A 288,358-nucleotide genomic window follows, 5' to 3' on the forward strand; every position below is an offset into this window, starting at 1 on the left:
TGGGCCGGCCTGTGGCAGTGCAGGTGCCTGAGGAGCAGGTAATAGCCTTGGGGCTAGCGATGCCAGACAGAAGCTCCCGGGGAGGTGGCGAACACAGAGGTAACATCCTTTGACAGGGAACGATGTTTGGCAAAGAAACTCCACAACACTTTTTGAGTTTTGTTCATCTTTTTTTTAAGACTTCAATGAAGAAGAGGATCTGGATAGGAATATTGAGCTGTTGTGCAAACAGCACAGACACCAACACTTGTTGGAGTTTGTAAGAAAACACACTTTTTCAGGTTTCACCCTCACTTTTTGCCCCACTTTTGACTTCAAGGCACTTGTGTAATGGCTCTGAAATGCCTGAGCCCTGCTAATCAGGATGCAGTGCATGTTCTCTGCCCTTGAAAAAGGGTACATGGGTTATTGGCTTATACCCATTTAGCATAGCTTAACTTACTTGTAAGTTCCTAGTATATGGTACCTAGGGCTTATAAGTTAAGTGTCATATGTGGACTGCAGCACTGGTTGTGCTACTGCAAGTATGACAAGGTAAAACATGTCTCCCAGACTGCCACTGCAGGCTGGTAGAGCAGTTTAACCAATGGCAAAGCCCAAACGGCCTCTCTTTTGTATGCAAGTCACCACTACAGCAGGCCTAACGAGTCCTGAGGCAGGGTATGGCACATTAGTAAAGTAGAACGTTTGGAATGTTCTGGCAGTAAAAAACAAAAACAAAAAATAATTTGTCGTTTTTACTGTGGGAGAGGGACTGCTAGCTCCACTGACCAGTACAAAGTTACACGTTGGCAACTCAGCTGTGCTAACTTCTGAATGGGACTACTAATGCTGGTAGTTCACGGTATCAAACAACTCGTTACATTAAGCCCAACTTTATGCTCAAGTCGAAATTAATGTAACTTGTTTCCACATGCAACTCCTGTTGCCCAGTTTTCCAGATGTCATTTGCTGAGGCTGGCCACGAGACAGCCTTCTGCCCTCTTGGGGAAACGTACAAACAACTCCCTGGAAAAGACAAAATAAAAACCTGTGTTGGGGAGAGGTGATCACCCTTCCTGCCATAAAGACAAATGGGAGTTAGCCCAAAAGGAGGGTTCCAAAGGAGAAGTTGCCTTTGTAGGGCAAATGGAAACCACGTGGGAGAGGGGCTGCTATATTGTTTAGCCAGACAGCCTGCACTAGGGACAGATGGGAAACCGTTGTCAAACCTGTAGCCCCCTTGGTAACCACACCTCTGGGTTGGGCTGGGGAGCCCTGCATGCCAAGAAGGTTTCTGCCATCTTCAGAGTGGACAGAATAGAGCACTCTGGGATAGCTGGATGCCCCACTTAACAAAAACGTTTTCAGCAGGCCATTGGCTTGTGACCTCCCACAAAGCTTTTTTCTGGGCAAAAAAAGGGCACCCTTTACTGCCTGCTGCACCAAGGGTCTGGCAGCACCAACATGGACTGCACCTGTTGTACCTGGTGGCTACCAAAGGGAAGGGGACTGTGTCCTGCTCGTGAAGAGGTCGACTTCTGATCCCAATTGAAGCAACTCCAGGGGTGAGTTGGCTGACCTCCTGCTCGCAGCACAGGGGCACAACAGCTGAAGAAGGCTGCCAGGGCAAGTTAGTAGCCCAGATTGCTGCTCCTCGCCAGCACACAGTCCAAGAGCCAGGACCAGACCCTCAAAAGTTGAACCCCCCCCCCAAGTCTACTCTACCTGGGAGAGCAGACGGAGTGCAGCTTGGTCACCCAAAAGGCAAGTTATCACCCAAAAAAAAGAGAGCTACTGAAACCGCTGAGCCAGGTGACTGGTAGCCTTGTGGCAAATGGACTTCTATCAAGCTTGAGAGGCCTTCTAGGGACGTTGAGCCCTGTGGCCAGGATCAGCTCGCCATCCCATGGACCGAGGAGTAGCCCCCAGGAGACACCTATTGACTGCACAGCATCTTCAGCATCCTGTATCCCTTGCCTCAGCACCGCACCATAGAAGTCAATGGCAAAGAGACACTTCTGCTGGAACTGGACTGGAGAATGCTATTTCTGTTGAGGTAACGGTCTGTGGACCTTGACTGGTCCCAGTGACTTGCTCTCTGCCAGAGTTGATTGCCTAACGTAACTTTAAGTAACTGCATTGATACTAACCCAAGTTTTTCTTGAAAACGTTTCAAAGCATCAAATTCATTAAATCTGCCAATGGTTGACCGAGGTTATGTAAGAAGTGCTGATTTAATGTAGCTTGTAAATTCTTTATCTCCAGAACCCTCCAGTGCACCTTTTTAGTTTTAGTCTTTAAAATTATATAAAAATCTAAACTATTTTCATAAATTAGTGTCAAATTTCTTGAGCATCTCATTTATTTATTTTTCAATTGTTTTGGTGCTGTTTACATACATTACTCTTACTCCTTTGTACAAGTCTGACTGCTCAGAGCCACAGCTACTCCGGATAGAGCAAAGGGTTTTACAAACAAACACTGACAGGTAATAAAAGGGGCTGGTAGTGTATTATACTTTAAGGTCACACAACCACATCATATGATACACCACATTTCCTCACTTCATAAAAACATTTGGCCTTTAGGTCTTTTATGGCCTGGAGTGCATGGGGCCACACTTGTTGTACAACCGTGAGGCATGCCTCGACCCCAAGCACCACAGGCATACTTCATTACATCAGGAAAAAAATAACATTTGCCTAAACTAGAGTAAAGGAGATTACCAGTATGTAATCTTGGCTCCCCCTGTGCTTCTATAATCAACAAAAATGGACATCACTGCATTTCCCAGACACCACCTCTACCAGAACTGACATCACTGTTTTCTTGCTAAAACCATCTTTAAAAAAAAAAGCCCGACAGGCAAGCATACGTCATTACCCAGCATCCTTCTCTACAGAAAGTGACATCATTGCATTTCCCAACATCCAGCTCTACCAAAACTCTATGCTCGTTCATCCCCATCACAGCACTAAATGATAACTCACCCTCTCACATAGGACAGACTGAGAGAAAGCGACAACAGTAAATAAGCACATGGCCCCACTCCAATGCCCATTCTGGCATGCACAACACATTGCCTATCTTTTCTTGTGCCCTTTGAAGGTGAATTTAGTAAACCACAATCTGGTTTTTCATTTTTTTTCTTTGTGGGTTTGTGTTCAAGTGAAGGACCGCCATTTCTACGTTATGGTGGTCCTTGGATGCTGCCAGGGCTGCGCTTCATGGGCTCACTTGCTGTACCCATCCCTTCTCCCTGGCCACAATCTGTCCTGTAGGTGGAGCAAGCTGGCCAACTGGTGCACTGTGCTTCTGGAAATACCTTCCAGTACCTTCAAATTGCTCTAAGGGCGTATGCAGTGGACTCAGATCAAACAGTTGTGCAGGACAGAGTGGACTATGTATCCTTTCTGCTAACACCTTGTGGTCAAGGAATTAAGTGCGTCATGAGTGTCACCCATGTCACAGTCAAGGACAGGCACCTTTTGCGACAGCACCGATGAGGCTGGTTGGACATTAGTGGAATGTGCTGTTCAGACCCTCTAGAGGGCTGTTCCTGAGCTGGTGCACAGCAGATCTTAATACAAATGACTATCCACCTTGACAGGGTCCTCCTCTCCACAGCCTTTCCTTTCTTCACTCCATAAAATCCCAACAAAGAATTGACTGTCCACTTAATGATGTTTAGTACGATCAATATATAAGTTGAAAGCCCTTTTAAGGTTCAACTTTAATGGAGCCACTCCTCTGTTGACGGATCGGGGGTTAACAATTGCTCCATGTGGGAGGAAGCACAACCTTTAGTAAAAAGGTCACCGAGTTCGCACCACCAATGTGCCTGGAAAGAGATGGCGTAGAGGCAATAGCACTACAGAACACGCGACTTACCCTTGGTAAAGCTCTTTCTGGGGGTTACTCTATCTAACCGGAGAGTCCTCACCTTTAGAATATCCCTCAGCACCAGAATGGATCCAGAAAGTGTAAACAGCATTGCTCCTGCACAATGGTGTGTGGTGTAGCGTGGCTCTGTGTTAACTTCGTAACGCCAGCAGTGACAGTGGATGTACTCGTGCCACCACCCCTGCACAGCAATGTCAGCATCTTTCTAAGCTCTGTCCAAGCCATCAGACTCGGAGCCCAACAATATTCAGAGGTACTAGTGTGCAGATCTCTAATTTGTAACCTTTTTATATTTAAAAAAAAAGTGTTTTTCCACAGAATGAGGAGAAGGGACGGTAATCACCAGAACGAGTGTTACCAAAAGGTAAGTAACTTGTTCTTCTGAGGGATACTTCTAACTGCAGATTCCTCTCATTTATAATAGACACCAAAGCAGTACTTTTCAAGGTGGGGGTCTGTCATATGGCTCAGACCAAAACATACTGCAGGACTGAACAAGCTAAGTGCTCCTTCAAGAGCAGATCTTGATGCATGGGGTATGCACTTTTGCAAAGTCCTTTTCTGCACTGCCTTACCTTTCTTTGACCCAGGGGGGCCCACAAGGCACTGATCCACCCATTGTCGTTAGTGCGATCCATGCTAAAGCTCTTTTGGGCTCCAGTTGAGGAAGTCCCTCCTCTTTTGACAGGTGATACACAGCAAAGAACTTAGGGAGAGTGATGGATTGCCCAACATCAAAACCAGTCATGATTTTTGGCAAAAAGGCCACCCTGGTCTTAAATACCACTTTGTCTGACACAGTGGACAGCTGTGCATTGGCTTCGACGGCGTGCACACGAGGAAAGCGAGGACTGAATTAAGATCCCACCAGGGTATAACAAGGGAACAAAAAAGTCAAAACTTTTAGAAATCTCCGGTCTCCCAGGTCCAAGGCAGACAGAATCTGAGTCAATGGGAGGATTTTTGAAGTTGTCCTTCCCTGGAGGGCATTTAGCGGCGAAAGATCCAGGACAGGTTGGCGGTCCCATTTCTTTTATTGGATCGAGGAAATAGTGTGAATTAACAGCTTTCGCCCGTCTACGAGTCTGGAACCCATTCAATGGCAACCTTGGAGAATAAGGGGTGCATGCCCTCCTGTAGGACAGATGCACCTCAAATTCGTTCTGGAGGAAGGTCAGGTGGGGACCAAATTAAAAACAGACAGCAGCTCTTCTGAGCAATTTGTAAGACCCACCTGTTGGACATGATGCGTTACCAACCTGGGAGGAAATGATTACACCTGCCTCACACCTGTTGAGTGTGAGCCGTTGATGGCAAACTAAAGCAGTTTCGCAGCTGTAGTAGGGTGAGATAAGGAGTTGGAGGACTGGTGTCCCTGCTGCCCTGTGCAACATCTTTGGACTGAAAGGGCTGAGTGGTCTGCTGCACCACTGGCTGAGTAGGCTGCCACTGTCCATAGGCTAATCCCTTCAAATATCCTCCGAAAGTTGCAAACTGATGAGGGAATTGTTTTGCAGCACTAACTCTGTAGCCCCAAGAGGCATGCTGTGGTTCTACTGTTTAATAGTGCTCCGGGATCCAAGACCCTGACGAATGCCCCTGACCTACCAGCACTTCGAGAGGGCAGAAACATGTTGGTCATACATATACCTTTTTAAGACTCTAAGAGACATTATCCTCTAGTGAGCCTCCTTCCCCGATCTTAACCTTACCAACATGCACCTCCATTAAAGTTTAACTAATTGAGATAGGTGACATGTATGGTAATTTTATTTCCACCCTATCTGGATCCCTGTGATTTATCCAGCCAGTTTAATTTCAGCACTCCCTCTTGTTCTTTTAACCAAGAGGTTGAGTCCGCCCAAGTAGTACCATCTTACTTGGGTGGGGCTAGGTGGTCAAATGATGAAGCAAGCCACTATTATGTGTGTGAGACCACCTAGTCCGTAAGGGGACTCCTCCCACCCCCCTTATTTAACACAGCCTTCCGTTCCAGAGACACTCTCCACATATGCTCCTCTTCTTTTCTTACGAAACGCGACCTAACCGGTATTGATAATTGAGGGAACACTGGTCCAACTCCACCCTCAACCCCAACTATCCCACACCTTTAGTGGTTATATAGATTTCTCTTGGGAGGTGGTGTGGGATAGTAGCACTCCCAGTACTCTCCTTTTGTGTTTTATGGTTCTACTGTTTAAACCTTTCTAGAGCAGAATATGCCTTCTCTACGAAAAATCTAGTGGCAGTCGATGGTGTGCAGGCCTACGCAAGTAACTTATTTTGCCACATCGTGGGTTATTATCTGAGCCATGGAGGCATCCAAGCCTTCCAGGACCACTGGCAAGATCTCACATGTGTATCGGCCCAAAAGGCAGACTGCGTTTATGGGCTGTAGTGGAAACTAGCAGAAGAAAACATTCATTTATCAAAGTTATCAATCTATTTTTTCTCTGTGGTATTGGCTGGAAATGAGTTAGGATTAGCCTTAGAGGTCAAAACCTATACAATAAGGCTTCCTGAAGTAGGCTGCTTGGTGAGGAAATCCTGATCCCCAGGTGCAGGTCTGTGAAGCCTGGCTACTTCTCAACTAACAGGCAAACAAGAAAATTGTTTTGCCAATGTAGCCATTAAAGGATCCATGAGGGTGTCACTGAATGAGAGCCAGAGTTCCTGTGCTGCCAGCATGGGTTGGACAATCTCAGTCAGAACATTTGTCTTAGTGGAGGGCACCTGCAATTATGGTACCTCAGTGCCCTCTGAAAGACCGCTGCAGAGTCACGTTCCTCTGTTGGTGGCTTATGTGGCGAGCTCATCAGCATAGTGAGAGGAACCATCCCCCATCCCATTCAACAGGATCCCGGGGTGCTCCCTGATCTGGTACCGGATCCACATCAGAGTGAAAAAGAACAGAGCCTCTGCTGATGGTGGTGCTGAATTAGAACCCGGTAGTGAGATAACTGGTTGTGCTTTAATTCTTTAATAGTACAACATTGGGCGAGCTCAGGCTGATGTCTGTTGGGCTCTCACATCAGCATCACACTGGTTTATAAGCATCACCAGTGGAACCACCTTTTGGTGCAGTGGAAACTAACGTGTTCCAAGGGGCCGGTGTTGAAGCTTGTACCGGCATCATTATGGGGGCAAACTACCTCAGATTAAGTGACTGTAACCAAACTGGAGATCCCTGTGGTTCCATGGGGCCCGAAGGCACCAGAGGGAGCTCTAAGCACACTAAAGATTTGCAGCATGGCTTCCTTGAAAGACTGTGCTGCAGGGTCAACAATGGCCCAGGAAACTCGATGCAGATTGGAACTAGTTGAGGTGCATCACTTCCATTATCAGAAACCTCAAAGGACCTTGGCTTAGGTCTTGATGTCCTTGTGCCTTCCCTTTGGAACCTAAATCACAGGATAAGGTTGAGTCCTTATACATTTTCTTGTGCCTGCATTTGGACTTTGACTTACCCGAAGATTTTCAACAGGAAGTGGAGTGGTTGCAGGTACGGCCTCATGACTGGGACTGCCGCTGGGACTTGGACTGGTCACAAGACGTGTGCAATGTCCGCAGCTATTTTTTATGCTCAATGAAGGACAGCTTCGCCACCAAGGCCTGGATTGCCATTTGGTGCATTAGAATGCATTGGTCATATGTCTTGGAGTTGTGACTGAAGCCCAGGCACCAAAGACACATCTTGTAGGAGTTTGTGACCAACATCTGCTTGCAAGGTTTAAAGGCTCAGCATGGTTTAAAGCATCAGCATGGTTTAAAGCCTGCCATTTTCACAGTAGACATCTTTCTTTAGAAGACTGTCTGTGGAATTTCAAAAGCAACTGAAGACAGACAAAAATTGAGAGTGGAACTCAGGAACTGCATCGGAAGGAGCAGCAAGAAAGGAACTGACCTCAGTGCGAAGGGGAGGAGCTTATACGCATCTCTGCTCCATCACTTCGGAGGACCAGGGGTCGGGGGTAACTGAGTCCATGTGGAGCTGCATGACACCACCTATTAATGTGCTGGAGCACTGTTGGAAAACTCTCCTGATCCAGTCTGGCAGCTTAGGGGATATACTGGGAGGAACCTGTGGCTATAAGTATCCATCAGAACACTATGATCGGATTCCTCTAGGTATGTCAGCTGAAGACGGGGGGTGTGGGGTGCGCATTGCAGCTTTCCAGAAAACCTCCAAACCTCCACACTTAAGTCTTACTCTCAGCAATGGAACCATTTTTGCACTTGTTTTGAGTCCTGTGAGGTTTTCCCATTGCATTATGAACCTTTGCGTATTGTTGAGTTCCTAAATGATAGAGCTACACCAAACATGAGCCTTTCTCTGTTGACCGCTCAGTGGGCTGTGATTACAGCGTTCAGTGGACCATTGGTGACTCTTTTCTATGGAGGACAATTGTTCCTGCGCTTCTCTTCTATGGAGGACTAGGATTCCTGTATTTTTCATGGTTTTGATTTGGCAAGGCCTCGAGTGAGGCTGGTAGTTCCTTCTTGGTTTTTAATTAGCTGCAGTGTGCACCTTTTTAGTAGCTACCGCAGACGCAAGGTGACTGGAGGAGTTTGGTTTCCTCTTTGTAAAGGGGATTACGCAAGGTTCATTTTAGAGACGTTGGCGCAGAGGACTTCACCATTCTTCAGGCCTAAGGTTTTGTCCAGGTTTCCCTCGTCTCAAGATGTCCTTTTGCAACTTTCTATCCTCACGATTCTGGTCCGCCTGAGAGGGAATATCATGCTCATGTGAATCCTCCATCAAAGCATATTCCTCGTTTGTTTCCTTTGGTCTGTGGGACATGGGGGATAAACCTACAATAGCTACTAGTTGGAAAATATGTTCCCCCATTGCCTGACCTATTCTGCTACTGTGGTTCCTCTTCTAGACAAGAGGGACGGCGTCTTCTTGGGCAGAATGTGACAAGGTCCCCCTGACTGGCATTTGTGGGGCTGCCACATGGGCTACGCCTAACACTTATGTCACATATCACCTCAACAGCCCCGGGGGTTGAAGCAGAGTTGAGTGCTGGGACATTTCATGCTGTTAGTTTGATTTATTGTTGTGGAAATGGTTCGAGGCTGTGGACTTTGTCCATAATAGTAAGGCAGTTGGAGTGACACACATGTCTATCTGTGTGGTGTGTTTAGACAGCACTTGTTGAGTCATGGTACATTCCTCTTCATTTACAACTGTGATGAGGCAGAGTGAACATGGAGGTAATGCCCAGGTTACTTACTGGTATTTATTCTTGATTACCCCACATCCCTCTCTCTGTGGTCACATCCCCCCTTTGGGTGGCTGGTGCACTGGCGGTTTCACTTCTGGGGCTTCCTAGTTTCAGGTAGTGCGTGGTGAGGAGCACGGCTCACGGTTTCACCATGGGCTCCGAGTTCCTGATTGTGCTTGCTAGATGCTTGACATGGGTGGGCGAGCAAACCCCATCGCTTAGGACTGTGCCAAGAAAGCGCTGGATGTGAGTAATGAAGACTAACGGTAAGTAATGTGAGCGTTAAAAGGAGAAAACTCATCTCATTCCCCAGCATCCTTCTCTATAGAAAGTGATGCATTTCTTAGCATCCACCTCTACAGAAAGCTAGATAACTGGTTTGCTGGGGAAAAAAAAGCTTTAAAGAAGAAATCGGACAAGTGTACCTCAATTGTCAGCATCCAGCTCTAAAGGAAGTGACATAACTGCAGCTTCCAGTATCCATCTTTAAAGGAAGTGACATAACTGCAGCTTCCAGTATCCATCTTTGAAGGAAGTGACATAACTGCAGCTTCCAGTATCCATCTTTAAAGGAAGTGACATAACTACAGGTCCCAGCAGCCACCTCTAAAGGAAATCGCATCACTGAATTTCCCAACATCGAGCTCGGCAGGAAGTTACATCATGGTTCCTACCTGAAACTTCTTGCGTCTTCCCCTACTTGAGCCGACTCCGCAGGGTATCTCCAGCTAAGGGTAGACAAGGGTGTTATTTGTTTGGGACCGGTCAGTGTCAAAACTCCTCCCTCTATTGCTACCACTTTGAGCACAAACAAGGTAAGAAATCAGTACCCAGTACCCAGCTCACTCTTACACTATCCTGACAAAACTCAGACTTAAACTCACATACCTCCTGCTAACAGAGCCATCAAGTGAGCCAGGCCCCTGCGAGTAGCCTGTCTAATCCAGGTTTTTCCTTACATTCCTTGCTCCCTGAACAGTATCCTGCAGCCGCAGAACATCTCCTCAAGGGCCTGAAGAAACATGACCACAATAGTCCCTACCCTGATGGGACTCCCCTTGCCAGCCCTTAGCATCTTCAAACCCAGCTGTAGATCAACAAAGCTACTCCGCCTACCTGACCATGGTCACCATCTCGAGGATCTGGGCAGACAGGACACCATCAGAATGCAGGTGCAGAAGTACAACAGAAAAAACAAGGCAAAAGGCCTTCCATCAATGCAGCCATGATCTGGAAATACACCCCTGTATCCATAAGGACCACCCAATCCTCACTGCAATTTAGGAAACAGCTGAAGACACCCTTTTAAGAACATATCACAATGCAGTTATAGCCCACTTCTGCTGTCAGCACAGAGCTAAACCTTCAGCCATCCGTAGATTGCTTCATTCCCTCTGATCTGGCCGTCGCTCTGCTGAGTTTCCTCTTGGTTTGTGCTATAGAAGTACATAAATACACATGCTAACATCTGCCAGGAAGTCCAAAATAATCACAAGCTAAATACATAACCATGAAGGTTTTAGGGGCAAAGAAAGGGATTCAGTCAGGTTACTTGTTTGTAGTCTCGACTTCTGGTGTCTGTTTTGCTTTATGTGGGTGTTCCTACCTGCCTGCTCAAATAATGTACTTCTATCCACCCCAAAGTGCAAGGGGTCATTCAGGTAACTCCTAGCACAAGTCTCTGTGCAATCAACTTCTTCCTCATCACGATATACCCAGGCCAAGAGTTCACATGGTCACTGACAGCCAGCGCCAAGCAGAAGCATCAATGTGGAGATGAACTTCCTGCATGTCACACTATTCCCAAACCAGGGGCAGCGATGCAGAGCTCAGTGTGCAATGTCCCATTATTGGAACTCCTGCGACCCCAACTGTTGTCTGTGCTTTACGCCACCCCCAGGAACCCCTCCGTGAATAAACGTGAAACAGACCAACTCTTTGCACACATTTATTACCCTGTAAAACAATTCTCCTGATGGCACAGGCCACTAAACAGTACAGAAAGAAAAGTCATACCAGTGGAAAGCACCCCATCACACGTCACTGGGATAAAGGAAATGTAACAAATGCTTTCTGTCCTGAAGAGTCTGATTAGCAACCTGTGCACACAAAGTTACAGTAACTTTTCTAGTCATGGATATCAATGAAAAAGACACTAAACCCTCCTTAAGAAATGTCACCAATAACTAAAATGCCTGGTAGGGACTGACGCGTGACGTGCCATGACTGAGCACTGCATTCAGCATACCAACAAATGCTTTTCAAGTACTTAACTCAAAGTCTGTTAGAGTGCAACAAGTCATTTTCTAGTCTTTAATACATACAAGTATTTCCTGACCACATTTGAGATACACCATACGATGTGATTCACTTTAGTGCATGACCAATACGTTTTTAACTTGGGAAATATTTTATTTTCTCCTCTAGAAGTAGATATCAGACTTGAGGGACAGCACAGAGGAGTACAATACTTCTGATTCATATAGGCTTGCACACAGTACAGCGCTTACAACCACAATTCTTTCAGACAACAGAATACAGTTTGGTTTAGGTTATGGATCTTTGGCAGTAGTGCTGGTCTATACTGCTCTCCAGCACAAACCTTGGGACTGACATAACACAGCAATCAATCAATCAATCAATCATTTCATTTATATAGCGCACTATGTACCCGTCAGGGTTTCGAGGCGCTGGGGGGGGGTGGGGTGGGTGAGCTGTTAGCGGTCGAAAAGCCAGGTCTTGAGGAGTCTCCTGAAGGTGAGGAGGTCCTGGGTCTGGCGTAGTGAGGTGGGAAGAGAGTTCCAGGTTTTGGCGGCGAGGAAGGAGAAGGATCTGCCGCCGGAGGTCTTGCGCTGGATCCTGGGGACGATGGCGAGGGCGAGATTGGCAGAGCGGAGTTGACGAGTGGGGGCGTAAAAGTTGAGTCTGGAGTTGAGGTAGGTAGGTCCGGTGTTGTGTAGAGCCTTGTGAGCGTGGATGAGGAGTTTAAAGGTGATCCTCTTGTCCACGGGGAGCCAGTGGAGGTCCTTCAGGTGAGGGGAGATGTGACATCGGCGGGGTATGTCGGGGATCAGGCGGGCGGATGCATTTTGGATACGTTGGAGTCGTTTGATGTCTTTTGTTGGGATGCCTGTGTAGAGTGCGTTGCCGTAGTCAAGTCTGCTACTGACGAGGGCTTGGGTCACCGTCTTTCTGGTTCCTGTTGGGATCCACTTGAAAATTCTGCGGAGCATTCGAAGGGTGTTGAAGCAGGAAGAGGAGACAGCGCTGACCTGTTTGGACATGGTGAGGGCGGAGTCCAGGATGAAGCCGAGGTTTCTTGCGTGGCTGGCTGGGGTGGGTGGGGGTCTGAAGTCAGTGGGCCACCAGGAGTCGTTCCAGGCCGAAGGGGTGCGCCCGAGGATGAGGACTTCCGTCTTGTCGGAGTTGAGCTTCAGGCGGCTGTCGTTCATCCACTCGGCAATGGCTTTTAGTCCCTCGTGGAGGTTGGTTTTGGCGGTGAGTGGGTCTTTGGTCAGGTAGAGGACGAGCTGGGTGTCGTCGGCGTAGGAGAGGATGCTGAGGTGATGTTGGCGGGCCAGTTTAGCGAGGGGGGCCATGTAGACAGTGAACAACGTAGGGCTGAGGGATGAGCCTTGGGGGACGCCGCAGATGAGGTTGGTGGCTTTGGAGCGGAAAGGGGAGAGTCGGACTCTCTGGGTCCGGATTGAGAGGGGTCTAGGATGGAGTTGTCTTCAAGGAAGTGGGCGAGCCTGTAACTGAGTATCAGACTGCTGAATTTAGCACCAACCTGGAACGCGAACTAGACCAAATCATGCAACCTTTGCCTACAGATCCACGCAACATGTCATAGACACATTGCACTCCCAGGAGAGAGCTCTAATAGTGAATATATGGCCCACTCAGTCCAGGTTCTATTTATGTATCTACCTCAGAGGCTTGTGAAGAGCAAACTTGAAGCCTGATGGCCAGAGGTTGCATCAAATGCATTCACATGTGGATATCCAACCACTTTTAAACCCTAAGATCAGAGGGATCAACTGAGGAGTTCAATCACCAATTTACAAACCTGATCCTCATACCCTCAAGCACAGAATGTAGAGAACTACACTCTCAAATTGTTAAAGGGTAACATTCTAAAAGGCTGAAGACAACATTATTAGCTCTCCAGTGCTGGTATCTTGCTTATAACAGTAGGCGTGGAACATTCCCCATATTGCTCGTTGCCACAAGTAAAACGTAATGCACAGAAGTATTCAAACCTGCAGGCATCGTGCAGTGTAGACTTTGTGACCCATCCACCTTATTTATCGCGCCTACACTGCCTGATATGAGGGGAAGAGGCTTAGAACTCCTCCTTATCTAGAGGCCACTTACCTCTGACTATTTCATAGCAAGTGTAGGAGCTAGAAAAATTTTATGAGACTCCAAACACTGGAAAACTTAAGTTACAATTAAGCAACTTTTCATTGAGGACTGGACCCCTCACACATTTACTTGAATTGAACTGAGATCAGCAAAAGTATGGGGGAAAATGGGCAGGAGGAAGTGAAAATAATTTTGTTGAACAAGTTCCTGAGCACTGCTTGCTCTTGTGGATACTCGAGCAAGGTTTCTTAAAAGGGCCATACTTCTCCGTTAGCTCCTCTGCTCACATCCCGCCCTGCAGAGAGTGCTCTTGTAGTGCTGATCCCACACAGGACGGGCGGATGCATTTTGTGGAAGTGGCTGCCCAGGCTATACCAGCAGACGTCAAACAAGGGATTGTTGGTTTAGAAGCTGAATTCCTCTTGCTGAAGTGGCCGAAAGAGAGAAACAGCTGCGTGATGTCGTAAGGCAGTTACATTCATGTAGAACCGGAGACATCTTCTCACACACATTGAACGGAAGCATTTTTCAGATGCACAAATGTTAAGAAAGATCAAGAAATAATTACAGTGCAAACTCTTGAGAACTTTTTTTAAATTAATTTGGAATCAATTCTTAGAATTTCCTTATCTTGAAGAGGACCTTAAGGTTTCTTGAAGAAGTAGCACTGCACTTCACTCATTTGCTTTATCAAAATGCTGGCTTTTAGGAAAGCTATTTTGTGGGGCACCTTTTTGTCTAGTGAAGAGGCTTAAAAGGTTGATTCATGATCCCAGAAACAGCCGTGATGACCTTCGAAGCAGTTGCTGTTTTTGCTAATGGCATATAAACTAGGCCTCAATAATTTGCTGATTACCAAGAGAACAGAGATAGACCTTGGATCTCAGTCGTGCCTTGATATGGCAATGAAATGCACTCAGACTGAGACATAGTGGAGGCCCAAAATAAAGAGTAGGAAATATGGCAGTTTCATCTGAAAGAAGAACTAGGGGTCCAGGAGTCCAAGATTTGACAATACTGTAACACAACCATCCTCACGTTCTTCTTGTCAAGTCTGCTGGGGCGGTTATGCTGGAAGCATACATGAGAAAGCCATACAATTAGACTGATAGGTGATGGTTTAACTCTCTGAAAGCTAAAGCTGAAGAAAGCAAAGTTGTCATTGGCGACATTTCCCACTGGTGGATCATCCCACCTACGGGCAAAATTGATGCTTCGTTCATCAAGGAGGCAGTTGCCTGTGGCGGTGTGCTAGTTGTTGAAGATAACATATCGCAAACATCGGCCCAGTCAGTGAAAGAATTGTTAATGATTACCTGGTCAGCGACAATGCTGTGAAAATGTGCCCCATTGATGAGAAAGTGGTACACAAGAGGTACATATGAAAAGGGCCAGGGTGCATTAGAAGGGAGAGACGTGGTTTCTACAAAACAGGCTACAGTGTTCCGAAACATTCACCGTTCCATTCCCTTTACTGGTGCAGAAGGAAGGAGATCAGTTCTGGCAGCTCCACCCCCCACCGATGAGGCTACTTACTTGAGTGCCAAAAGGGAGTTATGGGACAAGCTGTTGGAGACCTGCACTCTACGGGACAGTGCGAAGTTTTGGAGGGAGGTGAACCACCCCGCTTCTCCCCAAACCAAGTCAGCGTGAAGGCCCTGATTATCGGGCCTGCTTGATCACTTTGGGGCCATGTACGATCTCGAGTATAGTGAAGCCCCGTTGCCTGAAGCGCAAGAGGCAACTAGACTTTGTTTTCAGTGGGAGGAAGCCAGCAAAGCTATCACAAGACCCCAAGGTCCTGGACCCTGATGACATTCCAGGGGACTTGTTGAAGTCTGAAGTTGACCTCTGGGCCCCCTATTGTTCAGCATTTTAATGCAGCCATCACTGCGCCACTTCCCCCTAGTTGGAAACAATCGATCATTGTTCTGATCTTCAAAGGGGGGGAACAAGACTGGCCCCACCTGTGGGGGAGGGTTCTGTTGGATAGCTTTACCACCTGGGCTAAAGATAAGAATGTTTTGTCTGAAGCACAATGTGGGTTCAGGACAGGGTGGACCAGACAATGGATTTGCATATGTTGATCATGCAGTATACCAGGGCAAAGGAGAGGGCTGTTCACCTGGCCTTTATGGACCTAAGCTCGGCCTTCGACAGATTTAATAAATCAAAGCTCTGGGCCATGCCTGGGTCCATGGGGGTTGAGGTGGTCCCGATCTCCATCTTGTGCAGACTCCATGAGGACCTAACTGCTTCTGTATGATATGGTGTGAATGGGGAATGAACCCCGCCCTTTAATCGGATGAGAGGGGTGCGTTAGAGGTGCATCCGCGCCTCCTTTCTCTTCACTCTTTATATTTACGGTTTGGAACGGGTTCTACTGGACCAAAGGAGTGGATGTTCCGAGAGTGGGTGGTCACCGTCTGCCTGTTGGTTTATACACGGATGACACCGTTTTAATGTCACGCACAGCCGAGGGTCTACAGCTCCTTCTAGATCTTTTTGTATTTAATTTGTTTTATCAACTGCTGTTGCCTAAGGGGTCTTGGTCTAAAGTATCGAACTTACACTTACAGGCATGCTCTTGCGATGAGGTTTCCTCTCCTGATGCCTTTCACATATTCACGATATGCCCAAAACGTAATAGTCTCTGTCAGAAGTACACCAGGCCAGTTCTTTTGCCTTTGAATTTCAGCCAAGTGAGACCAGACTTTTGGTTTTTGCAATTGCTAAAGTTCCTTACTATTTGGTGCTTTATGTCTTGTTTGTTTTATCTGGGATCCTCTAGGTGCATTGAAAACTTTTATGTTGTGTTGGCACGGGTGTGCTTTTTATGATGTTTACATGTGCGTTGAACTTGCATTTTAGTGTATGCAGTTGCTGTGTGTTAGACTTTTTATATTTGTATGTATAATTTTTACTGTGTAAACTTTTGCGATTGTCTTAAAAAAATAAAAAAATCGAATAAAGTTAAAATGAGTGCCAAAGCCAACTTCCTCTTTATACCCTTCAAGGGTTTTGCTAAATGAGACTGGCAAGCATCACATTCTTGGGTAAAAAAATTCAGGGGACAAGCAGTGAATGCATTGCAAATGTAAGCCACCACAATAAGTAAACCATAGTTACAATATTTCGATTGGAGAAAATGCAATTAAAAAAAAGCTTTCTTGTGATTCAGCAGTCGAGAAATTGCTGCGGGACAGCTAGAAAGTCTGCAACTGAGTGTTGGAAAACTCTCAAGGAGAAAAAAAATACTGTGAAATTCTACTGTCTGGCACAAGCTGCAACAGCACCCATACTTACATACCCGTCAACGTTCTACGCCTTTCCACCTCACTGGCTGCCCTGCAGACCCATGTAATGTGCATGGGCTACAAACACTCTAATATTAATTGAAGTTTACATCTTGTCAAGCAGATGTGTGCATCTTCCTGGACAATGCCTGCCTGATGGCGGATAGTCATTTAAACCATGTGAATCTATGGAAGATCCAATGCAGGAGACAACACTAATGTTTATGTTTAGTTTATACAAATGGTAATTTAACTCATTATTAATGTCCTGATCGGGAGTAACATCCATTCCCTCCTAACAACTTAAAAAGAACATCTCTCACAGGACTACACAACACAAGAATTCATTTATGACTCATCATATATGATAACAAGCATCACTTGCTAACCGGCAACACAGACCAGGAATCCACTTGGTAAAAATGTAATCTAGCACAAAATACAGCTGGGATTGCCATCAGACATTACAAAGCTACCTTATTTGTCTACCTCAAGTGATCTTCATTTACTTCCTACCCAATACCCCAAGGTGGATGCCACAAGACTGTGTCCCACATACATCACAATACATAGGCAGAGATGGCTGGTAGTAACCATCCTTCAGGCAACTGCATCAAACACACAAGCTCACAATTGTAAATTCAACTACTGGAACCTGATGAGAGAATTCTCTGGAGGCGCTTCAGAATGCAACATATACTCCCACTGCACACTTCAAGGAAAGAACAAGCTCTTGTTACAGAGAAACACAAAAATAACAAATTAATAAATAACAACTACAGGTTATCACCCATTACCTAGTTCTGATACCTGAAGCCTCAATGAGGTGACACTTGAACTATTGAAGTTTACTGTGGGGAATCCCATCGCATGAGGAGTGCCCATTCTTTCCATCAAACAGCAGGTTAGGGATTCAGATCAGAACATCAGAGCCGTGCATGCACATGCATCAAAACACCGGAGGCCGTGGACCTGGTAGCTGTATCTGTGAGGTCTATGTTTTCATGAACTACTGCTGGGCTGCCTCCCCATCTACCTGCGCATGAAGTGCTGCACGTCTGAGGTCTAGTTAGGGAAGAACACTGTGCAGACCTGCAAAAGTGCAAAGTACACATTGTGTAGCGTACCCTGCTGCAGGTAAGAGGATAATTTTGTTTCATGTAGAAATGAGTCACAATTACTCAGAGCAGGCAGTGCATTAAACTGCATAGAGATAGATGGGGTGATTGAGAAGCTGGAGGCACTGCCAGGAGAGATCGGTGATATTAGGACAATTTATGTCTGCATGATTTAAAACTTAATTTCAGTCCCTGAAACACTCATCTTAATCAAAAAGGAAACTAATACATACAAAGTATATTTTGATTCAGTTTCTGATTAGTCTGTCATGCTTGTAGAATATGTGCGCAGGACTGTTTTATTTAATTTTCCTTCTTATTTAATGTTTTCCCCCTAACATTTTGCTCCTCTGTCCTACGACACTGTCAGAGTTGCAAGGAGGTTTGTGTCTTTCAGCTAAGGCAGAGAACCTCTAAGTCAGGAGCACTTGGTAGACTCAGGACTGTCTTCTAGTTCATCATAAATCTTCCTCAAAAACAGGCACATCATAAACACTGGAAACGGATTTCATTTTGTTATCAGTTGAACACTGTAACAGACTAACAGGATATAATTTTACAAAACAGAAGGCGCTTCATTACTTGAAGCCAAAATATAATTGGGAGCAGGTCCAATGCACGTAATTCATCAAGGGCAAGTTGTTTCTTGAAGTCACTGCAAATAATTGGGAAATATTCAAATTCTACTGTATTTACACCTGGAAAACACTGTGGAGTGGCTGCTTCCACACATTCCCCACATGTGGTTAGTGAGTGATAACAGGCCCAGTGAATCAGGCATAATCTGGTATTCTATTGATCTGTCGGGGTGATCTCTAACTGCACCCCTACAGTCTAAGTTAAAGAAGGAAGAGTGGATGAACATCTGTTTGTGATTACCATTACTTGCATTTTTAGTTTGCAGTCAGCTTTTAGCATTACATGTCTATGCCCACAAGGCATTTAGAGGTATAGATGCCATTTGTGAAAAATAACATCAGTGGACACTTGGCACGGAGGGAAGGAATGGCGAAAGTGGAAATAAGTTAACAAAAACAATAAATAAATGGCTAAAGTATTTTCCAGGCGAGACTGCAATATCGCTGAGACGGTCTTCCTTCCATAAAGGTTAGCAGGAGGGTTGAAAGGCTCAAGCGGTGCATGTGTCCGTCTGACTGCAGCAAGGCTGGAGTAATGAAGAAGCTTGGCAACGGTCGACTTTCCATCTACATTCGATGGTTCCCTGGCAGGACTGTAGGATGCCGACGAAGAATAGGAATATGTCAACGCATGGATTTAGCAGTCCATTCCATTTTCATCACTCTCGTACCAGTCCGAGGGGGCATCTGTGCCAAAAAAACGGTCCCCAAAATTACCTATGCAGAGAACAGAATACAGGAGACAGTTGAAGGCATGTTTAACTCACTATAACAACACACTACTATAAAACGCTCTCAAGAGAGAGCACACAAAAGCACATAAAGGTATATATTCCTTTTAGGTTCTTTGATAATCCAGAGCCTCCATACATTGGTTCGCACACAGTAGTAGCCTTCATTTCCTTCAGAACCTCTGCCACATAAGTTTCAGGTTTCAAAGACATCAGCAGAGATTTGGTTAGCACTCAAAGTAGCAGACTGTGTTTGTGTCTCTGAAGCACTGTGTGACAAAATTAGGCTCTGCTAAAGCTCTTCGGATTTAAAGTGCAAATTATAATGTACTGTTTAAATGAAAGGCAATTACTTCATGCAAAACTGATCAGCATGTTAGTCCTGTGGGGGTGTTACTGAAGTGAGTGTGTGCCCCCCATCTCATGTGTAAACATGCACAAACGTACACAAACAAACAAATCTGTGATGCTTTGGCAGAGCTAATGTTTCTGGTACTCTAATTTAAGATGTCTTTTCCTATGTGCAGGGAACCAAACATACCAGAGGGATGGAATGTAGAGTCATCGAAAGATAGCCTACTAAGCCTACACCCATTTCCCTACATCGTCTTGTTGTATAAACTCTAGAACTCCTTTTCCCAAGCCTTGCACAGAGCTATTTAAGAATTTTAATGGCTTTTTGTAAGTCGCTTGGTAGACAAAGCAGACCTTCTGAGCACAACAACACGTATTTAAGTGAGAGTTGAAGCACTGTATCTTGGAGGGATAGCTCATTATGCAACCAACACAAACTCTTGCCCTCCCTATTCTACTGCACAAATTATCCACACCAGACATCTCATGGGGATGGCCCGATTCAGGACTTGGGGACAGGAAAGGACTTTTTAATTACACTGCTATGGATCGATTCTCCATTTGCACCATCCACCGGTGAAACCTCAGACTCATTTCAGTTTGCCATACTACCCACTAATCCCCACATGAAAACAGTATTGTTTTTCTCAAACTGCTATAATGTACAGTCGGAAAACAACTTAACAGACGCTAATATCAAAGCTTGAATTTGATCTCATGTCTGCTCACCTTCCCACTAGTTTTGACTCTGGACAACCTTTTCCATGAAATTTGTTCCTGAAACTGTCCCAGAATGTTGCCCTAAAATCCTTCTAGACAAATTGGATCCCAAAACTCAAGATCACTCACACTAAGAGGAAAATCCAAAGCAACTCTTCCAAAGGGCCAACCCTCCAAAAGCTTTATGTGCATACAAAAGAGACATTTCAGTAACAAAGAGCTGTTCTACTTTAACAAAATTAAAATTGCACCCGTCTTTAAGCTGACAATCACAATTCTATACAAACTTCAGTCAACCCTGGGTGCCGGTACAGATGCACTTCGTTCTCTGGAAGAATATTGTAGTAATGCACTCACACATAGTATGAGCTGCGGTCTCTTGGATGTAATAAATACGATCTGTGCCTCAAGCCGTTCCAACTCAACTGCCCGATCTCGCACGCAAAATTCCATTCAAGAATTCCCTGACATCACAAAGCACAAGTGTACGAGAAAGGCCTTACACTTTACATTATCCTTCCCTCTCAAACATAACCAAACATTTAAGACTAACTCTTTAAAAATCTAAGAATGCACAAAGTACAATACGTACAGAAAAAACCCTTAAGAACAAAAAAAATACAAACAACTTAAAATAAAACAAATTAGGAGGCACATCATAAATCAGTACCTCATATCAGAATACATTGCAAATAAGTAAGTCATTCAAATAACCATTGTAAAATTGAAACTCTGGAAACCGGCATGGTTATGAACATAAATGCCTTCAGATTACCAATATCTAAAAAGTTTTATCCTTTGCCTACTGCTTCTAAGGACATGCAAACTTTGATTGGACTTGTTTACGTTTTAAGGGTTAACTACAATTTTATCATCAACTCTAATCTTGGTGAATTTATTGTACCATCAGTTCTTACACAATCATCCTTGACAACCTTATCAACATTCCACCAATTTCACATATTAAGCCTGATAGCATTTACACATATTTTTTCAATGACCGTTGGCTCTTTAAACCTCTCTCTATTTGTGGATAGGTATCTTAATTCTAATTTTATGCCCAACTTCCAACTGGTGGGAACAAACTTTTTTTGATTTGTCAAAATTCTCTTTTTGTTTATTCTGCACTTACTGAAAAATGTTCCTTACAATACTTCCAACTTCTTTCCACTCACTATGTTTTACCCATGTGGACATTCATCACGGGGCAGATTTTGGAAAAAGGTTTCCTTCCATGCAACAATTTGTGACAACAGAACCATAGCATGGATCGTACAGCATTCTGAATGTTTGAATTGTTTGAAATAGCCCATTGTACACAATTTCCCAATACATGATTCATGCGCTCCACAAGACCATTTGTTTGTGGATGATAAAGTGAACTCTTGATGTGTCTGACATCCCCCTGCGGTAAAACATTCTCAAATTCATGACTTACAAATTGCACCCCATTGTCCGATACAATAAATGATAGAAAACCCCTCACGTAGAAACACATCTCTCAAAAAGTCAATCACCTTCTTTGATGAGGTAAGTGATGAGAAATCACTTATGAATCTAACTTCTGGCGATTTGGAGTAGTAATCAATTGAAACTACAGCAAATTTTAATGAAGTAGGTAATATATTGAAAGGACCTATGAGGTGTATTCCCACTTTTTCCCATGGTTTTGAAGGTAATTCAATTGGTTGTAAAGGTGGAGCTTTTACCTTGAGCCCCTTTTCACAACTGTTGCATATTACACATTCATTCACAAATTCATCAACATACTGGTCCATTGCGGGCCACCAAAACATTTAACGTAATCTACGTTTTGTAAACGTTCTAACTAGGTGGCCTTCATGCGCACCAGCAATAATCTTGTGTCTAATGCTTTCTGGGGGTACAAACCTCCCACCTCTCATCTGCATATCATCTTCAACTGACAGTTCATCTGAAACCTTTACAAATGTCTGAAACTGCATTGGTACATTCCTCTCTTTAGGTCAACCACACCCCATACATTTTATGACCTGTGTCAAAATCATGTCCTTAGACAATTCTTCCTTCCATTTGTTTTCGTTCATGGCACACATACCCTCTAAATCTATGGCTGCTATTAAACAACTGTCAACATCGTCTTCACCTTCTTCAACACCAATACCATGTTCTTCATTAATTGGAAACCTTGATTAGAAATCTGCTCTAACATCCTTGTTGCCGGGGATGTATTGAACTTCAAAATTATACTGTGATAACTTAGTGGACAATCTTGCAATATGCGGGGTCTGATCTTTGATGTTGTCTTTTGTAAAAATGGAAACCAGAAGGCTATGATCTGTGCGTAGTACAAATTTGTTATCCCAAACATTTGGATGGAATTTCCTAATGGCCCAACAACACGCCAAGAGTTCTTTTTCAATAAACAAAATATTTACCTCTGAGCCTCTCAAGACCCTTGACGAATAACAATAATAATAAGGTATTATCAACACTTTCCTTCACCTGAGTCAAAAAAGCACCCTCACCAAAACTACTGGCATCCACAGTAATGACACATTGAACTTTTGGATCAAAAGGTTTTAGGATCTTTGATCCCACTAGTTGGGATCTGACGGACTCTAATACTTCCTAACAATCTCCATTCTAATCAAACACAACATTTTCCCTAACAAGTTAGTCAAAGGTTTGGGTTTCAATGCATAATCATTCATGAAACAATAGAATTCATACAGTCCTATAAAGATTTCAATCCTGCCTTGTCACTTGGTGGTGATGCATCAATGATGGCTTTCACCTACCCAGGTTTAGGCTCTACTCCCTGTTCTGACACCACATGACCCAAGTACTCAACTTTTTTTTTTTTTTTTTAATTGCCACTTTTCACTTCTTAAAACAACCCCTCTCTCCTGCATGAGTTTCAACACCTTTCTTAAAATGAGATCATTCTCCTCTCTAGATGCAGCATGGATCAAAACATCATCCTGAAAAACAGCTACACTGTTAATGTCTTTTTTTCATTTGAGACATTAACCTTTGAAAAACAGCAGCTGCTGACGCCAAACCAAAAGGCATTCTACAATACTGAAAGGTACCCATGGGTGAAACAAAAGCAATAAAATGCCCCGACACAGGATCTAGAACGACCTGATAATACGTCGCAGCTAAATCCAATTTAGAAAAACATTTAGATTCTCCTGTTGTAGCTAACATTTCTGTTATTTTACGTAAGGGATGCGATTCCCCCCAAATGTGCTTGTTCAAACCGTGAGTATCAACACAAACTCGCAAGTCACCATTTTTTTCCCTGGAAACCACCAAAGGAGACAGCCATAGAGAAGATTCAATTGGTTCAATAATACCTTTCTCAATCAATTCCTTTAATTCTTTCTCTAGTTTACCTTTCACACTGAACGGTACACTCCTTAACTTGTGCTTGACGGGTATTACACCCTCCTTTACTTGATGAGTAAAACCTTTAATAGTACCCAATTTTCCTGAAGAAACTAGCGGAAACTTCCTTTAAGCTATCATCATAATGATCTGATTCCACAACAGATACTTGCTCTTTGGTACCTGGTCTCAATACCATTTGAAAAAGGCCCTGATGAAACCAACCTAATATGTTTAATCCGTTTATTGTAACATAGATTTTGCTAAGAATTTTCCTACTTTTGAATTCAAGTACATCCTCAAAATATCTCGCCAACTCATTCTTCCTGCTTCATATGACCCAGGTGCTCTGTCTGGTGCATTAAGGTGTCTGTCTCCCCAAACCTCCTTAAATAACTCTTGCGTTTTCATCGTGATCCTAGCTCCTGAATCAACTAGCAATTTAATAACCTTGTCACCCACACTGATTTCAAAATATGGATCTATGACTTAGTCGGATCTCCACACACTATTTGACCATCAGTAACAATCATCACCATGTCTCTCAATTCCTCTTGGATTTTATCAACTTCATCCACATCTGTTTCTGTAACATTAGCTAAACCAGCGCTATATGTGTACCTGCCTGAATTCTGATACGTGCCAGTGCTGGTTGTGCCACTCTGGCAAAATGTCCCATTTTATTGCATTTTCTGCACATAATATTTCTTGCAGGATATCCTTTACTGCTTTTGAGATGGTCTGTATTACAACATCTAAAGCATATATTTGTTTGCTTAAAAAAATGGCTTAGTAAAATTTTTAGTAAATTTCAAGGTCTTTTCTTCTTGAGATTTTACTATTCCTATGGTTTCTGTTGACCGGTTTTCTAATTCCTTGACAGATTGTTTCTATATCTCAATAATCTTCGCTATCCTTAATGTTTCCTAAAGTGACGGATTACCCATGGATAGTAGCTTTTGTTGAACAGTTTTATCTGTGCACTTTCAGATCAATTGATCTCTCACTAATTGATCATTAAATGTCTCAAATTGACAATCAGCTACCAATTTTCTGAGTGCTGATATATACATATCAACATCTTCTCTAGTATTTTGTTCTCTTTTTAAAAACTTGTGCCTGATCACCACCAGGCTAGGTTGAACATCAAAACCTCAGTTCAAGTTTTTTAACCGTTTCAATATACTTATCGATTTCTTCCCCCTCACTGAATGCCAAAGATGGAAGGTGTTTGAATACCGACCATCCTTCAAAACCTAAAGAGTGTAACAGTAAAAATGTCTTCCTTTCGGGGTGGAAACGGGATGCACCTATTGCTCCCAAGTACATTTCAAAAGAGTCAAACCAATTTTTCCAAACAAAAGGTGGATTTCCAGGTGTCTCTAAAAATGGTGGTGGTGGGTTTACTGACTGCATTACGCTATAGTAAGAGTGAGTTTTTCCTGAAGTATGGTGAGATTCTTAAAACTGTCCGTCAATGCAACTGGCTGAAGCTGGATATAAATTATACTTTTTGTATGTACAACCCCCAAACACCCCTCAGTTTTTTTTCTCTTTAATATCAAACGTGGTGTGCGCATCACCGAAACCATTAATGGGATATTCATGACCCATCACCGTATTCTTGAACTGCATAATCAGTTGTAGCCAATTTGTCAAATTGTATATATATATATTTTTATTGCAAGATGGATGCGCGTATCCATGTTTCTAGTGTAGTGTGCGCATCACCAAGAACATCAAAACAGACTCTAGACACGCCAAAAGAGGTGTGCGCGTCACTGTGCACTTGAAATGGGTTACGCCTGTGTAACTAGTTGAATAAATGACCCGCTTCTGTGAATTTCCTCAATGTAAGTGTGGCTGTGCTGAAGTGAGCATTTCGCTTTCTAGTTCTCTCTAATGTAGCGTGAAATGCAACACGTGCATACCTTTACTTGTCTTTGTACTATCACGGCACCCGACACTGGAGACGTTATTTTTGTACTGCACTGACCGTACTATTTCCATGAAGATTAATCAAAGAGCCATCATCCGAAACAAGGAATGACGCAGCCGGTGTGTGGGTTCAAGTATGCGGTCTCCAAGCTCGTCACCAATTTTTTTGTAGTAATGCACTCACACATCGTAGTTTAAGTTCAAAGATTTATTACATCCAAGAGACCGCAGCTCATATGATCTGTGCCTCAAGCTGCTCCAACTCAACCGCCCAATCTTGCATGCAAAATTCCATTCACGAATTCCCTGGCATCACAAGCACGTGCGTACGAGAAAGGCCTTACACATTACTAACACATTCAAACTGCCCTTTAAAACAATGCATTACACATGCAAGACATTACCTCAGCGAAGCTAAAAGTAAATACACCCCCTTTTAAGCCCTGAGTAACTAGGCTGGCTGTGAAACCACACCAAGAACATTATTCAACTTTCACTTTACCTAAAATTCATAAAAGGATTAGTAGGGTCCCAGGATGGTGGCAGAGGTGGTTTGCGGTTTGGAGATAAGTACTAACATCCCTTAATCACATTCCTTCTTCCACCACTGTCAAAAAACTTGGACCACCCTTCTCTTAAGGAGGCAATTCTTTCCCCACAGGCTACTTTGAGTTATCAGACAATTTCAAACGTAATATTTATTTCTAAAATAATTAAAAACATTATAATTATTGAGGTCATCTCAAATCATTTAAAATATTAGATGACATGAAAGATGGTTTCATCTAGGGAGAGACACCAGAAGGGTCTCCCTGACATCAAAAAGCTTTTTCTTTTGGTTGGTCAATAGGTAAATAGGGCAGTCCCATGCTATGGGTCCTACAAGTCCTTCTCAGAGAATTCATCAAAGTGACAATGCCAGTCTAGGCTATTTATATGGCAAGACACTAACCCACCATGCCAGCAAAGGTTTCAGGCCATTACTTTTCATCCTGTCTACCGAGTTGCCAAAAAATGTTTTCTGCCTAGGATGCCTTAACTTGTGGTTCTCTTTAATCAGTATAACACGTCCCTCAATGGCTTAATTGCTCTTCGAGTAAATCTTCCCTACTCATTCAGAGAACTACAACTTGTTTATCAGTATCTCCAGAGAAGATGCATCTACGTCCGATGAGCATTTCATAGCAAGAAAAGCTTGGATGTATTACAACAGGCTAAGTGTAAACAGTTAATAAACAGAGCCCTTCTTTACTAGCAAACATCTATTAACTATTAGATTACCAAATACACCAATCAGCCTTCACAACAAAATGAAACTCGCTTTCACTGGATCTTCAACTTGGAATCAGCCGTTAACTTTGAGAAGATTTTAAATCAAGGAAGATCACAATATGAGAATGCAATACAGTTGCCCTGTTGTGATAAATCCATTACAACCTTCTAGTTAGGGACACTGTATTGTATTATAATTGTATTTATATAGTTCTTTCTATTGCTTACGAGGTGTAAAAACACTTCAGGGTGATTAGCACACTACTCTGGAGCCCAAGCCTAGGGGTTAATAAGGTGGTCACTGGGATTACTATTGTGCTCTGAATTAAACAATCCCAAGTATGCGGCCCTGTTTCCTTGTGTTAGAATAAATTAGTAGGAGTGAATGGTTATCATTCATGGGGGCTATGTAAGTTCATGCAATAGCATATTCCCTGAGGTGCTTCAGAATGCAACATATACTTCCACTGCACACTTCAAGGAAAGAACAAGCTCTTGTTACAAAGAAACAAAAAAAAATAACAGATTAATAAAACACAACTATAGGTTAGCACCAATTACCAGTTCTGAGAACTGAAGCCTCAATGAGGTGACACTTGAACTACTGCAGTTTACTGCATGGTTAATAGATCGACTGAGGACACCGGATACTGTTAAGGAATTGTGAAGTTTCAGGGACATCGTTTCAAAGGAGAGGTTAACTTATGATTTTTTTTAAATAAGGTATGGGCAATTTGGAGAAACACAAGAAACGTGATTAAGACAGACAGGCGTGTGACTTACAACAGGCTGTACTCCGACAGATGAACTATGCAGGGGATGGAAGATAAGGTGAAGGTCACTCGAAAGAAAGAAGAGGTCAATATTTCATGCAGGATTTTAGGAATTAAGGGCCACATGTATAGAAGGTTTTAGCGGTCGCAAAAGATGAATCAGGCCATCTGCAACTGCTAAATAGCCTTTTGACATGTACCAACCCTATTTTGTGATTCGGTAACCTACTACCGAATCACAAAATATGGTCTGCGATTCAGTATTAGGAAAAGGCGTGTTGGGGGCGTACCTTCCCAATAGCAAGTAGCAGGGACATGTATGAATGTTTTGCAACCGGAATGCGTTCGCAAAACATTCACATTTTACAGATTCCATGAACGATGTGGTAACCCATCTGCAAATGGAAAGAGGACCCCTTCTCCTTTGTGAATGTGGGTGGCAAACGTTCTTTAAGAATAGGCACTGGTCCCACAGACCACAGCCTACACTTAAAAAATGAAAAGAAAACTTTTCATTTTGAAATGCACCCCGTTTTCCTTTAAGGAAAACGGGTTGTATTTAAAAAAAATGCTTTATTCAAATAGCAATCACAGACATGGTGGTCTGCTAACCCCAGCAGGCCACCATCCCTGTGAGTGCGGCCATTCCCAATGGGTTTCAAGTTGCGACCTGCCTCATGAATACTGATGAGGGAGGTCCGTTTGCGGCACACTGGGAATCATAAACAGGGTCAGAGACTGTTGTACTTCGCAGTTTGCGACTTCCTAACTACAAGTCACTAAAATTCGGAATTAGGAAGTCGCAAAAGCCAGAGATTGTACATGTGGCCCAAAGTGGGAGCATGTTTTTTTGAGACAGTGTGCAATCTGGAGATGTAAAACAATAGAAAGAACTTACATCTGTTTGTCAGACAGTACTATATCAAGGACTTTTGATAGGCAGTGGTATTAGGCAAATGGACTGTACACTACTAGCACCGCCTGCATTTTCTAACGGCTCTTTGTCAAATTGCACGGAGTTCCTGTCAAGCAGCCGGACTTCTTGTTGCTTCTACCTTCCTTAGGATAATGGCGCCACTGGGTGTCCATTATGGACAAGTTGGTAATAACCGGTTTATAACCATTCCTAAAACCAGCAGATGGATTTCAGTGACTTTTTTGATAAGAGGTGTTAAACTAGCAGCTACTGATTTCTCCATACAAGGGCGGAATGATTAGTTGCAGAGCTAACTTGGAATGTAAGTTCCTAGGTTGGGAACATTTGCTAACTTTCATCTGGAGGAATTCAGGCCTTTTACTATTTTGCTTATGTATATACACTTTATTAATCTGCAAATATTTGTTTAAACAGCTGCGAACCTGCCCCCACCACCTCCAACTAGGTGTTGCAGAACTACAGGGGTCAGCAGGCCATAGGTTAAGAACCAGTGCACTAGGAGGTGTTCTTAATTCAAGGAAAGCACAAGGTTTCTGTTAAGAAACCAAACACTCGTACTCTATTAAACACCCTATATGAAGGAGAACTGACTGGAATGAGAAACTGATGCGAGATAATTTCTTTTATTTCCTGAGTTTAACTTGCGATCTGCATATTATCTATTTTTGTAAATGCTGTGGCAATTTTAATTGCACCCACCATAAACATGCTGCTGAAAAGTAAAACAAAAATCCTTAGGAATAGAATAAAACACTACCCTGGTGTAGCTATACCTTATACTCTCAGTCCCCGTGGGACCTGAGGAAAAGGCTGCGTCTAGTGGAGAATTTGTAAAGGTTATACAGACGTGGATAAAGATATTCAGTGCTGCCCAGACCAGTGTGCTGCACCAGTCATACGCTCAACCTCCCTCTAGCAGGTTTCTATTTCAACAAGGACCGAGCTAGGCAAGTGACGTCCCATACACAAGGGAGCTCAGAAGAGATGGGACATATGCACCCGAGAAGTCCATTTCTTGATATTGTGACATGAGGGTTACGCAAGGAGTCTGAGCTCTTAAGAGCTTTGGGGCTAATTGATAAAGAGACAACTACACTCATACAAAATTTTGGGTGTCTGACTAAGTCAAAACCTTTTTTCAGCAGGAGGATGAATTCCCATTGGTTGGCATGGTAGCCACTCACCGATGCCCGGGATGATGTGAAACTCTTCATTAACTCTTTTGTCCACGGCGGTGGTGATGATCCTCACATTTGGGAATGCGTAAGCCACAGAGTGGACTCCCATCTCTGCCATCAGTAGAGAGAGCAGAAAAATCTTCTCTTCTTGCACATCGTGGTCCTGAAACAAAAGCAATCAAACAGTTACTTGTGTGCTGCAGTATCTGTTATTAAAAAACAGTCAATAATACACTTAGATGGACCAATATTTGCGGAATGGTATTTATAATCCTCTCATAATACAAATGTAATCGCCTCTTGATGCCACTGAAAACAGATACAGAGTTGGGTGCATGCCACCAGGCAGAAGAAGCAAATAGAAATTAAGACAATAGTTTTGCTAGAGCCTGGCTAATCACAAGGAGGAGAGAGCAGTTGTCCAGCTGAACTTTAGCCAGCGAACAACTGAAAGATTTGTGTTACCAAAATCTAGAAGACATGAAATCATATTCTTATATGATGATGAACTTAAGAGGTTGAATACGTTTATCACCCAAGACAGTGAATATCAGACTACTCTATACTTCTCAGCTGTTGGGTACGTGATTCTTCCTTCTAGCTGGAGCACCTCAACCTATCATGTCCATCACAAGGAGGGAGAGTTACTAAAAGATCCTTATTGCACTCGTCTGGATTACAGTCAGACTGCAGTGTAGGCATTTTCAGAGTTTTATGGACGTGTTCACCTTTTTCATCTTCCTGAGCTACCCATGTTAAGCAGAACATACGCAAAGCAGAAAACGTTTCTAGACAACTTTCAAAGACTTGTTCAGGGGGCTCTGAATCACTGAGGATTACACAATCTCAAAGCTGGAGTTTACAAAATCATAGCACACCATTGTGTTAGTGACTAAGCTCTTCAAGTGTCTCCGGTCCATGTGATGGGTGGATTAATGCAATGCTGCTAATTCAGCAAGCAGCTCATTCTTGGGAGGTTTCTGATGCTTTGCCTTTGGTGTGATCTCCGAATTTCACATTTCCAATGTACTATCAGCGTTGAAATAACCGGCTGCCCCACTCCGTCCCTTTTAAGGACATTAAGTCTTCAAGCGACACTTACCAGCAGCACTCGAATGGCCATCATAGCTGCCGCGCCAGTGGAAACTGTGCTGTCCATCAGAATCACATAGTCTTCACCAATCTCCTTTGGGAGACGAAGGTAGTGCAACTGCATCAAAGAGGAAATATGAGACAATGAAGTCACTTAATCCGTAATCAAACCAGGCAGGCATCATTCTTGCCCTTCAATTGCTCAATCTAAACTGACGCAACTCCTAACTTAATCCTAAACAGAGCCAGATATACTGAACTGACTACTTAACTCCCCAAATCAGTGTCCACAAACCACCATCACAACTCTGTCTTAACTCAAACCGATCATGGAGTTCAACTATAAATACTTGCAGGCATCCCTAGGTCACCTCGGTTCACCCAGGCAACCTCCAAATCCTCAAAGCTCCAAAGTGAAGTCTTCAAGGCCCTATCTTAGGAACTTCACTTTATATTGCACCAAGCAAACACCATGGGCATCAGCTCTAGCTTGACCCAGCATGTCTCAAACTCTTCTACTCCACACAAAAGCTGAATATTAACTTGCACCCAGTGAGTTTAACTCTTGCACCTATCCTGGCATTTCAGCATCAGCCCACATTCCAGCACTAGACTGGGCAATGGACTCCAGTGTGTTTCGACAAGCAGAAAATATTACATGCATACTTGGAGGACAGTTTAAAGTCACTTTGACTAAGAACGCATACATATGTTGAGCTGCAATGCTCAGTGTTGGCTCACACCCAGCCAGTCAGAATCGCATCCAAGCTAGCATAGCAGTTCGCTGTTAGCTCACCCACATGATATCACGTATTCAGATTCAGAATAGCTCTGCGTTACTATGCAAAGATAACGCACTACCAGCTTAGACACTCAACTCAAGCTATCTTAAATCATGGAAACATCAATGGATCTTCAACAAAGATGCTTGATTTAGAACACTCCCAAGCAGTTACAAATCAGCCATGGACATTCAAATTGTCACTACATTAGTTGCAGACATCGCATCTCTGGACCACAGTTCAGCTCCCACAAGACACTGCAGATCTTGAGACAGACAGGCACACACACCTGACTGTACTGCAAATCAGACTTAATTTGCATGTAGAAATCGTAAGACCACACCTAAGCAGAGGAACACGTCTTCACAACCTAAGCACTGCTCCTTGCCAGAATGAGCTAAACTTTACAAGACATCCAGTTACTCACCAATTTCACAAGAGATAATGAGTGAAGCCTTGCATCACATTCAGCTATGGTGGTGGCAAGCTATGTTTTCAGTTACTAGCGGATCAAACGGTTAAACGACCAAAGCAGGGAGCAGTACTAGTTACAACACACTGACCCAGCTCAAACTGGTACACCAGCATACTTCTGATCTCACCTTCAGAAGCAGCTACATCAATCATTGTACCACAATTTAACACCAAACTCAGGCCACTATCCTAGGAGTTTAGCATAAACTTACATCAAGTCAGCAATCGCACGCAAAGAAATTAGCTCAGTTTAAAGCCACATCTAGTCGGCCTCATACCACCATTACCGCACTACAGGACTGTTGTAACCAGATCCAGTGGACAATGGACAAGCATCAAACAGTACAAGTTCAGCCTCTTCTCATGCTGAAAAACAAATGCCACCTTGCAAGTGATTGTGACTTCAGAGCTAACCAACCATCACTGTACCTCAGGTTCTCCGGTATCATGGTTGGTCTGGATTAGTATCTTTCCTAGCCGGATATCCTTGCACACAGCAGTAAGAGCTTGTTCCATTGTCTCGCCTGCTCGAAGAATGGACACACCAGTAATCTGCAAACAGCGGGGAAAAAATATTTCATCATTAAAATGCTAAACATAAGAGGCCAACCAAGCTGTCCATTCCTTTTCTGTAAAAGTCAACAGTCAGCACATAGAGCACTAAACAGGTTAGGCTCATCTGCAGTGGGTCACATAAACCAGGCAGCCAAACGAGTCATTCATTTGAAGCACTTGAACGACTTGGGAATGGTGACTATTGATAATCATAAACTCCATGTCTCCAGGAGTTAGACATTCTAGGTGAAAGAAAGATCTGCGATCAATACACTGTTTAGGAGATTGAATGACATGCCCAGAAACATTTGTAGAACATTCTGTGTCAGTTCAATTACTTAATTTATGTGTTTTTCAAAGCATCTGAAGGCACCTGGGTCTCCATCGAGAGATCTGCCCTTTGTGCACAATGTCGGGCTGGAAAAAGCCTTCCCCTTGCCTATAGATCCTTAGAGCACATCACTGATGGTGATCATGAGCTGTCTTCTGCACCACAGCGTTCCCAACGTCCACGCGAGGACTGTGGAGCATTTAGCGGGTTCCCATAACTTGAAGCATGATGTGTGGGGAATATTTTCAACAACATGAACAATTCTTCACATTACAGATGCAATCCTTTCAGAAATTTTAAAGCAACCTCTTTTCAATCAAAACACCCTATATTTTTTCTTAACTAGTAGGGGAGCGGTATTAGCAACCTTAGACATCCACTAGTGGTATTTCTCCAATTTGCAACTTTATAAGTGAAAATTGCATATTTATATGACTCTTTGGTTCATCCCAAGCAGTAGGATATTTACACTCCAGAAGTCTCTTAATTATACATACGTGTGTACACACACACAAATAACACTGTCAGTAATCGCACCGAAGCAGCTATGGTTCAATCAGACTTTCCAATGGGAAAGGCATTTTTTGTTTCCTTAATTAGTTTAACATGCTTTGATTAATCTGTATAAAATCTGCATCCACTTTGGGTTCTTCTTTGCAAGTTTTGTGCATAAACGTCAACCAAAGGGCCAAGAAATAAAGAGGGGGGAGGGGGCAAAAGAGCCAAATCCCATTTTAACTCCTAGATTCTCTTCTCAAAGACAGAAAAAAACACAACTGAACAGAATTACACCAAATTTGGCATGAAGGTATAAACTTACTCAAGTTTGCTTTTCTTGGTCTGGTGTAAGACAGTCTAGTAGTTTGCAAACTGGGCGAAGGCAAAGATGACTGGATCGGACCCCCCCCTCCTCCTCCTATTATTTGACGCAGTGAGTGACCCTGCCCCCTGGGAGGTGGAGGAGCGTGGGGACTCTGGGGTGCCGTGGAGATACGCTGATCGTGGCCCGGGCCTGGAGGGTGACCAGCGGTTGGCCATTGCCCTGGTGGAGCCCATTGAAGGTGCGCTTTCCGGTTCATTGATCCGGGGGGGAGGGGCCCCCCGGGCTGGACTGATCTGGGGGCCTGCCGAGTCTGGGGCGTAGGGGCCTGGGACACGCCCGACTCTGTGGATCCGGTGGACGACTGGCTTTTCGCCCCGCGGCTGCGGGTTTGTGCCTCGGTGCTGCTGGCTGGTGCCCCGGCCCTGGGGACGACTTGAACACAAGCCCCCCTCTGGACGGCCCCTGGGGGACCGGTGGACGTGGAGGGTCCTTGGCGTGATCGGACCCCGTCCACGTGGTCAGACAGCGCCGCAGATGCTGGGCTCGTCCCCTGAGTGAACCATGGGGAAGGATAGGTCCTCCAGACAACCGCAGTCCCAACAGAAGATCGATCAGTTCACCGTGCCGGCGGCCTCCCGGATCCCAGGTGAGACCACACCCGGCGGCCCATCCCCGGATGGAGACAGTGCTATCCTTCAGGCAATCCAAACATCACAGCAGGTGGTAGAAACAAAAATTGGGGAGGTGAGAGAAGATGTAGGCCTCATCAGACAAGACCTTAGAAACGCTGTGGGCCGGATCACAGAAGTGGAAAATCGCGTCTCATAGACCGAAGACGACCTGGCGGACCTTAGGACCAAGATAGCCCAACTACAAACTCGAACTGGCGAACTGCATCGCCGGGCCGAAGACGCCGAAAACCGCTCTAGGCGCAACAATCTGCGCTTTGTGGGCTTTCCGGAGGGAGCGGAGGAAAGTAAAACCCCTGAATTCCTGGAGGGCTGGATTAAGTCCTGGATGCCAGAACACAACCTCTCACCATGGTTCGCAATTGAACGGGCTCACAGGGCCCTGGCCCCGCGGCCTCCGCCGGGTGGGCCTAGGAGACCCATAATTGCTCGCTTTCTAAACTTTAAAGACCGCAACACTATTTTTAGGGAGGCCAGACGCTCCCCCGACCGCCTCTGGGACAACCACAAAATTCTAATTTTCCCCGACTAGACCCGAGAGGTCCAGGCCCGACATCGGTCATACGAACAAATAAAACAAAAACTCAGAGCGATGCAACTTTCCTACATGCTCCTCTTCCCCGCACGCCTCAAAGTTATCCTGGCCGGTAAGGCGCACTTCTTTGAGTCGCCCGAAGAGGCGTGGGACTGGCTCACGGAGGAAGGGATGGGAGCCGAAGGGGCCCCGCGAGCCAGCCTGGGGGGACCCCAGGAGCTGGACTCGGCCCCCGCCTGGATATACGGAGAGGTCGCAGGAGGACAAGGTCCAGGCGCGGGAGGCGGAGGAGTGCGGACACCCCGGCGGAGGAAGACAAGGACAATGTATCAAACCTGGACTCCCGGGCGGGTGGGGACCTCGGGAACTCCCTGGGAGACCAAGCCCCGGGACAAAGGCTAGAGGGGGACCGCCTGAGTCAATCCCCCACACTTGGATAAGGCGGTTCCACATGTTCGGTTCTGTTATATTAAGGGAAATCTACCACACTTGGCATTGACCCGTGCAGATCGAAATAGGGACACAAACACGCCGCAATGTGGCGGTTTCTAGCAGTATCCAAAGTTTGGCTAATATTAGCTGATTGCAACTGATCCGTCTGAATGGAGGGGTCCATCACTCCACTTAGTGACAGCCGACCTGGCTGTGACACCTCGGTTGGGTATTTGGGCGACAGATGCTTCCTGGGTAGAAGTATGGGGTGGGGGGAAGTTGGGGGGGACAAAAGGTTATTTAAGGTTTAGTACAGTTGTTTTGTTAAGTTTCCTTTGTTGCACCAGCCACACTGATCCTTCTCGTTTAGATAGTCCATCTCTGGGCCCCCGAATGGGCTCCCAATACTTCACGACCTTAGCAGCATACACATGGTATCCTCACTGACACAGGTCCTCTCATGGAATATAAACGGTCTACTAGACAAAATCAAGAGATCCGCGGTGTTTAGCACCCTGCGCAGGTATGCCCCATCAATGGTTTTGTTACAAGAGACCCACCTCCTCGGTACTAACTGTCCTATGTTGGCGAGGGGGGATACGATAAGGTTTACCACGCAGGATTCTCAAGGGGCTCTAGGGGGGTGGCCATCCTGTTTCACCGCACATTGCCCATTGTAGTCACAACCGCACACTCAGACCCACAGGGTAGATTCGTGGTGGTGACGGGAACGCTACACGGCCTACCATTTAATGTCGTGAGTGCATACGCCCCTCTGGCCGGGCTAGACGCCTTCCTACTCGCGCTCTGCCAGGTTCTGACAGGTCTCCCCCAAGGCACCACAATAATAGGAGGGGATTTTAACTCCGCCTTAGACCCCAGTCTTGACGTCTCTGGATCTGTATCCACTGTGCGGTCCGGAAGGGCGTCGATCTTGAGCGGGTGGGCCACCGGTCTAGGTTTGTGTGAGGTGTGGAGGACCTGGCACCCCAGGACGCGGCAGTACACGCACACATCGGCTGCCCACCAATCTCAGGCCAGAATTGACCTCGTGTTCATGCCTGCACTCGATGTCTCTAGGGTCACCAATGCGGAAATACTAACTCGAGGGGTTTCTGACCACTCTCCAGTACGAATCCGACTGGGAGGCATCGACCCGACCCAGCGCCTGATGTGGCGCATGAACGCTTGGCACCTACAAGAAGAGGAATACACTCTCGAGATTAGGGACCACCTCACCCAACATTTTGACCTGAACGTAGGATCCATACAATCCCCGGGCACGATCTGGGCTGCATGCAAGGCCTCACTCAGAGGCTACGCCAAGCACCTTGTCCGCATACGGGAACGCACCCGTGACTCACGGGTGGAGAAACTCGAAGCCAGGGAAGCATACCTTGAACGATTGGACACCACAACCGCCTCAGCATCCATCCTGAGGCAACTTACCATGGTCAGGGAAGAGATACGGCAGGTAGTACTGGAATCTGCGAAACATTTCTGGAGGGCGTCAATGGCCCGTGTGTACGGCTGGGGAGACAAGAATGGTAAACTCCTACACTGGTGTGCCTCACGTCCACTAGCCGATAGAATTATCCCGGAAATTACGGACGAGACGGGTTCACTTGCGAGAACACGGAGTGAAATTGCCAAAAGCTTCGCCTCTTATTATGCGCAATTATATGCGGAACGCCCCCGCCCCCTGGTTGAGAAGGAAGCCCCCCCCCATCCTAGATGATATCACCCTTCCTAAAATTTCACAAACGGCCAGGGAAAAAGTAGAAGATGCCATAACACTCGCTGAAATTACAGCGGCAATATCCAGCTTATCAACGGGCAAAACACCCAGCCCGGATGGCTTCCCGTCGGAACTTTATAACAGGTGTGGGTATATTCTAAGCCCTCACCTGCTCAATATGTACGATGAGGCTGAGAAGAATGGCTGTTTCCCTTCCGGGATTGACCAAGCCACAATAGTGGCGATCCCGAAAACTCAACCCCGTCTCACAACCGCTCGGCATACAGACCTATCTCTCTCCTGAACACCAAGATTAGGTGCTGTCAACTGTACTCGCCACTAGATTGAGGGTTGTACTCCCATTACTGGTACACCCGGACCAGTGTGGGTTTATGCCATCACGTAGCACTAGACACTGCATCAGACGACTACACGCCGCCCTGGCACACCGCGGGATCCTGACCCGTTCCCCTTAGGCCCTTCTTTTACTCGATTTCGAAAAGGCCTTCGACACTGTGGATTGGTCCTACCTAGAACACGTCCTACGGAATAACGGCGTTGGGCCTAAATTCCGTGGTCTCGTAAAGTTACTATATTCTACCCAACCGCGCGTGTCCAGGTAAACGGTGTAGCCTCCGAACCGTTTCCCATCCGTCGGGGAACTCGACAGGGATGCCCACTGTCCCCGTTATTATTCGCACTAGCGATAGAACCACTGGCGAGGTTGATAAGGGAGGACCCCCTGCTGGAGGGTTGGTCATGGCCTGTAGGCCCAGAGGATCGAGTAGCATTGTACGCAGACGATGTCCTCATTTACCTCGCTAACCCTGCCTTGAGTGGCCCACGAATCCTACAACTACTAGACCTTTTCTCACAGGCCTCAGGTCTGACCTTAAACCCGGGCAAATCCTTGTTGATCCCCCTGCACCCCTCTAGAGATTGTGTCGACTGGCAACAAAACATCCCGATCCGCCGCAATAGCTTTAAATACTTGGGCGTACACATAGCCTTCTTACCTGAAATGACATGGGAATTAAATATCACCCCACTTGTTAGGAGAATTAAAGTCGATCTCCGGCGGTAGCGGAGCCTCCCTCTTAATCTACTGGGCAGGATAGCACTTTATAAAATGATGATACTTCCCAGGTTCCTATACCAGCTACAGAACTTCCCACACCCAATCCCTAGAAAGTGGTTCAAGGAAGTGGAATCAACAGCGCGCCAATTCTTGTGGCATGCCTCCCGCCCCAAACTATCCCTTATCATTTGTCAGTGAGATATCCACGATGGGGGTCTGGGAATGTCCAATATCTATTATCTAGCAACACACCTGCTGGTGGTTAACGACTGGCTGGGGGGGGGGGGGGGGGGGGGGTGCTGGACAGACCCAGCATACAGATTGGAACTCCAAACAATAGGCTACAAAGGAATTATTAACGTGCTGTACGGGAGCCCAATCCCACGAGACACTCCGGAAGTGACTAAGATGACTCTCACAGAGTGGCGAGCAGCCCAGAGGGTGTCGGGCTGGTGGAGCCGTCTCACTCAGCAGACCCCTCTTTGGCAAGGAAAGTGGTTGGCGGAAGTCTCCGCATTGGAAGGATTCCAGAAATGGGACAATATTGGAATATCGACCCTGGGGGACGTCTGGGGAGGGTCACACCCACGATCATTTGGGGGAACTCCAAGGAACCTACTCACTGAACAACACCCAATTCCACAAATATTTCCAACTTAGACACGCCCTGTTAGTACATGTGCGACCAGGGGACCATTTTCCAGAACACAGCCCACTGGAAGCGAAGGTACTGATGGGAAGCCTGGGCAGGGGGGGAATCTCTCAGCTATACCGCACTATACTTACCAACACCTCCCCACCTCTCGAGGGACTCCGTTCAAAATGGGAGAGCTGGGTGGGTCCAATAGAAGAAACAGATTGGAGAGAAGCGTTGATGGCTCCCCGATCACTGGCCATCTCCTCCCGATTTCAAATGTTACAAACCCTCTATCTGCATGCAGCATACCTCACCCCCAAAAGACTCTTTAAAGCAGGCCGCCGGCCTACAGCTAACTGCCCCCGATGTCCCAACCCGGAGGCCGACTTTTTTCATATGGTCTGGGCTTGCCCAGTCATAGAGACGTATTGGAAGGCAGTCATAGGAGAAGTTTCAGAAGTCTTACAATCTGAGGTGGAGATGTCTCCTACACAGCTTCTGCTGGGGGCCATGGGGGAAACGGGACTAACTAGGGCGAATCGGACCTTCTTGGGAGTGGCTTGCTTGGTGGCAAAGAGAGACATCATGGTAGATTGGAAGGCCGAAACAGCACCAGCTTTGGCCAAGTGGAGGCGAGGGGTGGACTGGTGCGCGCAATGCGAAACACCTATATATGAAGCAAGGGGATGCCGAAACAAGCACAATAGAGTACGGGGGAAATGGGTAAACACGTTAGACATCTAGCCTGTCTGTGCCCATGAATGACGAATTACACCAGCCTCGGATCTGATGCTTCCGTGATGAGGGAGTTGTGTCTAGGGTGCACATATATAGTACCGTTGCCTGTTGCAATACTGTGAATTAATGACTCAAAACTAGGCGAATACACACATTTAGTGTCTGTGGAGCCCAAGGGGGCCAGTGGGACGAACGACGTATTTTGGTTTAATGGTGCCACACTATTTGTGTTTATGCTTGTATTTCTTTTTTGCTTATTTTATCTAAAAATCCAATAAAAGTTCTTTATAAAAAAATAAAATAGGTGCTCAGGCTATGCATGAAGAGGTTACATTTTAGACATATCCAGACTGTTAATTCAAGGATGCTCCACGGATTTGTGACTCCATCTCAAAAAGTAAAGGGTATCCTTTGGACCAGGGAGTTTTTATCTCCCCTTGTGCATTGCTGTCTACTGATTGGCTGGCCATCCCAGAAACATCTATGTTGTGGCTGCAGTTCTCAAACTCAGTGCGCTTAGACTGAACTACCCTGATCTCAACGTCCATGGTAGTGGGGCCCGGAAAAGCATGGCTATTAAAGTTAAAAATATATATATTTTTATTACAAAATTAGAGGTACTGAAACTTCCCTGGATCCAGCGGACGCCTCAGCCTCAAGATCCAGAAATCCTGTAAAGTATTTAGAGCAGCAATGATGCGCTTGACCAGTTCCCACATAATGTGGTTGGGTGCATGCTGTGGTGTGGGAGCAGGGCCCGGGCGTAGTTCACACCACGCAACCCGCAGAGCATGAGTGATGGCATGCACATCAAAGTTTGCCCTTCTACAGAGGGTAGGGCGAAGGGCCTGGCCATAGGCAAAGCCCCGTGATCAATTCTGGTACAGAGAGCCCAGGGCTGAGTGCAGCAGAGGCTGGCCACCTGCGAAGGGTTGGGTGCAGGGTCCCGCCGGAAGCCAGAACCTGTGGAATACGCATGCTGGACATGGCTGCTAAGGCAATGCGCAGCCGGGAAAGGCCTCCCATGGAGGGTTGGACAGGACCTGGCTGGAGGTCAGGCCATGCTGCCAACTCCTCACCCCTCACTGTACACAGCTGAAGATCATGTGAGACTGGGATTGGCCACCACAGAACATAAGACATGGGGCATAGCCAGGCCCTATCACCAGCCCCCTCTGTGCACAATCAAAGGCCATGTATTGTGGCTGTCTGCTTGCGGAGGGCTGCCTGCAGGGACAGACTGCAGGCCAGACCCTAAAGGGTTTTTCTGGCTTTATTTGCTTGTTCCCCTCTGTTCCATATGGAACTTAGTGACAGGCACCCGTCCTTTCACTAAAATACCGAGGGAGGGGAGCACTGATTATCAATATGGTGAAGATAACCATAAAGAAGCAATTTCAAACAGAAGAAACATTTACATTCCCACTACAGGACTTTAAGTGTTATTCTTTACTAGTTGAGTACATCAATGAGCAGTTCACATTAGAGTAATCTTGGTCAGTCGCAAACAGGACAGACAAAAACACACAAAAAAGGTTGGCATTAGCAAACAATTACATCTTGCTGTCTCTGATTATCTGTCATGTCCTATCGCAGTCATTGGCATATATTCATGGTGAATCTGCTGTCCTTCAATAGATGCATAAAATGACTAGTAATAATCTAATAAATAACAATATTAGGACTCTTTTTACTGATATGAATACATCTTACGGCAACAGAATGTGCTACTTTGTTTTGAAAACATTATGGTGATACACGGCCCACAAGATGTGGTGATCTAAAATGACATCAATTTATCTATAAAGTCTGCACCACTGGATCTATCTTGAAAAACTAGTAACAGGTCACAAATGTACAGGCTACCACCCTCAGTCAGATGGCCTCACTGAATGACTGCCATGCGGTTTTTTGGGGCAATATCATGTATATTAACCTTTGGCACTTGCTCCCTGCGCTTCTATACCAGAGTCTTCCATCTATGTATACTGGCAATGTAATCTCCTACCGCTGTTTTTAAAACCATTATCCAGCATTTGTTGGTCTTACAACGGTTCGCCGTTTATCATTTACAACTTCAGAGAGTATACTTTAGAAAGCTCACAATACACAAACACACAGTCAACAAAGCGCACAGAAAGCGTACATTTGGGTGTGCCAATGTATGTAAAACACTCTTCACAAAGATACACCATGCACTATCATGCAACACAACAAGAAAGAACTAATATACATCCAAAACAGACCATGTATTCTTTTAATTGGCCATCATGGCACCTAAAAGTACTTGCTATAAGCAACTGTGTTACAGACCAAAATCAAATCTGAGATGAGCAAAGACAAAAATCTGCAAATAAACTGCAAATCCTTGATTGAGATACTCAGAGAATTCCACCATAAGCTGCTCTAGTCAGACAGTGGAGCAAGGAATGGAAACCAATGTACTGAAGGAGCCTGGTGGAGGAAGGTGGATGTGTAGTCCTAAAGACCTACAGCTCCTGGGCACAACATGACCTCTCTATAGACATTCAAAACAGGGCCATACTGGAAGAGGTTGTTAGATACTTCGACACCTCTTCAATACAATATCCAGTTTCCTGTGGATCATCGCACTACTGTACAAGCTTTGGATGATTCTTTAGATAGCTGGTTTGGACGGCATAAGGGAGATCAAGCGTGCACAATATGCCTTTTCCCAAAGCAAGAAACATTACGTATCGAGGACAGCTGCTTCAAACTGCTTGTGGCCTCTTAGGCAAAGCTGAACAGAGCATTGTGGCACAGACGGCAATGGTAAAGAAAGGAATATTATCTTTAAAAAGGGGGGAAATGAGGCACACAAAAGCAAAGCAAGCAGGTTCTCAGTGACTGGCAACAAAAGGGCCAAGGTGCACACCGAAGTGCTGGGAGAGGATGTGTCACATAATGCACTCACTCCCATGCACGGTTTGTGAGTAATGGCTTCAGAAATCAGATCCTGAACAATCTGCTAGGTGGCCGGTCACCCAGGGGTTGAAACTAAGAGCCAGAGCTCAAACAAAATAACAATATTTATTTAGCACCATACAAATGGGCATTTTAAAGTATTTTTTTTTAATCAAAGCAGGTGAATGTAAAACCATAACCAAGCAGAAGAGTGAAGAATGGATCCAATTAAGGTATCAAAAAGTACCATTCTATTTCTATTGATCCTGGTTCAGTGACTCACAAAACTCTTATTCACAGACATCAAAGGTAGTTACATTTTTACTGTGGCAAACACAATGTATACAACTAATATAGAATGCTTATGTAAAAAGACCTTCACAGATGAACTTACAAAATAAGCAAATTTAACAAGTTGAAAGACACAGAAAAAACAGCAAATAAAGAAAAATGAAAGGCACTGTTTTCTGCAATGGCTGAAATCCCAATCACTATTTTTGAAGGCTTTATTCTGAAATGTATAAACGTGCCATCTCCGATATGATTGTTGGTAAAATGTCAAAGTATTATTAAAGCCTACCCGCTGCTGGTAGAATCGTTTGCCATGGTAGATGGTTCCTTGTGGTGTCTCCACTGTGACTGGCTGGAAAAGGAGAAAACTGTATCAGAGCTAAGAGAATCCTTAATTCGGTTAAACTACACAGTGATGAGAAGACCCCACACAAACATCTCCATCACACATGCACAAAGTGGCTGATGACAAATTCCGATTCATGTTTCAAGAAGAAAAAAAATTACATCTCAGATCCCAAATGCACATAATGCCCTAATAGTCTTGGGCCTCAACGTTACACCCCACCTGAAGCCATTTAGGGGTCACGAGGCGAGTAAAGCAACTCAGACTGAACCGAGGTTGATGAAGCTTCTTACCACAGCTGCCCTGGGGGCCTGACCCACTGTGACACTACAAACCGTGCACAAAGTATACCTTTCCTGTACTTGACTCTGTTGCAGTGAGTATTCAAAGGCTTCTCAGAGAGGTAGTGTGGGGCCAAGACTCAGAACTCAACAGTTCTGCAACAAGAGACAATACAATGCTGCCTATTGCGGTGCTTTTCACAAGGAATAATACAACACACAATGATGTATGTGAGGCCCAGGGTCCTAGAACAGACACTTCATGGTTATAATCAGCAGAATATAACAAAGTGAGATTGTGGCACCAGTGCATGCGATGGCACGTGCGAGCGGCCTTCGTGGATCGAGAGCTCTTAGGTCAGTTCATTCGTGTTTCACTACTAAAGAGTTCCCTTAGAGTTACCCTCTTAAAGGGAACTCCACCTATTTATCACTAGAAGCACACGGTCAATGTTCAGTTTCAATTGGTTGTGGTTTAGCTGCGGCGGTGGCACACGGGGTCTTGCATCCAAGGTGTGCAGCCAACACCAGCGCACGCACTCCTACTCCTGGTTCTCCAGCAGGGGTGCCCCCAACCTTTCCTCCTTTTACAGAAGGGTCAGTCCAGGACACAGTAGTTGTAATTGCCAGCAGTCCAGGCCCAGATGGCCCCACTACTCAAACAACAAGTCATCCTGTCTCCCGCGCCGTTGGTAGTCTCAAGTCCCCAGACTGCAGTGTGAGCTACTGGCGAGTCAGGTCATGATAGCCTTTGCCTGCCAGGGGATTGCAATATGCTGGTGGTTGCCCTCTCAGGCTATCGCTGTGCAGCCTTGCAACACTTTATCAAGAAACCTGTGAAAAGGCCAAGAGATCGAATCCTAGATTCTGGTATGTGACATTCCCTTAATTCAGTTACTTACAGGAAGGCTGGGGGATCCATTCTGAGAATCAGACTGGAACCACTAACAATCTCTGGATTCAGCCTGCCTTTCTGGGCTGTCCCACGCTCCAGGCAGAGCAGACTAGCTTTTCCTCCACCAGAGGTCATCACCCTACAGTCAGTCACTCCTTCTGTTCTCTCAGCATACCATGCAGGCTCCCAAGGCAGACCCACAGCTCCTCCGACAACATGATGCACATTTGAGGTGATGTCCCCTGACCTCTGGCTGACTGATTCGGACCTCAGCCGTCATTCGAGTGCTCTGTAGCGCACTCCACTCACTCCCTTAGTCGTGAAGAATTTGGAACTGGAACCAAGTGGAATTGTGTGAAGCCCACTTTAATAGTGTTATTCTAGATTGTCAGTCCCGTACAACTGGTTTGAGGCAGTTCCCTTTTAAAAGGGTCTACTTCAGTGAGCAGCCAAAGTGTGTTTTAGATGATGTGTCTCCCACCAGAAAGGAATGATGCTGTCTCCAGCTGGAGAGCACAAATGCAAAATAACAATTAAGTGTGAAGTCTCTGCACCTGCCTATCAACAGCCCTTTGGAGTAACTCTGGGGAGAGACAAAAGGGCAGGTTCTGCGAGCAGGTTTCTCTCCATAATGTGAAGAGCCCTCCCCGCCCACCTACCTACATGATCAGCCAAATGGCAGAGTTCAGGAGGAGATGATCAGCAGGGTCTTGCTAACAAAGCCACTGCTGCATTTCTAAAGCACTCCCCTTGTGTGCTAGGCTGACCAGGCTGCCCTCTGCAGTCACCCGCTAACCAGGACACCTTGATAAGTCACTGCACATACAGTGCCCACATGGCATACAGAGGGATATTAGGCTTAGTGCCTTGGCATTAGACTAAAGTGGACCTTTACACGAGTGGGACCTATAAGCACCAGACTCAATCTTAAGCAGAAAAATGTCTGTTAAGGAATATCGATCTGGAAAATGTTAAGACTGCCACTACCGCTTAATGCGCCTGTCCTAGGACTTGGATGGTAGCGCATGTCAACTACAGAGTGTGGGCGTGGCGTACCCCTCCAGACCTCAGAGCCAGGCCCTGGGTCTTATGATCAGTCACAAGGCCTAGGACCTTACTGATAGAAAAGGAGGAGCAACTAAAGGGGATACAGCCATGCTGCTCTGCAAGCACATGCAGCCAGGCTGCCTAGAGGTCTCTCTGCCTGGCGGATGGCTTTCTGAATGGTGCTCCCCTGCAGCAGGAGAAATGAACGAGCTCAATGAAGAACTGAAAGATGAGTTGGTTACGCTAACAATATCTGGTGATGCCGAACTGATTGCCTGAAAAGTTTTAAGATTATTTTAAGCAGAGCAGAAAGATGGAAAGCGATGCTACTGATGGAGTAGCTCATCTGATTTTATGTTCAGAAGGGGTAATTTGAAGCAACTCCCTTCAGCGCGGGAGAGGTCTTGGTATAAGTAGTAATAGGTGGTAGCAACTATGCTTAGTGGTAGGTAAGAGAACAGTGGAACGGACTGGTACATGAACGACACAGATGTGCGGTAAATATTGTATAACTTTTGGTGAGACAGAAGAGAGCTTGAGCAACTGGAAGTGTAACAAAGCTCCGCAGGAGAAGCAACATGGAGCAAGTGTTTCCAGGAATATTCAACATTTAGTAGAAGATTGCAGTGGGCAGGGCGGCAGTCTGCAGGCTCGCACGAGGAGCAGAAGGCTGTCATTTAGTTTATTTTCTGGTTTTATCAATTTCTTAAACCGTAGAGGCCTTTCAGTTAACCAATATCACACACAACTTGTTCAAAATAATGTATATAAAGCACTTCATCAGTCCCCCTCTACCAGTAACTGTATTTGCATCACATTTCAACAAACAGTTCCACCCACGTCAAATTGCCCTTAAAATCTTCAAAGCCCTTCAAAAAACACATCACGTGAACCAATGTCAATTATCACCACCAAAGGACCTTGCGTGAGCAATACCGGCAACATATCCAATCTTAGCGGCAATAACTCTGGTCAAACCTGGGGTAAAAGCAGACCGGGAAGACACACTATAATCTCCTTCATAGGTCGGTGTCAGAATTTTGATTGTTTATTCTCTTATTGTTTTAAACATCTCTTCAGCATTTCAACTTTACTTTCACTTACCTTTTGAATCACATTCTCTTTAGGTCCAGGATACAAAGCAGAAGTTCAATGTGAAAAATGTACCCATTTATTTACAATAGTTGAGAACAGACAACTTCTTATCCCCATTCGGGTAGTTATTCTCATGATTTATTATTAAAGCAGGGTAGATACTTTGTTCATCAGATACAATCACACAGGAAAGAACTTCTGAACGGTTTAGCCAGGCTTCTCTAACAAGTAGCTTGTGCCTGCTGGTAGTTCTCCTGCTATCAGTTAAGTAGCTCTCCTGTGTGCAGACCAGCCTCCTACTTTAGGCTTTGCGTGGTTGAATTACTGTATGCATACCACAACTGAGGTTACTCATGTAGAGGCATTTCACAATGACAAAACATTTCTGTACTCTACTGTGACTACTGTGCTTGATGCACTGAGGTGATCACTGCTGGTAATTGTGCATATGATGGCCACTAATTAAGTCTTGTGTTAAATTGTCAGCATTAAAGCTACAATGATATTAGAAGGTCTGGATTATTTTTTACTGAACATAGCTCAATTGGGTTAAATCATCACAGCCACATTCCCGAACCTATGCACATTTTTCCAGATTTTACCTTTCACCACTTTTAGATCCCCAGAAAAACTATGGGACCAAACAGAAGTTATAAACAATGCAAACAAAACTAACCTTCTACACCTGCAGCTAAAATGGTTTATTGCATCTGCTGTGGCATATCCTTCATCAATGCACTTCAAGTGTGATCTCAGAGTTTATCTTTAGTACAAAATGACATCCAGAAAGTTTAGCTCTTTCAATGGGACTCCCATTAACTTTTCACATTGAGGTATGATCCATGATCATGGTATATAATGAGATGGAACATAACATGCCTTCGGGGGCAAGCTGTACCTCTTATGTAGAAAAGAAAGAGGGCAGAGGAACGGAAGAATTGCTCTTCTTAGCAATAGGCTTGAATGGGTACTGGATGAACTAGACATCATCCCAAACATCAACGAGAGAACACGAGAGAGAGAGAGCGAGAGAGGAGGGCCATGTGAACTGAGGCTTTCACACCAATACTAAGGAAAGATGTGATGTGGCTCTTCATGGACACTGGGGGGAGAGGGAAAACACCCTGGGCTCAATTACATTGGCTGGAAAGTTAGCAAGACAGTAGTGTATGGCCTGTGATGTGTAGAAATGATTCTGGGGTGCAAACTCCTGCAAGAGGAACAGAATGGGAGGAGTATGATTTTTCTAATGCTCGTCATCTTAACAGGGAAGAGGATGACCTTGTAAGAGGATGTGTAAAAAAACAAGGCTCTCAATAGGTTTCCTAGGAAGAAAGAGTGCCTATAATTACAGGAGGGGACGCTCCTGTGTGGCAGGAACAAAGCAAGAGAGAGAGAGTAGAATGAAAGCGGATCCTCAGGCCCTTCCCTCTATTAGGGGTTATGGGATGGCCAAGTATGGGGAGGTGTCTCTGATAAGTCCCTTTGGTGGGAGGAAATGGACAATACAGTGCAACGAGAGCTTTGAATGTACTGGGAGAGGCAAGAGGGCCCTGCCTGAATAATGGATTCAAACTTACCTTAAGCGGAAGGAATGAGAGGGCATGTTCAATCAGCAATCTCATTAATCGCTTGGAGTAAAATATAAACTCGTCTCTATTGGTCTCTCTATTCCTAAAAGCAAGAAAGAAATGAGAAATTAGTGCAGAAGTATAGCTGGATGTTTTTCTACGAGAAAGACTAGGAAGCAAGGCTTAGAAATAAAATTGAAAGGCACAAGGATCAGAATATAAATAATAGAGAAAACCCCCAACCCAGCATATTACATTACTCGGAAATAAAGTTGCACGTTGATAAAGTGAGGAGTAAGGGAGAGAGTTGAGAAACTTGGATACTGTAGGGTTTACACACAAACACACAATCTGTAAACTTCATGTCAAAAAGGAAGGTGATTCTAGTGCAGAGACAAATGTGTCACAGCCATAAAAAGGTAGGGAGCAACAGGAAGAGGAAAGAATAGTCAATCCTTACCTGATAATTGTGTGCATGCCACGGACCTGAGGGGTGTTTTCAAGAACACTCAATGTCTTCGGCAGGGGCTGGCCCTGGTGGGCGGATGCCAGGGCGGCTCTGAAAGTAAAAGAAGTGTCAGCGTTTGCACCACCAGAAACTCAAGCAAACAAAGAGGAAGTTACAGAACCACACAAAAATCAACATGCAGTCAAATACATGGAAAATCCGGCACGATTCGAAGCACACAAGCATGAGCGCACACCACATATAAAACACCTTACACACAGGGACAGAAACAAAGTGGTGCATTAAAAAACTATGCATCCACTGAACCAATCCGAAAGACAAATACTGCCAACTACAGTGCTTACGTGAAAAACACGCACAAGTCAATTATATCACATATACTAAATTGTTCACGTGCATGCTTCAGTATTTCCAGATGTAATTAGCACATCTCCTTTACATGCAAAAGATTTAGACTCAGTACCACCTATCACAGCATATTTTCTAACCAACATCATAAAAGAAAATGTCCATATTTTTGAAAATGCCTCAATAAAGCATCTATATCCCAAGGAATGATCCCAGGCTCTTTACAAGCTATCCAAATCATCACGAACGCCAAAAAGCCAACTTTGTGCCTCTGAGACCACCAACTGTCCTCATTTTTCTGGCAAAGGAAACTCACGGAGATGTGGAGCAGCTCAAGTGACCAACATCCCAGCCAGGAACCGGCGGCTTTCAGAATATCAATTCAGCTTGCGTTTAAGATGTAAACTTGAAACAGTCACTCTTGGACAACTTCAGTCACTTACTGTATGACTGGCAATCAAGTGTTCTGGGAATCATTGTTCTTGATCTGTCAGTGGCTTTTGCTACAACTCTTCAACCTAGGAAACATGCATGGGCTTTTGTGGCAAGGTCGTGTGTTGGTTCTCCTCCTTTCTAGCCATCAATTAGTAAAGATGAAAAGTTTCCTTTCATGGAGATCTGCTGCGCCCTCAGATTTGACCCTTCACCCAGCACTGTTAAAGTTGTAAATGAAGTTTGTTGGCTTAGAAAATACAGGAGTCGCCATACACAGACATGTGGATGATCTGCATGTTGAAGAACCTCCACTCTCAGGGACATCCTTGCCCTTAGATCTAGGTTAAACACATAACTGGATCTCAGAAAATGTCTGTGCTTAATCCACCAAAATAAATATCACCTGATCTCATCCAAAACTAAAACTTAAATGTTCTGATAACTCTTAGCCATCACTGTTGTCTTCTGTAATATTACTGGGATTTAACTCCGACTCTCCTCTCACCATTATACCTTACCATTATACCTCACATCAACCTAGTTGCTACATCTTCTAACTTCCTTCTGCAGTCAAAAAGACCACCCCCCCCAACCTGGTCGACCCTTCTGAAAACTCCTTTACAAGCCAAGCTCTAGTAATCTCTAGGTTTGAAAATGATATGAAAATGCTATTTAGCAGGTGTCTCACAAGTATGACTAACTTTGCTAAACACACAAACCTTATTTACCAAAGCGCCTCACCATCTCAGGCAGCCTAAGGGCTCTTAGAAGACATAAAAGCTGACAGTTTCTCACTTCAAAACTTAATGCAGAGAAACAGTCCTCCTCTACTGATGCAAGTCCAGCTCGGAGCTCGCTAGTCCGCGTTATCTGAATTCAACACACACTTCTCATGTTCAGGATGTAGCTTGGGTACAGGTGGAATGGGTGAGTTTTTAGCTAAGGCCAATCCTCCCCTCACTTAATCCGCACAATGTGCTTAAATGCCTAGCCATTATGCTGTTTTTTATGATTATTTGAGAAGATCTGTTCTTATTTTGCAACCATTAACTTGTTTATTTGCCCAGTGCTAATCTTTCCAGTTGCAACGCATTTTGTAAGTTCTTAGTGAAGTGTGCTAGTACCCTCGGAGGTACAGGCAGAATATTAAAAAAATACCTTAAATCCACCTTCCTGTAAAATCTCCAAACATCTGCAATGGTCCCAGAGATAGGGAGAATATTAAATATGGCAGTCTTTTAGGCTCTTTACCGCAGTAGATACATCACCTTTAGCGTCCTTGAGCCATTACAGGAGACTAACGACCAAGTTTTGGAACTCAGACCAATATAATGTGAAAATTATCGGTGTGGCACAAACTATAGGTTACGTCCACTCTACAAGAGAAAGAAGAAGCTTAGAATATTAGAGTCTCATTTACTTCATCAGTGAGGTGAAGCAGGAGTTCAAGGAGCACTTAGAAAAGGCTTCGTTGTAACTTCATATCACAACGTGTGCATGAGGGTAAACCAGAGTAGTCTGGGGGCACAGTGAGAGGGTCAGGGGACAAATATGGCAGTCAATATAAAAATACTGCAGCAGCAGGAAAGGGAAATATTGTGAGAGGAAGATTCCAAGGAACTGCTTTTGAATGCTGTAAACCTATCCCAACTATTTCCAAACCTTTCACCTTGTCAGTGGGGTTACATCCACAGGTCAACCTCGCAGAGAAAGGAAGCTGCAGTACACTAGCTCACCAGGAGCAAAATTAAGAGAACATCTCAAAGTGAAACTACTTCATGAGGGATCCCTGTCAGGAACAAAGTGTGACGTTCTTGATTTCTGTATAAATGTACAGACATGAAGGGATGTTACAAACAGACGGCCTGGCCAACTTTTACTAAAAAACCTGATGTCCAACCTGAACTTCTTTTTAAGTACTTGACAGTGCAAGTTTAAGCAGCACCGTACAGAGAATATTTTTATTGTAGCAGGAATTTCTGGAGCCTCAGGTGCTGTAGACAGGTTACTATTGAGTGCTCTGGTGGAGACCATTTTACTGAACGGGGGCAATACTAGTCAATTCAACTCTGTGCACTCTCAGGCCCACCCCTAGGGAGTATGCCAAGTGGACTTTCCTCACTCTGACCTTGTGCTCTACCTCTATGCTGACCTCCAGACTTCATACCTCAATGGGTCATTGCGCTCGACTTCCTTTTCATTCCAGGGTCAAGCTGGGTTTTGTGGAAGCAACTTTGCTTCCTGCAAAGACCCCATTTCCTACAATTCCCTGTTCACTGCTTCAGCTCCATTCCTACAAGACCTGGGTGGGAGGAGGAACCAGCACATGGGACCATTCGTAAGCTCTTTTGAAGCCTATGCTTGCCCCAGTCCTTAGCTGGTCATTGTAGCAGTGTTACCTTATGATCCTCTGCTTCTAGAGATTCTTATTTCCTAAACCTATTTTGTAGCGCGTCTCGCTTTCCAAAGCTAGGCCTGTGCTGCAGTGTTTTCCCCGATTCTTCAGAGCTAGTAAGTGCTCCCTGATTCCTTGACCTTCTGTAGTTCATTCCCTTCTCTGCTTCCTCAGTTCCCAGTGGTCTGCCTTCCTAACCCTGCTGCTTTGGTTCTCAGTTTCCTAGGTGATTTGTTTGCCTGCTTTCTGCCAAGCGGTCCATTTGTTTTCCCTTCTTTCTTGTTAAGTACTAGTTCTGTTTAGCTCCTTCTCTAGTGTGGCTTTGTAATTATCATCAAAGGGTAATGAGGGCAGAGAATGCTCTGTGTTTGTATGTGTGTAAATTAAATGGATATTTGCAGTCAATATCTGTAACTATTATGAGTGAAGCTCAAGCAGAACTTCCGTCTTACCCATGGAGCTCCTGAGTTCTCTTCACCACACTCCTCTACCATTAGGTTATTATATCTATGTCTGGGACGCTATGCTGATTTGCCTCTTGGGTGCCGTTCCAGAGCCTGGACTTTGTTACTGTGTGCAGAGTTTCGCCAATGGATTCCTCTTCTCGGCCGATCCACTGTGTGATCTTGGGCTGCTGTGTTACCAATATCCTCCAAAGCCAAGATAGAAAGCAGATCGTCTAGTTAAACTAGAAGGACTACATCTGCTGCAGGGGGGATTAACACATCAGATCTCCTAACTTTCAGTGCCTGTTGATGGCTGCAGGCACACTGCGACTGCCTGCTCAGTCATGGTCACACATTAGTTAATATGTTCCAGCTTGATTCACAAACAATTTAAAGGACAGCAACATAAACGGTAAATTGATGTCATCCTTCAACTCAGAGGCCTGACTGCAGTTCTTGGGCTTTAGGGACTAAACTCGAAGATCAGACGTCTCATCCGAAAGAAAGAAGATAAAAGCACAATGAATGTTTTCAAACTCTAGACCATAAAGACAATTTATGGTCTGCAGTTATTTACAAACTAAATATTTGTGTACAGAGGAGCAAATTATTGTTGGTGGTGGTGAAACTACTGAACTTCAACACTGCTCTACTCAGCAAAAAACAACATTTTAACTGTGTCTCTTGAAAAGGCCCCAGTGAATAAGCTGGCATTGCATCAGAAGAGCCAAAGAGGTGGCTCTTCAAGGGGTTACATTCCATCATGCCCAGCTGTCCCTCTACAGATACCCCAGAATGTCCAAAAAAGCACATTAACAGGTGCGAGCTTCCAGATATCCTGTGCCCCGACTTCAACGATGCTCCGTGGTGAGTGCACTGATGGGAAGAAGAACCTCAATAAGGGCTGTGCTTAGAGGTAAACATGGAAAGATCTAGGTGGTGCCGAGAAGAAATGATACAATGCAAGAGCGACTTTGAGGATGAAATAGGTTCGATACAGCCTGGTTCAATGAGGTGTGGTCAGCCATATGTCAACTTTCCCTAACCAGGTCTGCAGCTGTGAATTCAGATTTCCAACTAGAGCAGGAGGAGACAGAGGAGGGTGAGTAGAAATGAACTTCATGATTCTGGTACTTGTTCTTGGTGTCTCTGCTTCTGTACACCTACCTGGCAGCCTCCTCAGTTAGCCTATGCTATTACTTTGCTTGTCAGAAATAACATGTTGACAGAGGTTGTGGCAGCTGTAGAGGCCAAAGCAATAGATTGAATTCAAACATACAGGAATCCCTGCAGAGACCGCTCCAAATTAGTGGCAAGTCTTTTTTTCTTTTTTTTTTTTTAGGGTCGAGCGCGCAAAGCACTCTGTCCCTATTGTAATCTCTCTGTGGGCTTGTAACCACGCCTATGAATTTGAGTGGTTTGTGGGCTTGCATATAAAAATTTGCTTGATTTCATTAGTGAAAGGCATGCACAGGTCGTGCCTTTTTTGGTGTTTAGCCTTCCTCGAGCGCACCAGCCAACTACTGAAAATATATAAGGCTCCATGTTTTCCGTACGGTTTGTGGACTACCTTTACTCTTTATTTCGTAGGTAGGACGATCTTGCTGGACAGCAGTCGAGCGCTTTGCATGATATCGACTGTGTTACATGGATAAATGCACTTTTGCCGGTTACATGGACAATTGCACTTTTGTCAAAAGGTTTTACTGTGAGCGAACTTCTGTTTCCTTTTGTGTGTCTGCTTCGCGCTCGAGGCGGCCGTCGACTCGCTTATGTGAAGCTGTTTTACTTTTCATTTTCAGTTTATGTGGCAAGAAAAGTCCGGTTAGGAGTTGACAACGCTAATAGATCTAACTCGAGCAAACCCGAAACCCATTGCATTGCAAATGCTTGTTTTATATAACAAGCTTTTTCGGTGCTGCATGCCAGACAGGCAATTACCTTCCAGTTGTGAGGATGGGAGAGCAAGGGCAGCGGGTAGCAAAATAATCATGAAGATATTTTTTCCTATTTACTGTTTTTCCAATATTGATTTAGCTCTTCTTCTATTTATTCCCTTTACTGATTTTTTATTTTTTCGGAACTGAGAATAAAATGGAGGACAAACTAGAAGGGAGACTAAAATAAGGACAGAGATATTCAACAAAAGGATGGATTAGGGCAAAAAAGGAAGAAAGACTGCTTTAGAACTTGCCAATAATAACTCCCTAAGTCTCCAAATCTCGCTCTACTCCCATTGTGAAAGGAGAGCTCAACAGGCATCCTCAGGAAGTGGCAAATCAAGCTAATCTGGTAACACTTTCTAGATTCACAGGTGATTCCACTGGTTGTCGGATGATAAAACAGAGGAGAGGCCCATCTGCTAGAAACGCCATGCTTCAGGAAGTGGCAGACAGGATCAGGTTCACCTGGATCTACAATATGGAGTGATCAGGCAGCACTGGGTGAGATTTTACAGACACAGATTGAGGGAGACATTCACCCTATAGATTTAGCGACTGTAGGACAGCAATGCAGGAGAGGGGGTTGCTTTTGTGTTGGGGTCATGTTTTCAAAGCAGACACTGCACAGAAGGGTAGGTGTTGTACTCCGATCACTGGCCCTTAAGAGCAACTATGGTGTCTTGCAATTGTCGAAGTCGCCAACGGCCTGAGAGGCCACAGGACACCACGAGTGGCAATGAAGGCACAGAGTCCACCTACACAACTTGATCAAAAGCTTGGCTCATATTCTGGGGGTGCAGAACTAGGCAGACACTGCAAGCTGCCATGAGTGAAATGGTGACTCCCCACTGCCAAAAGTACAAGAGCCACAGGGGCTACGACGTTCCGATGTGAAGACAAGGGTGGCTCAAACCCAATCCGGACCACTCCAGACATGCACTGTGAAAGGCCAACTGCACCGCACCATCACCATGTGAAATCCACCACAATCAAGCAAGCAGCATTTTAAAACAATTCCTCAAAACATTCAAAGGTAAGTGAAATTTAAACCGTTTTAGATGTTAATTCATACATGAAAAAATTATTGCAAACAAAGACCCGCAGGACTTGGGAGAGGGGGAGCCAGGCAGAAAGCAGGTTAGAGTGAAAGAAGAGAGGAGCCGCATGGTAGGAGCATTGTAAGGGTTGGGAGCAGAAAAGCAAACAAAGTACACAAATTTGTCCTCACATATCCCAGCGCAGTTTCCTCTGTCGAAGTTGACGTTTTGGGGTTTTTAATATATATTTTTTTATTTTTTTCCAACGCAGAGACAAGTCACAAAAGATGAACCAAAAAGCATAAAAAAAAGAGAAAACATTCTGCATTAGACAGCACAGAGAAGGCGGGAGGAGAAGGACGTTGGAAATGGGAAGCGGAGGAACTGCATCACAGCACAAGCTTTTTAATTGCTATTCCATCATTCCAGTTTAGTTTCAAAGTTAGGTTTAAACTCCCCTGTGTCAGTAATGTAATGACCCAGTACAATATCCCATTAGGTTAGCAAATTAATTTGTTTGTTTTTTTACTAACAAATATGTATGCATTGGTATTTTGGCTTTGTGTGCGTAGACAGTTCCTCCGCTGCTTCTCATCTGGTGATATAATGATTCAGATGAAATCTGAATTAACACTTAGCAAATGAGGGGCGAGAAGCTGTGCAATCTAGGTTACTTACCAGAAAGGAGTAGAAGACATTTGTACTTAGCAGGAAAGTTACCAACCAAAAAGGGAAGGACAATCTTATCCTGCAGGAAACGTACAAGTCACCCCTATGTGATCAGCACAGGTACCTAGACCTCCTCCATCAGTCCAAGCAGAGAATCACGAGGGAGATAGCACAAAGATCGCACAGAGAACACAGGCGTACACATCATGCCTGCTTAATGACGGTGGCCTTCAGCAGTATGGCTCAAGGCTTACAGGACCATAACCTCTGAACCCACTCCTAACACCTAACACAGCATCCCACTCGATCTTGCAGGAGGTTCAGCTCTAATGTAAATTGTGGCTCTTCCAAAGTTTAAAAAAAGGCAGGTGGTCTAGGACATTCAGTTTCTTTTAGTGAATGATGCTTTCCTTCACGGCTTCTTCTACCCTCGAGTTTGGGTTCCAAAGTGTGCATTTTATTCACCTCATCCCCAATTACTAAAGCTAAACAGAGACTGGCTACCCAGTGACTCTTGTCATGAGCTTCTAAGCTTGGCTGAAAGGGCCCTCTGAGCGTTGGTTCACATCATCTGCAGGTCACAACTTTAATACCACAGAACTTCCACCTGCTCTCTCTCTCTCTAACGGGGTAGCAACCATGATGCCCTTAGCTGCCACCCGCCCTTAATCGTCTGCCCTACACCTATGCCTAGAGCCACTGATCTTACTCCAACCCTCCAATGGCGTCTTTACTCTGTGCAGATCTTTTTGCCTCTTACCTCTTTCAAGGGAAAAGCAGAGGAGAAAAATGAGATGACATTGACAGGTGCTCTCCTGGCTTCCTACCTCACAGTGATTTCACGCTGAGATGACAAGGGTCAGTCAGGGTTAGAGGTCATGGCATGGCATTCCAATACAACACACATGGGAAGCAGGTGAACAAACGGAGGGGGGTTGGGGGAAGAGAGAAATAAAACAAGATCACTCAGTGGCCAAGCCAGTCAGAAAACAAGCCAGAGCAAAAACAGGTCACAGCAGAATACAAGGCACGAATACAGCAGTCATTGATCATGTCCTTGGGTTGAACATCCAAGGGTCATGCATTTCAACAGCACCTGGGGGTCCATGGAGCTGTGCTATCTCCAGGCCTTAAGTCAGTTCACAGACCATCAAATAATGGGCATCGAGCATGCAAGCATCTAGCTCCTGGAAGAGGGTGTTCATGCTCATGGTACTTCATTCGCAATTCAAAAAGAGTAGTCTGGTATCCAATGACCACAGACTGGAGCTCTTCTTAAAGATTCTCCTTTCAGGCTATTATTATATAATTCATTATGATGTGCTATGTGCGTTACATTTTTGTTATATCTGCCAAGTTAATAATTATGGATCATGCATTATGTAGGTCTTACTTTTGAATCTGATAATTGGTGCGCATACAGGTTAACCACCTCCAGTCATTTGGATGCATGAAATTTCGTCCAGAAGCCCGTTTCAAGAGGGCACACATTTTAGCAGACACATTTTTCCGGTTCAAACTGGATTATAAATATTGTGGGTTTTTTTTTTTTTTTTTTTTATTGAACTTGGTGGATTTCTTACAAAATCAAAGCCTCTATTTATAATGGTTTAGTTTCTCTTGACCACACTAATTTTCACTACAGCACGTTTTGTTAATTACCGGGTTATCCTTCTACGCATGTGCTACTAAATCGGAGGTCTTAAGCACCTCTGATAGCGTTCAAAGTCACGGAGCATGGCGGATTACTAACGAAAGCTAGTTTCACTGTTTTTTCTGTTATTTCAATGCTAGCTGTGGTCATATCGTTAATGCATTTTTTTGAGGCGTGTAGAGTTTGTGTTTATTTTGGTGCACTTGTACATTATTATTTGGTGTTGTTGCGCTGAACAATCAACTGTGGTTGTTACATATGGAGTGATTTATGGGCACTTCGTTTAGGTAATAGCCACTGACTAAGACACACGGTGATTAAGAGCACCAATAAGTGATATGTTTGGGGCTCACCTGAAGTCAATTACCTTATCTAGATCAGGGGACTCCAACCTTTTCTGTAACAAGAGCAACTTATGTTCAATGAAAATCATTCTGAGCTACTAATACTATTAGTCTTGTAATAGTGACCACATCCGACACTATTACATTAGTGGCCTCCCCATGCAATATTACCACCAGTGATCACCTCAGTGCATCAGGCAAAGCTGCCAGCGGTAATGTGAAAAGGCTTTTTCAATTTGGAATGCCTCTACATGGGTAACACAGGACAGTCATAGCCTCAATACATCTGGTAATATTAGTAATATTGCATGATTTATCATTCAAATATCAGCTTGAAACATATTTTGGAAATCCATTTTTCTCCAAACATCAGCTTATTAGGTCGGGAAATACACACATTTTCATCTCATATACACACTTTTCAGCAGTGAGATACATACACTAATTCAACCATGCACAAATATCTAATTTAGTACGCTGGGCTGCACACTAGAGAGCTACTTCCAGGTAGCTGGAGAGCTACCAGTAGTTCATAAGCTACTGGTTGGAGAAGCCTGATCTAGATGATCTCTTTTTGTTTAGTCTGCTCATGACATAGGGTCACAATGGCCCAAAATGCATTGGGCATCAAAAAGCCTAGGAATCAAAAAGCCTTGATTTTGAATGGATGAAATTGAATTTTCTGTCTCTTCTGGAAACAAGATCCACAATAGAAATTATGGAACTGTAAAAATGTTTATTAGGCATTAAAAGCCTGATGTTTAATGACTGGATGAAATCCAATTATCAAAATTGATTCAGCCTTGTTTGGCAACCACAGCACAGTGTGCCATGGAACTGGTGAGCATTCGTCTACCACCATCTATATTTATGCTTCAGTTTGTATCCCGGGGACAGAGAATGCTCCAAAATGGCACAATAGATAACAGCGATATAAGTTTCTGATAATCATACTATTTAGAATTGAGTTCCTTTCCTCCAGATGCAGAACTTCTAAATGGCCAAAGGGCAGATACTGAAACACCCAGGATTACATCAAAAGACCCACAATAAACAGAAGGTTTATTTACGAATCATGAGTTGTAGACCACAATTCTATGTCAAGACCAGAGGCAAGGATTCCAAATTGTTTACTTCATCAGCTAAAAATTAATAACTTCAAGGCAGTTAGAGGAATAAGTGTGGGGGGGTGTTTAACAGCCTGCGTGCACTCAGATCTTCTGATAAGGATGCAGAGGCGCAGCTGCAGCTCTCGCTACAGAGAGACTATTGAAAGGGGTTTCATGCCTGAACCATCAGAGGGTGCTGTGGTAATGGAGAAGCTCATTTTCCAAATAGCAGCTTTTCCATTTTGCAAAGCCAACCCTAGTCCCATATGGCACGGGGACCTAAATAATCAATACAACAGTGCATTACAAGGCACTTTTTGGGTCACTAAACCCACAGGATCGACACTAAGGAGGTAAGCCTCCCTGTCATGAGGCAACTTTCCACCCAACTAGCACTTTAGGATGACAGATACCCTTATATAGAAGTATACTCTATTCCTGATCAACATGCAAGGTACTGTGAAGGTGATCTCCATGAGGAGATCTTAGGCGGGCAAGGGTTTCCCCCTTTAGGGGTCGACTGGATGAATACCCTGGACTCGTTAGTTCATAAAGCAGTTTTCACAGCACTTAAGCCCTTGGAAAGAAAGTGATACTGGCCGCAGCCCAGCTCCTTCCAACTTCCAGGCCCAATCTCTGGGAAGGACAAGGGTATTGAATGCCAACTGAAGGTCACAGGTCTCAAGAACCCTGCAAGACCAAAAGTAAAAAGTCTGTTTAGACATCAAGGATCCATACGAATACCATTTAAACATCTCAAAGTGGTCTTTTTGAAAAAGCGTAGCTCATCCTTCTCTTACCCTCTTACAGAGGATAGTTATGGTTAACAGTCGTACAGAGCATAACTTTCCAGATCTGGGCAACTGAGGTTCTGCAGATGGAGCAGAAGATTGAGGCACTAGTCAGTCCTTTTCCCCAGGCACCCACAGATAGTCTTCAAGACAGGCCTGCCATGAGCAAGATCAGAATAAAATTCAGGGAATTCTTCTCTTGTGTGGTACTGCCAGAACCCGTAGAGGAAGATCCTTTGGGAGGAGGGATTGGGGGAGGGCTTGGAGAGGAAGAAAGGGGAAGAGGGTGCCATTGTCCCATGCAGAATGTGAGGTGCACATTACCTGTTTTTCCCACCCAAAGGTGGGAGGAAGTTTGTGTCAGTTCCTTCACAGGAGTCACAATATCACCAGGGAACCTTCAAACAATTCAGGAATTTCAGAGGTTTTTGGGACTCCAGTTCAAAACTCCAGATGAAGGGTGTGGTCCTCCTCCATACTGGAAAAACACTATATTGATCACGAACTGCAAGCCCTCCTTCAAAAGAGTGGTAGTGCCCACCATCCTACTTCCAAGGGGTTTTGAGATCAAAGTCAATGACTGGTTGTAAGGAAATGCCTCCTTGGCATGGTTGCCCCCTGACTTTTTGCCTTTGCTGATGCTATGTTTACAATTGAAAGTGTGCTGAGGCCTGCTAACCAGGCCCCAGCACCAGTGTTCTTTCCCTAACCTGTACTTTTGTATCCACAATTGGCAGACCCTGGCATCCAGATAAGTCCCTTGTAACTGGTACTTCTAGTACCAAGGGCCCTGATGCCAAGGAAGGTCTCTAAGGGCTGCAGCATGTCTTATGCCACCCTGGAGACCTCTCACTCAGCACAGACACACTGCTTGCCAGCTTGTGTGTGCTAGTGAGGACAAAACGAGTAAGTCGACATGGCACTCCCCTCAGGGTGCCATGCCAGCCTGTCACTGCCTATGCAGTATAGGTAAGACACCCCTCTAGCAGGCCTTACAGCCCTAAGGCAGGGTGCACTATACCATAGGTGAGGGTACCAGTGCATGAGCACTGTATCCCTACAGTGTCTAAGCAAAACCTTAGACATTGTAAGTGCAGGGTAGCCATAAAGAGTATATGGTCTGGGAGTCTGTTTTACACGAACTCCACAGCACCATAATGGCTACACTGAAAACTGGGAAGTTTGGTATCAAACTTCTCAGCACAATAAATGCACACTGATGCCAGTGTACATTTTATTGCAAAATACACCCCAGAGGGCACCTTAGAGGTGCCCCCTGAAACTTAACCGACTATCTGTGTAGGCTGACTAGTTCCAGCAGCCTGCCACACTAGAGACATGTTGCTGGCCCCATGGGGAGAGTGCCTTTGTCACTCTGAGGCCAGTAACAAAGCCTGCACTGGGTGGAGATGCTAACACCTCCCCCAGACAGGAGCTGTAACACCTGGCGGTGAGCCTCAAAGGCTCACCCCTTTGTCACAGCACCGCAGGACACTCCAGCTAGTGGAGTTGCCCGCCCCCTCCGGCCCCGGCCCCCACTTTTGGCGGCAAGGCCGGAGAAAATAATGAGAATAACAAGGAGGAGTCACTGGCCAGTCAGGACAGCCCCTAAGGTGTCCTGAGCTGAGGTGACTAACTTTTAGAAATCCTCCATCTTGCAGATGGAGGATTCCCCCAATAGGATTAGGGATGTGACCCCCTCCCCTTGGGAGGAGGCACAAAGAGGGTGTACTCACCCTCAGGGCTAGTAGCCATTGGCTACTAACCCCCCAGACCTAAACACGCCCGTAAATGAAAATGTCACTTACCCAGTGTACATCTGTTCGTGGCATCAGTCGCTGAGATTCACATGGTATGCATGAGCTCGCCATCTGGTGTTGGGTCGGAGTGTTACAAGTTGTTTTTCTTCGAAGAAGTGTTTTCGAGTCACGGGACCGAGTGACTCCTCCTTCTGTGCTCATTGCGCATGGGCGTCGACTCCATCTTCGATTGTTTTCCCCGCAGAGGGTGAGGTAGGAGTTGTACTATAGTAATAGTGCCCGCGCAATGAAAAATGTAAGTATGTACCTATTAAAGGATTAAATAATATATATACAAATGTACAAAATTGAAGGTAACTTCTGAACTGCTACAGGCTTCCGGGGAGGTGGGTGGGTCCATGTGAATCTCAGCGACTGATGCCACGAACAGATGTACACTGGGTAAGTGACATTTTCAGTTCGATGGCATCTGTCGCTGTAGATACACATGGTATGCATAGACTAGTAAGCAGTTAGTTCCCCATAAGCGGTGGTTTAGCCTGTAGGAGTAGAAGTTGTGTGAAATAGAGTTCTTAATACAGCTTGACCTACTGTAGCTTGTTGTGCGGATAGCACATCTATACAGTAGTGTTTGGTGAATGTGTGAGGCGTAGACCAAGTGGCTGCCTTACATATTTCCTGCATTGGGATGTTTCCTAAAAAGGCCATTGAAGCACCTTTTTTCCTTGTTGAATGTGCCCTGGGAGTAATGGGCAGTTGTCTTTTTGCTTTAAGGTAGCAGATTTGGATGCATTTAACTATCCATCTGGCTATACCTTGTTTTGATATTGGGTTACCTACATGAGGTTTTTGGAATGCAATAAATAGTTGTTTAGTTTTTCTGATGTTTTTTGTTCTGTCAATGTAGTACATTAATGCTCTTTTGACATCTAATGTATGTAGTGCTCTTTCAGCCACAGAATCTGGCTGTGGGAAAAAAACTGGTAGTTCTACCGTTTGATTTAGATGGAATGGTGAAATAACTTTTGGTAAAAAGTTTGGATTAGGTCGTAGGACGACCTTATTTTTATGTATTTGTATAAAAGGCTCTTGTGTTGTGAACGCTTGAATTTCACATACTCTTCTTAGAGATGTAATGGCGATGAGAAAGGCAACTTTCCAGGTTAGGAATTGTATTCCGCAAGAGTGCATGGGTTCGAAAGGTGGGCCCATGAGTCTTGTTAGAACCACGTTTAGGTTCCATGAAGGAACAGGTGGTGTTCTTGGTGGTATAATTCTTTTAAGCCCTTCTATGAATGCTTTGATAACTGGTATTTTATACAAGGAAGTTGAATAGGTAGTTTGCAGGTATGCAGATATTGCTGCAAGGTGTATTTTAATAGAAGAGAAGGCTAGCTTCGCTTTTTGTAAATGGAGCAAGTAATTTACTATATGTTTTGGAGTTGCGTCTAGTGGTTGTATCTGATTATGATGGCAGTACCAAACAAATCTTTTCCACTTACTTGCGTAGCAGTGTCTAGTGGATGGCCTTCTGGCCTGCTTTATGACTTCCATACACTCTTGGCTAAGTTGTAAGTGTCCGAATTCTAGGATTTCAGGAGCCAGATTGCTAGATTCAGCGATGCTGGGTCCGGGTGTCTGATCTGTTGGTTGTGTTGCGTTAACAGATCTGGTTTGTTGGGCAGTTTGATGTGTGGTACTACAGACAGATCTAGCAGTGTTGTGTACCAGGGTTGTCTTGCCCAAGTTGGTGCTATTAAAATGAGTTTGAGTTTGTTTTGACTCAATTTGTTTACTAGGTAAGGAAGGAGAGGGAGAGGAGGAAAAGCGTAAGCAAATATTCCTGACCAGTTCATCCATAGGGCATTGCCTTGGGATTGCTTGTGTGGGTATCTGGACGCGAAGTTTTGGCATTTTGCGTTCTCTTTTGTTGCAAATAAGTCTATTTGTGGTGTTCCCCAGAGTGTGAAGTAGGTGTTCAGAATCTGTGGGTGGATTTCCCATTCGTGGACTTGCTGGTGATCTCGAGAGAGATTGTCTGCCAGCTGATTCTGGATCCCCGGAATAAACTGTGCTATTAGACCAATTTGATGGTGGATTGCCCACTTCCATATTTTTTGAGCTAACAAGCTTAACTGCGTTGAATGTGTTCCTCCTTGTTTGTTTAGATAATACATCGTTGTCATGTTGTCTGTTTTGACAAGGATGTATTTGTGGGTTATGATTGGTTGGAAAGCTTTTAGTGCTTGAAAAACTGCTAATAATTCTAGATGATTTATATGCAGTTTTGTTTGATGTATGTTCCATTGTCCTCTTATGTTGTGTTGATTGAGATGTGCTCCCCACCCTGTCATGGAAGCATCTGTTGTTATTACGTACTGTGGCACTGGGTCTTGGAAAGGCCGCCCTATGTTTAAATTTATACTGTTCCACCATAGAAGCGAGAGGTAAGTTTGGCGGTTTAGCAACACCAGATCTAGAAGGTGACCCTGTGCTTGAGACCACTGTGAGGCTAGGCACTGTTGTAAGGGCCTCATGTGCAGTCTTGCGTTTGGGACAATGGCTATGCATGAGGACATCATGCCAAGGAGCTGTAGTATTGTTCTTGCTTGTATTGTTTGGTTTGGAGACATGTGTTGAATGACTCTGTTGAAATTGTGGATCCTTTGTGGAGTTGGCGTTGCTACTCCTTTTGTCGTGTCTATTATGGCTCCTAGATATTGCTGTACTTTGCTTGGCAGAATGTTTGATTTTGCAAAGTTGACGGTGAACCCTAGTTTGTAGAGGGTTTGTATGACTTGATTTGTGTGGTTTGAGCATTGTGTGAGCGAACTGGTTTTGATTAGCCAGTCGTCTAGATACGGGAACACATGTATTTGCTGCCTTCTGATGTGTGCAGCGACTACTGCTAGGCATTTTGTGAATACTCTTGGAGCGGTTGTTAAACCAAAAGGCAATACTTTGAATTGGTAATGTATTCCTTTGAATACAAACCTTAGATATTTCCTGTGTGATTGATGTATTGGTATATGGAAATATGCGTCCTTGAGGTCTAGGGTTGTCATGTAGTTGTGTTTTTTGAGCAATGGTAACACTTCTTGTAGTGTGACCATGTGAAAGTGGTCTGATTTGATGAATGTGTTTACTACTCTGAGGTCTAGAATTGGTCTCAGTGTTTCGTCCTTTTTTGGTATCAAGAAGTACAGTGAATAAACTCCTGTGTTTATTTGTGTGCTTGGTACTAATTCTATTGCATTTTTTTGCAGTAGTGCTTGAACTTCTATCTCTAGAAGCTGTGAATGGTATTTTGATAAATTTTGAGATTTTGGTGGTATGTCTGGAGGGAATTGCAGGAATTCTATGCAATAACCATGTTGGATAATTGCTAGGACCCATGTGTCTGTAGTTATTTTGTCCCATGCTTCGTAATATTGACGTATCCTCCCCCCCACTGGTGTTGTGTGGGAGGGGTGAGTGACGTGTGAGTCACTGCTTGTTGGTAGTGGTTTTGGGGCTTTGAAATCTTCCTCTATTCCTAGGGAATTGCCCCCCTCTATACTGGCCCCGAAAACCTCCCCTGTACTGTCCCTGGTAGGTGGGCGGTGCGGACTGTGAGGTGCTAGGTGTGGCCTGACCCCGAAACCCTCCTCTAAAAGGTGTTTTGCGGAAGGTGTTATAAGATCCTCTGCTCTGCGGGGAGTAGAGTGCGCCCATGGCCTTGGCAGTGTCAGTGTCCTTCTTGAGCTTTTCTATGGCTGTGTCGACCTCCGGACCGAACAGAAGTTTTTCGTTTACTGGCATGTTAAGCACTGCCTGCTGAATTTCTGGCTTGAATCCAGACGTTCTGAGCCATGCGTGCCTACGGATGGTAACCGACGTATTAATGGTCCTTGCGGCCGTGTCTGCTGCATCCATGGAGGAGCGTATTTGATTGTTGGAAATGTTTTGACCCTCCTCAACAACCTGTTTTGCTCTTTTTTGCAGATCTTTTGGGAGATGTTCAATGAGATGCTGCATCTCATCCCAGTGGGCTCTGTCGTATCGCGCTAGCAGCGCTTGTGAATTTGCGATGCGCCACTGGTTTGCTGCTTGGACAGCAACCCTCTTCCCGGCTGCATCGAACTTCCTGCTTTCTTTATCTGGGGGAGGTGCATTCCCAGAAGTGTGTGAATTTGCCCGTTTTCTGGCAGCCCCTACCACCACAGAATCTGGTGGCAACTGAGAGGTGATGAATACAGGGTCCGTAGGAGGCGCCTTATACTTTTTGTCCACCCTAGGCGTCACTGCCCTACTTTTAACTGGCTCCTTGAAAATGTCCTTTGCAAGGCGTAGCATGCCTGGGAGCATCGGCAGGCTTTGGTAGGAGCTGTGAGTTGAAGAGAGGGTGTTAAATAAAAAATCATCCTCTACTTGTTCCGAGTGTAGTTCTACATTATGGAATAGTGCTGCTCTAGCCACCACTTGTGAGTAGGCTGTGCTGTCTTCCGGTGGTGATGGCCTAGTTGGGTATGTGTCTGGGCTGTTATCAGACACTGGTGCGTCGTACAAGTCCCACGCATCCTGATCTTGGTCATCGTGGCTCATGGCGGTGTGAGCTGGCGAATGTGACGGGGTGTAAGTTGGCGAAGCAGGAGTTACAGGTGGAGGCGAGGGAGGAGGTGTTACCTTTTGTGCTGTTTGTTGCTGAGGAGTAAACTGAAGCGTTCTCTTTCGTTTGACAGGTGGAAGGGTACTGATCTTCCCAGTCCCCTGCTGAATAAAGATACGCTTTTGCGTGTGATCCACGTCAGTGGATTGCAGTTCTTGTTCAAATCTATGTTTCTTCATTTGTGAAGACATAGAATGCTCTTCAGTATAGGAGCCTGAAACAGGGTCTGATGTCGCTTTTTTCGGCTCCGAAAACCCTGTTGATTGTTTTTTCGGCTCCGAGGTAACCTTCCTCTTTTTCTGGGCCGAAAATTCTTGGCCTCTATGGTCTTCGGCGCCACTGTCTCGGCGTCGATCTGTGTCGACACCGAACTCTCGGTGTCGATGCTTCTGTTTAGCACTCTCTCGGTCCCGAGGAGGCTGCGTGCCGGTGTCTCGACCGAAGTCGGACGATCTCGACACTGAATGGGCCTTTTTCGGTGCCGATTTTTGGTCACCGAGAATTTGGGTGGAGCCATGGCCGGTTGGCAGTGGCGTCCCCTGGGCCTTCTTTCCTTTTTTAAGTTCTGATCTCGACGTCTTACTCACAGTTTTTGTAGAGTGTAGCTCGTCGGAGTCTGAATCCTGGATGGAAAAGGATTCCTCCTGTTCCTCTTCTGTCTCGAACTGTCGACGCTCCTTTGGCGTGGACGCCATCTGCAATCTCCTCGCTCGACGGTCGCGCAGAGTTTTTTGGGACCGGAACGCCCGACAGGCCTCACAGGATTCTTCGCTGTGCTCGGGTGACAGGCACAGGTTACAGACCGAGTGTAGGTCCGTATAAGGATATTTGTTGTGGCATTCGGGGCAGAATCGAAACGGGGTCCGTTCCATCGGCGTTGTTCTCCACGCGGTCGGGCCGACTAGGCCCCGACGGGGTGCCGAAATCTACCCCGAAGGGCACCGAAGCGCTTCGATGTTCAACGCGTCGTCGTATGTGTCTATCTCGAACCGGATCGCAACGATACCGTCGAAAATCTTCCGTTTTCAGCTATCTTTCCGTTCCGAAACCCGGAGCGACAGGAACACGTCCGAACCCGATGGCGGAAAGAAAACAATCGAAGATGGAGTCGACGCCCATGCGCAATGAGCACAGAAGGAGGAGTCACTCGGTCCCGTGACTCGAAAACACTTCTTCGAAGAAAAACAACTTGTAACACTCCGACCCAACACCAGATGGCGAGCTCATGCATACCATGTGTATCTACAGCGACAGATGCCATCGAACTTTAGTATTTAAGGGCTCCCCTGAACCTAAAGATTTAGATTCCTGCAACAACAAGAAGAAGGACTGCCTAGCTGAAACCCCTGCAGAGGAAGACCAGAAGACAACAACTGCCTTGGCTCCAGAAACTCACCGGCCTGTCTCCTGCCTTCCAAGGAACTCTGCTCCAGCGACGCCTTCCAAAGGGACCAGCGACCTCTGAGGACTGCCCTGCTTCGACGACGACAAGAAACTCCCGAGGACAGCGGACCTGCTCCAAAAAGACTGCAACTTTGTTTCAAGAAGCAGCTTTAAAGAACCCTGCAACTCCCCGCAAGAAGCGTGAGACTTGCAACACTGCACCCGGCGACCCCGACTCGGCTGGTGGAGAACCAACACCTCAGGGAGGACCCCCGGACTACTCTACGACTGCGAGTACCAAAACCTGTCCCCCCTGAGCCCCCACAGCGCCGCCTGCAGAGGGAATCCCGAGGCTTCCCCTGACCGCGACTCTCTGAAACCTAAGTCCCGACGCCTGGAAAAGACCCTGCACCCGCAGCCCCCAGGACCTGAAGGACCGGACTTTCCCTGCAGAAGTGACCCCCAGGAGTCCCTCTCCCTTGCCCAAGTGGAGGTTTCCCCGAGGAAGCCCCCCCTTGCCTGCCTGCAGCGCTGAAGAGATCCCTTGATCTCTCATTGACTTCCATTGCGAACCCGACGCTTGTTCTAACACTGCACCCGGCCTCCCCCTCGCCGCTGAGGGTGAAATTTCTGTGTGGGCTTGTGTCCCCCCCGGTGCCCTACAAAACCCCCCTGGTCTGCCCTCCGAAGACGCGGGTACTTACCTGCTGGCAGACTGGAACCGGGGCACCCCCTTCTCTCCATTGAAGCCTGTGCATTTTGGGCACCACTTTGAACTCTGCACCTGAGCGGCCCTGAGCTGCTGGTGTGGTAACTTTGGGGTTGCTCTGAACCCCCAACGGTGGGCTACCTTGGACCAAGAACTGAACCCTGTAAGTGTCGTACTTACCTGGTAAAACTAACAAAACTTACCTCCCCCCAGGAACTGTGAAAATTGCACTGTGTCCACTTTTAAAATAGCTATTTGTGAATAACTTGAAAAGTATACATGTAATTGAAATGATTCAAAGTTCCTAATGTACTTACCTGCAATACCTTTCAAACAAGATATTACATGTTAAATTTGAACCTGTGGTTCTTAAAATAAACTAAGAAAATATATTTTTCTATAACAAAACCTATTGGCTGGATTTGTCTCTGAGTGTGTGTACCTCATTTATTGTCTATGTGTATGTACAACAAATGCTTAACACTACTCCTTGGATAAGCCTACTGCTCGACCACACTACCACAAAATAGAGCATTAGTATTATCTATTTTTACCACTATTTTACCTCTAAGGGGAACCCTTGGACTCTGTGCATGCTATTCCTTACTTTGAAATAGCACATACAGAGCCAACTTCCTACACTGGTTATCAACCCTCAGAAACTCAACAGATGGCTGATACACATCCAGTTCAAGATGGAGGGGGATTCATCTTCTCAGCGACATTCTCCGTCCAGATGACCAGATGGTAAGATTGCATTCGAAAGATGTGTATCTTACAGTACCAATCTTTCTCCTAATCACAGATTTGAGTCTTTTTTCTTCTTTTTTTTTTTAAGGAGTGAGCAAATCTACAACCTTTTTTCTGTCCCATTCAGACTCTCATCTGTCCCTTGGTTTTTTACCAAGGTTCTAAGACCAGCCGTTGAAACTCTTTGATCCAGTGGAATAAGTTTGATAGTTAATCTGGGCTTTATTCTGCTGCTGAACCAATGCCCACATCGACTGAAGAAGGCACTCCAGACGACAGTATCTCTTCTCCAGGATCTGGGTTCCTCATCAACGTGGCCAAGTTGCTTCTCTCCCTAACCTACAACATAATTTTCATGGCCTTTGTAGTGGATTCTTAATTTGAAACACTATATTTTCCTCCAAAGAAGAGAAGAAAGGCGCTGAAATTAACTAAATCCAAGCACCGGATTACTCTCAGGCAACTGGTAAGGTTAATAGGGCTACTGGCATCCTCAATACAAGTGATGTTACCAGGGCCTCTTCAGGTTCTCCAAATCAGGGCAACTTGCACCCATTAGTTCTAACCGGAGCTCTACGTTTGATGGCATGGAGGATAACATGGGATGAACGAAATTCCCAGGACTTTTGCTACAAGCTTCAATGTATATTACAAATACCTTGTCATAAACTACAATTAAAAGATGCTGTTCGGCCTGGAGGAGATTAGTGTTTGAGACAGGACTCTAATCCTCTGGGGACCGAGGCTGTAAATATCCTGAGCTTCCTTTCAGAACTGTCAGAGTTGGGGTTAGCCCCCAAGACCACGGATAGGGTCCCCACCATCTTTTGATCGCCGCCAAGAAGACATCTGAACGTATTTCGAGCCCAACAATTGCCAGATGGATCATGTCAGCAGGAATTGATTCCCCCATCTACAAGGGGTGCAATGGCATCTAAGGCTTTTTCGCTAGGGGCCTCTTTAGAGGCTATCACGAATGCGGCGGATGGGTCCACTGAATCAACTTTTAAGAAATTGTACTTTAACCTGATTGCAGGTGTGGCATAGTTGGTGGCTGATCAACTTTAAAAATGCATAATCTTCGCCTCCGGCTCCGACAAAGAATAAAATATGTCCTAGCTAATGTGAAGGAAGGTTCCAATTCTATTAGGGGCACAGAGGTGAGGCGTATCCCACCCTCTTTGGACTATCAGCTTTTCCCCGACTTAAACACGAAAACAATGTTTAGGATAACTACTGCCCATGAAAATGAGACTTTGCATGAAGTTTGGTTTCAGTAAAACGAATGTTGATTATATTAACAGTCCTCCATTTATTTCAAGTTTTTGACAGTCTAATTTTCGTTCACAACGTTTGTCTGTTGAGATTGTAAGCATTTCAAAGAAGTCGGATTACCTTCTCTGATGTTGATAAGGACATAAGAAACAGGAGTACTAAGTGATGCAATTCATTCAAACACATCTTTCTCGCATGAAGAAAGAGGAAGCATTGTTTCTTGAGGATTTTTTTTTTAACAGATGGCCTGATGTGATTTAATATAGGACTCAATGTTTTCACTACAGACTCATGGGCTTTGTAGTCCTAATTGCCTGCTGAGTTCAACAAATTAAATAAGAAATCCATAATCCTCACCTCCAGGCCCTCTACAGTTTTGAAACTATCTTTAATGCTAGCCAGACAATTATACCATTTACATTAATCACACATGTTGTGCTACCTTGAAGACAGAATAAAGAGCAATATTCAATTAAACGCTGCATCAACTTCGAATACTGTTGAAGGTAGCACTGATGTGGTGGAGAGGTAGGGGGTGAATTACAGAACTTCAGAGGGAGTTTGCTGGTGGGGTGGGATTGCTCAAGTAACATATTAGACAACTGGTGCGATTGAAAGATTGACAGACTCATTCTCAAATGACTCTGTGTTCCTAGATGAATGTCAACAAGGTAATGGTCATATTAGGCAGCCGCCCCTTTCTAGCTTAGCAGCACTCTAAAACTACTAAAGGTTTTCTGGGAAGAACCTCTTCAAAAGAACATCAGCACAACTTTTGGTAGGCTGTAGCAGCTAAAGAAAATATAACATTTAGGTGTTTTTGTTTAAGGAGTATCAGGAGACTTCAGTTCCTCTGATAACTGAGAATCTGATCAACCTACAATGTTATGCCCACATTACACACAGCCAGCACTGTAAAAACATGCAGGAGACAGGAAGAAACCGAATGACCTTCAGTGCCATTGATGATTTAAAGTGCTGTACAAGGAAAGAAACTGGAGGGTGTAGAGGACTGGGCAGTGACAGACAGGAAGAGAAAGACAAGAGCAATAACCAGTTGGGAGTTCAGGGTGGGCATTCACTTCTGTACTATAGACCACAGTACCACGAGTATTTAAACCCTTCAGCCTGATCGCAAGGTGCCAGGAAATGATGTGTGTAGTTCTATGGTTTCTCCATTTGTCGACTACTTTATCATCCTGTCCACAGTTCCCACAACTTATTTTTCTCTCTTTAGTTTCCTTGGTTCTTTTCGTTAGCGATGCTCTGTTTTTGTTTGTCTGTGTTTCCTGCAGTTGCAACCAATTTCTACCTTAAGGCACCATGAAATCCTGGGGTTCTCTGCCAGTTCCATGTTGGTGAGAGGGTTCAATAAAGCATCCTCAACACTTGAGTATGGTAAGTGGTTGAAATCGTATTTTATTTAACTATGTGATTATTCACTAATATCTCTAGTTAACTTTATACTCCCTTCCTCCTGTGTGTGCTACCTCTGACCCTCTGTGCCCGAAGACATTGAGAGTGGACGTGCTCATGTAGACGAGTGGCTTCTCTGTCTCTCTCCCTCAGCCACATTTTCCCTGCCTCTCCTTAAGACTGGATGCTGTCAGGAAATGCTGCTTCTTGGTGGCTGGACGGGATTTGATCCCCAACAACCAGTCAACCTTAATACATGCCCTCTGTCCCAGTTACACTCCAATGATTTGCGGCTCGAATGAGATGGGGGGCTTACTGTCTCGTAGTAGAAGGGCCAGGATGCCGAGAATACAAAAAAGAGGATGTTGAACCAAAGGTTGGGCAATGGAAGTAAAGAGCAAACAAGTTTCAAAAACAATATTTTGCTTTTTGAAGACCCTGTATCCACAAGTACCCTTGAAAGCAAGAAGCAGACACTAACGGCAACATGCAATTTGGCCATGTAGTTAGTTTAACTGGTTGCAATAACTTTTCTACCTCCCCAGTTCCATTGTCCTTATGTGCGTACCCTCTCCAGCTTTCACCAGGAGAGGCCACCATTAAGGGGAGAGACTACATCTCCTGTGCTGCCCTGTTGCTGCTGTTCTGAGGAGGAGTGCCTGCCTAAGAGCTTATAGCATGACAAATCTCCCCACAGCGTGGGACGCTTTCACCAGGAGAGGCCAACATTAAGGAGGGAGACAACATCTTCCAATCTGCCCTGTTGCTACTGTTCTGAGGAGGAGGGGCTTCCCCTACTTATGCCTTAAGTCTCAGACTACATGGTCATCTGATGAGAAGTACCGGAGCAAGGAAACAATGTGGTGAGATAGAAAAAAATGAAGGTAGGGAAAAGAAAGCCCGGAGTAGCCCTCGCATGGTGGTAAAGAACTCCAAGAATGTGGTACGTCATGCAGCACAGAATTGTACCATTTATGACATTGATAATCTCATTGAGGAGGTGGAATCAATGCTACGTGATGGGAAATGACAGTAAAATACAGGTTGTCTTGAAGCAATCCCAGGAGTAGCTGAAATATTTAAGAAAAGTCACAAAAGTGCTGCGAGTATGCGGTCACAAACACCCGCTGTCTGTCAGACCCATGAGATCCATAACCCCTCAGCAGGTGACAGGAAAGGAAGATGGAGTTATATTGCAGGAGACTGAGTCCCAAGTTAAGGAATGTGTCTTTCCATGCTCCAATGCCAGGAGAGACCAATCCAGAGATTGTCTGCACTAATCATTAAAGCCCCCTTACCACTTTAGAAGAAGAGACTGTGTTAACCATGAGGATTTGAATGTGCCAACATATACTGAACATAAGACACACTGCTTACAGCTGTAATAAAGAGACAAGCCTATTAAGAGACACATCTCACAAATGGGGGGAGAACTTACAAGACTGAGGTCACAGTTTGAATTATTGACAAAGAAAGTTGGAGCAATGCAACTGATGTCATTCGGGAAAAAGGAGGTTGGTAATTTGAGAGACTGAGATGTGTGTGGGGGGGGAGGGGGTGGGGTCGGGGGGGCAGAGATGCAGCCGACTGTTTTAATGATACTGCTAGAAATTGCAGTGGGAATAAGCGTCCACAGCCCCCGCGATGTGGGCTTCAACATAGAAACTGCCAGGTAATGAGGGCATTGCTTTTAATAAGTGCACACAAGCTTGGAAAACAGTAGTATTATACCCATACGTCAAACTGTAGCAGTGCAGGATAGGCCAGGGTTTCAAACACTTACATTTCACATACTACCTAATAAGAAGCAATGTCCTGGGTGGGAACTTAGAACGCTCTCCTGGGAGGGAACTCTGTGTCAAGACGGAGAATATTTCTCGTCCAGTAATACAAGCCCACCAAAAGCGTTTCAGGATGAGTTTAGAAGAACACAGTGGGAACAAAAGAGCACTGATGCTGGGCAGGGGAATACGTGGGACACTGATACCAGAATCAGAGGACGGGAGTTCCCAGGGTCAAATGGAGTATATAAGGGTAGTGGTACTAAATTAAACATGAGCAATGTTCCTCGGCTCTCAGGCAGAGTAAGAGAGGATAATGATTCACTAGCAAATAAAGTAATACAGTGGGTTAGACATTAGAGGCACTGTTATTCCATGATAAGATCTGACAAACTGGCTGTGAAACATTGCCAGCACGATGATGACATAACTTTGGAACTAGCTAATGAACAACTTGGGGAAGGTCTGGTGAATCTGCACCAACATACTTTCCCCCTAAGGGCTCCAAGATTCAGTTTAAACACAATCCACCCGAGAGGGGAAGCACCCTTTATGCCAAAGATGAAGAGCAAGCTGTTTGAGCGCCTGCCACAGAGCGTGGGGCGTAGGAGTAGGAAATCGGATTAGGGAGGGTGGATTGACAGAGGTATTGCCATGCCCAAACTGGAGGCTTTGCAAAGAAGAGACAGAAGCTCAGTGCATCTGCCCGTCTTCAGAAGATGAGCCTCAGAAGAGGACAGGCAGACGCGCTGAACTTCGCACGCTGCACTAACACTGCCACAAGGGAGCAGGGTAGCAGCCACATTTAGGAGCGGATGTAGTGCTGGTCCACGCACCGCTCCGACTTAAGATTCCGTACAGTTCCGTTGTTTCTCGCAGAGGAGACGCACTGTGCTCGCCTGCGGTAAGGCTAGAGTGGATCCAGATACCTCAGCATGTGAATAAGCAGTACTGGAAGGAGGTGATGTGCCTGACGGCATTTCTTGTCCTGAGGAGACTCTTGCACACAGGCCGAAACATTGACAATTTTAAATGGGACTGTCTATTATACAATTAAATTGGAAACAAGAATCTGTGATTAAGGAACAGACTGTTGTTGATGAATCTATGAACTTGAATAGACATCCTGGGTTTGTACATATGCATCATTGTAAAAACTGCACACAACCACACACTTGAGCACTGCACCGTCTGCCCTTTTTTAATTTTATTTAATAAATATGTCTAAGTAGACCTATGTTGGAGGATAAATATTAATTTAAGAGTAGGTTAAAGAGTTAGTCATACTCAGTATAAACCAAAACAGTCCCACAAACCATGTGTGTTTTTTTACAGTTCAGAAATCATGGGCATAACATTCAGTTCATAGAGTGGGTTTTAGGAATTACAGTATAGAGGCTTCTCCCTCGCGTGGATCGGCCATCAAGGTGGGTTAATCATTTCAATAAAGACAACCCTGATAGGCAATGTAAAAAAACTAAACATTTAAAATACTGATACGCTAGGTCTAAATATATCCTCACTAATTGGAGAGTTTGCCATATTGCTGCTCAACATATATAATCTATTACCAAATTTGAATTATGACTCCTCAACTTTATTTATTGTGGACGAGTATCTGGAGCAGTCTTATCATACAAACCACCTTATTTTGGCTGGCGACTTAATTGTAACATTCAAACCATTGGATGTAATGCAAATTATGACATCCTTAAAATGACGATTTTGAGAGCAGCTAGAAGGTCTAAGGTTGAAATGCAGGTGGCATCGTTAACGTTACATCAGGGTCCGCGAGCCTGCAATGGACCACACCATCTGATGAAGGGGCCACTTATCCCTTTAAGAGGGCTTCCAGCAATAGCAGAATTGACTATATTTTATTAGATGCGTTACCGTGGCCAAACCTAAAAGACATGGAAGTTATTGAGAATTAGGACACTGACCACAATGCTTCAGATTTGGTACAAATGTCTGACTGAAGTGGCATTATTACCTACTAACAGAATGCGGGTCAAATGGCCCACTATAGGAACGAATGAGGAGACTATTGCAGATGCAAGCTTTGGTAATACGTGCAATAATCTGCATTAATAATCAAGCACAACCTGGTGTAGGGCTATGGACAGGTCCACAACCTCCCTTCCTGTGACATGGCTCTCACCCACGCCTGGCTCTAGCACACTGTCAAAGATTTCCATAGGACGGAGGGGGCTAGGCATGGTAAACCTCGGCCTATATTACTTGGCCTTCCATCTGCTGGCAATTCACAACTGGTTCTACAGAGGCTGGTCAGAACCAGCATATCGGCTTTAACTGTTCCTCATGGGGTTTTCTCAAATTATGGGGACACTTTACGGCTCCCCAGTCCCCCAGGAGATGCCATAGGTGACAAGGATAGTCTTCCTAGCCTGGAGAGCCGCCCTGCGCCACACTCAATGGACCTCAACACTCACACAGCAAACACCCTTATGGCACAGTACCTGGTTTCGGGAGATATCCTCACTGAGGGGATTCAGGAGGTGGAAACTCAGATATTTCCCAACGAGGCGACGTGTGGTCCGGCGCACACACACACACGGTCCTTCCGAGACCTCCAGAGTGACCTCGCACTGGCTCACATACAATTCTACAAATATCTACAACTAAGGAACACCCCTTTCAATCAAACACCGGTTTGTTTACTCCTCTCCCAGAATTTAACCCCCTGGAAGCTAAGCTCCTTATGGGCGCAAAGGGCAAAGGTGGGATTTCCAAAATATACAGCACACTGATCATCAATACCCCAGGCATGTTAGACAACCTTATAGCTCGCTGGGAAAACTGGATAGGCCCACTTGAGGATGAGGACTGGAGAGATGCCCTTATGGCTCCTAGGATTATCACTATATCGGCTACACTACGTCTTATCCAAACAGATTTCTTGTATGGGGCATAGCTCTCCCCAACTAGACTGCATTGAGCAGGCCTCCTGCCTGAACCCACCTGCCCCCGATGCGGTGATACCCCCGTTGACTTCTATCATGTGGTTTGGCCATCCCCCAAAATCCAAAAGTACTGGGTAGCAGGTTCCCCCTATCCCCTTTGATGATCCTAGTGAGAATTCTTAAAGGTTCCGGGGGCACAAGCGCTGATAAAAACTTTTTAGGTACGGCTGTGATGATTATCAAGAGAAAGATCGCGACCCATTGGAAGAATTTGACCCCACCTACTATTACTCAATGAAGCCAGGGAGTGGTCTGGTGCTCACAACAAGAAAAGCCTGTTTATGAAGCCCGGGGGTGACCGCGTAAGCATGATCAAGTCTGGGCCAAATGGCTCAGTCAAATGATTTAAAACCTCTATTGTTTGGAGAATTGCAATTCGTACCCTGCTAGGGTGACATATCAGGTGTGAGTTATTATTGTGTTGGTTCAATGTGTCTCACCCTAACATGCTTAACTGTGTGTCTCATGATATCACTTGTGTAAAACCCAATCCACGTATTTATTTTAAAAAATATCTCACGCAAGATGAGCAAACTGTCTTATGCACTTTCAATGTTTTAATGAATTAATGCAAATACAGAAGAAGTTTTTTCCTAAAGAGGTGAAGGGGAAGGCGATTCATTCCAATGGGGCCCTGTGGTAAGATTTACAATGTAGAGTGGCCAGAGAAAGGCTGATGAGTCCCATCAAAGATGGGAATGGAGACGCCATCGCTGAAGGAAGGAAACCGTATAAATCAGCCCAACTGGAGGCTAAGAAGAATTGGGATGACTAGCTCTGTCGGGATCAGGCTAAGGCAGCCACACTGAAAGATACCAAGTCATTTTGGCACCTGAACTAAAGGGGCCCCGTATTTGGTAAAGAAGGAAGACCTTTATATGTCATTGTAAACATGGGTAAACCACTTTAGTAAATTATACTCAAGGCAGAATAGTATGGAGACAGCAGTGGGAGTTAAAGATCGTCTGATTAGTGGTACGGAGGAAGGAGACAATTTTATTTTTTTCACCTTGAATGAGACAATGGTGGCAATAAACAATATAAACAAAGCAAAGCCCCAGGCCTTGATAAAGTACCAGGAAACCTTTTGTCCTCACAACCAGTTGCCTGGGTTATATTTTAAATCAAACCTCCAATGCCATTACGAAAGGGTCGTAAACACCAGACACATGGAAGGGTGCTGCGGTACTAGCGGTTTACATGAAACGAGAAAAGGGAAAACCAGCAAATTCTCGGCCTACCAGTCTGATCGATAACTCTCAGAAATTATTTTGTGGGCAGCTACTGACGAGGGTTCAAACCTGGATGGAGAAGGAACAAGTTTTGTCACATCTCCAGACGAGTTTCAGATCAAACACAAGTACTAATGACCCAGTGTTCCGTTTTATACTAATACATTGGAAATGCGTGGTTTTAAATAAGGAGCACATAAACGTAGTATTTGTGGATCTCTGCACCGCATTTGATCTAGTTCCTTAGTAGAAACTCTGATTAGCACTAGAAGATATAGCTATGCCGACCAATTTACTACATGTCATAATAAAGTTATATCGCGACAATTATGCCAGGCCGAGATGGGGTCATAAGTGTTAACACGGAGAGTTCGACAAGGATGCCTGCTAGCCCTGACTGTTTACCCTATATATTAAAGGGCTCATTTAGACACTATTTACCTGTAATGGTGACAACCCCCTCCTCCCAAAATTGTCAGATCAAAGGGTGTCAGCTCTGCTTTTTGCAAACAATACTTTATTGATTTCTAAACCCCCCCCAATGGGTCTTCAGAGTTTAATAAACCGGTTTGCACCTGCTTGTGAAAAAAAAACCTTAGAGATAAATCTGTCTAAAACAAAATTCATGACGTTTCATCCACGTAAGACATTTAGAGGCAGAGTTTAGTTAGGGTCAGCCCACCTGGAACAAGTTAAAGATTTCGACTATTTAGGTGTACGAATTGCAATTACACTCAGGTAGAGTAAGCCGACTCTGCAACATGTAGGCTCAACAGTAAAAAGGCTAAAAAAAAAAAAAAATCAAATTATGAGACTATATCACCATTTATATAAATAGATCGTGCAAGCGGGTTAGGTGCAGCCTTGTATGGAGCAGAGATTTAGGGTAAGAACCAAATGAGGGCCGGGGGGAGATTCAAGAAGTTTGAGAACAGCTTTATAAGAGCTGTACTTATGTTGCCCTTGGAATGCCCCTCTTATACCCATGCCACTAGATCTTGGACTAAAAATGTGGTACACGTGGCAGCCCTTAAACCAGTGGTCCACTGGCTTGGGGTTTGGAATTGCAACTCCCCAATAACACTAAAGCAATCATTCACAGAAGTAACAGCTCAGGACAACATGGGGCAGATACCCTGCTTTAGGCATATCAAAACCTGGATATATAAACTAGAATGCATGAAGTCTGGGACAATTCCGATCAGATTAAGAAGGACACACTGGCCTGCCCAAAGAGTAGATACTGGAACTATATCTATAAGAACTGGTTGTGTAAGTATGATGTAGGCATATTCACCGAGAGGTCCCTAGACTTAAAGGGCAACTTGGGCCTTGAACCATTCCTGGATAGAATTGAACCACCACAAGCTATATCCATCTTTTTAAAATTCAGGTATGGAATTATGCCTGTACATCAGTTCTGAAATAAATGGAATGACTCTCAGCCAACCTTTATATCCTTCATTCAAGGCAAGCATTGAGACAGAGGAATACTTCATATTTCTCTGCCCTCCTAACACAAACTTAAGGAAGACCTGCATAATTCTAATTTGTCACACTTTATCTGTAGCACATTTAAAGGATGCCATTAGAATATTTAAAAATGACAATACCAAATTCTTGGTATTTGCATTGTCAAGATACTTATTATATGCAAGCATCAGGTGAAGTAGGATAAGTGGTTAGCAGGTGCATATTAAGTATGTTATTTTACTGTTTATTACATCTTAATGTCTAAGGCTATTGTTATAGACCCAAACAGGTTTTGATTTTAATTTTTACTGTACAAACATGTGCGCATTTTTAAAACCGGATGTTATTTTTTAGGAGTCTGGTTCCTAAGAGTAAATAGGACTTTATTGCACAAGCACTTTAACCGATCAGCTATGATTAAATGTATTTCAAACTTTTCTATTCCGTAACTATCCAGAGTGAATGACCGCCTCTCGACCTCCATCTTGATTACCGCTGTTACTAGATACATGATAACAGATACTTCTGTACTGAGCTTCACCTGGTATTGAATATTAAACTATCTGTACATTTGTGAATCAATTTTTTAGTACTAAGTGAAGATTAACTGTATTTTACTTTTTTAATCACAGTAGAACACTTTTGCAGGTTACGTATTATGGCAAGGACCGTTATTGATTGCAAATGTGTTCTTGATTAAATGACTGTGTATATGTATATCTATTGTTTAATTACATGTTGTGTGCTTTTCTGGTTTACTTTTTACACCGAATAAAGACTAGAATACCTTCTCCAGCTGGCTGTGCACGTGCTGAACAATAAGATCCAACGCCACAAAGTTCTCACCACCTACACGGCCAAAAAATAAAAACAAGAAAGCAAATCAGGAGAATGAGCAGCAGACTGCAAGCTATGGAACCCCAGAGCTTTGATGAATATAATCTGATAAATCAGGACTCCCCAGAACCGCCCACAACACACTGGCTTCTTCTGAAAGTAAAGCAGGACACTTGCACAGAAGGGCATTGTTGGGCATTCCAGTCAGGTACCATCCCCTTGAGGGTGCTTCAAGGTGACCTGCTGGAAAAGGAGGGCAACGAGCCAGAAGCAAGAACTAGGCACTGACTGAACTCTGACTAAACAAATACATCTCAAGGTTTTCGCTAATCTCACAGTGTTTTACTGGTGTCTTGGAATTGAGAGAACTGTTCAAGCAAGTTACAAAAAAAAAAAAAAAATATATATATATATATACATATATATATATATATATATATATATATATATATATATATATATATATATAGCCATCTGGGTTTCATTTTTTAAATCTACAGCTGCCTTGAGTTAGATATTAGTCAAGTGCAAGGAAGATACAAGCTTTAGGGTTTGACTTTCTTAAGCACTGTGGGGTCTCTCTCGTGCGCTATCTTGTGTGTGAATACGAAGCCTCAATACAGTTGTGTGCATTTTTAACTATTCAGAATAACATGCTCAAGTAATAACATGAGGGACCTGTGTCACTGATGAGTTTAAACAGCTGAAGTTAAGGTTACTAAGAAGTCAGACTAGCCTTGGGTGCGCTACAGGCATCAAGGACAATTTGCCAGAAAACAAGAGTATTAGTCTGCAGACTGTTTGCCATTACCAATGGTGTGGCTGCCACAGCACTGCGAGTAGGCGCCTACATCAGGAAATCACTCAGATGAAAAGAAGCAGTTCTGAGGATCATTGTTCTGTGACAAAAGGTATCAGACGAAGAAACGCAAATGTGAAGGGAATGGGTTCAAGTGGATTCCAACAGAAACCAGAAAGACGGTGACCCAGGCCCTCGTCAGCAGCAGACTGGACTACGGCAACGTACTCTACACAGGCATCCCAACCAAAGACATCAAACGCCTCCAACGTATCCAAAATGCCTCCGCCCGACTGATCCTAGACATACCCCGCCGAATTCACATCTCCCCTCACCTAAAGGAACTCCACTGGCTTCCGGTAGACAAGAGGATCACCTTTAAACTCCTGACCCACGCTCACAAGGCACTTCACAACACCGGACCCTCCTACCTCAACACCAGACTCAACTTCTACACTCCAACACGTCAACTCCGATCCGCCAACCTCGCCCTCGCCATCGTACCCCGAATCCAGCGCAAGACATCCGGCGGCAGATCCTTCTCCTTCCTCGCCGCCAAGACCTGGAACTCTCTCCCCACATCTCTTCGCCAGACCCAGGACCTCCTCGCTTTCAGAAGGCTCCTCAAGACCTGGCTCTTCGACCGCTAAATCAGCAGCCCCCCCCCGCCCCCGCCCTCAGCGCCTCGAAACCCTGACGGGTACATAGCGCGCTCTATAAATACTATGATTGATTGATTGATTGGGTTGGGCTGTGTAGGACGCACACAAGCCTGCGCAGTACTGGCGGACAAAGCTCTCATTTAACAGCCGCTGAAGCTCTTTTAAAAGCGCAGGACATCCTGGTAGACCTGCCCACTAGCGGGTAATGATGTAAGAGTAGGCATGGAGGAAGAAGCCTGCTACCTGAAGAACCGCCAGGCTGTAGTCACCTAACCCCAGCTTAAACCGAGCTAATTACTCCAGAGACATTCCACAACTGTGCAGCTGGGATTGAAAATACCATGCGCTCCTTTCCAAATGCTCTACATTTAAGCACAAACATGATGTAGAAGTTGACCAGTATGATTCAGTTCGGCCATGAGGTTTCTTGTACTCTTCCAGCTTTACGCATTTTGAAGCGCACCAGGAAGCAGAAGGATACACCTTAATGACCTTGCTTTACAGAAGCCAATAATGAACTTCAAGTGTATCCTTTTTGATCATAATTCAATAAATCACAATATTTTGGAATCTCAGAGGTCCTTACAATGGCTAGACCAAAAAGTCATAGTACGGACAACTGCTACAGTCTGACATAAAAGTACATTCAGGATGAGGAATTTCTGGTGGCAGCCAATAGCTGATTGTCCTTAATAGAGGTTTAATTGGTTAAAATACATACTAGCATTGAAGTATCACCCCTTTATTCACACAGAATAAATCACACATCCCCAACTATGTGCATCTGTTACTTGCTCTGAACAGGAAACAGCTGTGTGGAATAAAAGGCTCCTGTCCAACTGTGATAATCTGTAGCTGTATGCATAGCCACGTAGAGACACAGATGCCCCGGAGAAGCTAACAAATGAAGACAGACAGAGTACATCATAGAAACTGCTAGTTCAAATGAGATCCAGCTTTACAGACTCATGGCGAGGGATCGTAAGAGAGGCCGTGACTCGAGTCTGGTACAGATGTGTGCAGGACCCACAGCCATGGCTGGACTCCATTTTAAAACACCCCTTTTAGTCTATGTTATCATGCCATGCTCTTTTAAGGTAAGACAAAGTATGTATCAGATTTTACAGATTAAGTAAAGTACCTAGTGTGGCCTCTTTTTCTGTTGTCACCAAAAGAAAATCTGTGGATGCCGTGGATATAGGTATTAAATATTGACTGCACATTTAAGGGGTCTCCACATGCTTTACTCCAGCTGAGCCAGCAGATAAATACAACATGCACCCAGGGTCTCCAATTCAACAGCGCCCCAACACCGGTGACTAAAGAGTCCATGATCACTTGTGTCTCAGAGTTAACTTCCTTCTCCCTGGGAAGATGATTCGAAGCTTCAGGTTTTCATTCCTTTTCAGCTTTGTTGCAGTTCTGGCGCTCAGCTCAATGTTATCAAGAAATCCACGAAAGGTTGAAATATCTCTTGCAGTCAGCCTCATTTTGTGGCAAGACGAAGCTAGCACAACTCCTTCAAGGAAACAAAAAGTGACGGATTGGATGCTTGAATTGATCTCCGGCACTAGGAACTATTCTGGACTGTAACAGAGTCTATCACTTGTTTTGTTCACTGTAGACAATTTGCAAATGAGGCTTGGTCTGACTAAGAACTGGCCTGCCCTGAAACCTCAGTCCACATTGCCTCTGAAGGAGAACACAGGCAGCCCTAGATTGGTTTCAGCCTTGACAAGTCTCATCAGGGAGGTGAAGTCGTATCAGCATCTCAAGGAGAAAACCCAACAAGTGACAGAACGATTTAATGAACTTGACTCACTGGTAATTTCTCAGAACTGCATTGCAGTCCATCCTTTTTTTGCCGCTGCACCAATACAATGAGGGGCCCAACTCTACGCAAATCCGTGTTGTTCATACTCCGCATGAAAAAGCCTGCCCGAACTACCAGGTCAGGTCTGAATAATGAGCTAGCGTGGCATCTCACCCAGCCACCGGAAGAAGCAAGGGGGCACGCTTGTGAACCAGTACTGCAGGGAGTAAACTCTTCTACTTTTAGTAATAAAATAACCAGATAAACTCCCAAGTACATGCCAAAGGGTGCTCTTCTAATCAGAACATGCGCGATACAGAAGCCAACCACAGGTGCCTTCCAGGTGACAAAAGATAGATTCCGATTAACACTGTAGCAAACAGCTTAGCTTCCCTACCACTGTTGCTGGTCCAAAAGTTTGAGCAATAATTACAGTGAAATGTGATAAAGATGCTTGAGAACCTTACATGGCTACCTCAATAGTCTCTTATTTAGCTTAAAATAAATGTAAATGTTTAAATTACCTGTTAAAAATTTCCTTCAATTAGTACCAGGATTAACTACCCCTTCAGATCGCCTCTATCCGCTGTGACCACCAGTAGAAGGCAAGCGCCCCAGAACATCCCCATTATTAAATATGTAGTTACTGGGTGTACTGAGCGATCACACTGTACAGACTAATCTATTTCAGTGTACCTGGATTAACTTGGCACGAAATTATATTTATATTAAAACAAAATACAATGAATAGAAATATCTACACCTTGCTTTCAAAAGTAAATATCCCCATACCCCTTTACCTATAAAAAGAAACACTGCACGCCTTCAAGCGCCTGAAAGCCTTGATCACACTGACCTTCAGCATCAAGGATGTTTAAAGAGCACTAAGCAGGAGTGAAAATAACACCTGTCAATTTGAACTAAACTCTAGTTTAATTCCAAGGAAGAACTGAGCTCATCAGATTTATGACATGTCTGCACTGTGACATCTGAATTTCCTCAAACACTTCTCCATTAGGCGACTGCAGCAAGAATCTAAATAGAAAACCAGTCTGAAGGGCAATCTGTCCTTGATTCTCAAAGATGGAGAATCCAACAGAAGGCTGCACATCCTGCCACTAACCTACAACCCTCATCAGAGATGCCCAGCCTGCTGCCTACACAATGTGTGTCATTTATGGGTTGAGCTGAATTTGAGTTACTGGGCAGCTTGTCACAAGAACAGAACTGCAAAGAAAAACCTCTCAGGAGACCCGACAAGGAAGGCATTTTTGGGGAACTCTGACCCTTGAAATGCAGGGAAAACATTACCTGTGTGGGGAATTTTTATTGATGATATGAGTATGGTATCCATTTTCAAAGTGTACAAGTTTCCTCACTAGACATCTGGAGATGCACTAAACTAAGCAGCTCTAGAGAAGAATTCATGTTGCAGTGCCATAAACAAACCTTCACCAACCTATGCTCATGGCATAAACAGTAGCCCTGTGACTGATCATCTTACAGGCCCACAATCTACATTCCCTGCATTGTGGATCCACGTCAGGAAGTCTTATGTGCTGGCATCTTAAAGAGCTTGGCATGCCATATTACCCTTAAGGCATCCTATTTTGCCCTTTTATACTCCTCTCCTATTGGGCCCATGACATTGTACCTCACAAAATAAAAAGGCAGAACTCCCTTCCCAAAGTGCCCGGAACACTCACCTCGGGGAACCACAATGTCAGCCACTTGCACCGTGGGCTCGATGTACTGCTCAAATGCTGGCTTCACAAACTTGTTGTACTGTTTGATGACCCCTACAATGTCCCGTCCGCGTTCCATGATGTCTCTTTTAAGGCGGCGCACAAGGCGAATGTCCGAGTCTGTGTCCACAAAAACCTTCATATCCAAGAGCTGATAAAAAAAAAAAAAAAAAAAAAAAAAACACACCAGTCATGTCTAGTAAGTGTAAGGACATTTGATATAACTTCGTACATTTGCAGAAACCTGTTTGGGATCAACAGAGGTCGAGCCGTTAGTAATCCCTAAAAGCACACATGGGGCAGTGGCACAGCTGGGAATGGTCCCAAGACCTGGAATAGTAGGCATAGAGAGAGTATGAGGTGCACTGGCAGAGCAGAGAAGGGCTCCTGGAATTGGAACAGTAGTTATTCGGGGCAGAAATAAGGTGGACTAGTACAGCTGAGAGAGTTACCAACATCCCAAACAGTTAGCATTCAGGAGGGAAGGGGCTCAGGTGTGCATGCTGAGCTAGAAAGAGTCCCTAGAAATAAGAGCAACTACATAGGGTAGTGTGAGATGCCCTGGAAGTGCAAGGAAAGCAGTGAGCATTCAGGAGGGAAGAGGCTCAGGTGTGCATGCTGAGCTAGATAGAGTCCCTAGAAATGAAAAAGCAACCATGTAGGATGGTGTGAGGTGCACTGGCAGTGCAGGGACAGCAGTGGGCATTCAGGTGGGAATGATCTCAGGTGTGCATGTTGAGCTGGAAAGAGTTCCTAGAAATGAAACAGCAACTATAGGATAATGGGATAGTATGAGGTGCACTGGCAGTGCAGAGAAAGCACATATTAGCAGATATAGCATGCAAGCAGGGATTTAGGAGACACGCAAGCCAAGCCAGAAAGGGCCACCAGGCCTGCAACTGTAGAGGTGCTATGGAAGTAGGCAATGGATTTATAGGAAAAGCCAGGAAGTGTCCCATATGTCTGAAACAATAGGCATGAAAAAATGAAGAGGGGAGACACAGCTGGGAGTGATCGCCAGAACTCAAATAGCATTTATGCAATTAGATTGGGTAACAATGGTAGTGTGAGGGAGAAATTTCCAGAAGTGAAATACTAGAAATCTGGATGATGCAGTGCTCCTGAAGAGTGTGATAGGGCTCCTACAGCCAACATAAAATTCATGAAGGAGGCACGTGGTGCACTGGGAAAGAAGGGAGTGGCCCTGGAGTTGTCATAACAAGTAGTCTGCATGTAGAGGGCACAGCCTGCCTGTCTGACCTCAGAAGGGTTCTTAATAGTATGTATGTGAGAGTGGTGTGAGGTGAACAGGAACCTTGAGGCATATTTGTACGTCAAATAATAAACCTCAGATGCGGTGCTAATGCTGAGGGGAAGGAGTCACCGGGGCGTCACTAGAACTGAAACAGCATGTAAGCAGGATGGTATGAGGTGCACTTGCGCAGCATGGAGGGGTCTGAGGTGCACATGCAGAGCTGGAAGGGGGGGTCACTGGAACTGAAACAGCAGGTATGCAGGGTGGTATGAGGTGCACAAGCACAGCATGGAGGGGTCTGAGGTGCACATGCAGAGCTGGAAGGGGGGGGTCACTGGAACTGAAACTGCATGTATGCAGGGTGGTATGAGGTGCACTCGCTCAGCATGGAGGGGTCTGAGGTGCACATGCAGAGCTGGAAGGGGGGTCACTGGAACTGAAACTGCATGTAAGCAGGGTGGTATGAGGTGCACAAGCACAGCATGGAGGGGTCTGAGGTGCACATGCAGAGCTGGAAGGGGGGGTCACTGGAACTGAAACTGCATGTATGCAGGGTGGTATGAGGTGCACAAGCACAGCATGGAGGGGTCTGAGGTGCACATGCAGAGCTGGAAGAGGGGGGTCACTAGAACTGAAACAGCAGGTATGCAGGGTGGTATGAGGTGCACAAGCACAGCATGGAGGGGTCTGAGGTGCACATGCAGAGCTGGAAGAGGGGGGTCACTAGAACTGAAACAGCAGGTATGCAGGGTGGTATGAGGTGCACAAGCACAGCATGGAGGGGTCTGAGGTGCACATGCAGAGCTGGAAGAGGGGGGGTCACTAGAACTGAAACAGCAGGTATGCAGGGTGGTATGAGGTGCACAAGCACAGCATGGAGGGGTCTGAGGTGCACATGCAGAGCTGGAAGGGGGGGGTCACTGGAACTGAAACTGCATGTATGCAGAGTGGTATGAGGTGCACAAGCACAGCATGGAGGGGTCTGAGGTGCACATGCAGAGCTGGAAGAGGGGGGTCACTAGAACTGAAACAGCAGGTATGCAGGGTGGTATGAGGTGCACAAGCACAGCATGGAGGGGTCTGAGGTGCACATGCAGAGCTGGAAGAGGGGGGTCACTAGAACTGAAACAGCAGGTATGCAGGGTGGTATGAGGTGCGCTGGTACAGCATGGAGGGGGTCTGTGGTGCACATGCAAGAGCTGGAAGGGGGACACTAGAACTGAAACTGCATGTATGCAGGGTGGTATGAGGTGCACAAGCACAGCATGGAGGGGTCTGAGGTGCACATGCAGAGCTGGAAGAGGGGGGTCACTAGAACTGAAACAGCAGGTATGCAGGGTGGTATGAGGTGCACAAGCACAGCATGGAGGGGTCTGAGGTGCACATGCAGAGCTGGAAGAGGGGGGTCACTAGAACTGAAACAGCAGGTATGCAGGGTGGTATGAGGTGCACAAGCACAGCATGGAGGGGTCTGAGGTGCACATGCAGAGCTGGAAGGGGGACACTAGAACTGAAACTGCATGTATGCAGGGTGGTATGAGGTGCACAAGCACAGCATGGAGGGGTCTGAGGTGCACATGCAGAGCTGGAAGGGGGACACTAGAACTGAAACTGCATGTATGCAGGGTGGTATGAGGTGCACAAGCACAGCATGGAGGGGTCTGAGGTGCACATGCAGAGCTGGAAGAGGGGGGTCACTAGAACTGAAACAGCAGGTATGCAGGGTGGTATGAGGTGCGCTGGTACAGCATAGAGTGAGTCTGTGGTGCACATGCAAGAGCTGGAAAGGGGGACCCTAGAACTGAAACTGCATTTATGCAGGGTGGTATGAGGTGCACACGCACAGCAAGGAGGGGTCTGAGGTGCATGTGCCGAGTAGGAAGGGGGGGTGGGGTCACTAGAACTGAAACTGCATGTATGCAGGGTGGTATGAGGTGCACACGCACAGCAAGGAGGGGTCTGAGGTGCACGTGCTGAGTAGGAAGGGGGGTGGGGTCATTAGAACTGAAATAGCATCTATGCAGGATGGTATGAGGTGCACACGCACAGCAAGGAGGGGTCTGTGGTGCACATGCAGAGCTGGAAGAGGGGAGGGGTCACTAGAACTGAAACAGCATGTATGCAGGATGGTATGATGTGCACACGCACAGCAAGGAGGGGTCTGTGGTGCACATGCAGAGTTGGAAGGGGGTCAGAAGAACTGAAACAGCAAATATGCAGGGTGGTATGAGCTGTACATGAATAGCATGGAGGGGGTGGCATGAGGTGCATTAGCAGAGCTGGGAGGCATCTGAAGAACTAATACAGCAAGGAGTGTCTAGAGAAGGAGGCCAAGGCATGAGGGGCACAAGAAGTGCTGGGAACGGTACCTAAAACTAGAACAGGAATTAGATGTGTGGAAGCTGGGAGGGACTTCTAGATCTGAAATATACAAGTGCAAATGAGGTCAACTGGTAGAACTAATGAATGAATGAATAAATCTTTATCGTACAGTTAATAAAAACCATTACAAACATATGCCATATGTTACCAATATAAAATCACAGTATTATCATATAAAATGCATAAATATTACAAATTCTTAGAAGAAAATACGTTTTAAAAGGCAGATTTTACTCATGGCCTCAATCATTATCGAAACCCGTGCAGCGATTAATTAATATGTCTGGTATTGTTCCTTTCCTGCTAGCATAGATTCTGTTCACACATTTACTAGAACCTTCTTCTCTGCCCTCTTTAAAAATTTCACCATACGGGAGTTCAAGATTGGGTCGCCTGGTTTAAGGCATGCTATTACTGCTTGTCTGCATGTCCTTATACCGCGATGATTAAAAAGAGATTTTAGCAAGGATTTTATTTCTTGCACTAAGGCTGGGCACAGACATAAGAGGTGTATCAAATTCCTCTTCCCATTTTTGCATAACCTACAACTTTCGTTTGAGCTCCCCCTCCCCTTTGTGTAATCGTTTTTATCACCTGGCAGCTTCCCTAATCTAAATTGCAAAAATTATATTTTTAGGACAGTGGACCAGCCTACTTCAAAATAGAACTGATGTCGAAGGAGCCTATCCTAATGTAACACCCCCCATGCATGTGATCTTTTCGATGATGTTGTTTTATCTTTCAATAAAGATAACCTCTTCATATTACTATTTTCTTTTAAAACAAGCTACAGATAGGTCACTTTCCCAACTTTCAAGCAACCCTAAATCCTTTATTGCTACATCCAGGAAGAGCGCGGCGGGATGCCCACTATTTCTTTTAAGTTCTTGCCACAAAACCTGGCACAGATCATTCCTCTTGTTTGTTCTTATTCTGAACCAGATTTTAGTGGAGACCCCTTTTCTGGCTATTGTCTGGTTTACTAACCCGAACTCCAAGCGTATTTGAGCCGGCTATGCATTTGGTGGTAAGTCAAATAGCTGCCAATATGTTCTTATAATACTTGTATTTAGGCATACCGCATCGCACCCACGCAGTGCAGCACTGCCATACGTTAAGCTAGGTGCCAGTTTGGCTGATATCACCTTTAATAGTGGTAGAACGCTAGGGCCATTCAAGTTTCTTTTTAGGGTTGAAAGTGCTACGTGCAGTGTTAAACCTTTCCTTTTTAAATCCTCCCTATGTTGGCTAAAGCATCCCCGTTTATCAAAGAGTACTCCCAAACAGCGATAGGATTGGACTAACTCCACCTGTTCTCCATTCATGAACCATCTATGCTTTTTATTTATCCTCTGGGAACATTCCATTACCTTGGTCTTTTTTTAGTTTACTGTAAGCCTGTTTTCCTTCGAGTAATTTGATAACCTTCCCAAGAGAGCCCACATCTTCCAGCACCTGAAGGGCCTCCACTGGTTCCCGGTCCAGAAGCAAAGCCACTTCAAGCTCCTCACCCGCACCTTCAAAGCCCTCCACGGCCAAGGCCCCGCCTACCTGAACCAGCGGCTGCAGCTCCACCTCCCCAGCAGGAACCTCTGCTCCACACACCATGCCCTCGCACAGATCCCGCGCACCAGTCGCTGCCGCGCCAAAGGACGCTCATTCTCCTTCCTTGCCACCAAGGCCTGGAACACCCTGCCCCTCCCACATCGCCCCTTCACTCAGAGTCTTCAAGAAAAGGCTCAAAACGTGGCTTTTCGGATGAGACCATTCTCAGCACCTGGACACCCCCGCAATCTACAAATACTTGATTGATTGACAAGTTACTTACCATCTTTCTGATAGATTCTATCTAGACATAGTTTGATCACCTTTTGAAACTTTCCCAAGCGTCAGACTTAATCTGATCTGCACTCCATTCAAGCTGCTTCACAGCTATCCTTTAAGGCTCCTTACTATCAAGGCTGTGTTCCTCATCGCCATCACCTCGGCACAGCATGCAAGCAAGCTTCAGGCTATTTGTGCCAATTGACCATATCATTCCTTTTTGTCCCAGATTCCTCACAGGCCCCCACCTCCTCCCTGTTCTGTGATTGGACTCAATCCGTTAATAAGATCCCCAGCCAGGGAATCTGCACCGTCTACCAATTTGCTTTTGGGGTTCTGGGGGCGCAGACACTTTTGAAAGAAACTGACATTAGTGCCCCGAACATCCTTTCTGGAGCAGAACTAAGTCATTGTGAAACCTCATGGCACCACCTTCTGGCAGGCAGAAAAGTTGCTCAAAAGTTTCCAAATCCAGTCTGATGCCTGTGGAATATCCTAAAGGTGATTAATCTGAAGCTAGAAGTCTCCATCAGAAACAAAAATTCTCATGCCATGTGACACAATAACAAATGTTTCCTCTGCATCCAGAGCTGATGAAGTGACCTTTTCCTGGGTCTGTGTAGCCACTGTCCTGTTTCAGATGCCACAGAGTAGAAATAATGGTCCTTTCTGGTGGAAAGCCATACTAATTTCCATACATCAGGTGTGTAATGCAGAGCTACATTGTAATAATGTGGACCTTACTCAGTACCAAAAGCACAATGTCTGGTAAGAAAAGAAATACTTCTACTAGAAAGAGGCAAAAAGCTTGCAGGAAAGGAAAATAATTGGCAAGATATTTCTTCAAACATTCAAAGAGTGTAGAAAGGCAGTAAGGCTAACAAGCAGCGGCAGCTCCTGCGTTATGACGGAGGAGCGTCGCCCCACTGCTGGAACCAGGAGATGATTATATGTGAAATTAAACGATCAATCATTTTATTTTATGCGATGGAACCAGTCTTGGGGGCGTAGCCATCCCTCGACAGCAGGAGAGGTGGGCACAGGGCATTGCAAGTGTGCATGTTGGTTTGGCCACCTGACTTAGAGTGGCCACACCAACATGCACACTGAGATATCTCCAGGGGTATTGAATGGAGAATAGCAGGCAAAGGCTCTCACTCCCTGTTGGAGTGTAGAACCAGCCGGCTCCGTTCAATCCAGGCGCGTCTCTCATGCTGGGTAATACCAGCATGAGAGCATCATCTGGATTGCCACAGGGGAGCCTGGGCATCAGGAGCTGGAGTCTGAGAACACCGAGTCGGCATAAGGCAGGTAAGTTTTCTTTTCTTTTAATGATTATCCCTGCGCGGCCCTACAACTTTTATAGCAGCCGCCACTGCTAACAAGTAACTTACTTTAGATAACAATCTTTCTGTTGGATTGGCTAATCACAGATTCCTTACCTTCTGAATATTTTCCCAGGCGTCAGAATGGATCTGAAAACTTCAGAGCAGTACTCCTCCATACTGGTAGGTGGCGTTCACGCAGCACAGCACCAATGTCGTGACAAGTAGAGCCACATGTAAGCGCCACCCATGCACGATGATGTCAGTTGCCTCCTTAGGCCATCCGTGCCATCAGAAGCAGAGCCTATATGCAGCCTGGCATGACCACTATGCAGATTTCTAAATTGGGACCTTTTGAGATAGGAAAATAGTCCAGTTCAGACCGTGGAGGTGGGAGGGTCGGTGAGAATTCTGCTGCAGGACATAGTATACAGAAACTGTTATCAAAGTTAAGTAAATTGTTCTTCTGATGGTTACTTCTAACAGCGGATTTCCCATCTTGTGTCTAGATGCCACAGCAGTACCTCCTCAGGTGGTGGGTCTGTGCCCTGGCTCAAACTTAAGTCCGACAGGACCAACTAGGTAAAATGCCCATCTCTACAGAACATAAGAGCAGGAGAGGCAGCAACAGGAAACCATATAGGAGTCCCGGCACCACTCTAGATGGAAGGTTTTCCAGAGAGAGAGAGACGCTTTAGAAACTCCAGTGCCCAAAAATACTGACATTGCACGCTCTTGGTGGTGACAGAAAAATTGAGCCAGGGTTCTTACCCATTGCTGGAAGTCTCCAACTCCAGGTGCAACTGCTACTCGTGATTAACTAAGTGTCAGCAGCTGAGAATGTCCACCAAGGTGTTTAAAGATTCCACCAGGTGGGTCAGAACCAGAGAAGTTCACTGGCAGTCCAGCAATTTTCCAGAGTTGTAGACCCTCCTGGTACAGCCTGTTTATTGCAGTACGACAGGGCAGTGATGTTGCCTCTGAGCACCTACATCAGCCGTCCTTCGATGGTGGTCAAGAAGGCCTTAAACACCAAGCAAATCACCCTTAACTCCGACAAAGTGATGTGGAATTAAGTCTCTACTGGAAGCTAGAGGCCTCTGATCTCCACTTTTCCCCAGATGGTCTCCCCAAACCAGAAGGGATGCATCCGTCACCACAGTCATATCTGGGTGGGGAAGGAAGAAGGGTCTGTCTCTGACCAAAACAACAGTCCAGTAGCACCCACTGCAGCCTCTCTAAAATCTGTGTATAACATGACAAATTCCCACTAGGACTTGAGGTCCCACTGCAGAGCTTGCATGTGCATTGGGTATGCTTGGACTGCAGGAGGCCAACAATCCCAGCAGCCTCCGAGTCCTTTGCACTGAGATCCTGGGCAGAGGCTGAAACAGAGAAATGGTCTGACTGTCCTGGACTCTCCACTCTGGGTCAAAGTCACAAAACCTTACCGTACACAGAATATAACCAATGAACAGGACATGTGCAAAAGTGTTATTTTGGCAAGTTGTTGTCTGGAGGTGGTTGATGACTACCTGGGGCTAGCTCAACTTCAGCAGCCAGTCGTCTAAGTAGGGGAACACTAGTACTCCTGACCTCCGAAGGTATGCTGCAACTATTGTCATCATTTTTGTTTATACCAGATGAGCACAGGTGAGGCCAATGGGAAGCTCTGCAAAGTGAAAATGGTCCTGGTCCACTGTGAACCACAAGTAGGGCCTGTCCTGCAGGACTGAGATATGTAAACAAGCATCCTACAGGTCCAACGCCCCGTTCAATCTCCAGGCTAGCATCTTGAAAATGTGCTTCTGCAGGAAGGAGCTCAGAGGCCAAGATCTAAAATAGGACGAAGACGTCCGTCCTTTTTTGGAACAAGGAAGTAGTGGAAGCAACCCCCAAGGTCCTACTTTGAGACCAGAATCTCCCTCAATGGTCCCTTTGGTCAAAGGGGCCTGCAAATCCTCCTGTAAGACAGGCAGGCTGTCCTGATGATAGTCGGAGGATGTGGGGGGTGAAAAGAGATGGGAGGACATAGCCTCAAAGTACAATTTTGAGGACACCCTTGTATGAACTGATGGCCTGTCACCCTTGAAAGAATATTAGATCCTGACTCTGAAAGGGTGGCTGTGTGCCTGCCAGAGCAGACACACTAAAGGGGCTTTGTGGCAGCTGATGAAAGAAGGGTAGGGGGAACAGAGCTGCACATTGTCCGTGCAGTCCTGGGAGCTGCCATTGAGAAACGCGGCCTCAGCCACAAAAGGGCCGAAAGGTCTGCTGGGCTGGTGGAGGAGTCGGGCTTTGGCAAAACTGAAAGCCCAACTGTAGTCAAGGAGGGAAAGAATGTTAGTAAAATTCTGTGGTGGGGGCAGAAAGACCCGAGGAACATACTGTAGCCCTTCCCTAAACTGTTCCACGGCTCCATTCACTTTGTCACCAAAGAGGTGAGGACAATCAAACAGGATGTCCATCAGGGATGCATGGACATCCCCGCAGAAGCAGACAGTCCTTAAACAGATGCTGCGCCGAAGTACCCATCGCTCAACCTAAGTGATCAGTCGTGTCCAAGCCAGAACACAGCTCGAATCAACCATCTTGAATTGCATGAATGAGGGACGTCCAAAGACAGCACGGGACAGCCAGTGAAACTTGTGCCACTGTGTCTGAAATGCCACGGGAGTGGCAGCGCAACAAACAGCTGGTGTTTACTGACCGCAGAGGTGGGCTTGTAGAGGAGAAAACCTGCTTTCCAAATGTTTCTATTCATTTTTATTCAAAATTAGGCAGTGTGCTATGGAGGACGTTAGAACGGATTACTTTTGGACACCTATATCAGCAAACTCTGTGGCATTGGATGTTGAGTAAGAAAGGCAGGATTACTCGGGTACAATGATGAGCGACCTGCCTATTAACAGGTGAAGCCGGATAAGGTTTTGCCCAAGTGTGGAAAAAGGGTATCTGTGAAGCCCTCACTGAAAGACAAGAGGTTCTGCACATCAGTCAAAACATAGGCAGCTGTAGATCCACAACTTCTGCTGTCCTTCGCATAGTGACGGTGAAGGGGGCTCTTTTCTCAGTAGTAGGACCAGGAGGTAACACAAGGCCAGTATCTGGAGAAGTATCTAGACCACTGCCATCTTAGAGTTCTTCATGCCAGTTGTCCTCATCAAATTGTGGGATATAATCACCCGCTTCATTGCAATGTTCACTGTCTGATTTAAAATTTGGTGATGCAAAGCCTGGCTTTGCAGGCCTGCAAGGCCTTCAGATTCATCTGGGTGCAGTCATAACAGGTCCTGGAATCATACTTCGAACCCAGGCACCAAAAACTTCACAAGGGTCCATCAGAGATCTGTTTGCAACAGAACCTACACAGCTTGAACCCTGTTGTCCTGGGGGTGACAGTTTTTCTTGCACACTGGAAAACTGTTTGATGATAATTTGGTCTTGAAGACTAAGGAGGAGCTCTGGGTCCACATCTGAAGACACAGAAATAAAGGAACTGACATCAGCACATATGGGTGGTGCTTATATGCAGCTCAGCTCATCACTTCCGGATCAGAACAATGTCAGCACGGAGCAGCACGAAGCCACCTACTGGCATGCAGGAATACTGTTAGAAGGTTTCTGTATCCAGTGTGATGCCTGGGGGAATATTCACTAGGTGAGCAGTCTGGAGTTAAAAGTATCCATCATAAATGGAGGTCCTCGGGGGCGTGGCCAGGGTCCGGAACATGGCGGACGCCTGATTATCTAGCTCCGGAGGGGCCTGCCGGATTAATCCTTCTCAGCGCGCTGGTCCGGGCCGCCTGCTCACGGAGTGTGGGCTCCCTGCGGCGGACCACCGGGAGGCGCGATTGGGCCCCCAACGCAGTCCTGGGGCGAGAGGCGGGCGGTGCAGTTTGCTCCGTTACGGGGAGAGGCGTGCGGCCCCTCCCCTGCTGGAAGCCGCGGCCTGACGTGCGGTCGGCCGCGGCGGGCGGCCAGAGTCCATCGGCGCTCGCGTCGGAGGCTGAATTTACCGTTGCGAGGGGAGGCTAGCGGCCCCTCCCCTCGCTGAAAGCCGCGGCCCGGTGGTGAGCGGCCGACAGCAGCAGGAACAAGGCGGGCGGACCAGGTGCGGCTGCGCTCGCAACTGCGGCGCGAGTCCAGATCGCGGACCCTGGGGCCCCTGATGCAGTTGGAGAGAACTGGGGGCCCTCCCTGGTGTAAGCCCTCAACGGAAGCGACGGAGCGGGCGTAACGGCCCCACCTTTGCCAGAGCCGACCTGAGGGCATTGTACTTGGCCCAATTGGAGTACCTGGGCACGGAAAAGGCAACGGGATGGGCTGCCTAACGGAGTGTGTCATCTGTGGAGGTTCAGTAGTTGAACACGGATCCCCATGTGTTGCGCCTTGAGAGAGGTGCGCATAACGGACGGCCCCGGGTCAACTGTCTGGCGTGAGGGGACCGCGGAGCCACCGGACGTCTTGGGGCACAACTGACTCCGGAGAGAAGATTACGAACACGATCAGGTGGACACCCTTGAGCACGGAAAGAGGACTGGAAAGTGGGTGAGTGCCCCATTGGATGGATGACTGGGCCTTGGCTGTGGCGGGCGCCTGGATCTGGCTGCCGGGGCAGGGCCTGACTGGAAATCCGAACACAGGCACTGGGGCTGAAATAGGGAGTAATTAGCAGCGACCTACTGCATGAGTGCCCCCCATCCTGGGAGCCGCAATTTAGACACAACCAGCGGAGCTCTTGGAGTTCGGCCAAAAAGGACAGAGAGTAGAAGTTAGAGCTCCAAAGTCCGAAAAGAAGGGACAATCCTAGTTGTGGTTCACACGAACGCGCGCGGGCCGTCTGCCGGGGCCCCCGAGGCGCGCCTGCTTGCCGGACCGATGCCCCCCAAGGGCCGTCACAAGAATAGAACCATGGACCACGAGTTGCCACCTGGGGTGAGCGAAGCGGACTCACTAAACCAATCACAAATTAAAGTTCAGGACACCCTAGACAAGATACTGGGGGCCATAGAGGATACCAAATCAACATTGCAACGTGACATCAACCAGGTTGCGATTGAGGTGGGGCTCCTGAGAGCTGACCATCACAAGTTGGTTGACAGGGTCAAAGAAGCGGAAACCATATTAGCGGACATCGTACCAAGGCAGAAAGACATAGCGGCGGAGGTAACTTCATTGACCGACAGAGTGGCAAGACTTGAACAACGTGCCGAAGACGCGGAGGGAAGAAACAGGAGGAGCAATGTGCGAGTGGTAGGCCTCCCTGAGGGGACCGAAGGGTCAAACTTGGTGGGCTTTCTGGAGAAATGGTTGAGCGAGGTGGTTGCGCCGGGATGCCTGACCCCCTTCTACACCCTGGAACGTGCCTATCGTGTACCATCGAGACCTCTAGCCCCTGGCAGACCCCCGTGCTATAATCGCTAAACTTCTGCACTACAGAGACAGGGACATCCTCCTACAGAAAGCCAGAGAGACGGGCCCGTTCAAAGTAGGGAACGGGGAAGTTACACTGTTCCCGGATTTCACGCTGGAGGTCCAGAACAGGCGAAACTCATTCCTAATGGTCAAAAGAGCCCTGCGAGACGAAGGGATCCAGTATTCGCTATTATACCCGGCCAGGCTAAGAGTGATGGTGGAGGGCAAGACCACATTCCTCCAATCGCCGGAGGAAGCATGGGAATGGCTTGAGAGGCGTGGATCCCAAAAAGTGCGACCTGCAAGTGAAAGCCCTGGAGCGAGAAGAGCCCGCCGAGCCCCGAAGGGGAAGAGATCAAGTGACCGCCCTCGGTTGGCACCAACGCAAACGCAGAGAGAAACGGACAGGAGGGCGTCCCTAGAGGCGGCGGCTCGGGTGGGTGGTGAGGTGCCCCCCCCCGAGGAGGGACCGAAGAAGAGTCCGATGATACAATGGTGTCCTCTGCCGAGGACTCGGAGGGCCTATCGCCAGCACAGAGTGTGACCCCACAGACAGCCGACGAGCTCGTATAGCCCGGACGTGAAGCGGCGCCCAGAGACATAGCACACTGCTTGAGCGAGTGGCCCCTCCGGACCTGGCTCCCCCCCCCTGACTCGACTCTTGCCTGTCCGACTTGGCTGGCGAGTACTGCAGTTATGTGTTTGGAAAAGTTGCATTATAGCACAGTTTATTGGGCAACCTACAGTTCCGGAGGCGCCCTGGGGTTTGGGAGTTGGGGTTTACATTTACAAGTTAAATCTGCTAAATGGGTGGAGAAATCTGACTACAGTAGAGGGGTGGGCATGTGGGGGAGGCTATTGAGATCAAGGGCGCGCCAGACCTGCCACGAGCAGGTCCCAAGCACTGGATGACTGACTACAACCTTATAACCTGGAATGTCAGGGGGATGGGCACTCCGGCTAAAAGACATAGAGTTATATCATTCCTCAAGAGAAGGGGGGTGCAGATAGCAATGTTGCAGGAGACCCACTTGGCAATGGGCGAGGGAGAGAAACTAAGACGGAGGTGGAGGGGGCGGGTGTTTGCCACGGAGTATTCAGCTTATGCAAGAGGCGCACTGATTTGGATTAGAGCGGGGGTCCCACTGACGGTTGAGTCTTCCAGCATTGACAAAGAGGGAAGGTTTGTGATACTGGAGGGGAAACTACAGGGGATCCCGTTAGTTCTGAGTTGCATTTATGCCCCCAACCAAGATCAGATCCCATTCATGATCGGCTTATCAAGTCACCTCACCCGCCAGAGCACAGGGTAAGTACTAATAGGAGGGGACTTCAACGCAGTACTAGATATAAACATGGATAGGTCTACCCCGCCGCTCCAAGGGGCAACATCAATTAAAACAGCACAAAATCTAACTGAGTGGTTGAGTACTTGGGGGTTAGTGGACGTCTGGCGGGTGCAGCACCCAACCGCCAGGGACTATTCATTTTACTCGGGCCTCCACCGAGTGCACACTAGAATTGATAGGGTGGTCTGCACCTCGGGACTGGCTCGCGATATGACCCAGTCTGAATACCTTGCTCGCACAATATCGGATCATAACCCTCTACTACTAACGATGAGGGTATCACGGGACAGGCCGCCCATCCCGTCATGGAGACTGGCCCCTGCGACACTCGAAGATCAGGCATATAGAGAGGCACTGCGCAACCACCTAACAGAACACATTGAAACAAAAAAGGGATCCACCCCCTCCAGGGCGGTGGAGTGGGAGACACTCAAAGTGGTGACGAGGGGTTTCTGTCTCGGGCAGTCGGCAGGGAGTGAGGCGCACACTAGAGAGGGAGCTAACAGCCCTGGAGGAGGTCATACACGAGGGGGAGCTAAGACAGGGCCCTGCAGCGCAAGAGGATGAAAAATATAATCAAGCACGCAGAGAACACTCACAGGCTGAAGAAAGACTAAGATGCCATGACATGCAAAAATATCTAGCATCCATACAATCTGAGGAGGGGAGGTCGGGTAAACTGTTGGCATGGTTGGTGCGCCCAAACGGAGATAGTGAACCCATCACAGGCGTGCTGGATAGAAGGGGAAACCGTAGGCTATGCCAAGGCCCCATCAATGACGCATTCAGGGATTATTACGCACACCTGTATAGAAGACCAAACGACTTGGAGACGGCGACATTTGACAACTACCTGTTACGGATCCCCCTACCGGTGCTGGATCTCGAGGATAGGGATAGGCTAGGAGGGCCAGTGACCATGGAAGAGATAAATGATGCCATAACGCAGCTGGCCCCTGGGAAGACCCCTGGTACAGACGGCCTTCCTATGGATTTTTACAAGAAATATAAATCCTTACTGACTCCCTGCTTGGCGGAGATGTATGCGGAGGCAATACAAAAGGGGGAGCTACCATGTACACTACGTGAGGCGCTGGTAGTCCCACTCCCCAAGACAGCCAACAGGGAGGCTTCGGTGTCCGACTTCCGCCCGCTATCCATGCTAAATAATGACTTCAAGATCCTCAGCAGGATCTTAGCCGGCCGACTGCTTCCCCACATGTCCACACTGATACATGCTGACCAAAATGGCTTCATTCCCGGTCGCAGCACCTCTTTAAACCTTAGGCGACTCTTCTCTGTATTACACATGCCCGAAGAACTGAGGCCGCTGGCGGGGACCCTGTTGGCGGTGGATTTCGAGAAGGCATTTGACTCAATTCGGTGGGACTACCGGAGGTCGGTGATGTTAAAAATGGGTCTGGGAGAAAACTGGGTTAGATGGGTGGACCTGTTGTACTCGTCCCCGCTAGCAAGGGTGAGGACGGGTAGAACAATCTCCAGGGCGTACCCGGTGTTCCGTGGCACTAGACAGGGGTGCCCCCTTTCCCCACTACTGTTTGCCCTGGCTATCGAGCCCCTGGCGACTCGGCTGAGGGAGGGGGGTGTTGGTAGGGGGGTCGAGTGGGGGCCAACTGAACACATTGTCTCCCTTTACGCTGACGATATATTAATTTATCTTAGGGACGGTCCCAGTGGTATCCCTTGGGCACTTGGGGCACTGGAGGACTTCGGGGTGGTTTCGGGACTGCGCCTAAACTGTGGCAAAACATACGTGTTCCCTTTGACTGCAGGTTGCGAGCGCCCACCAACATGCCCGACAGACGTGAACTGGGCCCCTCGGTCCTTCAGGTACTTGGGTATTCAAATATTCCACGAATTGGAAGATCTCAGGGAGGGTAACCTTGGCAAAGCGACTCGATCCTTGAGGTCCTCGGTAGGGTTTTGGCGCTCCCTGAAGTTATCAATAATGGCCAGAGTGGCACTATCTAAAATGATCATGCTTCCAAGACTCCTCTACTACTTTGTCAATTTACCATTGTTGATCCCTCCGGTATGGTTCCGTGACTTGAACGTACTGCTCAGAGAGCTAATTTGGGACAATGGACGTAGACGCACTGCACTCACGACCACTTGTAGGCCGACCCGCATGGGAGGACTGGGTGCCCCCGACTTTGAGGCTTATTACTTGGCATCCCAACTACAGTGGGTAGCCGGCTGGCTGGCGGGCAAGGGACACCTGGACCTGTGGACAACCCAGGGGGTAATGGACATGTCACGGATTGCGACACACATGACAGGCAAGAAAATAGTCCTGCCTGGAAACAACATGATGTTAAAAGTCGCAATGGCATGCTGGAAGAGATGCGCGAAGAGAGTAGGAGTGGGCCCACCATACTCCCCGGCCTTACCGCTCTCGGCACTGATTATGGAGTCTGGGGGGAAAGGACCGAAAAGCCTGGGACTCGGTCCCTGGACGGGTGCAGGGATTGAGACAGTGGGTGGACTATTCGAGGGGGGGGTACTGAGGGGCTTTGCTGATCTAATGGGTGTGGGGGTTCCCCGGGGTCAGTTCCTGCTCTTCGGGAAGTTAGTGCATGCACTGAAGGACCACTGGTGCACGATAAACGCTGAACCCACTCCTCACGGAGTATTGCACCTCCTACTGACGTCGGGGGAGGAGCCCCACTTGATAACCAAAATATACCGAACCCAGTTACAATCCATATTAGATCCCTTGCAGTCATTGAGGGAGCGATGGGAAGGCACGATTGGGCGGGACTTGTCTGACCCTGAGTGGAACAAAACATTGGCATACCCCCAGACGATCAAACGGAATGCGCGGTTAAAATACATCCAATATAATTACCTGCACAGAACGTACCTAACACCGCACCGACTATTCCGTATATACGGGGGGCCCCCCAGGGCGTGTCCAAGATGTCGGGGGGGTGAGGCAGACTTTGACCATATGGTGTGGGGGTGCCCAGTGCTTCAGGTTGGTTGGAAGGAGATATTGTCTATTCTGTCCCAGCTATTCGGTTACGGAGTTACTCCCTACCCCGGAACTGTGCTTACTGGGTCTCAGGCCGGCAGCATTAAACGGGAAAGTAAGAGGGCGTTTCCTGGACCTAACCCTGGCCCTTTACAAAAGATTGATCTCAAAGGGCTGGAAATCCTCAGACCACCCCTCACTGGCTGATTGGAAAAAGGATGTTACGAAATGGTCCAGGGCTGAACTACAGGTCCTGAAGGCGGAGGAGGCCAAGGGCATCCGTCAGGTTCCTATTGCCCTGGCCTGGGAAGACTTAGTGGCGAACTGGGATGGACTATGCAAGAGAGCAGCAGCCCCAATGGGAATGGTGGGAGATACTTAGCACATCTTGGTGGATTGACCTATGGGATGGGACCCCCAGGGAATTCCATGGGGTAACTGAACACTCGTAGAGCCCACACTGAGGAACGCGAAACAGAAACCAACGAGCCACCAAATACTATATCACCATTGGATACGGAGATGAAGCGAACGGCCTGTTGTCCCCCCTCTCGCGATGGTGCGCCTGGCCTCCCCCTACATGCTGACATGCTTTAACTCCTCAAACACCGTTAGCTACAAATCCCACCCACATAACGCCGTAAAGTTGTTCTCCTATCTTGCTTATTTCCCCCCCCCTTTTCTTTTTTTTTCTCTATCCATTTTTGTATTTTTCTTTTTCTCTCTTTTTTCTTTTTCTCAGTTTGCTTCGCTCTCATTCTCCTATTTAAAGTACAGAGTAGAACGGGTTTAAGTTGACTGATCACATATATGAGTTAAATTGATAGTATAAGATTGCGAAGTGTATAGCACGGCTCGTCATAGGGTTGGGTATATCAACACCAAGTACCAACGAATGCATAGAAAATGTTAACAATACCAAAGTAATAAGTAACTAAAATTGTATAATGTGTGTCACAAATGCAGACTGTTTAATGCTCACATACAACAAATGCAAGTTGTTAACTCGAGCAAACGTATAAATGTAAAGCAACAAAAGGTTAATAAAATATATTTAAAAAAAAAAAAAGGAAAAAAAAAATGGAGGTCCTCAAAAAGGCAAATATTTTAAACAACAAGAATCTCTGACCAATAGTCGAAATAGTCTACACCCATACTGAAGTAATTTAAATCACAAGACCAACTTTAAGACACTTATTCAGAATTCATCATCACTTTCTGCCAAAACAGAAAGTCTTACTTTTCCAACAAACATTTTTCAGGACAAGAAAGCAAATTCAGATTTTCTGTTCAACATTATAGGCAAGCAAGTTGTGTCTTTCATGTTGAAGGATGTAAAATAGGATTGCTTAGTGTACATATATTTCAGTGAGAGGCTACTCCTTGCCATTTCCTGGCCAATGCGTTTTTGTGGTTGGAAAACAACTATCAGATAACCACTCATGACAACCTATGGTCCCCTCAACCCTCTACACACATTTTATTCTGGAATATGGGCACCGAATACATACCTTCAGAAGCTCCTTGTTGGCGAAAGAGAGTATCCCCTCAAATATAACAACGTTTGCTCCATAGACTGTTTTCTAAAAGCAAAGGAAACAGGTAAAAAAGATCAAATAAAATATTGTAATTCTTTTTAACAAATAGCCAACTTAGCTATTGTAATGAAGCTAAATCTTGGACTAACACGTGATAGTAAACAAATGAAGTTTGGACAGAATCCTCAAGATAGTACAAATCAATTTCACAACAAGACTGCATGGGCACTAAGCAGAGGAGCAAATGAATTGTCATTCCGGGAACTATCCTGACTTGCAGCATTTATATAGCACCCACCACCCCTACTATTGTGCTCTAGGACTGCAAACAAACACCTATGTCTACTTCATAGGCACTGAAAGAAATATTCTTGAATAGCTGAAAAACTTACAGCACTAATGTAAAAGTTACTTAACACAGGTAACCATATACTGGGCATACACATAACATTCCTATAGATTCCTCACCTTAGGAATATTTACCAGGCTGGTCAAGCAAAGCTTTTACCCAGCAGTGGATCTTCAACGGCATCACACAGCTGCAGAAGGAACACCGTCACCGCACATGACACCAGTGTAATCTAAGTGATAACCTGAGCGCTGAAATCAGTTCTTAAGACTTTTTCCGCACTGTGTGCAGAAAAGAAAGAACATAAATAGCTGCAACATTAAAGTATATAATACTATGCACAGCACTGATCATCAGGGGAGCAGGAAGGGTGGTGAGGAATCTTCAGAAAGATTGTGTATAGCCTAGAACTATCGTTAGCGAGGGTTTTAGTTCGGATTGACGTATTTGCCTGCAGATTTCTCACCTTAAGAATGAATCGTAAAACAATATATTTTGGGCGGTGGAAATGTCTAGTGCCAATTAACTCAATGAAGACATGCAGCACAGTCCTAGCAAAGTGCGCGTTTCCGCTGCGAGGCAGTGATGTGGGGCCAAAGTATGTAGGGATGACCACGTAGGTTCCCTGCAACCATCAGAACACCTCTGAGAGCTGTGAAAGCAGCCATGGTCTTAGCATAGTCAGCACTAATGACCTCAAATTAACTTACTTGGGGGAGGCATATCAACACGCCGTACACTGAGTGACTCAACTTGAAATGGTGTATTTGATCACACGTTGCTTTTTCTTGGTCCAGAAAAGTTGTCAAAGAGCTGGTCATCCACTCTTTCCTGTCAAATGTAGTACCAGATCAGGCGCCTGGGATCTTGTCTGTGCAGCCTTTCCTCCTCATTTGTGGGACGCACGGAGAAAAGAAAGTCAGAAGACTGGTATATAGGGATAAGGGCAACCGAATCTGGAGCCCCGCCCGACCCCCGAAAGATTCTTCACAAGGTAGGCGAGATAGTAGCTATTCAGCTTACTCCCTTATTGAACACAATTATGGAGGTGCAGATTTTCCCATCCGACTGGAAAAAAGCTTCCATCCTCCCCTTGCTAAAAAAACCCTCCCTTGATGCAGGCGAGACGCAGAATTATCATCCCATCTCATGCCTCCCTATGCCTGCCAAGATTCTTGAGAGGGATCTGAATACTGCACTCTCTGATTACCTAGACCAACAAGGATCTTCGGATGGAGCCCAGTTCGGGTCCAGAAATGGCCATAGTACTGAGTCCGCTTTGATTGTGGCCACGGGGGAAATTTGATGTCTTATAGACAGAGGGGGAAGAGGCCACATTGATCCTTTTAGATTTGACACAGTCAGCCATGCGGTCCTGAAGGAACGACTGGTTGAAATAGGTTGACGTGGCCCGACCTCTGATCTCCTTTGTTCATTTCTCTCAGATAGGGAGCAATCTCTTATGTGTGGGGATTTTGATTCCTGTTTTTTTTCCCCCTGTCATGTGGTGTCCCGCAAGTGTTGCCGCTTAGACCGACACTGTTCAATATTTGTGTGGCTCCTTTGGCTAAGTTGATCAGGTCACATGGTTTTTCATCTATCCCCTACACTGATGGCACTCAGGTAGTAGTGTCAATCACAAGTGATGTCAAAGAAGTGTCAAAACGGTTTAACAAGGGTAGCTGGATGAGTAACCACTCCGTAACGTTTGCATAAAGTATAGACAACTGCGTTCCGTAACAGCCAAAATGGTGTCCATCTACGAGATGAAGAAAGTTTCTTGGGGAGGTAGAAGCTTTGCCTACTCCTCTCTTCTGTGGAAGAGGCTGTCTAGGCACCTTAGAGGACAATCGGACTCGAGTATCTTTAGGAAGCATTTAAAAACCTGGCTGTTTTCTATCATGTTGTAGCGCTGCTGCTCCTCAGTCCGCCGGACCCCAGCGTAAAGACGCCTACGGGCATTAGTTATGCTATAGAAATTTATCACCATAGTGAGCCATGTGAAACGCCGAAACAACCCTAGGCACGAATGCTGGGCAGGCGCAGATGACCATCTAGTCCGTGTGAAAAAATGAAAGGCTGCTGAACTGAAAGGCCATGAAGTCCTACAACCCTAGGTGCAGGAGTTCTTGCAACAAACAATGGTAGCTTAAAAGAAGTCTAAATGGACAAATGTGCATCGACTGAGGAAAAATGAACTGAGTGGGATAAAAAACGGGTAAAGCAAACCTTTCCGAAAATGTGCTGCTAAAGGAAACCTAAGCAATTATGGCAGATCAGGTAGACACATGAAACCCAACAGGGTAGTTAGATAATCCCCAACTGTAGCCTCTGCTAGCCCCAGCTATTTAGGAGACCATGCAAAATGCAGGACATCAGAGCGGCGAGACTTAAAGGGAATCAAAGCCTTTCAACACACCTGTAGGAAGTTGGCTCTGTATGTGCTATTTCAAAGTAAGGAATAGCATGCACAGAGTCCAAGGGTTCCCCTTAGAGGTAAAATAGTGGTAAAAAGAGATAATACTAATGCTCTATTTTGTGGTAGTGTGGTCGAGCAGTAGGCTTATCCGAGGAGTAGTGTTAAGCATTTGTTGTACATACACATAGACAATAAATGAGGTACACACACTCAGAGACAAATCCAGCCAATAGGTTTTGTTATAGAAAAATATATTTTCTTAGTTTATTTTAAGAACCACAGGTTCAAATTTAACATGTAATATCTTGTTTGAAAGGTATTGCAGGTAAGTACATTAGGAACTTTGAATCATTTCAATTGCATGTATACTTTTCAAGTTATTCACAAATAGCTACTTTAAAAGTGGACACAGTGCAATTTTCACAGTTCCTGGGGGAGGTAAGTTTTTGTTAGTTTTACCAGGTAAGTAGGACACTTACAGGGTTCAGTTCTTGGTCCAAGGTAGCCCACCGTTGGGGGTTCAGAGCAACCCCAAAGTCACCACACCAGCAGCTCAGGGCCGGTCAGGTGCAGAGTTCAAAGTGGTGCCCAAAACGCATAGGCTAGAATGGAGAGAAGGGGGTGCCCCGGTTCCGGTCTGCTTGCAGGTAAGTACCCGCGTCTTCGGAGGGCAGACCAGGGGGGTTTTGTAGGGCACCGGGTGGGACACAAGCCCACACAGAAATTTCACCCTCAGCAGCGCGGGGGCGGCCGGGTGCAGTGTAGAAACAAGCGTCGGGTTTGCAATGTTAGTCTATGAGAGATCAACGGATCTCTTCAGCGCTGCAGGCAGGCAAGGGGGGGCTTCCTCGGGGAAACCTCCACTTGGGCAAGGGAGAGGGACTCCTGGGGGTCACTTCTCCAGTGAAAGTCCGGTCCTTCAGGTCCTGGGGGCTGCGGGTGCAGGGTCTTTTCCAGGCGTCGGGACTTAGGTTTCAGAGGGTCGCGGTCAGGGGAAGCCTCGGGATTCCCTCTGCAGGCGGCGCTGTGGGGGCTCAGGGGGGACAGGTTTTGGTACTCACAGTCGGAGAGTAGTCCGGGGGTCCTCCCTGAGGTGTTGGTTCTCCACCAGCCGAGTCGGGGTCGCCGGGTGCAGTGTTGCAAGTCTCACGCTTCTTGCGGGGAGTTGCAGGGTTCTTTAAAGCTGCTTCTTGAAACAAAGTTGCAGTCTTTTTGGAGCAGGTCCGCTGTCCTCGGGAGTTTCTGGTCGTCGTCGAAGCAGGGCAGTCCTCAGAGGATTCAGAGGTCGCTGGTCCCTTTGGAAGGCGTCGCTGGAGCAGAGTTCTTTGGAAGGCAGGAGACAGGCCGGTGAGTTTCTGGAGCCAAGGCAGTTGTTGTCTTCTGGTCTTCCTCTGCAGGGGTTTTCAGCTGGGCAGTCCTTCTTGTTGTCGCAGGAATCTAATTTTCTAGGGTTCAGGGTAGCCCTTGAATACTAAATTTAAGGGCGTGTTTAGGTCTGGGGGGTTAGTAGCCAATGGCTACTAGCCCTGAGGGTGGGTACACCCTCTTTGTGCCTCCTCCCAAGGGGAGGGGGTCACAATCCTAACCCTATTGGGGGAATCCTCCATCTGCAAGATGGAGGATTTCTAAAAGTTAGAGTCACCTCAGCTCAGGACACCTTAGGGGCTGTCCTGACTGGCCAGTGACTCCTCCTTGTTGCTTTCTTTGTTCCCTCCAGCCTTGCCGCCAAAAGTGGGGGCCGTGGCCGGAGGGGGCAGGCAACTCCACTAAGCTGGAGTGCCCTGCTGGGCTGTGACAAAGGGGTGAGCCTTTGAGGCTCACCGCCAGGTGTTACAGCTCCTGCCTGGGGGAGGTGTTAGCATCTCCACCCAGTGCAGGCTTTGTTACGGGCCTCAGAGTGACAAAGGCACTCTCCCCATGGGGCCAGCAACATGTCTCTAGTGTGGCAGGCTGCTGGAACTAGTCAGCCTACACAGACAGTCGGTTAAGTTTCAGGGGGCACCTCTAAGGGGCCCTCTGGGGTGTATTTTGCAATAAAATGTACACTGGCATCAGTGTGCATTTATTGTGCTGAGAAGTTTGATACCAAACATCCCAGTTTTCAGTGTAGCCATTATGGTGCTGTGGAGTTCGTGTTTGACAGACTCCCAGACCATATACTCTTATGGCTACCCTGCACTTACAATGTCTAAGGTTTTGTTTAGACACTGTAGGGGTACCATGCTCATGCACTGGTACCCTCACCTATGGTATAGTGCACCCTGCCTTAGGGCTGCAAGGCCTGCTAGAGGGGTGACTGACCTATACTTGCATAGGCAGTGAGAGGCTGGCATGGCACCCTGAGGGGAGTGCCATGTCGACTTACTCATTTTGTTCTCACTAGCACACACAGGCTTGTAAGCAGTGTGTCTGTGCTGAGTGAGGGGTCTCTAGGGTGGCATAATACATGCTGCAGCCCTTAGAGACCTTCCCTGGCATCAGGGCCCTTGGTACCAGAGGTACCAGTTACAAGGGACTTATCTGGATGCCAGGGTGTGCCAATTGTGGAAACAATGGTACATTTTAGGTGAAAGAACACTGGTGCTGGGGCCTGGTTAGCAGGGTCCCAGCACACTTCTCAGTCAAGTCAGCATCAGTATTAGGCAAAAAGTGGGGGGTAACTGCAACAGGGAGCCATTTCTTTACACAAGCCCCCCCCAGCCCACAGGCCAGGAGACTCAGCCAACGCTGGAAGAGTCTTCCTAGTCTGTCAGGCGAGGAAGAGTAGAGGAAATGGCTGGTTTGTTGCAGGGCCTACTCTGCCTTACATCCTCCTGTTCAGGTCATTCCCTCTGGGGAACTGACCCACTTCCACAGTGATAGGACCTAGTCTGAACTGCCTCTTGTCTGTGCTTTTTATGTCTTCACCCATTCTCTCTATTTTGAGGTCAGAGGTATCCACCTCTGCTAATCTTATCTTAGCCAGGGTCACCCCTAGCTTACCCAAAGAGGTTACCCAGAGCTGGAGTAACCCCACCATGACCAACAGGGTCAGGGGGCCTAACTTGCTATTTGGCATGGGGTCTGACCACCATGCCAAGGATAGTGCAGCCATAAAGGCTAACACCCAGCAGAGGCCACTGACAGCTGTCAGTGCCCAGAACCACACCTTTAGCTCTTCACCTACAAGGGAAGGGGCTAAGTTACAGGCTCCTTTGGGTTCAGGGTGCCTGTCTGCTGTATTAGAGTGGGGGGTTACCACATCTTGTAGTAAACACCCTTCTTCCACTCTTTCTTCTGTTAGCTGAGGAGCCACCCACTCAGACTTAACAGTTGCCTGACTAGCCAGGACTTCTTGTGGGTCAGGTTGGACTTTATCAGAGCCACTTTTGGAGTTCTCCCCTACTGGAGCAGAATCTCCTTGGCTTGCTGGAACCTTGGCTAAAGGTTGTCCACCTTTCCTACTCTGTTTCCTTTTCTTTTTCTTCTGGGGCCTACTGGCATTTACTGCAGAGGCAGGCACTCCAGAATCCTTGGGAGAGGACTGGCCCTGGACCAGTTCTTCTCTTAGGCTCTGACTAACCTCAGGGTAGTCATTTCCAAGGAGACAATCAAGGGGGAGGTCTGTACTGACTACCACCCTTCTCCAGCTAAAAGTTCCACCCACTTCTATGGGCACAAGAGCCACAGGCCTATTAGTGACCCTGTCTGGGCTAACTCTTACTCTGGCCATCTCACCTGGGATGTACTGGTTTGAGAGCACCAGCCTGTCATGCACAATAGTGTGACTGGCACAAGTGTCTCTCAGGGCAGTGGCTGGGATTCCATTCACCTGTAGGTGGTGGAAGTGTCTACTTCCCTCTGGAATCTCCAACTCACCTGTTGGGCCCTTTTTCCAGTTGAAGGCTATGAAGACCTCCTCATCCGAGGAGTCATCCCCAATGGCTACACTGGTCACCCCTGGGATTTTGCTAGGGGGTTTGTTTTTGGGACAAGAAGTGTCCTTGGTGTGGTGCCCTGTCTGTTTACAGTTATGGCACCATGCCTTAGTGGCATCCCAGCTCTTACCCTGGTACCCACCTTTGTTTTGGGTTGTGTCTCTGGGCCCACCCACCTGGTCTGGTTTTTGGGGGCCTACAGGGGACTCTTTTTCTTTGTTTCTAGTGTCACCCACTTTCTCCTGGGGAGGCTTTGTAACCCCTTTCTTTTGGTCACCCCCAGTGGAAGTTTTGGTTACCCTAGTCTTGACCCAGTGGTCTGCCTTCTTTCCCAATTCTTGGGGAGAAATTGGACCTAGGTCTACCAGATACTGATGCAACTTTTCATTGAAGCAGTTACTTAAAATGTGTTCTTTCATAAACAAATTATAAAGCCCAACATAGTCCTACACTTCATTTCCAGTTACCCAACCATCCAGTGTTTTCACTGAGTAGTCAACATAATCAACCCAGGTCTGGCTCGAGGATTTTTGAGCCCCCCTGAATCTAATCCTATACTCCTCAGTGGAGAATCCAAAGCCCTCAATCAGGGTACCCTTCATGAGGTCATAAGATTCTGCATCTTTTTTAGAGAGTGTGAGGAGTCTATCCCTACACTTTCCTGTGAACATTTCCCAAAGGAGAGCACCCCAGTGAGATTTGTTCACTTTTCTGGTTACACAAGCCCTCTCAAAAGCTGTGAACCATTTGGTGATGTCATCACCATCTTCATATTTTGTTACAATCCCTTTGGGGATTTTCAACATGTCAGGAGAATCTCTGACCCTATTTATGTTGCTGCCACCATTGATGGGTCCTAGGCCCATCTCTTGTCTTTCCCTTTCTATGGCTAGGATCTGTTTTTCCAAAGCCAATCTTTTGGCCATCCTGGCTAACTGGATGTCCTCTTCACTGGAGTTACCTTCAGTGATTTCAGAGAGGCTGGACCCTCCTGTGAGGGAGCCAGCATTTCTGACTACTATTTTTGGAGTCAGGGTTTGAGAGACCCTGTTCTCCCTAAATAGGACTGGTAGGGGGGAATTTTCCTCCAAGTCACTATCTTCATCCTCTGTGTTGCCATCCTCAGAGGGGTTGGCCTTTGCAAACTCTGCCAACAGCTCCTGGAGCTGTAGTTTGGAAGGTCTGGGGCCCATTGTTATTTTCTTTATTTTACAGAGTGACCTTAGCTCCCTCATCTTAAGATGGAGGTAAGGTGTGGTGTTGAGTTCCACCACAGTCACATCTGTGCTAGACATTTTGCTTCTAAAAGTTGGAATACTTTTTAAGAATCTAAAACTGGTTCTAGAATCTAATTCAAACTTTTACAAACTTTTAAACTCTAAAAAGAAATGCTAAACAGGATCTAACACAATGCCCTAGCAGGTCTTTTAAGAATTTAGAAAACTTTTCAAATTGCAAAAATCAATTTCTAATGACAATTTTGGAATTTCTCGTGTGATCAGGTATTGGCTGAGTAGTCCAGCAAATGCAAAGTCTTGTATCCCACCGCTGCCACCAATGTAGGAAGTTGGCTCTGTATGTGCTATTTCAAAGTAAGGAATAGCATGCACAGAGTCCAAGGGTTCCCCTTAGAGGTAAAATAGTGGTAAAAAGAGATAATACTAATGCTCTATTTTGTGGTAGTGTGGTCGAGCAGTAGGCTTATCCGAGGAGTAGTGTTAAGCATTTGTTGTACATACACATAGACAATAAATGAGGTACACACACTCAGAGACAAATCCAGCCAATAGGTTTTGTTATAGAAAAATATATTTTCTTAGTTTATTTTAAGAACCACAGGTTCAAATTTAACATGTAATATCTTGTTTGAAAGGTATTGCAGGTAAGTACATTAGGAACTTTGAATCATTTCAATTGCATGTATACTTTTCAAGTTATTCACAAATAGCTACTTTAAAAGTGGACACAGTGCAATTTTCACAGTTCCTGGGGGAGGTAAGTTTTTGTTAGTTTTACCAGGTAAGTAGGACACTTACAGGGTTCAGTTCTTGGTCCAAGGTAGCCCACCGTTGGGGGTTCAGAGCAACCCCAAAGTCACCACACCAGCAGCTCAGGGCCGGTCAGGTGCAGAGTTCAAAGTGGTGCCCAAAACGCATAGGCTAGAATGGAGAGAAGGGGGTGCCCCGGTTCCGCTCTGCTTGCAGGTAAGTACCCGCGTCTTCGGAGGGCAGACCAGGGGGGTTTTGTAGGGCACCGGGGGGGACACAAGCCCACACAGAAATTTCACCCTCAGCAGCGCGGGGGCGGCCGGGTGCAGTGTAGAAACAAGCGTCGGGTTTGCAATGTTAGTCTATGAGAGATCAACGGATCTCTTCAGCGCTGCAGGCAGGCAAGGGGGGGCTTCCTCGGGGAAACCTCCACTTGGGCAAGGGAGAGGGACTCCTGGGGGTCACTTCTCCAGTGAAAGTCCGGTCCTTCAGGTCCTGGGGGCTGCGGGTGCAGGGTCTTTTCCAGGCGTCGGGACTTAGGTTTCAGAGAGTCGCGGTCAGGGGAAGCCTCGGGATTCCCTCTGCAGGCGGCGCTGTGGGGGCTCAGGGGGGACAGGTTTTGGTACTCACAGTCGGAGAGTAGTCCGGGGGTCCTCCCTGAGGTGTTGGTTCTCCACCAGCCGAGTCGGGGTCGCCGGGTGCAGTGTTGCAAGTCTCACGCTTCTTGCGGGGAGTTGCAGGGTTCTTTAAAGCTGCTTCTTGAAACAAAGTTGCAGTCTTTTTGGAGCAGGTCCGCTGTCCTCAGGAGTTTCTGGTCGTCGTCGAAGCAGGGCAGTCCTCAGAGGATTCAGAGGTCGCTGGTCCCTTTGGAAGGCGTCGCTGGAGCAGAGTTCTTTGGAAGGCAGGAGACAGGCCGGTGAGTTTCTGGAGCCAAGGCAGTTGTTGTCTTCTGGTCTTCCTCTGCAGGGGTTTTCAGCTGGGCAGTCCTTCTTCTTGTTGTCGCAGGAATCTAATTTTCTAGGGTTCAGGGTAGCCCTTAAATACTAAATTTAAGGGCGTGTTTAGGTCTGGGGGGTTAGTAGCCAATGGCTACTAGCCCTGAGGGTGGGTACACCCTCTTTGTGCCTCCTCCCAAGGGGAGGGGGTCACAATCCTAACCCTATTGGGGGAATCCTCCATCTGCAAGATGGAGGATTTCTAAAAGTTAGAGTCACCTCAGCTCAGGACACCTTAGGGGCTGTCCTGACTGGCCAGTGACTCCTCCTTGTTGCTTTCTTTGTTCCCTCCAGCCTTGCCGCCAAAAGTGGGGGCCGTGGCCGGAGGGGGCAGGCAACTCCACTAAGCTGGAGTGCCCTGCTGGGCTGTGACAAAGGGGTGAGCCTTTGAGGCTCACCGCCAGGTGTTACAGCTCCTGCCTGGGGGAGGTGTTAGCATCTCCACCCAGTGCAGGCTTTGTTACGGGCCTCAGAGTGACAAAGGCACTCTCCCCATGGGGCCAGCAACATGTCTCTAGTGTGGCAGGCTGCTGGAACTAGTCAGCCTACACAGACAGTCGGTTAAGTTTCAGGGGGCACCTCTAAGGGGCCCTCTGGGGTGTATTTTGCAATAAAATGTACACTGGCATCAGTGTGCATTTATTGTGCTGAGAAGTTTGATACCAAACATCCCAGTTTTCAGTGTAGCCATTATGGTGCTGTGGAGTTCGTGTTTGACAGACTCCCAGACCATATACTCTTATGGCTACCCTGCACTTACAATGTCTAAGGTTTTGCTTAGACACTGTAGGGGTACCATGCTCATGCACTGGTACCCTCACCTATGGTATAGTGCACCCTGCCTTAGGGCTGCAAGGCCTGCTAGAGGGGTGACTGACCTATACTTGCATAGGCAGTGAGAGGCTGGCATGGCACCCTGAGGGGAGTGCCATGTCGACTTACTCATTTTGTTCTCACTAGCACACACAGGCTTGTAAGCAGTGTGTCTGTGCTGAGTGAGGGGTCTCTAGGGTGGCATAATACATGCTGCAGCCCTTAGAGACCTTCCCTGGCATCAGGGCCCTTGGTACCAGAGGTACCAGTTACAAGGGACTTATCTGGATGCCAGGGTGTGCCAATTGTGGAAACAATGGTACATTTTAGGTGAAAGAACACTGGTGCTGGGGCCTGGTTAGCAGGGTCCCAGCACACTTCTCAGTCAAGTCAGCATCAGTATTAGGCAAAAAGTGGGGGGTAACTGCAACAGGGAGCCATTTCTTTACAACACCACTGCATAATCTTGTTCCAACTACCCGCATAAATGGGGATTTCGTAGCAGGTTATTTAGTGAGCAAAATAATGTCGGCAGCTCCATCGGGGAGGCAAAAAAAAAACCAAAAAAAAACATCTACCTGGAACCACTCAATTTCCACATGTGAAGCCGCAGATTAGGGATTCGTCTTGCTGAGAAAACAGGTTCACCCTGAGCAGGAGAAGAAAAGGTACCCAACAGGCGGGTGTACCAAATCCTCCCTGCTCAATCTGGTTGATCAGGATAAACTGAGCACTATCCTCCTGCATCTACCTCAGGAATTTTGGCACAAAACGGAGGCGCTTCCTGTTCTAGGCCATGTTGAAGAGATCCACAGATGTGCACCACAATCTGAAGATGTCAACTCCGTCCCATTCCTGCTTGTGATCCTCCAGCGAGAAGCCATCACAGAGAAAAAACCCTCCGCTAATCCTACTGCCAGAGGGAAATGGACTATCAAAACAGAGTCCATGACCCAACACAATTGTGTCTGTCAAAATAACGTAGCCATGTGTATTGGGAGCCGAGCGCTGTACATGGTCAAAGACCAGCACAAAGTCAATGATTGAGAGGAGAGGTAGCTGGGTTGTGGATAGTTAATGTATTGTGATGCCGTGATCTTTAAAGAGGTGAGTATCCAACTCTTCCCTAATTGAAGTAGCATTTGGGGCAGTCCTATTGGTGTACGGCGGACAAGGACTGTGGTGGTGCTGGCCAACAGGATCTGAATGTTGAAGGGAGAAATGCTTTCAACGCTCATTTAAACTGAGATGCTGCTCTGATGCGGAACACGGGCCCCCTCACTGTTGTCGCCGAGTTATGCAACCCCGCGCAGAAAGGAAGAATCTAAATATGGTAGACTGCACTTGCATGGGGCTTAAAAGATGACCCATCTTGAGGTTGGAAGGGACTGGGCTCCCAGTGCAGGTCCGGCTGAACTGGCTGGAAGATCTGCAACGGAGACGAGACTTTCTTGGCACTGGAGCCATTGCCGCCACATGTACAATTGTGGGTCCTTATCCACCATCTGGCGTACAGAGGCAACAGAATACACAAGACCACCAGGGTGTGCAAGAGTAATATTGGGAGAGGTCACAATTCTAGGAATCATCTCCCAAATATTCATCATTTTCTGAGGAGGAAAGACCTTCGGGCAGGACATGTCTAATACACGGTCAAACGCTGAGTTGAAATGCGGTGGGACTTTTAGGCCTGATTGTTAACTTAAGTCATGGAGAAGAGTCATCGTGCGCTAAAGAGGTTCCACAACCAGGACTAATGACATCACTAGCCTTTAATCCAAGTACAGAAACATAGGACTCCAGATCATCTCAGTGAAGCCACCACAACTGTCAGCACTTTTGTATACACATGAATTGCAGTCATCACCCTAAACAGCAAGATTGCAAGCTGACAGTGCTGGGAGTGCAGGATTAATCCATGGTAAATTCTGTAAATGGGAGGAAATGTAAGCTGAAGTAGGCATCCTGGAGGTCCGGGGGCTCCAACCAATCCGGCGTTCAAGGCCAGCAGAACCTGGCTCAGAGACAGTATCTTGATTTGCTCTGCAAAACGAACAAGTTCAGAAGGTGAATATCCTTGATGGAGCCCTGACCTGTGTCATAACTGGGGTACTAAGAAGTAAAGGGCGTAAATTCCTGTGTTCCCTTCTTACAGAGGCATCACTTCTAAGGGTCCCTTTGCTCTCCAGGGTTAGACCCACTGACTCCACAATAGAGGCGTGTGGCAGAAAGCACAATGTGACAAACGGGCGATCTGAAGAGAGGCTCTGAAAGGAGATGTGGGGGTTTGGAGTGTCACTGAAATTATGTGGCAGCAGATCTGGCAAAGGACAAAAGTGGCACAATCGGCTTCTGCAGCTGGTCATGGTGACTGCTCGATCCAACTTTGCTGTGAAAGGAGTGGTACATTTGCAGAGGTACTGGACCTGTTGAGGGGGTTGTCCCTGCTGGGATTGTTGAGCCCCTGAACTTCCTGTATTGGCGATGGAACTGCTGTGCCAGACAGGAATTAGCATTTTTCACTGGAAAGCATCTCAACATCAAAGAGCATGTCCAGAGTGGCTTGGACATCTACCTAAAATCTAGGAGAATGCATCCAGACATGTCAGCATAAAGTCAGACTCTTTGGGGAAGGGTTCGACAATAAGAATTTTGGTCACCCGGAACAGGTCTATAGAGACTGAAAAATTATCTGTGGACTGCTAGAATCAAATAAGTATTTTCCCAGGCATGTTTCAAAAGAACCTCATTAAAAAGGGGCAAGGGTTGACAAAGAATTAGATTGCAAACTTATCAAAATGTTTGAGTTTGGATCCTCAAAGTGTAAAATCAAATCTGAAGTTTCTGCTACAATACACACCACTGTAGTAAAGGATAAAATGTCCTCCGTAAGGGCCCCAGATGGGGTAGGGATGTCCTCTTCCAGAGAGGTGTCCAGGTCATTGGCATTTTGCAAATCAAGATAAAGGTCAGCAGTAGATTATGACAGAGGAAACAGATAATCTTCCATGTGGCCATAGTTTGAATTGGCCGTGGTTATGGCTTTGGAATCAGATCTGAATAACTCCTCCATCTGGGCAACTTTTTGGCCTTATGTAGGACCTTCTCATCAAGGCAAGCTTTGTCCTTCTTGTGGGCCATCTGGATAGTCTCAGCTGACTTTGAGGGTATGCTAATAAGGATTGAGTGTGGTCCATGACCAGCACCTGGGGAGACATCAAAGATGTAGCTGACGGCACTTACCTCCTTTTAGGCACAGACATTGGAACTCATGAAAGCGCTGAGCGTGGAAGCATTAGGGTTAAAGCTGACAGAATTGTAAAGCCAAAAGAAGCGTCACTACCTGGGCAAATGACAGAACGAGTACCAAAGCCATTCTACATGTCTCAAACGTGGCCTGACAGAAAGCGGGAGGTCTGGCGGCAGAATAGGAAATACTCAGCCTAATTTAGAACTCGAAGGATGGGTTACTCCGTCCCAGTGGTGACGGATATCCTGCCCACTGAAATCTAAATCCCATTATAGCCTATGGGATTTAGATTTTTGGAGACGGGAAATCCGTCAACATTGTAACCTGTCCGCTGAGATTTAAATCAGGCCCTGGGGCTCAATCTTCAGCAGCTTTGGAATCTGCTCAGAGGAAAAGGAGGAGCCTGGCATAGAGGAAGAATGAAAAACAGGACTGTTTTCTTGAGGAATAAGTGGATGGTGCTATGTATGTTCTGTGGAAAGATGTCTTGGCCAATTGTTCCCTCACAGAAGACTTACATGCATGTGAAAAGGGGAGCACAACTTGCCCAAACACAATTTGGATTCCAGGTACATGAGGGTATCCAAATTCCAAGCCGTGGCATTGTGGTCAGATCAAAAACACCACATGCCGATGTCAGGCCGATATGATAGACACCTCTGCTTAAGGTAATTAAGGCAGAGATTGAACCCTAAAAACCTTCAGGTGGGAGGCGATAGGTACAAGTGAGCTACTTGATGTCGAAAGCACAGACATTTTCACTGGTGAAACACAGACAACAACCCAGACAGCATTGATTACACACAGAAAATCAGGAAAATGTTAGCATGCGGGGTTGGTGCTTATTATATGTCGTGAAACGTTCAGCAGGCTGAGCTGCGGATGGGGCCAGATAGTGCCACCTCATGGTGCTGGAGAGCAACTGCAGGTGAAAAGCTTTTCCAGCACACTCCGACATCTGAGAATATTCTCAGTGTGGAATCTGCAGTAAGGAGTATCCATCAGAAGGGGGAATGTTTCACTCTTAGGACATGGAACCAGGGATCATGCATTTCTCCTACACTCTTCTTTTAATGACAGTCTGCCTCTCCTCCCAGTCACCCAATTAGGGCATTCTAGCATCAATTCCACATGGCAGGGGCAATTATCAGGGTTCTGAAAATTGAAATTGTACGCAACACCACAGGCCTTGCGCTAATCCCCTTGAGCAAAGGTGTCGTCCTATATCAATATGCCAGTCTCAGTTATGTGTTTCAGAATATCAATTATGATACTGAAGATCAGTTACCATAGCCACTATTAACTAATTCAGTTCTCGTTCATGATCTCAGTCAGTTGAACCTGGATACCAGTGTATTCCAGCTCTAGAAAAGTTGGCAAAAACTCAGTTATGCATACTGCTTCTGAGGTAACTGGTACTATTAATGGAAGCACCCCTTGAGCCACAGGTTTAGGTCATGTCAGCTCAGCCATTCATACTTTCCTAGTTCGACTTCCACTATTATTAATATACAGGGAGTTAAATCACCAATGCATTCATTGACTCAGTTGCATTACACACAATCTATGCAGTGACAATTAAGATTATGCCAAAGCTAAGAGGCATTCGAGCATTAATACTATCCTATGTAACTTACTTTCACTCTGGAAGGCTGTAGCATGACTACAGGGGTCCTGAGTCTAGCAGAGGAAGTGATGTACAGAAGTAGACTGCTGAGCATGTGGCCTGCACAGCTGGTGGATGCATGGCCCACGGATCTTTAAAGTACTGTGGCTTGTCAGTGCGGAAGGTGGGCTTGGTGGCTGTCGACCGAATCGTCAGTGACTACTGATAGCAGATGCCGAAGTGCATTATGACAATAAATTCACATTACTAAATGCTAAACAGCTCAGCTGAATTCACTGAACCAGGACATTATGTGAATGGGCACCACTATACTCAGTGCACAAGAAAACTACAATGGGCATCAATATTTTGGAACTACTTCATAACACTGTGGTTCTTAAACTGTGGTGTACAGACCCCCGGGGTCCGTGACACCTATTTAGCGACTGTTTAGGGAATCAGATATCAGCAGATTATACACTGTACACGAAGAACGACGCAAGATTTAAAATGCTAAGAAGTTCTGTAAATGTGAAGGAATTTGAAATTAGAAACTAAAACGTAAACTGGCATATTTAGCTCCATTGGTGACAGCAGCACAAGTATCACAAACCCAATGCACGCATGATGGGTGGCCTCAACTGAAGCACGGACAAAAAAAAGCACACATTTTGGGGGGGGGGGGGGGAATGGCGGGTAAACAAAGTGCTGTACCAGAGTATAGCATATTTCTTCATATTTTAGAACTAAATGCTAAATTTACAAAAAGTCTAATCTTCCTATGAAAATTAAAATTTCGATTTTTCCATATTGGATTGTGGATCACATACACTTTTTAATCATTTGTGTACTTATTTGACAAATTTGTGTTTCTGTATTTTTGTTTAAATAGAAATTGCTCAGGCCAGGGTCCCCGGCTTACAGTAATTTCTCAGTAGGGGGCCCCCGGATTCCAGTAATGCTTCAGTTTGGGTTTACAGAAGTTAAAGTGTTCAGAACCGCTGTAATTGGGCGCTCGCACACACCCACACACACTCTTTACTGCGGCTGTGAGCGGTGCAGATATACATGGAATTCCCTTTTACACGCGGGCAGGCGCGGGGACATTTGCTCCATACCCAGTCCTTCCTCCGGCTGTGCGTAGTGAAGTCGTACACAGGCACCTTCACACTCTTCCCTTTCTTCAGCTTCCGCAGAACATTCACTAGCAGGTCAAAGTCAAAGGCATCTGGGTGGTCGAAGTTGTACTCATTTTTGGCAGCTTGTTCCTCTTCCTCCTTGTTCAACACCTAGTGAACACAGAATGAGGGAATTAATCAATGGAGAGATTAAGAGTCATGAAAGATAAGTGAGAAGCAGCAAACACAGTAAAGGAAGGACAGCAAGAGCACAGTGACAACAAATTCAAGACATAGGTACAAAAAAAAAGACTGTTTAAAAAAAAAAAAAAAAAGAAAGGAGGCATAACCAGGCCATATGTAGAAGATACACAAAATAATAATGTTAAGTGGCGTTAAACTATGAGTTGCTCTTATCACATCAAATATGAAACTGAATAAACATTCTGTCACTGCATGCAAACAAAAGTCCTACATTTTAAACAGATTAGGTGGCTTAGAATGACTTCTAAATGGATAAATAGAGATAAATATCATAAAAGATAAACTGCTCTATCTGACATGGAGGTGGAGAGTAAAAGGGAAAGGAGCTAAATAGAGAGGTGGCCATCTCTCTTCTGCTTCAGTGCGACCTTGACCTCACCCTGCCCTTCTGACTCGTCTTGGTGTCGGGTCTCCTGCTTTTTGCCTGTTAGCTGCTCGGTCTGCCCCCGACTCGGTAACTGCTGTCTCTGTTTGTGCCGTCTGCTCTATCTGCCCTCCCTCTCTCTCTCTCTCTCTTGTTCCCAAGGAGCAGCAAAGGCAAGCCCATCCGCGCGTAGGCTGCGCCAGGATCCCTGGTCCTAATGCCTCCAACAGCTACACCACAGACGAACTCCAATTGCGCAACCCTAGATGCCACCATAGATGCTGCTGGGGAGACGCACCCCAGTCCACGGCGTGCCCCTTTACCTGCTCGCATTGCCACTTCACGTGCCTCCACACACCTGCTCCCACCGCCAACACATACACAGCGACTTCCTCACTGAGTCAGAACTCGCGATCCGCACTCACACAGCACCCCCCCCCCACACAACACTCACTCGCATGTGCATGCTACTCAACACACTCACTCGGCAAGCATTTCACCGAGATATGGGACCTCAGACTCCAACGCACTGCGCCTCCTCTTCCTCACAGAAATCTCACTCAACCCCACATCGGCGTCAGACATCACAGCAGCCATCCCTACAAGATTAATAATCCTGCACCAGGACTGGCCCCATAAACCAGAGGGAGGACTTGCCATCATCCACAGTGACACCATCAAGTGTACCTCTTACAACGCACTAGAAGCTATTTTTATGGAAACATGCACATTCCAGCTTCAAAAAGACAGTAAAACAATTATCAAAAGACATCCTCGTCTACCGGCCTCCAGGACCTCACATCCACTTCCGCAACCTCCACACTGTCCTCATTGCAATTCCCTCGTCATGGGCACCAAAGACTTCATACTCCTAGATGATCTCCACTTTCATCTCGACGACAGCATGGACACCAACTCCACGGACTAGCTCGAAAGTCTACAGAACATTGGCCTCACTCAGCTTATACAAGGCCCTACCCATATCTCTGGTCACTTGGACGGACGACTCCATTGTCCACTTCCAGATAACAGGGCCACCAACCATCCATACAGAGTTTAGTAACACCCCAAGTCACTGCTGGAAGAAAGTGAGAAATGCAGTGGCTCAACATCCCACAACTAAACTACCTAGACCTCACCAACGACAGAAAGCTTTGACAACTGTATCACCTTCTGCACCAATACCCTGGTGCAACTGAAAAACATCGAACCCAAAAGATACAGCAAACAAACAAGCTAGCTGGTACAACGCTGACCTCTGGGAATCCAAGAGAGTTTGCAAACAACTCGAAAGGACATGGAGAACCACCTAAGGAACCACCTGAAGAAACACCTACAAAGCCACACCACACTTAGACACCGTCCCCATCAAGTGAAAGAGACCAAGAAAAAGGCGCTGATCCCGAGAATCAAATCTAGCTCCGATAACTGCAAGGAACTTTTCGCCATTGTCAAGGAACTCACCAGCCGAAGAGCCACAACCAACACCATCATCCCCACAACAAGAACTCTGCAACAAGCTCTCTGATTTCTTCCATAAAATAATCACCAAGATCTACAGAAACTTCAAACTACAGCCAGCACCTATCAACCTTCCCAGCCTGCTAACCTCATCAATCAAAGACTACCAACTTACAACATGGAACCCTCTATTCACCGAGGACACTACAGCAATAATGAAGACAGTCCACTCAGGGGTGCCCACAGAGCCCTGCCCCCACTATATCTATAACCTTGGAAGAGTCACAATCAGAGCTGCACTCATTTCCATCATCAACACCTCCCTCAAGTCCGTCACCTTCCCAGATAGCTGCAAACAGACCGAAGTCACCGCCCTCCTCAAAAAACCCTCAAACGACCGCGAAGTACTCAGCAACTACCGACCTATCGCGCTGCTCCCTTTACCAGCCAGTCATTGAGAAGATCATCAAAAGACAATTCTGACAACTTAGAATGCCATAAACTTTTGGATGACTCGCAATCAGGATTCCAAAACAACCACAGGACCGAAACGGCCCTCACTGCTGCCACAGATGGCATACACACCATCCTTGACCATGGACAGACTGCCACCTTGATCCTCCTCAGCCTCTCCGGCACCTCTGACAGTCTCCCACGAGACGCTCATTGCCAGACTACCCACAACGGGAATACAAGGACCAGCTCTAAAAGGGATAGCCTCCTTCCTCTCTGGAAGAACTCAACTCTGGCAGCTCACATCAGAACCAAGGACTTCATCTGCAGAGTCCCACAGGGATCATCACTCAGCCCCACACTTTTCAACATATACATCATTCCTCTGAATAACATCATCAGGTCGTAGGACTCTTGCATTGGTGTTAAGACTGCTTAGTTTTGGGTGGCAGCAGCACTGCGTGTGGGTGACCGAGTCAGGCCCACACTGGCTGGAAGCTGGCAGCCTGAGCTTTTCGGCTTGTTAGCAGCATCTTACCCAAACCTAGAAAGTAAAGGTGATTTGCTGCAGCCTCAGGAAGTTGTGGTAGACAGACCACACCTGTTTCTCTCAGTTACACGTCTCACACATGCAAAGGCAGACAAAGAATTGCAGGCCAAGTTTCAAGGTGTTTTATGGAAGCAACTGCATTCTATGATTAAAAAAAAAACATGAGCTGCGATTATTAAGAGGATGAAACATAACAGTGATGATTGTGACCATTAGAGTAAAACATATAAACAGTCCAAACGTCCTGAAATAATCATGAGGCTAAGAATTCCTATCTACACCCTATTCTCTAAAATGAGAGCGTAACAGTGTTAGCCCTTCTGCCCATCCCGGTCTTATGGAAGGAGCCCGACCCCCATACCTGAAGAGACAGGCAAGGGTCTGCCTGCTGTCCTGCTGGCAATCCTCCGGGATGGCTGGAAAGACAAGGCCAAGATCAGCGAAGCTGTGGACGACGTGGCGTTCAGCATAAGTTAGCTGGCTGGCTGGAATGCCCTCTAACCTTCACAGGCCTATGTGGTATTTATAAAGCAAAACGTGTTGTGTTCTGGGAACAGGCCTGAAATGATTGTATGTCCAAGGTCAGAAAATTGACTCTGTACTCTTGGAGCAGCAGTACTAAGTAAACTATCCTGTATAAATAGAAAAGGCTTGAGCAGGGCACAGAACGAAATGAATCGGATAAATGTAGAACACGAAAAAGGGTGTTTTCTGAGACAGGCAGCTGATAAAATATAAAAAAAAAACAGGCTGAAAAGCAAGCGGTGCAAAAATATAATACAATGAATAAAAGTGCATAAAATGCATGCATGTCTTAAAGGCACAGGCTATGGGCCTTAAGACTATAACATGGGTGCCCAATCTTGGCACTAAAAGGAACCCATGACAATTAGATCCCACAGAATCAACATCTCCAAAGCGGACACCAGCTCATTTTACCCCTCAGAAGACACTGTCCCTGCCACAACAAACTTCAAACAATGCATGACCAGCATGGCCAATTGGATGAAAGAAAAGTGACTCAAGGTCAACACCGACAAAACTGAAGTGCTGACCTTTGGGAATAAAAGGTCACCTTGGAACTCCACCTGGTGGCCAGACGATCTTGGACCCACACGCACCCCAACCGACCAAGCTAGGAAACTAGGCTTCATCATGGACATCAACTTCATCATGAAGTTCAGATTGACGCTGTCACCTCCTCATACTTGCACATCCACCGCAGTTTATGTAAAATCTTCAAGTGGCTCCCACTGGACCCCAGACATACCATCATGAAGGCCCTAACCACAAGCAGACTGGACTATTGTATTGTATTGTAATCGTATTTATATAGCGCTTACTACCCCTGACGAGGCGAAGCGCTTTTCGATGAGTAGCACGCTACTCCGGAACCCAACAAGAATTAGTGATGGATTAGTATCGTTTAATAATGAGTACAGTTTTAGTATTATTATGAGTTAATTTGAGCCGCGGATATGAGAGTTTGTTAGTTAGATTGACTGGAGTAATGGAGGAGTGGAGGAGGAAAGAAATCCAGAAGTGTTAATTGGGAGTATATCCTTCATTTACTCAAAGGGGAAGAGTATGTGGAAGGGTTAGGGAGAGCATAGTAGCAGGGTGAGATGAATGCAGGAGAGTTTAGTAGGGTTGTGTGGGAGGTCACAGAGGTAGAGTGAGGTTTGGTGAGTTGGAGGTGGAGGGAAGAGCTTAGGCACAGATATTTAGGAGATGAAAGTGGTAGAAGGGATTTGGGATGAGTCAGAGTGAGAATGGAGGATAGTTTGATAGAGACATGACATAGGAGTGATGAGTAGATACGTGTGATAAGAAGAGAGCAGGAATTCACAGATATCTAGTATAACAACCCAAAAACCAGGAGCCATGCAATGATCCACGAACATGCCAAGCAGAGAAACAACATATACACATACATACACATATATATATATATATTATATATATATATATATATATATATATATATATATATACACACACACACACACGCACATACAATACATAATTAGAATCATGGGTAAAAAATACTTACGACAGGTTTAAAGAGCGTGTGTGTATTTTATTGTTATGACAGTAGCAATACATATTTTCCAAAGAAACTATAAATAAATAGAAATATACATATAATCTGAAAAAAATATTTATCCACATAGGCATATGCAGTTCATAGTTGTTTGAAAAAGGTGGTTATGAAGGAAAGAGCCAACTCTTGAGTAGTTTTCTGAAGACAAGAAAGTTATCTGTGGCTCTTATAGTTGGGGGTAATGAATTCCATAGTTTGGCTGCTTGGACGGAGAAGGATGTACCACCTATAGTCTTTTTCTTGTATGGTGGTGTTCAAAGGCGGGGTGCCAGTCTTGAGCGGAGGGTTCTTTGTTGTATGTATTTGGTAATTTTCTTTCTGATAAAAAGCGGTCCTGTTCCATGTATAGCTTTGTGGGTGATACAAAGCAGCTTGAAAGTGCATCTTCTGGCAACGGGTAACCAGTGTAGTGCTCTCAAGGCAGGGGAGATGTGGGCTTGCGGCTTTATATGTAGTAGTAGCCTGGCTGCGGAATTCTGGATACGTTGTAGTTTTTTCATAACAGATAGAGATGATCCATGGTAGAGGCTATTGGCATAATCCAGTTTGGATAGTACATGCGAGATAGTAGCTTGCACCTTGTGTGGAAATCCGAGGTGGGGGAAGATGCGTCGTAAGGTCTTTAAGGTGATGAAGCTTGTGCGTGCTAATTTGTCTACTTGGGCATACATAGTTAACTTGGAATCCATGGTGATTCCTAGGTTTTTAACTTCCTTGGATAATTGAGGAGGTGGTCCGAGATTGTCAGGCCAGACGCACAGAGGGTCATAATGTTTCCAGTCACCACATATGAGTATTTCTGTTTTGGAGGTATTTAGTTTGAGATGGCTCCAGGTCATCCACTGATCAACGGCTCTGAGGCAACTGAAGATTTGGGAGTCTTCAATGTTTTGGGGGTCTTCTAATTTAATTAGTATTTGTGTGTCATCTGCATAGTTGTAGCATGTGAGATGGAAATCATTGATCAGTTCTGGTAAAGATATCATGTAGATGTTGAAAAGCAAAGGTGAGATGATTGACCCTTGGGGGACCCCTGCTTTTGTGAGGTAGGGTTCGGACGAGAAGGGGGGCGAGTGGATGATATTCGCTCTTTTTTGGAGATGGGAAGTAATCCAGTTGAGAGCAATCCCTTGTATGCCGGCTTCGTGGAGTCTTTGAGTTAGGGTGTCATGGTCAACCGTATCAAAGGCAGCTGAGAGGTCCAAGAGAAGTAGTGCAGCAACTCCGTTTCGGTCGACTGCGTTTTTAAGATCGTCCCAGATTGCCATGAGTGCCGATTCAGTGCTTCTTCCTGGGCGGAATCCAGTTTGGAAGTCTGAAAGTATAGAATTGTCTTCAATGAATTGTGACATCTGGGCGAATGCTGCTCTTTCTATCAATTTGCCCAGGAAAGGTCCATTTGTGATTGGTCTGTAGTTGTTCCTGAAGTTAGAGTTGTTGATGATTCTTCTTACAGGTGCGGCAGCAGAAGTAGATAGCAGGATGTCCTTGAAGATTTGTGGCGGGCAAGGGTCAGAAGGGCAACCAGAAGGTCTGCTTGCTTTGACCAAATCCATGAATTCATCCTGGGATATTTGTTTGAAGGACTGTAGAGGTTGGGATGGTTTATTCTTAAAGGGTATGTTAGTAAAGGGGTTGGTGCTGATGGTTTTCTTCTGTTTTAAATAGGAGTCCAATGTGTCTGCCTTGGTTGTGTAGTGAGTTGCCAATTTGTTTGTGAAATCTTGAGTGGTGGGATGACTTCCTTCCATGCATGTAGGTTTCCGAAATTTATTGAGAATTTTATAAAATTCCTTGGTTGTAGATTGAGCATTTTGAATTCTGTCTGAGTAGTATCTTTTTTTAGCTTTTTTGATTGATGATTTGTATATCCTGTTAAGTTTGTGTAGCTGCAGTTTGTCTTGACTGTTTGTTTTGAGCCAGGTCCGCTGCAACTTTCTGATTTGTTGCTTTATCTTTTTAAGTTCTGTGTTTCTCCAAGGTGTTGGTTTTCTTTTGTCATGTTTAGTTTTTCTGAGTGGTATTAGGACATCAAAAGCTTCCTGTAGCCACTCATAAAGTTTTGGTACAGAATTGATTGTATCTAGATCTGTGTTTGTTGTTAGTTGTGTTTCTAAGTGATCCAAATTGAGTTTGCTCCATGGTCGATAGGTGTATGTATGTAAGTAGTTGTGGGATGTGATGATTTGTGGAGTTGTATGTCAGAAAGTTATCATATGGTGGTCTGACCAGGTGGTTGGTGTGATGCTATGAATAGTAACGAGTTCAGGCTTAGCAAAAATGACATCTAGGATGTGACCAGCGGTGTGTGTGGGATTGTGTACAATCTGATGTAGGTTCAGTGCGACTAGGCCAGCGGTGATAGCTTTTGGATGGGGCATATTGGGTTTGTCAAACCAAATGTTTAGATCCCCAAGAATGCATGGATTGGAGTATAGTGTAATAAGGTTTGAGACTGTGTCAAGAAAAGCATCTGGGAAAGTGGAGTTGTTAGGTGGAGGTCTGTAAAGGAGGAGAAAGTTACAGGAGGAAGTTGGAGTAGGGTGGCATCTGGTAAGGAGGGCTTCACAACCTTGTATGGAGATGTTGTCTGTTTTACGGAGGTTCATTGCCTGTTTGAATATAATAGTTAGTCCACCTCCTCTCTTGCCTATACAGTTTTGTGTGATGGTTTGATAGCCCGGAGGAAGGGCTTCGTGCAACACTGGTGCCATGTCATCTCCCAACCAGGATTCCGTTATGAATAGTAAGTCAGGTTGTGTGTCTGCGAGTAGGTCGTAGATGTGGTGCTTGTTTTTTTGAGAGTGATCGAGCATTTATGAGCTGGCAGTTTAGAGAAGGTGTGTTAGTGGTAGAGTTGATTTGTTTAGTAGAAGTGTAAGTAGTGTAATGTGAGCTTGAAGCAGGAGTGTTGCTAGTTGTGATAACTGTTTGAGGCTCACAATAGTCTTGCTTTTCAACATAGTGTTCCTCTTCTAGCAGGTTAAGGAGGCATTTTGTTGGGTCTGTGTGTGTGGGTGGTGGACTTGGGGGCTGAGAGAGCCATGAGGAGTGTAGTGTTTTTTGTAGGGTAGTTTTATTATGTAACAGACAAGGGGATGCAAGGTTGCTATGAGTGGCATGTTTTTTATTTTGTTTGCGTTTGTTTAGTGTGGATGGAGTATGGGTTAGGGGTGGTGGAGGAGCATGTGGATCTTGATGTAAGGCTCTAAATTGTGCAATGGAGTAGAGGCGAGTGAATGGAAGTAGCTGGGTTGGGGTGCTTGTGGTAGGTGTTTGTGAAGAGGGGGGGTAGGGGTGGAGATAGGATGGAATTTGTATTCTTTGTGTAGTCCTGGGGGTGGGAGTGGGTATGATGATGAGTGTAATGTAAGTTTGTGTTGCTTTGATGTGCTGATGTTTGTGGTCGGTATTGTTTGTGTGGAATAATGAGAGGGGATATTGGTGTAGTTGTTTTTGGTGAGGGATTTGTATGTGAGTTAGTGTTGCTAAGTGAAATTTGAGTGTTAGATGGGGTGTTGATGTGTTTTGGAGATGAATGTATGAGGTGTGTAAGAGGTGATGGGTGTGTGTCAGGGAAGTAAGTATTAGTTGAGATGACCGGAAGAGGTAATATGTGTGGTGGAGTGAAATGTGGGGATTGTATGGTTGTGTGTAATTGGTGAGGAGAGGGGAAGAGTGTTTGTAGATGATGTGTTTGAATGCAGGGTTTGGGCATTGTTATGATGACAGGTGGTCTGTGTGGAGCGAACAGCGGATAGTGTTGTTGGTTAGTATCAGCAGTGAGTGTGTATCTGGGAAACTGAAACTGAGAGAAATGTATGTTGTAGTTTTGTATTGTGTGGGTGGTGGCAGGAAGTGTTGGTGGGAGTGGACAGAGTAGTGTTGGCTGTGAGAATGCAGGTGTTTGGCTGTAGTAGTTGGGGGGGTATGTGGATATGTGCTGTATGTAGGGTATTGTGTTGGGTGGTGGGGCAATGCAATCTGTCTGTGGTCAGTTTGTGATGCATGGTTTGGATGCCTTTGTAGAATATGTGGTTGCATGTTGAGGGATGTGTAGGGGTTGACACCACGTATCCACTACGCCAGTATCCCAACCCATCTTCTTCACAGACCACAAACCATCCAAAACTCATCCTCTACCTCCTGCTCTGAACTCACAGCACTCCTCGAAGAGCTCCACTGACGCCGAATGCAGAAGTGCTGCCAGTTAGACCTTCACACAAGCATTCAAGTCACTACGCAACACGACCTGCATCCCTTGATCCTCAGCTACACTTCCACCAATCCAGCAGACAACTTCGTTCAGCCTCACGCTCACCCACACTCCTGCCCCACATCCACAAAAGCAGGACAGGAGGTCTATCATTCTCCTACCAAGCTGCCAAATACAGGAACGACGTCCCCCCAACACATCAGGGACTCCTCCTCACTTCTTGAATTCCACAAGAAGCTGAAGAACTGGCTTTTCAATTAGTCTTTTTGTGGGACCACTGAGATTGCCTGTGGTGAGGCCCAGCCACACCACACGCCTACACTCACGGGATACCCTCACTGGTGACAAACATCGCTCTACAAAACCACCTTGCATTCGATAAATCAGCTCTAAGAGGCGTCTTACTCAATATCACAGACACTGGTAAAAAGACCAGCATGCCTAAAAGCATCAAGCATGATGGACAGGGTAGTCACTGCACACAATACCTTGGTCATCCGTGCTGGTGGACACAGACTATTGAAGAGGGGATGCCATGCTAAAGCTCATTACTTTCCACAAAATGAGAACAAGTTACTTTATGGTGTTTACTCTATTTAACTAGATTCCTCACCATGTGAATATCCTCAAAGACGATCAGAAAAATTCAAAAGCAATGTTCCTGCATGCTGGTAGGTGGCACCATGTGACTGAGTCAATTTCATTCCACTCAGGAAGCGATGATCAGAATCACATATAACCACCATGGATGTGCGCTAACATCAAATCTACTGTTTGGTAGCAAACTTCTCAGCATTCAGTAAACCCATCATGGAGCTGTGGAGTTTGTAGTGACAGACTCCCAAGCCCATGTACTAAATATGGCTTCACTGCACTTACAATATCTAAGAATGGCCTTGGACACTGTAGGGGCACATTTCTCATGCAGCTGTGCCCTCACCTGTGGTATAGTGCCCCCTGTCTTAGAGCTGCAAGGCTTGCTAGAGGGGTGACTTACCTATGCCACAGGCAGTGGTTGGTGGGCACGGCACCCAGGGAGGGATGCCATGTCGACTTTACTTTTTTCTCTACACCAACACACACAATCTGCAATGACAGTGTGCATGTGTTAGGTGAGGGGTCCCAGGGTGGCATAATACATGCTGCATCCCTTAGAGACACTCTCTGACCACAGGCCCTTGGTACCACTGGTACCTTTCACAAGGGATTTAGTTGTGTGCCAATTGTGGAAGCAATGGTACAGTTTAGGGAAAGAATACAAGTGCTGGGGCCGGGTTGGCAGGACCCCAGCACACATTCAGTTAAGTTAGCAACAGAGATCAGGCAAAATGTTGGGGGGAGGGGGGGAGATGACCAGGCCAAAAGTGGCACTTTCCCACATAGGTCCATTGTTGACATAGGTTTTCTGGCATGCACAACGCTGTTTGCAGTTTGTTGTTTTTGAAGATGTTCCAGCACGTGACCAGTATAATTTTGAGAAAGCAGAAAGCTCTTGGTAAAAGTACAGGCAACAATAAAAGTTGTGCTCAAGATCCTCTTCGAAGAGCGTGGAATAAGAGGAAGTGACATCAGCATGCATGGGTGGGTCTCTTTGCAGCTCCATGTCATCATGACCAGAGGTCGAATGGAGGGGTGAATGAGGCGGATCGCACCACTTGACACACAGGAGCGATTGCCAGTTTCCAGACCAGGTGTGGTGCCGGGGCAGATTCATAAGGCGCGGGTACTGCAGTTGTAAGTATCCATTAAAACGTAATTATCATCTGCCTGTTTTTCAAATAAAGGAAGACTGTCCATAAGATTTCTATATCATTTTGTTTCCAAACAAAGATTGAAACACTTTCTGCTCACTGATTTGCTGAAAAAGTTCCTTTACCCACATCCGATACTAAAATGTCTACATTACTAAAAGATATTGCTCATTTGAAAAAATGAACTGCGTGGATGGTTTTACTGTTTGAAGAATAACGAAAAACCCAATGTATTAAGAAACTCGAATTCAGCATAAATAATCTGCCATTTCCATTGCCTTTATTAGTGAATATGATGGCAGAGAAACAAAATAGTGTTTGTATAAATCATTACCAACTAAAGAAGCAACAGAAATGTCACATTTATTTTTCTTTGCCTTTTGTCATTAAAATGCATTTTTGACATCCAGTCTCAATGGCTGAAGTCACTAACCGTCCCTTTACATATTGTGGATTAGCTTAAAGGTGCAATTGGACAGCATTTTTGGATTTCGTGTGTACAGTGCGCATGCACTATCAGCGAAAGCTTTTGTTAAAAAAAAATTTTTTTTTAAAAAGCAGCTCAAACGGGCTTATAGCCCGCCCCCATACTTACCGTTACAGCCTCCTGCTGCTTCCACTTTATTTTCGGTGCTTGCTGACATGGAGCTTGGACCAAGTACAGTTTCTGATCTCTACAGCCATCCACTTCCTGCAGTTTGTACAGGCACTTTTTTAAGTCGAATGCACAAGTGCTCTGACGTGTTGTAATCTCTATTGGCTTTTAACAACGCCCCCCCGCATGCCCATCAATATCACTCGTTCATGGCCTTGCCTTTCAAAAATCCTTTATCATTGGTAAATGTTTTACGTTTATCCCTCCTTGAGGCAGTTTTGTTACCGCCTTAGCCATCGACCCTGTTACATGGATAATTGCACGATTGCCAATATGTTTGACTGCGAGCAAACTTTTTTCCTTTTGTGTCTCTCCTTCGCGCTCATGCTCATGGCAGCCGTGGCGCTTTGAATTGGCTTACTTATGTCAACTGTTTTACTTTTCATTTTTAATTTACGTGGCAATAAAAGTCCAGTTAAGAATTTACAACGCTAATAGCTCTAACTTGAGCAAACATGAGACCAATTGCATTGCAAATGCTTGCTTTTCTTTATAATCAGGCACTTCTTAGGAGTGCATGACTTTGTAGGCTCCATCTACCCCTGTCCTGTCCTTGCTATGTTCACGCGGAGCAGTCGTTGAAGGAAGTATGGTGAAGTTGAATGATCTGCTCTGCTGATCTTTCTCACTGCATAAGACCATTTATCTGCCGGTTTAGCAACAATCCAGGCATTTTAAAGCATACAGTATTTACCATTTATTTGATCTCTGAAAGAAGAGCACAGACAGTCCTTCTAGGGTTTTAATCTGTTTTGTAAGCAATCTGCTTTCAAAATAACTCCGAATATAGATGCCTTTTCGGCTCCGGATCACCAAACACGAAGTTCTCCAGTCCTGTCTTTGTAGCTTTCCATTTGCAGTTTATCCCAGTGCTGTATTTTTCTACAGGAAGCCTTCGCAGTCCACAGGGGAGAGACCTACATACCACAAACTGGATCCTTTCCATTGCCAACCTGGGTTGGACTCACCATCTGGAACTCAGCCGACAAGATTGTGAATTGTACAGAAAACTCTGCTGCCTGCTTCTCCCTCCCTGGATCGTCACCTCTTTTTTACAACCTGCTGCCCTCCTTGCAACACTTTTTAGTCCCAATTCTCAGCTGGCTGGCTGAATGCTCCCAACCCCCGTTAACTTCTAGGTTACAGGAAACATGTTGCTCGGCTGCAGCTACATGTATGGGTTGTTTGTTAGCCTTTGGTGCCGAGCTGAAGCAGTCCTCAAGGAGACCTTAAAGGGACCGTCCAGCGTAAAATGTGCCACTCCCTTTTTACTAATGCTGTATTGTCCCCCCACGCCCAGTCTCCTGTTGGCAACAATGATTCTAGAACGTTCCCTCCCGAAGTCTTCATGGATTCTGACCTCCTTCACTAGACGGTCCCTTTAAAGTGTATTTTTAAGCCACTCCTGCATCCCAACTATTGTATCCAATTGCTGTGTTGGCGTTTCGGGGCCAATTGTATGTGACATGGGGACCATGGGTGGAGGGAGGCAGTGGATGGAGAAAACAGACCTGGATTTGGACATTACGAGAACGCCATCCAAGCACAGAGAAATCTTATTTCAACTGCAAGAACATGCCTGGTACCAGTTATGGGTATCAAGTACTGCAACGATCATGAGTTCTGGCACGTGCAGTCTACAACACAAAAATAAACACTTATGTTGTTGCTATGCAGTGCAACAACTACTCTAATTGTGGCATGAACTCAGTATTGTGGCACTATACATGAGCACCAGTTACAATACATAAGTTCACATTCATATTCTTTATAAAGCGCGGAGATTAAGTGATTTGCCAGGAATCACAGGATATTCAGGCGATGCTAAGTTTAATGTCTTATTTGTATTTGAGTGCAGTTTGGGCTCTGCCTGTTCTCAATGCTCAGGTACCAAGGGCCGGCTTGGTCTCTTCTTATGTAGAGTTTCCTAAACAGATTTAGGGCGTGCTCATGAGCTGACCTGAGCAAAAGATTGTGAGCTGGATCCAAGTTGCTACAAGAAAACATGATGAGATTTTGAGCAGCAGTGTGTTAGAAATAGATGTCTGGCCTAGAATCACAGCTTGGCAAGGGAAGCAGCGTGGCTCACCGCTTTAAGTGTCCAGCGGGTTAGCAGTCGCTCTGTCTCACCAGTACAGAAAGGTATGGACTAGCTCTGAACTATTACAAATTGTGTTCATTGAAAGGTTGATTCCCCTGATCTGAGTGTGACCTACTTGGTGCATATTCTTTTTGTAAACATAAAGCACGGAGTAGCCAGAGTTAGACTTATTGCTGCCAACGAGTGGTAAAGCGCTTCGCCCTTGGTGAGCCTATCAGCTTGTGATAAAGCATGTATAAAACGCGTCTATTGGCACTAGGGAGATTCTTTGGCCTTCTCAGCAGTGCCCCAAAGGAATTTTAGATTTACAGAATATTGCATCACTCAGAGCTCTCAAGTTTCCAAGGTCCATGCATGAATAGCTTATCCATCCTTGTGGCTCTCTGTGCATTCTGGTACTAGTAGTCTGACTTTATAATGAGATAAACAGGACTACACGTTCCGGAGTGCAAAGAAAGAACCTGGGGTGGACGAGCTACTCACGCGTGCAACTTGGAGACTAGAGCAGTGTTACTGCTTGGCAATATCACAAGAACTGTGCATAAGTGACAAACAGCAGGGCAAACCCGTCTGTTCGATATTTGCTGTTAGTTTAGATATGGAATGGAGCACACTGTACTTGGATGATGGCAAACTTGATAAAACTACCTTCACAATACTTTTTCTGTGTTATTGTCGTGAGACGGGCTTTCTTAGAGGGGAAAATCATTTTATTCTGTATTTATACATACAAGAGGCAAAAATAACGACAATTCAGTTTGCCTTTTTCACACTTTGTTCGTGGCTAAACATCTGTTGAAAAATCCCCTATGATGCATGTAAAACTATTTAGAAGCTCATAAGTGTGCAATTACAGTTTAGCAGTGCAACCGCAACGCATTTTTCCTATTTTTGCAACGGTGTGAAAACCTCTCTCTGATAGAGAAGGACAATTTGTTTTGCTCAGTTCCTTATTTATAAACCGGCAAAATAGCACAAATCTGTTTTGCACTGTTATTTGTACCAGTGGATAGCATTTATAATATATGTAATACAGCCCCAGTGTTCTGAGATATATTAATTTGGATACCGTGATAGGCTTTTTTTAAAACACGTTTTTGTGCTCTTAAGACTGAAATCTGCATACCTCCTTCCTGAATGTATGTGGGCTTTTCAGGCCTCACCTAACCTACCAAACAGCTATTAGAGGTCCGTTTGTAAAAGACCTGTTGTGGACCATACCAAAAACAGTGTACTTAGAGCCCACCCATTGCTTATCATTGGTTGGCTTTACTGACCCTCTCCTTTGCCTCCTAATTATTCGAGGGCTTGCCTTCTTCTTCGGGCATTACCTCTTTACCATCCTTTTCAGTGGATGACTTGCATTCTTTCACTGTTCACATTCAGGGAGCTACGTTTTCCTTTCTTTCAGCTCTCCATGAGTGCACGTTTTCTATCTCACTCCCTCGTATGCCGATTCCTCCCAAACACCTCCCTCCCCCATGCACTCTGTTGCTCCCTCATCCCTTCCCCAAGTTTTTCCACTGCTTTCCTCACATCTGCCCTGCAATTTCTTTTTTAGGTCGAGCCTGCAACAGCGCACACGCTGAATGCATGCTCACTTGGGAGACTCTACTGTTTACAAAAAAGGGCTTGGAGGGCACCCATTGCTTCCCATGTGCTGGCTTCAGTGTCATTCTTCTTTGCAGCCCACTAATTGGCCAGTGCAGGCCAAGTGTCACTTCCACTCCTTTCTGTGGAGCACAGACCAAGCACATACTGACTGAACTTAATTAGTGCTCACCTGGTTCTCGTGCTGCGATTCAAGCATTATTTCTTCTTTCCCTTGCCACATCCCTTTCCTCCTCCTGTTGCTCCTTTCCCCTTCCTCCCGTGTTGCTTCCCTCCTCCCGCTTTTTATTTTTACATATTGACCAAAGGTAAAAAAGTGATATGATGCAGTGAACGCTGTGCGCATCATAGTGCTTTTTTCCTTCACTCAAAGCCATGTTGCACAGCAGTTCGCATTGACAAAGCCAAAAGTTTGTGAATAGGCGAAACCTATTGGCTTTGCCAATGCTTATGTTTTTCTATCTGTTTTGTTTATGTATTTCACATTGTACTCAGGTCTGTCTTCAGACATCAGCTTAAAACCCTCACACATGTATATAGGGACTGCTTGGGTGTAGCAGTTCAGAGTCCTGGTGATAATGCAGCAAGTCTCTTGTACCCTAAATTTTCTGGCTGCTAAGAGCTACAGTGTGCCAATAGTAAATATTGTTTTTATTTTTACTTCCAATGTCATTTTACTTTATTTGCAAAAAATGAGGCTATTGCAAGATATTATGCAGTTATCCTGAAATTGGTTCACCGTTTTAAAAAATTGCTGAATTAACCTCTAAAGCAAATTACATGCTGTTCATTGGACCCCTTGCCCTTGACGGTACACAACTTTCAGATTGAGTGATCACTCCTTGCTAGCTAGATAAAATGCATTTACTTAAGGAACTACTGTGTTTTACAAATACTCATCAGCTGTATAAACTGAAAAATGGTGTCCGGCCACGGAACGAAATGTCATCCCTCCTGAAGCTTCCAAAGTAAGAATACGATTACTAGATTTCTAGTCCTGGGCAGCATTGGGCAAACCTATATATTCTAGGAGTTACAGCCCTGACCATTTAAAACAGTGATTTGTCAGAGGAAAGAGGCGCACAGGAACGTTCTACCTGGTGAGGTGTGGTCCTCCGCTAACCCTAGATGAGGTGCTGCAGAAATCCATGGACTCATTTAAATTCCTTGGGCTGGATGAAGCGATATGACAAAAATACAGAACAAATTATGTTTCTAATCCTCATTCAAACTATTTCCTTAAATAGAGTGTCCTTCAAATATATCAGGGGAACAATATATTTCATTAAATAAGTTTAAACTTTACTTCCAAGAGACTGATTGATTGTCACACAGAAAAAAATGACGCGTCCGGGTAACAGGCCTAGGAGATTCTATGGAGAGAAAGTGGTCACTGGCTCCGCCCCTTCCGCCAGTGTTTTTCCTAGGTTCTTCATGGTCTGGCACTCCCTGGATGGGTTGTCTGTCCATCAAAGCCATGACATTTCACAGATTGCTACACTGTCCCTTTTGTGTCCCATTAGGTTTAGGGGATCGGGCTCAAAATAGTGCTTTTCTAAAACTACAGCCAGCTTGTGCCATTTGATGGATTTACTTTTCTGACACAACATTATATTTCAAGCTTATTGCTTTCATTTTATTATTTATGAAGGGTTTGCTGTTTGGTTGCTTTTTCCTGTTATAAATACAGTGGGCTATTCACTAATAGTTCTGCATGAAGATTTTTTTATTTGCTTTTATCAGATTTTGGACAAATATTTTTTTTCCTGAAAAAGTAAAGACATACACTACCCACGGGCTTTCTTAAAGAGGAAACAAAACATTGGTGCCTTGCCAATAGTATGGAATACACGTTGCTTTGCTCTATATATTTTTTCAGTTCATCATTTACAATGCAAAGTTAATCCTCCAACTCCTTTTCATACACTTCCCTTTGAGGCTACAGCTTAACTCTGCTAATGCAGTGCTTCATGGAGGGGCCTACGCTTAGCTTTCATATTCTTCTAGTAAAGGATTAGTTGTTTCACTGCAGGACAGCTACAAATGAAAAATTGCCCAACTATAAGCAAACACTTCCCCTAACAAAAAGCTATAACAATTGGCCGTGTCAATGCTTGTTTTATATTTGCTGAGGCCTCGCAGTGCTTAATTTGTAAAAGACAAAGCGCCGGTGCCCAAAGCCCTGCTCAAAAGCCTGTGGCCGATTCAATATAGCCTTATACCCAGATGTAGCGGGCTGTACCGGCCATTAAAGATCTACTCCAGCGTTTCAGCTCAGGGCTTTAACAAGGGAGCCGTCTTTAATAGCTGGTGAATCCCACTACAGAGTGCTATAAAGCTATTAGAACATTCCATCCCATGAGGGCAAAATGTTCTAATTAAAAAACACAAAGGCCTGTCAGAGTCTAAGTGGGTCGAATTGCCCTCTAGAGCTCCAAAACCTTTGTTTTACAGCTCTTGTTGTGAATGTTCTGCAGCTAGCAGTGCAACAAGGGCCACATCTGTTAGCTGTTATCCCCTGGTTCAGCTAAACTGTTTTCTCGTTCAGCCAGGCCATGGAGAGCCAGGAGCTGAGCAGCATTCCCCACCTGCTTCCAAGGCTCAAGAGATTCTGTGAGAGGAGTGAGGGGGTAGGCTCTGGACTGCCCTGTAGCACAGCCTCTGCCTTTGGGTTTCTCTTGCCCACTCAACATGTTTGGAGAGGCCGGGGTAAGAGAAAGGCAGAGGCTGTGGATTAGAGCACTTATGTGCTCGGAGCATCGGGCCTGTATCAGTTTATATAGGCCGCTGCTGACCCACTGTCTTCAATGGAGCTCTCAACATTTCAGAGTTCTAATTAAAGGTCTGTGCGTCCAATATCAAGGCTGGTAGTCTTAAAACTAGTGCAAGCCTCTTTAATCGACTACCAGGCACTCCCTGTCCCTTTATCTGACTTTTGTAGGTTCCTGCTTTCTCTCCCTTTGTGATGATTGTCGCCTTCCTCCATTTGTCCAATCTGTATGATTTTCTCGGTCTTGCACTCGCAATGCGTCTCTTGTTAAATATAAGCATTGGTGCCCCTCTACCGGCAACCACCTGCTCAAATTAAGCACTGTGGCCTGGCACGCTCTATCACCTGAATGTGCAGCGACCGCAATCCCTGCAAAATGCTCCTTACCCATTTACTCCTCTGATCCACAGTGCAATTAAAACAATGGGTTCCAAAAGGATTGTCACCTTGTAAAAGCAGTCCATGGACAGCAGCACCACCCAGGGGACATCCAGGGCTTCGATGATTTTATTAGCGACTGTGGTCTTCCCAGAAGCGCTTCCGCCACAGAGCCCTGGCGAAAGAAACAGAAAGACACCGTCACAAGGCTGTAGCAAGGTGACATGATCTGTGGGTTCCATGTTAATACCTGGCACAGAGCTGAACCCAGCCCAAGGGATAACAAGATCAAGGATACACCACTGAAGAGGAGCAGGTCTGATAGTACAATGATAACATGCTAGAGGCAGATTCTCTACTGACATTGAAACCTCCAAAGCAGACTGAATAGAACACTGGGCCAAGGAGGCACAAACAAAAATCATACACTGGGCCTGTGAATATATTCACTATTCCTTTGGGTCAGTTTTATTATCAAGTTGATTTACTTTTCTGAGATTTTACTTTTAACCTCTTCAGTTTTCCTTGCATTCATCTAAAAATGCAATGGTAACTCTTGTTGGCAGCTCAAACGCACAGAGGACTGTAAGGCAAGGCATCTTACTACTAGAAAGAGAGCAGACTTTTCAAGCACTGAAGAAAGACTTACAAAACAACGAGCACATAATGTTCAATGGCGACGAGTGTACTCTTGCTTTGGGGACACTCAGCCCCCCAAAAAACCTTTCTATAAGACTGGATTAGTGGCGAACAGTTTACTTTGCTACTCTTCAAGCAAACAAAATGTACCCCTCTGTTTGCGAAAGATCAATAGTCTCCCCCAGGCTATTTAAAAAAGAAGCTTCAGAGAGCCGAGAAGGAATTGTTTGACTAAATCAACCACAACAGCTGCGTTTTAGTCAAATTGTTCTTACTTGGCGGTCAGAAGATTTTTTTAATTTTTTTTTTAAAACATGGGGGAGCCCACTGGTGTCTTGGTGCTCAGTCCCTGTTCACTCGGTTCCTCTCTTATGAGGCTTACCTCTGTTAGCAAAACACTGATTTGCTTTCGGTGATCGGTACCACAAGTCCATCTGCTGTGATACCTACAGCTCAAGCGATTCTTAAGGCCTGCACAAAGATATGAGGCAACCACCCATGCTTGGCAAACTGTAGAGATCACTTTAGTGGTAATGGGGACAATGTCCAGAGCCTACTGCCCAGTGTCTGAGCACAGTCAATAGATGTTCCCTGACCGGCAGACCAGACAGTGGGGACCACAGGTTCAGATGCCATACAACAGAATTCCCAGGATAGGCTCAAGATGTTTAGAATGCCTTATATTGCGTAAACTCACAACTGTGGTTGGAATTCCATGGTACCAAGGGTTCCCACCGGTACATGCGCCCAGACTGACAACCTCTCCAGCAAGGACAAAGCTGGAGGGAAAAGCTCAGGAATTCACTTAAAATTATTTCCAAAATGGTTTGTGGGATTTTGATGTATAGTCAACTGTTTGGACCCAGGGTAACATCGCCCCGTTTCCACTCCAACACACCAGGCAAACGGTTGGAATGCAGGTGGTCTTTGCTGGTCCTACATGCACCTTCTAGGCACATGCACAGTGTAAGGACGTAGAATAAAGCTGGTTTACCCTCAGCAAACAGCCACTGCATTTTCTCCAGATCCTGGGTGACGGAGGCAGATTTTAAGTTTCCTCCGGACCAGCACCTGGGTGGCCTTACAATGCAGACTTAACAACTCCACGGCTCCTCAAGAGTAGTGGAGCTGTTCTAGTCAAGAGAGCCTCTTCTCTGAAGTGTGCAGTCCTGCGTTCTGTTCAACTGCAAGCAGGGAACTTTCCATTACAGGCTGTCCTGCGCACTTCCCGCATAAGTCTTGGCCGTCAAGCAAACCCTACCTATGGAAGTCAGACCTTCTCAACAGCAATGGGATGCAGCTCTGTCCTTGTTTGAAGAGAGATTTCGGGACAATTTTCTGGGGAGATGGACCTCTATTTATAGTCAGAATCGACCAACTAGCTCTCCTGCAACATTTAAATTCTGGGGGAGTTCCTCCAATCACAAAAGGTGTAAACAAGGCATGCTCATCTCATGCCAGGCCATGGACAACAGGTGCCTATCCTGGACTGGTTCCAGACTATATATATATATACACTGGACTGGTTCCAGACTATATATATATATATATATATATATATATATATATATATATATATATATATATATATATACTGGACTGGTTCCAGACTATATATATATACACATATACTACCCTGATTACATCTTTGCGAGGTTTGGTATATATATATATGCCAAACCTCGCAAAGATGTAATCAGGGTAGTAGGAATGGGAGGGCAAGGGAATATTTTCACAGAGGCACAAAAACAAATGCAGATAGTGTGACACGTTCACCACTGTACTGGGCTGTACCACTTTACGAGGGGAGTACTTAATACTGGTGGGGCATGTATGGCGTATGTTGTGGGTGACTGCGGTTTATCTATATGTTAGAGTCTCTGCTGGAATCCATTTTAAGCTCCACTTGTGCAGAAACCTAAAATGGGGTGCAGAGCCTTGTGCGAGGCTGTCGAGACCCCTGCTGACCTTCCAGCCTGCACTTTAAAAACCTTTTTCTCCTGCCTACCTCAAAAAACTTGCAACTATAATTCACGCTGCCAACTCTTGCCAGTCGCACAAAACCTGGTAGCGGGTGAAGTCACTCTGAAAACGGGGTGCACTTTGCGTGCCCCTCTGACAGCACAGCACAGCTTTCGGATCTAAAGCTATGGCACAGGGAACATGCGCACAGGAGCACTTGTTGCCTTGGCAGAGGTGTGAACTGCTACACAATGAAACGCGTAAACACAAAACCCACGCACAATCTGAATGGTCCCACTGATACCGAGAGCTGCCTGGAGAAGGAGAGACACCGAGAGCATGTCACCTAGTTCTAGTTTCCGCCTGTCCTTCAACCAGAATATTCAGGAACTTAGACTGAAGCCACGATAAGAAAATGGCTTTCCAAAAGAGAGGGCAGGCCAGGTCTTTCATGCACAGCCTGAGCATGGAGCAGACTGGACAGCTGTCTAGGGACAGAGGCACTTACTTGGGGGGCGGGACAGAATGATGGAGGTACTTTCAGAAATATTGGGGGCGGGGTGGGGCTCTGCTTTTGATGGGGAACTGCCACATCTGGTGGCCCACGCTGTAGTCTACGCTGTAGTGCGTTTCTTTGCATTTATACAGACAGAGTCTGCTACTGGCCTTTACCACAATTTCCCTCCCTTCTACCAGCCCTTCCCACAAACTCTTGTCTTTTCGCACTCACAAGGGATCTCAAAATCCTCAGTCACCTCGCTTAGCTTAAGAATTGTTGCTCACATCTCCTGTGGTAACCTGACCTGTCTTTTCTGCTACAAAGTGTTTGCTCTCTCTGCTCCCTTGGTGACTTGCTGCTGGTTACTATGATGGATAACTACTGCTTATCCTGTAACGTCCCTCCTTGCATGACCCGCTTGTTCCTTGTGTTCCTGGTGCTAATAGGTTGTTTTATGATATTTGTAACCAAAACTTCCTGCTGTCTTGTAGAGCGCTCCAACGCCCGTGGTCCACGTCTGTACTACATACACAAAAAATATAAAAAATTAAAACAATAAATAATGAGATAGTTACTTGGCAGACTCAGCTGTTGTCTGCAATATATATGGAAAGAGCGGCCCCAGGTTCATAGCACCTTCCATTAAAAAAAATAATAATTTTGGGTTGGGCACTTGGAGTAAACCATGCCAGCGACTGCGACTTGAGCACAGAAGGACTACTGCAGAAGCTCACTTGTCCGAGGCAAACAATTACAGATCTGGGAATGACTAAGTGGTGACAGGGGATTAGATCTGTACAAAAAATGAAGGTAATGATAAACCAGAGGAAGAAATGTGCTCAAGCCAGGAGTGAAGAGAGTGGATGAGATGAGCTGGGGGATAAGGTAGATGGAGTACGTAAGGAGTATGAGATCCCACAGGCTGGGGCCAGTGACAGCAGCAGGGCTAGTGATATTAGGGAGATCCTGGACCAAGAACATTGGTCAGATTATGGGCTAGTTATATTGGGGAGATCCCGGGCAATCAGAAAAAGCAGAATCTGGATCCCTTCCAGTGGCAACCCAAGGAATCGTTTTCTGTCATGGCAGAGGTACAAAGGAGACAGATGGCACTGACGGATGAAACTATGGAAGCACTGTGGAACACCTAGCAACACACATGCAAACTGGGTTGTGCAACACCGAAGTATCACAAACATTTGAAAAACACAAGAGAGAAGAAACATGCATAGACACAGGACACATAAGAGTAAACGGAGTCAGAACAGATGAGACCGATGAGTATGTTCATGAAGAAGCATACAGTATTTAATTACAATGTTATAAAATAGTAAACCTAAAATCTAGCAGGATCAGACTACTCAGATACAAAATATCCCAAAAAACAAGGAATAGATACAGCCAATGACACGAAGCTTCAACGAGTCAACTAGGAGATAAGAATGGCAGTTTGACCAAATGCAATGTAGGAGCAGACCCAGAGTGGGTGTTATTTCTTAGCGTTATGTCGTAACACAGGTTCTACTCCTGGTGACCTTTGGCATTCAACTGAAAGGACTCACCAATCACAAAGGCTTCCTTGAAGGGAGTCCCGGTCTCATTATACCATGGCGGCCTGCCTGCAGTGTAGATCGTGCGCTTGCTGGTCCTCAAAAGTGGAGGCTCAGTTTTGGTCTGGCTGGTGGTCCGTTTCCGTGGAGACAGAGATGGGGTCAGCGGAAGGCGGGTGAGCAAAGAATCTAAGGACTCATCGCCACTGTCGCTGTTGAGAGAGGAGAGTCAGTAGTGTCAGTAGGACATCAAACATGGATAATGACTAGATCTTCAAGTGCAGTACATGTACGAGTTTAATATTGTAAGGCACCAGTGTTATTTTATTCATAATGCACCATGCAACCGCAACAAGTAGATCCTGACCTTAAGAAAAGCTAGTCATGGGTCGAGCTTAAACACATTATGCAAACACATCTCTCCTAACTTATAACAACTGCATCCTTCATAGTCAGACTTCAGACATTAGGGGTCAGACATCTCTGCTTAGAACTTTTAAGGTCACAGCAGCCTCTCCTACTGAGTCACACGCTATTTAGCCCAGAATATAGAAATTTAGCATATCTGCTATTCAAAAGTAGGTATCTGACACTGAACAGCATGTTCAGCGATATTAAAACTAACACGTTGTGCCACCTTTTAAGTCTGGACAAAATCACTGACAGCTTAATATTTCACGACTGCACCACAGTGATGGAATCCATGGATATCTGTATTGTAGGCTCTCTCTCGCAGCTTCAGGCTACGTATGTATGGAAGATACACAAGACTGCAAGGAACATTGGTGTTTTGCCTGCCCAGCACTATACTGACTGACACTCACTGAACAATACCATACAAAACACTAGAAGCATTGCAGATTTGAGGGGCAGAAACACCCACTAACAAAGCAAAGAACACTCAAACATTTCAATCAAACATTTATAGAGCCCGGCAAATCACACAAGAGGGTCTCTAAGTGCTGGAGCTGTATGCTGCTGCACGGAGGAATGATCATTCGAACATCCACGTCTTTAGTTCTCTTCTGAATCGCTGGAGTGACTGCGTGGTCTTGAGGTGCCAGAGGTTGTTCCAAGCCTTGGCTGTCAGGGGCAAGAAGAAGCGTCCTCTTCTGTTGGCCAGGCGGATCTGTGCGGTGTCTGTGAGGCAGAGGGAAACTGATCAAAAGTGTCTGGTTCGTTGGTGGAAGGTCTGGAGTTTGTTGATTTATTCTAGTCCTTCGTTGTGAAGGGTCTAGTAGGCGTGCGTCAGCATCTTGAACTGGCATCTCTTCTTAATAAGGAGCCAGTGTGTTTTTTTTAGATGGGGCGTGATGTGGATCCTTCTGGGGAGGTTGAGTAGGAGTCTTGCTGCAGAGTTCTGTACTGTCTGGAGTCTCTTCAGTAGGTATGCTGTGATTCCTATGTAGAGCTTGTTCAGTAGTCCAGTCTGCTGGTGGTGAGGGCCTGCGTGACGGCCCTCTCTGGTATCTTTTGGGAGCCACCTGAACATCTGTTGGAGCATGCAAAGGATGTGGAAGCAGGTGGATGAGACTGCGTCGACTTGTTTCTTCATAGATAGCTTTCTATTTAGGATGATGCTGAGGCTGTGGGCGTGGTCTGTTGGGGCAGTGGGTGCTGAGCTCTGCGGGCCACCATGTGTCAGTCCATGGTGAGGTGTTGTTCCCAAAGGCAAGGACTTCCGTTTCTTCGGTGTTGAGTTGGAGATAGATCTCCTTCATCCAGTCCATTATGTTCATCATGCATCTGTGGAAATGAGCTTTTGTGGTTGAGGGCTCTTTGGACAGCGAAAGGATGAGCTGTACATTGTCAGCGTATGAGATAATGTTAAGTCCGTGTGATCTGATGGTGACGGCCAAGGGGGTCAAATAGGTGTTGAAGAAGGTCAGCTGAGGGACGATCCTTAAAGGACTCCACAGATGATCTTCTAGGGCTCTGAGGAGAACGGTGGGAGACTGATCCTTCAGGTTCTGCCAGTGAGGTTTGTGGGCTTTTCCTTGAATCCTAATGTGGTGGAGTCTGTTGATCAGGATGTGGTGGGAGATGGTGTCAAACGCGGCAGACAGATCCAGGAGGATGAGGGCTACTGTTTCCCCATGGTTCAGGAGGGCTCTGTTGTCATCTGTGACTGTAATCAGGGCTTTCTCAGTGCTGTGGTTAGCTCGAAATCCAGACTGAAAGTAGGCTAGGAGGTTGTGGTCTTCTAGGTGTTGGGTGAGTTGTTGTTTGATTGCTTTCTCAAGTACTTTTGCTGGAGAGGGGAGCAGAGAGATGGGACAGTAGTTCTTTAATTCGGCTGGGTTGGCGGACGTTATGTTTCAGGAAAGGCCTCACTTCAGCGTGTTTCCACACCTCCGGGAAGGAGGCCGTGGTGATGGAAGTATTCAGGACCTATCTAAGCTCGTCACCGATAGTCTTGCTTCAGAGGTTGAAGATGTGGTTGGTGTGTAAAGAGTTCATGATGGAGATTGTGTCTCTCGTGGTGAGGAGTTCCCAGTGGGTGAGAAAATGTTTGGGGTTCGTGTTTGTGCATGTGAACTGGTTGATGCTGTCTGCAATGGAGGGTTGGTATTCTAAGTTTTCGTAGATAGCCAAGATCTTGTTGTGGAACAAGTTTGCGAGGTTGTTGCACAGTTCCTGGAAGGGAGCTATGTCATTCTCTGAGGCTGCAGGATTGGTGAACTCCTTCACGATGGCAAAGAGTTCTTTGCTGTGGTTTATGCTGGCTTTGATGCGGTGTACTAGTGCATTCTTCCCTGAAGGTGGTGCAGTCTTCTGCTTTTTAGCTGATGGGCCACGTCCTGTCAAGTTGTTAGCAGTTGCATTTGAAGGAGTACAGTGCCTCAGTGAACCAACTTGCTCTTTTGCAGTGTTTTTTTTTACCTTGGCTTCTGTGATCCACTGGGAGAAGCTCTTTGCTGCTTGTTCAGGGTTGTGTGTAGAGTCTGGGATGTGGGAGCGGAAAGTGTTGTTTCACTAGTCCTCTGATACCTTTTTCCAGTTAGTTCGCCTGGCTCTGGGAGCCTGGTGCCAGGATGTGCGGAGATGGTGAAGTATATACTGTGGTGGTCAGGCCAGGTTAGTAGTGTGAATATACTGTCGCTAGAGGTGAAGACGGGGGTCGAGCATGTGTCCTGCGATGTGGGCAGGGTCGGTGATGAGCTGCTTGAGGCCAACCTTGTTCAAGCTTTCCAGGAGGTCGGTGGAGTTGGCGTCCCTGATGTCACTGAGGTGAAAGTTGAGGTTCCCTAGGAATATGTAGTGCTCAGGGTCAACTGCTTGCAGGGCAATGAGTTCCAGGATGGTGTTGCAGAAGCTGGGCCGTGGTCCTGGTGGTCTGTAGGCAAGGGTGCCTCTGATGGTGCTTTTTCCATCTGTGTGGAGTTGTAAGTTGGTGTTCGATTACCGGTGTTGGGTCATCAGAGGATGTCGTGCAGTGGGTGGTGTCCATGCAGCGGGTGGTGTCCCTGTAGATCAACGGTACTCAAAGTACGGCCCGCGGGCCGCCAGCGCCCCCACGGACCTAGCTTGGCGGCCCGCGAGACGCACACCAAACGCCACATCATAATGGCAGCCGTATGTAAACATAGAAGAGGGCCGCGGGAGCATGCTCCCTGCTCTGTTTACATACGGCGGCCATTGTTTATGGCGTTGCCCTGACGATCCTGGAAGCCAAAGCCCCATAAAAGTCAGCGCTTGCAGCTAACTTTTATGGGGCTTTGGTCGTCTGCTTCCTGTCACCGGCTCCACGTCTGCTGCCCGCCTGCCTGCCTGCTGTTCCACATTTGTGGCATCTTTACAGTGCTTTGAGTCAGGTAAGGCTCTTTGGTTATTTATTTATTTGTTTTTAATGTAGTGTGTGTTACTGGGGTAGGCGTGAGAGCAGATTGCGCTGTGTGTGTGCGCTGTGTGTGTGTGTGTTACTGGGGTGGGGTGAGAGCAGATGGCGCTGTATGTGTCCGTGCTGTGTGTGTTACTGGGGTAGGGGTGAGAGCAGATGGCGCTGTGTGTGTGCGCGCTGTGTGTGTTACTGGGGTAGGGGTGAGAGCAGATGGCGCTGTGTGTGTGTGTTACTGGGGTGGGGTGAGAGCAGATGGCGCTGTGTGCAGATGGCGCAGTGTGTGTTACTGGGGTAGGGGTGAGAGCAGATGGCGCTGTGTGTGCGCGCGCTGTGTGTGTTACTGGGGTAGGGGTGAGAGCAGATGGCGCGGTGTGTGTGTTACTGGGGTGGGGTGAGAGCAGATGGCGCTGTGTGCAGATGGCGCAGTGTGTGTTACTGGGGTAGGGGTGAGAGCAGATGGCGCTGTGTGTGTTACTGGGGTAGGGGTGAGAGCAGATGGCGCTGTGTGCAGATGGCGCTGTGTGTGTTACTGGGGTAGGGGTGGGAGCAGATGGCGCTGTGTGCAGATGGCGCAGTGTGTGTTACTGGGGTAGGGGTGAGAGCAGATGGCGCAGTGTGTGTTACTGGGGTAGGGGTGAGAGCAGATGGCGCTGTGTGCAGATGGCGCTGTGTGTGTTACTGGGGTAGGGGTGGGAGCAGATGGCGCTGTGTGCAGATGGCGCAGTGTGTGTTACTGGGGTAGGGGTGAGAGCAGATGGCGCTGTGTGCAGATGGCGCTGTGTGTGTTACTGGGGTAGGGGTGGGAGCAGATGGCGCTGTGTACAGATGGCGCAGTGTGTGTTACTGGGGTAGGGGTGAGAGCAGATGGCGCTGTGTGTTACTGGGGTAGGGGTGGGAGCAGATGGCGCTGTGTGCAGATGGCGCAGTGTGTGTTACTGGGGTAGGGGTGAGAGCAGATGGCGCTGTGTGTGTTCCTGGGGTAGGGGTGAGAGCAGATGGCACTGTGTGTGTGCGCGCTGTGTGTGTTACTGGGGTAGGGGTGAGAGCAGATGGCGCTGTATGTGTGCGCTGTGTGTGTTACTGGGGTAGGGGTGAGAGCAGATGGCGCTGTATGTGTGCGCGCTGTGTGTGTTACTGGGGTAGGGGCATTGTTTTGAAAAAGGGGGTGGGGTGGTTGTTCCCCCTCTAAGCCCCGCCCCCCGCTGTCACTTCAGTGCGGCCCTCGGCCGCAAACCATACTGCAATTTTGGCCCCCGAGAAAAAGTTTGTGAGTACCCATGCTGTAGATGATGGCGATTCCACCTACGTGCTTGTTGGTTCGGTCCCGGTGTGTTATCTTGTAACCTCCGCGTATGGCGGTGGCGAAGTCTGCTGCAGAGGTGGGGTTGAGCCAGGTTTCTGAGAGGAAGATGATGTCTGGGGTGAGGGATGAGATCGTGTCTCAGACCACGGTGGCATGTTTAACTAGTGAGCGTGCATGGAGTAGAATACACTGGAGCGGAGTTGCAGAGGTCTCGGTCAATGTGCTGCTTCGGTGCTGAAGGTGAGGTGGCATTGTCGACAGGAGAATGGTCCTCTGGTGTTATTCGGGGATGGACGGCAGCAGTGGTGGTTGGTGCGTCTGGGGTCCAGGGCTCAGAGGTCAGCAACGGTGTATCTTCGTGGGGTTGAAGAGTCAGGGGTCGTGCGGACAGGCTTGCCTGTGGCACGCCTTTGGCGTGCCGGCTGTGCAGCGGGCGCTCTGCTGACTCCATTAAGTGGATCCTGGGAGGAGGAAGGGGCGCTGGGAGGCGGTGGGCGGGGCTAGGTGGGAAAACGGGCAGCAGTTGGGAGTGGAAATGGGGAAAAAAGGAATAACTGAGAAAGAAAGGAGGCAAAAAGAAGGAGAAAGCACTCAGAAAAACAGAGGGAAAGGAGGGAGAAAGCAGTGTGCATGAGGCAGAAAGCAGGAGGAATCACTCAAAAACAGGGGAAAATGAGGAAGCAGGCAGTGAAAACGAGGCATTAAACACTCAGAAAAACGGGGAAAAGAGGAGAACGTAGTAATAACAAAGCATCAAACAGGAGAGAGCAATGCAGCAGCAGGGGAGGGTTGGCCTGGGAAAACTGGTAGACATAACAGATCACAACAATCAACAGAAGCATGGTACACACATGCACACTACAACAATACAGGAAATGTAACTGAATCAATGCCAACCAGTATGTCCAACAATGCCACCCAAGAAAGCACTTCCCTTTAGTACCCTGCAACAGTCCACATGGCTGATAACAAATGGTACCTGAGCATCGCATGTAAACCATCAGGAAAAGAGCATAGCATGTGCACCTAGAACAGCAGACACGCAACTTGAACACTGAAAAATGTTCACACGTACACTAGCTGCAGTAGTTACACGGCATGTATACAACCAGTAGTAACACAACATAAACCTGCATCACCTTCAAAAGCCAACCACATATACATCAGCATGGTAACACCTTTATGGTGCAAACTAACAGCTAGGACTCAGCAGACCTAGTAACAATAGTATGAACCATTTCATACAGAACTAGAACTCTACAAACAAAACACACAATGCTTATTCTCCTTCCACACTAGAACATCCAAAAGTAAACAAACAGCTCAGCTTAATCATCAATAATTCAGAATACCCAGGGTACACTGGAACATATCACGAATACTCACATAGCTACGCAAACTACAAAAACAAGCATAGCCATTAATGTATGCCTTGCGTAAGAAAAGGCATGGCAACTCAAAATGCATACATAATATACCAGTAAAACAACCCAAGAGTAACTTCAAGAACTAAAACAGAACACAAGAGAAAGATTAATGTCCAAAACACATGATATAACAAAGGAGACCAGGAATCACAATGGTAACCAAAGAACTCCTCCACCAAGCTTGATTTTTAAAGTAATGAGGAACAGTTTATTGTGCGGCCTGTAATCTGCCAATGCACGAAGAGATGTTTTCCCATTTACCTTATAACTAAGTTTCCAAACGCAAGCATTATCTTGTTCCTTTTATATAATCATGGGTCCCTGATAGAAGAACCACTTGAAGAACTAAAGTTTTGAAAACTACCATTCCACAAAATGACTAGCATATTATAACAAACCAATCTTTCATGTAATGTCCAAATTTTCAGTTTGTCTCAATCTACGCATAGTCTCATTATAACAACGCAAATAGTGCAAACATAGCTCATGTTCCCTTCGCACACTGGCGATTTACACGAGACAAACTTTGGACATGAGGCTTGGAACCTGTATATGGATTTTTATTCTTTAAAAACTGAAAGTTGGGGCACTGTCACAGAACCTATGTTTTTTTCTGCAAGTCCCCAAATAAAGCAGGAATTCTGGCTACCGGGTGTAACTTACTGTGAAAGCCACTTGGACTGTAGTAACAGATAAGGCATAAAGTGGCGAGAACTGTGGCATGTAGGCCTGAAGACCAGGGTGCTGGAACACAACAATGTCTGCATGTGAAGACGGCGGCGTCTATACTTTGAGGGATCCTAGAGGACAGTCTACACAAGGAGGGACAGAAGGTGACCGCCCAACATCAAGGAAGTTTCTGAAATAGAAACACTAGGCAGGATTGATCTTGGCCAACTAGAGCATGTGGAGCAGAAGGTTCCACAAGGAAACCCTATATAGATTGAGGAGTAAACTCCAAGGGGCAGGGGGGCTTGGAGCTAGTCTTCTTACAAAGTTGCTTGCTGATCCTCTTTCACCTGCAATAAGCTCAGACTATTGCTCTCTTTACGGGCTTTTTGTTTGTTTTTGGAGTGCGGCAGTGTAGTGTGTGGAAAGGACCAGATGCAAGAAGTCAGATGCAGGGTATTATAAAACACAGAAAGAAGCAGGAACAGTAAAAATAAATTATAATACACAAACACCTTTTTGTAAGCATTTGTGTCTACCCAGAGGTTCCCAGTGCACACTTTCCAGCACCCCAAAGCTCTGCTACAGCATACACAAAAATGGGGTGCAAGCAGCAGTCTATCCAAAGTCCGACAAGGGATTAAGACGAGGGCACTCAAAGGGACAAGAAAACAGGGGTAAGACCTCAGCAGCCCCTAATACACAGTCAGAATGCGGCACACACCGTTGGATATAGAAGTGTGAGAGCCCAGTCACAGCATTACTATCTCAGCGGCCACTGCTATTAAGACACAGACGTAAGAGTGCTGCACGCACTGTAGTAAGTCAGCACACACTGATGGATCTAGAAGTGTGAGAGCCCAGTCATAGCATTACTATCTGAGCAGCCACTGCTATTAAGACACAGACGTAAGAGTGCTGCACGCACTGTAGTAAGTCAGCACACACTGATGGATCTAGAAGTGTGAGAGCCCAGTCATAGCATTACTATCTGAGCAGCTACTGCTATTAAGACACAGACGTAAGAGTGCTGTAGTAAGTCAGCACACACTGATGGATCTAGAAGTGTGAGAGCCCAGTCATAGCATTACTATCTGAGCAGCCACTGCTATTAAGACACAGACGTAAGAGTGCTGCACGCACTGTAGTAAGTCAGCACACACTGATGGATCTAGAAGTGTGAGAGCCCAGTCATAGCATTACTATCTCAGCAGCTACTGCTATTAAGGCACAGGAGTAAGAGTGCTGCACGCACTGTAGTAAGTCAGCACACACTGATGGATCTAGAAGTGTGAGAGCCCAGTCATAGCATTACTATCTCAGCAGCCACTGCTATTAAGACACAGACGTAAGAGTGCTGCACGCACTGTAGTAAGTCAGCACACACTGACGGAAAGAGGAGAAGCATGCGAGCCCAGTCATAGCATTACTATCTCAGCAGCCACTGCTATTAAGGCACAGGAGTAAGAGTGCTGCACGCACTGTAGTAAGTCAGCACACACTGATGGATCTAGAAGTGTGAGAGCCCAGTCATAGCATTACTATCTGAGCAGCTACTGCTATTAAGGCACAGGAGTAAGAGTGCTGCACGCACTGTAGTAAGTCAGCACACACTGATGGATCTAGAAGTGTGAGAGCCCAGTCACAGCATTACTATCTCAGCAGCCACTGCTATTAAGACACAGGAGTAAGAGTGCTGTAGTAAGTCAGCACACACTGTAGAAGTGGGATAGCGTCGAGTCGTAGTCTTACTATCTCAGCAGTCACTCAGGGACAGGCAGACCCAGGGCTAGGATGTTAGCATGAGCAGACTGACAGTCACACCGCAGCAGTAGCTCAGCACTCCGTGACCTCGCAGCCAGGAGTAGCATGCTACCATTCAGCAGCCACAAAGGCGCCACTTCGAGGTCCAGCTTAATTCCCCACAGCGCCTAAAGGAATGGCCTCCACCGTCCACTGGTGCCATGGCCGCACCCAGTGACCCCTCCCCGACGCTGAGCAGGCCCTGCTGTACCCTCATCGTGGAGGCTAGGAGGGCTGGGCCGACTGGACATTCAGACAACAGTCTGAGCAGACGGCTGCTATGGAAAGACACCGCCTCTGCTGCTCACATAATGCACTCAGTGCACTGAGGGGCTTCTCTGTCCTGCCTGGCCGGGGCTGCAGAGACGCTGTCCGTGGGAGGAGCGCCTCTGAGACCCCTGTCTGTGAGAGGAACGCCCCTGAGACCCCCGTCCCTGGGAGGAGCGCCCCAGAGCCCCCCCGTCCCTGGGAGGAGCGCCCCAGAGCCCCCCCGTCCCTGGGAGGAGCGCCCCAGAGCCCCCCCGTCCCTGGGAGGAGCGCCCCAGAGCCCCCCCGTCCGTGGGAGGAGCGCCCCAGAGCCCCCCCGTCCGTGGGAGGAGCGCCCCAGAGCCCCCCCGTCCGTGGGAGGAACGCCCCAGAGCCCCCCGTCCGTGGGAGGAGCGCCCCAGAGCCCCCCGTCCGTGGGAGGAGCGCCCCAGAGCCCCCCGTCCGTGGGAGGAGCGCCCCAGAGCCCCCCGTCCGTGGGAGGAACGCCCCAGAGCCCCCCGTCCGTGGGAGGAGCGCCCCAGAGCCCCCCGTCCGTGGGAGGAGCGCCCCAGAGCCCCCCGTCCGTGGGAGGAGCGCCCCAGAGCCCCCCGTCCGTGGGAGGAGCGCCCCAGAGCCCCCCGTCCGTGGGAGGAGCGCCTCTGAGACCCCTGTCTGTGGGAGGAGCGCCCCTGAGCCCCCTGTCCCTGGGAGGAGCGCCCCTGAGCCCCCTGTCCGTGGGAGGAACGCCCCTGAGCCCCCTGTCCCTGGGAGGAGAGCCCCTGAGCCCCCTGTCCCTGGGAGGAGAGCCCCTGAGCCCCCTGTCCCTGGGAGGAGCGCCCCTGAGCCCCCTGTCCGTGGGAGGAACGCCTCTGAGCCCCCCGTCCCTGGGAGGAGCGCCTCTGAGCCCCCCGTCCCTGGGAGGAGCGCCCCTGAGCCCCCCGTCCCTGGGAGGAGCGCCTCTGAGCCCCCTGTCCCTGGGAGGAACACCTCTGAGCCCCCCGACACCCCTGGGAGGAACACCTCTGAGCCTCCCGTCCCTGGGAGGAACGCCTCTGAGCCCCCCGTCCCTGGGAGGAGCGCCCCTGAGCCCCCTGTCCCTGGGAGGAGCGCCTCTGAGCCCCCCGTCCCTGGGAGGAGCGCCCCTGAGCCCCCCGTCCCTGGGAGGAGCGCCCCTGAGCCCTTGCCCAGTCTCACGTGTGTACATACCACACAGAACAAACCCCGGTCCATCCTGCACACCTGAAGTGCCCTCCCTCGCCTCACGGTGGCGCCAGAGACTGATAAAGCGCTCCGCGGCTCTGCAGCCAGTGCTTCAAGAGACAGCACTCCCTCCAGGGCTTCAGTCTGTGCTGCACAAGTTACCCCAACATTAGCACACAATCAGGGAGGCGCCTCGGCTGGTTAATACTTATCGGTACGTCGGAGCGATATCTGCACCGAAAGTAGCCTTATCTTCCCCTTGCAAAAGCAGTAAATATCCTCTAGGTGCATTTACCTACTTCCCCTTTATTCTGTATTTTCTCCACTAAGTCGCGACTATCAGAGGTCAAAGGTGCAATGTGTTTTTATCTCTCATCAGCAAACAAGAGTTTCATTGAGGCTGCATCAGCATTTGATTGGCAGATTCTGTTTCAGTTCCTCTGTGCAGCCACAGGCCCTCGTTTTCCAGATTCCATGATAAAGACCTAAAAAAATTCAAGACCTCACCAGAGTTTCATTGTTTCCTAGAAAGTTCAGCAGGCTTCAGTAAGAACAGTTTAAGTTTTCAGAGTCTCTGCGAGGGAGCACTCCCCTGGCTGAAGATCCGCCGGCCCACCTGCTCCCACGGGGCAGATGTCACAGAAAAGTGCCTGTTGCAGCCTCCATTGTTGAACATTGTGCACAGACCAAAGGGAAGGACTGTGGACCCAGAGGCAGTCCTGGCAAAAACGCTCAAACCAGCCCCGCTCCCCCATCTCCTCGCGCAATCTCCAGCCAGCCATCCAGCCATCCAGCCATCCAGCCATCCAGCCATCCAGCCATCCAGCCATCCAGCCATCCAGCCATCCAGCCAGCCATCCAGCCAGCCATCCAGCCAGCCAGCCATCCAGCCATCCATCCAGCCATCCATCCAGCCATCCAGCCATCCAGCCATCCAGCCATCCAGCCATCCAGCCATCACCTTCTCTCCTCACTCTCTCGCTTCTCCCTACCGCCCTTTCTAGCAGCAGATAAGTTCAAGGAGCTGGGAGAAGTCACCAAGGCACCAGGAGCAGACATACCCTGAAAACCAAGCTCCAGGGGCTGCGCCCCCCCAGGAAATGGAATGAAAGACATGTCCAACCCCGACTGAGCACCGTGTGGCGAAAAAATAAAAACAAAATGGGCAGAAAGGTGGTGTGATTCTACCCCGGACCCCAGGACTTTGTGGAGGGGGTGGGTTTAAGTGAATATACGTCTTTCTTTTCCCCATCCAGGATGCTGCAGTGCATGTGAGGGCCAGGCAGCTAACAACTCCGCTGAAGTTTGTGCTTTCAGCGGTAAGGAGGGCTAAAGGGCTCATTTACCAGGCCAGGGAGCAGATCACTGGTCCTAGGGTAAGAGCGAGGAGGGCGCAGAGAGGCACCACTGGGAAAAGCTAGAGGCTTCCATAAAGCTCCTTCGCCCTGGTTGTCCAGGGGGACAAGGTTTGATATACCCCCCCCCCCCCCGACTCCGTTTTTCAATCTGCTTCCTTTTGCCTGAATATCCTGAAATTTTAGTACAAATTCCACACCCTGAACCCAGACTGGACTCTGCAATCCAACCCCCAATCTTCCAAAGTTACTACAGTAGAATCTTTAACGAAAACGTTAAGAGAAAAACAATGTTTTTTTCAGCAGTCGAAGTGGATAAAAATCCGAAGGGCGTGCACAAAGAAATCCTAACTAGCCAGGGCAAATCGGGTCCGACTTTGTTGACCCGGAGGTTACTGGCAGCTTACTCTGGAGCAGGCAAAATGCCCAGATCATCTGGTACGAGGTTGGCCTCCATGGACCTCGCTATCTCACTAGAACCTCCAACTTCTCCGCGTTTAAGTCAATGACTTTTTATCCAGTCCAATACACCGAACATGCAGTGAGAAAGAGCAAATAAAAGGATGTGTGCGACATTAATCAGGAAATACAGAGGATAACTAAAAACCAACAAAAAGGGATAGTGTGGTGTCTAACGATGCGCTACCTTAGAAAAGCAATACAATCTTCAGCACCCATCTCTGAAATTAAAGAGTTCCAGCTAATCCCAAGTGCAAAGTCGTTGTGTTGGCCCTTTTTTCGACTTTTCTTCATCTGAGCCGGTGTCTGAAACCATGCTAAGCTAAGACAGGTGATCTTCTGCAGCCTGTACGGAAGCCCCAGAGGACCACCAGCAATGCTCCATTTTTCCTGCTGTATGTTGCTCCAGTAAGCTATACCTGTCCTTCGCCTAGGCCAAACTTACAACTAGCCCGAGTAGACATCCAGGTGTTCCAAGTTAGCCAACTCCATGATGAGTGATTTGGAGAATCATGTAAAGGTTAGCTAGAACCATGAACTGGTTGGATCTTCAGGCTGGTTTTCTGAAGAGTCTACTCATAGTCGTGTTTCGAGTCTGTTTCTTACTTATCTATTGTAATGTGAAATTGAATATTCAAGCACAGGAGGTGCAACCACGAGGGAATCATTCCGGAGTAACGACAGACTGTGCAAAACAGACCTGCCATCGAATTAGGCTCTAGGAATTGAGATTAAGTGGGAAGAATTCAGGTACTGTGGAAAAAGGAGGCCGTGTATTGATCCTCAATAAAGGGCAGCATATCTGAAACACCAGCATATTGATCCGTCGGCTTAGTGAAGGGTTTTTTCCCCCATAAAAATGTTGTCTATATGATCAAGAAACAACCAATACAGGCTAAGTAAAGACCGCACCAGGGGATAATCAGTCCATGCGTCCTAATGGTCAAAGGACATTATTCACAGTTTTGCTGTGTTTATAAACTGAGCCACTGGTAACAAGCACAGCTCACGTGATGTACAGTACCTGACGCAAGGCTATAAGAGTTTTTGTTCTTCAAGACAAACTGACATAGGTGTAAATCTTTCTTGTGATGTTGCGTAGATATTTATGTAAAGAAGACCACTTCATGGCCTTGACCAAAGGACAGAAGCTAGTAATGCTAGGTAGACCTTTGGTGAAAAACAAATCTGAGGGATGCTGGCGACTGCACATTATTCTGCTCAAACTGGTAATTTCCAAGTAACCCAAATGCATTTATATTCAATCTTTTTTGTTTAAATCATCTAGACGGAATTTCACGTACATTATATTTTGCCTATTTTAAAATCAGACTTCAGTAAGTACAGCAAATTCAAAGATGTAAACTAGATCTATGTAGCACATGGCAACATTACTTACACCTATACCAGGGAAGTGGAGGGGGCGGAGAAACACACATCTACTAGGGGTTGAGGACAAAGAAACACACGGCAAGACAGAGCGGCACAGAGACCGGGGAGGCGCAGGAGGAGGAGAGAAGCACATGAGGGAGACAGCCTGAACAGACATGCATTTTCATAGCATAGAATGCTTAACGAAAAAGAAAAAATTAGCACAAAAAAAACGAGCAGTATATGGACATAGTAATACGTCCATGCTCCAGGGAAGGGACAAACTCAATACGGGGAAGTATCCACCACAAAAGCCATCAAATAAGAAGCAAGCAAATTAGAGTGACAATGAGGCCAACCAATGGTAAACAATGGGTGGGATCAAAACATATGTTGTGCATGGGATTTCACAATTTGATTAGACATCCCCTCAAACAACAAATACAGTCCTTTCTTAAATGCCATGACTGGCACTGGCTGCATCATTCTCATTACTGATTCTGCAAATCTACATCTCGCACCAATATTGGACTAGTCCACCTCCTCACCATCGTCATCATCATCGGTCTACATATGCCTGTCCAATGCCCACCAGATATGTTTACACCTAAAGGGTCACACTAGACCAAATAAAAATCCTCCTGCAGCCTTCCAATTCCACCGATCAAAGACAAAATTCACTAAAGGCAACTTCCGTGTCAACTTCTACCCAGCACTTGCGATAACTACCCAACCAACCTCTTCATTCCTGGAAGGACTCCGCTTTGCTATCTCAAGACCCTAAACAAAACCGAAAGGTCATGCGCAGCAGGTGGTTGGCCTCTCCACCAGGGGCTGGATGTATGCTCAATTTAGAAGAGGATTGCCTACCAAAGATTAAAGTAATGCAGTATTTAGGTATGGTAATAAGATTTTAGCTTATATTGGAAAGAAAAAATGTAACTGAAAAAAAAGAACAGAAGGTTAAAGTGAGATAACAGCTAGGTGTTGAAATGAGATAAGAATTCAATTTAAAAAAAAAACGAAAATCCCTTGAAATTTGCCCGCTATAGTTTAGTGAATTAATTATAACTTGCGCCCTATCATACAATGCTTAGGACCTCACATATTACATCACTAATGACATGTTAAATAGACCATTGATTATAAAACCAATAACATCATCCGGTCATTGTCACAGCATCCTATAAGATTTGTGGACTTGACTTAATTCAATATGCCAGACCTGTGGCAATTTTCAATCAAGTCATAATAGACATTACCTTTTGCCACATACTGTACACATTGTATATTTGTGAAGTCACTAACATTTGGAGAAGTGAGTAAACATGTATTGTTTCCAGTTATTAAAAAACATATTTAAATCAAAGCCAATATAAAATATTAACTTAACTGAGGTAAAAAAGCCATAGAAATCACAGCTGCCAAGACCATATGACAAGAACTCCTATTAACGACATTTACTACAACCATCATGAGTAATACAGTTAAGGCACAGTATGATATTTAACAACTTGGCCACTACCTGTCAAGAAAATATTTTTAAAATGTTCAAAAGTACATACTTAATGACATACGAGTAAAGTGCATTGACGAGTAAAGTCCATTGTGTTTTGAACATATTTGATCACAATATAGGCAAAAAACATTTGGAGAATAGTGAGTTATTCTAATAACTCAGCCATTGCACATCAACAATTGGGAGCATCTAGATAGAATACTTTATGCTTTAACTATTTGGAAACTTCTTAACATTACAGTATTGACTAAGCAACAGCAATCTTATATATTGAGCTTAAGTCCACTGCAATTCAACATTTTTATTTTTTTAAAAATTAGCGATGTATAGCAAGAGTTAAAATTCACTTATAACTAAAATCGTAAACAGCGAACAAGCCTTAAAATAGGTTAGTAAAGAGCTCTATGCAGCAAGCAGCAGGGACTATCCTCGATGTAGGATTGGAGCAACATGCCGAAAAGAAGTGAGTAAAGTGCACTATGGAATAAGCAGCATTGATCATTCTTGACCTAGTGTTAGAAAAGTAACGCAGAGTTTTCCTACTTCATCTAGAAACAGAGCTAATATTCTTCATCTTATAGGCTCCTTCGAGAAACTTTAAAAACCTGGTGAGAGTTGAGGATTAATGTCACTCAAGCATGTTATCGCTATTTTGCATTGCTTTAAACCTAGGCGACAAGATACTGGTTTTAGCCAGTAACACCTTAAGCCCTTTAGGTCAGTGCAAACAAACACAACATGCAATAATGATTCTTGTTTATAGTCAAACAGTCTACACTTGTGAGAGACAGATCCTTTCAGGCGCTCATATTTGTAAGCTTTTAAAGGGATTAGTACACATCTCAGTCTCATAAGTTCTTTTTTATGAGCTAGGCTCAAGGGGCTGGATAGATAAGGGGCTTTCCCAGGTCTTGATAAGAAGTTACACACAGATCTGCATGTGCCTTCAATGCCAACTCCTGCCGATCTTTCTCACCCAATTTTAGTGTTTGCGTTTTGGCAAGGGTCTTGCCACACAATCTCGACAGCAATTTTAGTAAATAACACTTTGGGAAGCCCAATAATTCTACTGAGTGCTTCATGTAGGCCTCCCATTAGAGCTTTTTGTCATGAATGCTTGAGGGAAGGTTATACTCTTTATACTGGTATTCACCTGCCTAACAAACGAAATCTCTCTATAGACTTTCATAAGGTCACCTCCTTTATTAACTGTGAACACCACTCAAAAAAGGTGTGTTGACTGGTATGTATTTACCAGTCATAAGACACCGTATGCCAGGCCCTGTGTACAGCCTCCAATAGTTTGGGGAAATACTTTACATTCTTGACATGACCAAACAATGCACACAACCTTATAGCCAAGCTCACAACTCCATTGTGAGTTAAACCACCCTTGAGTAGATCAACCCTAAAATCTACATTATACAACAATCTGCAATGTTTCAAAATCTTCAGCGGGATTCTGAAAATAAACATTCCCACTTCATGTTTTACAGACTTTTCTATAGTACTGTACTCCAGCAATTTACAATGGGTGCATGCCTAGACATCCACTGGTGGGTAATCGATTGCCAACAGAAACTTAAGCCTTTCTCACTGAATTGCTGCAACAGGCTACGGCATTAAGTCACAACCTACTTTGAAACATGCCTCTGTAAACCACAACAGGTGCACTCAGCCTTTCCCTGGTTTAACATGGAGTACTACTTCTACCTCAAACTTTACTGATTTGTAAACAGAACACAATATAACCTTCAACATGCACAACTACAAGTGCCACCAGGAATTATGCTATTTCTATTCTATACACCCACACCTGTACACGCAGTATAGGACTATAGACTCTTTCACTTAGTGTTAGAGTGATGTAATGGCTTTGTATATAGCACTTACATATAAGAATAGCAATATTGAAGATGATGTAATTTGATATGTCATTAATGATGTCATTTAATGTCATGAGAGATGTAATGTGTGAGGTCATAAGCAGTGCATGACTGGGCCCAAGCTTTAGTTAATTCAGTTCATTAAAGTGTAACTGATGAATTTTCAGAGGGGTTTTCAGTTGTTAAACCTTAGTTCTTATCTCATTTCAACACCTACCTATGACATCACTTTAACCTTTACTTTTTTCACTGAAAACATACACGTACACACACTTTGAACCAATCTATAAAACATCCACAATTTCACAATGAAATGCATCCATGCGAGTGACAATGTTCAAACTATTATTCGATCACCTCTAGCTCCTACCGACCGATTTCACTGCTGAACTTTGAAATGAAGATCATGGCAAAGCTCCTGGCCGCCCGCCTCCGCTTGCTGCTGGACAGCATCATTTACACGGTGCAGTCGGGGGTTTGTCCCCCATCGCTCCACGAATATTAATCTTTGCACGCCGTTTGCGGTGCTTCATAGAATTCTGCCTCTAGCCCCCTGCAGCGGCTGCCCTGTTGGACGCGGAAAAAGCATACGACTCCCTCGAATGGCCCTTTCTTTTTGCCACCTTGAACAAACTGGGACTCCATCAGGGCTTCACAGCCATGATTAAACTACAATATACTGCTCCTACCACTAGGATATGGGTAAAGGGCACCATACCCTGTCCATTTTGTTTTTCCAGGGAGACTCGACAGGGCTGCCCACTGTCCCCCTTGCTTTTTGTAACAGTGGATCCTCTGGTGCGACAACTGCAAGAAAACCATATTCAAAGAGGACCGCAATTTCGGAGTGGGCTGCTGCTTGTCTCACTATATGCGGGAAGCATTCTGCTACTCGTCCACCACCCGGAGGTAAATCTGGATCCTGTTCTGCTGGAGGTTATCTGTTTTGGTGTTTTCTCAAAGCTGCAGATCAACTGGGTAAAATCAGAGCTCTTTCCACTCACGGATGCAATGGTTCCATTCTGCTCGCAACATCCATTGAAATGGTGTGAAGACACTGTTTAGTATCTGGGCATGTACGTACACCGTGATAAGGATCAGATTATCTGCCTTAACTATGGGCCAGCGGTGGAGAACTTGCGGTGCAAATTGATCACTGGACTAAATTGCCGATTTCCCTAGTGGGCCGTATTGCTATAATCAAAATGGTTGTGCTCCCCAGCTTTTTATATTTCTTTGTGAACATTCCCATCCCTTTTATGAATTCCTTTTTTGCTACTTTACGGCAACTCTGGACACAACTTATCTGGGTGGATAAACGAGCAAGGATTCTATGGGACAGGTTGGCGCTTCCCTATAAAATGGGTGGCTTCGGGCTGCCCCATTTTGAATTCTTTTACCTTGTCTCACAGTGTAGTTTCTCCTTCCACTGGTACCATCTGGATGTGCGCCTACAATATAATATCACTGAGAGAGACCTGGTGTTCCCTGTGCTGGTGCACACAATGTTCCTATAGGGGTACCCCATAGCCCCCAAAGATATACAGACAGTCTTCACTGTGTGCAGCGCAGGTTGGCCCGCATGCTCCATGGAGGATGCCTGTATTCACCCTCATTGCCCTTGGCTGATAACCCATGGCTTCCACTTAAGGGTGAGACGCTAGTTAAACGCACTCTGACAGCCCTCTCGTTGCACACCATGGGGGATCTGTTCCCAGATGGGCACATCTTTTCTAAAACGGAGGATACACACTTTACGGCAGCAACCCCTATGGACCACTTTGTCCTTAGTCGATTGCAGAATACTTGGCGTGCTCTGCTTCCCACTTACCCACTTGCACCAGAGGAATTCTCCCCTCTCACCAGACTGATGCCAAATTGTTTTTGTAGTGCAATCTTATGCGATCTCTGTTTGGGAACTAGCAGAAAGAGACATGCACCGCCTGCCCTCCTTTTGGCCAAGTATCAGTCGGTAACACAGGTGTAACACACGTGTACACAAACACTGCTCCTCTTCCCTTATGAGTCCGATATTTCATCGTGTGACATGGACTGTGCCGGTCTCATGTGTCAAGTTTTTCTTTTCTTCTTGTTCAGAAAACTAGATAAAGTTTTTTTTAAAACTATCATTCAATCACCTCAAAAGTGGATCACTAACACCTAGGTGGTTGTCACCATAGTCGCACCAACAAACTTGAGGTGCTCCTGAATTCTCCTTTAAAACAGTTTTTCAATTCCAGACACTTTTGTGTGAAACCAGACCTAAAACACCTTCAGTGGCTCCCAAAGAACTACTGACAGTTCAAAGTACTTACTCTCCTCCACAAGGCCTTCTAAACAGGTATCCAAGTCCAATTTAAAGACAAGTTAAGCAGGATTAGTGTACACCTTGTTCTAAACTTACTAGTACATGATGTGAAGACACTCCCAATCCCCACAATGGCAATAACAGGATGGAGATGGGATGGAATTCCTTGTGTGCAGACTGTAGGAAGCTGGCTCTGTATTTACTATACCAGAATGAGGTATAGTGTGCACACAGTCCAGAGGTTGCCCAGAGGCTAAAAGTAGATAATACTAATGCTCTCCTTTGTGGCAGTGTGGTCGAGCAGTTAGGCTTATCAGAGGGTAGTGCAATGCATTTGTTGTACACACACAGGCAATAAATGAGGCACACACTCAATGACTAACTCCAGGCCAATGTTTCTATATAGCAAAAATATATTTTGTTATTTTATTACTAGAACCAAAATGTCTATGTTGCAGGTAAGTACAGTTGTAAGTAAGTATCAGACATATGTATCAAATGTACTTTGTTTGGGTTTTGCAGATAAAGTTTACAAGTAAGTAACACTTTTAAATTTTAAAAGTTGACAATGCAGTTTTTCATAGGAAGCAATAGAGCCCTGGGGGTGGGGGGTGGGGGCGGGGGGGGGGAAGAAGTGTTAGCACATTTAACAGGTAAGTACTCAACTTACAATCCCAGTATTTAGGGGTTAGGATGTCCACAGGTCAAACCCCAAAAGTGCACCACCAGCAACACTGAGTCGGCTGGGTGAAGAGGTCAAAGCTGGTGTTGAGTTTTCAATGGAATCCTATGAGGACTGGGGGTGATCGGTAGAAAACAGATTGCAGATAAGTACCCGTGGTTTCAGGACACAGGCCTGGGGGGTTTAGGTCAGCATGAGGGAGGCGGGGGGAGGGGAATGGGCCACAGGTCAACACCAAACACACACCCTCAGTGGCACTGGGGTGGACTGGTGCAGGGTGCAAACAGAGTTGGGCGCCCAATGCTTTTCAATAGGTGAACCCCAGGGGTCACAAAAGATGCTGCTGCAGGCTGGGTTCAGGTGGTCAGTTTCGGAAAATCAAAGGCTGGACAAAGAGGAGAGGTGCCCGATAGATGTTGCTGAACCATCGGTTGGATTCCCTAAGGGCTGCGGGAGCAGGGGTCTCCTGGGGCATCTGGGATCTTCACTGGACCCCGTCATGGTCAGGGGGGGCCCTCTGGATTCAGGTGGCATGAGTGGTCATGCTGTCCAGGAGGGGTCAACCCACAGTGTACTCGAGGTGTGAATCGCCTGGGGACCTTCTCTGGACTAATGGGCCACCTGGACTCAGGCCGTGGGCATCAGGTGCAGAGTAGGCAGGACTTGCAGATCAAGGGAGTGGAGGGGTGGGAATTCTGGAGCCCTTTGGAGGTTTCTTCTGGACATGGCCGTTGTCCCCTGGAGTTCTTGGTCCTCTGCTGGGCAGGCAGTCCTCTGTTTTTTTTTTTTAGAGGTTTGTGGTCCTGCAGGACGTGTCACCTTTTTTGTAGCAGGAGTCTTGAAGCTGCAGCAGGCCTTTAGGACTGGGGCCAAGTCCGTTATCGCCTGGAAACTTCACTGCTGGGGGTCTGCTTTGCAGTACATCTCCTTTCTTATTGAGGTTGCCAGGAATCTGGTGAGTAAGGTTCAGGGTTCCCCCTAAATACTAGATTTAGGGGTGTTACAGGGGTCAGAGGGCAGTACCCAATGCTACTGTCCCTGAGGGTGGCTACATCCTTCCTATGCCTACCTCGTTTGGAGAGAGTCACATTCCTATCCCTATTGGTCCCTTTCCTCCAAGCCAAGATGGAGGATTTTGCAAGGAGGGGGTCACGTCAGCTCTGGACACGTTAGAGGTGGCCCTAGTTGCAGTGTTCACTCCTTGTTTTACCTAATTTTCTCACCGGACCTGCCACCAAAAGTGGTACTTGGTGCGTTGAAGTAACCCCTCCACCAAACTCTAAATCAGGCCCTAAGGATGCAGGAATAAGTTAACTCTTATTTAAATGTTTTATTGGGCGTTTTGTAGCACTAGCAAGCATTAGCCAAAAACAATAAATGTAAAGATGACAAAGAGGACATATAGTACATAATAAGAGATAAGAACGTGGGTACTTGGTTACATTGAGCATTAACTAAATGTACTAAAGATCATCATTACTAGGATCCTAGAGAACGGACAAGAAACCTCCATCTCAGTACTTCCTTTATCCAGGTATGTTACATGGTCGATCCAAGTTAGCAATCTAGGCATTTCTAGATTTCACAGTTAAGTAAAGATGAAAGTGTGTTCCGGTTCCGAAAGGATCAGACCGGGCAGGACTATTCCTATTGGAGCAGGGTGAAGACTCGTTTGCATATGCTGGCTCCAAAGTGAGGTGGCGTGGTGGGCAAAAAACAATGGACTGGAGTGAGGCCCCACGCGATTGCCAGTGGCTGAGATTAATTCAAGCATTCCATCCATCACCTTGTTGTTGCAGTTGCCACTTCTCTATCGCGGGGTTTTAGTTTCAAACAGTTCTCCTAGGTAGCAATTATCTTTCTGGTGTCATTTCAGGCTGTGCTCTCGAGAAGGGGCCAAGAGGAAACAACAGATTGTTGTATTCGAGGCTGGGTCGGCATTTTCCTCAGTTCCAACCAATCAGGTTTAATCTAGAACTGGCCATTCATGGGCCTCACCTTAGATTTGTTTTTGAATGGAACAATATTGTTCTAAAAGACTATGGAGTGGATATTGCAGAGCTATAAGCCAAAAGTAAAGCTCTAAAAAACATGCCAACATTTAATAAGAGGAAAGTGGAAGAGTCTTAAAAAAAAAAAAAAAAAAAAAAAAAAATGGGGAGAATGTATTTCTCTAACTGACCTCTGGTGAAGCCAGTAGGTCTGGCTTTTACAAGCCCACAATTTGCTTTGCAAATATAGTAATAAGCAAAAAGTGTGAAACTAACGCAAAGTAAAAATGCCGCCATCTAAATTTGACATACAAACAGTTGCCAAGAAAAAAAAGAGAAGAAACATGACCCATGATAAAAATGTATGGAATTAAATTATAAAATAAAGCACAGATTGGCTACAAGCACATGCAAACAGCTGAAAACTCCACCAGTGCTGCAACATTTAAAACTAAACAGTTAAAAAAAAAAAAGCCAGTACCACATAATTCACAAACTAGAACAACTCGGAGAAGCAGGCCAGCACACAAAATACAACAGCTCAGAAGAGGGACTAACTTCTCAACCTCTACAAACCGACAACTCAGAGAGAGGACAAGTGTCACAAAACCACCAATAGCTAACGGACAGGACTGGGACAACAGCACCTACTGACCATCTCTCACTAAAGGGAATAACTCCCTAGGATCACCCACAACTCAAGATGTCCGAATTACAGCTAGCACCAGAAACAGGACTTGGCATCCTGCAAACCAACAGAGCAGAACGGAGACAAACCAACAGGCATCTTACAACCGGTGAAGTGATTCAGTGAGATAAACTGCGCAGCTGACGTCTGCTGTGATATGCAGGACATGAGTGCAATCACTGACAAGGGCACCTCAACTGTCCATTCTTGCAGTATTGGTAAACCGAGTACTATTAGATAGTAACATCTGTTATTTACAGCGCTTAGAAACGAATGTGATATGAATTGCTGTACAAAAAAAGAAAAAAATCATCCTTAAAAAAAATTAAATATAGGAATATCACTCCGCAACATCCACAAGCCTGACTTAAAAATGGGACCAAAGATACCATACACAAAATGCAAATGACTAACAGGACACAAGATGAGCAAATGCACCCCAGGCTCAGCATCCATCACAAATGCATCTAATCAAGACAAGTTATCCCCTTAAACCAATGCACCGCTATTCCGACCTGCAGCATTTTCGGCTTTAGGCCTGGTCTTTGAAACCGTTTTAGCATAATCACCAGACTATTACTTTCCCAAAAAACACCCATACATAATTTATGTACGCAGAGGGGCAACTGGTCAGCAGCTTCATTTATTGGTCTTTTAAATTGTGATTCATATTTTGCTTCCGCCCACCACAGCATACAGCACTGAGTCAGCCCACTTTAGGCACCGGCTCCTTTCACATTGAGTGACTGCACAAAGCTTGTGCACAGTATTAGCACACACCCAAAAACAGTTCCTTTCTGTTCGGTGACAACGGTCGTTCAAAATGTGCTTTTGAATTACTGTTTGTCTGCAGTTTGTTGCCCAGTTAGCCATTTCTTTTCAGACTCGTTTTTAGGTCGAGCCCAATATAGAGGGCGCAAGCTTTCCGATTCGGAAAGACCTGCTGTAAAGATGCAGCGGGCTTACAGCCCGCCCACTGCTTACCACTGGTTGCCTTGTCACTTGCTTACTTCTCATTCACTGGCCTGCCTTCCTCTAAGTCTTTGTCCCTCCCTTGCAGCGCTGACCATTTAAGATCATTTACATTCGGTATTTTACATTCTTCCATTGCTCATATTTAGGACAGAACTTTTTTCTTGTTCATTCCGCACTCATGACAGTGTGTGTTTTCTCGTGTGCGGTTCCCCACCTCAAACAATTCCTGTGCCTCCTACCCCCAGCTGGTCTGTAAAAGCATAGCAACAGGGATATCTTTGCATAAGTATGGATGAAAAGCACATTTTAAGGGTTGTTTGAATTCTACCTCCTGCATTCCACACACTGCATGAAAGCAAAAGATTTGCCTTACGACGTAAAATGCTGCCACGGACATACATTCTGTATTGTATCTTGTATATATGTTGCACCATGCCGAGTACTTTACATCAAGGTGTGCACTACGGGGTGAATGCTGCCAGTAACGTCAGCTGTGGGTGTACCCCAAGTGTTGAGGACATCTCTACAGTGCACTTGATTGCAAAAAGTTGATTTGGTAACAAACGAGAAATGCATAAAGAAAATGTCGATAAACAGAATCAAACAAACAAAAAATGAGGGCATAAGATTTGGCTCACGAAGACCTTTATGGTGTTGGGTAACAGACAATTCACTTAGCTGGCATCTAAGGCAGGCGGTGTACCTAGCATGACACTTCTCGTGGGAGCCTATAAACCTCTTCTCCGGGCTACTACAGAAGACCAAATGGCTGAATCCTGTGGAAAGTATATTGGTTCTTCACAAGTTTTCCTTTACATTTTGAAACCCTTATTCTTTTTAATTTTGCTCGGTTTAGAAGTGAAAAAGTATTTGAAAAATAAACCATACCATTTACAAAAATTGAAAACAATGTATACTTTGGAGACGTCATATGATCAGTTTGCTATTCCTACAGTATTTTGATTTTCTTAACCTTTTTTTAAACAGTACTTTATATACTGGCAAAGCCAAGGGCTGGGCATTACCATGTTGAAGGTAAAAACCACTGAATTCGCCATTAATTATTGAAGGGCAAATGTAAAGTGTGTGATTGACAAAGTAACACTTCAGCGGTCTGCAAAATGAGTAATAAAAAGCATTACACACAAATGTTTTTTTTTGTTTTTTTTTAAACGCAAGTAAAAAGACCACGTAAGTTAGTATTTTTCATTTTTTTAATACTGCGGGCATGTGGCGCTCATGAGAAAGAAGCAGCACTCATACTCTGTTTCTGTGGCACGTACTTGCAATACAAACAAACAATGCAATGCACTAGAGCTTGCCAAGGTCAGATCTTTTGGGGGTGCCTATGACTGTTCTAATACTGGAGCCCTAAATAGCCTCTGGGAAGGACCTCAACCCTGGGGTACCATACCAGTTTCTCTGATCAGGTGACCATACACTGGCACGGGAGGGGCCACACCAACCAGTGCCCTCAGTCTAGAGAGCCAGCCTGCCAGGGAGCCCGGTGCAGTGAGGTTACAGAGCCCTTCACCCGGGGCAGGGGGCCCGGTGCAGTGAGGTTACAGAGCCTTTCACCCAGGGCCCGGTGCGGCGAGGTTACAGAGCCCTTCACTCATGGCCAGGGAGCCCGGTGCGGCGAGGTTACAGAGCCCTTCACTCATGGCCAGGGAGCCCGGTGCGGCGAGGTTACAGAGCCCTTCACTCAGGGGGCCCGGTGCAGCGAGGTTACAGAGCCCTTCACCCAGGGCCAGGGGGCCCGGTGCAGCGAGGTTACAGAGCCCTTCACCCGGGGCCAGGGGGCCCGGTCCAGCGAGGTTACAGAGCCCTTCACCCGGGGCCAGGGAGCCCGGTGCAGCGAGGTTACAGAGCCCTTCACCCGGGGCCAGGGGGCCCGGTGCAGCGGGGTTACAGAGCCCTTCACCCGGGGCCAGGGGGCCCGGTGCAGCGGGGTTACAGAGCCCTTCACCCGGGGCCAGGGGGCCCGGTGCGGCGAGGTTACAGAGCCCTTCACCCGGGGCCAGGGAGCCCGGTGCAGCGAGGTTACAGAGCCCTTCACCCGGGGCCAGGGGGCCCGGTGCAGTGAGGTTACAGAGCCCTTCACCCGGGGCCAGGGAGCCCGGTGCAGCGAGGTTACAGAGCCCTTCACCCGGGGCCAGGGAGCCCGGTGCAGCGAGGTTACAGAGCCCTTCACTCAGGGGGCCCGGTGCAGCGAGGTTACAGAGCCCTTCACCCGGGGCCAGGGGACCCGGTGCAGCGAGGTTACAGAGCCCTTCACCCGGGGCCAGGGGGCCCGGTGCAGCGAGGTTACAGAGCCCTTCACTCATGGCCAGGGAGCCCGGTGCAGCGAGGTTACAGAGCCCTTCACCCGGGGCCACGGAGCCCGGTGCAGCAACGTTACAGAGCCCTTCACCCGGGGCCCGGTGCAGTGAGGTTACAGAGCCCTTCACTCATGGCCAGGGAGCCCGGTGCAGCGAGGTTACAGAGCCCTTCACTCGGGGCCAGGGGGCCCGGTGCAGCGAGGTTACAGAGCCCTTCACCCGGGGCAGCGAGGTTACAGAGCCCTTCACTCAGGGCAAGGGGGCCCGGTGCAGCGAGGTTACAGAGCCCTTCACCCGGGGCCCGGTGCAGCGAGGTTACAGAGCCCTTCACTCAGGGCAAGGGGGCCCGGTGCAGCGAGGTTACAGAGCCCTTCACCCGGGGCCCGGTGCAGCGAGGTTACAGAGCCCTTCACTCAGGGCAAGGGGGCCCGGTGCAGCGAGGTTACAGAGCCCTTCACCCGGGGCCCGGTGCAGCGAGGTTACAGAGCCCTTCACTCAGGGCCAGGGGGCCCGGTGCAGCGAGGTTACAGAGCCCTTCACCCGGGGCCCGGTGCAGCGAGGTTACAGAGCCCTTCACTCAGGGCCAGGGAGCCCGGTGCAGCGAGGTTACAGAGCCCTTCACCCGGGGCCACGGAGCCCGGTGCAGCAACGTTACAGAGCCCTTCACCCGGGGCCCGGTGCAGTGAGGTTACAGAGCCCTTCACTCATGGCCAGGGAGCCCAGTGCAGCGAGGTTACAGAGCCCTTCACCCGGGGCCAGGGGGCCCGGTGCAGCAGGGTTACAGAGCCCTTCACCCGGGGCCAGGGGGCCCGGTGCAGCAGGGTTACAGAGCCCTTCACTCGGGGCCAGGGGGACCGGTGCAGCGGGGATACAGAGCCCTTCACCCGGGGCCAGGGGGCCCGGTGCAGCGAGGTTACAGAGCCCTTCACTCAGGGGGCCCGGTGCAGCGAGGTTACAGAGCCCTTCACCCGGGGCCTGGGGGCCCGGTGCAGCGGGGTTTCAGAGCCCTTCACTCGGGGCCAGGGGGCCCGGTGCAGCGAGGTTACAGAGCCCTTCACTCGGGGCCAGGGGGCCCGGTGCAGCGACGTTACAGAGCCCTTCACCCGGGGCCAGGGGGCCCGGTGCAGCGAGGTTACAGAGCCCTTCACCCGGGGCAGGGGGCCCGGTGCAGCGAGGTTACAGAGCCCTTCACCCGGGGCCAGGGGGCCCGGTGCAGCGAGGTTACAGAGCCCTTCACCCGGGGCCAGGGGGCCCGGTGCAGCGAGGTTACAGAGCCCTTCACCCGGGGCCAGGGGGCCCGGTGCAGCGAGGTTACAGAGCCCTTCACCCGGGGCCAGGGGGCCCGGTGCAGCGAGGTTACAGAGCCCTTCACTCAGGGCCAGGGAACCCGGTGCAGCGAGGTTACAGAGCCCTTCACCCGGGGCCAGGGGGCCCGGTGCAGCGAGGTTACAGAACCCATCACCTGGGGCAGAGGGCCCGGTGCAGCGAGGTTACAGAGCCCTTCACCCGGGGCCAGGGAGCCCGGTGCAGCAACGTTACAGAGCCCTTAACCCGGGGCCCGGTGCAGCGAAGTTACAGAGCCCTTCACTCATGGCCAGGGAGCCCGGTGCAGCGAGGTTACAGAGCCCTTCACTCGGGGCCAGGGGGCCCGGTGCAGCGAGGTTACAGAGCCCTTCACTCAGGGGGCCCGGTGCAGCGAGGTTACAGAGCCCTTCACTCAGGGGGCCCGGTGCAGCGAGGTTACAGAGCCCTTCACTCAGGGGGCCCGGTGCAGCGAGGTTACAGAGCCCTTCACTCAGGGGGCCCGGTGCAGCGAGGTTACAGAGCCCTTCACTCAGGGGGCCCGGTGCAGCGAGGTTACAGAGCCCTTCACTCAGGGGGCCCGGTGCAGCGGGGTTACAGAGCCCTTCACCCGGGGGCCCGGTGCAGCGGGGTTACAGAGCCCTTCACCCGGGGGCCCGGTGCAGCGGGGTTACAGAGCCCTTCACCCGGGGCCAGGGGGCCCGGTGCAGCGAGGTTACAGAGCCCTTCACCCGGGGCCAGGGGGCCCGGTGCAGCGAGGTTACAGAGCCCTTCACCCGGGGCCAGGGGGCCCGGTGCAGCGAGGTTACAGAGCCCTTCACCCGGGGCCAGGGGGCCCGGTGCAGCGAGGTTACAGAGCCCTTCACCCGGGGCCAGGGGGCCCGGTGCAGCGAGGTTACAGAGCCCTTCACCCGGGGCCAGGGGGCCCGGTGCAGCGAGGTTACAGAGCCCTTCACCCGGGGCCAGGGGGCCCGGTGCAGCGAGGTTACAGAGCCCTTCACTCGGGGCCAGGGAGCCCGGTGCAGCGAGGTTACAGAGCCCTTCACCCGGGGCCAGGGGGCCCGGTGAAGCGAGGTTACAGAACCCATCACCTGGGGCAGAGGGCCCGGTGCAGCGAGGTTACAGAGCCCTTCACCCGGGGCCAGGGAGCCCGGTGCAGCAACGTTACAGAGCCCTTCACCCGGGGCCCGGTGCAGCAAAGTTACAGAGCCCTTCACTCATGGCCAGGGAGCCCGGTGCAGTGAGGTTACAGAGCCCTTCACCCGGGGCCAGGGGGCCCGGTGCAGCGGGGTTACAGAGCCCTTCACTCGGGGCCAGGGGGCCCGGTGCAGCGAGGTTACAGAGCCCTTCACCCGGGGCCAGGTGGCCCGGTGCAGCAAGGTTACAGAGCCCTTCACTCAAGGGGCCCGGTGCAGCGAGGTTACAGAGCCCTTCACCCGGGGTCAGGGGGCCCGGTGCAGCGAGGTTACAGAGCCCTTCACCCGGGGCAAGGAGGCCCGGTGCAGCGAGGTTACAGAGCCCTTCACCCGGGGCAAGGAGGCCCGGTGCAGCGAGGTTACAGAGCCCTTCACCCGGGGCAAGGAGGCCCGGTGCAGCGAGGTTACAGAGCCCTTCACCCGGGGCCAGGGGGCCCGGTGCAGCGAGGTTACAGAGCCCTTCACCCGGGGCCAGGGGGCCCGGTGCAGCGAGGTTACAGAGCCCTTCACCCGGGGGCCCGGTGCAGCGGGGTTACAGAGCCCTTCACCCGGGGCCAGGTGCAGCGAGGTTACAGAGCCCTTCACCCGGGGCCAGGGGGCCCGGTGCAGCGAGGTTACAGAGCCCTTCACCCGGGGCCAGGGGGCCCGGTGCAGCGAGGTTACAGAGCCCTTCAATCAGGGGGCCCGGTGCAGCGAGGTTACAGAGCCCTTCACCCGGGGCCCGGTGCAGCGAGGTTACAGAGCCCTTCAATCAGGGGGCCCAGAGCAGCGAGGTTACAGAGCCCTTCAATCAGGGGGCCCGGTGTAGCGAGGTTACAGAGCCCTTCTCCCGGGGCAGGGGGCCCGGTGCAGCGAGGTTACAGAGCCCTTCAATCAGGGGGCCCGGTGCAGCGAGGTTACAGAGCCCTTCACTCAGGGGGCCCGGTGCAGCGAGGTTACAGAGCCCTTCACTCAGGGCCAGGGAGCCCGGTGCAGCGAGGTTACAGAGCCCTTCACTCAGGGCCAGGGAGCCCGGTGCAGCGAGGTTACAGAGCCCTTCACTCAGGGCCAGGGGGCCCGGTGCAGCGAGGTTACAGAGCCCTTCTCTCAGGGGGCCCGGTGCAGCGAGGTTACAGAGCCCTTCACTCAGGGCCAGGGAGCCCGGTGCAGCGAGGTTACAGAGCCCTTCACCCAGGGCCCGGTGCAGCGAGGTTACAGAGCCCTTCACTCAGGGCCAGGGAGCCCGGTGAAGCGAGGTTACAGAGCCCTTCACTCAGGGCCAGGGAGCCCGGTGCAGCGAGGTTACAGAGCCCTTCACTCAGGGCCAGGGGGCCCGGTGCAGCGAGGTTACAGAGCCCTTCACACGGGGCCAGGGGGCCCAGTGCAGCGAGGTTACAGAGCCCTTCACACGGGGCCAGGAGGCCCGGTGCAGCGAGGTTACAGAGCCCTTCACCCAGGGCCCGGTGCAGCGAGGTTACAGAGCCCTTCACCCGGGGCCAGGGGGCCCGGTGCAGCGAGGTTACAGAGCCCTTCACCCGGGGCCAGGGGGCCCGGTGCAGCGAGGTTACAGAGCCCTTCACACGGGGCCAGTGGGCCCGGTGCAGCGAGGTTACAGAGCCCTTCACCCGGGGCCAGTGGGCCCGGTGCAGCGAGGTTACAGAGCCCTTCACCCGGGGCCAGGGAGCCCGGTGCAGCGAGGTTACAGAGCCCTTCACCCGGGGCCAGGGAGCCCGGTGCAGCGAGGTTACAGAGCCCTTCACACGGGGCCAGGGGGCCCGGTGCAGCGAGGTTACAGAGCCCTTCACCCGGGGCCAGGGAGCCCGGTGCAGCGAGGTTACAGAGCCCTTCACCCGGGGCCCCGGTGCAGCGAGGTTACAGAGCCCTTCACACGGGGCCAGGGGGCCCGGTGCAGCGAGGTTACAGAGCCCTTCACCCAGGGTCAGGGAGCCCGGTGCAGCGGGGTTACAGAGCCCTTCACCCGGGGCCAGGGGGCCCGGTGCAGCGAGGTTACAGAGCCCTTCACCCGGGGCCAGGGGGCCCGGTGCAGCGAGGTTACAGAGCCCTTTACTCAGGGGGCCCGGTGCAGCGAGGTTACAGAGCCCTTCATCCGGGGCCAGGGGGCCCGGTGCAGCGAGGTTACAGAGCCCTTCACCCGGGGCCAGGTGCAGCGAGGTTACAGAGCCCTTCACCCGGGGCCCGGTGCAGCGAGGTTACAGAGCCCTTCACCCGGGGCCCGGTGCAGCGAGGTTACAGAGCCCTTCACCCGGGGCCCGGTGCAGCGAGGTTACAGAGCCCTTCACCCGGGGCCAGGGGGCCCGGTGCAGTGAGGTTACAGAGCCCTTCACCCGGGGCCAGGGGGCCCGGTGCAGCGAGGTTACAGAGCCCTTCACCCGGGGCCAGGGGGCCCAGTGCAGCGAGGTTACAGAGCCCTTCACTCAGGGCCACGGGGCCCGGTGCAGCGAGGTTACAGAGACCTTCACCCGGGGCCAGGGGGCCCGGTGCAGCGAGGTTACAGAGCCCTTCACTCAGGGCCAGGGAACCCGGTGCAGCGAGGTTACAGAGCCCTTCACCCGGGGCCAGGGGGCCCGGTGCAGCGAGGTTACAGAACCCATCACCTGGGGCAGAGGGCCCGGTGCAGCGAGGTTACAGAGCCCTTCACCCGGGGCCAGTGTTTGAACAGTAATCGGCGGAGATCGCGGGTATCCTGCCTGGTAAGGAGAGCTCAAGGTCTGAGTCCAGTAAGGTCTCGGCAGTCGAGGTCTGAGAGACAGCAGCAGAGACCGATGTGACACTGTGACTGCAAGTACTCGGTGCTCAGCCCAGGGAACGACCCCCACCCCCGGCTTCCAGAGACACCCCACCCATACACGTGCCTTTCAGAGACCCCCCCACCCATACACGTGCCTTTCAGAGACCCCCCACCCATACACGTGCCTTTCAGAGACCCCCAACCCATACACGTGCCTTTCAGAGACCCCCCCACCCATACACGTGCCTTTCAGAGACCCCCCACCCATACACGTGCCTTTCAGAGACCCCCCACCCATACACGTGCCTTTCAGAGACCCCCCACCCATACACGTGCCTTTCAGAGACCCCCCACCCATACACGTGCCTTTCAGAGACCCCCCCACCCATACACGTGCCTTTCAGAGACCCCCCAACTCCTGCTGTCGAGAGACATTCCCCTCCCCCCCCCCCGTCTTCCAGAGACCCCCGTACTCCTGGCTTCCAGAATCCCTTCCCCAACCAAACTCTTGCCTGCAGCTTCCATTCTGTACAGCGCGCGGATCCCAAGCGCCCTCCCTCGAAGCACCTCTGAACCCAAGCGCACCCCGATGCTAGGAGGATCTCCCACACCCCATCCTGACCCCACGTGCACTTCCGACCCCCCGGAGCTCTCCCGACGCACCTCACTCTGCCCCATCCCTGGCAGCCCTCCCAATGCACCTCACTCTGCCCCATCCCTGGCACCTCCCCCAATGCACCTCACTCTGCCCCATCCCTGGCAGCCCTCCCAATGCACCTCACTCTGCCCCCACCCTCGCAGCTCTCCCAATGCACCTCACTCTGCCCCCACCCTCGCAGCTCTCCCAATGCACCTCACTCTGCCCCATCCCTGGCAGCCCTCCCAATGCACCTCACTCTGCCCCACCCTCGCAGCTCTCCCAATGCACCTCACTCTGCCCCACCCTGGCAGCCCTCCCAATGCACCTCACTCTGCCCCATCCTTGGCAGCCCTCCCAATGCACCTCACTCTGCCCCATCCCTGGCAGCCCTCCCAATGCACCTCACTCTGCCCCATCCCTGGCAGCCCTCCCAATGCACCTCACTCTGCCCCATCCCTGGCAGCCCTCCCAATGCACCTCACTCTGCCCCATCCCTGGCAGCTCTCCCAATGCACCTCACTCTGCCCCATCCCTGGCAGCCCTCCCAATGCACCTCACTCTGCCCCATCCCTGGCAGCTCTCCCAATGCACCTCACTCTGCCCCATCCCTGGCAGCCCTCCCAATGCACCTCACTCTGCCCCACCCTCGCAGCTCTCCCAATGCACCTCACTCTGCCCCACCCTCGCAGCCCTCCCAATGCACCTCACTCTGCCCCATCCCTGGCAGCCCTCCCAATGCACCTCACTCTGCCCCATCCCTCGCAGCCCTCCCAATGCACCTCACTCTGCCCCATCCCTCGCAGCCCTCCCAATGCACCTCACTCTGCTCCATACCTCGCAGCCCTCCCAATGCACCTCACTCTGCCCCATCCCTGGCAGCTCCCCCAATGCACCTCACTCTGCCCCATCCCTGGCAGCTCCCCCACTGCACCTCACTCTGCCCCATCCCTGGCAGCTCCCCCAATGCACCTCACTCTGCCCCATCCCTGGCAGCTCTCCCAATGCACCTCACTGTGCCCCATCCCTGGCAGCTCTCCCAATGCACCTCACTCTGCCCCATCCCTGGCAGCTCTCCCAATGCACCTCACTCTGCCCCCACCCTCGCAGCTCTCCCAATGCACCTCACTCTGCCCCACCCTCGCAGCCCTCCCAATGCACCTCATTCTACCCCGCACTCGCAGCTCTTCCAATGCACCTCACTCCGTCTCCCCCACCCCCCCCCCCCACCCCTCACGATGCACCTCACCTGCTGGAGCACCTGAAGCTGGAGCAGCCGGATATAACAGCTCCGTAGTAACAGTGGCTGCCGGGGAGGGACATACTGCTCCTGCAGCAGTGCCTGTGCCCGGGAGCAGTGGCTGGGAGCAGTGCCTGTGCCCGGGAGCAGTGGCTGGGAGCAGTGCCTGTGCCCGGGAGCAGTGGCTGGGAGCAGTGCCTGTGCTCTGGAGCAGTGACTGAGGCAGTGCCTGTAGCAGTGCCTGTGCCAGGGAGCAGTGCCTGTGCCAGGGAGCAGTGCCTGTGCCCAGGAGCAGTGGCTGGGAGCAGTGCCTGTGCCCAGGAGCAGTGGCTGGGAGCAGTGCCTGTGCCCAGGAGCAGTGGCTGGGAGCAGTGCCTGTGCCAGGGAGCAGTGCCTGTGCCAGGGAGCAGTGGCTGGGAGCAGTGCCTGGGCCCAGGAGCAGTGGCTGGGAGCAGTGCCTGTGCTCTGGAGCAGTGGCTGGGAGCAGTGCCTGTGCTCTGGAGCAGTGGCTGGGAGCAGTGCCTGTGCCCAGGAGCAGTGGCTGGGAGCAGTGCCTGTGCCAGGGAGCAGTGCCTGTGCCAGGGAGCAGTGCCTGTGCCAGGGAGCAGTGGCTGGGAGCAGTGCCTGTGCTCTGGAGCAGTGGCTGGGAGCAGTGCCTGTGCCCAGGAGCAGTGGCTGGGAGCAGTGCCTGTGCCCAGGAGCAGTGGCTGGGAGCAGTGCCTGTGCCCAGGAGCAGTGGCTGGGAGCAGTGCCTGTGCCCAGGAGCAGTGGCTGGGAGCAGTGCCTGTGCCCAGGAGCAGTGCCTGTGCCCAGGAGCAGTGGCTGTGCCAGGGAGCAGTGCCCGACAGGCAGCAGGTGCGGTCTCCTGTTGTCCCTTCCACAGCGCTGTCTCAGGGTGTCACCGGCTGAGCAGAGTAGGAACCCCCACCTCTCGGGGCTCCTATCACCGCCCCTGGGAGGGAGCATGGGGCAGGCACACCCCCTCCTAATCAACCAGTGAGTCTGGGACCAGCCCCCCCCCCCCCCACAGCACTGCAGCCCCGCCCCCACCCTCGAGTCTGAGGTCCCTCCCACAGCAGTATGGAGCAGGCAGCCCCACCCCACCCCCCCTTCCTGGGCTCTGAACTAACTCCCACAGCACTGCCCCCCCCAGCACCGCCCCCGCCCTTGAGAGGGCAGGGGACACCCCCCTTCCCCGGGGGCTCCGGGTGACCGCCCCCATCACCAGCACCAGGGCTGTGTCAACAAACTCAACTACTGAAGACATCCAAAGATAGGCAGAGCGGCCCCAGCAGCCCCGGGCTAAACATAGCAGCAGCCTGGCTGCTGAGACTGCCCTGCGGGGGGACACCGAGCGGGCAGGGGGCACCCCGGGATGCAGGCACTAACTCAGGGCCACTCACACCGACGGGTAGGAAACTGCACACAGACAGTAACCTAGACACAAACCCTGACAGCCAGTAACCTAGAGACAAACCCTGACAGCCAGTAACCTAGAGACAAACCCTGACAGCCAGTAACCTAGAGACAAACCCTGGCAGCTAGTAACCTAGACACAAACCCTGACAGCCAGTAACGGACACAAACCCTGGCAGCTAGTAACCTAGACACAAACCCTGACAGCCAGTAACCTAGACACAAACCCTGACAGCCAGTAACAGACACAAACCCTGACAGCCAGTAAGATACAGACAAACCCTGACAGCCAGTAAGATACAGACAAACCCTGACAGCCAGTAAGATACAGACAAACCCTGACAGTCAGTAAGATACAGACAAACCCTGACAGCCAGTAACCTAGAGACAAACCCTGACAGCCAGTAACCTAGAGACAAACCCTGACAGGAAGTAAGCAAGGACACCGATGGCAAAGTAATATATAAACACTGATCTCCAATCCCTACAGACTCACTGACCGAAGACTGACACAAACACCTCCAGGCAGCACGCTGGGACACAAACTTCGTATGCTACAAAAACAGAAAGATAGGAAAGAGCCAATAAGTTACAATACAAACACTGACACACAGGCTGTTCATATAAAAGCATTAACAAGACAGGATCGGAACACTGACAGCCACAAGGCATGATACAGACAGCAGGAAGTCAGCACAAACTCCGACAACAGGCAGTGAGCGGCAGTACAAACACAAAGTTTGGATACCGAAAGTGGCAGACGGCGTGCAAGGACGCTAACAATGACAGATGAATGAGATAAAACTACTGATAGACGGTGACAACCAGCTCAAACACAGAGCCAGATACACGAAAAAAACACACACAGGCTACAGTGCAACCACTGGCAGACAAACCCCGGTACAGGCTCCCAGCCACGGCGCTGACAGCGACAACGCCAAGCACGGGTACTGTACGCAGACAGGCTCGAAAACAAGCACTGGCCCCTGAGCGCTGCATACAAGCGGGCGCTCTGCTGCAATAACGGAAGACTGAAAACGAACAAGCTAGGCTTCAAACAGAGTAAACTACACAACAAAAACGACGCCTCTAGGATTTAACCACTAGCAGGCAGAGAACCCTGGAGCACTGTGCTGCCTGGATACAAGCGGACTGCCAGCTTGGGGACAGACTGACCAAAAGCAAGGTCTGAAAGACTGAGAAACCCTGAGACACAAACACAAACTACAGACTGAACACTTGGGTGCAAACATACTTCGATACACACACAGAACGCAAGCCACGCCAAAGCAGGATCAGTGCTTGGAATGGAGAAAAAGTGCAGGTACCAAATACCAGAGTACCTACTAGTGTCTTGGAAGAGCCACCACGTTCCCATCAAAAGTACTGCACCTGCAGGTACTCTCCTCACAATACACAAGTGCAGGTACTCGGTGCCTGACAGAACTAGCCCATTTAAAACCCTGGGTCTGATACAATCCAACATCAGGCCAGGCTACATGCACAAAACACACAAAGGTGATGGGAGGGTAATTGCAGTCAGTCTAACCACTAGCAATCGCATGGGTTAGCATTGCAGCTCATTGGTCTTTTGCCCACAAGGCCACCTCGGTTTGGACCCAGCCATATGCAAATTTGTCCAATAGGAGGAGGACCAGGAGAAGGGATGTGGGCAATTAACATGGGACTAGGAAGAGAGGAACACTGGTGGAGGAGTAGTACACAACGAAAAATATGAAATAGGCTTTGTGGTAGAGTGCTTAAACACAAAGAAAGAAGTAGTGCCTAAAAAATGTGAAGCGGAAGGATACAAGTGATGCATCCATGCTCCAGGGGAGGGACAAACACATGAAGAGGAAGGAAGCCACCAGCAGCTGACCAATAAGCAACCCAATGAGTGTAACAATTAAGCCAACCAACAGTGAGCAATGGGCAGCGTCTAAGCCAACTTTTAGCAAGGAAAAGGTCTCAAAGAAAGTGAATGCATTGCATAGGCAAGACCTAAAAAGGAAAAATGCTGATGCCCAAACATGGTGGGCATGCTTTCAATACAAAATGAAGTAAAAATTAAGAAGCAGTAGTGAATAGCCATCTTGGATAAGTATTGTGCATGGTGCGTCATGGTTTTAAAGTTCTAGCATAGCTGACTTATTTAGAAACAATGTGCTGACTATCGTCAAATGGTGAAGCAATGATGCACTATGCACAATACTATTCCAGGATGGCTGCTCAGCAATCACCACAATTGACAGCCATCATGGAATGGTGCTGTGCAGACAATATGATTGCTGTACTGATCCAAGACCTGCTTCTTCTAAACATAGCAGCCATGTTGGAACGTGAAAACAAAGATATGCTTTGGACAATATCATTCTGGGACAGATGAGTAGCAAATGAGCAGCCCGGAAGCACTGTCTGGGGAGCTTTGAAGTTTTCTGAACTATGGGAGGAAAAAAATAGAAACACAGAAATAAACAGGTACCTATAAAAGAAAGAGTGAAAACATAAAAGACTGGCCCACCAGCCCTGGTACTGATTCACATTTATTTTTACGTGGATGTGTACATGTGATCAGTCAGAGCCAATGGCTGAAGTGAGCTGACCTATAGCCAATTGCTAAAAGTTACTCAAGGGTGAGTGTGTGGCGTACCAGTCTGAGCTGCGACTTCAGAGCTGGAGGAAGCAGGTTTGAATCTAGCGTCGGCTCAACATCTTGTGATTCTGGGCAAATCAATTAATCTCCCGGTGCCTAAAATTCAGCGTCTTGAGACCTTCAGGGGCGATCTGCAGTGCTTTACAAATTCTGGATTATTACACAAAATGTGTTAGGGGGGGGGGTAATCAACAGAAAAACGCTTGCTTCCTACGTCAAACCCGAAGTAGAAAAAAAAAAAAAGCTTTGTAACAAAATACTGGCTTACAGGTTTTAAAAGTCTAAGAATAATGCACAATTAAAGGCAAGTTATTTTGTCATATATTTTTCATAACACTTTACTGTGGCAAGAGTACTGCCAAGCTAACTTAGCTTTTCTCAATGAGCCATGTAACCTTTATCGCTGGCATACAACCACGGCCAACTCAAGCCTTCTGTATTCAGCATACGCTTTTCTATAAGGCAACCATCAGGTCTACAGTCATAACATTACAAATATATGTACAAAATTACAGTTTTCAAATTAATATACACCATCTCAGAAGCCTAAGAAGGATGTAACAGTGCTAACCTTCTATTCCCAGTGTATCAGAGGAAGGCAACCAAAGAGACAAACCCTTCTCTGCCACAGTAACTTAAGATTCCATTAAACAAAAGAAAACAAAAAACTGTCGACAGGTTTTAATAGAGTGTGATAATAATCCACCTTTAAAAAGTGTACCGGCTTTAACATAGGCTTTTCACAACAAATAAGTTAAGCCTATTGCCTTTGTTGTGCCTGGCACTTTGTTTCCAAAATAACCAATCGGGCACATAACATTTATCAGTGGCTTATCACTATAACCAATCCAGGCCAACTGTATGGAGCATAAGCTTCCCCAAAAGTCACATTTTTCCGTGGAAGCACACATCTTCTGCCTAATCGAAAGCTTTTTTAAGAAGATAACCAAGTGAGCTAAATCCAAGCCTCCTGCCTCTGTACTGTTCCTCAGAATTCCTTTTCTCTTGATGACATAAGGTACAGAGGGTTCAGTTGTCAGGCCAGACCTAATGGACACAGGCCAGGAGGGAGAAGAACCGAAAGCAGCCGCCGCAGAGAAACGAAAGCAAGGGACTGCAGCGTCCGGAGCAGCCCCCCGGAACAGAGAGCCGGGCAAGCAGGGGAGGGGCGTGCCAAGGATGGAAAGCAGTGGGTTTAATGCTGCGCCCCCAACACGGTGGCTGGGGTGGAGGGGCGAGAATAATCGCACACCCCAGAATTATTCACCATTAGGCTATTAAGTTGGCAATATTTAAATAGGACTAGACTTAATCAAACATTGCAGTTACTTTCCGTTAAGTTTTTAAACATGAAATACATTATTTTCTGCTTAAAGCAAAGCACTATTATCTGCAGAATGCTCCTTCTGGCCAGAGTCCGGAGCCACCCCTGGGATGACCTGAGCAGCACAATGAAACACTAAAACACACAACTAAATGGACTAACAGCAGATGGTATTAACAAAGGTCACATGACTCTCATAATTAAGATACCTAAGTTTTTAAATTTCTTAATTTTCACACAGGCGTAAAGTAATAGGTTTTCCTGTATTTCCAGTTTCTGCTGAATATAAAGAAGAATAAAGAATTGCTTTTGAGGGACTCTTACGCAGTCCATCCTGACGGCCAAGCCAGTGGGCACTTCCATTAACAGCACGGTGAGGAGGGGAGGTGTTCAAATAAACCTTGGAGAGCAGAAGAGGCAGGGCGGCGCCTGGGGTCTTCAGACACACCTGACTGTCGGGTTCCTCACCCAGTCGTTGGTGCAACCCACTGCTGACCTGGGCCCTTAGGAGTCCCAGATGCGACTGCTCCCACTGGGGATGGCCTACTCCCCTCCATACATACTTCTACTGCGGACGACATCTTGACCTTCCAGGTTGACGGCGGATGAAAGTCTAGTAAGACGATTCCAATGTATGTGGTAGGCCTGGCCTCGTCGGCTTCTTCCATCTGGTGACAGTTATTTAGTTTCAGTGTGCTGGTCGGCACGCCCCCCTTTGTGCTGGTTGTGGATGCACGGACCAGGTGGGAGGCAACCCATAAGGCCATGATTATCCTGGTGGATGAAGGCGTCGTAAGACGATTCCAATGTATGCGGTAGGCCTGGCCTTGTCGGCTTCTTCCATCTGGTGATAGTTTTTTAGGCTCAGGGTGCTATCCAGCACTTACCCCTTTGTGCTGGTTGTGGATGCACAGACTAGGTGGGAGGCAGCCCCTAAGGCCATGACTATCCTGGTGGACGGTGGATGAAGGCATCGTAAGACGATTCCAATGTATGTGGTAGGCCTGGCCTCGTCGGCTTCTTCCATCTGGTGATAGTTATTTAGGATCAGTGTGCTGGTCGGCACTTCCCCCTTTGTGCTAGTTGTGGATGCACAGACTAGGTGGAAGGCAACCCCTAAGGGCATGACTATCCTGGTGGACAGTGGATGAAGGCCTCGTAAGACAATTCCAATGTATGCGGTAGGCCTGGCCTTGTCGGCTTCTTCCATCTGGTGACAGTTATTTAGGATCAGTGTGCTGGCCGGGACTTCCCCTTTTGTGCTGGTTGTGGTTGCTCGGAGTAGGTGGGAGGCAACCCCTAAAGTTTAAACAGGTCTATGACTTCTGATGTGGGGACACTCCTGCTACACTGGCCTCCGCTGTGCTGGATGTCCAAAGACTGAATGTTAGCTGCTGCCCCTTGTCCCCACCCCAGATTGCTGTCTTCCACCCTGGTAGGGTGATCCTACCTCCATTACAGCCAAGTTCCACATTATTTTGTGCTGCCTTTCAAAGGGCGGTTAGATATGACCTATGACTATCTTCTCGGCTTGGCTTCACAGCCAGAAAAATCTCACTATGGTCACTGCAGCTCAGAAGCTAACAAAACAGACTTCTGAGAGTCAAAAAGCCACCAGGGACAGAGAAGATGATCAGCGACTGGACGAGTAACCTGAATCGGCGACTGCTTTGGATGAAGTGAATGTAATAAAAAAATAAAATAAAAAAATGTAGCCATAGTGCAGAGCCTGCGCTCCAAAAATGGTAAGCAAGCACATGACCATCACACTGACCATATGAAGGAGCAGCTGGATAGACAGGTCATTCTGCTTCAGCTGATGATCAGCATATCCCGGAAGTACCAGATGATGCCAGCACCCAGAATGCAAAGCTACTCCAAACGGAAAGGGTTATGGCCCCTGTCCGATCTAAGACCAAAGACTACAATGCCAAGTCGCGTCGGAACAACTTATGAATAGTGGGTGTTGCAAAGTCTGTGGAATTGGAAAGGTGGACAAATTGCTGACTGAACTCTTCAACAGGACCCGCTCAATGCCGCTTAGTGGTTGAATAAGCTCAATGCTCTTGGCCTCCTCATCCTGCCAGAGGTGCCCTCGAGGCTCATCGTGTCATACTGTATTATCGATGCTGGGTCACAGTCAGCCAGAATCCCAAACTTTCCAACAGTGGGATGTCCCATCCAACATTCAAACTGTATGGCTGCTGTGCACGATGACAGATGGACCTTTACTAGCGTCAAAACAGGCTTCAGCATCTGTATGTGGGCTAGGCCATGCTTTACTCAGTGCACTTCAAGTCTACCCACATGGAGAAAGTACATATCTTTCTTTCATTATAACTCCTGTCCACTTCAATGGGTCACCAGTCTCCGACTGGGCTTCTCAAAGAAGCTCAATTACAGCTCTTTTCCCACAGCACCCTGAAGCTGGTGCTAAGCTGCTGTGAGGTTCTCTATTCTCCTGGCCTGTGGTGGTGGCAGTCACTGATCGCCCTATGCATGGGTTGCCCACGGAGACCTCTGCCAGCCACCAGTACTATCTTGGCACCAGTGATCAGTATTACTATACTGGTTTATTCCGTGTTTCAGTGACACTTCTGGGGTGGGAACCACACCATCTCTGTAATATAAAGTCTGAGAAAGAAGGGTCAGAACCTTTCGTACTAAAAGAACCATAACAAGATAACGGAGTAAAGTTTGGAATCTAAGTCAAAAAGGTCATTTCAATATGGCGGCCGAGTTAGGACTTCAATTCAGCCCGTTTGTTAGTGCACACAATAAAGAGGGCCTTTCCCTCTACAGTCTAGACCGGAAATCCCTTTTCAAGAACTTTCCCGGCTTGTATCTTTTACAAAGGGCGCATCCTCCTCAGATAACTCATCAGTGCTGAGGTAAGCACAGAACAGTCAAGTCAATGGACATAAGTAACAGAACTTAATAGAACTTTAGTTTGTCTAAAAAAAAAAAAAAAAGTAGTAAACAAGTATACATTGATAATTCTCAAGAAATAGTAAAAAAAAAAAAAAAAAAAAATGCTCAAAGGAAACTAAATAAACGATTTACTGTTCATATGTATTAAAAAGAATCCCACAGAGAGAATATTAGGTCTGTTGAAGATTAGCTGGGATAAAAGGAATGATCTCTTAGTAGAAGAGAAGCACGGACTTCAGAAGCCCCTGTTAAGAAAAGGGTCGAGAAGGGGTTTTGAGATAGTTAAATAAATATGTGATGCATGACATTTGAAAATGTTATTTGTTAGACCTGGCATCCTTAGAGTGGTCATATCCTAGACATTTTGTCTTTACCTCCCATCTTTTTGCTGTACACTTTTGATGGCCTTCGGACTCTAAGCACTTTACCACTGTTAACCAGTGCTAAAATGCATGTGCTTATCCCCTAAAACATGGTAGCAGCATATTTAATTTAAACGTAAATTCCTAGTAAAGTGGTATACCATATACCCACAGCCTGTAAATTAAACTCTACCCGTGGGCCAGAGAACAAACCAAATGATGGATGGAATGCGGAACCAATCAAACATTTGTGTCCCCTATTTAAATGCTGACCTGTGTGGTGTTGGCATTGTGTGGTGCAATGGAGGGCAAGCGCAGTGCGAAGCGACGGCACATACTGTCTACCTGTTCTTCAGAGGGGGATGAAGTCCCTGTTCCTCGGAAGAGGTCTAAGACCCCCCGGGGATCTGAAGGCAGGAGTGCGCCTCATGTCTAGAGAGGAGGTGCAGGACCTGATTGAGGTGGCAGTGTCTCGAGCCCTTCAGGCGGGTGCTGCAAAGTCTGAGGTCATCCAGGTTGCAGAAATCAATGGCGGACAGGGGTTACTCAACCTCAGATGTGGAGGCTCCTATCTCCTCAGGGGGGAAATATGTGTTCTAGGAGATGTGGGACATCCTGGCACATGTGACGGAAAACCTGGGATTTCCTTCCTTTCAGGCCACAGAGACAGTCAAACTTGTTTCCCTATTATGTTATGCCATCTCGCTTTGCTATGCCATTCCAGGGTCCTGTCAAGAATATGGTATTCCGGGAATGGAAGGCTGTGGATAAGGTTCAGGTCCCACATTTCCTGCAGAAGCTGTATTTGTTGGAAGAAGGGGATGCTCCACCTCATTCGGTTCGTCTGGATTCCAGGCTGGCTACTTTGATTGGCAAGATGGCAGTCAATCTGGAGGACTGTTCTACTGCCAATGCCACTGATAGGAAGGTGGATTCTGGCCTTAAAAAGGCTTTTGCGGCTGAGAATTTAGCATTGAGGGTGAGTTTTTTTCAGCCTATTCTGCCCAATCCTCTGTACAGGACTTTGAGTTCAAACAAGTTCCTCCAGATACTGGTGTTCGGCCGACAGCACCTCCTATGGCAGGAGTAAAGAGATCAGCCCTGCTAGATGGGGTCCAAGTGCTGTTGGTAAACGGAGCCATCACCAGAGTTCCACTGAGGGAATGTGGGGAAGGGGCTTATTCAATCCTGTTTCTGGTTCAGAAAATGTGCGGGGTTTTCGCCCAGTGCTGGATCTCAAATGGGTCAATTCCTGGATCAGGACGGTTCATTTCAGGATGTTGACTGTGCAAGCAATTGTCCCTCTGATCGGTCTGGGAGATGTTTTGGGGTCCCTGGATCTGGAGGATGCATTTCTTCACGTCCCTGTTGCAGGGGACGATCATTTTCAGTTCTGTGTTCTTTACTTTGGCGATCATTTTCAGTTCTGTGTTCTTTACTTTGGCCTCAAGTTCTCACCCAGGGTGTTCACAAAGGTGCTGGCTCCGCTCTGGGTCCCCTTCATGCAGAATGGGTGTTCATGCATCCTTATTTGGACGATCTTTTGGTGCAGGCTCCCAGCAAGGTCCAGTTAAGGGTTCATGTGTCAAGAGTGTTGCAGGTCCTCCAGAAGGCTGGGTTTTTGATAAATTGGGGGAAGATAGATTGGATCCCTCCCAGGACTTGGTTTTCATCATCGCTTTCTGACAGTTTTGGTGACATTGTCAGAGAGGCAGTTGCCCTGCCTGCAAGATCTTTAGTGACTCAGGTTACTCCTCAGGCACTTCAGTGGTTGAAGATACAAGGTCACTTGGCTTCAGCAGTGATTCTGGTTCCATGGTCCAGGTTTCAATCTGCATTATCTGGTCAACTTGATTCTCTCCCATTGGTCTCCAGGGACTCTCAATCTTCAGGAGCGGATTCAGATGTTGGCACCCATCTGCAGGGACTTGATGTGGTGGCTGGAGAGGGAGCACCTGATGCTGATTCCCCTGTCTCCCCCAGCTCCAGTGATTGTGAAAACAGACAGCAGTCTGTCCGGTTGGGGGCGTGGCTGGGGTCGGAGCAGGTTCAGGGGTTTTGGTCCCTCAGGGAGTTGCAGAGATACTCACATTGGAGGGAATTGAAAACTGTTCTTCTGCCACTGGTACACTTTCAGGGGCTCCTGAGGGGGAAGGAGGTACTGGTGAAAGCAGACAAGTTAGTCACCAGGGCATATCTCAACAGACAAGGGGGGGGACCCGCTCCAGGACTTTGAATTTGATTGCACAGAACATTTTCTTGTGGTCTCAGGTCTCTGTTCTCTCACTTCAGGCCCTATACATTTGGGGATTGGACAATGTCAGGGTGGATATTTTGAACAGGTAAATTCCTTCCTTCGAGGATTTCTCCCTTCTGCCATCGCTGTTCAGTCTTCTGGCATAGAGGTGGGGTCAACCAGTGTTGGACCTGTTTGCTTCTCCAGGGAATGTGAAGGTGGAGAGGTTCTGTTCCTGGTTTAGATGTCCTCTGGCTTGGGCAGTGGACGGCTGACTTGTCATTGACCATCGGGTCTCCTCTATGCAGTCGCACCCTTTCAGTTGGTCAGGTCCTTGCAGGTGCGGAGGGAGAGAGCTCCAGTGATTTTGGTAGCTCCTCGTTGGCCTCTGGCAAATTGGTTCCCTTTTCTACAACTGCTGACGACCAAGCTGGAGTGGGTTCTTCCACTCCATCCATCCATCCATCTCCTCCGGTTTTTCAGAGCCTGTCTCTGGGGTCCTTTAGGAGACTGCATTTGATGGCATGGAGGTTGAACGGAGGAGTTTGACTGTTCTGGGGTGACAGAGCAGCGGACTGTGACTTTAAAAGCTTCTAGGAGATCGTCCACTCTGCATTCTTATGCTTGACATTGGAAGGTGTTTTCCTCTTGGTGTTTGCAGAAACAAGTGGCTCCTACGGTGGCCTCTCTGTTTTTGGTTAGGCTTAAACGTATGCATTTTTTGCAGGATGGGTCCGCCATGGGTTTGTCTGTGGCCACCCTGAGGGTGCAATGGGTGGCAATTCAGGCTTTTTGTGGTCCTTGGCAGAACGTGAAGGATGTGGGGGGTTTGATGCCTAGGTTCCTTCAGGGTCTGTTGAACTTGTTTCCTACACCGACTCACTCTTTTCCTAGTTAGAATCTCCAGTTGGTGTTGGATGGCTTGACTGGGCCGCCTTCTGAGGCTCTGGAGGGAGTTGATTTGAAGCGTCTGACTTTCAAACTTCTTTCTTGGTAGCTATTACCTATGCCAGGCACTTGGGGAGTTGGGGGCTTTGTCCTACAAGTTCTCTTTCTGTAAGATCTTTCTGGATAGTGTTATTCTTGTTCTGGTTCCCTCTTTCGTCCCCAAGGTCAATTCTGCTTTTCATGTAAGCCAAGAGGTGATCCTTCCTGCTTTTTGTCTTGACTCTTCCTCTGGGGAGGAGTGCAGATTGCATTGTCTTTGTTTTACCTGAAGGCTGTTTTAGCATTCCGTGAAAGGAGACTCTAAATTTTGGTCCTGCTAAAAATGGGAATAAGCCTGCTACCGTCACTTTGAGTCGGTGGATTCACTCTGTGGTGTTGTTGGCTTAACCCCTTCGCTGCCAGGCCTTTTCCCCCTCCTGTGCCAAGCCTTTTTTTGGCTATTTGGGGCAGTTCGCGCTTAGGCCCTCATAACTTTTTGTCCACATACGCTAGCCAAGCCAAATGTGTCCTTTTTTTCCCAACATCCTAGGGATTCTAGAGGAACCCAGACTTTGTGGGTTCCCCAGAAGGAGGCCAAGAAATTTGCCAAAATACAGTGAAAATTTCGTTTTTTTCAAAGAAAAATAAATGGGAAAAAGGGGCTGCAGAAGGCGGATTCTGTTTTTTTCCCTGAAAAGGGCATCAACAAAGGGTTTGCTGTGCTAAAATCACCAGCTTCCCAGCTTTCAGGAACAGGCAGACTTGAATCAGAAAACCCAATTTTTCAACACAATTTTGGCATTTTACTGGGACATACCACATTTTTACGTTTTTTTGTGCTTTCAGCCTCCTTCCAGTCAGTGACAGAAATGGGCATGAAACCAATGCTGGATCCCAGAAACCGCAACATTTCTGAAAAGTAGACAAAATTCTGACTTCAGCAAGGGGTAATTTGTGTACATCCTACAAGGGTTTCCTACAGAAAATAACAACTGAAAAAGAAAAATATTGAAATTGAGGTGAAAAAAACAAATTTTTCTCAACGTTTTACTCTAACTTTTTCCTGCAATGTCAGATTTTCGAAAGCAATATCCTGTTACGTCTGCTGGACTCTTCTGGTTGCGGGGATATATAGGTAGGTTCATCAAGAACTCTAGGTACCCAGAGCCAATAAATGACCTTCATCCTGCAGTGGGTTTTCATTCTATACCGGGTATACAGCAATTCATTTGCTGAAATATAAAGAGTAAAAAATAGCTATCAAGAAAACCTTTGTATTTCCAAAATGGGCACAAGATAAGGTGTTGAGAAGCAGTGGTTATTTGCACATCTCTGAATTCCGGGGGGCCCATACTAGCATGTGAATTACAGGGCATTTCTCAAATAGACGTCTTTTTTACACACTGTCTTACATTTGGACGGGAAAAATGATGTAGAGAAAGACAAGGGGCAAGAACACTTGTTTTGCTATTCTATGTTCCCCCAAGTCTCCCGATGAAAATGGTACCTCACTTGTGTGGGTAGGCCTAGCGCCCGCGACAGGATATGCCCCAAAACACAACGTGGACACATCACAGAAAACAGAGCTGTTTTTTGCAAAGTGCCTAACTGTAGATTTTGGCCTCTAGCTCAGCCGGCACCTAGGGAAACCTACCAAACCTGTGCATTTTTGAAAACTAGAGACCTAGGGGAATCCAAGATGGGGTGACTTGTGGGGCTCTGACCAGGTTCTGTTACCCAGAATCCTTTGCAAACCTCAAAATTTGGCTAAAAAAACATTTTCCTCACATTTCGGTGACAGAAAGTTATGGAATCTGAGAGGAGCCACAAATTTCCTTCCACCTAGCGTTCCCCCAAGTCTCCCGATAAAAATGATACCTCACTTGTGTGGGTAGGCCTAGCGCCCGCGACAGGAAATGGCCCAAAACACAACTTGGACACATCACATTTTTTCATAGAAAACAGTGCCTACCTGTCGATTTTGGCCTCTAGCTCAGCCGGCCCCAGGGGGGGGCAGAAATGGCCTGAAATAAATTTGTCCCCCTGCGAGCGACCCTGGCCTATAGGGTCGCTCCCCCTGCGTGACATTGGCGCTAAAAAAAAATCCCCAGTGCCTAGTGGTTTCTTCCCCCTTGGGGGCAGATTGACCTACAATCGGCCAATCTGCCCCCAAGGGGGGCAGAAATGGTCTAAATACAATTTGCCCCCCAGGGGAGCGACCCTTGCCTAATGGGTCGCTCCCAATCTCTGAAAAAAAAAAAAACACAAAAAAACTATTTGCCCTGGCGCCTAGAGGTTTCTGCCCCCCCCCCCCCCGGGGGCAGATCGGCCTAATACCAATAGGCAGAAATGGCCTAAAATAAATTTGACCCCCCCCCCCCCGGGGAGTGACCCTTGCGTGACGAAGTAAAAAAAAAGATCCCTGGTGCCTAGTGGGCAGAAATGGCCTAAATACAATTTGCCCCTCCAGGGGAGCGACCATTGTCCAAGGGGTCGCTCCCTATCTGTAAAACAAAAAAAAAAAAAAATCCCTGGTGCCTAGTGGTTTCTGCCCACCTTGGGGGTAGATCAGCCTAATCAAAATAGGCTGATCTACCCCCCAGGGGGGCAGAAATGGCCTAAAATAATCCCCCCCCCTCCCCCAGGGAGCGACCCTTGCCTAAGGGGTCGCTCCCCTTGCGTGAAATTCACGCAAAAAAAAAAAACTCCGTTGTCTAATGGGGGGGGGGGGGGGAGCAGAAATGGCCTAAATATAATTTGCCCCCTAGGGGAGCGACCCTTGCCTAAGGGGTCGCTCCCCACCTAAAAAAAAAAAAGAACATAACAAAAAGAAAAAAAAAAAAAAATGGATCCTTGGTGCCTAGAGGTTTCTGCCCCCAGGGGTGGCAGAAAAGGCCTTCCCAAAAAAAAAACCCCCTGGGAGTGACCCTTGCCCAAGGGGTCGCTCCCTTTTGTCAGTTTCAGACCAAAAAAAAAAAAATCCCTGGTGTCTAGTGGGGTTTCAAAAGCCGGATTGCAAGCAATCCGGCTTTTGAAACCCTGGGAGAGACTTCAAAGGGAAGGAAATACATTTCCTTCCCTTTGAAGCCCCTCCGGACCTCCCCCACGTGATTGAAAGAGAAATGCTTTGCATTTCTCTTTCAATCTTCCAGCGCGATGGGGGAGACCCTGTGACTAATCAGCGCGCTCTGACGTCACAGGGGGGGTTGGGGGGGGGGGGGGGGGGGGAGGGGGTCGGGGGGGAAGGGCTTCCCCTTCCATCCCTGACTTGGGGTGGGGTGGGGTGGGGGGGGGGGGGGGAACCCCACAGAGGGAGCGCTAGCGCTCCCTCTGGGCTCTGTGACCAGGACGTAATGGTTACGTCCTGGGCACAGCAGCACTGTGCCTCAGGACGTAACCATTACGTCCTGGGCACAGAACAGGTTAAGACTTGAAAGGTGTGGTGCCTCCTTAGGGGATTCAGGCATGGTCCACGCGTGGTATGACGGCTACAGTGTTTGAACTGCAGGGATCTTCTGTGGTGGAGATTTGTGGGGCAGCAACTTTTCCCACTCCCTCCACCTTCGTTCATCACTATCAGATTGTTGAGTTGGAATATTTGGATGTGGTTTTGGATCACAGGGTGTTGTCTTCTATGAAGGAACAGGGGTGTTTTCTGTGTCTTGTTTTGGAATATTTATGAAAGTTTTTGGTTGTTGCAACTCTGCTGTCTGTTTTTACTTGCTATGTCTCATTGGTTAATGAGGGAGGGATGAGAGGTAATGCATCCATTACTTACAGATAATGGCATTACGCCTAGTCCTAACTCCTCGCTTTCCCTATAGTTCCCTCCCGCCCTCCGGGTACAGGACAACTGAGTTTCTGGATGTTTTAGGGCCAGGGCAAGGGGGCGTTCAAGTTGGGAAGAGAGTGGTCTACGCGAGGCAAGGGGGCTTCATTGGTTCATAAGGAAGGTGAGGGAGTAGGACCAGGAGTAATGCCATATAGGTAAGTAATAGACGCATAACAGTGAGGCCTGCCCCTCTCAGAGGCCAGCATTGGGAATTATTTATTTTACCTTTAAGCTATAATTCTTGATATGAGAGACGTAGCTGCATCATGTTTAGTACCATTGGAATGGTAATCATAAATACTTTATAATGGTAAAGATTTATTATTACTACTCTAGAAATGCCGCTGTTCGAAAGTGGGCATTTCTCTGCACCCACCGCCCAGTGTGCCTACAGCCTATCTCCAATACAAGTCTGGCTTGGGCTAGATGACAGCTACACCTGTGCATCCCCTCCAGACACCCACAACACAGGATTCTCAGTTCCCCTGCATAATGAGGGGTCTTCCTGGGGAGGAGGTTGGGAAGGGCTCACACTTGCAAGTCACAGGGTAGTGACAAGAGTCCACACAAAGGGGCTGATTACCTCCCACTGATAGGCTGGAGGCAAGGCTAACCTGTGCACTTCAAGAAAACTCTCTGTAGTCACCCCTACATCAAAAGCACTTTCTAGCATAAGTACCGGGTACTGGACTCACTAGAATCAGTACTCTTCTGGACTCAAGAAAAGGCTCTGAAGTAAAATCTGTTGTGTGCCAGGATTGTCACACTGCCAGGATTGCCTGCTCCCAGAAACTGCTGCCCTACTTTGCTGTGCTGCCCTGCTGATCTCTGCCCGGTAGCCCAAGACTCGTTCACCAAACCCATAGTGACTGAGCAGCTTTTTGCTTTCCTTTGCCGCTCATTACTTCAATCCCGCCCAAGCGGCTTGTCAAACTCTGCCGCTTGCAATTTTGATCACCTGCAGCGGCCCTGTTGAACCTATGCCACTCGTTGCGTCAATCAACCCAAGCACTCTTGTCCAACCTGGCCGTGTGCAGCTATGATCACCTGGATCGGCCCTGGTAGCCGCCTGTGTTCTCCTTGCATCCAAAATGGCCATGCTCGACCTGGCCGCTGCACCGTTCCCCTCCGGTCTCCACCTGCTTCCCTGGTGACTGCACCCAGAAATCACTGCTCCCCCAGAGGAGTGCAACCAGGACAGTACAGTAGTCTATAAAATCACTAAGCATTTGTGCAGAGGAGTCCCCAGCACCACCTCTTTGATCACATCTTTGGATATCAACCTTGTTTTGCTCGGAGTCTGCAAAACCATTTGTGGATCTGTATTGTGCAGATCTTAAATTAATCAGATAAACAAGCTTTAGTTTTCAGTTTCTGTGTGGGGTCTTTTTGTGGTGTACCACCTGTGATGTTATTGTGTGTGTGTGTGCGTTGCACAAGTACTTGGCACATTGCCTTCTAAGTCAGGCCTACCTTCTCTGTGCCAAGCTATCAGAGAGTGAGCACAGGCTAATTTATGTTATGCCATTGACTTACCCTGACTAGGATTGCGGTTCCTATTTGGACAGGGTGCATACCTCTGCCAACTAGAGACCCAATTTCTAACACTATTGCATTATGTATAGTCTCAGTTGACTCTAAGAGAAGGTGGAGTACAGTAGATATAGAAAGAAGGAAAGAAGTTAACTCCAAGACTACAGGTAGAAGAGTGAGAAGCTCCGAGTCATTTCCGGAACGGTTGTCATATCCCCCAATTCTTCAACACAGTTTGTGGTGTGTGAAAGGGAGAAGCGGCAGTGGGAAATTCACACTCAGCCCCAAGTAAAGAAGATATTGTTAATTATAAATAAGCTATTCCCCAAGTTTAAGACAGAACAACCACTTGCAGTTGAAGGTGAAGGTTTAGTTGACGATAATGCTGTTGCAATATTCATACAAAGTATACTTATGATATATATATATATATATATATATATATATATATGTATGTATATATATATATATATATATATTTTTTTTTTTTAAATGACCCTGTGCATTGTTCGTTTTCAATTTCAGGACTCACTGAAGAGTCTGGTCATACACGTTTGTCATAAATCCATCCCTAGCTTAGATGGCTAACGGATCAGGGTCATACAAATCAGACTACTCTCCTGGGTTGTCCAGGGGTTAAATAATGATCAAAAGGCCAAGAAAGCCATGGCATACCTTGATAAGCATAAGGCATAGGTGGCCATCTCCTGGAGGTTCCTCTAGATTAAGGGCGGCCAACACTTCTGCTAGTTAATGGGTATGCATTGTTGCTACCTCTCGTTTTACACATACTTGTGGGGATTACTACTTCAAATCATAAGGATCATGGAGTCCAGCACATTAGAGAAGTATAGGATGCTGGGGGATTATCTTATTGTGAAGAAGGCCCTTAGCAGCATGCACGCCAAACTTTTGATCCCAATTATGTTGTCTCTTCTTCTTAGGGTACGTTATGTTGGAATGTTTGAATTGCAATCCTGGAACTCTCCTCTGGTGATGGTGATTTCAATACTCTACTAGCCTAGATTCGCAATGAGGGCCCACATCTCCAGCCTCCTATACACCGTCAATGTTAATGCAACAGCACAGCCTTGTTGGCATCTGGCCCCAGACAAATCTCATTTGCAAAGGCAATACAATTTTCTCCTCAATTCACTACACCTCACCCAGTATCTATTTTCGTCCACTCTCATATGATGTATGTTATTAATCGAAGATCGATGATATGCTCCATGCCTGCTCAGATCATTACCTGGTCAGAAGTCTCAGTGGAGCTCACTAAAATGGGCTCCAGGTCCAACTGCTGGGATTTTATCTCTGATGGCCTACTAGGCTCTTTGTTAAGGATTAATCTTAAGAAACTGTAAGAAATTGCATTATTTGGGGAGGGAAATTACCCATCTCAAGGAACAATGAAAACCCTTGTCAGGTTGAACCTTAGTCACTAAATTAACCTGAGCTCTACCTCCTGGTAGTTACGGCAGAGAGCAGACAGGTTTACCTTACACCAATGTGTAAAATATGTATCCAGTACTAAAACAGTAATAAAGTCAAAATACAAAACACTGAAAATGCCAAACCGCATTAGAAAAATAGAATAAAATGTATTCAACAAAATGACACAAAAATGACAAAAAAACAATAAGGTAAAAGTCCCAATGAAAGTCAAGAGTAGAAGCAAACAAGGACCTAGACACAATTTGAGTCTCACCGCAATTGAGTACAGAACAGATACACCAACCAGGGGGCATCATGATCAAAGATTATTTTCTTCCAACTTGGTCTTTAGGTCCCAATACACTACAGGGGAACACTCCCAAAGGTCCAATGACCTCAGAGGAGGCACTTAGAGACTCAAAGTGTGGCACGCAGGGGCCAGAAGGAAGGTCCAGTCCATTTACCAATGGTCAGTTGCAGAAAAATGCCTTTTGTAGCATGTGTATCCCTGTAGCTATAACAGGAGGTCAGCCTTATGACTCGGCGTCCACTCCTTTATCCTGCGAACAAGAGGGTGCAGGTCCTCTCCATAAGGGCTCCTCTCAAGACACAGGCAGCAGGACCTGTCCTCTTCTGTTCTTCCTCAGGCCCAGGAGTGTTCTGAAGTGGGTGCCTAGAGATGTCACATTTGTGCCTGCACGAGCTACTGGGCAGGAATGACTCCTTGGCATGCCCAAACATTGGGAGTGTGACCAAAACGTTCACAGGGCCAACCCTACCCACTTTGAGCATTTTCAAAATGGCAACATGTGTGTTTTCTTTTTTCTTTTTACTACGGTGAGCCTAATGTCCTCCATCAAACACTAAAATCCATTTTGAGGCAGCCACTTTACCCACAGTAAACTCAGAAACAGAAGTCGGTGGTGCAAACATAGGATTTTCCAGCACTCAGAAAGAGAATGCACAAAATGTATCTTGGTATTCTGTTTTGTGCATTTTAATTGTTATACGTAAACACACTGGACCTATAAAGCAGGATCCGACACTGCATCTGTAATGTTAAAAATAATGATCTTAGACCCCCAACCTGAATATTCTGCAAGGTTCAGAGGAGTGATCTCTACCTATTCAGGTAAGCATGATGTTTGCTCCTGAGAGGTATTTCACACACCTTTTTCATGCAATGCTAATCAGTGCATGGGAGACATTTAACAGTAAATGCAAATTAGCCTCCAGAACTTCAGGAAGGAAAAAAGGTAACTTTATAAAAGTTATTTTTCCTTAACATTCACTGCAAACCCAACTTCACTACTGAATTGGATTTATAGCAGCTATTAAAAATAGAAGTTTTATTATTTTTCTAGCTAGCCTCATTCAGAGATACAGAATTAGGATTTTTAATATGTACTTTGGTTTTCTATGTAGGACAACTAGGCCTGCCAAAGTGATAAATAACTTTTTGGACGCTAGCTACTGAAAGGACACATTAGTGTTACATTTCTACATGTCCTTCTTTTACATACCATGCACATGCCTTGAAGGCCACAAAGCCTACAAAGGGGTGATTTACTAATATTTAAAAGGAATGTTAATAATTGTCAAAATGGTTAATTTTGACAGGTTAAATTGCAGTTTTTACACTAAGAAAGTCAGGCTACAGACAGGCCTGAAGCCATGTTTACACAGCTACATTAGTGGATGGCACAATAGGTGCTTTAGTCTACCAGTGCCATTTAACTTCCTGGATACATTTGGTACCATATACTAGGTACTTTTATTTAAGTTAAATATACCAATTAAGAATATTTCAATTCAACCATGTTTAAAGAGGGAGCACAGGCACTTCACTACTGGTTAGCAGGGGTAAAGTGCACAACTTTCTAACACCAGCAAAAATATTGAGTCTACTATTTCTAGTTGAAAACCGGGACTATGACCAGCCAGGGGACAACCTAGGAGACTGACACCAACTACATTTGAGGAACATGTATAGATAATATGCTGCAGTCCTAAGTATAAATGTGGCACTGAATTCTCTGAAGGATGTGGTGCGGAGCCTTGTGGAGGCAGGGGAAAGGAATTGGGGAAGCAACCATACTAGTGAAGCTCAACCAAATACACTCGGCCTTCAGGGTTTTGGTTGATTGATAGATTAAATTAATTGCAGCATATTCTATTGCCTGTGAAAGTTTGTACAGGACTGTGGTGAGGTTGATTGGCATGCTGAGTGGCCATTTACATAACAGACAGGCCCCTTTTAAAGGCTAAACTAGTATCTTGTTAGGTGGAACATGCAATTGCTTTTCAACTTGTTCTAAGTATTCTGTGGGCTTTTAACCACGCCCACCTCACACCCATCGCTTTCACTCGTTCATGGACTTTCCTTTCAAAAATCTCTTGATGTCATTGGTAAATGCTTTATGTCTGTCCTGCCTTGGGGTGGTTTGATTATCGCCTTGCAGAATTACCCTATTACATGGATTATTGCACGACTGCAGATATACTTCAGCGTGGGCAAACTATTTTTCTTTTGTTTCTCCCCTTCGTGCTCCATCACCAAAAGCTTCAGCACAACACATTTTTCTGTCTAGGTCAACTCTGGGTTCCCATACTAAGTTAGTGGGGACCTAAAATAATAACCCCTCCCACCATTCAGTGTCTTTTTAAGCTCTCTCATGGCTGGAACTTTTGTTTTACAGCATAGTTTCTGTTTTAAGGGTGTTGTTTGTAATATTACAGTAGGCCAGCTAGCCTTGAAAATGTGTACAACACTATGTCCTCTAGGGGCTAAATAGAACGTTGCACTGCATTATTTTCTGCCATTCTGTTTTCGTGTGGTTATGCCCTCTAGGGACTAACTATATGATTACATGATCATGTTTCATAGAAATGCTATTTTTATTATGGTGTCCTCTAGGGGCTGCTCTGAGCATTACAGTCAACATACTACAATATTTCCGGCACTTGGGAACTCGCCCCATAATGCTTTGCAGGGCATTCCTTTTACAAAACATTTTTGCTCATAACTCGGCCTATGGTGGTCCTAGGACAATAGGACCACCTTCTAAACGTGTTCACCACAATGTGCTCTTTCTGCCTAGATTATCGATGGGCACCAAGCCGTCCCAACTTTCAGTGTATTTGTAAGCTCTCTTATGGCTGGAACTTTTGTTTTGCACCTAGGAGTAATTTGTGTTTTAATGGCATTGTTTGAAAAAATATTCAAGTAGGCCTACTAGCCCATTAATTATATGCAGGGCCACTGCAATTATGTGGAAGAAAGGCCCAAAATATGTGGCAGGGTTGACCAATTAATGTGACAAAAGAAGTCCAATTATAAATTTACAATGCCAGTAGCTCCAACTCAAGAAAAATGCGAGACCTATTGCACTGAAAATGCTTGTTATTATTGAGCGATCTACACCTCATAACCCCTGTGCTATATCTAGTCTGATGCATTCGATTAATACTCAGCTCTCAGCAGTGGCAGTGATTTTTACTGACAATGAAAAGGCCTTTGACTCCCTGGAATGGCCTTACCCGTTTGCTATGCTTCAAAGGATGGGCCTGGTGAGCACTTCATTAGCTGGATTTTACTTCTGTATGCCAAGCACATAGCCTGGGAAACTGATGTCACAGCCAATTGCCATGTACAGGTAACCTCACTGGGTGGCTGGCCCCTGTTTGCCCAGATAATATTTGCAATGGCTCCTGGGACCTCTAGTCTATACCAAACCTCACTCACTTTTAAAAAACGTTTTAGGCGGAGGAAAACTTGGGTTTTCACATATAGTCAACTATTTTAAAAATCATAAGTGGGAAATTGGGATTTCTGAATCACAAGTAAGGGCACTGGAACTATACAGCAGTCAGCAATCAAAGTTTGAAGCAATTAAATAATGTGGCAAGGACTTACAAATTGTGTGGCAAGAAAAGGCAAATTATGCAGCACATTCTGTGACAGTACTACCTAGCTATCTTGACATGTAGATACAAAAGGAACCTGAAAGCTGTAAAAATACAAAACTATACATATCAAGAAGGTCCTACTGAAAATGTCATGTACCGACAATTATTGTTTTTGTTTTGCATGGAAGCTAGGAACACCATTTCAGCAAGTGCCCTTTACACGCCCAACAGCAGTAGTTAGTTTAACACCTATACAGTGCTGCATTCAGTGGATAACGGGTCAGCATGCATGTGCATCTTGTAATAAAATGTGGGTGTCATTTATTCAAGCATCCCAGTTATTTTTTTTAAATAACTGCAGATTCAGGGCGACATTGTTTTTACATTAAACGCCGTATGGGGGCCCGCTTCCCACCAGGAAGCAGGTTAGCTTAACTGAATGGCACATTTCATATTCATTCTGTATGTGTCACACCAGAAGAAACTGAGATTCAAGACCGACTTTTATGAGAAATGCCAAGTCTGGTACTCTAAACGTTTGTGCTTTTGAACAGGGCATGTGATGCGACTGTGAAATTTTGTGAACAGTGAAACAGGAATCAATATTTCCATTCTAGATCAGTGGTTCCCAACCTTTTCACCTGCGTACCCCCACTTTATCAGTACTGGAACCCGGGGACCCCCACTGAATTATAACTGGAATCCAGGGACCTCCCCAATGAGTCATTACTGAAAGCTGGGGACCTAATCTGTATTATTCATTTTCTTAGCAGTCACGGACCCCCTGAGGAGGCTTCATAGACCCCAAGGGGTCCCCGGACCACAGGTTGGGAACCACTGTTCTAGATTACAACACATTGCTATATTTGAGAAGTTTCATTCCAGGTGCAGGCAAAAAGCCATTTCCTATTCGATCAATGTGGGGTCCTTAACATGATGTGGGCAAAATGGTCATCTCTTTAAATGTATGAATACATTAATTTCAGAAGTTGACTAATTAGCTTTCAGGTATCACAGTGAAAAGCACGTTGAGCAAGCATTTATTACCATTGGGTTATCCTAAGAAAGAAAGACATTTTGGGGCTAAATCTTTTTTAATAATTAAGAAGTAGATAGTGGATTATGAATAAAGTGCATCAAATTCTTCTTTAGTTGTCAGGCATAACATACTGCTAGTGCCCCTGATCGTAACACACATGTGATGTCATGTCACAAGCACGGGTGTGCAGGTGTTGTTAAAATTGCAAGTCAGTTTGCTATGATCTCTGCGATTGTTTCTTTGTGCTATTATCTTCACTGCAGACCACCAAGGCAGCGTGCAGAAGAAATGAGGACGTGCAAACGGTACAGGAGGGCACTTTAATAAATGGCAATCCATGTCACTCTACCAATTTCTCAGCTGCAAGACTCACCCCGTGAAGAAGGCTATCAATAGACCCTGAAGTTAGGGCCCTGAATCTTGTAAAGTGGATTTCTCACTTCTTCCCAATGTGGCCTAGTGGTGAAAAGGAAGTCCGACCACACATAGCCATATTTTGGGCACTGTCTTTAAGCGTGGCACCCAGAATGTGCAACCCCAATCAGCTAGTGAAGAAAATAAATAAAAGAAAATCAGCTTTTCAATCTGTTGCTAATTCACTCTCCTGATTCTAGTTTTGTGAATGCACCAGAGTGTGCGTTGGCAGAGAAAGTCTGTTTGAACAGACTCCCATTCTAACATGTTTAAAGCCTTTCAGCGACAGTGCTGCTATGGGCCATGAGGGTACCTTCTTGAAAGCTTAGTTTAACATGCTGGTGGCTTGTTTTGTGCATAACAGATATTACTACTTTACCTCTTTTCTTTGTCCCAGACCTCATGGTGTAGACCAGTGGTTCCCAAACTGTGGTCCGAGGACCCCAGCGGGTCCACAAAGCCTCATCAGGGGGTCCATGACTGCTTATAAAATTAAATAATATTAACAGATTAATAAAGTGAGCTGTGGAGATGCATCAAACACAATATAGTATGGACTGTGTGTAGCTTCAATTGAATTTAGAAAAGCTCCAAACTTCCAGTTAAAATTAAAATGTTATTTTTTTTATTTATATTTGTTTGCAAATTAAATAAAATGTCATGATTTGCGTATGTGTTTGATGAACGCTTGTTTCTGTATTTTTTGTGTACTGTTTTGTGGTTCAAATCATCAACAATGTTTAGGCCGGGTTCCCAGCTTCCAGTAATGACTCAGTGGGTTGTTCCCGGATTCCAAGAATGATAAAGTGAGGGTCCACAGAAGTCAAACGTTTGGGAACCACTGGTGTAGACTGACCAACTGTGCGAGACAGACACCATGTTACCTCCCTAAAAGAATTCGATTTTATCTGCTTCTCTTTCACACAGCAAGTGGATACATTGGGATCACAAGACTGCCTGAAACACGTTAATCACTGATAATCCATTGTTGCTTGCATTATGCAATTGTATATTTGAACAGATGGGAGACCATTTTTGTAGTCCCGAGCCTATATGGAATGGAGAGGGCAAGTCGCCTACTATGCTTGTGAAGCCCTGAGGTGTTCATGTTTTCCATGTGCCTACAGTAAGGACCTATTTTGTCCTCCTACAACTGAGATATTTGAAGCAGTGAATGCTGGCAATGCAGAAAACAGGTGAGACCAGCTGCGAGATACAGAAGAGGCATAGCTCTATCCAGATAATAGTTCAATGTCAATAAGTCAGGTACGCCACTGGGGTTGGCCATTCAGGAACTCAATCAATATGGCTGTAATTTCCAGGGGCTCCATGTTAAGGAGCTAGATAGAGCCTTATTGCAATACCACCCCAACCTAAGCTGGTCTTTTCTGGAACATGCTTTTTTTCAAACATTCTTTTTATTGAGAATCTACACAGATGACCTCGATACAGGGAAGATCAGCACAGCCGAACATCTATTATAGCGTAAATAGCATCGACCTGTACCAGGCATAGCACATAATATATTTTGTTTTAAGGCAATGAAAGTCTCTGTAAAGCAAGTCTCATGACCAAGAATAAACAGATCATTGAATGCCAACTAATGAACTGGGAATTGGGGGAGGGACGTCGAAAGCTATATAGGGAACGGTGAGGAGTAATAAAAGCAGTAGGGGGCTAGAGGGTGGATGCGAGTTACTGTGCTCGGGCCGATGTTCAGGCGGGCCCATGAGCCACCCAAACCTAGGTTTGGCCGATGCGCAGGGTTGTTGTGGGGAGGCTGGTGCCCAGGGATTTCACAAGGAGGCAACCTGAGAGGTGGGTACCAGGGTCTGGTCAGCTGGAGTGGTGAGCTGTAGAAAGTGAGAGAGTATGGTGTCCCATGCGGGGGTATAGGACAACAACGAATATGCCTAGCCTCCTCATAGCGGAAGGCTGTGCTCTCTGCAGTTCCCCACTTCCGTACCGTTCTGCCGCCAGTGGGGCGGTGGGTTCCTTGCAATGTATGGTAAGTGTTCGCTTAGCTAAAAGAAGGGCCAGGATCTTCCTGCATTTAAAAATGCCCAGAGTGCATGCCTCAGGGTATCGAGGTCCGTGAGTTCAGTTACAGAGTATGATGGTGTGTGCGCCCTGCCAGAAGGAGTGAAGAGCAGGTAATGACTTTCATGTGTCAGAAATCTGCATCTGCAAAGGGGGCAAGTCAAGTTTGCTTTGGGAAAGAATCTGTTGAGCTATGCTGGGTTGTGGTAGGCGCGGTGTGAAATGTGAAGCGGTATATGTTTAAATCTCGCATTTCTCGAGACGGTGTGTGGAAATGCTAGTGCCCGAATACACTCCTTATCGTTAAGCACCGTCCAGATGTCGTCCTCCAAATAGTGCAGAAGGGGTCCAATGAAAAGCCAGTGTGGCCGCGGAGCCCTTTATATTACCAAGTGATGACCATCTCCAAAAGTAAGGAGGGTATGTAGTCCATGATGAGTGGGAGGCTCCTCATACTGTATTCCCCACAACTTAAAACAAGTATTCTGCAACCGAGTGCTCAAAGTTCATCCGGAGCTTGGGGAAGGGAAGGAGATGACCATCAGAGAAAAGATCGAACGCTCCTGTCAGGCGTGCAATGTTTTGCTGGAATAAGAACCTGGATATTGTGGGAGACCCACTAAAGGAAAGCCAGGAGCGTATGGAAGAACGTGGCGCATAGGGGTGGGGAGTCTACACAGACACCCGCTCACCACCCCCAACTGGCGCAAGGGGGTGGGTGGGGGAAGAGTGGGGCAACCAGTCTGGAAGGAGTAGCCCCATGAAGCAGTGAGTGGGGAAGAACGATGGAAAGTTTTGCCAAGGTTTTTGCCTGCTAACCACCTAGCAACACATTTTAGCTGGGCTGCCAAGAAGTACAGCTCAAATGAAGGAGCACCTAGCCCGCTCTCATCTGGAGATAGTTACAACTTGCGTAAAGCAACTCTGCGGTGGCCTTCTCTCCAAATCAGTTAGATAAGCAGGGAAATCAAAATGTGAATAAAAAAAAATCTGGGGTGGGATTACGGGGAGATTAGTAAAATAGTACAGGAGGTGGGGTAGGATTACCATTTTTAACAGTGCAATCCTTCCAGTCATGGCCAGTGTCAACTTTGTCCAAAAGGGTACTAGAGATTTAAGCGAGGTAAGCACCAGACACAGGTTACCTTCATAAAGGTCAATCAGAGAATGATACAGGCGGAGTCCTAGGTAATGCACAGCAGAAGCTCGCCAAGCTAGGGGTGCACCATCCATAATTAATTTGCCAGGGCTAGGGTGTCGTGAAGTGGGTAAATAGAGGATTTGTCCCAATTGACATGGAGTCCGGACACCTTGGTAAATGACTAACAGTGTATAGATGAAGGTAGGGGACGCCCAAGAGTCAGAGCGACAGTAGCAGGCCACCTGCGTAGAGTGAGACCGCGTGTGTCCTGTCCTTGAGGGATACCCCAGAGTGCACCATCCATGAGGAGGTGGCTCGCCAAGGATGCCATGGTGAAAAGCAGTGGCGAAAGGGTGCACCCTTGCCTAGTACCACACTCTATTGGGATGTGTCAGAGATTAGCTGTCCCACCAGCACCCATGGGAGAAGCCTCCTATGCAATAGCTGTGTATATCAGAAGGCGAGGATCCATGCCCATACGTTTGAGGACACAAAAAAGGTAGGGCCAGTATAAGGAGTCCAATGCCTTTTTTCCAGGTCCCGAACCAGGCACGTGGAAAAGGAGCACTGATTGCACACCTGATCCTGAACGTGAAAGAGGCAGCGGAAGTGCTGCGTCCAGGGACAACCCATTCTATTGGATGAGATCATGTAGGATCTGGACTTAGCTAGCAGACGGTATCTTTCCCAAGATCTTGTAATCAGCCCCCAATATAGCAATGGGGCAGTAGGATGCAATGTCTGTTGTGCATAGGTGGGAGGGGACAAGAGAGAGAAGAGAGAACGACAATCACTCCCGTAACGAGGATGGCAGCTTGCCCAGTCGGAGGGCCTCATTGTACATAGCAGCCAAAAGGGGTGCGAGGACGTCAACAAACGCACTGTAATATTCTATGGGGAGGCTGTCCAGCCCAGGATTTTATTCCAACCTAGGCCCTGGATGGCCTACTTGACATGCCCAGAGTCCAGCGCATTCTGGGTAGGTGCGCCAATTGAATGACTAGCAAGGGGGTCCAGGAACTTAGCAACAGCATCACTCTGGATCTCCTCAGGCATTTCATACATAGCAGAATAATAAGTGTAAAAGGCCGAGAGAATGTCCCTCTGTGTGTGGATGTACTCTCCTGAGGGGAAGCAGATCTCAAGGAAGGGGGTCTCCCTTGGTTCCTGGAGGATCAGCCAGGCAAGGAGGCAGCCTGATTTATTGCCTTCTGTGAGGGTCTTAGTTGCGTACTCCGTGAAACTGAAGCAGCGCAAGCACTCCAGGAGGGACACATGCAGGTTCTTAGCCTCCTCCAATGCTGGGAGACAGGAGGAGCCTTGCTTGGCTTGGCGCTCCAACTGGGACTGGCGGCATTCACCCTCTCTAAACTCCCCGTTCAACATGTGTCAGACCCCCACAATCCCAAACAAGCAAACCCCACGGGTGAACACTTTGAAATGTGTCCCACTCAAGGAGTTTATTGAGGGCCGTGCCTTCATTTTCAGTGGAGATGTGGCAAATATGGGGACTCCCAGCCTGCCCAAAGGCTAGGTTCTCCAAGCACTCACGAGACAGACGCCAGGGTGAGGTGAACCCCCAAAAGATATCCACAGTATGGGCATCGGGATCAGAGACAACCCGACCAAAGTAGTCGGGCGCTCGCAGGAACAGCACGAGTGCCTGGGAGTAAAGTATACGGTCCAGGCAGACATTTAATTCATGGGGAGAGGAATATAAAGAGTGCACCTGAGTGTCAGGGTAAAGGATCCACCAATGCCCAGCGCAGCAGCCAATCCACAAAGTTGGACGCCTGAGTGTGGGGATGAGAATATGGAAGGGTGCAGTGGAATAGATCCAGTCAAAAATCAAGAACGCAATTGGAATCTCCTCCTAAAATCCAAGGAAGATGCGTTTTATGGGCTAAGACACCGGAGAGCTTTGACCTGAAAGCGTCCTGGTCAGCACTGGGCGCATAAATACTCCTGAGCAACACCAGGAGGCCGCTGAGACTGCCCTCCAGGAAGACGCAGCATCCATCCCCGTCAATTATGGAGTTGAGAACTTGGAAAGGAGTCCCTGGGTAGGACCAAATTAAAGCTCGTCTGGCGAAAGCAGACTCTGTGGCTGCATAAATGGAGCCTCGCTATCTTTGTTTGGCGACGAGGCGGTTCCTGCGAAGTAGTGTGCGCCTCCTGAAGGAAGACAGTGTAGGGGCGAGGTCATTTAAGATGAGAGTAAATGGAGTAGCATTTTCGAGCGGTATGCATGCCTTTGACAATGAGGGTGAAGAAACTAGAGAAGCTTCCAGCGCCATCATGCAAGGGGTAGAAAGCGGCAGTAGGTGGGCAGTGAGCGGTGTGACCCCCTGGCCAGAGCCCTGCGAGTGCTATCGCATACGTGCCATGTTCCTCCATGGTGCTTAAATGGGAGCTAAGCAGGTTGGGAAGAGAATATGCAATTATAAAGAGAGAACCTTCTGCAACAGGCAGAGCGCCCTAACTGGGAATGGTGAATCATGAATTGTGTAGAGATGTGAATGGCGTAGAGCATAAAAGAAGAGCAGGACATCCTCTAAACATTAAATAAATGCGTTGGGGCCCCAGTGGTGCAGACATAAGATGCGGATACTGTGCCTATACCGCTGCACCAAACTAATGATGGAAGGGGCCATGAAATAAGCCAAACATTGTTACATGCATGACATCAAATCTGCCCAAGCAGAAAAAACTAGTAACAGTAATGTCAGAAAAATCACATAATATTTTCAGCAGTCAACAGTGGGAGATCGTGGGAAGGCTGGGTGGAGGGAGGGCCATGTGGAGTCCCACTCGCCATCCGAGGAGAAGATGTGTGGACCACTGTCATTGTCTGATAGACCGGTGTCTGCATTCAGATGTTTGGCTGACGCCATTATTTGCTCCAGGTCCAGGGCTGCTGACGAGGTTGATTTTGATGCAGGAGGAGGGGGATCCCTACATAGTTGGGCCCCTGCCTTGGTCTGGGCCTGACTGATTTAGAGGTGTCCACAGTGTGACAGGGCAGGGAAGTGTCACAGTGCCCGTCTAGCCATTCCCAGGTTTCTTTAGGGTCAGTGAAGAAACGAGTTTCGCCTTGGTATATGATTTTGAGTCTGGGGGGATACAATAGGCAATACTTGACTCCGAGACGTCCCTTGGCCTTGAGGAACGTGGTGCATTGGCATTCTAACGTAATTGTGTAGTCCGGGAAGATCATTACATGTTTATCTTCCAGCAGGAGGAGGCCCTTCAAACGAGCCACGCGACGGAGGACATCCTGGTACCGGTACTGAAGAAGGTTTGCCAGCATGGGATGGGGCAGTGCTCGTGGACGGCATGGCATGGTGCGCAGGCTCCAATAAGAAGAATGCGGTTAGCGCTGAAGCAGTAATGAAGGAGCAGAACCCAGAAGAATGACTTATGCAGGAAGAAGCGAGATAGGCATCCATCCCGTCCGACCAGAGATTATAATCCCAGAGATTATTACAGCCGCCAAATACAAGCGCCACAGTCTTATCTGTATTAAATTAAAGCAAACCCAATCATCTACCCCCACTAGACAATCTGGACTACTCATGAAGGACATCCTTCGATCTATGATAACTAGAGCAGGAGATGGCATTGTCTGCATTTGCATCAAACAGAAGCCTGAAGAGTAAATAGTGTGAGCGAATGAAAGTAGCAAATAAATCCTTGATGTTGAGTAGTGCTTGGGAACAAACAGCCACTGGAGTCAATGACAGAAGTTGGGTTTAGTCCTTGTCACAACTGTTTCACCAAAAGATCCAACAAGGTGGCATCGTGAAATATCAAATGACCCAGATAAATCTGATAACATCTGGTGGATGTGGTGCAAGGCATGGAACTTTGATTCATCGTGCTGTCCCAGCCCCATGGCTATCAATCTTTACAGGCGCTTGGTGATACGGACACATCAAGAAGAATCAAAGATCTAAGGAGCCAGACCAGAATGAAGATCTTTATGGAAAATTGAAATATTGGATACATGGATAAATGACGAGATTGAAATGGGATCCTTCACTCCACAGGGGAGTCCGCACCTGTGAAGATCAAAATAATCCTTCTGGGAGTTCAGGCTACAACAAACCAGGGTAGCATAGATTTATATTTGAATGAAAATGGGATGCTCTACATACTATGCATGATGAATGAATCTGGAGGTGTGACACCATCTTTTCACTAAGCCTTTCTTAGCTGTAGGTTGGCTCAGAACCATTTTGCTACTTTTCTCTGTCACCGAACCATCTCCAGACTTAAAGGATCCAGTAAATCCACGGGCCAGTTATTTGGTAGTTAGATGCTTCCTACAATAACGGAAATCCAGAAGTTTCACAAGGATAACCAGAATTAGGAAAGAATGTCTTTCCTTCCAGATAGATGACATACAGAGAGTTTCATTTGCTGAAGTGATTATTTTGTGCAATGACATCACACTGAACTTCTCTTCCTTTGAGGATTTCTCATTGTGAATTTTTCTTTCTGCAGTAATGTCACACAGAGCTTCACTTGCTGCAGAGAAGCAACACTGAGAATCAGTATCTGCAGAGATACCGGAGAGAGCTTCAGAACATGCAATGGTGTCAAAGAGAACAACGCCACCTGCAATGACATCACATTGGGTGTTTCAGTACCAGCAGAGACATAACTTTTAGAAGCAGGCTTCTCCAACAAGTAGCTTGTTAGCTCCTGGTAGCTCTCCAGCTACAATGTAAGTAGCTTTCCTATGTGCAGCCCATCCAACTAAACTAGAAGCTTTTGCTTGGCTGAATTAAAATATGTATGCCAAAATTGGTGGGTGTAATTGAGACTAAAAAGTGTTTGTTTTCAGAACTCATAGGCTGATGTTTGGAGAAAAAGGTTGAATCTCCAAAATATTTCTTAAACCTGAAATCGGAGTGATAAATGATGTGACATTTGAGAGATGTGTTACTATTATTATGATCACATTGGTGCCATAAGCATCACAACTATGTTATATATTAACTATGCAAAGACGTTTGACAAAGTGACAAAATCTTTTTAGGTCGAAACCTACCTAAAGACATCTTGGGGACATTCAGAAAGCTGACGTAGGAATATATTCCGACCGTTGTATACCATTGACTTTGTGGTTTGTAACTCACGTTTTCTGGCTTTCTATTTGCTGGCTTTATTTGCTATAGGATGTCCAGCTGGAGTTCGTCTCTCCCATTGCCCAAACGTTGTTCACTGTATTCTTCCACAAACTCACTAACCGTAAAACAGGCATTTAAATCTTGTTACGTTTGCTGTGCATTTAAAGACAGAGGTCAACCGCCAGGCTCTCTTCCAGGGTGCTTGGTGGACCTGTGTAAGAGGCGAGGGTGTAGGATGGATTTTTCTAGCACACTACGAGAAAAAAGGACCCACCCAATCTACCCCACTCCACACCAATCCACTTTACTACAATCCAGTTTACCACACTTCACTCCAATCTACTCCACTGAATCTAACCCTATCAAACCAACTCCAGTCCAATCTATCCCACTCCACCGCATCCTACTCACATCTAACCCACTCCACCCCAAACAGCCCAACCCCAATGTACCTCTATCTAACCCATTCCAATCTACCCAGTTCAATTTACTTCAATCCATTCTAATTTATCCCACCCCGAACTCCACTGCAATCTATCCAACTCCTTTCCCTTACAATCTACCCCGCTCCACTCTATAAGACATCTACTCCACATCTACCCAACTCCCCTTCACTCCAGTCTACCCCACCCCACTCCAATCTAGCCCAAACATCCCCACCCCAATGTACCCTAATCCAACCCACTCTAATCTACCAGACTCTACTTAAATATACCACACCCTACTCCACTCTACCCCACTCCAATCTACCCCGCTCCCCTCTACTCCAATCTACCCCGCTCCCCTCTACTCCAATCTACCCACTTCCCTCTACCGCACCCCACCCCAATATACCCCACCTCACTCCAATCTACCCTACTCCAATCGACCCCACTCCACCCCACCATCTTCACCCCACTCAAACCCACCCTCTTCACTCCAATCTACTCTAAACACCCCTACCCCAATGTACCTCAATCCAACCCAATCCAATCTACCACATTCCAATTTACTTCATTCCATTTTACTCCTCTACACTCCAATCTAACCCACCCCACTCTAGCCAACCCCACCCCACTCTAGCCAACCCCACCCCACTCTAGCCAACCCCACCCCACTCTAGCCAACCCCACTCTAGCCCACTCCACCTCACCCCAATCTAACCACCCCAATTCACCCCAATCTACCCCTCCCCACTCCAATCCAATCTACCCAGTTCAATTTACTTCAATCCATTCTAATTTATCCCACCCCACTCCGAACTCCACTGCAATCTATCCAACTCCTTTCCCTTGCAATCGACCCCGCTCCACTCTATACTACATCTACTCCACATCTACCCCACTCCCCTTCACTCCAGTCTACCTCACCCCACTTCACTCCAAACAAACCCACCCCATTTCACTCCAATCTATCCCAAACATCCCCACCTCAATGCACCCCACTCTACCCCACTTCCCTCTACCCCACTTCCCTCCAATCGACCCCCCACCACTCCACACCAATCGACCCCCCCCCACCACTCCACACCAATCGACCCCCCCACCACTCCACACCAATCGACCCCCCCCCACCACTCCACACCAATCGACCCCCCCACCACTCCACACCAATCGACCCCCCCCACCACTCCACACCAATCGACCCCCCCCCACCACTCCACACCAATCGACCCCCCCCCACCACTCCACACCAATCGACCCCCCCCACCACTCCACACCAATCGACCCCCCCCACCACTCCACACCAATCGACCCCCCCACCACTCCACACCAATCGACCCCCCCACCACCACTCCACAACAATCGACCCCCCCACCACCACTCCACACCAATCGACTCCCCCACCACCACTCCACACCAATCGACCCCCCCACCACCACTCCACACCAATCGACTCAAACCCACCCTCTTCACTCCAATCTACCCCAAACACCCCCACCCCAATGTACCTCAATCCAACCCAATCCAATCTACCACATTCCAATTTACTTCACTCCATTCCAATTTACTCCTCTCCAGTCTACCTCACCCCAATCTAGCCCACCCCGATCTACCCCACTCCAATGCACCCCAATCTACCCCACTCCACCCCACTTCACCCCCTCACTCCAATCTACCACACTCCACTCATATCCAGCCCACTCCAAACTACCCAACTCCACTTAAATCGACTCAACTTCAATCTTCCGCAGTCCAATTTACTTCACTCCATCCACTACTGCAATCTATCCAACTCCGACACTGTAACCTACCCCACTCCACATCTACCCCACTTCACTCCAATCTACTCCACCCCACTCCAGTCTATCACAATCCACTTCACTACGATCCAATTTACCCCACTTCAATCCAACCAACTCCACTCAATATAACCCAATCAACCCTACTCCACTCCAATGTATCCCACTTCACCCCAATCTACTGCACTCCACTCAAATCTAACCCTATTCTCCAATCTGCCCTACTTCACACGAATCCAAACAACCATACCCTAGTCCATCTTCAATCTACACCACTCCAGTCCAATTTACTTCACTTCATTCCAATCTACCCCCTCCACACACTGCTGTAATGTATCCAACTCATCTCCACTGTAATCTACACTACTACCCATCTACCCCACTCTATAAAACATCTAACCCACTCCACTCCAACCTACCCCATCTACCCCACCCCAATCTATAACAAACTACATCACTATGATCCAATTTACCCCACGTCACTCTAATCTACCTCATTCCACCACCATCTATAACAATCCACTTCACTACGATCAAATTTACCCCACTTCACTCCAATCTACTTAATATAACCAAAAGAACTCTACTCAACTTCAATGTATCCCACTCCACCCAGATCCAACCCTCTTCTTTAATCTAGCCCAACCCAATGTACCCCAATCCAACCAACTTCAATCTACCCTACTCCATTCCAATCAACCCCACTCCAAATGCTACTGCAATCTATGCCACTCATCTCCACCGTAATCTACCCCACATTGCATCTACTCCACTCCAATCTACCCCACTCCATTTCACTCCACTCCAATTTACTCCCATCCACCACATCTACCCCCATATGCCCCCCCTCATCTACTCCACTTCAATCTACCCCTATCTACTCTAATCTAACCCAGTCCGATCTTCTCCACACTGATCTACCCCTCTCCCAACCTACCCCCACACCACTCGGATATACCCCACTCTCCCAACCTACCCCACACCACTCAGATGTACCCACCTCTCCAAATCAACCCCACTCCAGTCCATGCCAATCTACCCCACTTCACTCTGTCGTAGTTTGGACTCTTGCTCTGGGCAAGACTGCTGGTTAAAGGACTTTTAGGTGACTAAGCCTTTCCTACAACAAGTCGCAACTGTTGTCCCAACCTTACCAGCACCTCAACAGAAACACAATAGTAAAAGGTGATTTGTGGCAGCCTTTACGCATGGACTCGAGAATAAGACATCTCAGGGCGTGTCGTGGTTAAACGGCGATTACCCCTTTCTCACAGATATATCATGTCTCATACAAACACAGGCAATGACAAAGATGCAGTAAATTTTCAATAGTTTAAATTCAACATAACTGCAATTTGCGATAAGTTGCATGGGCTGCAATGATCAGGATAATGAATAATGCAAGAAACAGAATTGTGAAGACGAGAGTCATTATTACAAAAGACCCCCACCATCGTGCAATGCATAGAAAAGACATACGAGATGTACTATGCCCTAATACCCTAATGTGCAAGGCCTAACCTACCACCTAAAGGAGAGCTGGGTTTGTTAAACCTAATCTGCCAATGCCATGTCCATGAGAGGGGCCCCCAACCCTCGTTACCTTGGAATGAGGTCTCTATCTCAGACTCCACAGGGACACGAAGACTGGGTCAGCGTCAAGACAACGTGCAGCATCGATATCAGCGATGGTGGCGAGGCCCTCTGGTCGGAATCCCTCAGATTATCTGTCTAAAAGTGCGATTTATTTATACAGATCTACCAGGACCCCTGACGTAGATGTGTTCCCAAACAATAGATAAAAGACATGCTTGGGACGGCAATTAATATAAACAATCCCTCAAAAGTATAGAGAGGGAAAATCCCTAAGTGTGAACACCTACTGTTTGTCTTTGTTGCTTGATCTTGACGCCTTAGCGTGGTGACACTGATAATGTAATTCATAACAAGTGGCCTACCTATAAACAAGGCAGCCATCTTAGAAGAATTAAATAATTAAATGGGCTAAGACAGAGCAAGCTAAGTAGGTTAAAAGTCACTAGATGATGGGGGCACGAGTCTGCAAGCCAGAGGCTAAGCTAACTCCTGTTATCCCATTAAAAACGAACTAGGATTCACTACAACTCCACTTCAATCTACCCCACTCCATTCCATTCTACCCAACTACAATCTACCCAATGTATTTCACTCCAATCTACTCCACTCCAATCTACCCGTCTACACTTCAGTATAATCCACTCCAATCTACTCTAATCTACCCCAATAGATCCTACTCCACTCCAATCTACCCCGATCTTCCATACTCCTATGTATCCCACTCTACTCCACCACAATCTACCACACTCCATTCCATTCTACCCAACTACAATCTACCCAATGTATTTCACTCCAATCTACTCCACTCCAATCTACCCGTCTACACTTCAGTATAACCCACTCCAATCTACTCTAATCTACCCCAATAGATCCTACTCCACTCCAATCTACCCCGATCTTCCATACTCCTATGTATCCCACTCTACTCCACCACAATCTACCACACTCCACTCTAATCTACCCTAATTGAATCTCCCCTGGTATAATCTACCACATAATTTACCCAACTCCAATCTATCCCACTCTACCGTGTTCTAATCTATGCCAATCCACCCTACTCCACTCTACCCCGTCCCACCCCACTAACTTTTAGTCATGCTGATCAGCAGCCATACTGCTGTACAACATGGCTAGAACATTTTGCCAAAGACAATAGCTCTCACATAGGCGAGCCCCATTAGCTTTGCCAATGCTTGTTTATATTACTGCTGGCAAACCTGCCTGATGCCCTGACGTGATCACTGCTGCTAAATGTGTGTAGGAAGGCCACTAATATAATCTTGTCAGACGGAGTCACTATTACAACACATAATATTAGTAGCTTGGGATGATTTTCATTGAACATAAGTAGCTCTTACTACAAAACGGGCTGGAGACCCTTGACTTAGAGTTGCTGCCTGCAGAAATGGGGCAATGGGGACAACCTTAACTGGTATCATATGACATGACAGCATCATTTAGTTAAGTAGAAATACAAAGACCAACCTTACCTGCAACAACATCACACTCTGGGCTGGTGTCACCGCAGAGACAGCAGAACCAACAGTGATGCCTTGCAGGACATCAGTGATTTGCCTAGAGCTCGTATGCAAAACAAACAACCCTGCCTTGATGAATGCACAGCTCTGCACTCAGTATGGCAATCTTCTATTTCATCAAAAGATAAAGGAGGATATTCTTGCCATCGTCAACCGATGGCACAGCACCAGAGATGTAAAACAGGCAAAAACACAATTAATTCTCTTTAGAATAAAAGTAACATGGATTTGCTAGAGAACACAGTAGGTGAATACCAGGTTGATTTTCAAATGACTTGCAGGTCATATGGTCCAATTCTAGTCGCCCCGTTAATCCTTCTGAGATGACTACAATGAGCATCAGAGAATAGATGAAATATCACTTCACCACCAGCAGACAATTCAATTGGGGTTTAAGAGATTTGAAAGCTTTTCTATGGAGATATTTTGGTGTGCTTGGGATCTTCACCTGTCACAAAGATCCCACTGTTACCTTTGCAACGTTTCTTTCTGCATTATAAGATCATTTTTATGCTTTACAGCACAGTTTTCATTTTAGTTGAAGCCAAACGTGCTGGAAAATGTATGCAAAGCTTTTTTCAAGCTTACTGTTTGCAAAGCTAGTTCTTATTGACAATACCATTTTACAGGAAAGCATATTGTTTTCTGCCGAGCAGTTCTCCTGTATAACCACTTTCTTAGAGTAAAAACGATATGGGTGACTTATCTGTAGAAGTCACAATTTTTACACAGAATGGCAAAGGGAAGAATATCTGAGACCATTGTCTTTGTTATGGGTGTGCAAAATTTGTGCAAATTGATTTTGCGGAATTGGTCAAAATAGTGTGAAACTAGGCAATATTACACAAACGCAAATCCATGGATAATTTTTTGGGACTATGATGCATTCTGTTCTCGTACATCTGCAGTATTTTTAAACAAATGGCGGTTAATTACTCAATGTGGCGTAAAGATATAATTTCGGAAGTTTCACAAAAAAGCATAATGAGAAATTTCGAAAATTAAGCCAGCGTAATCAGATTTCTCCCAAGCCTAGCGTTTGTTACCAACAGAGGCTTCAAGCGGCTTGAGGACTCTGTATATGGTATTTGAGGGTAGATTTGCGGTGCTACTACATGCCACAGACACTGAGCTGCTATGAAACAGTTTTAAGTTCGAGACTGTACTGAGACCATGCATAAGAGGCGAAGGGCTGTTGACCTTGTGAAGCAGATTTAGTATGCAGCAGTCACAATTCGCAGCAATGGATTATCGCTTGGCGCACAAGTGCAAAATTAGCACGAGTTTAGAAAACTTTTTGGAGCAGAAATCACATTTAAGTGAGAAATTACTTTCTCGTCCTTCGAGCAAGGTTACCAACACAGCGGCATCAAATTTAGAACTAAATCAAGTTAAGGTCCAAACTCATATCAAGCTCTGTGCATAAACCACCTTTGCTGCCAAATCAGCAGGAGTGAGAAGATAGACTATGGGCAAAAAAAAACATCTAAGAACAAAAATTACCAGGAACACCTAAAGAGCAAGAATGCACCTTCACTGTAGTCCATGCACGGCAATGGGAGGCGCTCTTCAGACAGGCAGACAAACAGGCCTTACGGTCCACGGCAAGGCAGACCAACAGGCCTTACGGTCCACGGCAAGGCAGACCAACAGGCCTTACGGTCCACGGCAAGGCAGACCAACAGGCCTTACGGTCCACGGCAAGGCAGACCAACAGACCATGGCAAGTCAGACCAACAGACCTTACGTTCCATGGCAAGGCAGACCAACAGGCCTTACGGTCCATGGCAAGGCAGACCAACAGGCCTTACGGTCCATGGCAAGGCAGACCAACAGGCCTTATGGTCCATGGCAAGGCAGACCAACAGGCCTTACGGCCCATGGCAAGGCAGACCAACAGGCCTTACGGCCCATGGCAAGTCAGACCAACAGGCCTTACGGCCCATGGCAAGGCAGACCAACAGGCCTTACAGCCCATGGCAAGGCAGACCAACAGGCCTTACAGCCCATGGCAAGGCAGACCAACAGGCCTTACAGCCCATGGCAAGGCAGACCAACAGGCCTTACAGCCCATGGCAAGGCAGACCAACAGGCCTTACAGCCCATGGCAAGGCAGACCAACAGGCCTTACAGCCCATGGCAAGGCAGACCAACAGACCCTACAGTCCATGGCAAGTCATACCAACAGACCTTACAGACCTTACAGTCCATGGCAAGTCAGACCAACAGGCCTTACAGTCCATGGGTAACAGTGAGAGACACTCCTTTCTGCTGATCCATGATGAGATTGATGCTTTCTTCCTGCAATGGCTGAGGAAGGCGGACTCAAATGAATAAACAGTTAAAGATTAGCCCCACTCTGTGTAGGGTTATAAGTTGGGGATGTGAGCTCCGGCACACGGGTGAAGCAGCCAAATAAGCAACCGTGTCTTGCCATGAAAGGCTGACGAGTGGCAGGTTTAAAGGAGCTTGGAAGGGCTTGTGATGCACCCAACCATGCAAAGCAGTCAGAACCTACGAAAGGCGGGCGGGGGCACAGAGAAACAGATTTTGGTGTTACGTGATCTTAAATATTACTAATGTTGAAGTGTCTGTTCAAATTCCAGCAAATCACAGAAATTGTTGAAAAATGTTTATGTCCAATGCAGTGTTTAGAGAAGTGAGGAGGTGACCCCCACAGGGGTATGCACCGGTACCATGGTATGTCATTGTCTTATTGCACAGATGACTTTTGCATTATTTTGAAGTGGGTGGTAAACACCAAAAATGGGTCGAAAAGCCTTCAAATTTGGTATTTACTTTTGTGTACGCGCCACTTGGTGCTTATATTGGGAGGCAGAGGAGAGCACTGAAGAGCAATCTTTTATGTACACTATTGAAATGTTGCACTCAATGAAGCAGCAATATGGGATGTAATACTGCAGCAAAACCACCCGTTGCTTCTTCCAGTAGAGGCAATACAGGGAGCATGGACCATTCACCTCCATCTCTCCTATGCAGCAAACCTCCAAGAATAACTCACGTGTAAACTGCATAACATGGCGCAATATCGAAAACATGGGCTACAAATTTTTGGAGAAAAGGGTTTCGCTGGTGAAAAGCCCTTTTCGGCCAGAAAAGGTTGTGCCGAAGTACACTTTGGATAATGAAATGTCACAATAATACCGGAAAAGGAGGAAACTGACTGAAAACCAGATTCAGATTTCCAGTGAATCAGCATTTAGGACGAGGAAATCCAACATTTGTTACTCGATCTGAATACAGATCCTTGACAAATCACCGACAGAAGACCAAAATTAAGCATGTCCTAAAACTGGAAGTTGTAACTGAGAATACAATAGCATTTCCTCTTCCTGTCTTGAAAGCTCTTTCTTTTGCTTTCTTCAGCCCTTCGTGATTTTGATTTTGGAGGCAAAGCACCACTCTGTGTTTTCCTATAATTTCTACTGCATCAACACCCTTGGAATCTTTACTTTGAGAAAAATCAAGTAAAGTCAATACAATTCTTTGCAAAACTGTTGTTTAAAGGAGGAGAGGCTCCACTATGTTTTGTTCCTTTATCTTCTGTTGGCTACGAGTTTGAAGTAGGAGTCCATGTGGGAATAAACAATTTTAAGGAATAATGTTTGGGATGGTGGAGGACTGGGTTTTTAATATACATTTTTGTTATTTCCTTGTGATTGGTTAAAATTTTGCACATATTTGTTAATTTTACAGTGTTCATGTTTGTTGTTTATACACTAAACTGTCCTACTGTAGGCTATGGGTGGGTCTTTAACACTTTTTCACATTCTCACTGTTGCACTATATGTTTTATTTTAGGGGCTAATGAGTATTCATGCAGACATGTAGGTTTTTTAACCTTGTGTTATATGGTGACCCTTTATTCTTCGTTCTTCATGATTCACCCTTTGCTGGCCATGTGGCACTAGTAACCACTCTTTTGTGGAACCATTGTGCATTTTCTTTTTTTATTTCACTTTTGAAAGCCTTTTGCTAGGAATAATGACTTTTATGGATCTTTACTTCTGTTTATAGCCGAATGTAGAAGCCAGTAATACACAGTTCTCAAATAATTTATTTGATTTTTGCCTACCTCTAGCAGGGATCCCGTGGGCCCTGAAAGGACCCTAGCAATTACTGAATTAATGTATCCAATTTGAATGCCTCCCCTAGGGGTCGCCTTGGTTAGCTTCTCCTATGTAATCGCGTGCAAAAACAGTTTAAGCATGGGTAACTTTTGTCTAGCGTTTGTGGTGATGAGAAAAGAGTCACATTGACTAGATTGGCCAAGTCTCCCTGATTTCATGCTTATTTGTTTTAACTGACTGCTGGTGCACAAGCAACGAACCACAGGGGGATCCGAGAGGGCAAAACGGTAGCTGGAAAAAGGTAGGCCAAAAAACAGCGACCCATGAACAAAAACATGAAAACTAAAATATATAAATAAAAGAAATGTAAAAACATTTTTTTAAAAATTAAAAAAAACTCCCAGGGTCAGTAAAGGGGAAATAAGAAGAGAAACTATAATTGAAGAAATAAAAAAAAAAAAGAGGGAGTGGACAAGAATTGTGCCGATGACCTGGGAAGTTGAGAACCGTGAGGTAAAGCTAGGCAGGAGCAGGCTTGAGTATTCAAAATGGCCATTCACCTGCTTAACGAGTCATGCCATTTTGCCCTATTATTTTATTTTTTTCAATACAAAATGCGACACAGGCGTTATTTTAAGCACAAAGTGCTGGAGACGCATTACTCGTCAATTCTTGTAATCGGTCGGCACTTTTACGCCATTTCGAGTTTTCCACACGCCTAGTGTCAATGTGGCTTCATGCTGTCCAAAGCCGGACCAAAAGATTTCCACATAAGATACATCCAAATGCATCCTAAACTGAACTCATGGATATAATCACTGGGGAATGTAATAATCTAGCCTAGGTCTGGCTCTTCGCATTTAGATACGTGTAAATGAAGTTTTACAATTTTAACTATGGGCTCAATACACATGCCTGGAAGGGTTACCAAATAAATTGGAAAGAACTGATAATTTGGGCACATTAGTTCAAAAAGTTAACCTTGGGTAAAACTACTGTCATAGCAAAAAAGAACTGAATAGTGCAACCAGGTACAAACACACGCAAAACCTACTTCCTATACCATAGCACCATCTCGTGGCCATAACTGAGAAGGACACTGACCGTGAACATGCATCTGAGTGGCCTAAAGATAGGGCCAAGAACCCCCAACCATGAGAAACCGTCACTGACCATTGAATGCTGCATGCCAAAAAATCTCATTATTCTGCAACATTTTTGTGGATATTTTTCTAAACCCCCATTGCTCAAACCTTTCTACACATGGCAAAAATCACTGCAGTTGTCACTATGAGTTAATACTTTACACATGAAAGATCACACTGTAGATCTGGTGGCAGTATTCGCTCTTAAGGGCCAGATGTACTAACACTTGGTTGCAAAATACTGGTCACCATTTGCAACCAGTATTTTTTCAACCGGTGTGGTACTCTGCGAACCGACGTATCTACTAATAGGTCGGTTCCAAATGACTGATTCCTAGTGGTTCGCAGTTCGACCTACCTCAATAATATTAAAGAGGTAGATTGCCAATTGCGACCCGCTAGGAATCGCAGACATCACAGGGATGGTGGCCTACTGAGGATTCCCATGCCTGTGATTGGGTTTAAATAAAACATTTATATATAAACCCGTTTTCCCAGTAGGAAAACAGGATGCGTTTAAAAAAAGAAAAAAAACAAGTGTAAATTTAATTTAACCGTAGGCATTGGCCCATGGGATCACTCCCCCCAATTACAAAAAAAAAATTGTCAGCATTCACAAGGAGAGGGGGTCCCTTCTGGAGCCCTTTCTGTTCGCAAATGACTTTAGGAGGTGGTAAAAAAATAAATAAAAAAAAGATCTTTTGCTAATAGGATGCGGTCACAAAACATTAGCAAGCATCAATCTGATTTGGTATTTGGAAGGGGCACCCAAAATGAACCCCCTCCGAATACGGATTTCAGTATTTGGTCGCCACCCGAAATTGCGATTCGGTAACATGTTTATTTTAGTTTTTTTACATAAGAAAAGGTCTTTTTGCAGTCACAAATGGCCTGATTCTGCGAATCAGACCCTTTGCGACCACAGAAAGGCTTCACACAATTGGACCTAAGCCTTTACATAGCTGCAGCTCAATAATCATGGAATGATCACTTTGTAAGTTCTGGCAAGCTCTCAGTTCTCTGCTGCCAACTACCCCACTTCATGACACCTTTTCAAACCTGAAATTACCACACAGAAACACAATTTAGTTATCAAGGAAGTATTTTACCTGGCATTTCTGCCTCCAAGCTTCCACATTCACAAACTTCCCAGAGAACACATCCAACTTTTCTAAGAAAGGACCAGCCTTTTCAATATATACCCTAATACTATTCGTAGTGACGCCACTAAAACTGAAGGACTCTTTTCCTTCGTATTATTTTGCACATAGATAAATGTGTCCACATACCGATAGGGGCACATTCAGTAATACATGAACTGACTATATGGGATGGAATTAATGTTGAACTATCAGGAGAGGGATCTAAACATTCATTAAACCGCGCTGCTTGCTTATTCAATAGAAAGCCCTGATGAAGTCTTTGGGAGCAACTCTCTGACAGGACGAAACACGTGTTGGCTGTTGTTGTAAAGGACAGTATACTTCAAGAACAAATTAACAATTCTGCCCTTTATCCTGGTCGAATGTACGGTTGATTATTGCGAATAAGACATCAGGACAAAAACTCATGAACACCAAACTTTTAATTCACGAGTGCCTTGACATCTGTTTGTGCTTTTCAATATATGCCCTCAGGATCTTCAAAGCAGACCTACACACATCAGGCTCATTACTTCAACCTATAGCTCAGAAGGAAATAAATGAGCACGCCAGCAATAATCTACAAGGACCTTCAAGCTTGTCGGGCCAAGAACCACAACAATGAAGAAATGCATCACCCTCAAGTAGTCCCTCTGTATCTTGAATCATAACACAGCCTTTTCCTCATACACCCCACAATAGTTATTCAACACGGTTGCTACATACAGTACTCTTCAGCTTCTGAGGTAAGCTTGCACTCATCTATGCCCAATCACCCATCACCATCACGCTAGCTAATATCACACAACTTCAAAACCCTAAACCACACAATAGCAATTCTAAACTCAACACATAGTTAAATGGCACCCTAACAAGAACTAGAAGGCCCCTCCTGAAGGAAACCTGGCAACCTAAAGCAGAAGGCTGCACTCCAAACACACCAGAGGTACTACTGGAAGGCAATCTATTGAAACAAAGGTCAACACTGAAAACACATACACAATACCCCTTAAAAATATTCTAACATATCACATTTATGGTTTCAACCTTCAATCCCCTACACTGAATCGCCAGTTCTGCAACAACCGACCCCATTTATTTCACAAAATACCATCCACAGCAATCACTTAATGAGAAGCATCCTTGTGAATTAAAATGCGTTATCCATATTCCTCAAGCAGACATTTTTCAATTAATTTTTCTATGATAAGGACAAAATCCTATTGGATACAAACATGAATTACATACAGTGGGGAAATGTGACACTACATGATTATAAAATTCAAAAAATATAATACAACATTTTACAATAACAAATGGTCAAGAAAATGGGCACATGAATGATATTCTGTGACTGAAGAAGTAGGTTAAGAGGGGCGGACAAAGTTTTATTTGCAAGAGTCCACCAAGAGTTGGTTAGTACTTTCAAAACAGGCATTTGCAATGAATTAGGTCTTGCATTTGTGAGAGGTAGAGCTATTGGTTTTTGTAAATGTCAATGTCTTTTACTTTTGTGTTTTGGTTTGGAGTGTACTGGATGTATGCCAACTGACACAGCAACCCTCCAAGTCCTGTCGCTGCAGCAGAGGATACACCAAGGCCACCATCTTGGGAGTGTTTTGTCTCATTCCTACAGACTGGCTGTGATACTATAAAAAGGAGTCCAGAGGGTGATGAGGAAGCATTCTGCGCCTGTGGGGGATATTCGAGGTGGGGTCTCTTCAAATAGGAAACAGTGCTATCCGAGCGCTGTTTTAGAAAGCTTCCGGAAGTGGCATTTGCAAGGTCGCAGTAGCTGTGAAGGGACTGTCAAAGCCATGACACCAGTGAATTCTGAGAGGAGGAAGTGATGGAGTTTGCTCCACTTTTGTGCCCTATGATAGATACGCTGCTCCGCTCATTGTGGCACCCTTGTGTTAGCTTCTTTGAGCTATAGGGCTAGAAAAATGGCTGCCTCTATGAACTGAACTCTGTTTTAAGAGGCCCTGTTTACATGCAAAGGGCAGATGTTATTTGCCATCAAGCTTGAGGCCGTGAAGTGTTTGGGTCTGGAGTCACAACTCCTTTTCCACCATTTTGGAGACACCACCTTTTGCAATCTTCTTTCCTAGAACTAACCTATGCGCTCAGTTGGTTACCCTACGGAGGTTATCAAGAGCACATGCTGCTGCCTAATGTTAAGCTCTACTCAAGTCAGGTGGTTAATGCATCCACTGCAGAGGTCTTTGCAGAATGAGAGTGTCACAGATTACAATGCAGACATAGCCTTTTCACCTCTTCATCTTTGCAAGGTCGATGCAAATGAATTATATTGATTCTGTTAAGAATGGCTCCTGCTTTGCAGCGCTATGAAATGGCAGAACCTGTATTACCAAGCACTATAAAAAAATGAATACATTTTTTTTTAAAAGTTATTCCCAGACTGCCCCAACACGCACCACACAAAGAACCCAGGGATGAGGATGTGGCATAAGGGCCAGAGCTGCCGACTGTGGAGCTGGGGAACATGGTTCAAGTCTCGGCGCCAGTTCAACATCCTGTGATTCTGGGCAAATCACTTAATCTCCCCTTGCTACCAAAAATGAATGCTTTCTTGTGTATTATATCCAGTGCTCATGTAAAGCACTGTCATACCTTTGTATTGAGTTCACAATATATAAAACTGCAAAAAAAATAAAGAGCTCCAATACCTTTGTGTCGAGTTTGCGTTACATAAAACTGCAAAAACGAAAAAAAAAAAAAAAAAAAAAGAGCCTGCAGACATCACAAAGAAACAGCAAGATGCCCAAAAACAAGGAAGAAGAAACATACGGCTATGCAGCGCGAAGCCAAAGAGAAAATAGTGCACCACACTAAAATATCTAGTTGATCGTGCAATAATCCATGTACCAGGGTCAGTCTCCAGAGTGGTAACAAACCAGCCTCAAGGCGGGACAAACGTAAACCATTTACCAATGACAACTAGGGATTTCTGAAAGGCAGGCCCAGGAACCAATGAAAGTAATGGGTGTGAAAAGGGCGTGTTTAAATCCAACGGAATAATTACAATATGTTCAGAAGAGCAGTGCTTGCATGCTGCTATGCACAACCGAAAAAGCTGGTTGTTCAGCAGGTCCTGCATCCAAATCAGGTTTATGATTTCACAACACTCTCACTAATATTAAAGTTGGATACAGGCAAATATCTACAACATAATGGTTCTAGGAACCATAAATTTGCAAATCTGGTTCTCCAAACCTGCATCCCTAACATAGTCAAAGTAGAGAGATGACTGAGAAGAAGGTTGGAGGCAGAGGGAAAGAGAATAAAGATGAAGGGCAGAATCACATATTCTTCCACATCTACTTAGAGACTAGCAAAATGTACAGAAGACCTTCGGTCCTGCATTTTCGAAGTCAGTCATTTCTGTTCTAGCCCAAAATAAAACAGAAAGTAGTTCCTGTATAGAGGAGCTCCAGAGAACTGTCTGCTCTGCAAAGGACCTAACTCTACAAAAAGGAGTGCACGTGGTGGTTCACTTTCAGTTGGAGGCACCTCCTATTCCAGTTTTTTTTACTCTAATTGCTGTCAAAAAAGAAACTGTAGCAAGACTCCAGGAGGAACTAATAGTGGAGAGATGGTCTTAAAACCTAGAGACAAATTTGACCACAATGCCAAAAGCGATCAAAGATAACCACCTATGCTACACTCTTAAAACAATCCACATCAGCAAGAAAATGGATTTATCTGGTAGTTATTTGTAACTCTCCCACCTAGAGGGTCTTCCTAACTCACTGGGTGTGTGCACAAGCCCAAACTCAATCCAGAGCCAAGTACCCAATCTCATTGTCCTCCACCAAGCCTAAATAGCAGCAAAACGCCAAAAAAAAATACACCCTACCAAATAATTTTGAGCAAATCCCCATAAAGAGTCTTAAAAGAGTACACCTAAAAGTGTAACAGCCCCAGATCTGCCTCTGAAGGGCCGCTGGACATATAGAAATATTCCAAACTCCACAAGCAGATGGTAAGAGTAGCCACCGTCAGAGATGGAAGCTTAGCATCTGTTCCCTCTACACAAACTTGCCAGTTTCATTCTTAGAATGGCAACGCAGGACTTGGAGCTTTGGAGTGAGATGTTGGAGGCCTGGGCACTGTAGTCGGGCCTGGGAGGATGGTCCTTCCCCATAATCACCCAGGACGTGGTAGGAGCAGAGGGGGGATTCCTCCCCCCTCATAGGATGTCTACGCATGTGTGCAAAACACCACCACAAAATAAAATGATGGAAGGAGTGTTCGAATTTTTCAGACACTCACCCCCAGTCTGTGGTCAAATCTGATCCCCAGTCATGGACATGGATTTAATCCACCATTTTGCTCACCACGCCACCCCGGTTTGGACCCCGTCGGATGCAAATCAGTCTTGACCATGCTCCTCATGGGATGCATTATTCCATTTCTGACTTCTTCTAGAGGCTCCATAATGTGACCTCTTAAACCAGTCTTTGACAGCAGGTCTGTTCTCCTTTGAAATAAGCAGTAGTGATTGTATTCGGGGAAAAAACATTGTTGGACCCACTACATTTCCGTCTGATTTTACAGCTTCCATCTGCAGCGACAGAGCTGGAATCAAGTCACTGTTAAACTACATGAATGTTGCAAGACAATTCTTGGCCTAGATGGTCTTCAAGTAGGGGTCTGTGAAAGATGCATTCGTCCTTTTTAATCAGCTCTTCATGATCTCCATGTGGTGACTGACTACAATGATATAGCACTGTTCCTTTGGACGTTTTGACCAGGTGCCACACCGTAAACTAGGTAACACTGCTGAACTGCCTACAGTCTCTTTAATTAAGAGCTAACAATTAAGTTTGTTTCTAATCATTAAATAGTAGCACTAAGGCAGTGTAATTTCAACTCTTTTCCTTTGGATTTGAAACTTCAAAATATGGTGTCCCTTATGATTCCTTCTTGTTACCCAGCCTGTTCTACATCAATCTTAAATCACTGGCAAACCTTGCGCAATCCTGGGATTTCCATGTATAGATGTAGGCAGATTACACCCAGATTCTCTGCAAGTTGCAAGGGAATCTGTGCAAGTCAGACAGCTCCAACTGCTTGGTGGGAAGCAGGCATTAAATGGGCAGACACTAGTTAGTGCTTATTCTGGATCATTCATTAATCTCACAACTAAACACAACTGCTTGCAGTAAATGACTTTGAATTGTCTTGGCTCGACAAGACCCTTTGAGTCATTCAGAGAACAAAGTCACAGGCCAGTTGCACTACTACATGGGACACGTCTACCTATAAACGCCATCAACAGGACACCACAAATATAAGATCAAGAAGCAATGCTAGTCGTCAATTTGATTAAACAGGACATCAACCCTGCCTTCAAAGATTTTCTCTGCCACCTGTCAGAAGAAAGTAAGAGAGCCTCAGATATAGACATCTGGAGCAGGACTCCGAGAAACTTGCAGAAGCAGGTTAAATTTGATCTTACGTGCCACAACTGGTATTAAACTAATATTCAGACCACATTCCAAAGTCAAAAGGATGGAACATAGGGGCAGTTCCCTGGATGAACAGGCCCCAGAGCAATGGAATGTTCTCCACCAGCCACAAGAATGAAGCCGAGTAACATATTGGTTAGGAAAGCAATGAAAACAGAAATGTAATACAATCAAGTGACTAGGAGCCTCTGAAGCACAAGCCGGGTTGTCCAGACCATGCTGAACGGGGCCGAAATTATCTACACAGAAAATACCAGCTCACTGTGTCTTCAACACCCTCAATAAGAGAAATTGTCATTCAGAACTTTGACACAGGTACTGTCAAGCTCTTTAAGGTATACATGGACTAGAATGTGATTAGTTATTATTGTCAAGATAATGACAACAGCACTTTTGCTCTGGGCTGCTAGTAAAAGAAGTTAAAGGCCTTAGAGGCTGAAGCACATACGCCATGGTTAAATGCACGTGGGATGAACGGGCCATGTTGCAGAAACTGTATCTTAGAAGGAAATGTAAAGAAGGTTCAACAAAAAGTCTTGGCACAACAAATGACGGAATGTAGAGAAATCACAAAAGTGTCTTTAAGGAGAGGGCACCTTCCGGTAAAACGCACTTTTAGTCCTGAGTTACACTTAACCGTGGTTCAAGTGTTAATCTAGCTCTGGAATGGCCAAGGTTTAGTGTCTTCCCTACAGAGGCAATAATACAAGCAAGTTGTGTAAAATCCGTGGCATTTGCAACAAACAATTCATTGAAACAAATCTGCTTTTACAATGTTCTGTTCGCTAAGGCAAATTAAGGAACATGTACAAGCCGAGTTACAAGGGTTAGGCTACGGCAACACCGACCAACTGTCAGACCCTGTTCTGGGGGCTGGTGGGCGCACAGAGCGGACAGGGCCTATGGATCCCCAACCGCAGTGGATGACAGAGTCTGCCATTGGTGTCCCGCAGCCTCTCCTACCAGTCTCAGAGTAACAAGGGTGATCAGGCCAAGACTTCCCAGAGTGCTACAGTGGCAGGCCAGAATTCACCAAACACACAATTATGTAATGTTCAGCCCAAGGCTATTCGTTTATGTAAAGGGCATTACTTTTAATCTCACAACAATACTAAATACTTCACACAGTGCAGTAGGTGTGCAACATGGGGCTTGACCACAAGTTGCTACACCTCCCCCTCTGCAGTACTTTCTCCCCACTAAGGTCAGGATCCTAGAATTACAATCCCCAACACACCACAAGCATTGGCATCCATTAAGCACAAGTAGAGATTGTGTCAAATACTCTAAATGGTCTACTGTACAACTCAGTTCAACTACTTTACTTTTACCTTTAGCATTTATGCAGCAAACGTGTAAATCCTAGACCATACACTAGCCTGCATCTGTTAGTCTCTTGTCCCAGGGGCACACTAAGCCTTGAGTTTACTGCTTTAGAGTTTTGCAGTAATACCAGTGCTGCCGGTGGCACTCCTGACTTCACCGCAGTGGCCGCATTGTCAGCCTAGCGTTGAAACAGAGCTTGCTGGGAGGCTTGCGCTACACCACTCGTCCTTGGCAGCAGCAGCCTTTACAGCCGACTGTAGACAGGAGCTAAGACTCAGAGGTTGTTGTCTCCTGGCTGAGTCAGCCTTGGCAGTGTCTTCATCAGTTGCGGCTTCTGAGCCCATCTGGGATTCCCACTTCAGGTGTGGTGCAGCTTCGCTTCCCAACATCGGCAGCAACAGTCTCTGGTGCCCACACCCGCCAGACTACTGTGCAACGTGGTGGTACTTGCTTATGAAAAGTCTTAATGGGGCTCACACAGAAACTGCTCACAAAGACTGGGGAAGGGAGACACTTCTGGTTTCAATCTGTCAGCTTTCCCTGCATGCTCTTATGCTGATAACTCAATGGACTTCTTCTGAGGACAGTCTCTCCTGCAGCGTCAGGTACACACTTTCCCTCTGTCAGCAATCAGGCTTCATAACACTTCAAGCAGAAGTTTAGCTCCTCCAAAAGAACGTAATGTCCCCTAACGTCTGAGACACTTACTGTCAAGCCCTCTGTAGAGCACTCCCTTCCTTAATTAAGAAGAACTTAGATGTGGAACACAGTGGGGTTAGAAGGTTCTAACTTTTACACACATTTTCAGACAAATAATGTAAAACCACTATCTAAATAGTTCACAATCTCTATGGATTAGTTCTCTTTTAAATGTGATTTCCTGGCTATTTCTCACACACAGCTTTTGTGCAAGGTGATGGCTCTCACGGGAGGTAGCAACTGTGCTGGGTCCAAGGCGGGGTACCCAAAACAAGGGCACAATGAATTTGAGATCTCTGCACCTGGCTGCTATTAGCTTTCATGAACCACTTATCCGAGGCAGACAAAATGACATTCCATCCCTTGAAAACGGTTCACTTTGAACAACAGAAACTGTAGCCACACTTTCACTGCTAACATGAACCAAAGGGCTGTGCTAAGGAAGAACTATTCAGCAGTCCTTTGCCAACAGTCCTCACTGAAATTCTAAAAGGTAACCATGTCTCTATCCTCTCTCACGTCATTATAGATCCCCACCCTCCAGGCACAGAAATGCAGGTAATACAGTTCCGCAGCCTGAGGAAAGGTGTCCTCATCCTCCTTATGAAATGCTAAACCAGGGGTGTCCAAAATGGATCCCTCTAGCCCCAGTATTCCAACTCATACAATATGCAGTGCTACACACTCTCTGCACAGTAAGTGCATACAGGACGGCAGCACCAGTTTCAGGGTTTCATCTAACAGAGGCGCTTTACATACCCAGGACAGAAGACTTGTTGCTGACCCAAGTACTAGGATATTTTAAAGCTACATCCATTAAGTGGAAAAAATATAAATAAAACGCTCTGGAGCAATCCTGTGTGCAAATTGCATTGCAAAACCTGGTTTATGCTAAGGATAACCCTAAAAAATAAAAGTGAAGCATTCCAGCTAACAGTTTTTTCGGATGCTTTAGATTGTCTGAATTGTGCTACAAAATAAATATAAGCATTACTTGACTGGATGTGGAATAATAGGAGTGTACAGAGAAAACTAGATGCATAAACGTACAGCTGGATCGACGTATAGGTGATGTAAAATTGGATCCAACTGTGAAAAGATAACTGAAAGCAAAGGTGGGTGGCCTGATGCACAAGTTGGTGAATAGATGATGGCTGTACAACGGATGGAAGCTGGGAAAGCGTATTTCAAAAGACAGCTTCCTAAAACTGATTTTTGTACTGATTAAGAAGAAAATAATTTAATAGCTTAAATCTTTCATATTAAGAAAATTAAAAGCAAATGTTATTTTGAATTTGGGCATCGGGTACACTGAATGTCTTAGTATGTTTATATTGCCAATCATCAAACAAAACTATCTAACACGAACAAACAGCAGCATATCTCTAAACCTATTTTTAACAAAACGTGCTCTGATGATTGGAATTCCAAGTGAATAGAAGGAAAGACACGAGGCCTGATGGAGGTGCAAACGAATGGATAGGCAATTAGGAGGATATAAATATGTAAAGATACATGGATAGAAGAAATGACAAGTGGATTGATGTATGGGAGATAGTACACGACTGTACACAGACGAGTGACTCAAAATAACTGGATGCAAAAGAAGCTGGATAGGCAGAGTAATAGTGGGTAGAATCCAAAGATGAATGGAAAGCCAGTACCTTCGTCAATCCACTGAAAATGGTAGGAAGTAACAACTGAGTAAACCCGAAAAGTAGAAAAACATCACAAGACTATCAAAAGGTTATACTACGAGATTGGTGGAAACACAGGTAAAACACAGATAGTTAGGAGCACAGGTAAATGGGTTGGTGAATACAATGCTAACACTATGTGGCAACCTGTCAGATTCTGGTAGTTGATGCTGATCTAGGACCAAGTCTTTTTTCTCTATATGAAAGCTCGGAGGGGACACGTGCTTGTTTATTTTCCAATTGTCTATCTGGCAGCTCACAGACACTGGCAAAATATCTTTGACATGACTGGAGGGGTTACACAGGAGAAATGTCACTTCCCCCTGTCTATTCCACGGTTGTTATGTTTAGAGGCTGGGAAGCAGAACAGCAGTGGAAAAAACACAAAACAACTGTCCTCTGCATCTTTATGCTTTATGTGTGTGAATGAAAATGCACTTTAAGTCCACCATCCATCAGTTTGTAACTGACAAACCTGACACTAAGTTCTAATGCATTATAAACTACTTATTTATTTTTCGACGTTTTTTCTTCAAAAATATTATTCTGATGAATTTTGAAAGGTTATTTTTCCATGGTCAACGAGTGTGGCAGGGTGTAAAAAAAAAAAAAAAAAAAAAAAAGCTTTTATTACTACCACACTTAATGACAAGAGGTCTGGCTTAGTCAATGCTTGCTTTGTTTTGATATTTTTGCAAAGCGTTATTGCTGGGGAAGCTGTCGGACGTGAGTCAATGGAAAAAAAAAATGTCTGAAAGTAAACCTTTTTGGGGGGTCTCAAAAAGCATGAAGTGTCATAGTAACCCGTGGCTACTTTGTGTGTGGATATGCTCCTTTCAAAAGAGCAAATGACATCGCTCACAGTGAAGTTAGCCAATGACGTAAAAGAGCGGACCCTTTGCCCCATGCTGTATACCGTAGTGGGTGTGAGGAATGAGTTGATGAACTCTAGGCAATTACAGGGGTGCCAGTTCTAGCTGGCCTGCAGTTTGCTACACTTGGGCTAGAGGAAGATGTGGGTTCAAGGAAATCCACATAGCCAGCAAACAACTACTGTTGCACAAGTTACACACTACACAGTAACAGTTTTATCAGAACATTACCAACGAGGTCGATTAGAAAAGCTTGCTTGAGCCACTCTGTGAAACATGTTATGCTTGCATACCAGGAGCAACTGAATTGTTGTTGTTTTTTGTTTTTCCTCCAGATTAAGACTAGTGCGCCAAGTGAAGAGTCATAACACCAGGGGTTTAAACATGAACAGTCTGTGGCCAATTGGCTGGAGAGGTACATTCGGAAGTTACAGGTTTTTGGACGTCTGCTTCAGTAAATGGATTATAGATGTGGCAGCAGATAGATGAACCGTGATGTACAGTAAAAGGATGGATGAACAGATGGGTATGTGCAGTGCTTCGAATGAACATAAAGAAGTGCAAGTACTTGCTATTCAGAGTACCTGTTTGGTTCTGTAAAGTGCTGGCACTCTACCCATTAAATGTATTGCATCAGTGTCGATAAGTGCAGGTACGCTACCCATTAAATGTACTGCAACAGTGCTGAGAAGTTCAGATATTCTCCCATTAAATGTATTGCATCAGTGTTGAGAAGTCCCAGTACTCTACATTACATGTAGTGCATCATGCTGAGAAGTGACGGTACTCTACCCATTAAATGTACTGCAGCAGTGCTGAGAAGTGCCGGTAGTCTAGCATTAAGTGTACTGCTTCAGTGCTAAGAAGTGCCACTACTCTACCCATTATGTGTACTGCATCAGTGCTGAGAAGTACTGGTACTCTACATTACATGTAGTGCATCATGCTGAGAAGTGCTGGTACTCTAGCATTAAGTGTATTGCATCAGGGCTGAGAAGTACCAGTACTCTACCCATTATGTGTACTGCATCAGTGCTGAGAAGTCCCAGTAATCTACATTACATGTAGTGCATCATGCTGAGAAGTACTGGTACTCTAGCATTAAGTGTACTGCATCAGTGCTGAGAAGTAGCAGTACTCTACCCATTATGTGTACTGCATCAGTGCTGAGAAGTACCGGTACTCTACATTACATGTAGTGCATCATGCTGAGAAGTGCTGGTACTCTAGCATTAAGTGTATTGCATCAGGGCTGAGAAGTACCAGTACTCTACCAATTATGTGTACTGCATCAGTGCTGAGAAGTCCCGGTACTCTACATTACATGTAGTGCATCATGCTGAGAAGTGCTGGTACTCTAGCATTAAGTGTATTGCATCAGGGCTGAGAAGTACCAGTACTCTACCCATTATGTGTACTGCATCAGTGCTGAGAAGTAGCAGTACTCTACCCATTATGTGTACTGCATCAGTGCTGAGAAGTCCCGGTACTCTGCATTACATGTAGTGCATCATGCTGAGAAGTCCCGGTACTCTACATTACATGTAGTGCATCAGTGCTGAGAAGTACCGCATTACATGTAGTGCATCAGTGCTGAGAAGTACCGGTACTCTAGCATTACATGTAGTGCATCAGTGCTGAGAAGTCCCGGTACTCTACATTACATGTAGTGCATCATGCTGAGAAGTCCCGGTACTCTACATTACATGTAGTGCATCAGTGCTGAGAAGTCCCGGTACTCTAGCATTAAGTGTACTGCATCAGTGCTGAGAAGTCCCGGTGCTCTACATTACATGTAGTGCATCAGTGCTGAGAAGTCCCGGTACTCTACATTACATGTAGTGCATCAGTGCTGAGAAGTCCCGGTACTCTACATTACATGTAGTGCATCAGTGCTGAGAAGTACCGGTACTCTAGCATTATGTGTACTGCATCAGTGCTGAGAAGTACCGGTACTCTACATTACATGTAGTGCATCATGCTGAGAAGTGCTGGTACTCTAGCATTAAGTGTATTGCATCAGGGCTGAGAAGTAGCAGTACTCTACCAATTATGTGTACTGCATCAGTGCTGAGAAGTCCCGGTACTCTACATTACATGTAGTGCATCATGCTGAGAAGTACCGGTACTCTAGCATTATGTGTACTGCATCAGTGCTGAGAAGTACCGGTACTCTACATTACATGTAGTGCATCATGCTGAGAAGTGCTGGTACTCTAGCATTAAGAGTATTGCATCAGGGCTGAGAAGTAGCAGTACTCTACCAATTATGTGTACTGCATCAGTGCTGAGAAGTCCCGGTACTCTACATTACATGTAGTGCATCAGTGCTGAGAAGTGCTGGTAATCTAGCATTAAGTGTATTGCATCAGGGCTGAGAAGTACCAGTACTCTACCCATTATGTGTACTGCATCAGTGCTGAGAAGTCCCGGTACTCTACATTACATGTAGTGCATCATGCTGAGAAGTACCGGTACTCTAGCATTAAGTGTACTGCATCAGTGCTGAGAAGTACCGGTACTCTAGCATTATGTGTACTGCATCAGTGCTGAGAAGTACCGGTACTCTAGCATTATGTGTACTGCATCAGTGCTGGTACTCTAGCATTAAGTGTACTGCATCAGGGCTGAGAAGTACCAGTAATCTACATTATATGTAGTGCATCAGTGCTGAGAAGTACTGGTACTCTAGCATTAAGTGTACTGCATCAGTGCTGAGAAGTCCCGGTACTCTACATTACATGTAGTGCATCAGTGCTGAGAAGTACCGGTACTCTAGCATTAAGTGTACTGCATCAGTGCTGAGAAGTACCGGTACTCTACACATTAAGTGTACTGCATCAGTGCTGAGAAGTACCGGTACTCTAGCATTAAGTGTACTGCATCAGTGCTGAGAAGTGCCGGTACTCTAGCATTAAGTGTACTGCATCAGTGCTGAGAAGTACCGGTACTCTACACATTAAGTGTACTGCATCAGTGCTGAGAAGTGCCGGTACTCTACATTACATGTAGTGCATCATGCTGAGAAGTACCGGTACTCTAGCATTAAGTGTACTGCATCAGTGCTGAGAAGTACCGGTACTCTACATTACATGTAGTGCATCATGTGAGAAGTACCGGTACTCTACACATTAAGTGTACTGCATCAGTGCTGAGAAGTGCCGGTACTCTAGCATTAAGTGTACTGCATCAGTGCTGAGAAGTGCCGGTACTCTAGCATTAAGTGTACTGCATCAGTGCTGAGAAGTACCGGTACTCTACATTACATGTAGTGCATCATGCTGAGAAGTACTGGTTTTCTAGCATTAAGTGTACTGCATCAGTGCTGAGAAGTACCGGTACTCTAGCATTAAGTGTACTGCATAAGTGCTGAGAAGTACCGGTACTCTACATTACATGTAGTGCATCATGCTGAGAAGTACCGGTACTCTAGCATTAAGTGTACTGCATCAGTGCTGAGAAGTACCGGTACTCTACATTACATGTAGTGCATCAGTGCTGAGAAGTGCCGGTACTCTACATTACATGTAGTGCATCAGTGCTGAGAAGTACCGGTACTCTACATTACATGTACTGCATCAGTGCTGAGAAGTACCGGTACTCTACATTACATGTAGTGCATCAGTGCTGAGAAGTCCCGGTACTCTAGCATTAAGTGTACTGCATCAGTGCTGAGAAGTACCGGTACTCTAGCATTAAGTGTACTGCATCAGTGCTGAGAAGTACCGGTACTCTAGCATTAAGTGTACTGCATCAGTGCTGAGAAGTACCGGTACTCTACATTACATGTAGTGCATCATGCTGAGAAGTACCGGTACTCTAGCATTAAGTGTACTGCATCAGTGCTGAGAAGTACCGGTACTCTACATTACATGTACTGCATCAGTGCTGAGAAGTGCCGGTACTCTACATTACATGTACTGCATCAGTGCTGAGAAGTACCGGTACTCTACATTACATGTACTGCATCAGTGCTGAGAAGTACCGGTACTCTACATTACATGTACTGCATCAGTGCTGAGAAGTACCGGTACTCTACATTACATGTAGTGCATCAGTGCTGAGAAGTACCGGTACTCTAGCATTAAGTGTACTGCATCAGTGCTGAGAAGTACCGGTACTCTAGCATTAAGTGTACTGCATCAGTGCTGAGAAGTACCGGTACTCTAGCATTAAGTGTACTGCATCAGTGCTGAGAAGTACCGGTACTCTACATTACATGTAGTGCATCATGCTGAGAAGTACTGGTTTTCTAGCATTAAGTGTACTGCATCAGTGCTGAGAAGTACCGGTACTCTAGCATTAAGTGTACTGCATCAGTGCTGAGAAGTACCGGTACTCTACATTACATGTAGTGCATCATGCTGAGAAGTACCGGTACTCTAGCATTAAGTGTACTGCATCAGTGCTGAGAAGTACCGGTACTCTACATTAAGTGTACTGCATCAGTGCTGAGAAGTACTGGTACTCTAGCATTAAGTGTACTGCATCAGTGCTGAGAAGTACCGGTACTCTACACATTACATGTAGTGCATCAGTGCTGAGAAGTACCGGTACTCTACACATTACATGTAGTGCATCAGTGCTGAGAAGTACCGGTACTCTACACATTACATGTAGTGCATCAGTGCTGAGAAGTACCGGTACTCTAGCATTAAGTGTACTGCATCAGTGCTGAGAAGTACCGGTACTCTAGCATTACATGTAGTGCATCATGCTGAGAAGTACCGGTACTCTAGCATTAAGTGTACTGCATCAGTGCTGAGAAGTACCGGTACTCTACATTAAGTGTACTGCATCAGTGCTGAGAAGTACCGGTACTCTAGCATTAAGTGTACTGCATCAGTGCTGAGAAGTACCGGTACTCTACATTAAGTGTACTGCATCAGTGCTGAGAAGTACTGGTACTCTAGCATTAAGTGTACTGCATCAGTGCTGAGAAGTACCGGTACTCTACACATTACATGTAGTGCATCAGTGCTGAGAAGTACCGGTACTCTACACATTACATGTAGTGCATCAGTGCTGAGAAGTACCGGTACTCTACACATTACATGTAGTGCATCAGTGCTGAGAAGTACCGGTACTCTAGCATTAAGTGTACTGCATCAGTGCTGAGAAGTACCGGTACTCTAGCATTAAGTGTACTGCATCAGTGCTGAGAAGTACCGGTACTCTAGCATTAAGTGTACTGCATCAGTGCTGAGAAGTGCCGGTGCTCTACACATTACATGTAGTGCATCAGTGCTGAGAAGTGCCGGTACTCTAGCATTAAGTGTACCGCATCAGTGCTGAGAAGTACCGGTACTCTAGCATTAAGTGTACTGCATCAGTGCTGAGAAGTGCCGGTACTCTAGCATTAAGTGTACTGCATCAGTGCTGAGAAGTGCCGGTGCTCTGCCTCTCAGATTAAGGACGTGCCCGCCCACGTGAAGCTCCGGGCATGTGAGCCGGCGGAGGCTGCGGGCAGCAAGGCGCGGACGGCCGGGTGTGCAGGTGTCATGGGCGGGCGGATGCAGGCAGGGAAGGAGGGGCGCGGGATGCTGGCCGCACTAAAGGGGGGGCCGGGGGGAGTCCCTTCCGCTCCTACCTGTTGGAACGGGACACGGCTTTCTCGCCCTCCAGCGGCTCCTGTCCCGCCGCGGGTTCCTCCTTCCCCAGGTGCCGCTTCCTGTGCCCAGGCCGGAGGAGCATCGCTTCTTCTCCATTCCCCGCCATCTTACTGCCCGCTCCCTCCCCCCGCTGTCACACTTCAGCGCGCGGGGTCAGGCTGGGACACGTAGTTCATCAATGTAGGCCACACTGTTTTCTAAAAGGTACCCCGCGTTGAAAAGAACTACACCCCCCATCATTCGTAGCGCGACGGAGCGCGCAAAGACAAGAGACAAACTATTCAAACGACCTGATGAGCACAATCATGGCGGCCATCTTGAAGTGGGGCACGAGGTGGGGGTTGCAGAGGAGCAGATACCCAGGTATTAATTCTCAGACTCTCTCGCCCTCTGGAGCAGGGGACGAGTCAGTTTGGCAGTGAATAGGTTGCAGGGAAGGCAAATGTAATGTTGAGAGCTTGCAGATGATCATTCTGATGAGCATCTTGGATAACTAGTCAAACAATTTGCAGGTTACAGAATTCACTTTTCAACAACGACATACCAACACATACATTTGCACAAAAACTCCATGTCCCTAGGGACAATTTTTTTTCAGTTCTGGGCTTTCTTTTAACAATCACAAGCATTTTGAGAAAACTAATCCTAGTTAGTTTATTATAGACCTTAATAATACACTGTGCCAGTTTTCGGTTATTTCAGTGCAATCAACAATAGGAAGGGATGAGGGGGGGGGGTGATTGGAGGACAATCAAACACGGTGGTGAGTGTAGTGTCGCTGGCGCAATGCCAGGCGACACTGAAATAAATACACAGAGACACGGTAAGTGTTACTGACTTATGCGAGTCCACGTGCGTATCTGGTGGGCTTGAACACTGCGCACCTCCCTGTCTCTGTGCCGCCATTCGCGCCCTCCTGACTCGCGCATGGCCACGCATTCTTTATTTATACCTTCAGCCCCGTAACCTTGGGGTGTACTATAACAACAGGTAACACGGGTGAGTCGAATACAGAGTGCTTCAAGACACGCGGACAGGAACCACCCTGCGCAGCGCTTGGATGTGTCCGGCGGTCGGTTACGTCACCGACCTAACAACACTACAGTGAGCAGTGTGTAAGGATCATGCACCACACAGAGGAATGGATTCAGCTTTAATGTACAAGTTGAAAGCCAGAACATCCCAAAAGTAGATCAGTCACCCACACAGTAGCAATCCTAACCTCAACACTGTTAGTTACTCTGCACTGCACATTCACTTCCAGCATTCAATGACCACTGAAATGTTACACAGAACATAAAAGAAATGGAAAACACCATACACACTCCATCACCAAACTCAAACATATAAAGAAAGACTCAACAAGAACCGGAGCACCAGTCATTGCTGTGAGAGCTTTTGGGCCTTTAAATCAAAATGTGCATTAATAATAGTGTGCAGAGCAAACAATCTACATTTGAATTCACATATGCCTACTGACATGTAGCTATCACAATTAAAAAAAATTCTGCAACATATTATAAAGTGTGTTTTTCCGGCTTAAGCTAATTAGGCCTCAGTTAACTGAGAGTGTGGTGTTGAGTTATGAAGTGTTGCACTGCATGCAAGATCTTTGGATTTGCACTGTTGATTCTTAGTTCATTTGGTGGTTTAATTAATGTGATTTAGATATATTTGTCTTATTTGTGAAGTGCGTCAAAAGGTTTTAGTTTTGTTTTTGTTGATTAAGACAATCAGATCTGTCTTCATCTAAATTCTCAAGATATTGTTGAACTCGTCTGCAGAGTGACAGTGTGACTTGCAAGGTGCTGCATTCACACTGGATATGGCTGTTCAGAATTAGCCAGTCTCGTTTCAGAGTTTGCGCGTCTAACGTGGACTAGCATCATTTGCTCTTTAAAAATTTTTTTTTTAAAGTCCTCATAGATTTCCACTCCGGCTAAAGGGGGCCATGGGTTTACGTCACGAGGAGGAGGAGAACCCCCATTTCACAGTTAGTCTCCCCCACCTGGCACACCCTCCACCCTCCTGCCGTATTCGACCAAGGTGATGTTTCAACGGTTTCTACGAGACCCACTCAGAACACCACCAGCCTGAGACCTCGCCACACAGTCCGGAGACTGGTAGCATTTCATTTTATCAGATACCCTTAAAGACCTATCTCTTGGCAACTATTCTCCCAAAGGAACCAAAACTGATCTCTTTTACTTGGTGGACCACTGCGTTCTAAACAGCTCAGTTTATTAACTAACCTCAACCATTCCTGTACAGTAGGGGCTGATGAAATGACCCATTTTAACCAGATTTCTCGTCTAGCTAATAATATTAGGACGAAGAGTTGATGACTTTGATGCCTAGTAAGCAGCTTTCTTTGGCTTTTCCTATCCAGCCCCCCATAAATGATCATCAGGAGGCTTAAAACAAGCTCAGAACAAAATTTCTTCTTTAACAGTCTTTCTACCAGGTTCCAAAAAGATCAAAGTTTCTGGCACTGCCAAAACATGTGAATATCGTCCACCTTCTAACCACATCGAGGGTAACATTTTTTAACCCTTTTTAGGGCTGTTATCCTATCCGGCGACCAGTATGCCTGATGCAGGGTAAACAAATGGGTCTTCTTCAGGGAGGCTGATTTGACTGTACCCCAAAGTGTTGCCATTGAGTCTTGCCAAAGATAAGTGATTTCTAGAGTAGACAGTTCTTTTGGACACTTCCTCTTTGTAAGAGGGCCGGGGGACTCTTCTCCTGCCTCTATTATCCAGTACCACAGGGCCACCTCCTTATGTTTAATGGAGCTCTGCAATAGTCTTCCCTCCCAGATATTCTTCCCTGTCCCTTCTTTCTTCAGAGAATTGACTCAGCGTGCCAGTTGGGAATACTTGAATTTCGGCATCATTTGCTCTTCTGTGCACAGGAACAAGAGTGCCAATCAGGGGTGAACTACCGCTGGGTGGGAATTTGCCTTAGAGTGATCTGAGAAACAGTACAGTGGTACTGTTCTGTACTATTCTATTGATTGTGTGATTGTTTTATCTACCTTTGCTTTCCTTACCTTATTTAGGTTGAGCAGGTTTCCTGTTCACAAGAAAGTTGCGCTGCATGCAAACAAAATGAATGAATGTGCTGTCCACTGTAACACGACAGTGATACATGACGTTACAATTAACTAGAAAACAATACTGAACAAAATGTAACCAGCAGAAGAAGTATACGCCAAAGCATCAGAGCCAATCAGAGCAGTTCCCTGTGCAAGAGGCGACAGGAGAGTAACACAGGGTATTCAAACGAGACAGAATTGATTAGGGGGCGGAGGGAATGCCAGAACATAGTGCACAGAAATTAACTATGCCTTAGATATTAAATGTAATCCTTTAATCTACTAGGAACCACTGGAGTGCTTTAAGGGCGGGCCTGATGTGGCCCTACTTATGAAGTTTTAAGCACATTCTGGTGCCTGATCCTGAATTCATCAGAGCCTTGCAGTACATTTTGCAGCATGCATAGTAGATGATGCTGCTGCAGTATTTGATGCAAGTCAAGGGTTCTCAACAGCTCAACTATGACGGCATTGTGTTAGACGGTGGATGTCCACAGAACAGAGAGAAGCAAGGCTGTACAGGCTGGACCGGGCATTTTTCTGGGAGCCTGGAAGGGTGGGTGGTGCTTTTGTTACTTGGGGGGGTGGGTGGGGGTGTGGGGGGGTTGTAGCACTGCAGTAATTTTAAAAGTGCTGCAGAGTTCCTTGTATATCCATCAATAACAGTAACAAGACAACTCTGGTGATTAATGTACCTGCTGGAGAGAGATCATAGTTTTTTCAAGTGGCCATTTTGACTCATCTAAGGTAGCGCAGAGGATTCATATGCCTGCTGTACAGAACAGTATTTTATGTGCATAGTTCAGTGGGATACTGCTTTTGTCAGAGATCCTTTTGTTACTGTGCAATTCATAATTTTATTACAAGACCAGAGGCTCCTATTATGCTGTCATTTCTTGATTTATTAAACACAGTAGCGAACAAAAAAACGAAACTACATTACCCAGAAAACCCTGGGAACAGAACTACAGCTGTGATATCATGGTAAGTCCATCAGTGGGACAAGTACACACATGACTGAGAGCAACTAACCCTCTTCTCCTGCTGCTCGCAGTTAACACAAGTATAGCAAATTCAATTTTATGATCTTTACTTTGTTTTATTATTTCCATTAATTCATTTATTGTGGTTATTGTAATCTGTATGTTCTTTTTTGGATTGCGAGCCACTGCACTTGTTTTCCATCAAGTTTTCCCAGCATGCACCTCTTATGTGCTGTTATTTATTGCCTGCATTCAGCTGTTTTCCTCAACTCCCCATGCAGTATTACTTCGCTCGTTTCCTTCGTACGTGCCTGAACACACCCACAGGTTTTCAGCTGCCCTCTCCCTTGAAGAAACCCACCCTTTTTTCACCTCTTGATTTTAACCTTTTCTTTGCCTATTTTTCAACAAGTTACACAGGGAATTAATAAATGCCTCAGATAAATTGTGTTACTTTCATTTATTTATTTTAGTTATCACCTGTTAAGAGTTAGTTATCGCTGATGATAAAGAGGCACAGTTATTGAAAAAGAAGAAAAAAAAAAAAAACATTGCAGTTCTTTGTCAAGGATTCTGTGCAACTTGCTGTGTCACTCTCCATGTTGGATATGTCAAAAAACTTGGAAGCCTCTATGGCAAAAACGCTTTCTGGGTCAATGGCTGTTCCCATTAAGAAGGGAAAGAAACGTGCCGCATCCCACGGTGTTTTGTTGAAAGGCGTTTCTACAGAATCTGGTCGTCCCAACCAAGTAGTTTCAAATTTGAGCCTTGTCCCCTCTCCCCCCACCCACTTATGGTTACTCATTTTCAGGACACAGGTGATGAGGGTGAAGAGTTTCTTGATCATATGGACAAATCTGATTTGCTTGTACATGGTCCTCCAGAGAAAAGGCACAGAATTTTTCTTCCTGGTGGGGGTGAGTCTTTTCCTCCTGGATTTTCTGACTTAGTGGACTATGCTGGGAAAAACTATTTTTGACCCCTCATTAATACATCACCCAAACTCCACTGAGTAGTTCCTAATTGAACATGTCTCACACTATGTTACTTTTTACCTGAGACCCTCGTTGGCCAAATCCAATAGAAATAAGTTATGGTCTGAATGCCCTTGTCCTTTTTTCTTTCCCAACAATGTAACTGTCATTTACCCACGTGGGATTTGTCTTCAAACTCGGCAAGGATCCGAAAAAAGGGGTTGACAGGGCACGTATAATTGTTAGGATAGGGTTTTAAAGTTGGTTGGTCCTTTAACCAGAATTTTCAATTTAGCTGAGGAAGCTAAGATGGACGGTGCCCAGGTTGATCCAGACGCTTTGTCCAAATGGGCCCAAAGGGCAATATGCGTGTTGGGCAATGCTAATGCTCATATTTATCGAGAGAGACGCAAAAGTCTTCTTTTAAAAATTGACACCAAGCTGAGCAGCCTATCAATAAAAGAAGACAGCAAGCCAATGGCCTTATGTTTGGGGATTCTTTCATTAAAGAAATGGGAAAATATGTTTCGAATATTGCCACCATTGACAAAGCTCAGTATTCTTTAATAAATAAATAAATTTAAAAAACTCTTCTCGGATTTTTGGCAGGGCCAGCAAAGGAAGGAGTCGCTTTGCCGACCGTTATCCTTCAAGAGGAAATGCCACGAACAGATGTTAACATCAATATCAGTATTTGTAGCACACAGGAATGCCAAACAACATCTTGGCACTAGTGTCATACAAGAACCTAAGGAAGAGGACGGTAAAAGAGCTAGTTAAGCAGTTGGGTGAAAAGGCCAGGTTTTCAGTTGTTTTCTGAAAAATAGGAGGTTTGGCAGAGCTCCGAGGTGGTCAGGCATTGCATTCCAACAATCTTATGTGGAATAAGAGGAACGTCTTCCTCCCCAGTAAGCCATTTTTATTCTGGGAATGACAACCTTGCTTCACTAGACTGAAGGGTACATGTAGGCATATACCATTTAAAGATCTTCTGAAAAAAAAAAAGAGAGCTGACCTGGTACATGGCCTTACGAGCCTAGCACAGGGCTTTGAACTTAATTCACTCCCTAATAGGTAACCATGAAGATCGGTGATGATTTGGAAGATTGAGCAGAATTTAGGGAGCTTCATCAGCATGTGTGCTCCAGCATTTTGGAGGGACTGCAGCTTGTTTTGTACGCAACTTTGGGAACCTACATAAAGACACTGCAATAGTCTAATTTTGAAATTACCAAAGCAATTATAGCTATTTTCCACAGCTCTATTGGGAGGAAGGGAAGATTTATTTTTTATTTTTTATTGTTAGAGTAAGAAAACAGACAAACGTTCCCTGCTTAATGTGGTCTGCGAATGTTAACTTGGTGTCAAAATTGGCCCCTAAGTTCTTTGTTTTTGGACCAGAAGTGGGAGGGACGCAAGATTGGGGGGCCACCAGGTGGCATTACAAAAGAGGAGGTGTCGCTGCCACAGAGCAATATGTCAGTCTTTTCAGATTTCATTTTCAAACAATTCTTCAGCATCCAGTCAGCGATGTTACCCATGCATATACTGAATTGTTTGGCTACTTTTTCTGGTACTGCTATCTGGGTGTCATCAGCATAGGAGAATACTGAAAAGCCACTTGATAAGTTCAATCAGAGGGGTAATATATGCATTAAAAGAGTGAGACCCAGTGAGGATCCCTGGGGGACTCCGCAAGGAAGAGTAAAAGGATCTGAAGTAAAGTCTTCAACGGCGACCGCTAGCTCTCTGTTGGACAAGAAGGAGCTAATCAGTTCTAGAGCCCGACCTTTGATGCCAATGCTTTCAAAAGGGTGTGGTCAACTGTATCAAATGCGGCCAAAAGATCAAGCAGGATCAAGGTTGTCATAACAGCATCGTCTACAATAGCTACAATAACGGAGGCTCCTATTATCAAGGATAACAAGATTATTATAAAGACCACAGACCATATTTCTACACCAGCAAGGCTTCAGGAATAGAGGGTACAGAAATAAAGGAGCTTAGTACTCTGGTAAGTCCTTCCAGTTCTGGCCTTCCTCTCATAGAGGGTCGCTTGTCTCTATGTCTAGATGCTTGGGTTTTCCTTACAGCAGATCTTTGGGTGATTCAATTAGTTCAAGGTTATTGTGTAGAACTCAGTTAAGTTTCAGTTCAATTACATTTACTTCACCCACTTATCTTCTCTCAGGATCAATCTCTTCTTATCCAAAAAAAAAAGATTTATTCTCTTGACATGAAACAAGCGATAGAGCACACCTCTTCCAATCCTTCTGGATTTTTCACTACCATCTTCCTGGTTCAGAAAAAGAACAAAATGTTTCGTCCTGTGATCAATGTAACCCTTCGGTGCCAGGCCTTTTTTTTTTGTGGCTATTTGGGGCAGTTTGCGCTTAGGCCCCCATAACTGTTTGTCCACATAAGCCTCCCATGCCAAATTTGTGTCCTTTTTTTCCCCCAACATCCTAGAGGTACCCAGAGTTTGTGGGTACCCCTGGAGGAGACCAAGAAATTAGACAAAATACAGTGAAAATTTTGTTTTAAAAACACAAAAAAAGGGCTGCAGAAGGAAGCTTGTGGTTTTTTCTCCTAAAAATGGCAATTGCGGTGCTAAAATCACCATCTTCTCAGCTTTCAGGAACAGGCAGACTTGAATCAAAACCCCCAATTTTTCAACACAATTTTGGCATTTTAGTTAGACAAACCACATTTATACAATTTTTTGTGCTTTCAGCCTCCTTCCAATTAGTGACAGAAATGGGTGTGAAACCAATGCTGCATCCCGGACAGCTAAACATTTCTGAAAAGTGGAAAACATTCTGAATTCAGCAAGGGGTCACTTGTGTAGATCCTTTAATGTTGCCTACAGAAAGTAACAGCTAAAATAAATAAAAAATTGAAATTGAGGTGAAAAAAAAAGAGCCATTTCCGTCCATGTTTTCTTCTATAACATTTTCCGGCTATGGCAGATTTTTTAAAGCAATATACCATTATGTCTGCTGGAGTCTTCTGGTTGCGGGGATATATAGGGCTTGTAAGTTCTTGAAGAACCCTGGGAACCCAGAGCCGGTAAAGGAGCTGCACCTTGCAATGGGTTTTCATTCCATACCGGGTATACAGCAATTCATTTGGTGAAATATAAAGAGAGAAATATAGGTATCAAGGAAACCTTTGTGTTTCCAAAATGGGCGCAAGATAAGGTGTTGAGGAGCAGGGGTTATTTGCATATCTCTGAATTCCGGGGTGCCCATACTAGCATGTGAATAACAGGGCATTTCTGAAATAGACGTCTTTTTTTTACACACTGTCTTACATTTAGAAGGACAAAATGTAGAGAAAGAAAAGGGGCAATAACACTTATTCTTCTATTCTGTGTTCCCCCAATGCTCCTGATAAAAATGGTACCTCACTTTCGTGGGTTTGCCTAATGCCCGCGCCAGGAAACACAACATGGACACATCACATTTTTACATTGAAATCTGAATTTTTTTGGACAGTGCCTAGCTGTGGATTTTGGCCTCTAGCTCAGCCGGCACCTAGGGAAATCTACCAGACCTGTGCATTTCTTTAAACTAGACACCTAGGGGAATCCAGGATGGGGTGACTTGTGGGGCTCTCACCAGGTTCTGTTACCCAGAATCCTTTGCAAACCTAAAAATTCTACAAAAATGTGACTTTTTCCTCACATTTTGGTGATAGAAAGTTCTGGAATGTAAGAGGAGCCACAAATGTCCTTCCACCTAGCATTCCCCCAAGTCTCCCGCTAAAAATGGTTATCTCACTTGTGTGGGTAGGCCTAGTGCTCACAACAGGAAATGCCCCCAAAACATTACGTGGACACATCAAAATGATCAAATACAAAACTACCTGTTTTTGAGTGGGCACCTGCATTTGTGGTCCTGGGCTCAGCAGCCATCTAGGAAAACCTACCAAACCCAGACATTTCTGAAAACTAGACACCCAAGGGAGTCCAGAGAGGTGTGACTTACGTGGATCCCTCAGTGTTTTCTTACCCAGAATCCTCAGCAAACCTCAAATGTAGCTTTTAAATAAAAAAATAAAATAAATAAAAAATAAAAATAAAAAAATCACATTTCCCCCACATTTCTGTGTGGGATCACCGCACAGGCACACATTTCCTACCACCCAACGTTCCCCTCAGTCTCCCGATAAAAAATTATATCTCACTTGTGTAGGTGGGCCAAGTGCCTGTGACGGGGAAGAGCCAAAAATATGGTGAAATTGAGGGAGAACTAAAGCTGGTCCAAAAGGGCAGTTTGAAAAAAATTGTTTTTAGGCTGACAAGTGGAGCAGAATTTTTATCGGTATAGATGCGACAATGGTGGGTGGTAGGAATTTAGTGGATTCCTGCAGATTCCAGAAGATTCCATCCCAAAAATGTGGAGAAAATGTGTGATTTCAAGAAAAGTTGGAGGTTTGCCAGGCATTGTGGGTAAGAAAATGGTGCAGGGTGCATGTGAAGCACATCACTCTGGACTCACCCAGATGTTTAGTTTTCAGATGTGTCTAGGTCTCGTAGATTTTTCTACATGGCAGCATCCCAAAGTCCAAAAAGTGCAGCCCTCACTATTCCAAGTTGGACGATTTTGAGAGTTAGACAAGCTCTCATGGTCCAAATGTAAAACCAAAACCCAAAATAATCAAATATCCTCTTGCTCGCGATTGGGATAAGAACTTTTAGAACTTTTAGTGTGCGGGGGAGGGCTGAAAGATGGTAGCTACCACCCCACTTTTTTTTTTTTTTTTTTTATTCCCTGGCCGGCTTTTCTCTTCCAATTGCACTGGAAGCTCAGTTTTGAGCGCCATGGGAGCAGCCTCTGATGACATCAGACATCACTGGAGGGGAGGGGTGGGCTTGGGGTGGAAGCAACTCCCCTTCCTTCCCTTCGCATGGGAGGTGGGTAGGAGGCCCACAGGGGGAGCGCTAGTGCTTCCCCGTGGTTCGGGTGCAGGACGAGCTGGTCTTGTCCTCTGCACACAGCAACCGTGGCCAAGGGTGAGACCAGCTCGTCCAGGGAACCCAAGCAGTTAAAGATTTTCAACAATTTTGTGGTGTATCACCATTTAAAAATGTAAACTCTAGTCTATCTCATGGATTCTCTCCTCCTTCAAGAGAACTGATAAGTATGTTTCGATCTTCAAGATCTCAACTGGACGGTCCCAGTTCATCACTATTAAAAGGAAGTATCTCCAGTTTCAATGGGAGGAATCATTTTTCTGTTTCAAAACACTCCTTTTTGGTCTGTCTTCTGCCCCTTGGTGCTTCACCAAGATTTTGAAACTGGTGGTATTCTTTTTAAGAGCTCAAGGCGTCAAACTGATCGTTTATCTGAACAATTTTCAGATCAAGGCTCAGGACAAAGTTGTTTTCTTTCTCGCTTAAACTTATGCCAAAATCCTTTCCAAAATTTGGGTTCTATCATCAATCTTCAAAATCTTCTGTTCTTCCATAGCAGCATCTTGAATTTCTCGGCTTTGTTATAGACACAATACAGGCCATTCTGCAACGTCTTCAACAGAAAGTGACTTTATTAGGGAAGGAGATTTTTCATTCCTTATCCCAAATGCACATCTCCCTCAGATCCCTGGTTTGCCTAGTGGGTCTCCTAGTATCTTCCATTCAGGCTGTCTTTCCACTGTCATCTTCATTATCGGGCCTTCCAAAGATTAATGATACATCATCTCAGAAAAGGTCTTGCATATTCAGATCCCATAAGGATGGATCCAGATTCCAAATTGGAACTCCAGTGGTGGCTGGATCATTTAGATGCCTGGAATTGCAGAACGAGTTTCTCTTTCGCCTCAGATAGTTGCATATCAACTGTTTAGATATGCTTGCAGGTTCCTTTGCCATCCAGACCTTGGCAAAAGACAGGATAAAACGCACAATTCTTTTACAGAGGGACAACCGGTCAGATATATAAATGTTTAGAATGAACAAAATCCAAGCCTCTGGTGGATCTGGCCTTAAGTCTTTGGGAATTTTGTCTTCACAGAAATCTTTTGGTCAAGGCAGAACATCTGGCAGGAAGTCGAGCAGACTAGTGTTCCAGACATCTTCAAGATTCCAGGGATTGGTGTCTTCATCCTTTGGTGCTGAATCAGTTTTCTTCTATCTTTGGCTTTATATCAACAGACCTTTTTGCTTCTAGTCTCATAAATCACCCTCCCTCTTTTTTCATTTTGAGACCAGATCTTTTAACTATGGCCACGGACGCCTTTCTTCAGTCTTGGCTCAGAGTCTTCTCTACGCCTTCCCTCCTTTTGTGATGATTTCACGGGTGTTGCCCCAGGCTTGCAGGCAGCAATCATCCCTAGTACTAGTTACTCCCTTTTGGGAGGCTCAACCTTGGTATCCAACTCCCATAGAGCTATCATCAGATTATCATGGGAGATTCCTTTAACTTCCAGATCTGCTCCTCAACCTGTAAGGAATGTGCCACAGCCTTGTTCTAGATGGCTCGCTTTTTCTCATTGCTTGGAGGATTTCAGGTCTTCCTGGAGAACCCCAGGAGTTTGGTAAGAAGCTGCCCATCTTATCCAATAATCCTGGGCCCTCGGCAGTACAAGATTATACAAGTCACCTTGGTTGGCCTGGTGTAGCTGGTGTTTGGACAAGGGTTCTGATCCCCTTTCAAAACATGTAACCCTGGTGGTCAATTTTTTAGCCTCTTTGGCCGTGCAGAGTAAAACCTTTCATACGGTTGATAACTACAGATCAGCTATTTCCACCCAACACATCAGAGTGGATGGAAGACCCATTGGAGAACACCCTTTGGTCTGTCGCCTTTTGAAGGGAGTAAGATTTTCAAAACCCTCTGTTCCTAAATATAATGCCATGTGGAATGCTAACCCTGTGTTGAATATGTTGGTCTCTTGGAAAGATAATATGAATCTCTCTACAGCACTTGTCTGCAAAATTAACTGTTGTGGTGTTTGATTTCTTTGCAACTGGTTTCAGATGTCAAGGTACCTGATGTATCCTCTGTTCAATATTCTCCTGTAGGGGTTTCATTTCAGCTTCACAGACACACCAAAACCAATTTAATGGCGGTTCATTACCATTTTTTCCTTCACAACCCAAGTTGAGCATGGGAAATTGTTTGAAATCATAAATGATTAAAAAAACTGCAGATTTGAGAACGTCCTCTTCCGCTCAATTGCTCCTTTTCTTCCAGAAACCTCATTTACTGGTCTATGCTTCTTTCCTGGCTTATACTGTGAAATGGGTTATGTGTTTAGCTGTAATAACACTGATTCCTTTAGTACCCATTCAGCTAGAGAGGCTACAACCTCTAAGGCTTTTTGGGCAGGAGCTGGTTTACATGGCATTCTTAAATCTGCAGCATTGTCTATTGTCAATAAATTTAGGACATTTTATTGTAAACCTATTGTGAGTTCAATGCTTTGAACAAGCAAAATAGGAGCCACTGATCTTGTAATAAAATTGAGAATTTCCTAGCCCTGGTGTTAGAAAAAATAGATTCTATTAAAGGCACAGAGGAGAGTATTATCCCACCAATGTTTAGTAGCCCTCCCTTTGCGTTTTCTCTTACAGCTCCAGCATCATTAACCAATATTCCTGCATCAACCTAATTCCATTGCCTCTCTTTCCTCCTTGGATATTCAAGAGCGAATCAAGTCTTATCACAATGTGGCCTCCTTGTTTTTGGATGTTAAGGACCTTTTGGTTATTCTTATAACTTTATATATTGTTCTGATGTTTATTCCCTCTCTTAAATTGATTGACTTGTTGCAAGAAAAGAGGGTTTGTTGCTCTCAGTCAAGATAGTTATTGGTGTACTTGATGTCCAATTGGTGGTCTTATTGTGATGTCACAGCTGTAGCTCTTTTAGAAAAAAAATTCTAGGTAACAGTTTTCTCTTTTTTCTTCACTCCTGTGTTGATAAAGCAAGAAGAGACAGTTACAATTATAATATAGCTAGTGAGCTATACACTGCCATCAACAAGCAAACTGCATGGGTAGAAAGTTATATTTTTCCCACCCTAACCACAGTGTTACATTTGGGATCCTGAGTTATGCTTCCCCAGACCAAGCACTCTCAAAAAATGCCTACCAGTATGGAAGATGTGAATCCTACACCCTGGAGTCCCATTTGTGTTATGTAACATTTTCTATACACTGATTTACATATGAGAGAAAGAGCGAGAGAGAAAAAGAGCGAGAGAGAAAAAGAGCGAGAGAGAAAAAGAGCAAGAGAGAAAAAGAGAGAGAGAGAAAAAGAGAGAGAGAGAAAAAGAGAGAGAGAGAAAAAGAGAGAGAGAGAAAGAGAGAAAGAGAGAAAGAGAGAGAGAGAGAAAGAGAGAGAGAGAGAGAGAGAGAGAGAGAGAGAGAGAGAGAGAGAGAGAAAGAGAGAAAGAGAGAAAGAGAGAGAGAGAGAGAGAGAGAGAGAGAGAGAGAGAGAGAGAGAGAGAGAGAGAGAGAGAGAGAGAAAGAAACAAAGAGACGAAGAGACAGAGACAGAGAGAGTGTGTGTGTGTGTGAGATGTAAAGTTCTCCAACACCCTACGGCGGTAAGAAGATTTATAAAACAAATAAAATACATGTGAGTAAAGGGCTAATGAGAGATGAGAGGCACCATTAGAGGATGATGGTAAGGAAATCATTGAAGACCACCAATAAAGATTGCCGTATCCTGCTGCTTAGTAAGGTCATCATTTACCATGCTTTAAAAACGAATACAATTGAAAATATAATGAAAGATGTGTTGTAGAATGCAATGTTTTTGCCATATTTTCCAAACTGTAATGGTCAGGCTCACTTGCTACGTAGCTTGGGAGCCGGGTGGGGAATTTGACAGAGCTGCTTTGAGTTCCCAGTCCAGCCATTTAGAGCAGCATGGTCAAACCTAATGTCACTGCATTGACTTGTGCACCAAGAGTAAGATCAGTGTCAGAGAACCTCCAGATTCTTTAATTTTAATGTGCTGGTGGGGATTACTAAGCCCTCGAACAACGAGCTATCTAAGTATTGCACTAACCCTGATAGTGTTCTCCACACAAGCCACCAAGTACTGTAACTATCCTATGTGTGTTCTTGAGTCAGCTACAGGTTCAACCCCTACTCAAGGGAACCATCTACTAAAAGTACAATAAGATCAAGAATGTGCCAGGGTGAAGGAAGTGGCAAACAAAATGCAGATGTGCCCTTTGAGTAGCTAAAATAAGGGACCTGCAAATCATGGTGTGAACTTGGAATGGGAACCTGTAAGTGTACAATAGTCAGTGGATGCACACTATACCATTTCTGAAAAGATGACAGTTTTTCTATGACGATCGTGTTGACCCACATGATGCTGGAGGAATATAAGCTTGCATGCATCACTAATTTGTTTTAATCAAGTAACACTTACATTGTGCTTTTCCTTGCAGTAGGTCTTGATGAGAGCTCTTTGGATGGTCTGGGTACGTCGCACGAGGCTAGTAGTTGAACAGACAAGTGAAACTGTTAATATGGCAGGTCAAATAGGAGGGCTGTAACCATATGTGCAAGAAAAAGGTGACCTTTCTAAGGAAGCACCCAACACACTGTTAAAGGGGAGCTCTGCAAGAACAATTCAGTTGTGAAGATTCATAACAAAATGTCTGTTAAAATTCAATTGACTTTACACTTTCAGGTATAAAGTTTGGCCATCTATTTGTGGCTAGTACCTGGTGGATTACTTGGTACCCACATGGTTCAGGAGTTCTTTCCACAATAAAGGCTATAACGGTGTTCTGTTGGCTATGATAAAGGTGTATGGAAGCCCATGCATGAGAAAAATGTGAAATGGGAAGATTTCAACTAATTCTACAGCCATGAGCAATAGATTGAGGATTATGAAAGGTTCCATCTTAGTAAATTAATTGACTACTACCTGCAATGGGGTGTACCTATTTGAGGGCAGAAATTCCACAATGAATAACATTTAGATCATGATCTCTGGTTGCATGTGTGTTGATAGGGGATGATTTTGTGTTGTTGTTGTAGTAGGGCTTTGCTTCTTTGCACACATACGAAGCATTGCTGGTCGTTTAACACGCGGCCACCAAACCTGCAGATTGATGACTGGAGTTGAAAAAAAAAAAAGTTTATGGATGAGTGTAGGAAGTTGGTTCTGTATATACTATTTCAAAGTAAGAAATAGTGTGCACAGAGTCCAAGGGTTCCCCTTAGAGGTTGATAGTGGCAAAATTAGATCATTCTAATGCTCTATTTTGTGGTAGTGTGGTCGAGCAGTAGGCTTATCAAAGGAGTAGTGTTAAGCATTTGTTGTAAACACACAGGCAATAAATGAGGAACACACACTCAAAGACTTACTCCAGGGCTATAGGTTTTTATATTGAAAAATATATTTTCTTAGTTTATTTTATGAACGACAGGTTCAAGATTTGCAGTAAACACATTAAATGCAAGGTACTTCACTTAGATACTTTAGGAACTTTGAATAAAAGCAATATCATATACAGTCTTTGTAAAAATGGCAATAAGTTATTTTCAAAGTGGACACAGTGCAAAAATCAACAGTTCCTGGGGGAGGTAAGTAAAGGTTAGATTAGGCGGTAAGTAAAACACTTACAAGTCTCAGTTCTGGGGCATGGGCAGCCCACCATTGGGGGTTCAAGGCAACCCCAAAGTTACCACACCAGCAGGTCAGGGCCGGTCAGGTGCAGAGGTCAAGGAGGTGCCCAAAACACATATGCGCCTGTGGAGAACAGGGGTGCTCCGGTTCCAGTCTGCCAGCAGGTAAGTACCTGCGTCCTCGGGGGGGGAGGTGGGCACAAGTAGGCACACAAAACACACCCTCAGTGGCACGGGGGCGGCCGGGTGCAGTGTGCAAAGCAGGCGTTGGGTTTCAGGTAGAAAACAATGGAGGGACCCGGGGGTCACTCTAGCGATGCAGGCAGGCACAGGGGGATTCTCGGGACAGCCACCACCTGGGCTAGGCAGAGGGTCGCCTGGGGGGGTTACTCCTGCGCTGAAGTTTGGTTCCTTCAGGTCCTGGGGGCTGCGGGTGCAGTGTTGGTTCCAGTCATCGGGTCCCTTGTTACAGGCAGTCGCGGTCAGGGGGAGCCCCTGGATTCTCTCTGCAGGTGTCGCTGTGGGGGCTCAGGGGGGGGGTCGTCTCTCGTTACTCACGGGCTCGCAGTCGCCGGGGAGTCCTCCCTGAGGTGTTGGTTCTCTGAATCTCAAGCCGGGGGCGTCGGGTGCAGAGTGAGAAGTCTCACGCTTCCGGCAGGAAACGTGCAGTCTTTGGAAGTTGCTTCTTTGTTGTAAAGAAGTAGCTGGTTTTGAACAGGGCTGCTGCTCACAGGAGTTTCTTGTTCCTTTAGTCCAGGGCAGTCCTGAGGCTTCAGAAGTCACTGGTCCCTGTCAGATGCATCGCTGGTTGCAGGTTTTCAAAGTTGGAGACAGGCCGGTAGGGCTGGGGCCAAAGCAGTTGTCATTTTCCTCCTTCTCTGCAGGCTTGTAGGTCAGCAGTCCTTGTTTCTTCAGGTTGCAGGAATCTGATTTCCTGGGATCTGGGGTGCCCCTAAATACTAAATTTAGGGGGGTGTTTAGGTCTGGGAGGGCCGTAGCCGATGGCTACTGTCCTGGAGGATGGCTACACCCTCTTTGTGCCTCCTCCCTGTGGGGAGGGGGGCACATCCCTAATCCTATTGGGGGAAAATCCTCCAAAACTAAGATGGAGGATTTCTAAAGGCAGGGGTCACCTCAGCTCAGGACACCTTAGGGGCTGTCCTGACTGGTGGGTGACTCCTCCTTGTTTTTATCATTATCTCCTCCAGGCTTGCCACCAAAAGTGGGGCAGTGGCAGGCCTCTCCACTAGTTGGGATGCCCTGGGGCGCTGTAACAAAAAGGGGTGAGCCTTTGAGGCTCACCCCCAGGTGTTACAGTTCCTGCAGGGGGAGGTGAGAAGCACCTCCACCCAGTACAGGCTTTGTTCCTGGCCACAGTGTGACAAAGGCACTCTCCCCATGTGGCCAGCAACATGTCTGGTGTGTGGCAGGCTGGCAGAAACAGGTCAGCCTACACTAGAAGTCAGGTTGGTATTCAGGGGGCATTTCTAAGATGCCCTCTGGGTGTATGTTACAATAAATTGCACACTGGCATGAGTGTGCATTTATTGTGCTGAGAAGTTTGATACCAAACTTCCCAGATTTCAGTGTAGCCATTATGGAACTGTGGAGTTTGTGTTTGACAAACTCCCAAACCATCTACTCTTATTGCTACCCTGCACTTACAATGTCTAAGGTTTTGCCTAGGCACTGTAGGGACATAGTGCTCATGCACCTATGCCCTCACCCGTGGTATAGTGCACCCTGCCTTAGGGCTGTAAGGCCTGCTAGAGGGGTGACTTATCTATGCCATAGGCAGTGTGAGGTTGGCATGGCACTCTGAGGGGAGTGCCATGTCGACAGGCTTTCTCCCCACCAGCACACACAAGCTGTGAGGCAGTGTGCATGTGCTGAGTAAGGGGTCCCTAGGATGGCATAAGACATGCTGCAGCCCTTAGAGACCTTCCCTGGCATCAGGGCCCTTGGTACCAGTTACAAGGGACTTACCTGAATGCCAGGGTTGTGCCAATTGTGGAGACAAAGGTATAGTTTAGGGAAAGAAGTGGCACAATGGTTAGAGCGGCAGACCCTGATGCACAGATCTGGCCCAAGACCAGGGTTCAATTCCCGCATCGGCGGGTCTTGAGCTCAATTCCCTTGGACCGGATAATTCTCGCCTCGGTGCCTAATCTAATTAATGGGTCTAACTCTGGGCAATAGCCTGCTTAATCTCCACAACGGCCCTGACAGTGCTTGGATGCCTGGCTTCACCCTGGGGGTGCCCAGGAGTGGGCACCTCACAGGGAAAAGCCAGGAGGGGTTCCACAGCGGTATGCGTACAGCGCCTTGAGACCCTAACGGGTGAGTAGTGCGCTATACAAGTGCGAAGTTTACAGTTTTACAGTTTAGGGAAAGAACACTGGTGCTGGGGCCTGGTTAGCAGGGTCCCAGCACACTTTCAATCAAAACTTAAGATCAGCAAAGGTAAAAAGTTAGGGGATAACCATGCCAAGGAGGCATTTCCTTACAATGAGATCTTGCATCTTCCATATTCAAGGGCACCTAGTTGTTAGGGATTCTAGATACCACTTAATTACTTGTTGAATCCAAGTGTTGGGAAATTAGAGGGCTTCTTTGGGGAGGGGGGGGGTCTGTCCCAAGCAGGAACACTTTTTCATCAAAGGCTTTGCCCTGTATTGTACCTAATTCAATGTCAGTGTCCATCAAATCTGGACTCTGGTAACATAGGGTCCATGTCAACGGAGGCAGAAATGAGCAAGTGAGTATAACTCAGCACCATCTGCATGATTTACAAACACTATGAATGCTGGATAAATGAGAAACAGATATAGAACTAGGGAGTCTGGTCTTGATTAAAGCCAAGGACCCCGTTGTGGGCCCACTCTAAGACTGAAACATGTTGACCCACATGATGCTGGAGGAATAAAAGCTCATATGAATAGCCAATGTGAGTTAATCATCTTGTTGACACTCCTATAAGAAGGAATATCTTTTGGAATAAGCCCAAGGTTTATTTTTACCTACACTCTGAATCCCTCATCCCCTTTCCAAAAAAGTATTCCCTGTAAACCAGGGAACTGATTCATCACTATAATTATTTCCGACTCGTGTGGCAGACCTTGATGAAGAATGACATTTAGGTTCATATGTGAAGACTTGCAACACAATGTTTTGTAATTCCTGGGTCCATATGTAACACGGGTGCCTCAGTTCCATAATCTGGGTAATTCCCTTTGTGTGACCAAATAAAAATCATGTTGCATATGTTCTTGTGGTTGTATGACTGTGTCAGGGAGGGTACACATCCCAACAGCCCATTTCCATAATGTCCCATTGCCACCTCGCAATCTAAGCAGATGTGTTTTCTGTATATACTAATACCTATTCCAGAAATCCTGAATCCCAAAAAGATTATGCTTTGTACTTCAAAGAGAAACAGCTTTACTTTTGTACACAGTGTATTGAGAATCTAGAGAGGACCTCTCAGCCCCGAGTACAATATTGTTCCAAAGCGATGAGTATATAGTCCAAATACACAACCAAAGAGCCATCAAGTAAATCACAAAATAGGTTGTTACTAACCCATTAGCTCTTGAGGCTTTACCACCCCCTGGCCATTTTTTTATGTTTGGGACAGTTCTCATTTAAGCCTTTTTTTTCACAAAAATTACCCAGGCCAAATTTGCATCCTGTTTACCCCTCACGTCATGGAGATTCTAAAGGTATCCAAGGTTTGTGGATGCTCCTGGAGAGAACCGAGGACATTACCAAAATATAGCAACATTTTGGTTTTGGAGGGGGGAAAAAAAATGGAAAAGGGCTGTGCAAGAAAGCATGTTTTTTCCTCGAAATATTGGCATCCACAAAAAGATTTGCTGTGATCACCATCTTGCCAGCTTTCAGAAACAAGCAGAGTTGTAACCAGAATGTTTGCATTTTTCTAACTTGTAGCCTATTTTTTCAATTTTTGCAGTTTAAGCTTAAAGTATGGAGTGGAAACACGGTCGATGAACACACAAACCTATACGATTCTGAACACTAGGCAGGGATTCATTTGTGTAGATTGCTCATGGTTTTCTAAAAGAAACTAATCATTGAATGTCAAAACATGACGAAAATATGTAGGAAAAATACAAACTGGTGATGTTTTCATCTATAATTTTTTGTCCTGAAGGTTGATCTACAAAAGTATCATAGCATTTTGGATATAATGATGGAATATATAGTGTTTGGCGGTTGTCCAGAAAACGTGATACCCAGAGCAGCCTCTAATAGTTTATTGTTTCCCGACCATGCAGCAATTCATATGGTACCCTCTAATGAATGACATCTGGGTATGAAGAAAAGCTATGTTTTTTTAAATGTGCCCAAGATACTGAGTTTGGGAATAGAATTTGGGATAGCTCATTGTGTCATGTGATTCAGAGGGCAAACTGCAAAACGCCACCTTTCTTGCACACTGGCTATCATTTGGAAGCCAATAATGGAGAGAAATTCACTTCATAGTAACAAATATCATAGTGTTCATTGTTTCAAGACTTCTCCCGATACCACACATGTGCACATAAGGCCCCAAAATACAACATGGGAACAGAAGCATTTCCTGTCAACCAAATGATTTATCCTGGCAATGGAGGGGGAGCTGCCATATTTGGGCTCGGGCTTCAGCCACCACACACATAAGCCTACCAAATTCAGACATTTTTAAAACGTATACATCCAGGGGAGCCCAGAGTGGTGTTTCTTGCATGGATAACCTGATGTTTTCTTACCCACAATGCCCTTCAACTGCAAACATTGGAAAGAGCACACATTTTTCCTCATTTCTGTGGCAGAAAATTAGGGATCCACAAATTTTATGTCAAGACAGGAGGCTAGCATTATGCTTGCACTCTTTTATTCACTCTTCTGAGCAGCAACCATTGAAAGAACCAAAAAAGAACCTTAACAACATCACAAAGAAAAAGAATGTTGAAGTCCATGTAATCCAGTTGTCCTCCATTTCCTTCCTCTTTTGCTTGCTGCTTCTGAGAAGATAAGTATGTGTTTTCTGTTAGTTTACTTTTAAGAGAACTAATATGTTTGTGATGTTTCATTCCAGGGAAAACCCAATTTATGGATTGTGAAAGGGGCTGTATGGTAGTTATTTACTTTTTCATGTGAGTTATTTATTTTATAGTTATTAGTTTATTTTGTGGTTTAACTGCTCTATGGCTTTTGTGTTTTTGATATTATTGTTTTTCTCTAGTGGGCTGTTGATATTTAAGGATTTAAATTAGGTAATATGCGCGCTGAGAGACTGTTTCAGAAGCTGATTGCTGTAACTACAGTTTACATGGGAACCAGTTTTCACGGTTAGTGTTTCGACTTGGAGGACACAAAGGATTTTTTATTTTTTATTGACTGGTGCTGTGAGGAAAATTTAAGGTTTTTGTGTATCTTCTAAAAAAATATATATATATTTTAAGATAGAAGGATTCGTTCTTATTTATAAATATATATTTAAGTTTGTCATGTCTGATTCGAACAAGGAAAAGGAAGGTTCTCAGGAAGATCTTATTCGAGGAGGTTAGGTCGGTGGTTCAGGAGTCCATGAGGCAGGTTCTGGGTAAGAGAAAATGAGTAGATGAAGAGTTTCTCTTTTTCAGAAGATGAGGACCATTTAAGGGGTCCAGGAGGAAAATGCTATAATAAAAAAAGGCATTTGTCTAAAGAATTGAGACAGACAGGAGTCTCAAGTGAGAAAGGTACCCTAAGCGGTGCGAAGGAAGGTCAGCTTGACGCTGAAAAGGAGGGCTGTACGGAAGATTTTTTTGGTCGAGGATGACAATGAGTATGTCTTGGACTTGGAATAGGAATATAAAGATGAATTTGGAACGGTTTTAAGGGCAAATTCAGGTGAGCAGTTATTGGACCCACTAGGGGAAAAATTATTTGAGCCACAAGATATTCGACATCCTAGAGGTAAGGAGTGGTGGCCATTGGAGCATGTGGCATCATACATTAAGGATAGGCTGCGTAAGCCTTTAGAGAAAGAAGAGAGAAGTGTTATGAGGGCAGAGTGTTCTAGACCCGTGATTGATGAGAAAGTATGTATGACTCCTAATTTAGATCTGGATATGCGAACTTAAATATATAAGTTGGGAAGAGACCCTAGGAAAGGTCTGAAAAAGAATCGTTAAAACAAGTGCAAGATAAATTGCTTGATGTTTTGGGTCCCCTGGCGAGAATTTTTGACACTGTGGAGGACGCTTATTTTAAAGGAAGGGATTTGGATATTCAACTTCCTAGGGGTTGGTGCCAGAGAGCAATATGTTTTCTTGGAAATGCTAATGCTGGTATTTTGGCGGAAGGAAGAAAAACAGTTTTGATGCGCATAAATCCCAAATTGGCCGATTTGGCAAATAAAGAGTCTTCTGAGGAAGCTCGGGGTTTGTTTGGGGACAGCATGGTGAAGGCCTTGACAAGATATATCCGTACTTTTACAAACCTTGACAAGGCACATTTTTCGATGAAGAGTGTTTTCTAGTAACAATTTATATGGTAGGGCTGGTAGGAGAGGGCAGCTTACTGGCCGGGCAAGTTTTAGATCCCACGGAACAGGTGTTTCAGAGGAAACTTTGGAGGTACACGTGCAAAGTGAGTATGAAGACTATTTCTACTTCTATCCCGTTGAAGGTGGGATGATGGTTGAAATTTTTCAAAGAAAACTGGGAATTCATCACTCAGGATCCGTGGATTCTGCAGACGGTTCAGGGTTATGTAAAAGAGTTCGATGTAGAACTGGTGCAGGTGGTAGAGCCAAAGTAGTTAAGCTTCCAGAAAGAACTGGAAGAGTTGTCTGTATAGAGATAAGGCATCTGTTGGAAAAGAATGTGATTGTGGAGTTGGAGGATCAGGAGAGAGGTTTTGTAAGTACTTTGTTTTTGGTGGAGAAGAAAGACAAAGGTTGGAGCCCAGTGATAAATATGAGAAACCTGAATCAGTTTGTGACTTATTATCATTTCAAGATGGAGAGAATTCATCTGTAACGAGATCTTTTGCAGGAGCAAAATTGGATGGTGAAATTAGATCTGAAAGATGTGTATTTTACGATTCCAGTTGGTCAAGGCAGTCAGAGGTATTTGCAATTCAGGTGGAAGAGTCAGTTATATCAGTTCCAGAGTCTTCCCTTCGGGCTGGCTTCGGCACCTTGGTGTTTTACAAAGGTATTACGCCCAGTGGTTGGTTTTCTCAGGGAGAGAGGTGTGAGAAAGATTATCTAATTAGACATTTTGATTCTGAATCAGGAAGAGGGAATCTTAAAAGACCATTTGTGTATGGTGAAAGATTTGTTGAAGAGTCTGGGTTTCATTAAAAATCTGGAAAAGTCTGTGTGAGGCTGGAGTTTTTGGGTTTCGAAGTGGACACGATTCAATGTCAATTGGTGTTGCCAACAAGGAAAGTGAGGAAGATAAGGCAGGAGGTACAGTCTTTGGTAAGGAAGCAGGAGGTGACAGATTTAGCTCATGCTATTGGGCTTTTGACATGGTCTATTCAGGCGATTTTTCCAGGTCCTTTGCACTACAGAGCCTTACAGAGATTAAAGATGCTTGGACTCAGAAAATGTCTTTGGTATGGAGATCGGATTTCAATTTCGGAAGAAGCAAGAGAGGAATTGGTTTGGTGGAAGGAGAATTTGGAAGCATGGAATGGTCGAGCAATCTTTGGAGTAAAACCAGATTTTGTATTAGAGAGATGTGAGGAAGCTTGGTTGGGGACCTCACTGTCTGGGTTTGCAGACAGGTGGAATGTGGACTTGCTTGGAAAAAGAACATCATATAAATTGTTTAGAATTGCAAGCATGGATGTTTGCTTTACAGAGTTTCAGGGATGTTTTAAAAGGAAAATCTGTTCTTCTGAAGATGTACAAAGTTACTGCAGTGACATATATAAACAAATTGTGAGGTGCTCAATCGAGGAATTTAGCAGAGTTGGCGAAGGAATTGTGGGGTTTTTGTTTAGAGCACAAAATCAGTTTGAAGGCGGAGTTTTGGCCGGGTGTGCAGAATGTGGTTGCAGATTGGAATTCTCCTCAGATGAGGGTTTTCAGAGATTGGAAATTGAACGAGCATCTGTTCAGGGAAATAAATTTAGTCATGGGTCCTTTGGAAGTAGATCTTTTTGCCTCAAGGTTGACTTTTCAGTTGGAAAAATATGTCAGTTGGAGGCACGATCCAGGTGCTGTAGCGGTGGATGCATTTTTACAAAATTGGTCGAAAATGAAAGGTTACGCATTTCCTCCTTTTTCAATGATCCAAAGAGTCTTGTTACAGGTGAGGCGACAAGAGTGTCAGTTAGTTCTGGTGATTCCTTTTTGGAAAACTCAGCCTTGGTTTCCATCGGTAATGGAAATGGCTGTAGAGTTTCCAATTCTAATAAAGTGTTGCAGGGGTCTTTTGTCAGGGGTAGATGGAGAAGAGCATCCTATGGTAGAGGCAGGTTCATTGAACCTTCTTGTCTGGAGGCTATCAGGATTTCAGAAGGATTTGGAAGCCCTGGTACGAAGAGAATATATAGAACTATTTGGAAGATTTGGTCTAGTTGGTGCTCACGAAGGAGTTTGGATCCCGTTGAGACGGATTAAGTTAATTTAGTGAATTTCTTGGCTGAATTATTTGATAGAGGTTTTTCATTCTGAACAATTGTTAAAGGTCTGCGGTTGCAGCGGGTCACACTCTTTGTTAGGGTGTTTCTATTGGCAGGAGTCCCTTAGTTTGTAGGGGGATGAAAGGTATTCATTTAAAGTGTCCATTGTTTTCGAAATATGAGTTTTTTTGGGATGTAGATTTAGTCTTGTATTTGTTCCAAAGGTGGCCAGTAAATAAGTATTTGGGTGATAGAGAGCTTTCGTGGAAGTTGGCTACTCTTCTTTGTTTAGTTTCGTTGGGTTTCGGATGTAAGGGCTCTGGAAGTTAATCACAGATTTTATCAATCAACTGGGGTTCTGTTTGAGGTGTGTAGACGCACTAAGGCTATGTCTAGTTCAATCTTTTATACATATTTTGACGAATGTCCAAAAGTTTGTGTGGTTCGCTGTCTGAAGGAGTATGAAACAAGAATGTTGGAGAAGAGATGAGCAGGTACACAGCAAATTTTGATTTATGTGAAGCCGTTTAAAGGTGTTTCTAGTGCTACTATTGCTAAATGGGTGAAAGGTGCTATGAGAGAGGCTGGCGTGGATATTTCAATATTTTCAGCGCATTCTGTGATGTGAGCTATGGCAAGTAAAGCTTTTATGCTGGGAGGAAATCTGGATCTTATTCTGAAAGCTGCAGACTGGTCTTCTGTGGAAACGTTTAGAACTTTTTATTTCAGGAATATTGATCATGCTTCGAAAAGTGTTTTGCATGCCTTTAAACATGCATAATGCTAGCCTCCTGTCTTGACATAAAATGGCGATTCTTTGAGGTTCTACTGTATAAAGAATCATGATTTTATTAAATCAAGGAGGCTAGCATTATCTCTTCCACCCACCCTACCTAGAAGTAGGAGAGGGGTGTGTTTTTTTTCATCTATTTTTTTCTGTTTGTGTAAATCATAGAAAGTGATTGGAAGACTGGTTGTTCTGTTTTTGAGTATGGTTTATATATACTTTAACTCATCCTTTATTGCAGATTCGTGAGGGAGGATAATATCTTTCTGGGCGAAGATTCAAAAATGGAGGAAGATTTCGAACAAAAGAGGAAGGAAATGGAGGACTCCTGTATTAAATTGACTTGAACATTATTTTTCTTTGTGGGGTTGTTAAGGTTCTTTTTGGTTCTTTCAATGGTTTCTGCTCAGAAGAGTGAATAAAAGAGTGCATGCATAAAGCTAGCTTCCTTGTCTTTAATAAAATCACAATTCTTTATACAGTAGAACCTCAAAGAATCGTCATTCCCTACTATAAAAAGTGTTTCCACACTTGTCCCAATAAAAACGGTACCTCACCTGAGTGGGTGGACCCAACGCTCGCAACTGCAAAGGCCCCACAATACAACAAGGACAGATCAAATTTTTCCACTCAAAACTGGCCCCTCTTTTCCAATACAGACAGCTGTGGATTTTGGGCCTGGGCTCGACTGCCACTCCGCCAAAAAATAAAAAATAAAAATAATCCCACACAAATTTCCTAATACTCCGCATTCCCAAACGTATGCCAATTTAAAAAAAAAAAAAGGTACCTTTGTTACATAGGTGGGCCCAAGTGCATGCATCTGGAAAGGCCTCAACGCAACATGGGCTGATTAAATTTTTCCACTTAAAGCGGACCCTTTTCTTGCAATATGTGTAGTAGGAGTTTGGGCCTGGGCTCGGCCTCCACGCAGGGAAAACAGACATTTCTGAAAACTAGACCCGCAGGGAGTCCGGGGTGGTATGGCTTGCGTGGATCCCCCTATCTTTATGCACAATACCCTGCAAACCTGAAACTGTGCCAAAAGTCATCACACATTTTCCTCGCATTTTGGTGAGGGGAAACTTCTGTAACCTATGCAGATTCACAAAATTCAAACTACCCAGAGTTCTAACACTTGAGATAAAAACATAACTCCACTTGTGTGCCTCAGCTTGGCGTCAACAATAAGCTTCAAAGCGCAAATTGGAGACATCAGCATTTCCTGTCAAAAAAGTACCTGATCTGGCAAAACAGTACCTTTGGTATTTGAGTCCAGGCTCATTCGCCACTGAGGAAACCTACCAAACCCGGACATTTTTGGAAACTAGATAGCCCGGGGAGCACAGGGTTTTGTGCCTTATATGTGTCCCAAGATGTATTTTTAGTCACAATGCCCTGCAAACGTCATGCTTAAATTTTTTTTTTAAAAAAATAACACATTTTCTACACATTTGAGTTAGGGAAGCATCCTAAATCTATGGTGATCCACAAAATTCCTACCACGAAGTTACAACACCTCTTCCAATAAACCACTACCCTACTTGTGTGTTTCTGTCCATCACCCGCAGCACAGGAGGTGCCAAAATGCAACACGGAGACATAAGTATTCCTGTTTTAAAGATTACCTGATCTGGTGATGGCATCAGCTCTAGTATTTGTGCCCAGACTTGGACTCCACCCAGGGAAATCTACCAATCCTAGACATTTTTGGAAGCTACACACCCGGGGTGTAGAGTGGTGTGCCTTGCCTGGACCCCACAACTCTTTTTTAACCACAATGCCCTGCAGTTGTCAAAGTTTGCATAAAATCACACATTTTCCTCACATTTCTGTGACGAAAAGCTTTGGAAGCTGCACGGATCCACAAAATTTCTGTTTTTCACTCATACCCCTCTTGTACTTACTCAGGTTTTCATCTCTTTAATCAAGCTTACTAAAGATTTTGGCTCAAAGAGAGCAAAGATGAGAAGGAGGAGGTACTCAGGTACTCATTTTGGGCAGCGATGGTAATGAATCCTAACAGAAATCCGATCAGCCCCATGAGGTTTAGGAATGAAGACAACAGGGACACCTGCTGGTCATGTAGAGGGCCATATAAAACCTTTTTTTAAATGTTCCTTGAGACATTGACATAGGACCTTATCTCCTACCACTGTTAATCGGTATATTCTGTCATGCAGAGAGGGCTTCCCAGGAGCCATATTCCAGGCAGGGATGAAGGGTGTGTGCTCTCTTCTTACTGAAGACATCTTGAAAGTCTCTGTACAGTACAGGTAAAAGGTCCCCGCGATCACAGTTTTTGTCTAAGATGACTGAGAAGACTTATGAAGGCCAAACATGTAGTGTTTGATTCTTTTCATTAGCTGTGGATACAAAGCAATGTTCATGGCAGTGAGAAGGGGAAAAACAAACAAAAAAAAGGTAACCAATGGAGTTACCCAGTTTGTTTAATGCTTATGGATCCTTGGTCACACAGTCATCCAATACCAAAGTGGAAGACAAAGCATTTATGAGAAACTTACTTGTTCACATGAAAGGATGGGGTCCCCATTAAGAGAGGAGGTCACTCGAGAGATTGTGGTCTCATCAATTCCTTTTATTTCGTATGTTGTCTTTATACTGAAGAGCATAATCTTGAAACATCCGCGGCCACGGGATCCACGGAGGCAATGTCTGCGAGGGGACCTAGGAGTAGGTAATGATATTTGAAGATTAAAGTGAACTTTGTTGTTAATGGATACTACAGTGATTGCTTTTCTTCCATCCAATCTCTTTCCTTGCAGCAGAGAATAAGATTGTACAAAGTGTCAAATTTTGCCACAAAAGAAACGTAAACTTTTTTCTCTTCATTTTTTTCTCGTAAATGATTTCCTCACTCCCACTATCTGCTTGGTATCTTCAAGTGAGATGGTACTTTTAGGAGGTGCCATGACACTAAATAACTGTGGGCGTCAAAAGGAACTCCTTCGTTCCCCTGGTCAAGTTTTTTGATGAGCATCAAATTGTAGGGTTAAGACCAATAAGGTTGTGGAGGTAGTGGGCTGATTTCCTTCTAAAGACACTACATCTTTTAATTCTTCCAGTAACTTCTCTAGAATGCAACGGAGGCCATCTCATTCGTCCAAGCCGACTCTGAAATCAATTGTTGAAAATATCTAGGGATAACAGCCCTAAGCATGCAGCTTGCCTTGTTTGGCATTTGTCAAATTTAGCTCGAAACTATGTAAGGAACTGGTCCTAATCAGTAAACCAAGGGCTCTGGTTCAAGATTAAGGTGGTAGCCCAAGTCATGGCACCTTTGGTTAATTAGGAGATTTCACAAGTAACCTTCGCTATATCCAACACATTATGGTTGTGCTAAAAAATATAAACTACATTTTGCCAAAAAAGGCTGTCACATTAGAAGGTACTCTCCAAACCTTTCTGGAGGCAGTAATGACGAAGAATTCGTATAGGATGAATTGCCTGTCCGTCCCAGTATCCCCAGTCGGCTGATGTCTCGATAACGTTTGCTCGCCGTATGTTCAGTGTCAATGGGTGTAGTATAGAAAGCAGTTGAGAGTTTGCATAACAATAATTTGATTTAAGTGCATTGACAGTAGTGCCCATTTCCAGGTTGTGCTGTATCTAGCTCTTCCTGGATCTTCGTGATGGCTTATGCCATGAGTTTTCACACTACATGTTTAGACCAGGCAAAAGCCACTTGTTTTTTCCTGAATGTCTACACTGATGTATCGGGGTAATAATATTTCGTTTGAGGAACTGGAGAAAACTGGATTTGCGCTCTGAGTGGCGCTGTCTCAACCAGGAGAGGATCCCAGGCACTTGAAGCAGAGGATACCAGGAACTTCAGGTATGAGTTAAGAATATTTAACACTATGCAACAGTATGCCAGAAGGAATATGGTAAAAGCAGACTTACCATTTGTAATCACTCCTGGGCACCAGAAAACGAGTATATCACAAACTGAAGAGGTAAGAAAAACATCAACAAAAAAAAAAAATACAAAAAAACAAAGAACAAGGAAAACTCCTAACCATAAGGTACTCTAAGACGAAAACGTGCATGAACAAAAGAAAAAAAAAGATTGGACGTAAACTACAATGAAGCAGAGATCCACAGAAACTAAAAAATGTGTTGCTAAACATCTCCTCCATCTTAAAAAGGCCTTATTGTACTCATTCTACAGCTTGTACCTTAGAAGTGCATCGATAACCCAGAAGTGAGGACGCCTGTGTGCAATTTAGCATCTACATGGACCGAAACTCTGCTGAACTGTTCGCTACACTTTCCAATCATTACAGCTGTACAAATAACTCAATGTTTAAATTGTGTAAATCTTCACAGACCCAGTGTAGGCTGGTACTGTATCTGCTTGCCAGTATTTGAACCTCTCCAATAGGGTTGACAGGTCAACAGTGTAACAGGCAGAGGAAAGGTAAAGCAGTATGAAGGGAGGATTTGTTAGCCCCTTCAGAAGGGCAACAGGAGCTCTTTCCTCATGATGGCCAAGCCAGCTCCAGTACCCATTGCCATGGCAGAGTCTCATCTGCTGATCGTGGATAAGGAGGTTTAGTTCCACATATTCTTGAGGTTGTCTGGTCACCCCTGTTTTCATGACTTTGCTGAACAAAGGGAGGTTGGCGATAGGCCAGAAGTTGGCAAATATTTCTGAGTCAGTAGATGATTTGTGTTTTACCTTCAGAAGAGGAGGAATCATGGGGAGTTATTAATGTTATATTTATCTGCTGCAAGAAAACAGACAAGTTGTTTCCGGCAGGCGGCCAAGCAAGGGGTCACAGAGACTGTCGCTAGCTCAGGAAAAAATCACTTAGTGAGTGGACAAAAAATAAAAAATGGACAGTTTTGTTAATTCCACATTTGTTGTCGATTTTGTGAGGTAATAAATGTCCCAACTAGGTGCATTAGGCCACCTTTACCAACACTTGCACTTCTTTCCCAATAACTTAAACATGCAAAGATGAGAAACTTGAATCACGCTGCTTCAATATTATCTCTTTCACCACTCTGCTGAGCAACGAGAAAATACTGTATCAACTCAGCTAAAAAATATGAACCCAACAAAGGCAAAAAGTCTTGCCAAATACAATTTAACACAAACACCTGTTTTGTGTAGTTTCAGCAAACACTTTGAGGCCAGTACTCCGGAAGCCCTTTAGCAATTCAAGGGCAGCCAGACCATTATTGCGCCAAGCATTGCCGCTGTCCTTGAAATTGCAAACAGCAGTCATTACTACATGATTTAAGAAATGCCTAAAACATCCTTTCTCAGTGAGCAATCAAAACTTACTTTTGGAGGGTGGTGTGGGGTAAATGGCAGGTTTAGGCAACATCCATTGCACTAACAAACAAGAATTTGCAATGCAATGGGTCTACGTTTGCTCGAGTTAGAGCTATTAGCGTTGTACATTCCTAACTGGACTTTTCTTGCCACACAGTCTGAAAATAAAAAGTAAAAGAATTGACATAAGCGAGCCAATTCAAAGTGCCTAAAGAAGACACACAAAAGGAAAAAGAAGTTCGCTTCCAGTCAAAGTTATCGGCAAACTCACAATTATCCACATAACAGGGTCAGACCCCAAGGCGGTAACAAAACCACCCGGAGAAGGGACAAACGTACAGTTACCAAATAAAAGAAAGGATTTCTGAAGGGCAAGCCCACGAACGAGTGCTACTGATGGGTGTGTGGTGGGCGTGGTTAAAAGCTCAGATACATATAAACACGTCGGAAAAGCAGCACTTGCGCTGCTATCCTCAACCTAAAAACTATGTAAACACCAAGTAACATTGTAAATGGTAGAAGACTGATTACCATAATTAAATATTCTCTGGAACTTTAAAAAGTTCATAAGACATTAAGTACACTTCTGAAACCAGTACATCTGTTACTTTAGAACTTACTTTAAAGACAATTATAATGGCTTTCAAATATCAGGGGTGATCCCCCTCAACTCTGAACAGTTTTTCCCTATTTTTGAGCATTTGTGCTGCAACGATTTTAGATCTGGGTGATAGTTTTTGTGGGTGGCGGTGCATGAACTGGGTCGTCTGGGCAGCCATGCAAAAGGAGAAACAATGAAGCAAACAAAGTTGTGTGGTAAATGCAGGCACCAGACCCATGGGCTTCATAAAGACCATAGCACCATATTGAGAGGTATATGTGCAGTAAATACAGGGGTAGATGCATAGCCCTCATAGTTGTCAGCCACGATGAGCAGCAGTTCTGTGGAAAATGCAAGGTGCATGCACCCTTTCACTACCAACCCTGACCACTGCACTTAGACATTATAAGCCACCCCTCTGGTAGGCTCTTCAGTCCAAGGGCAGGGTGCATGGCTTGTGAATTTACCCCTGCATGAGCAGGATGCCCCTAAAGACCCCCGGCCAATTCCTGGACTCAGTGCGGGAAGCCATCTTAAGGTATGTAGTGGATACTGGTCAACACGAGTGGTCCAACTACATAATGGCTTCTCCGAACCTAGGCATGTTTGATATCAAACATGTTGGACTTATGCAACTACACCAATTTCAGTGTAAGTTACATGATACCATGTACTCTGGGAGTTCCTTACAGTATCTCTCCCACACCCCCTTTCAGCTCGTGCAGCCTTGCAGGGTTCAGCTGCCAGTCCACGCTGCTGCTGACCCCAGACACTGTTCTGCCCTCCTGCTGGTGAGCCAGGCTCAGGCCCGAGGAGCACAACAAAATATCACCTCCCCATGTGTATTAAGTGTCTAAGGGCAAGGGTGGGTTGGCCTTTGAGTGCCACCAGACTGCTCTGAAGGGCACATTTGGTGCCCTCCTTGCATAATTTTGGTTGCACCAGTTCAAGAACCCCCAGCCCCCGCTCTGGCGTTTAACTACACAAAGGACAGTGGAGTGACCACCCCCCTGTCCAGCTCCTCCCCTAGGGAGGTGCACAGAGCTGTTCCAAGTGGCCACTTGATTGTGTCATCTTGAAAATATTATGTGCAGAGCCCCTGGAGCATCTGACTGGTTAGGCCAAGTAGATGACGTCCCTGACCCCCTCTGGATCACTGCAGAGAGTGACCAACCCCCTTTTAGGGGTACTTAAGTGCTCCCTCTCAGGTGGGTCCTCAGATTCGAGCAAGACTGTACAAAAAACTCTGCAAGACATCTTCTGCTCTTGGTCTCTAGAACTGCTGCTGGTCTTCGTTGCAAGCTCCCATTGCAACATTGTTTCTCCAGATCCTTCAAGAATTCTGCAACATCCAAAGCTGTGCATCCTCCAGGGTCACAAGGACTCTTTGCACCAGGAAGCACAAAGGAATCTCCCATGGAGTAAAGGAGTCACTCCCCTGCAACCGCAGGCACCTCAAGATAATGTCAACCAGTTGGTGGGGTCTGCTGTCTCGCAGACATCGAGCGACTCTGCAACACAGGTAGAGAGCTTGTGGGCTTCTCTGTGTCCTGCTTGTCTAACCAACTTGGGAGGGTGTGGGCCCCTGCTTCTGTCACTGTACTGGAACCTCTGTGCACCACAACTGTTGCACTTGCCAAGGCTTGTTGTCGCTTCCTCCAGGACATCTTCAGGCTCCAAGAGGCCCTGGCCTCCAGCACTCTGCAATCTGAAGATCAGCCCTGTCCTGCAACTCCTAGGACATGGGACTTCTGTTTTGTTGGGCTGGTAATGCCTTCATCAACTTCTGATCTTCCTGTGTGCTGAGGGCCAGCTTTGACCCCTCCCCCTTCCTGGGTAGAGTTTCCTGGACCTTGCTGGTCCCCCAAACTCTTCAGAAACACCTGGTTGCATTTGCCAGTGCTAGTCGGTGACCTGGCTGGTCACTAACCCTCCTGCAATCCAGCAACCGACAAGGGAGAGCTCGTAGGAGACTCCAGTGATCTTGTACTTCTTCCTCTGACTTGCAGGAACTTCACCATGTTCAGGAGGATGGGCACTGCAACTTGCACCACCTGGGCACCTCCAAGGGTGCTGGACTCTGTCCCCTTCTTTTACTGGTCCTCCACATCTGTAATCCGTCCCTGGGTTCCACCGGCCTGATCCACGGGTTGACAGCAGCTGGACAATCCGAGGCATCCATTGACTTCAGTGGAGTTGAACGTCCTTTCACCACTATGCATCCAGGTCCCCTGGTGGAGGTACTCTCCATCCATCCTCTTTCCTGCTGGTTTCCTCAGGGTGCACTGGGAAGGGTTCTGAATTCCAAACCTCAATCACTACACTCTGTTGGTACATGGGACAACTAGGAGGGTAACCACCTTGCCCCTGCTTGCTGGTGACACTTGCTGTACTTACCTCTGATGTTTCCAACTGACCCCCATCCCCTATCCAACTACCACACTTACCTTGGTTGGGGTCACTATTTCACATTCTGCTTTTTTAGTATATGGTTTGGCCCTCTGTGCTGCTTTACTCTTCAGAATATCAAAACTATGCACTTCAGGATATTTTAAGGCACAATGTAAAGCAATCACTCTCAAACACCTTCGTAAGTAGAATAATCAAGTTTATTTAAGGGGCAAGTTCTCAGCTAGCAAAACTAAACCACACTAATATATATATATATACATCAGGAGAATAACATGAGAATAATGATAAAGATATAAGCACTCTGTGAATAATTGCAAGAGTAAGTGCATATAATACGAGCACACACAATATACCTCAATGCTCAATAGCATGAAAATGACTGCAAGAGTAAGTGCATATTACGCGCGCACACACAATATACTTCAATGCTCAATAGCATGAAAATGACTGCAAGAATAAGTACACATTACGCGCGCACACACAATACACTTAATAAATTGAAAAGCTTCACCGAAAAGAGCGTCTGCATCCCTCCGCCGTACACAAAGCTGGGGAACCCAAATCAGCTGACACAGGGAGCCTCTGTTCGGGACAATCAGTCCTCCTGGCGTTGCGTCCAACCCAGAAGAGAGTTCCTAAACCAGCCCATCCAGGCCCCCAACTTTTATAGTATTTACTAACGCCCAGGAGTCTTTTCTAGAAAAAGACCCCCTCCTTTACAAATTGTGCAATCGGCGGTACCTTGTTCACCCTTCGAGACGTCTCCTCAGAACGGGCCAAGTTCCCAGGAGAGGACTCCAAGGTGAAGCTTGCATTCCTCCTTGTGTACAGGCGCATCCCCCTGTTGTTCTAACTGATAGCTCATGGAATGTAAATAGCGCCCTTCGTACCAGGCAGATGGAGCGAAGTTGAGCAGAAAAACACCCCACCCTTCAGCTTGCCGAAGCTTGTGGAAAAACACAGAACAGTGCCTTACGCACCGAACCAGACGCGACAAAATGGAGTCGTGAACCAAAATGGAAGCGAAGGCCAATGAAAGCAGAGGCCAATGGTCCACACTCTGCACCACTGTTTACCTTGCACGTAGTGCTGCCGCATGCACGTAGTGTATGTAGCAATACATTTACGTAGTGTATGTAGCAATACATCTCCACCCTTGGACCATTTGGCCAACTTACAACTAAGTATATCCTATAAGCTGAAATGGCAATGCTCTTGGGCGAAACTGAGATAGAAGGTTAGGCACACACTGAATACAACAACATAATGAAATTAAAATAACTGTTATGATAATGATTACACCAAAGATATAACGCAGTTGGCCTAAATTAGGCAGCCATCCAAAAGCCCAATCCCACCACCCCTTGTCAACATCCTGCTGCACCCCCTTCACCAACTTATGCAGGGCCTCTATGTGGGAGTTGATTGATATGGAGTGGTCGGATAAATTGAAGCAACATAATCCTTCAAAATCACTGCAGCCATGGTTGTGTTTAAGCAGTAAATAATCAATAGCAGCGCGATTCTGCAAAGCAGCTCTTCTAATTCCCTGTACATCTAATAACAGCTCAGCTAAGGCAGCTGATGTATAGTTAATATTCTTGACTACTAAACATGCAAGTTTATTAATAACTCTGGTATTATATACTGCAAGTCCTGGCACCCCTACGATAGAACCAGCTAAACTAACATATTCTGTTTTGGACAGCAATGAAATTTCAGAATCACAGTCCGTAGGTAATTGAATAGTGTCTCTGGTATAGCGAGGGTGTAGAGCAGTATCCACAGGAAACATGAGAAAGCCTAAGCGTGACCAGGCACAAGGCCCTCCGGTTAGATTGGCTGGAATATAAGTAAAAGAAAGATTACCACAAGAAAAGAGCCAACCTTTAGGCAACTTAACATTTTGAATGTGGCTGGCAGCAGGCACCACATGTTGGCAAAACATTGAATTATTTACATTCAAACAGGTTAGGTCAGTCCGTGAGTGGCACAACGTCCGTTGTGCAGCAGTTAAATTTTTGTCTCTTTTCTCCAATTTGAGCTGAGCACATTTACCTATTTTCATAGGATCACAGGTCAATGAATAGCACACATCCCCACTTGAGATGTTAAACGTGAGTATAGATGTCATGTTCCTCCACAACCGCCTGCCCACCTCCGGGCAATGACGGCAGGACTCAGAGTGACAGATGGGAGCGAACGTCACTCACATCCACCATTCCATCCTGGTTTGTATTGTTAAAGATGTGTAATAATACAGCAGCAGGAGTGGGCACTGCCACTAGACAAGTGGTAATCAAATCTTGAACGCTTTGCATGTTACTCATACAGAAGTGAGATATATTCAGCACTTCCTGCGCTAGATGAATCCAAACATTGTTCGGTTGATGCAGCAGCGTTGGCATCTGCGGCTGACGGTTGAATTTTTGGGCTATGAGCCCCTCCCGCTCCCCGGTGGAGTCTCCCGAACGGGCTCCATACACCACACTCATGGCACAGGCACTCCACAGGATGATCTGAAAAGAACAAAGGACAAAACACGTATTATCATTCTCACAGATAGCATTTGTCAGCGGGAACATGTTCCCATTTGTCTTGACCAGGTCGCATAACTACCAGGACATTGTCTGGTCCAGTGGCAATGACATCAGCGGGTTGAGGAGGGTTATTTGGGGATTCAATCCACACTTTGGCCCCTGGGTTCTTGTCAGTAGATCCGAACCCTCCTTTGCCTCTCACAGTGAGAAGAGCTGGGGCGCTCCCCTTCTTAACAACACCTCCATAAACCGGCATGATGACAATTTGGGCAACGCGATCACCAGGTTGCACCACTAGGTCTGTGTCACCACTGTTCAAGAGAATGACTTTCAACTCGCCTTGGTAGTCTGCATCTATCACGCCTCATAAAACTTGGATGCCCCTCAAGGCAAGCCCAGATCGAGGGGCGATCAGACCGTAATGCTCAGGGGGAATCTGAATTCCCACCCCAGTTTCAATCAGAGTGATGTCTCTAGGTTTCAATCGATGCATGTGTAAAGCATGTAAGTCAAGTCCTGCAGATTCTGGTGTAGCTCGATATGGGGCCAAAGCTCCTGGAGCTGTTTCCCAATATATAATGGTATTGCTCGTTGTAAACGGATTAATCTGTAAAGCAGGTGTGAGCATCCTCATGAGAGGTGTCTCAGCATTTGTAAGGGGTCGGTTGTTCAAAATTTGCAAAGCATCATACAAATTATCTCTCCACCCCTTCAGTGTCCCATCATTCAGTTTACGCAATTGTTCTTTCAGCAACCCATTCATTCTCTCAATCAGTCCCGCTGCTTGTGGGTAGTAAGTTATGTGAAAAATCCACTCAATATTGCGTTGTGCACAATAGTCCTGCACTAGTCTGCCCTTGAAGTGGCTGGCGTTATCACTTTGAATCTGGAGTGGCACTCCATAGTACAGAATCAACAGATCTAGTGTTTTCAGGGTGCTCTGTTGAGTTGCGCGCTTGCAGGGAAAGGCTATGAGATAACCAGAGTAAGTGTCTACCACAGTGCAGGCATACTGACACCCTCTGCTCACTGGCATTGGTCCAATGTAATCAATCTGCCAAATCTGTCCTGGCAACTTACCTCTACCTAGCTGGCCTCTCACCACCTGTGGGACTGGTCTGTGCTGTGCATGCTGACAAATGGGACATTCAATGATTGCTGTTTTAATCAAATCTAGGGGAAGATGCATCCCTCTAATCTCAGCCCACCTGTGAGTAGCCTTTTCTCCAAGATGTCCGCATTTCTGGTGTGCCCATTTAGCCATTCCCACCAAATCAGAACTCTGCGCCTCCACTTCAGCCTCTTGAATCTTGGCTCGATCGTCTGCAAGACAATTGAACCATCGGTCTAATGAATCAGTTGGACAGTGAGCGTCCACATGATAGACAGTCACAGTGCTTTGAGGTAACATTTCCCAGATCTCCTGCCATAACTCCTTCCCCCATACCTCTTTGTTATGGATTTTGTACTGATGTGCATGCCACGTGGGAAGCCAAGTAGCTAACCCATTGGCGGTAGACCAGGAATCTGTATAAATGTGACATTTTCCAGGTAGCTCCTGTTTTAAAGCCTGATACACGGCATAAAGCTCTGCATACTGGCTACTTTTTCCCTGTCCTGTAGTTGTCAAAAGCTTCTTGGTAACAGGATTATAGGACACTGCCTTCCAGTGCCTTTTCGCTCCAACATATTTTGCTGAACCATCTGTGAACCACACATGTTTTTTGTCATCTGCAGACAAGTCTGCGAACGGCTGGCCCCACCCTACTGGGGATTCACACACTGAAGGTACATCATGCAACATTTCGGAATTCTCCACTGGAGCCTGCGCTACCTGCTCATGCAAAACGGCGGTCCCTTTTGGACCCGCTCGTGCCCTGTCCTGGACATACCATTTCCATTTTATAATGCTGGCTTCTTGCGCATGTCCAATTCTATGAGTTTTTGGGGAACTCATGACCCACTGCATGATGGGAATTTCAGGCCTTAAAATCACATTGTGTCCCAGTGTAATTTGCTCAGTATCAACCAGGGCCCAATAGCAGGCCAGCAGCTGCTTCTCAAAGGGAGTATACCGCTCTCCTGCCTCAGGTAACTTCTTTGTCCAAAATCCCAGGGGCACCCTCTTTCTTCCTTGTTTTTGCCATAAACTCCAATTGGCATACTGCCCCTGGACTGTCACATTCAATTCAATGTCTCCCTCTCGAATCGGCCACAAATCCAAAGCATGCTGAATGGCGTCTTTCGCCAATTCAAACGCGCGCTGCTCCTGCTCTCCCCATTCAAACGCATTTTTCTTTCGTGTAACTTTGTACAATGGGGCCAAAATCTGAGACAAATGGGGTATATGTTGTCTCCAATACCCGAATAGTCCAATAAAACTCTGGGCTTCCTTCCGATTTCGCGGTACTGCGAATTCCTTAATCTTTTGTTTCACTTTTGGCAACACTTCTCTGTGTCCCTGATTCCACTGAATGCCCAAAAATTTCACGCTCTGAGACGGTCCCTGCACTTTCTCGGGGTTAATCTCCCACCCTTGATTCTGCAAATGTTCCACCACCCTGTCTAGCTGAATTTGCACCTGTTCTTGCGTCACTCCCTGCATCATCACGTCTTCTATATAGTGGGAAATTTGCACTCCAGGAACCACTGGTACTTCATCCAAATGCTCTGCCACCAGCCGGTGGCAGATAGTGGGGCTATGTAAATACCCCATGGGTAATCTACAGAAGGTGTACTGACGCCCCGCCCACTGGAATGCCAGCTGAGGCTGGCTCTCAGTAGCTATTGGTATCGTAAAGAAGGCATTGGCAATGTCAATGGTTGCATACCAAGTCCCACTGTGTTTCTGTATGTTCTCAATCAAGGTAATGGTGTCTGGGACCGCTGCAGTCAGAGGAGGTGTATGTTTATTCAATTGGCGATAATCAATGCAAATCCTCCAACTGTTATCACTTTTACGAACAGGCCAGAGGGCATTATTCCACGCAGTGGTGATGGGAATTATTACCCCGGCCTCTAGTAAATCATGTATAGTCTGGCTAATCTCCTCATGTCCTCCCGGTATTCTGTACTGTTTCATTTGAATCACTTTAGTAGCTTGGGGAAGTGTTACCGGAGGAATCTTCAACAGCCCCACCCTTGCGGCGGCTATTGATATAAATCTTTTGGAACCAAATTGATAACATCCATCTTCCAAATGTAGGGTCATCCCTTTCAAAATGTCAATTCCAATAATGTATTCGGGAATGGGCACAATCAGGACAGTGTATTCTCTCTTTGGAAGTGCCCCTATTTTCATGGGAACCACTATCTGCACTGCCGGGGTTTCTTTTCCGCCCAATCCCGTAATGGTAAAGTACTGTCCCCTGAATTTTCTTGGATTGCCATGAATCAAGGTGGCCTCCGCTCCGGTGTCAACGAGGGCTCGAACTTTTTGAACATTCCCACGTTTCCAATAAATTTCTACTTTGACATGAGGTCTGTTATCTTTGCGAGCCCATCCCTGCACCGGAGTTTGGCCTGTTTCCTAATCTATTTTCACTCTGCGCACATCAGAGTCTGCCCAAGTCAAATCTGGATACAGTTTGCGGTAATTCTCAGGGAAGTCCTCCTCCCTGTCTCTGCTTCGCAACCTCTCTGAGCTTACCAGCTCCCTCTCCCACTCTCTTCCTCGAGTTTTCCCAGAACCTGTCAGTTCCCGGTCTCTCTCCCTGCTCCGGGTTCCCTCTGCGCTTCGGTGCTCTTCCTCCCAATTTCCGTCCTCTGGGGATCTCTCTCTACTGTGGGGTTTTCTCCCTCTCTCCCCCTTTTCACTCTCACGCTCCTCCCCTCCTGCCTTTCTCTGGTTCACCACTTTGTTATCCTTCTTGTTCCCTTTCCTACTCCCCTCCTTTTTATCCAAACCGCGTTTGCGGTACATTTCCCACATGTCCTTGGTGCTTATCCCATCAATTTCATTCCTGGTCACCCCATCTCGCATCAAGGCCTGAAACATGTCTCGCCTTGTCACCCTGTTGTTATCAGTACGATTCTCAGACCGTGAATTCCTCTCTGGCTTAGCCCATTCTCCTAAATCACTTAACTCACGCACCGCTTCTACCACCTGAGACAATGGGTTACCCGTCTGATTAATTAACAAAGTCATGATGACATGCTTATATGCAGGAGGAGCGGCCCGAATCAGCCGGTTTCGCACAGACACACTTAAAATTCCATTCATCAAATCATGGGCATTACCCATAAAGATAGCTGTTTTCATCCCTTCTTCCTTCAATCTCTGTACTGCATCTCTCAAAGTATACCAAGGTTTATCATTAGGCGGCCAGTCTGACTCTGTCGGATACTTCTGAGCACACCCTTGCGCCGCTAGCTCTAACAAATTGGTCATGGGACCATTCCCTGGATAGGTTCTAAACTCATTTTGAATAACCGGGTCTGTACTTAACATACAAAGCCTCGGGGCGTCGCCGTGATCCAATTGGACCCCCTGCCCCCCCATATCGTGCACCCGCACCAACCACGTAAGCAATGTTTCCCCAGACCTCTGTCGAAATCTGTCTATCACATCACTTAGTTCTTGCTGTGTATAATCCTCCAGGGCATCCAACATCACCCCTCCAGGATTAGCTGGGCTATGCTGTAACTTTCGCCGATATATGGGCTGCGCACGGACAACATTCCTGCGCTCTGTCTTCTCCTGTCTAACATCTTGGCAGTCATCGCCCCCGGACCCATCTGAAAAATCAGATGTATCCCAGATGTTTCCATCCCAAAATTCAGGGTCAAAGGCTAATCCTGCCTGAGAGATAGCTAAATGCACCTTCTTTTTATTAACTTTCCCTCTTCGTTTCTTGTGTTTATATTTAGCTACGCTAACAGCCGTTCTCTCTGCAACCAGTTGGTACATTTCCAACTTATCACTTAATAATTTATTTTGACAAGCTAGCATGGTAGAGGAATTTCGGGCTTCCACTAACTCCTTCTCCAGCTGCTCGTGGTCTTTTTGTAACGGTAAACATTTTTCATACAACTTTCGGTACGCAGAAAGCAAGATCCAGCCTCGCCTCCCCAACGCACAAACCTCCCTTCCCTTGTCAATCGAAACTTTCCGTAAACAAATGAGAAGATCTTCAGGTTCCACATTTAACATACACGCATTCCAATTTTCACACAAACCAGCACAACGTGACCATTCCTGAGCTAATAGTTTATACGGAGCGGTTTCCCACCCCGGTATCTCTATGTCTGGATTTGCTACCTGAGAACCTGCTTTTGAGCTCGCTTTGATCTTATTAAGCATTTTCCCTTTTTTTTTTTTTTTTCGAATCCTGCCGACTACGCCAATTTGTGCTGCTTTACTCTTCAGAATATCAAAACTATGCACTTCAGGATATTTTAAGGCACAATGTAAAGCAATCACTCTCAAACACCTTCGTAAGTAGAATAATCAAGTTTATTTAAGGGGCAAGTTCTCAGCTAGCAAAACTAAACCACACTAATATATATATATATACATCAGGAGAATAATGATAAAGATATAAGCACTCTGTGAATAATTGCAAGAGTAAGTGCATATAATACGAGCACACACAATATACCTCAATGCTCAATAGCATGAAAATGACTGCAAGAGTAAGTGCATATTACGCGCGCACACACAATATACTTCAATGCTCAATAGCATGAAAATGACTGCAAGAATAAGTACACATTACGCGCGCACACACAATACACTTAATAAATTGAAAAGCTTCACCGAAAAGAGCGTCTGCATCCCTCCGCCGTACACAAAGCTGGGGAACCCAAATCAGCTGACACAGGGAGCCTCTGTTCGGGACAATCAGTCCTCCTGGCGTTGCGTCCAACCCAGAAGAGAGTTCCTAAACCAGCCCATCCAGGCCCCCAACTTTTATAGTATTTACTAACGCCCAGGAGTCTTTTCTAGAAAAAGACCCCCTCCTTTACAAATTGTGCAATCGGCGGTACCTTGTTCACCCTTCGAGACGTCTCCTCAGAACGGGCCAAGTTCCCAGGAGAGGACTCCAAGGTGAAGCTTGCATTCCTCCTTGTGTACAGGCGCATCCCCCTGTTGTTCTAACTGATAGCTCATGGAATGTAAATAGCGCCCTTCGTACCAGGCAGATGGAGCGAAGTTGAGCAGAAAAACACCCCACCCTTCAGCTTGCCGAAGCTTGTGGAAAAACACAGAACAGTGCCTTACGCACCGAACCAGACTCGACAAAATGGAGTCGTGAACCAAAATGGAAGCGAAGGCCAATGAAAGCAGAGGCCAATGGTCCACACTCTGCACCACTGTTTACCTTGCACGTAGTGCTGCCGCATGCACGTAGTGTATGTAGCAATACACCCTCCCCTAGGGCCCTGTGTATTTTTATGCTATATCTGATGGTTATGTTGTGTGTAGATATCCCCAAAGCGACATACACCAATGTCAGTTTAGTAGTAATGCTGTAATAATAAAGTGTTCTTTATTTTTGCAACACTTGTGTGGTTCTTTCTTGTAAGTTTACCCCCCCTAGTACCACATCCATCCCCAAGAAATCCCACACATCACCCTTGCATTTTACCTCTCCCACCTCATGACCATTCCTACCATAGCCACCTCACCTAAGCAGACCATGAAACTTGCAGCAGGGTAAGCTGGTGAGAGCTTTAACTATCCGCAAATTATCCCCACAGGCCTTGCTCTGTCCAACTTCTGCTTGTGACTCACCATTCCCATAACTACCACCAACCAAGAAAAACCACTTAAGGAATTTTCCTGTCCTACACCCTTCCCCTCCCCTGTACTCCCAACCTCCCCTCCGTCCCCCACTTACTCTTGTATACAATGAAACCAATCAAATTCCTTGAACACCAAACCTTTTCCCTTCACAAATTAGCAAGAAAATCTTAGAGCTCCAACTCACAGTATGCATTACTAAAAAACAATAAATGCAGATCACCTGCATGATATAATGTGACATCTGTTTTTTTTTGTTTTAAATATGTTCATGAGTCAACACCTTTTCCAAGCCAGACCTTTAACACAACCTATGAAAGAAGAACTTGATAGTTGACAAGAAATCAATTTCAGTTGCCCAGCACACCTAACTCGTGCCTCACATATTGCTCCGAACACCTTATAACGCCACTCCGCAATTCACCTGATATTCTGAAAACTCAACCGTGCTGCTTCCAAGGCAACTCCAAACCTAAATGAACATGTGTCAAACTGTTTGGCATCCAAAACCTGATAAGCCAAAGCCTTGCTTAACACTCTGAGGTTAGTTGCTGTAACCCTTGTGCCATGAGTGTTGAAAAATATCTCATATCTCCCCCTCAAATGGAGTTAGATAACTTTACCATACAGCCTAAGGACATGCTTCAGACACCACAATGGTCTTCAAAATTACCCACCTCTCCAGTCCCCTCTGATCTGCTTTTAATCTGCAAAGCCATACCTTCATTCCCATCATACCTCTGTATCTAGGAATGTCCCTCCCACCAACCCTGATGACAGAATGTTAGAGGGAACTCAATAAGTTGAGGGTGGAACAAACCAGACTGAAGCTTAAAAAGCAACAGCTGGATTTGGATAGACAGTCTTTTGAACTAGAGAAGGAAAGACAGAAGTTGGGTTTAGAAACCCATGGTGGCAGCAGCAGTATTCCCCATAGTCATCCTGCAAAAGAGCATGATTCCAGGAATCTGCACAAGATAGTTCCCCCTTATAAGGAGGGGGATGACATTAACAAGTGGTTTGCTGCACTTGAGAGGGCCTGTGTTGTACAGGATGTCCCTCAAAGGCAGTGGGCTGCAATCCTATGGCTATCATTTAGTGGAAAAGGTAGGGATAGGCTCCTTACTGTGAAAGAAAATGATGCTAATAATTTCCAAGTTCTTAAGAATGCACTCCTGGATGGTTATGGCTTAACCACTGAACAGTACAGGATAAAGTTCAGAGAGACCAAAAAGGAGTCTTCACAAGACTGGGTTGATTTCATTGACCATTCAGTGAAGGCCTTGGAGGGGTGGTTACATGGCAGTAAAGTTACTGATTATGACAGCCTGCATAACTTGATCCTGAGAGAGCATATTCTTAATAATTGTGTGTCTGATTTGTTGCACCAGTACCTGGTAGACTCTGATCTGACCTCTCCCCAAGAATTGGGAAAGAAGGCAGACAAATGGGTCAGAACAAGGGTGAACAGAAAAGTTCATACAGGGGGTGACAAAGATGGCAATAAGAAGAAAGATGGTGAAAAATCTCAAGATAAGCATGGGGATAAGGGTAAAACCAAAGATCCCACTTCAAATCTTAAACACTCTTCAGAGGGTGGGGATAAAACTAATTCTTCCTCTTCTTCTCAACCTGCACACATTAAAAAGCCTTGGTGCTTTGTGTGTAAAAACAGAGGCCATAGGCCAGGGGATAAGTCCTGTCCAGGTAAACCCCCTGAGCCTACCACCACTAATACATCAAGCTCTAGTGCCCCTAGCAGTAGTGGTACTAGTGGTGGGACTGCTGGCAACAGTCAAGCAAAGGGTGTAGTTGGGTTCACTTATGGGTCCATCATAGAAACTGAGGTAGTCAGTCCCAAGACAGTTTCTGTCACACCTAGTGGCATTGGCCTTGCCACACTGGCTGCTTGTCCCCTTACAATGGATAAGTACAGGCAGACAGTTTCAATAAATGGTGTTGAGGCCTTGGCCTACAGGGACACAGGTGCCAGTATCACTTTGGTGACTGAAAACCTAGTGCACTCTGATCAACACATCATTGGACAACAGTATAAGATTATTGATGTCCATAACTCCACTAAGTTTCTTCCCTTAGCTATAATTCAGTTTAGTTGGGGTGGAGTTACTGGCCCTAAGCAGGTGGTGGTATCACCTAGCTTACCTGTAGACTGTCTCTTAGGTAATGACCTAGAGGCCTCAGGTTGGGCTGATGTAGAGTTTTATGCCCATGCAGCCATGCTGGGCATCCCTGAGGAATTGTTCCCTCTCATTTCTACTGAAATGAAAAAGCAAAGGAGAGAAGGCCTGAAAACTCAGGATCTCTCTCCATCAACAGGTAATAAGGGTATCACAGTATCCCCTAACCACCCTACCATTCAGGATACCATTCCTGTGGTGGGAGAAACCTCTCCTGGGGTGGCACCTGTTCCAAGGGAATCATCAGCTTGCAAAGCTGGACTCCCTGAGGTAGAAGTACCTCTCTGTGGGATAACTAACATTGGTGAGAACAAGAGCACCATTTTAGTTAACATGGAGCATCCCTCCAACCCTCCCAGAGAAACTTTAGTGCAGAAACCCTGCACTGCCTCACAACACTTAGGACAGCATCCCTGCCCTAGTGTGGAGCTCATAGGACAGCATCCCTGTCCAGCTCCAACTCAAGAGAAACAGCATCCCTGTTCTCTCTTACAGCCATATGGACAAAGTTTTTGCCCAGCTATGGCTTTTCTGAGACAGCATCCCTGTCTGGCATTTCCATCACTACAAATAGGTTCAGTGGACAATTCCCACTGCTCTAAACTAAAACTTACTGATAGAAACTCTGAAAATCATCTTCACATTGTTGCTTAGTTAAAAAACTTCAAACAGGGTGGTTTACATCCCCACAGGGAAGTAACCATATAGTGGATGATAAAGGGAGTAACTAGTCTATTGCAGAGCTACTCTCTACTTATCACCACTTAGACAATAAAGTCTCAACTGGCCAAGGTTAGCCTTATTGTCCTTCGTTTGGGGGGGGGGGGGGGGGTGTGTGTGAGAAAGTAGCCTCTTTCTAGCCTTGTTACCCCCACTTTAGGCCTGTTTGTGAGTGTATGTCAGGGTGTTTTCAGAAAAATAACCCTCCCCAAGACCATGAAAAGTGAGTGCAAAGTGCACTAAAGTTCCCCTAAGGACAAAGAAGTCTCTTTGTCCTTAGGGGAACTTTAGTGCACTTTGTCAGAGGAAGTTCTTTGTTCTGCCATCCTGGGCCAGGCCTGGCTGGACCCCAGGAGGGCAGATGCCTGTCTGAGGGGTTGGCAGCAGCAGCTGCAGTGAAACCCCAGGAAAGGCAGTTTGGCAGTATCAGGGTCTGTGCTACAGACCACTGGGATCATGGGATTGTGCCAACTATGCCAGGATGGTATAGAGGGGGCAATTCCATGATCATAGACATGTTACATGGCCATATTCGGAGTTACCATTGTGAAGCTACATATAGGTAGTGACCTATATGTAGTGCACGTGTGTAATGGTGTCCCCGCAATTGGCCCTGAACAATGTGGGGGCACCTTGGCTAGTGCCAGGGTGCCCTCACACTAAGTAACTTTGCACCTAACCTTTACCAGGTAAAGGTTAGACATATAGGTGACTTATAAGTTACTTAAGTGCAGTGTAAAATGGCTGTGAAATAACGTGGACGTTATTTCACTCAGGCTGCAGTGGCAGGCCTGTGTAAGAATTGTCAGAGCTCCCTATGGGTGGCAAAAGAAATGCTGCAGCCCATAGGGATCTCCTGTAACCCCAATACCCTGGGTACCTTAGTACCATATACTAGGGAATTATAAGGGTGTTCCAGTAAGCCAATGTAAATTGGTAAAATTGGTCACTAGCCTGTTAGTGACAATTTGAAAGAAATGAGAGAGCATAACCACTGAGGTTCTGGTTAGCAGAGCCTCAGTGAGACAGTTAGGCACCACACAGGGAACACATACATATAGGCCACAAACTTATGAGCACTGGGGTCCTGACTAGCAGGGTCCCAGTGACACATAACAAACATACTGAAAACATAGGGTTTTCACTATGAGCACTGGGCCCTGGCTAGCAGGATCCCAGTGAGACAGTGAAAACACCCTGACATACACTCACAAACAGGCCAAAAGTGGGGGTAACAAGGCTAGAAAGAGGCTACTTTCTCACACGAGTGCATGGGTGACTGCCCTTGTTTCGAAGGGGATCCACTTGAAGATCTTCCAGAGCAGGTGAAGTGTGTGGAAGCACGACGATGAGACGGCATTGACTTGGCGGGCCATGGACAGCGAGGAGTTGAGAATGATGCTAAAGTTGCGTGCATGGTGGGTGGGTGCAGGGGCGGATCCAAGGGTCGCTGGCTACCAGGAGTCATCCCAGGTGGTGTGTGTGGAGCCTAGGATCTCTGTCTTGTCTGAGTTGAGCTTGAGGCAGCTGTCTTTCATCCAGTGGGTGAGTGCTCTCATTCTGTTGTGAAGTTACTCTTGGCTGTTGATGGGTCGTCAGTAAGAGAATTAACTTTATTAACAAGGAAAAAAACTGGTTCTCTAATAGTCTCCCTTCCTCCGCAAACCTTGGACCAACCAAGCCGTACTTTCTTCACCAGCTCCCCATTTGTCGGGCCATAACCCCAAAGTATCTGACCATAAAATGACAAACCTGCTACCTTCCAAAAAACAAACCGCTGTCAATCAATTCTAAAACAAATCCTCTTTACGCTGTTCCAAGCCTCCCTCCCCACCTCAAATGACTTTCTTGAAACAACCTCGATGCCAGGGGACAGCACTGCCTAGTGTTACTTGACCCAGAATGCTCCAAACTCGAAATGCAGATTACCCCAGGGACCAAATGTCTGGTGGCAACTCTGTCTTCTCTGCTCCTGGGGCCAACTGACTGAACCTCTGCTACTGCGAACCAGATAAGCATCAGCTAGATCACTGCTCACTCCAGGGACATGATGTGCCTTAAAAACAATGTTGTAATGCAGACAACCCTCCATAAACCACAAAGCCTCAGCAACCTTAAATCTATTGCCTTTTGTTTGTTTAAAGGAACCACTGTTCTATTGTAGACCTTTTACAAGACATTTGATCACCAGTTCCCTTCCTCAAATTTCAATTGCCACCAACAATGGAAAGAGTTCAAGAAAAGCAGTTCTCCTGCACAGACTCAGCCAGTGCTCCAAACACTGCTCCACACACCATCGTCCATCTCAGAAAAGGCCAAAACCAGCAGCACCTGCCACATCCATGAAAATCTGAACTTGCCAATAAGTTTCCTCCTCCACAAAACACACTCACACCATTGAGGCACTCAAGAAAATGCCAAATTAGGAAATCCGCTCGGAAGGCTGATGTGACCCTCACTCTAGGGCAGAGGTTTTCAAACTTTGATTTGGGAGCCCCCTGTCAAAATATTTTAGGCGTAAGGAGCACCTTCTGACAAAACTTTCTAAAACCTGGTACACATTATTGAAAACCATAAACAGCCCTAATTCCAGCAGCAAATTATTTTTTAAAGTGAGAAAATAAAATATTAAAACCGTGTTCAGTAAATCAAATGTTAGTGGGTGACTGTGGTCCGGTGCCAGAGGCTTATCACAGCTCAAACAAAGTCTCCAAAAAGAATAACCCCAAAATGCACAGTGGTACTGTTTAGGAGCTTTTGAACAGTTTGAGCTTTACACAATTTTTTTTGTTAAAATAGTCCGATTATGCGCCAGTTCTGTAATTATGTTAAAATCACCGCACAACTGCATAATTCCAGTAGCCCCCGGTATAATGGCTGTAATGCATGGGAACCATACTATATTTCATGGGATGCCGAGGGGCTGGCTTTTACAACCACATGGAACTGGAGGTTGCCGAACATCATTCATCATAATTAAAACTTACTATTTACAGTCATTAATGATGAACTGTAAGGTCAAAGTTGGATGCTTTAATTGTAGGGGTGGAAATGATCCCTTAATCTTCCAAACTTTTCCTAAAAAGGTTTTTATTTTATTTGTAACTAAATGAAAACAAACGCTTCTATTTTAGCAAAAGCTGACTCCTGGTTATATTAGGTTGCTGTTGTTATCGACTTCAGTTTAGGTCTTTTACAGCCAGGTAGCTACATATAAAATAACAGGCAGCTTAAATGAAAAATGTATTTAAAAAAAGTTGTTACTCTGTGAGAAATGAACTATAGTATATTATGAAACCTCTATTAGTTAATGCACTGCAGAGGTCTATGTGTAATCAGAGGGTCATAAATTAAATCTTGGTTTTTGCAGTGGAGAATAGTGACTTGAGTATTTTTAGTGCTACGAGGTACAGCCTGTGACAGGAAGCACTGTGAATATGCAAGTCATTATTTTATATTTGCATTACACACAGTATAAAATAGACTACTACAAAATGTGCAAAACGTTTTACCATAAAATGGTGCTTCCAAAATATAGATTTTAGAAATACCCAGACCCGAGTAATACAATGTTTTTTTTTTTTTTAAATAACCGCCCCTTCAACACCTTCTCAGGGTAGTAAACACTAAGGATAATTACAATTAAGAGCATGCACTTCACAGTTAAGTTAACTCTTTTTACTACCACTCAAAAAGAATAAACCTTCATCACAAAGCTCTGAGTGGAGTGATCAATTTAAGCCAGTAACAGCTCAGAAGCATCATTTACATTTGTAGATTGCCCTTTACATTAGCAGATTAACTCGTGGTGCATATTTGCATTTCTTTCAGGTAAAGCAGGCACTCTGGCAAAAATGCTTGTTTAAATGTCTGCTGCTCAGTCGGTTTCACTTAACAGGAGACTCAATGAATGACACTTAAGCTGAAGCCATTCTTTTTCCAAAACAAAGACATTTTGGATTTGAGGCAGAAGTGAGGCTGCAGTTGCATGCCCAAGCTTCCCATGACTCCACGGCTCCCCCTGGGAGTCGTGATCCACAGACTGAAGACCTCTGCTCTCGAGTGAGGTAGCACAGCTCCTGACAGTCAAACAAACCCTCCTGCAAAATCACTCTGCAAGCAAAATGAAAGTTTCAAGAAAGGCGCTGAACCATCCGCACTTCCAATTTGCTTGCCTCACTTGCTTCCTCAAGTAAAGAATCAATCTTCCTCAATTTTCCAATTGGTAATCTAGCTTCCATCTTCAGTTTATCAAGTTCAATGCCCAAGAAAATCAATACTGTGCTAGGGCCCACTGTTTTATCCAGGGCAAGTGGTACTCCAAAGTTCCCTTCCCTATCCTGGAAAACACTTAACTCCCTGGCACATTCACCTGACCCTCCCTTGCTAACAAAAAGAAAATCATCCAGATAATGTGAAATCAGCCTAGATCCTGCCTTTCATTACCATGTATTGTAAAAAGGTGCTGGAACACTCAAAGAGAGCAAGAAAGTGTGCAACTCATTGGCAGTACCTTGTCCACATATATATCACCCCCTCTAACTGCATCCTCCCCCACCCCCCCCAAGCTGGAAGTCAACAGGGCGCATCAGTGATATGTGGAAAGTTTATATCACATTTTGGCAATGCCACTCTAGGACCACAGGATCTCACCAACCAAATTTGATCATCCACTGTGGCATACTGCAATGAATCATCCTCTGAAGCAAAATAATCATTCACTAAAATGGTGTTTCAAACGGTAAATCCCCCCCCACCCCCCTCTGGATTTTTCTCAGGGACCACCCATAAAGGAGATACTATTAGATCAGTTGATAGCCAAACATAATGGACCAGCAAGCCTTCCTTCCCACACTTCTTTGCTTGCTCAGTTTTTCCTTCCCTATCGTCAGGGGACTCTTAACAGACGTCTAATTATCTGCTTGTTGCCTGGGTCCCTGATAAACTAGTCTAAAACCAAACTTCAACCCCCATCTGTAGTTTTGTAGCAGCACCCCCTACCTGGATAACACACCAGCCACGGAAACATGTTTTCCAGTCTAGCTGAGGAAGGTTACACTTGTGTAAAGGTTGACCCTACTCCTCCCTGCCTCTAAAAGACTTCGCCTGGTTGCCCGATGGCATCTTCCCAAAATATTGCATAGGCAGGTGCTTGCTCTGGGAGCCCCAACACTCATGCCTGTAAAGGCACAACTGGCAGAAACACCCTCCCCCCCCTTATGAATCTCCAACAGGCTCTCCATCGTACCACATTTTGCCCCGCTCCAAAGCTCCCTTTCCCAGACAGGGCACCCAAGAAAGGGTCAATACTGAAGAGGCAAACAAAGTGCAGATTAAGGAAGTGGCATCAGGTGTGAAGGAGCCATCCACTTTTGAGAGAAGCCAAGTGTTTAAGCAAACAATTTTGAATTTCCTTCACACCAAGGGTTCTTTGGGTTAATGTTCACTCTGGCTCGGGATTCCTAAGCACAGCTTCACCAGGCAAACCTCCAAAATCCATCTGTGCCTTTTTTATTATGTTGATGTATTTAAAACAGAGTTATCTGGGTAATATTTACACTGACAAATTAAAAACGCCAATATCCAATTGTTAAAGGTAAATTGGGCGCCATGCTAAAGCCACTCACACTCGAGAACCTTCTTCCGCATGTATCTCTCTACAAACTAGTTTAAAAAATAACAAATTCACGTTTCCAAATGTTTTCTTTTATTTGTCAACAAATGAGCCCCCAAAGGAAGCCGGGAAAGGCAGTTTTTTTTTACCCTTTTCCTACTTCATCACAAATTCTTCCTTTTTTCTCTAAACTTCTCCCCATCAGCTTTCTCTTGCACCTTACAGCCGCCCTGGTTTAGAGACAAGCATACTTTACCAGACACCAAAACTCCCCAATCTTGCCTCCTTGCCCGCAGTAACAAGTCTCTTTTCCAATGGACTCATTGCAGATTTCAGCATGTCCAATAACGCCACACCCTATCACCGCTGATTTCACCTTACACCTTTCCACATTGGGCCCCCACATCCCATACAGACCACCACTTCTCTGTACCTGGTCTGCCTGCCATTCCCCACTCCCTCCTTCAAAAGAACTTCTCTTCACAGCCCACACCATTGGCTGAAGTGCCTTGACCTCTGAAATGCAGCCAATGCTCCTCCCAGGAGCCAGTGTTGGGGCTCAGCAGTGCTGAGCAACACAGAGCCTCTGGTTCAGGTTAAGAGTCCGCCCAGAGGCCCTCAGTCTGACATGTCGACCTCAAGTCTGCAAGGCTCCTAGAGCAGCATAAGTTGGGTGCATACAGACACCACCAGCAGCGGCACCTGGAGTAAGACCGCCTCCGCTCCTGCCTGTCTCTTCGGACACCAACAGGCTCGGAGAAACTAGAGCTTATCATGCAGCCCCTCACTATCCTGAAGGTTTCAAGCATGCGTCATCCCGTCTCCAGATCATGAGGATCCAGCCAAATGCAGAATAGGGGTGGAAGGGGAGATGGTCGGCAAAGCAGAGATAAAAACAATGATAATGTGAGGACCAGCAATGTGCAGGAGAGAGAAAAGAAATAGGAGAGAGAAGGAGAAATAGAGGGGAGAGGAAGATATAGATAAGAGTAAGAAAGTTAGGGAAGACTGGATAAGAGGGAGAGACAAAGACAGTAGAGAATCAATGTTTGAAATAAAAGGAACGAGTGAGGGAGAGAGCTAAAGCTAGCAAGGGAACCAAAAAGCGATTGAGAATTTGAGGGAGACCTAGACATAAAAATTGGAGATTGAGGGAGAGGTACAGATAGAGCGATGAGGAGCGGAACAACAAAAGGTAGGACTGATAGACGTTTCTAAGTTAGCAACAGTCATTGCAGTGCGCCCCAAAGTTGCTAGTCTTGTGAACAGCACTATTCCAGCCATCCTGCCCCCCATCAATGA

The 288,358-nt window shown here is 46.2% G+C and overlaps 1 protein-coding gene across 2 annotated transcripts; it reads right to left on the minus strand.

Moving 5' to 3' along the window:
- Positions 1-11,045: 11,045 nt before the first annotated feature.
- Positions 11,046-235,992, minus strand: LOC138295349 (uridine-cytidine kinase-like 1). 2 transcript variants are annotated; one of them, XM_069233582.1, is made up of 15 exons: positions 235,828-235,992; positions 142,952-143,151; positions 138,358-138,464; positions 119,612-119,782; positions 103,130-103,201; positions 85,032-85,221; positions 80,002-80,063; positions 55,428-55,447; positions 48,624-48,722; positions 48,173-48,266; positions 43,218-43,280; positions 32,586-32,708; positions 30,911-31,018; positions 29,815-29,971; positions 11,046-19,250 (listed from the first exon to the last, which is right to left on the minus strand). In XM_069233582.1, exons 1-15 carry the CDS (start codon positions 235,953-235,955, stop codon positions 19,171-19,173), a joined length of 1,674 nt encoding a protein of 557 aa, XP_069089683.1. In that variant the 5' UTR covers positions 235,956-235,992; the 3' UTR covers positions 11,046-19,170. The 2 variants fall into 2 exon arrangements, with proteins under 2 accessions (XP_069089683.1, XP_069089684.1); XM_069233583.1 differs by lacking the exon at positions 55,428-55,447 and adding an exon at positions 56,733-56,749.
- Between the last annotated feature and the right edge of the window lie 52,366 nt (positions 235,993-288,358).

This window comes from Pleurodeles waltl, chromosome 5 (assembly GCF_031143425.1).
Source record: "Pleurodeles waltl isolate 20211129_DDA chromosome 5, aPleWal1.hap1.20221129, whole genome shotgun sequence".
In the NCBI taxonomy this organism is placed as follows: domain Eukaryota; kingdom Metazoa; phylum Chordata; class Amphibia; order Caudata; family Salamandridae; genus Pleurodeles; species Pleurodeles waltl.

What these genes read in the sequence shown, in the direction of transcription:
- LOC138295349 (XM_069233582.1), bottom strand. Translation starts at nt 235,955, where the DNA reads ATGGCGGGGAATGGAGAAGAAGCGATGCTCCTCCGGCCTGGGCACAGG. An exon ending in TGCACAGCCAGCTGGAGAAG is followed by an intron (nt 55,448 to 80,001) that starts GTATTCTAGTCT and finishes CAACTTCGACAG; the next exon opens with AGGAAACTGCGCTGGGATAT. An exon ending in AGGAAACTGCGCTGGGATAT is followed by an intron (nt 48,723 to 55,427) that starts GTGAGGACAAAT and finishes TTTTACTTTCAG; the next exon opens with AGCCGCCCTGGCATCCGCCC.